The 288,358-nt window shown below is 38.6% G+C and overlaps 1 protein-coding gene across 5 annotated transcripts; it reads right to left on the bottom strand.

Moving 5' to 3' along the window:
- Nucleotides 1–73,999: 73,999 nt before the first annotated feature.
- On the bottom strand, nt 74,000–256,007 carry plx (PTB_TBC1D1_like and TBC domain-containing protein plx). 5 transcript variants are annotated; one of them, XM_083120929.1, is made up of 22 exons: nt 255,915–256,007; nt 251,777–252,042; nt 234,224–234,421; nt 149,508–149,642; nt 134,860–135,087; nt 129,052–129,302; nt 128,353–128,458; nt 122,876–123,001; nt 121,415–121,529; nt 119,725–119,841; nt 107,980–108,181; nt 103,155–103,326; nt 98,928–99,169; nt 96,366–96,490; nt 90,123–90,269; nt 87,625–87,786; nt 86,202–86,366; nt 82,556–82,707; nt 80,001–80,253; nt 79,175–79,344; nt 78,750–78,917; nt 74,000–75,370 (listed from the first exon to the last, which is right to left on the bottom strand). In XM_083120929.1, the coding sequence occupies exons 2-22, from the start codon at nt 251,888–251,890 to the stop codon at nt 74,732–74,734; spliced, it is 3,987 nt and encodes a 1,328-aa protein (XP_082977055.1). In that variant the 5' UTR covers nt 251,891–252,042; nt 255,915–256,007; the 3' UTR covers nt 74,000–74,731. The 5 variants fall into 5 exon arrangements, with proteins under 5 accessions (XP_082977055.1, XP_082977056.1, XP_082977058.1 ...); XM_083120930.1 differs by lacking the exon at nt 255,915–256,007 and adding an exon at nt 255,696–255,887; XM_083120932.1 differs by lacking the exons at nt 234,224–234,421; nt 251,777–252,042; nt 255,915–256,007 and adding an exon at nt 212,653–212,802.
- Between the last annotated feature and the right edge of the window lie 32,351 nt (nt 256,008–288,358).

Genomic DNA, 288,358 nt, shown 5'->3' with positions numbered 1-288,358 from the left:
AGTCGGATGTTGTGGGTGTGCTTGCTATTTCGCAAATAAAATGCTTGCGAAGAATTGAGTTTACGCCTATGTTCACAAGCGAACAATCTTATCTTGGTATGTGATTGCATTTTTACAAGCAGTGTGTTGTTGGGAACATTACGAAGGCTACGCAAGTCATAAAGACTGTTGGGATAATGCTTAACATGTCATAAATGCGAGGTGTGCATACGCAGACTGTTCTGAAGTACATGGTCTGGCGCCGAGTGTCCTGTTTGAAACACTATATGCCTGGTGGTCGGGAAACAGAAAGCAATTGGGTTAAAAAACGGCTACTCGATCATACCATTACCGAAATCAAACACTATATAATATACGAGGGTCATGGCAACTCAGTAATAATTCGACAATCGAAGGATGAATTAAAAATTTGTTATAAACAACTGAAAGAGTATCCATGGATATTTTGTTTGTAGGAATCATGAACCATGTCGCCGGTTGATTGGCGTCCTCTCTGAAACGCTGCTACCCATCTTGCGACAGTTCGATATGGCAGAACGTTATTCCCTAACGCTTCTACCAATTCTTGATGACAATCACTCGCATTTCTCCCCCGGAGAACGGCCACGTTGATGTACGATCGCTGTTCCAGTCTGGTCACTGACTCACAACTGTTTTCCCAGCACCCCGTGCTCACACACACAGAGCCATCTATTGACCAGCGGGTAAAGTACTCGTGTCAGGCTTCCTCCCGCAGTCTCCATTTTCCGTCCACCTTTGCATATAATTAAAATATTACTGAGTTGCCATGACTTACTCCCCAACCCTCGTAAATAATAAATCTTGGTGTAATCGACAAAATTTCAGTTCCCCTAGAGCAGTAATAAAAATCAAGAAATGTTATAAATAATGGAATCGAATTTGAAATAAAACTTAGAACCAAAAGAGTATAAATTCCACGTACAGGGGTTGGCATTACTATACTTCCATTATAGTATTATTTAAGTGCTTAGTACAGCGTGCTACGACGCCAGAAGTACCGGGTTCGAATCCCGGCCTGGGTATGGGTGCTCTTTGTGGGTGTAATTTCATCATATCATCACTCATCGTCATCTTCGTGATTAGTCAAAAGTGGGAGAAAAGCGAAATCAAATCAAGTTAATCCATATTCTTTGATTTAGTTATCATCACGATGTATCGCGATGTACTGACTTAATCACGATTTAAATATAATTTATTCTTTGATTTAGCCATTATCATGATATAATGAATAAATGGGGCATTCCCGGTGGCTGAGTGGTAACGCCGTCGCATTGTAATCAAGAGGCCCCGTGTTCGATACCCGGTGGAGGCCCGTAGTGGTTCGGATCCCACTTTAAACTGTAGGTCCAATCCCGAGTAACCTTTCTGTTCATAAAGTGGATTTAAAACAACAATTCAGCAAATAGGGTCTATCACTGGCGGCGATTGGTGGGGGGAGGGAGGTTGGCTCCCACTTGTGCACCCGCACTATGCTAAACCTTATGTACGAAGGAAAAGCAAACTGTCGTCGTTTTCACGTTCAGAAGACACAACGGCGCTTATGGAGAAACCGCACAGTGTTGCCAATACAGCGCTAGCTCATGTCGCCGGGAAATGATGACCTTCCTTCACAACGAAGGTGTTACATATTTTGTGTATATAATGATAATTATATGTAATTATTAATATTAATATTATACTGTGAACGTTACAGTTACCCTTTTTACTATGATCCATTGCGATCACTACACACGCGAGTGTAATGCACGAATATGACACTTCAGAAATCACTTAAAAAAGTAAAAATCACTGAGCGCTCACACAACTGAAAACACTTTTTCGGGAGAGGGAAAAAGTCTAAACAGACCAAAGCAGATCTCTCACTCAAGTAAGGGGAACCTGGCACATGGGTTAGATTCAAGGTGCAACCCAAACAAACAAATGAGTTATGGCCCACGTGAACTGATAAGACGTGAATGACTCAAGCAAGGCATGTCATATTTCTATCTTGAAGCCCCATATTTTGTCACGTGTTGGAAAGCCTTTCAAAGGTTAATATGGTGTCTATGAATTTATGTGTACGTTGGAAACTGAAAGGTGATCTTCATTTCAGCATTAATGTCGACAGTAATGTAAACGAAAACAACGTGTATTTGCGACAGCACTAATTGCTCACAACAACAGCATTGGAAATAATTGTCAATTATTAAATTTAAGTAATTTCAATTCTATTATAACAAACTGCATGAAGTTCATATTTTTACTGAATGGAAATAAAATAACAACTGGAAAACTTGGTGGTGATAGCCGGAATGCTGCGGTGAGTCGGCTCAAGATGGCCAGACAACGCCTCCTTACTTCGCGCGCGGTTCGGGTTAAAAAGAAACTCCAAATGCATGGAAGTAATATTTCTGGGAACCTTTGAGTGGTTATAAAAAATAATTTCATTATTTTCTCCACAACTTTGTCGCTGGAAGTTTTTACTTGGAATTACAGAACAAAAATGGCCAGCGACGACATTTTCTACTGCACGAATATAAAAAATCTCCACATACTTTATTTGAATATTTTTTAATGCAAATATGCTTTAAAGTATTGATAAATTCTGAGTACCACCGTCACCTATGACAAATAAAAAACAGTGTCAATTTTTTTCATAATGAAAGCTTCAATTTTACGGCATGTTTCAACGTTAGGAATGAAAACAATGGAAAAATTGTGTTTTCACAGAAAATTTGCGTTTTTAATTTATCTAAAATTATGTAAGCAAGTTACTAGTTTTTTGTGTTCACCATCGTATTCTCTACAAAATTTCCTGCAAAACTGCAGGTACCGATTTTACTTAAGCAAAATTTGTAAATCCAGAAATTTGACAACAGCGCGCACGTATTTCCCATAAGAAAAGCATTGCCCATAAGAGCCCATTTTGTCTTCTGAACGTGAAAAAGACTCTAGTTTTGGCACCTTGCTCCCCAGTTTTGGATTCAATCGCCGCCACTGACGCCTATGTTTTCTGATGATAATAGTGCGATAATATCGTCGAAAGTATTGAAACTTATAACTGAAAGTCTTGAGAAAGTATCCATTACAAATATTAGTCCTCATTTAGGAGTTAGTCCAAATCTATGCACGATAACTGCCCAAAATTCCTGAATATGCGTAGCTGTTAATTGTGTATATGTTACACACTTTATTTTAATAATCTTTAGTCGCTCTAAAGCTAAGGTTATCAAAAGTTTAAAGTATATTGCATTGATTAATTTAGAAACATATGCCTCATCGTCATGGGTTCCAAAGCAACACTGTAACAATAATGAGAGTAATAAACAATCAACAAAAACCTGAGACGCACTTTCGATTAAATCAGCACCAACAATGCGAAGGAAAAAAAACTAGCTTGTTAAAAGACACTTAATTAAACCAAGTTCAATTAATAGTATATTCAAAGATAACCAGACGATAAGATCTTGGCAAGAAGTATAATGTGCAAGGCTCATAAAATGAGAACGTCAGCCACTCCCCTTGTACATTAATATGCACTGAAGAAAAGTTGATTCAGCTTGTATCACTCTTGCTGAAATAAGCTACTGGCTCTACCACTAGGTACGCATCAGTTGTGATGTGAATGTATGATAGGATGTGATACTCATGAGCAAAAAAACTTCATTTAATCTACCATCTACTACACGAGAGTACATAGTTACTGTTTCGCACCTGCGATAATGTTTTGATGCACTGCAATCGTAATTCACCATTCAGGTCTACATTTTTGTCCCTATTCACGTGTCTCTAAATCATAAGAACAGGAAGGAAATGTGTACTTCTTCCATTCGATCCTTGCACTTGTTCTGAGGTAATAAGAAAAAAAAGGTAAGGCAAGGCTGTAAATCATCCTTATCTGGTCGGAGTTCCATACTTAAAGTCAATACTAAATGGTTTACAGGCACTTTGAGATTACAACCTTTGCAGCCTCGCCCACCGTTTGCTCAAGCCTTTCTTCTGTGCACCATTTCGCTTTAAAGAGTGTTCACAAACAGCATCCCTGAATAAGGAAAGTGGTAGGGAGGGGGGGGGTCTTGAATGGTGGAAGTTGCAAGACATGAAGGTGAAGACCGTGTAAAACAATGTGATGACAAGCCAGCTTACATATATCGCTCAATAAAATAGCTTCCAGAACGATTATATCAACTTCCAATCCTTGTGCTGTAGTGAAGGTGACTTGCGAATTTGAACTAAATCAGATCCACATGGAAGACATAAATAACAACTTCATTTTAGAATTTCAACTTCCACAAGATGTCGCTTTTTGAAAGAATATTTTAATTTTCGATTTTCATAATTGCTTCCCCTATCCATTTACATTATTTTAGTATCTTCTCACACGAAAAAACATTAGTTTAATGTTGATGTTCGAAAATGCCTGATAATGAAATAATGAATTGTGATCATGTACAAATTGTAGGACTTCCATGGTAAAAAGGAATTTTATCTTACTCTTCATGTAATGGAACTAAATTCCGAGTATCTATATTTTTTTATCTCCGCAACTTCTGCTTTGAGCCAGTGCGAACCCACTATAATCACCACATTCCTTTCGAGAAATAGGTACAGTGGAATGCATAAATATTACCAAACAAATTGCCCATCACCATGTTTCTTCTCCTTATTTCACCCAGCGTGAGCTTCAATGAATTGAAAGAAAAGACCAAACAAGCTGCTGACACACTTTGCACAGTATAAACATTTATTCCTTAAAAACACATTGGGTGCAAGTGAAAAATTAATGAAATTAGTCACGTACAATTTGCCGAGCAATTCTTGTGCATCCCACTGCATTGAATATATGACTTACATTGGGTTATACTACTAAGTTCATTTCTGTGTGTTTGTTTTAATCTCCCTATCGTTTTGTTCGTGGCGTGTAATCTTTTCCTTTCGTAAGAACGCCAAACATAAAAACACGTATTAAAAACTCATCAAAACTTCATTTCAAATCGGAATCAGCGTGTAATTAAATGAAAAAGTATTTCCCTTTTAGACATCTGACACTGTTAAAAGCAAACGCAAGTGGTGGCTTAGAGGTAAATCAGTATTCTCGGAATGAAAGTAATTCTGAAATACTGACTTCCCGCCAGGCACCATTTGAATGCCAATATAGGTTTCAGGAGATTGGTAATATGGCGAGCATGCACATGTAACTTCAGCTCCTCTCCCACTTGTCTAGAATTCCACACTAGAAAGTATTTTTGGCAGCTGAACCAAGTGACAAATTGTTACTCTGCTGCTAGCTGTTTTGGCCAAATGACGCTTGTCACAGCACTGGTTTGGGGGCATGTATTTAGATTCTGTATAAAGAGTATTTGCAAATAAATTAATTCGCCTGATTGATATTTGTAATTACGATTGCGAAATACAAGCATGTCTCGTTAAGAAAATCATAGTGCCAGGTGTTTCATAAATAAGTGAGGGGTTACAAAAATGTATTGCAAGCAATCTATTGAACTTTCGTTAATGAAACAAGTCCAGAACAATCGAGGAACGCAAACAGTCTGTGAGTGCATGTTTCGTTAAGCTAATAGTTCATATCCCTGCCGCTAGGTAACAGTCACATCACCCACATCGTTCTGTGCAATGTTTTGATCCTCAAGATCGCAGTAGCTTACACCGTGTGGCTTCTTTTTGTGGGGTTTCATCAAAGACAGGGTATTCGTCTCACAGATACCAAGCACTGGTGCAACCACGGGGGGGGGGGGGGGGCAGGGGGGCCATTTCCCCCAATCTTGGTCGGGAATGAGTTCTAGGGGGGGGGGCAAACATTGACGGCAAAGTGTAATTGCAGGGCGCAATTACCGCCCAGAGCTTCAAATTTTATGCAAATAAAAACACTTTTCGTAAAATTTTCTTCCTCGCTTCGCTCGCATTTCCTGTTTTCTTATTCTTATCAAGTTCAGAACCATAGCTAGGGGACGACGGCCCTCGGCGCCGAACGATCTAAATGAAAAAAAGTTGTAAAATTGATTGACAGATTCGTGTTTTTTGTCTACTTTATGCACAGAAAGGCTAATTGAGACTGGACCTATAGCATAAAGTGGGTTCCGAACCACTATGTGCCTCCACCGGGTATCGAACCCGAGACCCCTTGATCAAAATGCGACGATGTTACCACTACACCATCGGGGAGGCACAAAAGTTGTAAATGGTTTGATACCCTGGCGTTCCGTGAAATGATTTGCGCCCTATTAAATTCATATTGATTTCAGCGTGCAAAAAAATTGGATCCAAAAACTTTCCTGCTCGCTTCGCTCGCAATTTGTGTTTCTTCGCTGTAATGCATTGTAAATCACCAGACAGAGAAATAAAAGATTTGCCTTCATTGATTTTGTTTTAAATGCACGAACAATTGTTTTGAGAAAAGGGAGCGTGCACATTTGAGATAGAATTTATGTCATTTTTGCTTGTTGATTTATTGTGAGATGGATGAATTGGTTGTGTAATGTATTTAAATAATATATGCTGTATATAATATTTATTAAAGGAACTTTGAAAACGTACACAATAGTGTCCACGTCACTCCACGTTGCATATATGTCAAACATATATCGTGCATGAAAGTTACGTTAATGTAAAAAAGAATTATATTTTAAATGCATTTATCAAACATTACTAATAGTAATAATAATGTTGGTCCTGGGTTCGAATCTCAGCTTGTTTGCTAGTATCCATTCATTATTTTCATCATGCCGTCACTTATCCCCATATTCGTAAATTAGGCAAAAGTGGTACAAGAAGCTACGTAAAATAAAGCAAATCGATAATAATAATAATAATAATAATAATGTTATAATAACATTATTAGTAACATTATTATTATTATTATTGGTACGTTTATCCTGGTACTTGGTACTTGCCCCCCGCAGACAAAAATTCGTGGTTGCGCCTCTGATGCCGAGTGATATCGCAGCATACACTATCGACAGGCCTATGTTAATTCCAATGTGGCAAGAACCAGACAGACTATCGTGTCGATGTGTGCCGTGTCACCCGTGCTGCACACATTGAACATTTGTGGGTATTTAAATATACTTCGTTCGTTCTTGACTTGTTTCATTAACGTAAGTTCAATACTTAACTTGCAATAAATATTTGTAACTTCTCAAGTATTTATGAAACACCCGGTACGATAAGCATATTATGATTCAGAGAGAGGTCAATATGAATGTGACTGCCAGGAAGACATTTAATGTTTTCGTGTTCTGATTCTACCAAATTTGCTCAACCAGTACACATCAGAATATTTTTGTTTAAAGTTTGAATTTGTTTCTAAGTCCACTTTATGTAGAGAGAGGCTAATAGGGACTGGACCTAAAGTTCAAAGTGGGATCTGAACCACTGAATATTTTTGTATTTATTTACTTACTTAAAGTTTCAGATACAGTGCTAAAAGACCAGTTTATACTGAAACTGTGCAACAAGAAAACAAAAACAACAAAACAAGACAATACAATACGTTGCAAAAAACTGCATATATTTATCTCATATAGTTTAGGAGTTAAGTTTCATCGTAACGGTAGCAGGACTTTGTGGACACCCTGTAGTTCCAGCCAGGAAAACAAAGAGGAAACTTCAATTTTAAGACAATTGGAATATTGTTGGCATTGAAATGTGAAATAAATTCTACCCAACAATGTCATAGATTCATACATAGTAATAGTAGAGAAAGTTGTTGCAATAATTCAATGATGTTTCACGAGAAGGAACATATCAAGGATTACAAGTATTTATATTTGGGGGCGGTAATTGCCCCCTGCAGGTACCCTTGGCCGCCAATGTTTGCCCCCGCTTGTCCCCTCTAGAACTCATGCCCGCCCTGTGGTTGCGCCACTGATTGCACCTATAGTAGCAAAATACATTTCAGTCACCAAATATCAAAAAAGTTACCAAAAGTGAAGACCATATTTTCTTCAATTCTTAGGATGAAGGCAATAAGGATGAGTTGCAATTACATCAGAATCACCAGCATTCCCGATGGCGCAGTGGTAGCGTCGTCGCCTTGTAGTCGAGTGGCCCCGGGTTCGATACCTGGTGGACGCACATAGTGGTTCGGATCCCAATTTAAACTGTAGGTCCAGTCCCAATTAGCCTTACTGTGCATAAAGTGGTCTTAAAACCCCAACTCAACATTAGAATCACCGGTAATGAAGCAGCCATTATCTTTTCGATTTAAGCTTGCGAGACAGGCGGGGTCAAAGCATAAAGGAAACACCCACAGCGCATTCCGATTTATGGAAACACGATTGGCTGAACATCGTGAAATGTTTTCAGGCGATGAAGGATTTCTAAGCGGCGTGGAAACGCAAGAATTATGATAGGAGGAGGAGGGAGAGAGAGGTTCACATGGAATTTTATATCGTGCGGGTTCTCGTCTGTGGACAGTCGCGAGGCGCTTACTTCCGCCCCGGGCCCGACACGACGGGGGCGCACAAAAGGATCTCGATAAAAAGACAAAAAGGCTTCCGGCAAGGAGAATCGCAGGAACTCCACCCGAAGAAGCCACCAGTCATTGTGTCACCTCCCCAAAAACAGACTGCGAGTGGAAGAAGATATCGCTCCAAGGGACAACCGAAAAATGGACGACCTTCTCGCCACCACGCAAATGTTATCTCTTGGGGACATCAGTATGGAATTAGCAGGTATTTTCTTTGTACTTTTTTGATACCCATCTTTACATTTATGGTAGGGAACGCATATTCCATTATACACACACACATATGGCAGACTGTGGACATGTGAAATCGCGTGACACCGTATTGCGGAAAGACAAGCGCTTTGTCGGCCATTTTGAGATATCAAATGCACTTGCTTGTCGCTATTGCAGCACATTTGAAAGGATAAAGAAGCCATGCAGGAAATCTGCAATTTAAAACTGTAAACTTGGCAATACCTTGACATTTGGTATATTGCAGTCTGCTGGGTTTTCACAACGCTTGTAAATGTTATGAACTTTGTCACTGTCTTTGAGAATGAACAATAACACAAAGTTGTACTCTACATGCGAGTCCATTTGTTCTTGTGTTGATTTTCTACACTCAGTGGCGGCGATTAGGGGGCAGTTGCCCCCCACTTCTCGCCACTTTTGCCCCCTTATCTACAAAGGGAAATATACTGTCTTTGCCTCCCAGATTGGCACCTTCCCCCCCCCAGTTTTGGAACCCAATCGGTACACCTAATGTACCCTTCAATTGTTTTCCAATTGTTACATAATTGTTATTATCTAAAAATATTGATTTTGAATTGTTTTCTTTCGTTATTTAAATTATATAAATATCGTCATAATAGTGTTAACGAATACTCAGAGATTTAATGTTAAAATTTAATCATCATATACCTAATAGTTTCTTTGTGAAAAAGGAGCATGAAGTTAAGACAATGAGGCTAACATTGTCCAGATAGGCAATTGAAACTTTCCCTACAAGGCACCCCCCAAAATAAATTAGTCCCCGCACGCCTATGTTTAGTGTTATTATTTCGCTTTGGTGTATGTCATTTTGCGATATTGCACAAGTTGATCACATTTCGGCTGTAATATAATAAATAAGTAAGCACATGTGTTGGTTTTTCAAACGGATCAAACTTCATATGAATTCTCTGCTGTTCTCAATCCTAGGAACCTATATATTTTCCATTTAAGAATCGAATACAAGACAGGAAGATACGTATGTGTAAAAACTGAAAGGTAGTTTGTTTTAGGTCCACTTTATGCACAAATAGGCTAATCGGCACTGGACTTGCAGTTTCAAATGTGATCCGAACCAACTGTGTGTCGGGTATCGAACCTGGGACTCTCTGATTACAAGGTGGCGAAGCGACCAATACGCTCTCTGAGAGACCCTGCAACTGAAAAGAAAAGTGAATTCGACTTTAGATCTCACCACCGCAGATTAGTCTTGGACTGGGTATGGAGGTTTCTCTGATCATGATTCATCCTCATCGCCACTATTAGCCCAAAGAGGTAAAATACGACGTTAAATAACAATACACTTATTATTGTACGTTTTCATGTTCCAATTACTAGGATTATAAAAGTTGGTAATAAGTGCCGACAGATGGCAATAAATAGTTGAAAATCTAAGACGTTATTTTTTTGAATGGCATTATCGCTATATTTCATATAGATGGCTATTAGAGGGTAGTTTATTTTGCAGAAGCGTACGGGAAAGGGGATTGATATTCTCTATAAAACCAGAAGGGAAAACGTTTGTTTGGAATGAGCTTTCAGATGTAGAATCTAAATATTTATCACTATCCTGTTTGATTACGTATCATCGGTAATGAGCAATTCGATGTTCCATGATTGGTTACTTTCTGCATTCACCATTTTAAAAATATTAATAATTTAATCACTCCTTTCTGTATGAACTTTCAAAATCGATATCGAAAATTTCTTTCAGGCTTTCGTTTAGATCTGGCGGCCATTTTTAATTAGGCGAGTGTGGTGATTTTAACGTTTTCAGACGTTTACGAAAATCGCTATGACTTCTGTCGTGTAATTCCAAATGTAATGATCCAAAAACCATTTTCTTCATAAATAAATGCTCTATCATTTTGCTTGTTACCATCTTTGCTTCCGGATTATTAATTGCTATGCTATATTCGATAGATTAGCATGGCATAATTGTTTTATATTTGAGGCACAAAATAACCAAGAAATGGACAAAACACCTTAACCGTATTTTACGTTTACTGTGTGGTGCCAGATAAGTCCGCAAACTGTTAAACACATGATGTGCCTGGGCCCCCATTTTCTTCTATAAACTTGCCCAAAACTTGAAAATTTTGAAAAAAGTGAAAAGTTCGACATTCTGTAACTCCAAATAGGGTAAAGGTAAGTTCCTCGTGCATAAAGCACAGTGCCATGAAGACACATTTATTGGATGCAGGGGTAGGGCCACCAACATTCTCGATCTGGGCAATTTGGAGGTGATGTGATCAGCACCACGCTTCGGAGGAAAAAAAACCTGAAATTTGCACCACAGTGAGACCACGTACTAAAATTTTGCGAAGGTGTTTTTCCGAATAAGAAAAAAGATTAAATAATTAAAAAAAAAACTTAGTACCATTACAATACTAAACAAAACACATGTGGAATTTTATACCTCATGTGTTTAACAATTTTTGAACTTAACTGGCACCGCATGGTAAACGTAAGGAATATGGATGAAGTATATTTTATCCTTCATGGTTATTTTGTGCCCCAAAGATGAGAAATTATTTAAACAAAATCTATCGGATTTATTGTAGTGGAAAACTACTAATCTGGAAGCAAAGAAAGTAATAAACAAACTAAGAGTGCATTTATTTATGAAGATAATGTTTTTTGAATCATTACATTTGGAATGACACGAAAGAAATTATAGCGATTTTCATAAACGTTTGAAAACGCTAAAATCACCACACGCGACTAATTAAAAATGGCCGCCATATTTGATGCGACAAAGGTTTGTCGAAATGGCATGGAATGACCTGATATGAAAAGATGAAATGTATCTTTGAACCCTTTGCATAAAAATAGTGAAAGATAAATTACTTATTAACGGGAGTTTGTACTAAACAGGCTACTTGCTCAACAACCTTCGTTTGCTACATGGTGGAATCTGAATCGGAGAACGTTTTTACGGTGACCCCTCGTATATCGTTACTGAGAACGAACTCTAATATTCATTCATACATTTGTCTTTGCGTGACGTAATTTTATCAAGTATAAGGGTTGACTTTGAATTTACTGATGTCCATGTATATTTTCATACTTGCGCAGGGCGGCAATCCCTCATTCGGTACGTTCCGTCCCCTCTTTGCCTCGGCACTTGGGGAGACAGCCCCTCTGGCCCCCACACAGTTACGTGTTACAACGACGTGATACCAATTTCAATACGCGCTCCAACACACTATCACAAGATACAGTTTGAAACAACGACGTGATCCCCACTTAGGAATTTCTTGGGTACGGTACTGTACTAGAATGTTGGTGTATTTGGAAACCAAGAGAAATGTCCAAACCTTTGTAGGTATACTTCTGTTCAGATAAAGTGGTACATTTTTCAACTTCAAGTGCGCCACTTTATGTGAACAGGGGTGTACCACTGAAGAACGCTCGTGGATCACATCACAGCAACTGGTGACGAAAAAGCAGTTGTCACTTGATTTTGTTGCAGACAGATACAATGCGATTCACAAATTTCGAAACCTCATTGTCCAGTAACAAGGTACACTAACAAATTAATATGTAGGGTAAACACATGCTCCTTGTTTCACACATATAATTCGATTTTGCTAGACGAGACAATCACAAGTATCACAGTATAACTGTCACTAACTGATGACACAGAAAAGAAACACCATTGCCACAGGACCACTATAGTTTTAAACCACAAACACTTGAAACAGCCACGTGATATCGACGACTGCTCCAATACACTACCACAAAATACAGTTTGATACAAGGGTGCGATACCACTTTCAATGCGCGCCCCAACACACCCTATCACAAGATACAGTTTGAAACAATGCCGTGATACCAATTTCAACGCGCGCTCCAGCACACTATCAGATACAGTTTGAAACAACGACGCGATACCTATTTCAACGTGCGCTCCAACACATTACCACAAGATACAGTTTAAAACAACGACGTGATACCAATTTCAACGAGTGCTCCAACACACTACCACAAGATACAGTTTGAAACAACGACCTGATGCCAATTTCAACGCGCGCTCCAGCACACTATCAGATACAGTTTGAAACAACGACGCGATACCTATTTCAACGTGCGCTCCAACACATTACCACAAGATACAGTTTAAAACAACGACGTGATACCAATTTCAACGAGTGCTCCAACACACTACCACAAGATACAGTTTGAAACAACGACCTGATGCCAATTTCAACGCGCGCTCCAGCACACTATCACAAGAAACAGTTTGAAACAACGACGTGATGCCAATTTCAACGAGTGCTCCAACACACTATCACAAGATACAGTTTGAAACAACGACGTGATATCAATTTCAATACGCGCTCCAACACACTATCACAAGATACAGTTTGAAACAACGACGCGATACCTATTTCAACGTGCGCTCCAACACATTACCACAAGATACAGTTTGAAACAACGACGCGATACCTATTTCAACGTGCGCTCCAACACATTACCACAAGATACAGTTTGAAACAACGGCGTGATACCAATTTCAACGCGCGCTCCAACACACTACCACAAGATACAGTTTTAATCAACGAATTCTTGAAACAACAACATGAATGCGTGCTCCAATCACAAGATACAGTTAAAGAAAAAAGAAAAGGAAACACCATTCAGTCGTGAAACAACCACGCGATACCAAATAAACGCCGCGGTTCAATACAGAAAAGACTGCATTATCAAGAACAAAGCTAAGACATTTGAAACAAAATTCCAAGTAAGAACGCCGTCAGTAGAAAACTGCATATTTCCAACGTATTTCAGTGCAAACGGTTCTTGATGCACTATAAAGAGCAAGATGGTTATTTTTCCCTTCACAAAGGTAGACGGCGCTTTAATTTAGGTATAAAAAACAAGACTTCGAAATGTTTTTGCACGCTTCATTGGTCTCGCCTGTGCCAGAAGCAACATTCACAAATAAAATCAGTCTCAGAAATAGCCCGCGAGAAGAGACGGAAGCAAAAAAGTAATACCAGAAGCCGGACCATGCATGAATTCTCATCATGCATGCGACGAAAGTGCCCATAAAAAACAACCCTCTGCTGTTTTTCGTGATAACAGTTTCAAATTCAAAACGAACGAATAAAAAAACTAGAAACCGGGAGGGTAAGAACGAACCTCCTGATGCTACCTAAGTGCTTTTTATGAAATCGTAACGTAATATTCTTGTTACATAAAACATGTAGTTGTTGTGTTAAAAGAGTGGCCCTTTTTAATTGACGACACACTGAATCGAACGCCCGCCATTTTAGGATACAATTATTTGGACTTTGCATTGCATCATCATCATCATCATCATCAAGGGCGGCGAAACGGGCGGACAAAGGGACATGAAAGTGACCAGACTTTTAAAACAACAAATCTGGACGGCAAAATGTATAAATTTTAATATAAAGAAGACTGCTTCAAAATAAAATTAAAAGTTTCTGAGTAGAATAAATGAAATGTATAACTAGTTTCTAAATTTTCGCGACACAGAAGTTGAGAATCGCTGGATTACGGATCCTCTGTCTGAGCCGACCTAGTGTTAACCTCTCGCTGCCTCCATTTGAGTTTTGGTTATGTCCACATTATGCACAGGAAGGCTAATGGGGACTGGGCCTACAGTTTAAAGTGGGATTCGAACCACTTGTGCCTACAACGGGTATCGAACCCGGGATTCCTTGATTACAAGGCGATGCTACATCCTTTTATTTAATCCTCTATCCATTACTCGAAGTGTGTGTGTGCGGGGGGGAGGGGGAAATTGATTATTTTTTACTAATCCATGATTTACTAATTAAAGGAAGCTCCTGTCGAAAAACCTAAGATAACAGACCACATTTTAAAAATGAACACTAAAATCGGACCATTGGTCTCAGAGATGCAGTCGTATGTTTCAAAAGTCAACACCCGCCATTTTGGATTGGATACCATTTTGGATTAGCCACCATTTCTATTAGCTACATCTTTAAAATGGCAATCATGCTTTTTTGCCCTCCTTATACACCATATAACTGTGGCATAATATAATGATTTTTTTATCAGTGCAGTGCATAAAATGTCATAACACGTACCTACAAACAAAAACTCATAGGAAATGAAAAGTCTTGTACAAATGAGAAGTTGTAAATTCTAAGAACTTCGAGACAAAATGGAAAAGACCGCAAAATATTGTTGGCAAATTTCAAATACCTGAAATTGATCGAAGAAACAATTGCGAAAAGAAAAAAATAGAGGAGTACATTTCAAACTGGAGAGGCGTCTGTCCTCAAAATCTATATGCGAGTCATCTATTGGGACAGTATGAAACTAACGCGTCTTGTTGCAATATAGAGGAAATCTTGACAGTAAAATGTACACCCATGTACTCCTCTTCCATAAGCCACTGGCAAACACGTGGACCTCACTCGAATTTTGGGGGAAGGGGGGTGCATGGGAACGGAATCCCGCCAGCTAGCAAACTTTATGCAAGGCATCTCCCTTGCTGTCTCATTGTTAGCATATTAAACATAGGAGCATCGCCTCCAGCTAAAAATGACCACAGTCAGCGCTGGCCTATCGAATTAGATCTACTAAGGTAATTTAGAATAGAAATACTGAAGTCGCCATTTTGATTTAAGGTGGACGAAAAGTGAACTTAAGCTTCAAATATAAGGATATCTTCTCTTAAAAAGGGCAACATGAAATTAACTTGGATTCTATTACTACGAGTACTAATAGAACAAATAATATTTTTTTCAAGATCACCATCGTTCGTGACCGTCATTGCCTAATTCTTGACAGTAAGCAGAGCTGCAACTTGTTAAATAATAAACTTAACTGTTTATATAAGTAGGGATGGAGAAATAAAATGCACAGAAGTACCACATCACATTATTCCCTGCCATCACAAATACAAGGTCGATGAGTAGAAAAAAAAATAGTTGATTTTGAAGCTGAAATTTTAGGATCACATCAGACAACTCGTCACAAAATAGCCGAATGAAAGATAAGAATAAAAATAAAAAAGAATAAATTGAAATTGACTGGTGATTACAATATGGCAACACTGTTGACGAGTCGTCCGCCAGCTGCTCGACATCAACTGCCCCACCCGACCCCACCCTTAGACTAATTTCGCTTTTCTTTTATCCCTAGATGATTCTCCTTCTACTTAATTGTTTTCTGATTTCAATCGCGAAACGACTTCAGTTGATGGTGAATGCGATATCTCGAGAAAGAAACTTGAAGAACAAAAGATGTGGAAAGAAAGAGAGGAAAAAGCGAGATAATAAAGAAACATAAAATAACCAGCGAGAGAGAGAGAGGCAGCAAAATGGATGAGAGAAAGAGAGCCACAATGTAGAAATTGGGGAAAAGAGAAAATGAGGGAAATAGAGAGAGAGAGAGAGATAAAGAGAATGCAATAAAAGGACGGGAACAAAGAGACAAGGAAAGAGAGTGAGGATTAAAAAGAAGCAATGTAAGAGGGAAATGGACACAAAGGTGGGAGAAAGAAAAAGGGAATGGAACAATGGAAAAGAGATAGAAACCCGGGAGAGTCAGAAAGTGAAGAAAACGAGATGAAAAGTAAAAAGGAGAGGAAAGAAAAACTGAAAGGAAGGAATAGAAAAGAAGAGAAGTGCAATTATATCGTTCCTGTTAAATTTCTTGAAGGTTCAGTCCTCTTTCACACTTAATTTCCTAGTTGCTGAACAAAGTGCCATAAATCATAATTGATTCGAGTGAGATTACTTTCGTAACATCTCTGGGTGTTCTGCATTTGCAGCTTGGGAGCGAATCAAAAGGTCCGAAGCCTCCAATCAAGAAGCGAGCCGCTGACGTCATCTCAACCCAGCACCTATCGTTAACTCTCCCGCTCACGCTCTACACTGTTGGTAGGCTCGCTTGGTGGACTCGCACAGGAAGCTGGAGATGTTTTGAAAGTAATAGGACTATACCTAAGCTATTTAACGCTAGTGAGTATATCGGTCTGTTTCGATATCGAACATCACGTAATCGGGTTCGTGACTGACTTTCGATCACGCCCCCGAAATTCTCGGGTTCGAGTCCCGGTCGTTGATGCTCTGTGTATGTTCCCTTTCAAAAATTTAATTCTGATCATAACCATTAGCCATAATTAACCATCAAGACATTGTAAAATAACAATAATTTGGACCATAAATGGGTTACACCTAATCTTCCATTTGGGGGGGGGGGGTAACTTTTATATTACAATTTTTTCTTTTCGACTGTGTCTCCACAATGAAGATTAATAATAATTAGACGAAACTGACAACGAGACAAACAAAATTAGATATGTATTTATTAGTAAATTGTGCTGCTTATCTTGGGCTGATTACATGACAGTTATTAAAGTACACTCCTCGTCCGAACAATACCTCTGTGTGCCAGATTATGTCGCCATCTAGTGTAGAGCGGGATATTTTTTAACAAAAAAATTGAAACGAAGGAAAAAGTTGGTGTGCAGAGCACTCAAATGAGTACATAAATGGCACACTATTAGGGCACATAATCTGATATAGTGAATAATAATTCTGCCGCTGAAATAAAGTTATCTGATTTACACGCCAAATTGGAAACAGAAATTCTGTGGCGCTAATTATATACTATTTCGGGGCCATATTGATGCAATGGTTGATAGCATTATTGCAGTGGTTCTTTTAATTTATTTATTTACTTTGTCCCATTTTTCATGGCGAAGTTAAGGCTGTGGGAACCTTCTCTACCAATTAACCATAGGTACATCTATAGATTTTTAATTGAGATAACTATGTACACAGAATAAAAACATACCGACGAGGAAATTCTACATAAGATAATGCAAAGTAATTTCATAAATCGGAAAATAGAAAAAAGCACAAAACATAAACCTATACAAATACATTATCACATTCTCACAGTCTTTGAGAAATATTGGTGGAAATATTGCAGTTTAAAGTGTTATGACAATTGATGTTTTATTTCCACTTTATGCACAGATAGGCTAATCGGGACTGGACCTACAGTTTAAAGTGGGATCCGAGCCACTGTACACTCACCTCACTTAGTACTCTGGCAGTTTGTTTCTTTATACAGCATATTTGCAGTAAGATAGAATTCAAGATACAAATTGCTTTAATATACGCGGTATGAAACACAACTTATTACTAACTTCGTTCAATCCACAATGTGCCTCCACCAGATATCGATATCGGGGAGGCCCTCAGTTACGACAAATGTTAGACGGATTTCAGTGTCCTCTAAACTGATGGGTTATTGCTTGATAGAAAATATCTCACTTGGCTGTTAAAAACAGATATTGATGACGCATTCCGGATTTCGAGGGGGCCAAACACAGGCGGGCAGAGGACACCGTGAAGGATTTTGTGTAGAAGTTTCGAACACATATATTATCTCGAAAATGTGTATTTATGTATGTGGGCTTATTATGGAGAGAAAACTCAGTAAGGAAGAAGACAAATTTCGAGGTAAGAACCAATAGATTATTTGTTGACACCAGCTGCTCCCGCCTAGAGGCGTCCAGGCTTCCTCTCTTTTGCAAAACAACCATTTGGATTTGCAAAGTTATTTTAAATCCAATTTACACATAAAGCAGAATCGTGACTGGGCCTACAGTTTAATGTAGGATCCGAACCACTGTGCCATGTGCCTCCTTCGGGTATCCAACCCGGGACTCCTTGATTACAAGGCGACACCTCTACGCCACTGGAATCGATCTTTCCCTCTAATAGTCAGACAGAACATTAATGCATATATCCACATAGAAATTCCGAATTCTACACTTTTTTTTTTTATCTCCCTGAAGTGATTGCATTTGCACTTCTGGAATAACAGATTAGCATTTAGCTACAGTTTTTGACCCTTAAGCAGCTGTAATACAGAACCATTCGAAATTTCCACACGAAAATTCTCGAAATCATGAGCAAGCAAATTTCTTTCCGGTTGTAAAAATTCATATTCCCGCATGTCTATACTGATTTGCAAAAAAAAACATGAAACGTGTGATGACTTTTTCTCCCTCAGTTGCAGTGCCAAATTGAATTAGTTTTCACTTTCTTTGCATGATATAGTTTGCGAGATTCATGCTAATTATTAAAGTGGGTTTAAACTTTAGGAATGTGTTTCATTACAGCGTAGTGCAGGATATTATTAACGTAAGAATTTCACACCATCTGTGGGCAACAAAATTAAGAGATTCGTGTTTTATATTGAGAACCTATCAGAAATGAACACGAAACAACACTTTTACATATTTTGTTTTTAGTACTACGCTCTTAAAAATATGGAATTGAACTGCCATTAAAAATAGTAGTATTGTAGTTGTTTTGCCGTTGCCTTCTTAGAATATTTGCTGTCAAACCACACTAAGTGTGGAGGCCCTTAACACTCAATTAAGTGTTGTATTGAACTTTTTACGGCGTTACGTCGCTTTTAGTGGCAACTCAGTTCAGTGGCGGATCCATAAGTCACAGTTGGGAGGTGCGAATTTAAGTCGGGCACCTCACCTCAACGAGAATCGATTCTAAGATACACTTGCACTGTTTTGCATAAACAATATGTAGTACTGTAGCTGAACCAAGCTCACTTCCATGCTTTAGAAATTAAGGTATAATTTTGCCAAAATAGCATGCAGGGTGGTTATTTTTGTATGTCGTTATCATAATTACTCCCCACGGCAAACTGAACGATGAGATATGAGGAGAAAAGTAAATAAACAGAGAAAATAAAAACGTATTATCTCAAAGGGTCTCGAGTTCGATCCCCCTTTGAGGCATAGTGGTTCGGATCCAAATTTAAACTGTAGGTCCAGCTTCGTTTTGCCTATGATAAGCAGAAAGTGGTCTCGAGTCTTACTCTTGTAACGTTAGAACTGAAATTACGGTCACGCCCAAATAAATCTGCAATGCAATTATTTTTTATTAAACTTATTCACTGAACAGTATATCCTTCAAAACATCAAACGTTCCAAATCCTAATCGCCCCATCGGGTTCGCAATATCAGTGCCTGCCGCTGAGATACGTTCGCTCGGAACACAAGTCGCCTGGTGCTCGTTGGCCGCTGTTTGCAGCACGCAAGAAAAGAGAAGGTATTTGCTCTTCTACGTAGATCGCGGTATTATGGGCTAAACTCGCACTGCTAGTGCTGTGTTCACGATACAGCAGTGTTGCAATCCCATTCCATTCGAGATCGTGTGGCGGAGTAGAGGCAGCACACACATCACCGTAAATGGAGGGATTTTTTTTTTTTTTTTGGAAAAGGGACATTTCTATGGTATCTTCGCCCACACTGTTGTTCCGAGCATGCCAGGTGCAAGAGAGAAGGGGAGGAAGAAGGGGGGCAACTCAGAGCGAAACGCGTGCTTTAAACAATGTCTTGTATTGCCTTTGCTTGGCTAAAATAAACTGTCCTTTTGGCGCTGTAGTAGAATTATCCACCCGCTCAGTCAGGGGGGGTGGGGGAGACATGGATCAGTCAGCTCTTTCCATTGTGTTACGCTATCAAAAGCTCGTTCCTCTTTCATTGCAAAGTGAGCATGGTGAAAGGGGAAACCATACATAGCGAAAGCAGATACGTAATATTTAACGTTGTTAAATATTTGGAGGGAAGTTAGCTACTAGTGCATATCGCACCAGCGACTACAGTAATATAAGACAGATAAGGTGGAAGGGAAAGACAAATTATGAAGTACGAAGAAGGGTAGTGTGGACTGAGTGAGTACTGTCATTATCTCTAATTTTTTTTTTATTTATTCTCTTGATTTCGCTTGAGTTTGTTGGTTTGATCAGTCGGTCGTTAGAAATAAACAACTGCTAGATATATTACAACTGATTTTCTGCATGTGATCGTTAGATCGGCTACCTTGTTTGCAGGAGTGACCCAAGATAAAATTTTCACCTGGGAGAGATGGAATTTTGGCTCCTCCTACTTTCCACATTCCTCCAGTATAAATCATAACCATGTTATATATTTACGGTTTTAATGACGAAGAATAATAGCCTTATTTTAAAAATACTATAATGCTGTAAAAGAACACGTGTATTGTAGGTATGTGTTTATTTTATACGTACATAATGATACAACAATAATCTCCTAGCTTAGATGATTTTGCAATATATTTATTAAGTTATTTAGCAGTAGCTTCAATTAATTCTTGTCAACAATGAATTCAACTCTTTTTAAAACAAATAGCCACGCAGCCGATGGAGACACATAGTGGTTCGGACCCCTCTTTAAATTGTAGATCGTCTGTCTCTGCTTGCATTCTGTGCATAAAGTGCACTAAAGAAAAAACTCACGCTTAGGATTTGGCTCCAATCAAGGAGGTTTGGCGCCCTGGGGTAGTTGCCCGATCCTGCCTGTTTCATGTATGCAAATGTAATTATTCTTGCTCACATTTATCAGTGGAGCGAAGGGGAAAGTTTCTACTAAATAATTTGCAAATCCACAATAATATTGAATATTGTAGATCGGCATTTCTATGTTTATAGTGATTTTGTCAGGTTATCGAATGTTGAATTAATTATCTATATATCCAATAGCATCGTTCCTTTCGTGATCGACGAAAAATTCGCCGCGGTATTTCAAATTTGTAAAAATTAATATTTTTTTATGAAATAAAACTCTCCTATAGCCTTATTTTTCAGTAAAACTTGGGTTACCAATACATTTACCATCATTATGGCCGGAAGAAAAAAGAACGAGTATTTGAGAGGGTTATAAAACACTTCTTCTGGACGCGATGCTGAAGTGTGCACACCCATAAAGTCAGACCACGAGCCGCCACTGGGTCTCGAATCTTACTTTTGTAACGTTAGAACTGAAATTACAAGGTGTATGAATTTTAGGTATAAAAATTGTAAAAGTGTTACTTTATTCAGAATTATTGCTGCATGCTGCTTTGTTCCTACAATTACGTGGAGGAGGAATTATTTTTTCATTGTTACCGACATCAAGGCGATATTTGCAGTTCCTGCCTAAAATAAGCGAGTGAAACGTAATGCAATTACGTTGTCTTCTTGCAATCGCGCAAAAAAAGATCAGAAAAAGACGTAAAACGCGAAAAATGACCAAAAATTTTAAAAATATGACGAAAAATGCACAATAAAATTCACAGTTTTATAATCAGAGGTTCGAATGCATGATTTTAATACTTTAGAGCAATGCATAAGGAAAAAAAGGTAACATGTCATCAAAATCTTGACCCTGGTGATCAGAAAAATGCATTTAAGTCTTCAAAAATATAATGCATAATAATCCTGGCAGTCGTAGCGTGGATCCGTGCCTGACTCCGTTGCATACTTTATAGAGTGTACTACTACAGTTCAACCCTCTCTCGACACTCCATTTGCGGCAAAACCTTGGTTCCAAACAGGTACAAAGAAAAGCATTACTGCAACATAATCAATCAAGAAGCTAATAGATGTGAAAAGCCGACAGAGCGTCGTTGAAAACTCACTCAATCGATTATCAAGACAAAAGAAAAACGCTTTCTCCTTTTACAGTGTTCACGTGGCTCAGGTGAAAAACATCAATCGGAACGTATCCATTTGTACCAACGAATTATTGACCAATAGAAAATGATGTTACTGCATCATGAAGCTGAAAGAAATGTAAGGTATGCACGGTACCCAAGGTGCAGCGTTTGTCGTAAGGGAATTAAAAAAAAGGGGGCCTCATTCAATGGACAATGACCGAAACTGCAGCTGTAAACATCTGCTAAATTGCCCACACCATTCCGCTTCAATATGGGCGCGGCGAACCACAAACGCGCTGCTTTTTCGCTGTGAAAAACAAGCAGAAGAATGAGAGCTAATTATTTGAAAATGACACCAGGCTCTTTTAGGACGATAATAAAATGTGCCACGCGAAGGTTAACAACAATCATCAAGCAAGTGACGATCGTACTGCAATGAAGAATTCTAGTTGAAACGGAGGACGTTACATCTCTCCCCCTCCTCCTTTTTTTATTACTTTACAAAAAAAAAAATGGAAGCATTTGCTTCAAGACCTTTCCTTCTATTGTCCTGGCACTTTGTCGATAGTGTGTTTTTTATTCAAGGTAAATGCATGTGTTACAGTCGACAAGTGAAACTTGGATTGTGTATTACCCTGTTTTAAATTCATGGTACGCATTGATGTTATGAATGAAAATTGGTCGGGAAAAACCCGCCATGCAAACACGATCTCTTTACCACCGACATTTTGCTTTTCATGCTAAATTAGGGGGTAGGAAAAGTGTTTCGAAAGTCACATCTCAAATATCACAAAGAAGACAATGCGTTTTCTAGGCCTACCGTACAGAATAAAAAAAATCAATAAATAATCCAACAGCCATGAAACGTGACTGCCCATTCTCATACCTCCAAAAGCGACAGTGTTCTCAGCTTCTTCCTCATCTTCGTTCGATATAAGCCCAGTGACGGCGATTAGGGGGGCGAGGGGGGCAGTTGCCCCCCACTTTTGCCCCCGCACTAGGCTAAACCTTATCTACAAATGGAAATATACTGTCTTTTCCCCCCCGGTTTTGGAACACAATCACAGCCACTGTATAAGCCCTTAGACACAAACTAAAGAGAGATGTCTTTGACAACTTACGGATCAACGCCCCAGAATTTCGTAGATGTATTGAAAACATAAAATAAGATCGTCAATGTTAGCATCCCACTTCAAGAACTTTCCCTGAGAGTGCCTGGGCATAAATCACGGAGCAAAGAAACTTTCCACACTACAACACCCAGACTCTCACTCATACAACATTCCTTTTTCCTACCGAATCAATTCGACATCTCAAAACAAAGTGATTATTCGGTTCTTATCCGTATTTTATCACCAACCTACAAACAATTATGCATAAGTAATGCTATTGTGAACCAATCTATGTTTTAATCTCGATGCTACTTTGTTTTGTTTTGTTTAACACGAATTAGTCTTCCGTTTTAGTATTGTTTGTTTCCGGTTTAAAATGGCTTCTACTGTTTTGGAAATTTCATTAAAAAAGTAAAATTTTACAAAACGTGTAAACATTGCGTTAAATAGTGTAACCAGCGAGGTATAAGCTAAAAGATTTAATTTCGGATAGAGGGAGATGTGCTGCAAACGTAACGATTCCATTGGAGGAGTTGTACCTTAAGAGGACATTCATGATATCAGAGCAGTACTTTACAAAATCAGAATTTTTATGGTAACGTGTGACGAAAACGAGATTGTTCTTGGTTCGAGGACATTTCGTGTGGGCTTAAGCTCGATATCTCATCTTACATACGCCACTGCCTCCACATGTTTAGCAAAAATTTTCAGAAAATGACAATTACTTAATAAAACCGTTTCAGTCTCTAAAGCGCGTGTTTATATGTGCCTCCCGTGCTACATTATCATTATCTAATAAACACACATCAAAAACACACTTTTGGTGATAATTTTCTTCAAAATCAAGGGCGAATTAGAAGGGCAGGGGATCGCCCCTCGACCCCTCTTTAACGTCTAAAACTGCTGTTAAATTGATGAAGGCTGCTGAAAATTCCATCACTCCAAACAGGGAGTTAATCTGCCTCTAACGACAAGAATGGTAGCCATTAACAGGAGAGGCGCCAGGAGTTGATTGGTCAGTCCAAAACCAGAGAGGGGCCAAATCCGAAAACTTGAAACAAAGAGAACTAAGATACGAAATGCTGTTCGATTGATTGAATTAGGTTACTTTTTGCCGCTTTTCTCCCACTTTCGCTAACCGCAACGATGAGAATGAGTGATAATATGATGTAACAGATGAAGGAACACTCATAACGAACATGCATGCCAATGCCTGAATTCGAACCCGCAACCCTGGTGTCATAGCGTGCCGTCACTAATCACTCCCCGGTCAGCAAAATGCTGTTGGATTATTAGATGTGACCAAAAAGGCTTTGTCAGTATTGCAACTAGAGCTAAATGTACATTTTTTAGAGTTGCAATATTATGGTCCAAAGTAACGGCAAACAATCAATTCACGCGGCATGCATCTTGGTGCTTATTTCTTACATTCAATCCACAGAAATATTCGAATAATACTGTGTTCTGCAAATTAACAATGCTTTCAGATTCCGTTTAATTTTCTTATACCAGCACCAAATAACAGCCATGAAAATTCCATGTTTAGAAAATAATATAACTATTTATAAATTAAATTATATCTATTAGCAATGATTTTAATGATGAAAACGTGTTTAAATGTTAGTTAATTTTAAAAACTGGGACATTTTCGCATCGCAACTGCAGTTCTAGAAAAGTGGGGACAGGGATTAATGAGAAGAGACTGCTCCGACGAAATCGGGACGTTTGGTAGCCTTGCATCAATAGTTATGTTACTAAAATTACCAAATATTGCAGACTTCTGGAGCCTGCCTTTCTCCACAAACTCATTTATTTATGCAAGGAAAAATTAGATATTCTTGCAAAATCTGAAAAACTGTTTTCTTCGTAAGTTTTTATAGGTTCACATTAAAATATTTCATACCTTGAGGGGGTGTGGGCATAGCCCCTATGGCCCCTCCCCTGGGTACGGGCCTGTGTTCTATCCTATCAATGGACAAAATGTACAGATAATGGCCCCACCTAAATCTTTGACAGCCATCCACAAAAACTGGCTTACAACAGTGGCGTATTCTCCTATGTCATCTGGTTTTGTAAACCAACTTTTTTCACATGAAAATTGCCGGAAAATTTGAAGTTGTCGGACTTTACAGTTTGTATTTTACTTGCATGCCTGCATTGGTGTTTTATTTCTATTATGTCTAATTAACATGTAATAAATATATACACTAAATAAGAATTGATGCCATAAACCAGGTCAAATTTTCTGATCAGTGTCAAAAAGGGCATGACGTAGAAAGCAAACATCTACAAACAAAAAGAACATTAGTGTACAAATTATATATGAAATAAAAAGTTCTATGCTAATGAGAAGTTGTAAATTCTAAGACTTCTGAGGCAAATTAGAAAGAACACAAAAGATTGTTGGGAAATTTCGTATACTGTACTTAAAATTGATCACAAAAATGTTTGCTGAAAAAGAAAATAGTGAGTACATTTCAAACTTGAGAAACGTTTGTCTCTAACATCTATATGCGAGTCATCTATTGGGATGATGTGAAACTAACAACGTGTTCTGTTGCAATAAATATAACTCTTAACAGTAAGACTTACACGTAACGCGTAATTCCCTTCCATAAGCCATAGGCAAATATGTGGACCAAACTCTGTGCAGACGAAAATTGTGAACACGTCCCTGAAAACACTCGCAGGTTATTCCTTGTTTTAAAAAAAGAACTTTACCACAAACAGCCGCATAACAATTATGCACTGCATTAGTTTCCTTTCGGCCCGGCTTGAGTTAACCCGACAAACACGCACACACATCCATTGTTGGACAACGCACTATCATATCCCTTATTGCCACATTAACTGAATCGATCTTCAACTGCGACTCTACAGAGCATTACACGCGTGTACCCGATTGTATGCAAGAAAACAGTAGCACAGCATTTGCTTGAAAAGGGGGGAGGTTGATGTAAAGGAACCTGCTGGTCGCTCCTACCACGCCCATTCTAGCTGCCTGTTTTTAGCCAATACCTTCCCCGGAGGCTATGAAGAGCCTATTATAATCGACGAACCGAATTCAGTTCGTAACCTAATCATCAAGCAAGGCGCGGTGGTGACAACGGGGAAGGGTCAGTGACACATTGTGGATGTTTAAAAAGCAGTTTCGAGAGTGTTTTGTTCATCGGGTGTGATTATTGCGCTTTTGCCGCGGGGACTGTTCCTCCCAACAACTTCTGGGAATACCTGTTGAAGGTCTGCCTACGGAGTAATCCGTTGTGGTCTTACCACTTGGAGTCCGGTGGGGAAACGTACCCAATTTGGTTGCGTTTTGGCGCGGGTTTAATTGTTCCAAACACCTAGATCTGACAAAGTTTGGCATCGCGGAAAGGTGCTGAATTACGCAACGCCATCTAGGGTGTGTCCAACGTATCAACCGATTGCTAATTAGGTATGCAAAAGATTTCTACGCGAGGGCCAATGAACCTGTTTTTATCTCTGTCTATGTGTCTTCATCTCTTGGAAGTAAAATGTTCGCAACGATCCCTCTGACATATCGGACGAAATCGCGCGACAAGCATCGTGTCACAAGGCTGCGAAAACAAACAAAAAAGCATGTTCTCACTGGACGTCTTCATTTATGGCCCCACAAACGACCTGCCTTGTTATGTTAATGGCATTTTAATAGTCTACAGTTGATCAAATTGATATGCGTTTTGCAGGTGGAGTCTGCCATGCATGCATGATAAGCCGTTGTTTTCTTAGCATTGCAGCTTCATGGTAGTTCCAGCAGCCCACAACATACATTCAGGCAGGTGTGAATTACAGAGAATGTCCGGTACACCTGCCCCTACTCTCTGGCAACGCAGGGGCAGTGGCGGCGATTAGGGGGCAGTTGTCCCCCCACTTTTCGCCACTTTTGTCCCCGCACTATGCTAAATCTTACATACAAATGGAAATATACTGTCTCTGCCCCCAGTTTTGGAACCCAATCGCCGCCACTGCACAGGGGCCATTTTATCCCCGTCAGTTACCCCATTTGTAATAAATATCAGTGTTTGGAAGTAATGGTTACTTTTTTTAGGCATTCTAACTGTAACTAGAAGTGAGTAGCTACAACTATGAGGCCAGCCGCACACCAGATCCGACACGGGACGACGCGACGAGTCATTCTTGTAGCAAACCGTTTCAGGGTTAGTCTCTTATGGGCGGTCGCACACCAGACGAAACATTTTGTTTCGGTTTACCTTGCCACGATTTGGGACAAGATAACGAAGGTCCGTGGAATTTGGTCTTGCGTGGAGCAGCTTGCGACAAAACAATCTGCGCATGCGCCAATCCATTGACTTCAGGAACAGACATGTCACAGACCGGAAACGGGGGTAACATGAAGCAAGCAATTAAATGTAGTCATTAAATTGTTAATATCTTATTTGCTAGAAATATATTCAATTCACAACATATAAACTGATACATCAATTCTACATATCGTACACATTGAAGCATTGATTTTGCTGTAAACTGTTATGCTTAAATGTATCATTACCCGCTTCCAAAATATAAAAGACAGGCTTAGACCTACTGCGTACATGGTCGAAATCTACTATCAGATTTTAGCCAAACAATTGACTCGTCTTGCCGCGTCGTGTCGTGTCGGGTCGCAATATGCCTTTACGGTGCTGGATCAATGCCGAAAATTTGGGGGCTCCCACCACTGTGATTCGAACCCGGAACCGTTCGCACCAAAGCGGTGAGCGCTAACGATTTGACGACGCAGGAGCCCCATCTAAGTATAAAATGGACTTAAAATAAAGTTTCTCTTCGATATATACTTACCGTATTGAACTGGACATTAATTTACATGCATAATCGTTTATTCTCACGTCAGCTACTGTCGTTTCTCAAAAATACGATGTTACTCTGCACTATTAAAATTTCCATTAAAATTACGAAGGTTCATGATGAGTGCATGTATTTTATTTACATATTCCTACAGCCTGATAGTCGTGAATGAACAGAAAAACTTAAAACTGGACCATTAAGGAATAAATTACGACCAGTATGACAAATTGGTCTCAAGGCTACTATACAGGATGCATACTGCATTTTTAAAAAATGCGCCTGACACGTGATCCGAAAGGAGACGGTCATCATTTATCTAAGATGTATGAGGGCAACAAATCGTTCAACGTTTACCTCTAGGTTTCCCAGTGACATCGAAATTACAGTCGTCGGGAAACGTTTCCGAGTCCAGCCGTTCCAAAGTTTAATATAGACGTTCCTTGTAATTAGGACTTGTCATCATATTTCTTGAGGAGGCTAGATGCGGTACTTATCGTGAGTTATTAACAAGGGGACGACATATATACGCCGGTGCCATCTTGAACACGTGGTATTGCTTCCCCGAACTCCAAATAAGATGTAAATGTCTCCACCACCCTCCCTCTTAGTTTGTTCGTATTAATGAGAGAAGAAATGGGGAAGATATATCGGAGGGGTGTTTACATTTAAAACCAAGTTCTGGTTCCGAACCTCGTTTACTAAGTAATGAAGTTGTCTGTGACATCTGCAGGCGAGAAATAGAAAGAGGCGTGTTGGGGCAACATGTGGAATATTAACAATATCTTGTGCATTTTTTGGTGTTTTCTCTTGGTACAGATAGTATAAGAATCCTATTTGGTATATAAATGAGAAAGATGAGTGGACAAAGCTTTTATGCTTTGTACGAGGGGAGAGTGAAAAGTTTTGAGCCTCCCAGCGGTGTTTGAGCTACAGTTTCTCATTATGATTTCTCTACATAATCACATAATCTCTATAATCACCCCAAAATCAATGTAGGGGAACCCGGGGCAGAACGGAACACTTAATATTCAAACGACAGTAAAATAGTATATATGAGACAAAAAAGGCTACAAATTTAGGTACATATCCTTTGAACATTGACAGACATTAAAATAGAAATTACACAGAAAGAAACATTACGCACATAAAGAAAAACTGGAAAATATGTTAACATTTAGTGGTCCATTCTGCCCCGGCACTGGGGCACAATGGATCCCCTGGTCTCAGAATGTGAAATGTATTATAATTGGTTAACATTCGTCTACAAATGATATTATGTGGTGATTATATAACTTGTTGGTGTGGAAGGACCTACAATTTGTGTTCTTTATTCTGGTGTACCAGGCCTAACCGGGATGTCAGTGGGGCTTGAAGGCAAGAAATCAACATCTCAGAAAATATCCATGCTAACAGGCCAAATTCCAGTTGCTTCGAAACCTTTGAGTATTATTTACACAAACATCCTATTACACATGCACACAAAAGACAACAGTAGCTATAAACGGAATAATGCAATAACATACCAACATGGGGTAGAATGGAACCCTACTCCGTTCTGCCCCCGTCCTAATTGTTAAGCTACATGAGGTTCTGGCGGAAAATGCCGGTGAAATATGCAACCGTTAATATACAACACTGTAGTACCCACCACGTCTTTAACATGCAAACCAGGGAAACCATGTGTTACCTGTGGAAATGTATCTTACCTTCAGAGTCGAGATGTCTAAAAGTTACAAGACAACCTCAAAAATCCACCAAAACATCGTCAACATGACATTGATCATTCAACATGACGTGAACTACCTACCAACACCTCGCTATGGATAGTTGATTCGTTCCATAGACTTCCGTTAGCTTTCGCCACCTTACGGAGAAATTAAGGGGGGATTCCGTTCTGCCCCGTGGTTGCATTCTGCCCCGGGTTCCCCTACTTATGCATTCTGTGCTGCAATTTGTTTACAGTCATCTGGTAGAATGATTTGTCCTGAGTCTCACACCACTGAATGACCGCCTTCGTCCGTGTGGAAGTGACGTCCTCGAAGTGAATTCTTCATAGCAGGGAAAAGATGAAAATCTGACGGGGGCAGGTCGGGAGTATAAGGTGGATGGCGAAGTGCGGTGAAGCCACACTCGACCAAAGCAGCCTGTGCAGTGAGACCTTTCCGACAGAGGTACCGAATCACGCCCTGTCGGCTACTCTCTTCTCTGACACTTCATTCAATTTCAACCTGACAAAAAATAGAAGAAAACATGTGAATTTCATAAAAGTTCGCACAGAGTGTCCTAAAACTCAAACCTTACATCCTCCGAAATTTTAACTACCTAGCATCACTCCTTCTATGTGAGGCTCAAAACTTTTCACTCTCCCCTCGTACATACAGAACTTTAAGTGTAGCAAATGAAAGTTGATGTACTTTTTTGCATCAGTTTTGGTTTCTTTGAAATGATCGTACCTAATCTGTTCAATTGATGCATTTTTAGTGCATCACATGGAACATTAACTGACAAAAGTACCTCAATGATGCATTTCTCTACATAATTCTGATGCACCAAACTAAAATCATTAACACTTTCTGCGCTTATAATGTGTGTTGCTGGAGTCAAAACAATTACCGTACGTTGCGTCAATTGACACAGGAGTTTAGCCAGAATTTTTAACCTGAGAGTGAGTTCGTATTTAGGGGGTGTTTGTGTAACTATAAATTGGGCATTTTTGAATAATTTTAGGAGAGTGCTAAGGAAATTGAGGAATTATATGGGGGAATGTGTCGACAAATCACTGAATTAACACATTTTGGGTTCCGTGTATACTTTATCCAGGGCGGGCGATTTCAAAAAGTAAAGAAATAAATATTTGACAATAATAATTAAATCTACTTGGCTTTAGTATTTTTAATACTTCAAACCTTTATACGAGAATAGGCATTTCTTATGTATTGTTCTGTGAAAGCTATTTTCTGGAGGATTCGATCTGTTTGGAGGGTTCTTGGTCAACAAAGTTTGGGAGAGTGAACTTATAGCAAACTTCATCATTTGGCCTGCCAAATATTTTGTTTTGTACACACACATTGAATGATAAATGCAACGTGTCGAAACTTGTCTATGATTTTTTCTCTGGTCATGGCACAGACTATAATGTCTCTTTATTTTTCTCCTTTTCATATTTCCTTCGTGAAAGTATCGAAATCTTTGATTGGATTTGGTTTTTGTTGTTTAGCGTCGCTTTTCTTCCACTCTTGGCTAATCGCGACGATGAGGATGGCTGGTTATATGTTGAAATTGATGAATCGACACTCACAAAGGCCAAAGCGGGAATCAATCCCTAGAACTCTGGCATCGTAGCGCTGAAAGTATCAAAACCAAGTAATAAGAAATAGCATCGTAGGAATTGTTTTTTAACATCATGTCTGTGATCAAAACTGCTGCAAAATTGATCTTCTGATTTCTGACAATAAAAAGATTCACGTGGCTCCATCTTATCTCCCCCCCCTCTCTCTCAGCTCCCCTCTCCCCCTCCTCCTCCGTTGCTTCTTTCTCTCGAGAGAAAGAAGGAACGAAAGAAGAAAGAATAACGTGGTCGGGTGTGTGTGTTTAGAGAGAGAGAGAGAGAGAGAGAGAGAGAGAGAGAGAGATAGTTCAAGTTGTCCACGCTTGAAACGCAGGTCCTCGGGGGATACTAGTTGTGCATTCAACATAACGTCCACAACCACGCAAGACATTGAAATTTAAGACAGGAGCCGCTCAGCAACGCTGATTGCATTCATACTTTTGCGTATCCGAGGGCAACCGGTAGTCAACAAATCACATTAGCAAGCGATATTTTATCATTTAGCACCAGGATAAGTATGTGTTGCAGCTACATTTAAATCTGATTGTGCACACCAAAAATGATATCAAGGTTGTCTGCTTTTGGCTAAGTTCTGAGGTGGCGTCGTGGTGACTTTACGAAAAGGAGTTGCTGCAATAGAACGTGTGCATCGATGATGATGGTGAAGATAATCAGACTGCCACAGCCTCTACTACCTCGCTACGCATCTTATGACTGTAATTTCAGACTCCGCGCAGAGGTATTTGTTTGTGGGAAGAATTCCATCCGCCCCTGGCATGGGGCAAGGAGGTGGCTTTGGCCGTACGTGTAAGAAGGGCCACACCCTTCACACAAAATTAGAGTGCCACGCCTAGTCTTGGGCTTCATCTGCCCCCCCCCCTTTCTTTCTGGTGGATCTATCATAAGGCCAACACACACGCGCACATTAAAAAAAAAAGGCTGACGTACCCTTAACGAGTTTTGTGGTCTTGAATATCGACACCAAAAACTTTTTTGGGTGGTGGGAGAGGGGGTGTTCCGATGCGTCTCGGATTGCAAACTAATGACTTGCTTCTGGGGAACAGGGATCCCCAATTCTTATGGATGCTGGAGTGCAAACACTCCCCACCCCACCCCTTACTGCCGCTATTGTTAGACTTGCTTCAATAGCTTCAGCCGGGCAACTTTGAAGGTTGAAGATAGAGTTACCCCCTGGACATTGCCGTGAAGATAGGGCTCCACACATTCGCAATCTCGGTCGTTTGTGGATGTTGTGTGGTCTGCACCACACTCCTAATTATCACAGGCTGGATGAAACAGAGCGGCTAGGGACATTGCTGGAAAAATTCCCACTTAATTTTCCACCCTCGGGAATCGAACGCTAGTCTCCCACGTGGCAGCCAGGTGCCCTACCTACTGTCCTACCAAGGCGCTCAATGTAGAAGGTCTAGTCGTATAAGGTAGTGGCGCCGAAATCAAATAAATTTGTGGGGAAGGTGGTTTTGATACAAACTATCAAAGGCTAAATGCAATAATAAATAAAATATGAAGTGATATAATGATATTTTATTAATAAATAAAATAAAGACGAAAAGGGGGTTGTGACCCTCATACTTCCGCTTTTGGTGCTCCTATGTACAACCTTGGTGACAATGAAGTTCGACCAGAAAGGAATACGTAATTAAATGCACAGAGTCATAGGCGGTGGAATGGGTGACCCGCAGAACTGACGCATGTGTGTAAGAGGAGGCGTGTGAGCAGGCAAGAATCGTGATCCCAGCATGTTACACCCAAGGTCACGCAAAGAACGAAAACGGGGAACTATACGCATGACATTGAACTTCGACCAGGCACCAGACCCATGCGGAAATTCCAGATAGTGGCGCATTCGACGGAAGAATGACGTCACGGACACGATAAGGGAGTCCGCCGTATATAAGCGCGTGCTGTGCACCGAGGAACCGCAGTGCATCATCACCATGGCAGGGGCAAACCTATTGACAACACCGTGAGAAGAAGAGTGGTGGAGTTGCAACGGGATGGACTTAGTGAACGGGAAATAGGGCGCCAACTGAACTTACCCAAGTCAACCGTCCACTGCATCATCAAACACCACCAAAATTCGGGTACTACAGAGCCAGGTAAGGCCCCCGGTCGAAAACGCCTGCTGAGCGTGCGTGATCTACGGATATTTAGGCGCTATATCCAGACCAACAATCATGTTTCTGTGGCCGAATTATGACTGTGGACTCGAGAACGCTTTCACGTTGAACTGTCAACCAGAACCATTCGCCGTTACCTACAGCGATGCGGTTACCGAGTGTACAAGGCGAAACGTAAACCCTTCCTTTCCATGTTGTACAAAGGCAATCGACTACGGTGGACACGAATGTACCGGGGATGGACATTTCGGCAGTGGAACAGGGTTTTGTGGACGGACGAATCCATTTTCAATGTTGTGTACGGGAAAATATGGAAAACAGTCATTTGTCGGAAGGAGGAACAGAATGAAGCAAAATGTTATGCACGTCTGGTACAGAAACCTGCGTCAGTGATGGTATGGGGATGCATGACGGCATCTGGGGTTGGCCCACTACACGTCTGTGAGGGCATTGTGAATGCACACGCATATACACGCATACTGGAGCGGCATCTTCCCACAGTGCGAAGGCACCTGTTCCACAGGCGGCGTCTCATCTTTCAACACGACAATGCCAGGCCTCATACAGCGAGGCTGACGAGAGAATGGTTGACTCGCCATCACGTGCGAACTCTGCCATGGCCACCATCGAGTCCCGACCTCTCGCCCATTGTGAATGTGTGGCGTGTTCTTAAGCGACGTGTGCAACAGAGGGGACCCACGACAGTGGCTGCTCTTATCGCCTGCCTGCAGGAGGAATGGCACCGCATCGATGTGGAATACCTTGAACGACTCGTCCGCAGCATGCCCCGACGCATTGCCACAGTTATTCGCCGACGGGGCGGCGTCACACCATGGTAAACAAGATCCCCTCTAACAGTGGTCGAACTTCAATGTCACGTGTAGATGGACGAAAATGTTTTATTTTGTGTGGACACCATACATTGCTGCGTTGCAGCGGAAATTTATGTTTTCCTTTGTTCCATGTAGCCTGCTGAATAAAATATGTTCAGCATATGCATGTGTTCTTATTCTTTCACAACGCACTCCTATATTTGTAACTGGTCGAACTTCATTGTCACTAAGGTTGTATATACAGAGCTGTTCATAAGCGTGGAAATTTGATTCGAACATCCAAATACAAGACATAAGAAATTAGGAAAATTTTCTATGCTACAAACATCTTACAGTCAACTCCACTTACTTTAGATGGAGAAAGGACTTATCAAAATGGCTTCAGAATTCACGAGAAATAATTTGTGTATTCTGAATTTCAACGATTCGTATATCGGATTCAGGATTCTACGTTCTGATTTCAATACCATTCCATTGATGCTCAGAATTACCGAAGGCGAGATCAAATCCCAAGCCGAGATTTTTAAAGCTCGTCTTATAGTTCAACAATCGGTTCCAAATTAGATTCAAAACTGACAACCCACGAAACACCGTTCATACAGTCACACCAAAATTAGAAAGACCAGGGGCAACTAAAGTGAACAGTCATCTCTAAATTGTAACTTTCTAATGCACATAACAATCCACCTATAAAAATGGCCTCGTGGAGCTGCAAGCGTATTTCCGGGGACTTTTTGATCACACCTCGTATATTAGTTTCACAGCTCATGCGAGTCAAAACCTTCAATCATTAAAAAAAAAAAAAACAGGTTTTGTTCCGAATTCCTTTACGCAAGAGAGCACACGTTCAAATAGGGCGCGATAATGATCAATCATCGGGAAAAATTCCTTAGCCACAGGGGATTCCTACGAAACCGCATTAAATTGGTCGAAATTATCAGGTGAGCAGAAGGAATCATTGATGAACCTGCTCCATTTAGTAATCAATTTAGGAAGTTGACCAGTTTTCGTGTTCTGTGCCTGCTCTTGCACGTGTTATAATCATCTAATTATTACAGTAGCTCTACTCTTCATTACATTGTTGTATGCTCTCTAATGAGTCAGAAATCCAATTGTTCTACGTTTACTTTGCCCAGGTTTACACTTTATTTCTCGTGGAGTTGCCATATTTTGCACTTAGTGGTTGTTAAATAACTAGTCCAACACTGATGAAACTGATTGAAAACACACACTTGCGATATGAAATCAAGTGTCTCAAATTTATACAGTTTCTTTGTAAACCAAATCAAATTATCTTACAAAAACAAACACTGGTTCAAGGGTTCAATATGGTGTAAGTATATGGACGTCCGAGAGGGGGGGGGGGGGCAAGGGATGGCCTCGGCCTCATCCTGCAAAATGAATGTCCACCTGAAACGTATATATTTCACACATAATTTCATTTTTGTCATAGTAATTTATGTTAATTATTCTAAGGGTGTTGAAGGAACATAATAATTTCAGACTAAAGCATTTTTTTAAGGAAAATATGCCTCCTTTACCCCCTGGAAAAAAATATCTGCAGACGTCCATGTGTAAGTACACATTCAATCAGCACACTTTGTACACTTCTTAATAAGAACTGGGACATCTTTCAAGGGGCGCCAACTTTTCAAAACGCTTGGGCTCAAACACTTGAATTATACGTTCACAAAAAATCTCACGAATCCTCTCTTCCATGTATTATGATATTAATGCCCACCAACAATGCATCCTTATTTTTAAAAATATATTTACTTATTTCAATAAGCACTCCACGACGAATCACGATAACAAATATAATAATAATAATAATAATAATAATAATAATTCGATACATTATTGGACTCATAAGTTGAAACCACTGCATCTTTCTCTTTCAGAAACAGGGCCTCCCCGATGGCGCAGTGGTAGCTTCGTCGCCTTGTATTCAAGGGGTCCCGGGTTCGATACCCGATGGAGGCACATAGTGGTTCGGATCCCAGTTTAAACTGTAGGTCCAGTCCTGATTAGCCTTACTGTGCATAAAGTGGACTTAAAACACCGAATCAATCAATCTTTCAGAAATGTTTTTCCCCCACTGGACACTTATTGTTCCTTAACCCATAAATAACACCGTCTTATTCAAATCTGCAAAATTCAATGCGTATTCACAAACACATTGCCACTCCAATTGATGAACATTAAACGATAAAGAAACTCCTAACACCGCAGTGTTGCCATACCAATCACAAATGCTACGAACTTATGCATCAACCCAATAATTATTTCAGGTTTCAAATCTTGCGACTATTGAGACCAATGGCCTACTCTGAAGAAATTATGTTTCTTTTAATGAGTGCTGGTCTGATCTTAGCGACAATGTTCAATATTTTCTTACAACTTTCACAAAAAGTGACAACTGTTACGCGATTAACATTTTCTATAGATCCCTTTCTTCTATACCATCCTCCTTAATGGACCACATCTTTAGGTTCAATAAAACTTCATGTATTAAAAGTAAAAGCGTTACAGAACTTGATTTCTACTGAAACACCACTGTAAACTTCAGGAGCTTTATCACACAACATAACGGAATTGAACTGTGCGCTGCTGTCAGAACTGTGGCAGTTTATTATACATAAGAACTTCCTGCACAGAAAATCAGAAATTCAATATGGAGGCAAGAAATGAACGAAAATGTAATTCTACTGTTGGAGATTATTCATCGTCTTCATCGATGAGTCAGCAATTGACTTAATCCTGTCGATACTGATGACAAATCGACGTTCTTATTGTATTACTGTCAACCTACAAGAAAGGCATTTTCCGCTCAGACGAATTAATCTTTAACATGAAGTAGCTGTAACTTCAATTAGCAGACGTTGAATTCTTCCAAGGTACATACAATATTCTTCTTCATTCTACGAGCGAGACATTTCATTCACCTGTGGCTTCTACAGTGAGATGCATAAGTATTGCCAAGCAAATTGTCCACCACCATGTTCATCCTCTTTCTTTTATGCAATGAGAGCTTCAAGAATTGAAGCAAAGCGCCAAACAGGCTGCTGATGGCCTCTGCACTAGTATACTTTAAAATCAATTCCTTAAAAACAAGTACGATACAAGAAAGGAAGAAATGTAATTGTCGTGGACAATTTACCACATCCCACTGTACGCTTGAGCACTGACAGTCTAGTTTCTAGCCATCAATAGCAATGATTGATAACTTGTTCGGTGTACAGTGGGATCCATGAGTATTACCGTGCAAATTGTCCATGACTATTTTCATCAATTTTTCTCTTACATCCAATGTGTTTTAAAGCGAGGGATTTTTATGTATGCTGGTGAAATAGTTGTCAACAGTTTGTTTTGAGTTTTCCCTTAATTCTTGAAGCTCTTATTGGGTCAAACAAAGTGCACGAACATGGTGATGGACAATTTGCAAGGTAATATTCATGGATCCCACTGTACATGACTATTTCTCTTTCACAATTTACCATTCTTGTATATCAGAAATGTTGACTAATACTTAATTATTTTGTTATTGGTTAGTCAATTACACACAACTACAAACTTCTCTGTACGTACGTATACTGCATTCAACACAGAATCAATAATTATATGACAGTGCACACAAACATTCGAACGTAAAAGATAGACCATTGTGCCGAAAATTTGGGGAAATTCGCCCCATGTCATTTAAGTTATGAAATTATCAAAAGAAAATTAATTTGGAACAAGGTCAAACGGTGAATTTTCAGTCTGTAGGCATCAGAATCTTAGTGGCGTGGGTTTGTGTTAGAAAACAGCTTTTGAACTAAAGCTGTCTTCAACATAACCTTACAACATTTTTACATCAGGCTGCAACAGATTAGAACGTAACAGTGGCAAGTTTATACAGTAACAACGGTCAGGTCAGGTCAGGCACCATTGACAATCAAGAATTAAATTAAAATGTTTGGAGTAAGGGTGTCAATTCTTGGCAACTTTGTCAATTCCGTGTCCTAAAGTTCCAAATAAGATGTTTACGTCAAGCATGGCTTTTAAAAAAAATAGTGGCCAGCTTATTTAAATACGTGTGTCACGCCTGCTAAAGGCCTAATTTTAAACATAATTTCCCTAGGATCCAATTAAAATTCTGTCTGACAGCAATATGTACATGTTTGTAGGGTGCAATGCGCTTTTAACAATGTAAAATATGGCATGTTTCTTTATGGAACGGTCAAATCAACTTCAAATTAAGACCATGCATGCGTATGAATACACTGGCGCAATAAATGAATAAATCTTACCCATCATGCTCCTGTTTGTGCTTGTGCCGAAAGGAAGTTACATATTCAACGAGCTGTGATTTATAAACGGCCTTTTAATTCCCTTTACTCTCTTCCTTACAACGTCATTAAGAACAAAACATGATGAAAGAGCGTCGTATCTGTGGTGCATAAATCAAGCTGGTGGGAGAGGTTTTTTTGGTCCCTGTGCAGTGCTCGAATATTTTTCTTTTCAGAAAAATAATCTTCCAGAAACCGAATTACACTTGTTCGAAACTTGTGATTTACAGTCGATATCCTGGAGTGGATACTTGTCCTCAGTTTTGAACTGATCGTGTGATAGGCCGTGGTACACAGTACGCAGCATCAGGGTGCGAGTGCGAGGGAGGTCAGAGGCGGAACCACGAATTTTTGTTTGGGGGGGGGGGGTCAAGTACCAGGAAGGTAAACATGTCAATAATAATAACAATAATATCAATAGAAATAATAATAATTGTATCATTACTATTATTATTATTATTGTTGGCATTTTTTCCTGGTATTTTCTCAGCACGTTCAATTTCACATTAACTATTAATGGAAAACAAGCACACACACTGCATTTTTTAAAGACAAGGACATGTGTAACTTTCATGGAGAACATATTTTACACATTATGCAACATGCAGCGACGTAAAATAAGAAAATATATATGCATCATGTTAACACTAAATTGTACACGTATTCAATGTTTATGTAACACACACACACACACACACACACTTACTTCTCTCTCTAGTAATTTACAATACATTACAGACAAGAAGCAAAATCCGAGAGAAGCGAACAGGAAAATTTTTAGATCCAATTTTTGCAAACTGAAAACAATATTTATTTAATAGTGCGCAAATAATTAGATCGTTTCATGCCCCTGTCCGACTCCTGCCGCCACGCAGCTACGGCTCTGAACTTGACAAGACTGTAAGAGAAGCAGGTATTGCGAGCGAATCGATAAGAAAATTTTACGAAACTTATTCTTATTTGCATAAAATTTGAAATCAAAGGGGGCCAATTGACCCTCTGTGCCCTCCCTGCAGATGCTCATGGCCGTCTGGAAGAAAATGCAAGAAATATATGAAAACTAATTTCATTTTGAGTATCATTTTGTCCTGCTACTCTTAGATTCAGCTAGCCTTGCTTTTCTTTCCTTCAATGTTTTCCCCCCATTGCCTCCCTCGAATTTGTCTCCGTCCAAAGTTAAGGGGGGGAAATGCGTCCCCCTGTGGTTGCGCCACTGGGGGAGGTATTTGTACACCCCTTTGAACCAGCAATTTTACTCCGACTGGCACTAATAATAATAATAAACTCATGAAAGGAAGTTGTCCGTCCACAGTAAGTACACTGAAAAAAACACTTCTGTTTAAGCGACACAGTCAGTAGTTCTAGGAAATGACGTACGCAGAGGAGGGGCTGATGGGGCCACAGCCCCCTCATAAAGTTTGAGAAAATTAACAATTTCAAATAAAACCAATAAAGAAAGCAGAGTGGTAAATGCACCCCCCCCCATAAAATGACTTCCAATTGCCATTTTTGAGAGTAGAAAGCTCTAAATATACAAAATGTCTTATTGTGTATGCCGGCCCCTAGGAAGTGGTTATGCACTATCCACCTTTACAACTTCAGCCCCTCCAGAAAAAAATCATGCGTGCACCAGTATTTCCAGGAGGTGGTATTTCAACACCAATGAAGTTACCCCTCTCCAACGCTCTAATGCAGGGGTGAGACCGAAGTCTAGTTGCTCATAAACGTTCACTAAGTGATCTTTAAATATTGTATAATCAAAGAAATTTAACAGATAGTGTCGATAATATGAAGAAAAAAATCTGTTAAGAAACATGCATGTATATTGCGTGTTTGTGTGATTGTGGGTGCACCAGGGGTAGTTGTGGCGTTCTTAAAGAGGATAACCTCCCCTTTTCTCCATATTTCCTAATAAAAAGGGGGTAGAGGACAAAAGCTACCCTTGCGCATTGGAGTTGAAGTCCACTTCATGCATAGCTAGGCTAATCTAGACTGCTGCAGAGAGAAGATTTCGCTCGAGCGCCAAATAGTTCGCTCGGACGACGCTAGATAGCGTACGGAATTGAGAGCTTCTTCGCTCGAGCGAAATAACGCTCGAACAAACAAAATGAGCAGTATATGCTCGAAGCTCAGTAGTACACGTATAACCGTAATTTGTCTGTGGTGGTAGGTCCTCAAATATGGACCGTGAGGTAAAAGATGCAACGCAATTGTAACTTAAGTGAACATAGTCATCATCTCCATGTTAAAATGTAGTTTAGTCTATCTTACCAATACAGTGATATATGGAAATGAAATAGATGATTGTGGGCTGAAACTGCCAGGATAGATATGTTACATATATGTGTCTACGATTATTGTCATATTATAATGATATTCCATTGGAAATGTTCGAGCGTGGGAGATTCGAACGAGTGCAAGCGAGCGAAAGTGGTTCAATGCAGTACTCTAGTACCCATAGTTTAAAGTGGGAGTCCACTTTATGCACACTAAGGTCAATTAGGACTGGATCTACAGTTTAAAGCGGGATCCGAATAAGTATGTACCTCCACCTGGTATCGAACCAGAGACTCCTTGCTTGTACAATGGAACAAGCCATAAAGGTTTGTAGAGTGGCATGCTGGTAGGAGACTCAACACATCTCCAATATAGGCCCTTTATGATCAGCACCACACTCCGGCCATCTTTACCCCACAGGTAGGGGAGGTAGAGGGAAATCGGATCACTTTTTTAAAAAACTTCTATTTATTGAATATCAGTGCGTTTATTACAATGGGAATTATATGCATAAAAACAAGCAAACATTCAGCTACTAGACAAATATATAAATTACTTTCATTTCTTATTATTTGCTGAGCTATTGTAACTTTAATGCACGTGGTGCACTGATCCGATTTACCTCACCTCTGCGAGGTAAATCGGATCGGCGGTGGGGTAAATCGAATCACACAGATTTTGATAAACAAATACCACAAATAAACTGCTCTTTACCAAAGGCGTTTACACAGCGTTCATGGAACCACCCTTTGCAAGCGTGGCACTGTATCCAATCATCAGCTTGGTGACTTTTTTTGTCGTAGTATGAAAGACTGCAGAATCCACACCTCCACGCTTCGTTCTTCTTACTTCTCGATGCGAGTTTTCCAGCTTGCTTAACCTGTCCCTTATCCTACTCATTCTTCCTCTTATCCCCAGGGTTGACGTAAGGATAATTTTCACCTGATGTCAGACGAAGTGAAGGAATAGATTTTCGTGCACTTTTCTTCTGACAGTTCGAAACATTTTCTCGTGTCATGCCATTCATTTTTACACGAGAAAGACCTTCGGCTTTCCGAATAGAAAGTTCCGGGTATCTTTTCATAAATCCCTGAAACCAATCAATGCCGGCCATTTCGGATTCCTCGTTGAAATTGTTTGGAATCCCTCGCTTATAGGCATACTCACGTACGCTCCTCGGTGTCAAACCAAATCTCCTTTTGGACAGGTAGAATAGCTGCACAACTAGAGCTGCTTCAATGTCTGGAGGTATCACTGGTTGACGTCCAACATTATGCACTGGAACATTTTCAGGCGCTGAAGTTCTTCTTTGTAGGGTTGTAAATGGGACATCAAACACGTTTGAGGATTTCCGTATTGAATATTGCCCTTCTCTAACAGCAGTGACAGCTTCTTCCATAGCTACAATCGACCAGGAACTATAAAGACCATGAGCAGTTTTTCGAATGTAGTTACGAGGCATCTGAAACAAAACGAAACGTTGCTATAGCCTACATTAAAGCATACGTACACATGTGTTGTGCTCCAAATTAGGCTGCTGATGATCATAGATAGACAGACTGATTTGTTTAAATATAAATATAGCCTACTGGATCCCTCCAGTTATTTCAAAACAATCAAACAGAAAGGAGAATTCGAATGATCCGATTTACCCTGAAATACACCTTATTAAAAATATATTTTTTGTTGGCACTGATTTCTGTGTTTTGTTTAAAATTATCACAAGATCTGGTGAGGCATGCTTAATTCAATGAAATAACTGAAGATAAAATTTACTTAACAAGCAATGAATATAAGCTTATTCCACGACAATGAAAACTTACTTCGGCTGCTCTTTTGTCCGCACAAAAATGCACAACTTGAAACAATGTAGTCTGGAACTCTTCTGGCGCCAAACAAACAATGGGTTCTGGCAGTTCTCGTTTCTTCTGAGATGTGGCAGCACAATGCACAGCACAATGCACACCGCAATGACGCAAAAACTACATTTCTTGTGTCTGCAAAACTGAGTTATTTTCAGCCGAACCGATTTCCCCCATGATTAGATTTCCCCCTACCTACCCTACCCATTTGTTAGAGGCTGGCTGAACGCCAGAGCCACTTCATGCAGAGACAATGCCTGAAAATTTCCCATCTGAGATCACTCACCACGGCAATCGAACTCTAGTCTCCACGTGGCAGACGCACTATCGACTGAACTACTGCGTCTCCATAGCAGGAACCCCTGCTGAAGGCCATGTAACTTCCAAAGACATTCCTACACTCAGAGAACTAAATGCACCATATCGATTGATGCACCAGAATGCATCGATTGATGTACTAAAGTGTGTTTTATGGCTTCTTTAAAGAATCAGATTCACATTTGATGCATTTGGGTGCATTTTTGTATGTCGTGAAAGAAACACCAAAGTGCATCATTTGATTGAAGTAAGGATTAGTCCGTAAAAGATCGTAAACTATATATATCCTCGTGAAAGGTCGTAAAAAAAGCGAATAGGTTAAGTTATATCACGTAAGATCGTGGCATACCTACAAAGGATGAGGTAGGAAAACTGAGTTGCAGTGAAAATTGTATAGGAACGTCGTCGAACGCCATAAAATCCATAAAAAATCGTCATAATATGATACAACTGAGGCTAAATCCATAGAAAATAGGGGATACCTACTTGGGATGGCGTAGAACCGGCCAAATTACACTACTGATTCACTTCAATGCATCAGTCGATGTGTTTTGATGCACCTTGATGCGTTTTGATGCACCAGAATGCATCTTTTTTGATGATACACATGAACTCTGTAGCTCAGACCAAACGTTTAAGTGCATCATCCAAAAATATGCATGAAGGTGCATCAAGGAACATCAACTGATGCATTGAAGTGCATCTCGACTGAAATAAATTCTCACTTGAATCAAATGATGCATTTGGTGTTTCTTTCACGACATACAAAAATGCATCCAAATGCATCCAAATGCATCAAATGTGAATCTGATTCTTTAAAGAAGCCATAAAACACACTTTAGTACATCAATCGATGCATTCTGGTGCATCAATCGATATGATGCATTTAGTTTTCGCACGCCACTGCTTGGAATGGAATGTTTTTATTACATTGAGGAAACCGCTGAAACTTTGAAAAAGAGGGGGATTACTGCAATTTGAAACTAATACTTGCTTCTTACGCAGCACATTTCATACCCTAACAAACCAAACCAGAGTCTCAAATCTTGTGGTTTTCAATCTGAGATCCGCTCACAACCACAGAAAAAAAGGGACGAGTGATGTAAAGGATCCTGGAGACCGCCGACTTCTCGGTACTCAACCAAAGCCGTCCGAGGCGCGAACGAAAGCGCAGGTAATTAAAACGCTGCGTTAATTACTCAATTGTGTTGATTAATTGGAGCCGGCGAGTTACTAATCTGTTTCAGGCACTTCATCTTCCACGGGCTTAATTACAAGTGCCACAATTCCTCATTTATAACACCGTCACCCCACCAAACGAACTTTGTTGCGCCTTGATATTTGCACCCGGTGGAACCTAATGCGCGCGTGTGCGCATGCTCAGTCTTGGATATTGTGTAAATCGCTCACAGTCAACTGAGATAGAAGTAAAAGTTAATGATAAATATTCTTTTTTTCTCTTTCTGGTAGATGGCTCTAACAGTGTCCGGGCGAGCATTCAAAAAACAGTGGAACATTCCACCTTTATCAGCAGCAAGCAGACTTTCAACCGGCACTTATTTTATTGTTGTTTTATTTAATGTTGTTTGCTGGAAAGATTAATGTCGGTTTACTTACTGCAATCTTTCTTTTCTACCAGTCTTTTGTCTTCTTCACGATATAACATTTTATTTCTCGAGCGCATTCCCTTATCTTGCCAGACTGCAGAACGTCATTTCTTACTTCTTTTTCTATGTACAATCATTACAAATCAAGAAGCGCCATCTTAATAGTTAATTTTCGCAAGATCCGTGATCATATCATATGCATACGTTCTAAGCTCTGACGTAGCAGAGGAAGTCTCTGCGCAGGCGCAGAAAACCCATTGCGCATTTCTCTACACACACGTCATTGACGTTGCAGAATGTGCGCATGCGCAGGAGGCAGAAAGCAAACACCCCGTGACGCGTTGCTTCTTTTCGAAACGTACACAAATGCTGTGACTATTCTCTCATTACAGTACAAATCACCGTTTTATATGTTTTTATTGTAAATTTTAAATATCTTATTCATATCATGTATGTTTAATTAATGTACAATGCGAAATAACTCTTCTTATTTGTAATAAGTAGGAAATGGATTTTAAGGTGCAGTACCTTTCCAAAAATATAGCTATTTCCATACCGATTACACAGGGCCGCATGGGTTCTGTTGATTTTATAATTTTTGGTGTTTTACATGTATTTGAACTTGCTGATGCTGAAACTGGCATTAGTTTTCTCACATCACGCAAGAATCTTTTACAATTCACGATTTATATATGTGTGTTGTGGAATGCACGTTTAAGTGCAATTGAAGTGATTGTCGCTAGATGTCACTGGTACATTTCAAAATTTTTCAACAAGTAATAAAGACGAATAAGCTTTAAATACAGAGAAGTTTTGTTTTATTTAAATTCATTAATATGTTTCTTGCTTAAATGCTGAAAATAATACTATGTAAAACATTGATATATAATTTGAAATTAATTTTATATGTAATTGTCAAATGTCCTAATTTTCCATGGTATGTAAGATACGTTGATCTCCTACATTAACATTTGGTTGTTCAGTGTGGTACATTACTCATCACTGTGGTGTGACCATAGCATCTCGTGGTTGTCTGAATAGCCCAGATGTGTCTTGCTACATCTGCGGTGAATTTGTTCCCCGGGTACAGAGACGGGAAATTACAGATTTTGTAAGAAGAGCATATTACGCATACTTTAAAATGAAACTAGGAGATCAAGATAAATCGTGGGCCCCACACAAGGTATGTAGATCATGTGTGAAATCTTTACGAAACTGGAGCACGGGAAAACGGCCATCTATGCCATTTGCAATACCTATGGAGGGAGCCTCAGGATCACAGCAATGATTGTTACTTCTGTTCCTGTGAAATTATAGGTCGAAATATAAGAAACAAGAAGAGGATAATGTATACCAATATTCCCTCTGCAATGAGACCTGTGTTGCATGGTCCAGACTTGCCTATACCGACACCTCCATCAAGTCTTGAGTGTGTAAGTGATCCTGGTTCACTAAGTGATTCAGTGGAAGGAAGTGAAATGGAATATGACATTTATGACCCCCCTCACGGATTTCGTGACCCTATACCGTTCACTCAAAGCGAACTCAATGATTTAGTTAGAGACCTAAATTTGTCTAAAGAATCAGCTGAGCTTCTTGGTTCCAGACTTAACGAAAAGAACTTGCTGGCTGTGGAACAACATTTTCCTGGTGCAGACACCAAGAAAAAGAGTTTGTGCCTTATTTCTCGAAACAAGATTCTCTCGTGTTTTGTTGTGATGTGTCCGGTTTGCTGACTAAGTTAAATTTTCCTTGTCTTTCAACTGATTGGAGGCTATTCATTGACTCGAATAAAACAAGTTTAAAATTTGTTCTGTTACATAATGGAAAGAAGTTCCCCTCAGTTCATATTGCTCATTCTGTGTCACTAAAAGAAACCTACGGCAATATGCAACTTGTTCTTAATAAATTTAAATATGAGGACCATGGTTGGTTGGTGTGTGGTGATCTTAAAGTTTTGAGCATTTTACTTGGACTACAATGTGGATATACAAAAATGCCATGTTACATATGTGAGTGGGATAGTAGTGCACGAAATTACCACTGGGAAAGAAAAGAATGGCCAATACGGAAAACGTTGTACCCGGGTTCAAAGAACATCGTACAACAACATTTAGTCAGCCCTGAGAAAGTTGTACTTCCCTCTCTTCATATCAAATTAGGGCTGATTAAACAATTTGTGAAGGCACTTAACAAGGAAGGACAATGTTTCCAGTTCATATGCAACAAATTTCCATCCCTGTCGTACGGCAAAGTGAAAGAAGGTGTTTTTGTTGGACCAGACATTAGGAAATTAATGAATGATAAAGACTTCGAGGAAACAATGACTGTAGCTGAAAGAGATGCATGGATAGCATTTAAAACTGTAGTGTTGAACTTCTTAGGGAACCACAAAAGTTCTGATTACAGAGAAGTTGTTGAGAATACGTTACTTAAATTTCAAGAGGTGGGTTGTAACATCATTCTCAAATTACAATTTTTGCATTCACACCTTGATAATTTCCACAAAATCTCGGTGAATTAAGTGAGGAACAAGGCGAAAGGTTCCATCAGGACATGAGAGATGTGGAGAAAAGGTATCAAGGACATTGGAGTGTTAGCATGATGGCTGACTACTGTTGGGCATGGTACAGAGAAACGCCAGAAGAAAATCACAAGAAAGTTAGGAAAGCTTACAGAAGAAAGCGTGCTAAACAGATCTGAAAAATATATATTGTGTAATGATTTTCTTGTGTGTATATTGTATACTGCTACATGTCGTTTTCTACATTATATGGGTCCTTTGTGTCTGTCTATATTCATTGTAAAATAAACATGTTGATGCGTTTAGTGTGATAAGCTACTTATTCTGATTGCAGAAAAGAAACATTATAATAAGACAGTATGCAATATTGGACAAAGCCCAAATTTTGAAATTTCATTTGTAAGAAAACCTTGCGTGATAGAGAAAAACGAATTTCATATTCGTGATCAGCATGGCACAAATAATAAAGTTCACCTATTAAACAAAAAACACCATTAAATTGAATTTAATTTGCGGCCCTGTGTTATTTGAGATATCTATTTTAGGACATGAACTCAAGTAAAATGAACACACGTTGTTGCACCTTTTCGTGAGATTAGCACATTTATCCGTTTTGTACCCCCTCTTTGATTCTTCAGCACCTTTTCCCCTCCTTTTCTTTCATGTTTCGTTAAAAAATTGGACAGAAAAATAAATGATTTTCACTCTTCTTGAGCAGCTGCATACAATCCTATAGTCTCATTTTGTAGAGCAGAACGAGAGCTATAAAATGGTATAATATAATAATTGTATCCTCAATAATTCCAAAGATAACGTAGCAAAACCCGCGAGAGAAAACACAAACTTGAACGAACCCTATTCTTCAGAACCACAGTTCTCTATGCGGTCCGCGCGAATTATATAACCTACAGAAGGCGCACATTGAATAAATGCATTTTATCAGGACTTTTTTGTGCACCTTTTTGAAAACATTTTAAGAACCTTTTTTTTCTCTTTCCCGACCATAATTTTGCACTAACAAGAGCGTTGAAAGTGTTAGATAAGCCTACATGCTGAAGTTGTATAACGTTTATTGTTTGGCAGCATCGACGTTGCCATGGTAACAAAAAAAACAGTTGGGATGTAATAAAATTTATTTATCATAATGTTCTTGGCTGCATTTTCGTTCTTAATATATCCAGGTAATTTTAGCAATATTTCCAACCCATAGAAGTTAGTTTTACATTCGCTAATTCCTGGAATATTCGACTTTTCAAAAACTAAATTATTAAGTAATGACGACCTGGCACAAAGCCAACCTTAGCTATAAGTGGCAGAAAATCTATGTTAAATAAACAAAATACAATGAAGAAAAGCTATGTAAATGATATGTACAGTCAGCGGCAATAATAATGGGACACCTACATCCTGAAATACTCGTTTCCCTGCAACGTGTGTTGCCTAACTGTACGGCGATGAGTGGATTTTAATAGCAAATTTTCAATGGTAAGTTCCACCTCCGCCGTAGAGTTAGGCAACCCACATAACTAATTGCAGGGAAGCAGATATTTCAGGATCTAGGTGTACCATTTTATTGCCGCTGACTGTACATTTCGAACCCATTTCCAGTATGACAGAAATTATAATATTTGCAATTGCGGTTCTATTGGAACCGGGCCGAAATATTCCCATGATCCATGTCACTCACATAGTACTGAATACCACATCTAATGATACAGGTTGCGTTTAGAACGTATGATTTCAGTCTCTTGATGCTTCCTTGAAAGGGTATGTATTCTGATTATTACGGTGTTGACAACCGAAAAAGACAGTTCAGTAAGTGAATATTTACGATGAAGTTTGTAGGAAGTTCGACCTCTCGGTAACACAAAGCCGGGAGCATTTTTATTCAATCCACAACCTGGCAACTCTGAAGTGCGTTTATACAATGATAAATTGATCAGGTTTTCAGTGTTCCAGAGTCACTTGCAACCGATTGCTTCCTCTTGGGAATAATGTATGGAAAAAAGCAACTTAACTGCTTTTCTTACACCATAGTTTCCTTCATGCATGATAAACAGACAAGCGATTAATTGCGAGGTCGTGAGTTCATTTCGGCGTTGGTTCACAGTTGACACGATGTCCAATTGCAGGACAAAAATCCATAACTCTATGTTATCTGTATGTATTGAAGATAAATTACTGCACTTGTGGCATATGTTACCATACATACCTCGCTGCCATCTTTAAAGCTCACATTTTGATTTTGGCTTTAGAAATTTGAATAGAAAGGCGGTCGATAGTATTACCACTCAAATTCATTGTAAACTCTAACGTTGAAACCTCATTTTCATTGTAGGTTACTCAGCAACATATTAAAAATATACACAAAGCATTGCGAGAGATACTTAACACGTCAAAAGACTACGCTCCACATCAATAATAGGTGTTGAATCGGCAATAGTAGAAGACTGGTAAATAGCAAGATTTGAATGTGAATTTAGCATTTAGTGGAGTATATTGTCCGTTAAGCCTATAGCCTATTTGTCAAAGTGTAAGACATTTTACGTGCATGTTGTTTTGAGTATATTTTGACATCTTTGAAATCGTGTTTCTCGAGTCTGCTCGGGAATTGCTTGAATAGCACTTTCTACAACAAGTGATCCACGTATCAGAATCCTGTGCATAGTGGTAAGCATATATAACCATCGAACTTCGGCAAGTAAGAATTCACATGTTTATCGAGTTGCCTAATTTCCAGAAATCGTATCGAAGCCAGCAGATATTGAATTCAATAATGTTTCTGTTCATTAACTCCCGATGACCTGACAGAATTAGATGAATTGGCAAAGCATCCTCTTGCTGTATTATCATTGTTTGGGCTACTTCCTGGTCTCGAAACTTCTACCAATCGCTCTGAAACTGTAGAGATTTCTTTTTAGTTTTCATGGCGATCTGATGTTGCCGCTCCGGAAGTGCAGGTGGAAGACAGAGTGAACTATTTTATGGGGACGCAACAGTGATTAGATTTATAGCACAAAAAGGGAAAACTACGAACTTGAAAGCAGTCAGTGTGCAAAAAACATCAGTCGTGATATATGTAATGCCATTGGTCTGTTCAGTGTCTGAACCAGAATGACCATCAGTTAGACATCAACTTTAAAAATCTGCATTTGTTATATTTAATATAATATTATACAATTTAGATTTACCTTAATAGTCCTTTAACCTCTTTCGTGCAGAAGAGTATTTGTATGTAAGTGTTAAAATTTAACTTTTAGTGTCTGTGAAATCATATTATGCAAAGCATTACTTACACATTGCAAAGAGTTTTTTTTGTATAATTTATGGATAACAAATCAAAGTTGTTTCGTTTCCGCTTTACATATATTACAAACAACATAGTTGCTTGATTGATTCACCAAGAAATTACTGTAATTCATGGTTTCTTTCAGCAGTGTTACATTCATTTTAACATTTTGTAATTGATACCTTAGTATTCTGCATTCAAAACGGACGTTGACCTACCAGATACAAAACGATACGTATCGTGCATCATATATCGTACATATTCATACTGATAAAATTTTAATATTCGAGTATGTGGCAAATACAGCATTTATGTGCCCAGTTATGAATTTTACGAGCACGCCAGCGAACCTCTTCCTTTCGCTACCCTCAAAATGAAAACGTTTATACATTATTAACCTCAAAACTACCAGGAAAACGTTTACGCAGAAAGGAAAAAAAACACGTTTCACTGCTTCCATCTTTTGTGTATTCACAAACTTTACGTCCAAACGTAAAAACAGAAGAGAAACAAATAGTGCAAAAACGCTATTAAGTAAACTTTGCGCCACTTGGCACGTAGTCAAGTTTCACAACAATACGAACCCGAAAGAACATAAAACTTCTCTCCCGGTTACAGAAACTTTTAGACAAGACCTTGCCAATGCTAACAGCGAGCATGTGTGTGTGTGGAACTTGGGTGGTCTCGACTTAAAAATGTTTTCTCTCGTGTTCGCCTCATTTTTTACGAATCAAGACAGTTGCCCGCGTAACTACTCTTTGTTCATTTGATATCCTGCAAAACTCTTTGTAATTGTAGCACGACTTACAAGTTGCATTGTCCGACATCGACATCAAACTCAAGACGACGTCGTAGCGCTTCAGTGACAAATGGATGAACTGCTTTAGAGACAAATCAGGGCGAATTGCAACGGCAGATGGCGTCACTAGGAAATTTCTCCCGCGTATCCCTAGAGCAAGCGAACGAAAACAAGTAAGTCTCTGCGCAAGTAGTGACGCGAGACGGCTCTACCAATGAACACGTGAGAGCAGAGGCGCAACCATGAGTTTTTGTCTGGGAGGAGCAAGTACCAGGATAAACGTACCAATAATAATAATAATAATAATAATAATAGTAATAATAATAATAATAATAATAATAATAATAATAATAATAATAGGGGTGTAAGGGGTACCTTCCACGTAGGCGCCCAAAAGTCAACCTCACTTCCACGTAGTGCACCCTGGATAAAGACTAACGAGGCTCTGGCGACTGGCACTATGGCCAGTATAATTTTGTGTGTGTTGTCCTGTTTTTTGTCCTTGTGTGTGCTGAGTGCCTGTTTACAGCCTCAGCTTTTAACATAAGTCAGAACATTTTAAGCTCTTTAGTTATGCAACGCTAGAGTTGTTATTTGTAATGATAAGGGGCTGGCCCCCGTATAATGTGACGGGAGCAAAATAGCCTAAGTGCTGACGCTCCAAAAATTTTAAATTCAAATTCAAAATTCAAAATAATAATAACTTTATTAATAATAATGTTAATAATAAGGTTACTAATAATGTTATTATAACATTATTATTATTATTATTATTATTATTATTATTATTGATTTGCTTTATTTTACTTCGCTTCTTGTGGCACTTTTGGCTACTTTTCGAAGATGGGAATGAGTGATGGATAGTCGCAAACATCCACGTCCAAGCCGTGGACACTAAATTGTGTACTCATTCAAAGCTTCTTTAATGAATATATTATACAGCATATATTATTTAAATACACTACACAAACAATTCACTCATCTCACAAGAAACCAACAGCAAAAATGACATAATTTGTCTCTCAAATGTGCACGCTCCCTTTCCTCCAAACAATTGTTCATGCACTTAAATCAAAATCAATGAAAACAAGTGTTATTTCTTTAGCTGGTCATTTACAATGCATTACAGAGAACAAACATAAATTGCGAGCGAAGCGAGCAAGAAATTTTTTGGATCCAATTATTTTGCAGGCTGAAATCAATACTAATTTAATAAGGTGCAAATAATTTCATGGAACTCCATGGAATTACATCATTTACTGTCACGGTATCCAGTGACATGTGAAACGCAGTTTGATATAAATTATTTTTTGTTTATCGATTCATTTTATGTTCAAATATAAAAGTGTGAGGTTTGATTTATTTTGTGGATAAATTTGTATCCGAGCCAGACGTCGGGAGTTGGGAGACGGGTTTTTCTTGAGTGACAGCCGCGACTTAGGACATGACATATTTGCACCAACACGGAGAAAAGGAAGGATTATTGTCGTCGGGACCGGGCTAGAAGTCACAGCGGGTGGGCGAACCCATTTTTCACGGATGACCAGGAAAATCAGCTGGAGCCCAAGCCTGCAAGGATCGAGGACGCGCGGATGACCGCGTTTCAAGACAATGGACAGAGGTCATTTCCATCTCCTCGGAAACCGAAGCCAAGCAACTTTAGCGTGCTTTTCAAAGGACGAATTTGAATCTCTTATAAATATGCAGTACTACGATTCCAGACACAGTTTTTACCCGGATTCCATAGAGAGAGCATCTCCGCGCTACACTCTCGCGTGATTATTGTTTTGTGTCCGTGGACTTCGTTTTCTTACGTACCATGAGCGAATTGCAGATAGAGAGTTACCTGTGTGCGCCTTATTTTGGTGAAGTATTACGCGGTGGTTTATTTTTTGCCGAGCGTGGACTACATAATCATGGGCGGCTAAAGGAGGTAGAGAAGGGAGTCCGTCGCCTTCCCTGACCCCGCAACGATGCATCGCCATCTTCCGATGAAGCCAGCCAGCCAACGCCAAACACTGCCCAATGCCCAAAGGACGTTTCCAGATCGACGTTCCAACCGAAGCCCGTCACAAGAGAGAGAGAAGGACGACTCCAGAACGACGTCCAATCGAAGCCCGTTACCAGAGAGAGATGATTCCAGATCGACGTCCAATTGATGCCCGACACTAGAGATATTCCGGACCGGCGCGTGACCACGTACATCCGACGCTAGTGACAAGAGGAACGCCCGAAGTACTGAGGAGGTGCAAGTACACCATATCGTCGCAATCATTCTTAGTCGCGATCGACCTCGGAGAACAATTTCGCCACAAAGGAGCCGTGTGCAAGTCCGGCGTCCAGGAGAGATGAATGACCACGCAATGTAGCAGAGTCCGGTAGAGTATTCTTCAGAGGGTCTATGTCCATGTAAACGTGTATTGTTAGTATCGACAAGTACTGTTAACGCCGAAGTCTCACTTATTTGCAAAGTGACTCAGGAACCCCGAACCTAACTTTCGTGTCTGTTAATTTTTTGGTATTGTTATAAAAAAGGGTCATTGCAGGTTCAGATGTTCTAATTAAATTGTCTGCATTCAGGGTTAGAAGCTCCATTTCATTACTTTATTATTTAGTATAAATTGTCAAAGTGTGCTCCATTTTTTGTGTAACCGACCGCCCCGTCGCGTCATTTAACTTGTCAATACTTGACTGATGAGTCCTTCTTAATTGTGGGAAGCGTAATTTTTTATTGCAAGGTCGTGCGCGTGAAGTAGTATTATTTGTTGCATAGTGGTTATTAATGTAATTTTTTGCTCGCGCCGACGATTGATTTGTGTATTCCGGCAGCTGGAGCCGATTAAGTTTTGCATCACTATGTAATGGTGTAGTTGTTCTCATTGGACGAGAGAGGCTTATGTGTATTACCCCCGTCCGAGAAACTTGTTAAATGTCGTGCTTACGACTGGATGCATACGTTCATTTGAACGAAAGATTTAACCACGCCGACCCAATTGCCTTAGATACCCGCTTTCCAAGAGCTGGCACATAAATTAATTTCAAAGAGCACAGGAGCTGGCAGACAAATACCCTAAATTCACATAAAGGTTTAAAACTAAAAAGGAATGATATGTTAATGAGATCCATGATTTGTATCTATACTTCACATGTAAAAATATCTCAGATGTGTGAAAGAGAGATAGAGTGAATGAGTGAGAGTTTGAGGAGGCTTTGTAAACAGTTGTTGATTGCATTATTTTTTTTGTTGTTACAATATATATTCACTTCTTACCGTTCGTCAGTGTTGTTATTTGATGTTTTTCAGGTATCGGATATTATGCTATTAGTGTGTTATGATTGTTCGAATCTACATATCAAAGGTAAACAAAACAGTGTAATATTTCAAGGTATTTATCTCCGCCTCGCAATAGTACGACAATAAACGACCGTCTCAGTACCGAACTTGAAAACCTGGACCGTAAGAGTCACGACCGGTTTCCCGTACACATAATGACGTTTGGCCCCGTGCCGGGGTATGAATGACACGTCATTACGGGGACCGTGAGTGCACTCGTTACATTACAACTTTTGTGCCTCCGCGATGGTGTAGACGGAAACATCGTCGCCTTGTGATCAAGGGGTCTCAGGTTCAATACCCGGTGGAGGCATATAGTGGTTCGGAAATCACTTTAAGCTATAGGTCCAGTCTCAATTAGCCTTTCTGTGCATAAAGTAGAATTTTTTTTTAAAAAAACAAATCAACCATTCAATTGTACAACTTTTTTTTTTTTCATTTAGATCGTTCAGTGCTCAGGGCCGCCTCCCGCCGTTCTCTAGCTACGGTTCTGAACTTCATGAAACTAAGAAAAGAAGGTATTGCGAGCGAAGCGAGCAAGAAAATTTTACGAAAAGTATTTTTATTTGCATAAAATTTGAAGTTGTGAGCGGTAATTGCCCCCTGCAGGTACACTTGGCCGTCAATGTTTGACCCCCTTTGCCCCCCTAGAATTTCCGACCAAGGTTTGGGGGGCAATGCCCCCTGCCCCACTGTGGTTGCGCCACTGCGTGAGAGGGAACGGGATTGCATGGATTGGGCAAAAGCGACTGCAGTCGCAGCAGCGTGTCCTGCTTCGCTCTGTCCACTCGATTCCATTCTCCCCTTCTCCGCCACAATGCACAGCTTTGCTCCACAGTTTCTGGGAATAGATTACATGTTCACTCGGTTCTCAAGGCTACAAGACTCACTACTTCCTATTTTCTATTTATTTCTTCTTCTTCTCTTCTCTCTCTCTCTCCCTTTTCTTCCTGCTTTTCTCTCTTCCTCTGTTTCTTTACCTTCTTTTTTTCTTCTGTTTGCATTTCACTCTTTTTCCATCTTTGAGTTTCCGTCTCCTCTTCTTTGGCTCTTCTTTTATCCTTTTTCTTCCTGATCTTCTCTCTTCCTTTCTATCTTTACCTCTTTTCATTCTTCCTTCTCTCTCTTTCTGACTCCGTTTCTTATATCTTCCTTTTTCTCCTCTGTTTCTATCATGTTATTACAATTTCCTCTCACCTTTATTCATATTTTTCCAGTTTCTTTGTTAAATTATTTGACATTTAGTATCAATCTGCGCCCTTTACGATAACAATAAGTGTTTTAAAACCCTTCTACAGGGTGGTCCGAATGTTTTGTCACCCCCAGGTGATTTTATCACAGTCCAACTAATTAAAATCTCTTCTCTTCTTTCAAACGGCTGACACAAGCAACTAAAATGTCGTAGAGCGTTTAGTAGCATTAGTAGGGATACACGAAACGACGATTAGGGAGAGGGAGTGGGGGGGGGGGGGCAGTTGGTGGGTGGAAGTCATTCTAACCTTCTGGATAGGTTAGTTCGTAAGTTGTCCTGTACGGGATAATACCGTAATATATTCGCACCACCTTGTACAATACATCTTAAATTATTATTATTATTGTTATTACAGATTTTGTAATTTAGAAGTTGGATTCAATGTTTTCAAGTTTATCTTATTTACTGTGCAAATTCTATTAAATCAACTTACGGTGAACCTTCAGTACGGTGTTATCGGAGAAAAGTTACGGAATTTTTTATTGTAGCCAAAAGTTATGTAAATACATGTAAAATAACAAAAATATACTATTCCCCATCCACTGCACGAACAAAGTTAATGCAAACAAAACCAGGTGTCCTGAAACAGTAGTTCCTTTTCTATACGGTAGTTCTGGTGTAAGTTTGCTCATGAATATGTTGATTTTATCTGTAGAGCTCATAATCAATGTTGTTAAAGGACCGCTAACACTTAAATTCTAATGGGTTCTGTAACAGGATCGGAATCTTTTTTGTAGCAAAATATACGGAATATTTTTTTTTCTAGCAAAATATAAATTCTGTCCAAGTTGCATATTGTTTCATTTCAATACGGAACTTGAACCCTATTTAAATTGATCCGGAAAAGAGGTTTCTGGACCGCGTTTAAATTGATCCAGGTAAAAGGTTCCTGGACCGAATTGAAATATTTTAAAGATAAAAATGTGTTTTACGGTCCAGAACCCATTTTCGCTTGCTGACTTTCTCTCCTGGACCGGAATTGAATTTATTTAAAATTCCTGAAACTTTAACAACCCTCCTCATAATATAAGGTACAGAACGTTGCATGGTATGGCTTTATCACTATATTCTTACGCGTAAGATTCCAGCACAGCCGCCATTCGAACAACCAATAGGATTTCTTTGATGCTACGTGCATTTGTTTACATTGATTTAGTTCATAGGGCGGACAGAGAACAATAACTATTTCTGACAAGAAGCTGAAATTAATTATTCTAGTGCCAGGTAACCCTTGGGAAACAGCAATTTCCGACGTGCATAAGTGTGTTTGACCAGCGTTAATGTAAAGTAATGTGTTGATTGTGAGGACGCTGTTTCCTAAATAGCTCAGCGCGCATTTGCATTTGAAATTTCAAGACATCGCCCATTAAGACAATAGCAACGTGACCCCACCCATGTTTGCATTCATGCCGGCTCAGGGATTCTCCTGCGCTTCAAGTGTGCTCGCACGATTTTGAAAAAAGAAAAAAAGAAGAAAACGTCCTCTCGCTCGCGCTGTAAGACATACGCAAGCAGTGTGGCATTTTGAAAATTTATAAGATGTTATCCTCTTAGGGATGATATCGAGAGCAGACTTGGCAGTCTCATCTCGCTTTGCGTGTGTGATTATTTGTCTTACCTACGATTTTCGTCGCGAGACTGTCACGTTGTGGTTTCGAACTTCGAAATATAGAGGATAAGAGTCAAACCTGACTATCTCCGATTTTCATGAAATTTGGGGAGTTGAAACTATGCATGGAACTTAGTAACTATGAACATTTTGAGTCCCGTGCGTCATGTAATTGTTAAATTATTCAAGGTCAAAGTTAGCAGAAATTTCCCGTTTTGAACCCGCTTAGCTATACTAAATGTGCTGTAACTCCGCCATTATTTCGCCTAGGAAGGTCAAATAAAGCTTATTGTACAGGGAATTGAACAAGCTTTCCAGTGATATATCACAAGTTTACCACTGGATAAAAATATAATTTTGTCACTTGACCTTGACCTTTGACCTTGAATATCTCAAAACATGTCATCACCAAAAATCGTGAGAAAAATATATTTGGTCCCTCATGCCATACTCTAAAACATATCAAAAAATCATACTGGGAGTGCAATGGGATCAGAAGATACAAAATTATAGGTGTAACTATGTGACTGATCAAAGCCTCATTACATGAACGATGACGAGTCAATAGTCCCTTAACACCCCCTACAAAATGTAAAGGAGTTGTTCTGGTCATGAAAGAAATAGGATAGGCACAGGGAGATCCCTAGCTGTGTGTGTGTGTCAAGCGCAGGTCCGGTGTATTGTTGACCGCCATATTGAATTCAACGCAAAAATTTCAAAGGAAAGGGGGTGATGTGATATATCAAATCAGGCTAGAATTTCACGAGAAATGAAACGTCGAAGGTTTTTCCAATGTATCTTTAACCAGCAAACTGTTATTACTGCATGCTCGTAACCATTTTCTCCTTTTTGAGGTGTTAAAAACAAACCATTAGAATGCTCCTAACGTGTTAGGAACTCATCGAGATCACGATGACATCTCGGGAGAGAAAGAAGTATGCGCACCATTGCAAATGATTTTAATCAGCGACATTCACCAAATAGCTGAATAGTGAAGAATATTGGGAAAAGTATCTCAAACAATTACGTGACACTTCCTTTGGAATGAAAAATTCTTCAGTGACGAGGCTAATTTTTATGTTCATGGTGAAGTTAATAAAAAATATATGCAATTCCTGTGATTTGATAATCTACAGTAGACAGATCCCAGCCGAATGGTTGTTGCTGGTAAGCTAGTGATGTGGTATAGTGTATGGAGAACGGGAATGGTTGGGCTTCTTGGATTTGTTAAATGAACAGGTTTTTCATCCTTGCTTACGGGATATGGCACTTTTCCACAGTCCACTTTATGCACAGTAAGGCAGAATTAAACCTGGGCCTAATTTTAAGGGGGGCAGAATTAAACTGGGCCTAATTTTGAGGGGGCACAATCAAACTGGGACTAATTTTGAGGGGACAGAATTAAACTGGGCCTAGTTTTAAGGGGGCAGAATCAAACTGGGCCTAATTTTAAGGGGGCAGAATTAAACTGGGCCTAATTTTGAGGGGACAGAATTAAACTGGGCCTAATTTTGAGGGGGCAGAATTAAACTGGGCCTAATTTTAAGGGGGCAGAATTAAACTGGGCCTAATTTTGAGGGGACAGAATTAAACTGGGTCTAATTTTGAGGGGGCAGAATTAAACTGGACCTAATTTTGAGGGGCCAAAATAAAACTGGGCCTAATTTTGAGGGGGTAGAATTAAACTGGGCCTAATTTTAAGGGGGCAAAATTAAACTGGGCCTAATTTTGAGGGGGCACAATCAAACTGGGCCTAATTTTAAGGGGGCAAAATTAAACTGGGCCTAATTTTGAGGGGACAGAATTAAACTGGGTCTAATTTTGAGGGGCCAAAATTAAACTGGGCCTAATTTTGAGGGGGTAGAATTAAACTGGGCCTAATTTTGAGGGGGCAAAATTAAACTGGGTCTAATTTTGAGGGGGCACAATCAAACTGGGCCTAATTTAAAGGGGGCAAAATTAAACTGGGCCTAATTTTGAGGGGTAGAATTAAACTGGGCCTAATTTTGAGGGGACAGAATCAGACTTGGGGCCTAATTTTGAGGCGGTAACCTGGAGCTCAACGTTGGGGGAAGCGACTCGAAAAAGTTGTCCATCAAATAAAAACAGCATTCAGGAATATTTACTAAATAACTGTGACGTTTGCGAAATTACAAATATTACACTTTATTACTTTCTTCCTTAGGTCCCCTAACTTGTACATTTTAATAAACCCGCAAGCGCCCCTCCCTTGCCCCCACCAAGTTAAGCCTATGAGACAAACCACATTAAAAAATAGGAATTCATAAACATACACAAAACATACATGTACGTCTATATACATAGCAGGTCATAACAAATTTTACTTTTTGTTGAGCATATATTAATTATTTCGACATTAAACCGAAACCAAGAATAATAGTATGTAGCATCATTCCATAAAACTTCTTCTTAATCTACTCTTTCTTAAAGATCCCTATTGAATTTTATTTTCTTACTTAATGTCAGTGTATTCCAGTCAAAGTGGATTTATTCAAATCAATTTAAATAAATATTTTATAAAATAATGTACATAATGATTTTGTACATATCAGAATCGCTTTTGGTAAATGTGCATTAATCTCGTAATCATTAGTGTTTATCAGGCTCTAAGAAAATAAAAGAAAGGAAACAAAATATATGTAGTGATGGGGTGAAGTTCATATGAAAGGAAGTGTAATATGTAATCTATAAACACACTTAAATTTCTTTTGATTTAAAATTCAATATTTTTTAAAGGCAAAAATAGCAAACATTTTGTGTAGAAAAATATGCAAAATACTAATCATGTTAAACCGTTAATAGTGTCATTATCATTACACTGTAAATAAACATAGCAGCTGATATGTTGCCAACTATCATTTAAAAAAATTGCCTAATTTCAGCTACAAAAAGTATTACATCCAGAATGTTTTATTTTCACTGGAAGAAAACTTACTGAGAGTATATTATAGTTTCATTAACAAACATTTCCATAGCAGGTTGATATGTACAGGATTAGACACAGAAAAATGTATATTTACAATTTTTTTTTATTTGCTTTAATAGAACTGTTCAAATAATTTACAGGGCCGCTTTCCAGAAAAAGGCGTTTTATAAAAAAACTATATCTATATGTATGGTGCCAAAAACCATAAGCCGGACCCTGTGGCCAAGTAATTAGCACACCGCGCTGCGACGCCAAGGATCCAGGGTTCGAATCCCGCTCGGGCTTGGTTGTTTGTGAATGTCCATTCATCAATTTCATCATTTCATCACTCATCCCCATCTTCGCAAATTAGCCAAGAGGCACAAAACGCGAAGTAAAATAAACTAAATCAATCAATCAATCAAACCAAAAACCATAAAAGCAATTTAAAGCGTGTTTTTTCTAAAAAAAATTAAAAATCGATTTAAATTTTAAAAAATCATCAGAATGATTTTTAATTAAAAATTATGATTTTTTTATCCACCCTGATTCCAGTTTCTAATCACTTACACAATAAAAGAGTTACTAAAAATTTCAGTTTTATGAGTTTTAATTGTTAAAAGATTAGAATTTTGGTTGATTGATTGGGTTGGAGTTTTAAGTCCACTTTATACACAGTAAGGCTAATCGGGACTGGACCTACAGTTTAAAGTGGGATCCGAACAACTATGTGCCTCCACCGGGTATCGAACATTAGAATTTTGGGATCTTGTGTGTGATAACTCTGTGTTTCTTAAAATAGAAGCAATCTGTCAGTGAGTTACAAAGGATAGTAACACTAGTTTCCTGTTCTTGCGTCTTTCTTTCATTTTAATCCAGCCTAATAAATGCCTGTGTCATTCCCAATCTCGCGTCGATTTTACAAGAGTCTGTCTCAATTAATTTCGAGCTGGTTTTGTTTTAGTGGTTTCGATATTGTATTGAATTTCTCGTTACGAGCAACCTGGCGAAAAATTGAACACATAGTTGCAACGTGCATATTAATGCATCGTCACCGCTTATTAAATTCTCCTTCATGTTTAATCTGTATCACACGAAACACCCCCTGAGGCTCAGGGAACAAATTAAGGCATCAAAAGAGGCGATATGTGGGCGAGCATAGATTGCTAATTGTTTTATGAGGTTTCCTGCAGCGATTATCTAAAGTGACTTTGCAAATTTCCCATGCAAAGTTTTGATTGAATGAAAATCTGATCAGTGTGACAAGACAGTTCCCTACCCATTTTTCTTTGGTCTTCTCTGCCGTGCATCCATGAGCGTCGTGAACGTTCGTTTCAAGTTACAAAAATACCAGAAACCTCTTTATCTATTTATTGTTAATAACGGAAATAAAGTTAAGTTAGTTACATTCGAACAGAACAACCAGTGTAAAAACTGCATTAGATCGAAAAGAATTGAGTGAAAAATATTGGAACGAAGTTAAATTTTCATATTCTACCATTTAATTCAAAGAATTATGTGTTATTGATTTCATCGATTTGCTTTATTTTACTTCGCTTCTTGTGCCACTTTTGGCTAATTTGAGAAGATGGCGATGAGTGATGATATGATGAAATTGATGAATGGACACTCACAGACATCCCATGCCCAGGCCAGGATTCGAACCCTGGACCCCTGACATCGTAGCGCGATGCGCTAACCACCCCACCACGGGGGACCGGCGTGTCTACATTTATATAATAATAATGATAATAATAATAAATTTGAAATAAAATTGGTTTATTTTTATTAGTTTACGTATAGTACTTACTATTGTATAATAACAATTATAACTTTGGTAATAATTATTATTCTTTTTACTAATTAAGTTTTATCAATGGCCTGACACCACCTATAAATATTTCTGTCGACGCCCATTCAGCCAATGAGGTGCCAACGAATTCTGTAAGGAGGCTATGACCGAAAAAAGATGGGGGAATGTTCTTTGTTTAGTGACAATAAATCAGACACTCCCCCCTCCTCTCATATATGCAGATATGCTGGTGTTTGTGTTTCCAGAGTAACCGAATGGCTAGCGCTCTTGCCTTTGATGCGAGCGGTAGAAGTTAGTAAGAAGCTCCAAAAATTCTGTGTTGTCCAGCATCGTGAGGACAACTGGGTAGCAGCCTCTTCAAAAAACTAAGTAGCGGACTCCGGTATAGAAGAGCTGTTTTCTTTGGTACCCTAAATTTCGTCTCCAAAATCGACAACGCGTTCGTCGGACGTAGGATAAAAACCACTGTATTCGAAACACTGGAAGTCTATTTTTAATATAACTAGCTGATTAGCCGGCGTTGCCCGGGTATTTATTTATTCCAATCTTCTATTAGTTAGGAAAATAATGAATTTAATAATTTAACTCAAAACTTGATTATAAACAACATTTTTAGTTTCACCTCCAGCAGCAAGAATAAATAGGGTAAAAGAAGGGATGTTCGCCATGCTAAGAATTTCGCCGTACTTGTGGTTTTTGTAATCGTAGATAAAAACTATAGGTTGGAAACACTTACTGATGCCTGTAAAAAATCAATTGACATGTGCCTTGTTTCCACTGAAAACTGCAGCGTGGTGAGCGAACTAGCAAGCAAGCAGTACAGTTTGGAATGCGCAGTTGCGTCTACACAGAAGACAAAGAAAGGTGCCGAATTTCAATACTACGTTGGAAATTGTCATTTCGTGGCAGATAAGAATTATTTTTCTTCCATTTAATTATTGATATCGTAACCTCAAACCTTAAGAATGTCGTGAAAAGATTTGCTTTGGAAAGCGTGCATGTACAAGTAAACGTAAGTTGTTTTCTTTCGACCACGCATTTGCTGGTAAATTCGCCAGAGTAACAGAAAATGTGTCGAATTTCCCTTCTTACAGGCGATCTTTCACACACAACTTGTTCACAATGCATATGAACATTTAGGCCTATGTTTCTTAAACATGTTTGTATTGTATCTTTTTAAGCAGTTTTGTATTGTCATTTGTCATTTGTAGGTCTTTTACACTTTGTTGTCTGACTTATTGGCAACAACCTGGTATTCCATACACTTAAACTGACGATAAAATAATAAATAAGTTATATGCTGAATTTCCCAGCATGTGGCGGGAATTTCGCCACTTTTTCTCATTTTAGTATTTTTAACATTTCGTGATAAGTATAAGTAACACAGTATTTATGTTATATTCCTCATAATCCACAATGACTACTTTTTGTATTGTATAAATTTTGTCCTTCTCCCCCAAATTCGTTTAGGAGGAAAAAAATGAAGAGCATTTTGGTGGCAAACTTCCCCTCCTTTACCCTAAATTGAACGGCATTGGGAGTGTCAGTATTCACTATTAGCGACCCCGAAAGCTATGGATTCCACACTAATATCGGTCGTTTTCGATTATTTTTACGTCACCCCTTCCCACCCCCACCCCTAGGGGTGCCAGGGGAGTCTTACCCAAACAGTATTTCTTTCCAGATTGTAAGTGATATGTGTACTAAGTTTGGTTGAAATTGCTCCAGGTGTTCGAGAGTTATGCCGGAACAAACATACACACATACAAACACCCATTTTTATATATATCGTATCATTCTAATGAATGATGGGATCGAACCTGTCATTCCCAATGGGTTATGTAGCTAATCATCATTCATCCTCATTAATGATGAGAGCACATGTCATAACGACAAGTTAAATGCTTGGCAGCAAAAGGTACAACTGAAATAAAATACCTTAAACAACTAGAAAAGGCAAATAGTCACTCGTTGGATTTTAGAACCTTGAACCAGAATCATACATTGTAAGGATTAGTATAAATACCTGTCTAGACTTAGAAGAATGATGATGAAGTTAATTTCGAAGAGTAAAATGAAACTATCCTTTCTCTAGGCTTGGTAGGTAGTTCACCTAAGTCAGGCAGACTGCTGTCCTTATCTACTCCCCAAAGTGCTCTTGCCTGTCTCTAATCAAATCGAAAAGTGGGTCCTCTGCCAGTCTGTCCGCTCCTCTAAACCCCAGTCAGAGGAAACTTCCTAGACGCTGATACCTGAGTTTTTACCTTCCTATTATTGTAAACAGCTTACTACTATTGTTTACCTGTTGTAAACCTTGTAGCCTCAATATATCAGGAAGTGGAAGTCCGCTTAACACTCGACTGTGCATTATTCAAATACCTGAGAGGAATGGACAGTTGGTGTAAACAAGTGAACGAACCTTGGTGAATTGAAGCTTCTAGAGAAAGTTAAAATAAAATAAAGAATAATCCTATGGATTGATACGATATAGAAGATAGACAGATAAATTTTCTTAAGAAAGGCCACTGGTATATTGGAATAAAATTAAAGATTCGTAACATAAATCTGTTGTTGCATAAAATGAACTTTGTCGAGGTGTGTGTGTGTGTGTGCGAAATGTATGATACTAGATTTGAAAATTACTAACAACGTGAACAAATGTATTACACATCATTCGAGTGATGCAAAAATTAAACAGTAAATAAGAAAGTATTGAAATGAACATCTTTTGGAACTAGTCACACGCCGCCCTTGATAACAACACAAAAAGTTCTTGAAGAAGTTTTGGTTAAGTTCCTGCAGCATTTGCTAATGTACACAGCCAATGGTGCCAACTTATGTGGGCCTGTGGAGTTCGAGCCCACCCAATAATTTGCCTGTTGTTATATTTTATTTTAAGAATAAAATCCCCTCATTTCATCATTATACATTTAAAAAATTCTCACGACTTAATTACTAACTAAGTGTTATCAAAATATTTCATAATAATTTATTCCAATATGATACTTGTCAGCATAGGCGCCGACTCCATGGGGCTTGGGGGCCTCGAGCCCCCCCCCCAATGTTAACGATGGGGGCAGAGCCCCCCAAATAATTTTGCTTAAGAAAATCTAATGTATTATTTTGCTTCTCTTGTAAAGTTTACTCTGAATTGTGCCACATGGACTTAACTTTAAATACACATTTGAAATGTTCTAGACCATCAATTTTGGGGGCTGAGACCGCTAAACCATCAACTTGGGGGGGGGATGTGACCAGTGTTAACATTTTGACTAAAAAGAGTTTCAAAAGAAGATGTGCATGAACTAGAAGAGTGGATGGGACGTTCGGGCTACAAATGGCTCTCACATGACATTCAGAACGAGATAATTGATATATTAGGGAGATCTGTTTTGCGCTCCGTGGTAGCAGATATTAAAAGTCGGGAATATTTTGCTATTATGGTTGACGAAACTTGTGACATATCCATCCGTGGACAATTAATATTCTGCATTCGAACTGTAAATAAAAATTTTGATATTTTTGAGGAATTCATGGGCTTTTATGAGATTCCGAACACTGAGGCCAAAACTTAAAAAAGGGAGGGAGCGAGTCATTCATTAATTTATTTCAGTGATCAGAGCCCCCCCCCCCCAATAATTTTGACAAGTCGGTGCCCCTGCTTGTCAGTGTCCTATATAATTTAACTATCCGTGGTCATATCATTATTATGAAAGATAGGATAAGGATCGATAGGTATTCAAAACTCAAAATAGGCTGGCAAAAAGGGCCGAAAAATGCAAAATAGGCACTAAAAGTGATGAACATAGACAGATTTTTAATTATTATTTTCCCGGATTAAGCACTCAAAAAACAGTTATCTTGGAAAAAGCCAATTATGACTAAAGTAGGCAAAAGAAAATGTAAAATTCATGTATTCCTCTCAGAAATGGCATGAAAGAGTTTTTAAATGTAAAAGCCTATATTTTGTGGCCAAAAAATTCATTAGAAAAGCAAATTCTCGGTAAAATTATGAAACTAATCTCATAGTTCAGCCCTACCCAATATTTCTCAATAGTTGGCACTACTGTACAGATCCATTCAAGACATCTTGCTTCGATTCAAATCTGAACGTCGGATCGTTGTTTTTCCAACGCCGCTTTTGCGTAATGAAAAATTACTCGTCAACATCTGGCTCGGTTAATCAACAGCGCGCTGTGACTTTGAGTAACGTGGGAATTAGGCGTAACCAGCAGCAGAGCAAATTGAATCCGGACGTAATGAAGCAAAAATTTCTCTTGGGGTAGCTGAGAGCTGGGTTAACAGCAACAGCACGCATTCAGATGATACAATCTGCCCTTTTGGGGTCGTTCCACAGTGAAGAGTTTATTAAAGCATGTAGATACGGGCAGCAGATAGTGGTAATTGTTTTGAGCTACTTGACCATAAAATATATATCGCATGGACGGTTAACGTCCCGCTTGCAAGCGGTGGGGGGATACTGTAACGTTAAAAAAAATAAAGGGGGGAAGCAATGTCACGTCTTTCACTAGAGCAAAACTTAAGTGTTTCGTGTCACTTGGCGATAGGGGTCGCTATTAGGACGCCGACCACGTCTTGAGGTGTTGGTCACGAATGCAACCCTTCATCGGTTGCCGCCCGCTGATGCCCTAAAGCGGGTGATTAGTTCTCAGTTTTGGTCACGAGCATGCTCGCAGGGTGCTCGCACCGGATTGATAAGTGACGGTGTCGAAACCCCGGAGTTGTATCGTCCGCTGCAGTTCTTATTGTTAGAGGGAAGTGGCATATAGATCATGCAGACACGCACACTGAATACTGTTTCATTATCATCTTGAACACTCTAATATACAAGGTACTTTATTACTCGTGTGTAATCAGGAAGAGTACAGAATTTTTATTTACACTACACACGCAACTCGTAGCATTCGTTGAATATGTATTCCACGAAAAATGGTCCTCCTCCATGTTAATAACAAACTGAATTAAAATGGAAATTAATATTGGTTTTAATTGCATTAAGGTTTAGATGCTTGTGAATGCATGTAATTTACACATTTCACCAATAAAAGTTACTAGCATCTGCAACCAATATGCTTGACAAATTAAATCAAAATTTGCTACATTTTTAAAGCGTCACACGCGTTTCATGCATTCAACCTATGCTATCATACTCAAGTCTTTTTTCATTTGTTAGCAATCGCCACAAAGTACTTCATTATTCTATGAAATCAGTTCATTATGAATATTTCAATCCAATCTCATGTCTAGAACCTTAAATTTTGCATGTAAAATGGAACGTAACGCTGGAATGTCCCAGTACCCTATGAAGAGGGAGAGGGTTTGATGAGAATTACATTGTATTACTCTCTGACTTTTCTTTAATATAATAGAAAGTCTAATTCCCTTCTGTATATGCAATTTAAGACGGATTTTCGGTATCACTATAAATTGTCTGACTAGTGCAAAACAAAAAAAAAACAAGTTGGAAGCATTTACTAGGCTATAAGGAAAAACTTTTTTCTTCAATATTGTCTCCTAAAAGCTTCATATTTATAGATCTACCTTGTTTTTTTTTAATTGTGTGGTGTATTTTGAATGTAGTGCTTCTTGTAAAAAGTTTTTAAGAATCAATAAAATTCGAAACATGGGAAGCAATACATACAAGGTAAAGAAATGGAAAATAAATTGAACCTAGTCTTACTGTTTATACAGAGTATTCCCTTGTATTCACCACATTTCATTTTCTGATCTTCCTTACAACTTCAATATTCACACATCATTCGAAGGATAATAAAACACATTTTTTCACTAATTACAATCGATGTTATCCTTATTTGTATTACTAAAACTTATGTTTGTTTTGCATTTGAGTCGCACTGCCATCTAGTATACCCCGTAGGAAATATAAGCATTGGTGGACAGTGAACACACAAATTCAGATTAAACAAAACACTCCGATCTGACGCTTGTGGCGCTCATGGTGGTGATCATCCAAAGTAAAGCGCATTCAGTGGAATGTTTTTTTTGTAATGTTGATGCAATGTTATCACAACGTTGTTCCCCTACATACAACATTCATAATAAATACAACATGCATACAACGTTGTGGCAACATTAGTGTGTTGACTGGATAGTGTGCAGTGTTGGCAGGTCAACTTGTATTTTTACAACATTTGCACTGGTGAAAATGTTGAGTGTTCAATGTCAGCGGCGTAAACAGAGGGAGAGGGTTAGAAGGGGCAATATCCTCACATTGAAAAGCTTTTCTACATTAAAGAGACTGACATATATGAAAAGGTGGGGATATAAAGCACTAACATAAAAGCAGCCATTACCATATTCTTCTGTGTATAATTCCTTGACATGAAACTGTGAAATTTGCCTGCAATATTACTATGAGAAAGGGGAGGAAGCGTTCATGGGGTTTTCTTAAGGATGGTTGAGCGATACATGAAAATGTAGTAAATTAAGCAATGACTGCTAAAAATAAAATAAAACAAGCTAATGTAGTTCACTGTCGAGGGCATTGCATTGGAGTTCTTTTACATCCCCTTTCCTACCACTCTGTTAAGTGGAACCATGTTGCATATTAAATGTCTAAACTTCTAATATTGTATAGCTCAAGTTGACTCAGTCAGGATAATAAAAAAGCATGTTCTTAACATTTCCAATTAAAAGAATTCATGGTATCAAAGTGGGAACGCCTTCACATGGCAAAATAGAAAAACTAAATAAATGCTCTATTAGTCCAATATGGTATTTTTGTATATAGCTGTTCTCCCAGATAATATTATCACATGCAAACTTGAACTGAAAATTATTGAAGAATACATAACTATAATAATGCAGGTGAGAACGTTTTCTTTCTGTGATTGGAAACAAAATTAGAAATAGAGCCTGAGAAAAAAAAACATGGAGGAAATTCCTTGTCTATCCCTCTTAATTTGAACATTACCTGTTTTTTGTTCATGATGCTCTGGGCGCCCTTATAACTATAAATGAAAATATGAAATTGATATAAATAATAGACAAATATGAAAAAGATGTTATTGAAAAATCAAGTTCAGTGAATTGGCCACCACCCTCATGACAGGGTCAGTGACCTCTGCCTGTTGTGCTATGAACATCACTGATTAATAAATGTGTGTACTGTTATTAAACTGGCAAATATTTCAGGAATTGGCAAATGTGAAGTTAACTTCCATGCAGTAGTGCCCTTTTGGTGCCAAAACTGGGAAGGGGACAAGGACAGTTTACGTTTTCTTAATAGACACGGCTTAGAATTGAGATATTATAGAGCAAGGGCAAAAAGTAGGGGGAGCAATTGTCCCCATGCCCCCTCATTGCTGCCACTGCTTTCATGGATTCATTATATTAGAATGACCTGGCAAATATAAGAAAAAAAAGGCCTCCATTTTTTATCACTTCTACCATTATTATTATTTTCTTATATAACTTTAATGTAACATACATGTTTTAAAGATTAAAACAGATATAAATGCAATATTTGAAATTTACAATGAAAACAGAGAACAATCACAATGTTAAATCTTCCTTTCCTTAAAAATGAATACCTGTGTAACATGAAAGGGTTATTTCTAGTTGCAAGTCTTGGTGTGTGTATATCTTACTTTACTTCATTCCTTAAACATGATATTCAGGGGTCAAAATTGACTGGAACGACATTCCGGTTCGTGCATATCAGGAACCTTCCTGTTCTCTCTCGTCACTGTCATAATCGAAGACAAAAGAAACAGACAAAAGCAAGTTAATGGAAAGTGTTCCGTTCCTTGAAAATTCACATTTCGAGCCCTGATGATATTTCTGAACTATTTTCGATGCTTTCCTCAACCCAGTCATAGACGTTGCCAGAACATTTTGCAGGGGGTTCGGGCAAATGATAAAAGTTGAATAGTAGAAAATTAATAAGTTTTATTACCAAGGTTATAAATGTTATTATACAATAATAAATATTATAAACTAACAAAAATAAATGTTGTTTGGAATAATAATAATAATCCAGCAAACAAGTGAATACCAGCACAACTATCTTCTATTATTTCTTTTGCATTTTATGCAGTTAGTATCTGAAATGCATTTTCATATTAACTTTTGCACGTCTTGTTCAAGAGAAGGCTTTAATTATTAGGGGGATTTTTTGTTCATAAAGTTTGTTGTGTGACCTCTCACCTACAACTGTAATTATTAGAATTTTAAAAACTGTGGAACCATTTGTTCTTTGAGTGAAATTGTAAAATATAACTTCGTTCCTGTAATTTTCACTCAATGTTTTTGATCTAAAGGATTTTTACTTTGATTTTTCTGTTCGAATACTAAATAAATGGACTTTATTTTTCTGTTCGTAACATCAAGAGTAAGAAACGTTCGGCTTTCTTGTATCTTTAAATGAACGATGTCAATTTCCAGGGAGATCCACTGACCCATTCGACCCCCCCCCCCAGATGCCCATGAACCCACTGGCACGTTATTAAAGACTTTTGTCTGTTCTTTTGATATTGAAGTGAACATAAGTGTGCAAAAAAACGTGTTTTGTGGCTACTGCACCAGAGCTTTCTTCCGTGAAGGAGCAGATGATGCAAGTGCTTTGGTTTGATTTGATTTGTTATTTAGCATCGTTTATCTGCCCACTTTTGGTTAATCACTATGATGGTTACGATTAATATATGATATGATCACTGCAAACTCACAGGCTGGGATTCGAACCAAAGACTTCTGGCATTGTAGAACACTGGGCTAATCACTCTATTACTGAAGTTGGCGGGAGTGCATTGAAAAAAGTGTTAGACATACCACTCAGTGACAATATGAGCAGAGTAATGTCTAAAACCATATAATAGATTCAAGGTAAAAGAATATCCATTATTTGAAATATTACATTACTGCTGTAAACGATTTAATTTTTTTCGTCACCATGTCATACCTGAAGAATTCTCTCTCACCAAAAGATAAACTCACATCTATTGTTTACAATATTTTCGATGCATAGAAGCATTACTGTTAAATTTTAAGGTATTATTTAAACCTGAGTACTTTGTGGAGAAAAGAATACCCCGAACTGAACAGGAAACTACATGTTTTATTTATGAAGGCAGAGAAACAAAAAACAAAAAAAGGCAATCCACAGACTATAATATGATGAGAAATTTCCCTGTACATATTTGAGTATGAGAATTTTTGGAACCAAATATTTTAACAATTACTTATACTAAATGGTCCTGGGAAGACAATTATGAAGAAAAAGCATTCATGTCACCATGCGGGTGATGTTTTCTCTTTCCAGTGTCTCTGTCACTTAGACAGTTCTGTGTGGACGAGCATTATCATCTGTGTAAAGAAAGTACGGGCCAACTACACCCCGAAAGAAACAAACAAACTTCCAGGATCTCGGTAGAATACTGTGCTCCAGTAACGGATCCTGCGGCGAAGATGTGCAGTGGTGTTTTCCCATTTTTCATTATGCCCCCCCATATCACGACTCTGGGTCCCCCATACCTGTCACGTTCACAGATGTGCTGTGCATGATATTGTGTTCTAAGTTCTCTCCACACCATTTGATGTCCAGAATCACTTGTCACACAGTACCGCGATTCATCGGAGAACATCACATTTGCCCATCTGTCTACGTCCCAGTTACGATGCTGCACACACCAGTGTAATCTGACACAGCGGTGAGCTGGTTTTAATGGCACACACTTCACTGGCTTCCGGGTATACAACCCACCACTATTCGAGTCGTCATGTAATGGTTTTTGGGGACACACGGACACCTGAAGCACCGACAAGGTCTTGAGCAATTTGGGCTGGAGTGGCAGATCGATTCCTTTTCGCCACCTGGATGATTACCGATCCTGGCGAGCAGTTGTACACCTTCCACAACCTCCACCATGCATACGCAAAGCTGTTCCTCTGGTACGAGTAGCTTTCTGAAGTTGGGAAATGACACTTTTCGATATCCCCATAACACGTGCCACTTCAGTGATACTTCGCCCTGACTCCAGCTGACCAACCACTCTGCCCCATTCGTAATCACTTAAATGTACTCTTCTCGCCATCTTCCTACACGCTTCTTCTGTTGCATACCAGTATTGCACTGCCAACGGCCTCTACCGTGTGTTTGACTGTCTCCCGTGGGCACCACCTCCTGCCACAGCACTGCAGTCTTTTCCTGATAACGATGCTCCAAGCGCACACATTCCTTTCTGAATGGGCGCAACGATTCCTTGCTGTCCTCCACTGGTCTCTTTCTGGCAACAAACTGACACGGAGTTGTGTATGAAAAATATATGGGTCAATATGTGTTTGTTCCTTAGCAATTGTCGACCAGTGTACACTGCTACAGTATATGAAAAGTATGTTTTATGTTATGCACAAATAAATGAATTCTTCTACAGTAGGTTCCGAACAACTGAAATCTAGTCCAGGCACCCTTTATTAACCCTGTGCTGTTGCACTTCTAAGCCACATAATTTTATAAAGTTAACGTCAGTCGCATGCGGGGGGGACAGCTGTCACCCACGTGACTAAATACATAAGAAAAATATCAAAGTGTCGACAGAGCACACAGTAGATTCACATAATGTCTTAAAGGTTCACATAACCACAGATCAGTGATGCAGGTGGTGAGCAGTGATGTGCGTTGCTAATGGAAGACAGCTGATGACCATGAGGCAGTCTTCAATGATTTAACTTAACCATTTTTATGATTGTTTTTACCTTTTTAACGTGATCATATTGGATAACCTTGAAGAATCTGGCACAAAACTTGGTTTTATAAAGCAACCTTTTAAACCACATGCCGATTCAGATACGGAAGTGTATTACTGAGGAAGGGGAGGCTACGTAGGTATGTGTTAGTGACAAAAGTGAACATGACACTGCTTCATTTGTTATGTATACAGGTGCATGGGGGACAACTGTTCCCCAAGCATGTGACTGATGTTAAACTTATAATAGGGATGGACCAATATGAAATTTTGCCCGATACCAATAAAGTACCGATATACAATTTACCGATAACAGATATTCTACTGATCAGATATAAAATTCAAAACGGCCCTTGGAGAACCTGAATGGTTCATTGACCTCCTTAATAAATGTATGTTTCAAGGTGATTGCAGTGCAAAAGAAGCTGCATATTTAGACATTTACTTTTTAAAAATTGGGGTATGGAGAATATCCATAAAAATTATAATGAAATGACACAATATTGCACTAAATTATAAGATATTTATAGACATATTACATCGGTAAAATTATTGGCAATTTTACCGATAAGCCAATGTGGCTAATATCAGCCGATACTGATCGAGTACCGATTAATCTGTCCCATCCCTGGTTTATAATATTACGTCACTTAGAAAGTGCAGTAGAAAATTTCTGATCTTAGAAGAAAGACACAGAAAGAACGTTTAGCACACATGCCCAGTATAATTCACGGTGCATTTCATACCTTAAAGATAGTTAAAGGGTTGGGTGACAGGTGCCCATGTGGATGCAACCAACACAAGGTTAAAAGGCAACAATGTTAACTAATGATTATCAGGTAAACAATCCACAGAAAATAAATTCAGCATTACATCTCATAAGGCTTTATTTATGGAACTGAAGTCAACTAAAAAGCATCCTGGCTTCTTCAAATACTGAAGTTAAGTACTGACATGTTACACAAGCTCAGTTCATCTGCACTTATACTTAACACACTGTCTTTACAACACAATAGTTAATCACAAAATTAATCACAGTTCTCATGTAAAACTTACAGGTACAATATATATATATATATATATACACACACACACACTCAACTCTTCTACATACACATCTCTTCCATAAAAACAGAATTAAATTCATCGAACATGGCATATGGAAGGAGCATTCTTACAGATCACGATATACTGCTACAGTTTTCACAATACTCACAAAATATGTTCTACACATCGCAAAGCAACAAACTCATCTATGAGCTAGTATCACTCATATAATCTTTTTACATCTATACAAATATATTTTATATCAAAACTATATTTTTCCCACATGCATCTATTATGTCTTTCTCGTTGGATAATCTTCAAATCTCTAATTATAGTGATGATTGACAAAAAAAAGTTATTACAGAGTACATACTGATATATTTTCCACGCACTGTGAAAATGTCTTTAAGTATCGATACTGGATTCTAAATATTACTGTGAAATTCATTTCTCATTTAGTTTTAGAAAACTTTTTACACTTAGAAGAATCAGAATCTGTACTGGTGTCTCCGAAACGACTATGTGTTATTTACTTTATGCAATTACGCTAACGGCTATATAGCAGCAAGTAGCTCCTTTTTCTCGAAGGCTGTACTCACTCTCCTAGTCCCAGGTCTTGGTTGCGAGTCGCTTGCATCGCTCGTATCACTGTCACCGTCAACACTGACACTATGGCTCCTCTGTAGAAGTATACTGTCGACGCTTGCATTCCGGGACAAGCTACGAGGACGTATCGTCTTGAGTTTCGTGGTTTCAAAGGTAAAATTAACATCGCCTATAGAGTCCAACGGATGCATCTGATGAGCGGTTGTGGGTGAGGTGAGTGACTCGGATATTGCTGGAATTATGTTCCCAGTGCTGTGGGACTTTGAAATATCGACAAACTGGCCGTTGCTGGAAGTGCTGGTTTGGTCCTTTTTATTGCTCTCCGTGGAAGCCAGAGAAGACAGGCTGTTGCACGAGTTGCTTATCGAGCTACGGCGGTGCGAGTTGCTGAAAAGTGAGAGGTACTTTCTGATATTGTATGGCACTTGCACTTCTTCGCTGCCAAACTTTTCCTGTAGTTCCAGAATGAAGCGAGCCATTGCTCCCACACTTTCTTCCAGACTCTGAACTTGATTCTCCAGCCTGCTTGTATTTGCTTGCTGAATGGTACGGTGAGTGTCCAGTCGACGATTCTTTGACTGCAGGACCTATAATAAAAATTTTCAGATTAATTCAAGCAGTACGTAAGAATTGGACATATTTTATTTACTCAGTCTGAAGACGTGGCTTCCACAAACACAAGAGTTGCTTCCCCAGTGTGGTGAACAACAAGCAATTCATTAAAATTTTAGCATGCAATGTTAATTTGACATTATCCAGTGTCTAGTGCTCTTAAACTATACTTATTCTAACACTAACACTTGTTTCTAGAGAGCACCTCTTCTCTCATCTTCAGGTGAAATTTCTTTTGCCAACCAGCCACTCCACGGTGGCCCCTTGAGCAACAGATGTGTAGTAAAAATCTCAGGTCTGTCGAAGGCTCGATTCCAACCACTGGAAAAATAAATATCACCTGAAGACGAGAGAAGAGGTGCTCTCTCAAAACGTAGTATTAGAATAAGTATAGTTTAAAGCACTAGACAATGTGTAATGTTCAATTAACATTGAATGCTAATGTAGAACCATTGTCACTAACACTCAGAGATTTATTAATTTAAATTTCGTTACTGTGCCAACAACATGTAAGTATTAAAAAGCAAACTGATAAGCAGAAACACAAAATTATTAAACTGCAAACTATTCATAATTGGGAAAAGAGAGACGCGGTAGTATATAAATACGGAGAAACTACTACTCACTTTTATCCGCGAAGCTGTTTCTCTTTGCTTTTGTTTATTTTCGATTAATTTCAGTGGCCACTGCCACCATCCTCATTGGAACTTGCTGTACTGTTGCTTGGCACGCATCCTTTGTTTGTAGTTCTCTGGCTGCCGCTAGGTGCACTGTTGTTAACTGTGCATCTGGGTCTGTGTCGTCTGCTATTTCCGGGCGATAACTGTTGTAGTAGAGGAATCCAAGTGTGGTGCGCTTGCCTGCTATCGATGTTTAGCTCATGCGGGAAGTGCATTATGGCATGCGTTTCCTTGATTTTGGTGTCTACGAGCGTGTGGGCAGTGTGTTTGACTTGAACAAACCCACCCACTACTGGTCTTGCTAAACATATCAAATACAATAGCCATAAAATTCAAAAGGTTAAAGTCAAACACACTGCCCACACGCTCGTAGACACCTAAATCAAGGAAACGCACGCCATAATGCACTTCCTGCACGAGCTAAACAACGATAGCGAGCAAGCGCACCACACTTGGATTCCCCTACTACAACAGTTATCGCCCGGAAATAGCAGACGACACAGACCCAGATGCACAGTTAACAACAGCGCACCTAGTGGCAGCCAGAGAACTACAAACAAAAGATGTGCGCCAAGCAACAGTACAGCAAGTTCCAAAGAGGATGGTGGCAGTGGCCACTGAAATTAATCGAAAAAGAAAAACCAGCTTCGCGGATAAAAGTGAGTACTAGTTTCTCTGTATTTATGTAAAACTATAATAAGACCTATGATAACATAGAGAGGAGAAGTATGGACAATGGACCTAAAGGATGAACAACAAGTAAGAAAAACTGAAAGAAAAATAATTAGAAAAATGTACAGACCAACCAAGAAAGGTGGTAATTGGAGACCCAGAAAAATATAGTAAAATTTATAAAAGCAAGAAGGATTGGTCACATACTGCATGAACCGAGATAGAAAGTTTCAAAAGATCATGCATTAGAGGATGTATTCTACACGAAGAAGAGACAGACCCAAATTAGGGTGGCATGAGCATGTAACACAAGATTTGTAAAGATTGGAAGTCCATGGAAGCAGGGAGAAGCATTGAAAGAATGTACACGAGGCCAAAGCTCGCCCAGAGCTGTAGAGCCAGATGGTAAGGATAAGCAAGAAGTACGTGAAAATACTCCAGCATACGGTATTGATATTTCAAATACAATAAACAAACCTTTCAAATTCTATAATTTTACTTGTGACAATTTTGTTTTTACATAACTCCATGAAGAAATCGCAATTTAAAATTAGAAATGACTACTTTGTGCAAATTTTTAAATGCAAATGACATTATTTTAAGCCAACACAGCCTTGTAGCTGGAAAAGATCCATTTCACTTCACTGACATGAGAGGAACAAATGAAACCAACCAACTTTGGAAATAGTTAAATGCAAAAGGAAGTTTTTTATACTTTGAAAAAGCAAAAATATGCTGTGTATGACCAAAAAATGCTTAAACTATTGACATGTCCTTCCTAGGACACCCTTGTGGTTACACCTGGAATTATACGCTCTTGCAGAATTGTTTTAAAAGTGAAAGAAATTTGCCCTTGCATGTTGTGATTGTGCCAAATTGCTGTGTTGGTGCCGTATTTGGGTGTGATTAAATACAGACACACAACTTAATATACGAGTTTGACATCAGAAGTTTTTGTGATATGTTTGGTGTTTCACCATGGAATCATGTGCATGTTTTTGTGTAATTTATGTTCTATTTATGCTATATATATATATTTCAATTTATTTCTAGGCTTTCTTTATTTTGAAATGTTTGAGTGATGTAAGCATGTTAAAGTATAAAATCCTTTCTTGTATATATTAATCTTGTTGCTGACAATAATTTTCTGGTAAAATAGTGCATTACTTAAAGAATGTTTTAATAGCAAAATTCATTAGTTAATTTCCAACTGTTATTGTGACTTTTGTGTAATTTATTGTCTGGTTATATTATAAATATGGGCCGGACTGCCAAAATATGGAACAATTTTCCAGTTGATATTTGAAGTGAAATGTGTCTCATACACTTTGTTTTGGTTCTCCTTGGTGTTCGTTGGGATGTGGTTCGTGTGACTCTCTTGTTCTATACACAACTCATTTTCACCATGGCACTTGTTGAAGGTCTCTGTGTGGACAATTTATTTGATTTCTTGTTTTTGGGTCTCGAATCCTCAACCCTTGTTGAGACCGCTGTCTCGAGGCGAGATATTTTTACTTGTCTGTGTCATTGTATGCTTATTTTGACTGATGGCGATTTATTGTCTTATGTAGTTTTGCCCTTGTACACATATGTACATTTTGATTTTTTTAAAATGTTAATTTCATAATCGAAATAAAGATATAGACTTCTGAATCTATATTTTAAGAGGTAACTTATGAGTTTTGCTTTGACTTCAAATCTTAACAGATTTCCCACGCTCTGAGAGGTGTCCTTTGTATACCATTATAGTCTCTCTTGCTATTCATGATGTAGTATTAATGTAATTGCACCTCCTAATATATTTTGTCGTTGCATGACCATTTCACTATGCTCCATATGTAGAAAATAGTAAAATATGAATAATTTATTTAGTTATTCTAACATAAATTTCTGTATATTTCAGGAACATAATCACCCTTGCAGAAAATAAAAAGAGGAAAGCTATGAAAAACTTAGACCTTAGCCATTACAGTACAATTTGACGGATAAATAAATTTCTTACCTGTAACTGCTGCAGAATATCATGATTTTGATTCCTGAGGTTGGTATTTTCAAGCTCCACCTTCCTCAGGATCTCAACCTCAACCTTGGGAGATGTCATTTCCTCTTGAAGCACATGGTATTCAACCTCGTAAGCATGGAGCTGCTTTGATATGTCCATTACAAATACCTGTGAAAATGCAAGTCCTTTAGTTGGCTGCTTTCAAACATATACGTGGTAAAATCGGGTATTGCATGCACCCACGAAAGCACAAGAATGCAGGGGGAAAGTAACATGACTGCATTTTAGCCTCCCTCTGTAATTATAACAGGTTCTCCCAAACAGAGGTAGTGGTGATTGCACACACATTCTTATATTGTTAGATGTGGTGTGCTGTGAAGTAAGAAACATGGATTTTCAAGACCAGCGTACAAACATAAACATACCTGCTTCATTATCCTTTCCAACTGATTTTTCGATATACATGGAACTCTGGTTTTGAGGTAATCCATCGTCTCTTCAAAGCTACCGCAAGCGAGAAGACTCTCTTTATGTTCTTCCAAAAGTGCAAGGGCGAACTTAAACATCACCTCAGGACCTTCTAGGAAGAGCAAATCTGGAAAATACATGTTAATCAATTAGCACTCGAAAGAGATTCTTGAATTCACGTTTGAAGGTGTCATATTTGGTTGTCTCAAAGACACAAATGAGTTCTGTATGAAATCCTTTATTTCTGTGGAAACAGGAATTGCATATCAATAAAATTTTAGAGAGTATTAGGTTACAAACGCTAAGAATCTAAAAAAATTTTTAACATCAAAGAAATGAATATTTATGCATTGGATCACATCACTGCATAAAAAATCATAATCATACTAAAAATGTTCAATTACCATCCACAATACTAACAAGCAAGTGTTGCTATGTAACAACAACATTGACATTTAAAACTAAAATTTACGTGATAATGCACTTCTGTCAATGAACAGATTCTCCCTGGATATTGACTAGGTGAATTCTCGAAAGGTTTCCAAGTGAATAAGTGCACTTCTAATCTGTAGAAGAGTGTGACATTAGCTCTTGAATGCTTGGAAACCTTTAGAGAACTCACACGGTTGATATCCTGAGAAAACCTGTTCATAATTTGTTGCCAAGAAAGCTTTAAGACTTACTTCCATCAATGTTTCAAATTATTCAAGCAACGTGGATTACAGTCCTCCTTTTCTGTACAAATTTAAAATAAATAACAATAATAATTGTTAACATGATTACCTAAGACACGTGTGACAAACCCAAGTGGAAACTGAGAAGCAAAAACAGTCAGAATCCACGGTGCAGCGTACAGAGTAGGGGCAACCTCGTGCTCATCAAAATGGTCATATAAATCTGGATGCAAGTCGTGCAGGAGGCGAGACAGCTGGTACAACTGCACCTGAAGAGCCACCATGTCTGGTAAGTACTGACGCCTCAAACCCCTCCTGAACATCAAGTGCTTCAGCAGTGAAAATGCATTCTCCTCGCACATCTGAAAAGAACACGACAAAATTGGCCTTAATAAAAATGATTAGTAAATCTAAACTTACAAATTCTTAGAATTACTGTTGTTCACAGTTACGAAAACTAATATTATGGAAAAACCATTCCTTTGCACGAGTTTAATTTGATTTTACAGTTTAGCTGAGAGATTGATATCAATGATTCAGTGTCTTCAATCATGAATATCAGTTTATGCTTTTCTGGAACACTGGCATTACATTTTTGATGATTTGTTTTATTTAAATCAATTTTCTTAATTCTTTTAAAAATCACACTTAAAATTGCTTGTATGGTTTTTTACACTGTACATATAGATATATGCTTTTTTTTATAGAAACACTTTTTTCTAGTAAACGACCCTGTAAAATATTTGAACAGTTTGATTGAAGGAAATTTAAAGTACATGTAAATATACATTTTTTAGTTTCTGATACTGTATAATACATGAACCTACAATGGCAATGTATGTTAGGTATATTAATGAAACTAATAATTTCAGTAACTTTTCTTCCAATGAAAATAAAACATTCTATAATTGTAACTTAAAATATTTTTTAGTCTTTGGAGCTGAATTTTGACATTTTTTTTAAACGACAGTTTGCAAAATAGCTGCTATGTTTATTTACAGTTTAATGATAATGACATTCCTTTAATTTTTACAATTTGCCTTTGTTAGATTTTCAAAATATTTTAAGTCCCCAAATACATATTAGACAAGATGGAATAAAAACTATTATTATTTACCGTTTAACATGATTAGTATTTTGTATATTTTTCTACACAAAATTTTTAAGTCCCCAAATACATATTAGACAAGATGGAATAAAAACTATTATTATTTACCGTTTAACATGATTAGTATTTTGTATATTTTTCTACACAAAATTTTTAAGTCCCCAAATACATATTAGACAAGATGGAATAAAAACTATTATTATTTACCGTTTAACATGATTAGTATTTTGTATATTTTTCTACACAAAATTTTTGTTATAATAATTAGTGAATTTTAAATCAAGAGAAAGTTAAGTGAGTTTACAGTTTAAATTTCTTTTCTATGAGCTTCACCCCATCAGTACATATATTATTTTTTTACTTTCTTAGAACTTAATAAACATCATTAAATTATTAAGAGATAAATGTACTTTGACCAAAAGTGATTCTGATATCTGCAAAATTCTTAAGTAGATTATTCTATATTATTTATTTAAAGTGATGTAAATCACCTGATTTAAATCTTGATTAAAATCAACCTGATTTAAATAATCCGTCTTGGTTGAAATTCATTTATTGTTACCAGTTGATACTTTTCCAAAATTTTGGTCTCTGACTTTTCCATAAAAAATAAAATTCCTGGCATTTCCATCTGTCAATATCTGTTGTGTTTGAAATAGTAATTTTGCATGATGTTGAGAAGATCTTGAAAGATGGGCTTGTACATCCACAGTAATAATATTTATATTTCCACTGACATATTGCGGAAATAATTTCTCCCCTAGTACAGCATGTATACAAACACGTGAATATACCATGTGCATATCATAACAATTAGTAACCATGCAATTACTCACTTGATTAACTATGAAATAAAAATAAAAAAAGTTATAATATTACTAATGTAAAACATTTTGGTGTAAACTTAATCTGTGTACAGCTATAAGATATGCTTCTTTGTAGCTAATCAGTGGTGATATATTCATTCTAGTTTTTGGACTTTTAACCGCTGTTATTTTTTAAAGAGATTTACCTACGTTTCGGAGGCTCAATCTGCCTCCGTCTTCTTTCGTATATAGAGGTCCTTGTGACCGACAGATGCGGTGGAGCCTAGGTCACCAAGAATAATCCTCCAAGGCAACCATTTATATGATCTAACAGATTACACGCTACCCTGAAGACGGAGGCAGATTCAGCCTCCAAAACGTAGGTAAATCTCTTTAAAAAATAACAGTGGTTAAAAGTCCAAAAACTAGAATATAAGATATGGTATGGACATACTTGAAATTAGGATGTATCTGTTACTTTTTCACATGCTTCTAACATTACAGATTTACATTTTATGCTAAATGTATCTTTGTATTCTCTTCTAAAACCATTCTTATCTTCAAAACCACAAGTTACATTACAAGGGAATGCAACACTCATTTTTGGAGAATGATACATTCATATCTCCAGTTATGGGAATAGTTGATATCAAATGCTTACAGTGTCACCCAATCCAGATGTAAGCTTTCAGCTTCGTGGCAATAGAAAAAATTCTACAAACGAAAATAAATAAAAATGATACTACTTACATGTAGCAGAAGAACCCCTGCTACGAAACTCAGACCCTGGCAATAGCCCACATCTGGATCTAGAAGGGAGTATGCTTTCAGAAGATTAAATAATGCCAACTGGCCTGGACCCAATGGTGAGGAGAAGTATGTATGACTTGGGAAAGTGCGACCTGAAAAGCAAGATATATTGAACTTAAAAATATCGTAATTTTCTCATTTGGAGTAAACAATATAATAATTTCATGCATTCAAAGATTGGTTACAATTTCATAAGGGATTGCTATACAACAATGTAGAAGAAATTTAAGTTAAAAAAATGTATGCTTCGCAAGGATTTGAACCCATGTCTGTGGCATGCTATGGCCATTGCACTTCAAGCCTCTCCTGTTTTACCTCGTTCGCTTCCGCTGTACATTCCATTCATATTGCTATTTACTTTTTTCAAGTTCAGTACGGTATTCTAGTAAGAATGGTGTCTGAAATTAAGGAAATATCGTATTTGCAGGCGTATAACACACAATTTTTTCCTTAAAAATATGTCTGAAAAACAAGTTGTGTCTTATATGCAGATACTCTGTTTTTGGAAATTTTCTCTGTTCTGATTTAGACAATTTCCTTGCCACATGTGACGAAGAAGATTAAAATGTATTCTTTCCTAGTTAGATTAGGTACATTATTTGTTGAAAGTAGACCAATATATTACACCTGCTGCAAAATGACTTCGGACCTCATAACAAAAGCACAAAAAATTACATTTCTATCACAGGCCGAAAGTTTTTCAGAAAGTTTTAACTAATAATTCTCGAACCAAACAATGGCATTTTCTATTTTGTAAGATTACTTAGTGTTTGTAAGATGTCTTTAGACGAACTGAACCCCTATTTTTTTTTAGATTCATAAATTTACCTACAATAACATTTTAAGAGAAATACAATTTACAAACAAGTAGACATAATTTATGAAAAAAGAATCATTGTTAAGACAATCAAAACTTGCAGTTATTTTCATAAAATGTTTTGTAGTTTTTCTGAAACACTTCTATTTCTTATTTTTCAAAAATAGATTTATTGATTTATTATGAAAGTTTACTTATTTGGAACATTTCTGAGAAAACTGGACGTTGATAGGAGACACCGTTCCCGAGATATATCAAATATGGTGGATTATTTTCAAGATGGCGGCTGTCTGAGCGCAGATATCGATTGGCTACTCGACTGAAAATTGAACAATTAATCCTACTAAGTCTCTTGCTTTTATCAACAAGTCAGTAATTTGGGACTTAAACTCCAGTCTGTGATAAAGATGTAATTTTTTGTGCTTTTGTTATGAGGTCCGAAGTCATTTTACGGCAGGTGTACTTGAAATACTGTAAATTAATTATAAATTCAGTGATAAAGATCTTTCCTCAAAAATGTGCATGAAAAATGGGGTGCGGGTGCATCTTATACGCCGGCAAATACGGTAATTACCAAATAAAGGACAGGGACACCAAACTGAGAATGTTATATCCTGAACTGTATCCATTTTACGTTTTTTTTTGTTATGGTGGAAAACTTTATGCATTTATACTGAACCTAGTAATGTAGAGATTTATGTTAGGGAAAAAAGTTAAAAACCTTTAAAAATATGCTGAGAATCCATGGAATGGAAAAAAAAGGCAGATTGGATGAAGAATTTGTAGAGAATCCATGCAGTAGAAATACGAACATGTCTAATAAAAAATACGCAGCGAGTCAGTAACACGGATAATGCACACATTCGGCTATTTCAGATATCCGGATATTTTGGATAATACGGATATCCAGACATTTTGGATAATCTGAATATCTTAATAATCCAAATATTCAAATAATTCGGACATACGTATATTTGTTCATCCCTAATTAATATTATAGTAACTTAGTGAAAAATTGTGCCATTTTTCTTAGTATTTTTGTGAATTTAAAGGCATAAGTCTAATATCCTGGTTTCATAAAATAAATATCAAAATACTCCACCTGGTTACACACATCATGTTCTTTAGGGGACATTTGTAACTTAATATTGGCTTGGTACAATATCAGTTATCGACGTTGACAAATTTTATACTGGTAATTCATCAGTATTGGTAAAAATGTTGTATTTGTTCATTCCTATAGTCTTTGCCACGTTTAATTTTGAAGCCTGACTACCTACTAATATCCAACTACAGGTATCTCACACCTACACAGTTCGATATTGAGTTTCACAAAAAAGTGACAATCACTGTATTTAAATCATATCTGAAAATTATATCTCTTCCCACATCACAGTACACACAATTTGCAAAGGCTTCAGATTGAGTGTTTGTGCAAAGACTTGTGAAAGAGTGCAAAATAGGCAGTTATTTGAAAGTAAAAGCAACTGTACCAATATTATTATTATTTTTTTTTTGTCTCCCAATAAATTGCCTGCATAAAGTGATAAAAAGACATCACCAATGTTTCATAAACAAATGTTCGGAAACTGCATTATTTTCGTAAATATGCACCAGTCATTGGGAGTTGAAATAAAGCTGAACTGTGATTTGCTTTGGAGAATTAATTATTTCTGTACAGTTCTGAAATATGAAAGTTATAAAATTTTTCTCCATTTGTTTTATCATATTGTGGAATGAAAAAATGTATATTATTTGTAGTTGTACAAGATAATTTCAAACATATATAATATTGTTGTTCATATTTCCCAAAAGATGTGATAGCAAATGAATGTACACTGGAATCAAGTACTTACTTTACCTGCAAGATTATTTATTGTGATAAAGCAACAAATTCCAAGTGGATGGTGGTGTCGTCCACAAAAATTAACAAGCAGAAAAAGTAAGTACATTATCAATTCCAGTATATTATTATATTAGGTGTGTTTATTATTACAGCTTAAAGTCTTTTGATTGTAGTTGTTGTAGTTGATTTGGTGTTTTAAGTCCACTTTATGCACAGTAAGGCTAATCGGGACTGGACCTACAGTTTAAAGTGGGATCCGAACCACTATGTACCTCCACCGGGTATCGAACCCGGGACCCCTTGGTTACAAGGCGACGACGTTACCACTGCGCCATCGGGGAGGACACAGTCTTTTGAAGATGGACTAATATATAAAGTAGGAACAAGAAGATAAAGTAAAAATACATTTCAAATAGTTTCAATTAATATAGATAAGTCCAGAAATAAATGTCAATTTCATTGAAACACATAACTTATTCATTTTTTTTTATTTATTGTGTGTTCACTATTAAAACACAATTGGTGTATGAACTTTAAAAAATGTCACACCACATGTTGTCAACATGATTAAACACTGAACATTCTAAACACACACATTACTTCATTTCCATGAGCATTTTTAGAAGGTGAAAGAAAATATTAAAGAACTGAATGTTCCTTTATTAACAATTATTACTATTATAGCAATATAAATGCTAACTATGTATGTATGTAATCCAATTGTGAAAACATAAACCTTATGGTACTAGGAGACAGAAGAAAATAAAATAAAGAAGATTTTTTTTTAATTTTAATAACCAACTTGTTTTTAATTTGATCGCACTTCCCAATAATGCCACTAGGTGGCATTATAAAATAAAATACACATTGTATTGTCAAATTTCAGTGTCTAGTTAACCACATTTCAGCATATTTGTACCTACCAAGATCAATGAGTATTCCATGTTGATGTGATGTGAGCTGCCTGAGGAGGTCACCATAATTAGCACTGTAGTTCGGAAAGCTGCTAGTATCTAACGGGGGAATCTTGAGGCAGTGTTGCTCAGCAAGGAACTGCCACACTTCTCCTCGCTTGCTTCTAGGCACTCCTAAGTGGAACATAAAAAATACAAGCTTCAAAGCACTTTTATGATTAGATTTCCACATTTGGATTTGCAGTTTAAATTAATTATAAGTTGTACATGTAATGCAGAATGATGTGAAAAATAATCAAGAGACTACAACAGGGGACAATTTTACGAAAAGTGATTAAAGAGCTGATAAACATGGATGTATTATCAAGAGTGAAGATTATAAGTATTCTATGGCCAAAAAATAATAAACTATTTGTGAATTGTGGCAAGTTTCCAAACCAGATAGGCCATAAAATATATAATTTTGCAAGTATTTTGAACAGTTACTGTTTTCTATAAAGAATTAAACAGTAGCTATATTTCTCTCCTTCTTCTCTATTCAAGCATGTGTGTGTGAACTAAGGACGAGTGTTCAAATATGAATCCAGCAGGATTTGAATATTGGATCCAACATCCAAACCTCAGTTCCTGGATCCAAATGCAAAACTGAAATCCTGGATCCAAGATACAAAGCTCAGATCCTTGATCTGACATAATAATAATAATCCGCAGCTTGACAGTCCTTGAAGGGCCTTGACCTATCTCCTGAATGCCAGTCTCTCTCCCACAATCCTACCTAGAGGTCGGGAGATCTTCAACCAGTAATGGGGTGATGTGGGGTCAGCACATTGAACCCTCAGCGATCATAGGAGATTTCCCAGATGGGGTTACGCTACTCACTCGTAGCGCCCCAATTTTCTCACGATGGTGGGTTGCCATCGGTCCTATGCACAGGCTGAGAACCCAGAGACTGAACCCAGGTGGACTCGAACACAGTTCACAGTCGGAACCCAAAGCACAGCAGCTTAGACCGCATGGCCATGGAGGAGGACCTTGATCTGACATGCAAACTGAAATCCTACATCCCACACCCAAACCTCAGATCCTCGATCTCACATGCAAAGTTCAGATCCTCTATTCAACTTACAAACCTCAGATCCTGAATCTGGCATGCAAAACTGAAATCCTGGATCTGGCATGCAAAACTGAAATCCTGGATCTGACATCCAAACCTCAGATCTAGGATTTAACATGCCAGTATGAAATCCTGGATCCGACATACAAATATCAGATCCTGGATCCAACAACCAAACATCACATCCTGGATTCAATATCTGAAGCTTCAAAGACTGGGTTCCACCAACTTGTGGTGTGAACATAGGCATACACAATATGACCACTTTATTGCATCTCCACAAGTGAATACTCTTACCCAAAGTATTACATTACATACCTTGCCTGATTGCTTGGAGCAACAAGTGAGAATCGCATTTGGATGAGATTCTACTTTCCTTGCTGACAAGAAGGTCCCATACTTCAACTACTTCCTTTGAACATGAGCTGATTTCATCATACTCGAGTTTAATTCGCTTCACTGTCGCTTCTTCTTGATGGGCTGCAAATATGCAAGAAACATGCATTGTGAAAAAAATGTTCTCCTATCATTCTGTATGCAGATATTTTGATTACATCCATCTTTACTTTAGGCACACCTCATATTAATATGGTGGCTTAAATTCTAACTACCAATGTAAAATGAATCATATATTTATTTCACTTATATGTGGATTAAAAATAAATTAAATAGCTTGTGGAATGTTACCATTATTATATAGATGGACTTATCTTTGATTTAGAACACAGGGACTTGAACCTATTCTACAGAAGTTGTATAATAATGTATAATTTTAAATGTATGGTTGAGTGGAAGAAAAGGCTTTGTACGGCCTTAACTCTGCCATTTAAAACAAGGCATTAATAAATAAATAAATAAATCAATAGGTTGTGTTAAGGATAGAATTCTTTATTAATAATAATAATAAAAAATCATGGTGTCAATAACTTTTCTGATATGAAATAACATACATTTCATGAAGAAAGATTGAAGAAATTAAACAACTCTACACAAAACAGATATGGTGACTGATTAGAAAAGCAGAGACTGAGATGGACGTCATATTTAGAAAAAGTGGCTAAAGGTAGAAGGGGAGGCCAGGAGAGAGAATATTACGAGGAAGAGATGGCTGGAGGATACTGGAAATCTTACAAGGCTGAAGGTATGATAAATAAGCAGAACAGTTAACAGAAGAGAATAAGCTAGCATGCCTAGAAGTAAGTAAACTGTTTCTGTACCAACAGAAAACAAGAAAATGTCATCTGCTAACCAATGAGGGACAAATGGAAACCAGAAAAGCAGTGCTTACATGGTGTTGCCACTTCGTAGTGGCAGAGATTTAGTGTGTTGCATTCCCATGCAGCTTATTCGTAGCATGGATTTCACCTGGGATGGAGTTACATGTGTAGTTACATAATGACAATGCCATTTGATTTGCTAGAAAAGTCAACACTTGGCAAGCATGTGCAAAGAGTACGAGCTTAAGACAAACGTGTTTTACGTTTCAAGATCCTTAATAAATGCACGTAACCTTGACTTTCGTAGGTGTTGCTTTACAAAGGAACCTGCATGTTTAGACATGTATTTCACACAAACAACGTACATAAATTACATTTTCATTTAAAGCTTCATTCAAGCCATGTGAAATCACTCCAATCTCTAACATGTAAGTACTCCTCTTATAAAACCTATCCCTGAAGAAATCAAGCGAGTTTGGCAAAATATAGGATGACAACAGTATAGTATGCCAAGGTGAGTACATTTGTACATTTTATTTATCATTTATATTTGTAAAACAATAATGAAATGACAGACTTGCCCACTCAGTTATATTTATAGAAATATCAGATGTTCAAAATAATCTGAGATAGAAAATCAAGATACAACAATAATTTATAGTAAGACTTGAAGCTTTCCTGGCGACGAATGATGAATAGATCATTCACGCCATGATCCGCATCATGAAGGAAGCAATAGCCATTCATGAAGAAAAAGATAATCTTAATCGCGACATGGGGCTTGAACTAGACCCAGCTTGGTTTTCATTAGTTAACCAGAAGCGCGCACGCAGCAGACACGCCATCTCACTGGGATCCCCCCCCCCCCCCCCCCACGAACATATATACACCGGGTTGATGCTCAGAACTGCACTTCAACCCTGAAGATGAGAGTGACGTTAGCTCGAAAGCTTGGTATATTTTCCACAACTCACCAGGTCGATAGCTCGAGAGAATCTATTCAACAATAATTGATATTTTAAAGATTTCCATTAAACTTACAAGAGCCGCGGTAGCTCAGTTGTTAGGGTGTCTGACTACCATGCGAGACACCTGGGTTCGATCCCCGGCAGGGGAGAACAGGAATTTTTTCCACCTGTTTAAGCAGAGCTGGCACCCACCCAGCATCGTATAAAGTGGGTACCTGGAGGAAACTCGGGGGGGGGGGGGGGGTAAAGACAGCCAGGGGGAATGGTGTTGATCACATCACCCCCACCTTCAGCCGTGATCAACGAAGTGTGGGGCACCAACTCCACACCTCCTATACGCATTCATGTCATGGCGTAAAGCACAGGGGAGCACTTTACTTTACTTTTGCATTAACCTTAAACAGGTCTGAGAATAAACAGAGGAGGCATTTATAAACTAAAGAAATAACAAGATAAACAAGCAGCATATGGCATGCTGAACACTGTTTTTTTCACAGTTAATGCCAAGCTTGCAGATGACACGTGTGCACAAATATCCTATCAAATGTTAATGTATTAGAATGGAATTATATTAACCATGATTACCGCTTCAGTAAGTACAAGAAAAACATGGAAATTAAACAAAAACTACCTTTGATCTTTGCATTTTCCTTTTCCATACGTATAAGTAGAATCTGCTGCATGATGGCCTTCTTCCATAGAGCTCTATATTCCTTGCCATTTCTCTTAATTGTTCTGTCTCGTGCTGGCGTACTTAGCAACTGAGAAGTTGTGTTATCTGCAAGATCATTGAGAATAATGTTAACTAACACATAATGGCAATTCTTGCAAATGTTACAGATAAAATAATACACAATATTTAAAAGGAAAAGAAATAGAATTTAGAGATACATAGGAATGTATATTAAAAGCAGGTAAAGAAGTTTTCTTGGTCTGAGTTGTCACTTTTGACTGATCAAGGTGAGAAATATGAAATTATTGAAAGGACACCCATGGACAGGCCTGGACTCCAACCGCGAACCATTGGTAGCAAGCTTGGGCACAAATATGACAAAGAATCGACACAGATGTTGAGTCAAACACAATGACACACATCCATGCCTTATGTTGGATTGAACCTAGAAGTAATAGCCCCTCTGCCACAAAGACTGAGAGAAAATGGAACTCAGTTTCATTTTAAAAAAAAACAATCAATCTGTAATCAAACTAAAAATGTAGAGCACATTGTAAATATGAGAATTTTCTTTTATACAGGGTTTTCGTAAATGATTGTCGGGGTTAAAAACAATCACTGTATTTTACGTAATAAAGGTAGATACATGCAATTTTTTGCAAAATGTTAGAAAACTCACCAAGTTTTTATGACAAAGTCACAAATGTTCCATGTTCTCGCCTCGCGATATCCTGCAGATATCTAAGCGATAGTCCATTTCCTGCCACACTCGGGATAGAATATCACGTGTAACACTGTTGATGGAATTAGTTATGCGTGCTTTCAGTTCCTCAATGGTAGTGGATAATGGGAAACGGTATCTTTTATGTATCCCCAGAGAAAGAAAAATGGCAAGGAGAAAGGTCAGGGGAACGAGGTGGCCATGATGAAAGGTTTTCATCCTCATCACTCCCGTGCCCAATCCAACGTTGCTCAATTTTCTGTTGAGCAATGATCGCACTTCACAGTGGAAGTGAGGTGAGGCTCCATCCAATTGCATGATGAAGGTGTTAGAATCTTATTCCACTTGAGGATAGCCACTCATTCCACATATCCAGGAATGTCAATCCTGTAATCGTTTTCTCCATGAAGAAGAAGAATGGGCCGTGCACCTTTTCTCGTGACACAGCACAAAAAAAATTCACTTTAGGCGAGTCCTGAACCAACTCAACAAACTGATGATGATTTCCCGTTCCCCATATGCGCACATTGTGTGTGTTTACTTTTCCACTTAGGTGGAATGTCGCCTCGTCAGTGGAAACGAAATTCTCGATGAAATTGTCATCGTCAGCCATGAGATTTTGCATATCGCTGACGAAAGTTCCCGTACACGACTGTCGTTACGTGTTGGCTTTTGATGCAGACTTAGGCGGTATGGTTTCATGTTTAGCTGTTTTCGTAGAACACTCCATAATGTTGTCTTCGGAATGTTGAGTTACTTGGATCCAGCAGGAATCGATTTCTACGGGTGCGTAGATAGGTTTCACGAACTCGCTCCACATCATGTTCCGACAATGATGGTCGACCACTGATTTTGCCTTTGCAAATGCAACCTTTTTCTTTGAACTGTGCATGCCACCTTCTAACCGAATTTTCCGACGGTGCATCTTTCCGACATCGAGCACGAAAATGTCGTTGCACAACTGTAACGGACCTCGTTGCATGATATTCAAGGACACAGAATGCCTTCTCACTAGTAATATCCGCCATTTTAGAAAACTGCCGCCTGGCGGCAGAATCGGGAAACAGAGGTCTATGAAACAAATAAGGAACAAAACTTGTTGAGTTTCTTAACAATATCGTGCATTTGTGTTCACCGTGTCACTCACCCAGATCGATTACAACAATGAGGAAACCCCGACAATCATTTACGAAAACCTGGTATATGATATATGTAGTTACTGTTATAATTGCACCTTGGACATGCTTGCCCTTTAAGGGCTTGGGGGTGCAAATTTGTTTTAATTATTTTGAAATGCACTAGAATATCTAAAGAATTCCCCATTGGATTCCTATGTATGCATGGTTCCACATGTGGCAGTTGCAAGCAGCTCTCTAAGCTAGATAAATGCTGTTAAAAATAAAATCAAAAAAATTATGCAGAATGTAACTCACATCACATATCAACATTTTTACTAGAATCAACAAGTTTTAAAATCGCAACACATACCTTGTTTATGTCTTCCGCATTTTCAGACTGACAGATCCTTCTTCAGGGATGGGAGAAAGGTGACGAAAGGGTTAAAACATGGTTAAAATTATTTAAATGGATTAAAAAGTATAAAAAAACGTGTTGTTATGCAGCTGAAGCATAAATCTGAAAATTTGGATGACAAAACAAGGATGTATTGGGATTTTATCTCGTTTTCAATATGCTGACATGTGGCAAGAAATACCACCTTTACCAACACATCTCCTTTAGACTCCCATGTGGTTCTAACAACAATGAAAACATCCCTCCCTTTTATTTCTAACCAGGACATTGTTTTTGGAGGTTATTTTCTGGTCTGCCATATTGTTCTTCAACTTTTCATCTTTCCGTTCATGTGCTTCATACAGTTATATTAAGTAACATGTTACAAGTTTACTTTAAAAAAGTACTGTTACAATTTCTTGAGTTTGTTTGTAAGTCCACTTTATGCACAGAAAGGCTTATCGAGACTGCACCTACAGTTAAAGTGGGATCTGATCAACTATGTGCCTCCACCAGGTATTGAACGTGGGAAACCTTTACTTTAAGGCAATGCTATTACCACTATGCCATCTGGGAGACCCTCATGTTACAATTCCCTCTTGCTGGCTCCTCATGCTCCGTGAAGCAACCTTACTCCTTTAACCTTAATAACAACAAAATATGTTTCTAGAACAAGCTAGATAAATACTATAAAACAATGGCTTGTGAATTATATAACATTTAAATTTCCTCTTATGTGACTGCTAAAGTGAGCTTGGTAGCCGAGTGGTCAACTTTCGATCTTGCCACCGAAGTTCCTACTATCCATGACAAAAATATTGAGCCCTCTGTTTACGTGCTTGTAAAATTGTACTCTGTGAGAGGAAAGAAGTCAAATATTCTCATTGGAAAGCCAGATGTGTCTGCTTTTAGACAAAAGCAAGACAAATTGATTTTAGCTCTGTCTGTTCTCTATTCAAACAAAAATGTTCATAAAAGTGTAGTTTTTCGTGAGTTTTTTATGTAAGTCGAATTCAATTGTGTGTAGCTTCTTGTAAACCAGTCGTAAAAATATGACATTTCTTGTGAATGAAGCTTGTTTATGTGGAAATATCTCAGCCATATATAATGTTGCTATCATTTGTGGAACAGCCACAATTAATGTTTAATAACAGTGTTGCAATCTCGGTAACGGTCAACCCAATGGCGATGCAAAGCATATCCAAATGATGAGCATGGAATAAAAATTAAATTTCCATGCCTTATCTTTTCATATTCTGCAAATTGAAAACGAAAGACAGAATTGCTTTTCTTGGCAACCGGCTTGCGTGTTTTCCTTCTCGTTGCTACGACGAAGCACGCTTTGTTGCCACACGCTGCCGGCAGCCCTTTAAACTCTGTGTTCAGCCAGCATCTTTGACAAGGAAAGTAAGCCAAAAGTTTTGGTTACAAAGCAAATTGTTGTGCACATGGAAGCATTGTTCAGATACTGTAATTGACAAATGCAAATTTTCTTTTATCACTCTTGTGTTCCTACCATGAATTATTGCCTGAACTCGCACACAAACATAAGACCCCTTACATGCACTTTTTCTTTCCTGTTATCCTTTGTTCTGAAGTTGCTATACATCACAGGCACGTTATTTTTTTTATACAGAGGAGACTGCGAAGCCAGAAATCAGGGGTTCGAATATTTGTTAAGATCTTTTATTGCCTTCATTAAATAGTGCTCTTCGTTGCACTTTGTTGAAATGATACAGATACGGAGAAAATGACATTTGTATAAAGTTTGGAAAAAAACTAGAAAATGTAACAAAAACTAAAGTATACAAAGAAAATGTCTTTCATTCATAATCTGACAAATTGTTTATTCATTACTTAACACTGCTACAATGCTTTGGATCGGACCAACGAAACTCACTTCCAATATTTCCACAGGCAGTGTAGCAAGGTGGCAACGATGTGCAAGTCACCTGCAGCCCATGGAGTCTGAGATTGGCCGCATCTCGCCATACGTCATCCGCACGTTTTCCATATTAGGAGTAGTCAATAATAATTTATATCTGTGGTCACACTTGAGATACACACATGAAACTTCTGGATTTGGATCAAATGTATTATATGAACGTTCTTTTTTACAATTTCATTGAATTTGCAATTATGCATTTCAAGGTTGCACGTTTGTCTAAAATTTCGATTTTTGAAGAATCTAGTGAAGATCTTCATTTGACTTTTTCCACAGAGGTGCCAAAATAATCAATCTTTAAGTACAAAAAATCTCAATTTCATATCAATAGTTTATTATGAACTGTATGATGTTAAGTTCCCCGTTCTTGCAAAATGGAAGAAAAAACTACACTTTTTAGTAAATTTTTCATTATAATAAGAATTAGCAATGAAGAATAATTTTCAGATGACGCTTATTAAAAAATAGACATTTGAAGCTTTCCAATGAGGTATATTTGACTATTTTCCACCCACGTAATACAATTTTACAATCACGTAAACAGAGGGCTCAATATTTTTGTCCCGGATAGTAGGTTTGAGTTGTTCTTTGCAAGTGCCCTTTCATCAATTTCATCTAAATCACCACTCATCTTCATTGCAACTAGCCAAAAGTGGCAGAAAACCTCTGTGAAATAACCACCAAATACAAACATGTGACTGCTAAAAAAATATTACTTTACCCAAGCAAGTGGGGTCATCATCAGAACTAACGAATGGGAAGAACAGCCGAAAATTCTGCTCCCCATTAAATTGGTACAGGCATATATAGTGACTGAATGCCATGGGCACTGAACTCCTGCCCCAACGTTTCACAACAAGTACTCAAAGCTACCTGGTAGAAAGTGAGCACAGTTAACCTAGATAATGAATGCCACACATAAACTGTGATAAAGCAACCTGAAACAGCAGGATAATTACAGTATGGATAAGCTACTGATAGTTTGGAGTCAATGACCTGGATGTAGGTTAACCATCAATTGTTTATGTGTAGCTTTCCTCATTTGCACACAAAAGAGGGCAAGAGTTTTCAGACTGGACTCCCAATAATAACAATAATATTAATACAGAGTGGCCACTCTAGGTCCATGATAAAATTCAAGTATAATTCCTGTTTTTCAAGGTGAACTTGCCAAAAATTTAAGAGTACGAGGAGATGATTTCTCCACTTCAATCTTACATATTACCGCCTCTCACCTCCCACACAGATACACACATGTATATTAACAATATAAAGGGACTGTGCAATTCCAATGTATCAAAAAATTCCAACTAAATTCAATTAAACGGTATATATATATTTAAAATATTTAATTTAAGGTGCAGAGTTTGCATTTGCCATTTTATATACACAGACTTGAAATACATCTACAAACACAAGTCGCAAATGTTACGGGATATGATAATCTATTAAAATTGTTAATTGTATAAGAATTTCAAACTGAAATTTAACTAATCAACTTCACAATATCTTATCTTGCAATAATTTTCAGTCTCTCAGATAGATTGTTCTGCAAAGGACACCAACAAAGTAAACAGATTGAGAGAATTCAGTTTTATTTTCCATGCAGCTTTCTTTTTCTTCCTCGATAAAAATAAAATGGGATTTTGATTAATAAGAGTTGCAATTTTTCACATTTACGGAGAAAAATCATGCAGAATTCCCCGAGCCAATAATTCACACATAATTCTCGGAATTCCTGGTGAGGAGGAACCCTGTAATACCACATTTCCATGGCCTTTTCACTCTTGATTTCTCAGACTTTTTTTCAGTCACAGGAACACTGCATCAGTGATATGCTTGGGATTTCATAATGGAGGTAAATGACAGCTTTTCATTTCTTTCTTTAACATGGTCACGTTATTCTTCCTCCACTTTTTCATGTATTCAATGTTCCTCCTATTTAGACATCCATGAAAATAACACCTATTCAGGATATCTCCTGGACATAACGTAGTATGCTAGTGTGTATATATTGCTTTACCTGATGATTTGGCTGGAGTTACAACCCGGTTGAAAATCGCTTGCCTCCATGATCCTGATTTCTTGGCACTCGTTGGTGTTTGCTCATGATCTGGTGACTTTGGCTGATTGCCGACTTTCAAAAATCTGTAATTGCATTATAAAGGAACGTATAGTATCTCATATTGATACAATTAGCGGAAATTTTATTCAATAATAAATTTACATCCAATTAGTCAAAAGCAGGAATATTTTTGCATTTTGGAGTAATGAAAAACAAGTCTTTGGGAATGGGCTTCATACACTGGCCATGCATCATCATCCACTGAAAAGATACTTGACAAGCCCTTGGCTCCAAATGGCTGGCACCATGAATTTTAGTTTAGTTTAGTTTAGATTCAATAAATGAAAAAGACACCCAGTTTCCAACATATGAAATAAAACATGTTATTACAACAGGAATATATTTGGGTCAAGAACAGATGTAGATGACTATAAACTAGTGGCTACAACAATCATAACTAACAATGCAGTAAATTAGAGTCCTTGCAATATTTTATTCAACAAGTACAATTCATTATTTGGCCAGCCTACTGTTAAACACTGTTTTATATTTTGATATAGTTTAGATGAACATATTGTAGTGAGCTAGTCAGGATTTTCCATTGTTTGACCAAAGGGTTCCACTAAACAAAAATGTTTGGGGGCCACTACCTTAAAATACATTTGTCTGCAATCATCTTGTCCTCCAAGAAAAATGAAACAACTTTTTCACAAGAGAGAACAGATGTGATATTGAGAGGATAATAATACAATATTGTTAGTTTACAATAAGGGTAAACAAGCATCAACAAATATTTCTGGTGGATTTTGAAGAATAATTAAAAAATATTAACTTACAGGTGAATTTTATCAGTAAACTGGAATCAGTAAATACCAAAGAATGTTAACAATATGATACTACAATTTAATTCAAAATAATACAGGATTACCCATTTGGGTATGGATAAAATAAAACATTAATAGAAACGTAAATGTGAAAGTAAGAAAATTGGTTGTTGGTGTTTTCGTGCGTGAAACATAAGGAGTTTTGCTGTAGTGTGTTGGCAACAATGAAGTTGACCTGATTTGTTATTGTTAAAATGGCGTTTACGAACCAGTAATGGGCGAAATGTGTCCTTTGGTATGCTAAGTGTGAGTGTTAAACAAGTCCAAAGGGAATTTCGTCGTCAGTATGGTATGGTGCGCGTAAAGTACCAATATACTATTCCATATTGTTGTGGTATCGAACATTTGAAGAAACCGGTTCAGTGCTTAAAAATCATGCAGGTGGTCACAGTCGTAATCTCGATAGAGAAAGAGCTGTTAGTGAAGCCATGACAAGGAGTCCGAGGAAAAGCTTAAGACGACTGTCTGCAGAGATGAATGTACCGTATACATCTTGCCACCGTATTGTTCGTAAGTACCTACATCTTTATCCATATCGCATCCAACGCCTACATGCCTTACGCAATAGGGATCATGATGCCCGCTTCAATTTTGCAACCTTTATCGGCCAAAAGATGGCTACTTGAACGACTGGCTCTTCACAGATGAAGCAACTTTTCACGTCAGCGGCAGAGTAAATAAACACAACTGCATTATTTGGGCCAAGGAAAATCCCCATGTCTCCTACAAGCTGGAAAGGGCAAGTCCAAAAGTTAACGTGTGGTGAGCAGTGAGTCGCAATGAAGTGTATGGACCATTTTACTTTTCTGAGAACACAATACGTCATATTACTTACTTAGACATGTTGCAGTTGTTTCTACTGCCCGAACTCCAACAAGACAACAATTTGAACATTGTGTTTCAATTAAATGGTGCACTCCTCACTGGGCACAAGTGATTCACGATTTTCTTGACCAACATTTCAATCGTCGTTGGTGTGGCCATGGGGGACCACTTGCTTGGCCTCCCAACTCCCCAGATTTAACCCCTCCAGACTTCTTCGTCTGGGGTTTCGTTAAAGACACTGTCTATTTACAGAAACCCAAAGATATTGATGATTTGAAACTCAAAATTACACAGGCTTTCGACAGAATCACCCCAGAGATGTTACACCAGACGTGGAATGAATTGAATCAACATTATGAGTTGTGCAGAGTTTGCAATGGAGGCCATGTAGAAAACTGAAAACTGTACCAAACTCCCACCTTTCAGTCATTTGTATACAATATTTCAGGCAATTACATTTGACCAAAAAAATTTCACATCCATTTTATTTTATCCATACCCAAACGGATCACCCAGTACATACATTTAAATTACACATGCAAACCCTGTATATTTATTCATTACATCAAAAATTTTCTTTCCTAGAAACTAAATATTGTCTGCACACAATTTACTTATTTAAGCGCAAATTTGATAACTAATGTGCTGAGTTAAGAAGAAATAGAATAAAATACGATACAATAACACTGTAATAATGGGACAGTGGTTATGACGATTATTTCATATTCAAAAATGATTACTCAACAGAAATTATAACATACAAATTCAAGGTTAATATCTTAAAATGCTGAATTTCACAATCCTTACGTACATGTTCATCATGGGACTGGTTTTCTGCTGCTGAAGTTTCATGGAATTCTGTCTGGCCAGAAACTCTTTCTTCATAGTTTCACCACCTGAAGTCCCCACTGTGGAAGATCTTGGTCTGGGGCTCGATGGTGGATGTTCGGAAGAACTAGGGTTGATCGAAGAATCTGGGCATACTTCTCTAGTTGGGGTTATTGATGGGGAGACTTTGCAGTTTGTGTTCCCTACTGACAAGCTGTCCCTGTCCTGTGGAAATCAAATTACAACTGATTATTAACAGTGATTTAGAACAAAGTACAATTGGAAGCAATATCATGGAAACAATTAAATCACAACTAAAATATTATCACTACATTGTATCTAAAGATATCCATTTAGCGGATCTGGGGACAGAGGTAATTCACTCTAATAAGTTTAAGATTCATTTTTCCGCGCAGTTATTGTTCGCGTGTTCGCCATCGATTTCACCATCTGTCTGTCAGTACATGCCTGATGAAGCTACCCGACAGGTGATGAAATCGATTTCATACAATAACTGCATGGAAAAATGCACCATAAACTTATTACAGTGAATTATCACTACATTATACAGGGTGACTGGTAATTAGATGTATTCCCTGAAAGGGGTTAAAGTAGAGACAATTTGCAATAAATTTGACCATATGCTACCCCGTCCGAAAATTAGTAGTTTTCGAGATAATCGAATTTCTATTGTTTTTTTTAAAAAATGACAATTTTTCACATAAAAAAAGATGAATTGAGAAAAAACTACTCATTGTATGGAACTTATTTCAGCATTTTCTGATAGCTAACAAATAAGTGGTTCATTGAAAAAAAGTTTTCCCCAAATAACAATCACATGTAAGTAACGGTTGGGTCTAAACGTACAAGTGATGACAAAAAAAAATGCACTCTTAGTTTACTTGGCAACATATTAATAACAAAAATGGTATGACACGAAGCGTACAAATTACTTAAATTACTTCTCTCTCCCTGAGCTCTTCTTGCGAGTTTACCGGTGTCTTGTCATGTGGCTCCAAATGTAGAAGTCACAAAGCGTCAAATCGGAGGATCAAGCCGGCCAGGGAATCGGGCAGCCTCAGTCAATCCATTTCTTTGGGTAATTTTCATCCAGCCAGTGTCACACTCCCAGGCAGAAGTATGGATGGGCGTCATCAACAATCATTTGATCGAGCTATTTTTCCTGTCCCAAATCTAAAATGGCATCATTTATGAACATTTTTTGAGGAACAGGATGGCAATGTTGTTGGAGGATGTGTCTCTAGCTACAAGACGTGACATGATTTATCAGCATGATGACTGCCCAGCTCGATCCCCTGATCGATTTGACGCTTTACGACTTCTACATTTGGAGCCACATGACAAGACACTGGTAAACTCGCAAGAAGAGCTCAGGGAGAGGATCTTAACAGCTGGTCAGCACATCAAGGTCACCATCACATCACGAGTTAAGAGAACAAATGTCCGTAAAAACCTGTGTGCCTGCATTCGAATGGAGGTGTCCACTTTGAGCAAGACGTGTAATATTCTTTAATTGTATTGTTCATTGATTCCATTCACATGAAGATGAATGAAGTATTATTTCTTGTACACAAATGTGAATGTTAGAAACATTTGTACCTTGTTGGATAGCACATGACACAAGGAAGTAATTTAAGTAATTTGTACGCTTCGTGTCATACCATTTTTGTTATTAATACGTTGCCAAGTAAACTAAGAGTGCATTTTTTTATCACCACTTGTACGTTTAGACCCACCCGTTACATGTGATTCTTATTTGGGAAAAACTTTTTTTTTTCAACGAACCACTTATTTGTTAGCTATCAGAAAATGCTGAAATAAGTTCCATACAATGAGCAGTTTTTTCTCAATTCATCTTTTTTTATGTGGAAAATTGTCATTTTTTAAAAAACAATAGAAATTCGATTATCTCGAAAACTACTAATTTTCGGACGGGGTATCATATGGTCAAATTTATTGCAAATTGTCTCTACTTTAACCCCTTTCAGGGAATACATCTAATTACCAGTCACCCTGTATACACAGCAAAGTTTTTTATATTTATAGCCTAAGCATGATTAAAATTCACCTTTTTATATAAATAATACATGTTATTTTTTTTTAAAAAAAAAGGTTTTTACTTGTTATTGGTTTCAGCAAATCACTGCCATAATTCACAAAAGGCTATTCATTTTGGACCCAATCAATTGATCCTGGAACTTTTCTAACGGTGGAAGCGGCCCCGGCGCCTACCCAGCGTCAAATAACATGGGTACCTGGGGGAAACCCTGGGGGGTAAAGGTGGTCAGGGGCGTGATGCTGATCACATCACCCCCACTCACGACCGGATCAAGAAAGTGTGGGGTGTTACCCCCACACCCCCTATACGCCTTCATGGCGTGGTGCTAAGCACAGGGGAACACTTTACCTTTTTTACCTTTACCTTTTTATCAATTGATTACAAACTGTAGAATACACAATATATAGATTGTAATCAAGAGATTAGTGAGAAAAAAAATCTGGCAATTGTGTCAGCAAGTTACTGAAATCAATAGGCGATATATTTTTTTCACAAGTATTGCAGAATTATTATTTAGGTTAAAAACAAAATTGTATATGACCTATAATAATATAATAATTTTGGAGTTTACACTAACAACTACCTGATCCTTAGTGTTCCATAGACTTACTGATGTAAATTTTGTTCTTTAATTGTTTAACAATATCTGGATGGGTCTATGTATCAAATAAATAAGTGATATATAAGTTACTAGATAAGATAATCTTATGTGTGGTCTACTAAACACTACTGTCTTCATTCCTATATCTGTAAAACAATTAGTGTTTCTCTTATTATTGTTATTATTATTACACTCGTAACCATTCAATCACTGATGTAAAATATTTGTTTTGTTGAGGTGAGGGTGCTTATAAAATAAATTCAGCAACAGTGAGAGATGTTACTAGTGACGTCACTGTAGGGTGCCGATCGGTGGATGAGTTGAGGTACATGTGCAGGAAAAATACGGCCCTTGTCTACCGCCTTGACTTCAATCCTCAGTTTTCAGTTAAGTATTTAAAATATTGGTTTGATCTTTATTTTGTGAGCATAACGTTTGATAGGTTGTGAATTGATTGGTTGATCATTCCAAAGAAAGTTAATTTAGTTGAATTTTCATATTGCCACTTTCATCAAGAAAGGAACTTCTCTCTCTCGTGTGCGCTCTCCCACTGAATGTATATTCATGTAAACTAGGATCTTAAGTAAATATTGAACCCAAACCATGTAATTAAGCAACTTATCTGACTGAATAAATGTACTTTTGAGTGAATTATGTTGTCCTATTTTGAATACTGAAAATTAGGTTACTGTTCGACAGAGCTTTAAGGACCTCTTATGGGCCCAGATTCTGGTAGGAGTTCAGCCCTGAAAGGCGGTTGCACACTTTAATTTCTTTGGGGATGGTATTGATAATCTCAGGTTCAAACTTGCTGTGCAAATACATGCAGATTTCTGAATCAAAAACTTGCAGTGATCAAGAGAGATATCTATTAGATGATGAAATTTGTTTTGATTTCCTGCAATTGGTTAGTGTCGAGTGAATACAGGGGGTGTTGGTAATATGCCCGTAATATAGCAGAACAGGTTTTCTCCTCTTTTCATATATGCTTTCATTTATTTATTTATTCTTTTCTTACTTTGCTCCTCTGTCACTTTTGCCTAATCATGAAGATGAGAATGAACTGTAGTATGATGTAATTGGTGAAAGGACAATCACAAACACACATGAACAGGTCACAATATGAGCCCCACAGAGAAATATACTGACTGTGTCCGGACACCAGAGCCTCGTTAGTCTACAAAATGTAGTCCAGGGTGTACTACATGGAATAGATGTTGATATTTCGATGTCTTCTGAAAGGGTCATCCCTTTATGCCCCTTTTCTAGTTTACATCAAAACTGAAATCTACATTGCTTTATACAAGATCAGTAGATAACAATTGCACATCTATTTTGACTACACTTTATGTAACTTTGATCTAGGCTTATTATGACCATGAAGATGTAGGATTATCAGACAGGGCAAACAATACATATCCAAGATTTTACCCAGGATTCAAACCTACGACCCCTTGTTTCACAGTGCATTAAAGTAACACTAAACAACCACAGAGGCTGGATATAGATAACTACTGCAATGATCTTACCTTACAAAGACCAGCATTAATTGGTAAACTCAGTTCTTTGGTCATTGTTGGAGAAAAGAGATCTTCTCGCGTTGGTCTCCTCTTCAGTAGAGTATCAAATGAGCTTGTTAAAGAACGCTTCGCCTTCATGAAAATCGTACTGCCACCCAGATACTGGTTGAGAAATTCTGACCTGTGAGTGAAAGTAATATATTATATCCTGAACGTACCTTCAGTGGTATCAGATATATATTTCAGAATGCAATTAACTCCAACTACAAGATGTAATTGAGATGTGGGAAGATTAGGTGGGAGGAAAACCCATTCATTTTGTAAAACAAAATTCCCAGGTTTTTCAGATACTCTTAAATAACTTTCGAGGCCATATTATAATGATTTAATCAGTGCTCAAAGTGAGGGGGGGGGGGAAATGCAGAGTGATGGTATCCCCCCCCCAACTAGCAAACTTTTCGCAAAACATCCCCACAGCTAGCTGCAAGGCTCGACCAAACATTGTCCGCAGCTAGCAATTTCCACTTCAAGCACTTGTGTCACCCCAGTCGACTGCAACTTTTTCAAGCGCTAACCATTGCATCTGTGTAAGATTAAGCTGTGTTCAACTCAGTTTTCTTTAAAAGATGTTATATTTCTTTCTTTAAAAATACGTTACTGTTAATATCTCATATGTAAATGGTTTCTAAACTGAATTCTTACTGAAAAATAATTTAAAAGATTTAGGTATTTTGTTAAAATACAAGAAAATTGTAAAACACTGAAAAAGTTCTGTAACTATGAATGTATAAATAACTATAGGGTTGCCTAAGAGAAATGTAAACAAATTTTCTGTATAAAAGGGCAATAGCTTTGAAAGCCTGTGGGACACTCTCCTGGTTGCTGAAAGGCTGGTGATTCAGGGGATCGTTGGGGAAATATCTTGCCGTGCTCTTCGGGTCAGCTTTGTGGTACTTGTATTCCAAGGTGGATATTTCTAAACCCAACTCTGAAAAGGTGTTCTTCTGCATCACCAAAAGACCAGGGTTTTAACTTACTTACTCGGATCCTCTTCTACCCAAAGGTGTCGAGGTTTTGCAGAGAGCTCTCCATTGGTTACGATCCTCTGCTATCTTCCTTGCTTCATCCCATTTAATGCCTATTCTGTTCAGGGTCTGCTGAATGTCCTTGTTCCATGTTTGACGTGGTCTTCCTTGGGGCCTCTTTCTTCCTATTCCTCTTGATCTTGCCTCCCATATTTCCTTTGGTATTCTTCCATCCTTTATTCTATTAACATGGCCAAACCATCACAAATGTGCCTCGATGACATTTTGTTCCACTGGTTTTGAATTTAGCGTTATCTGATAGTTTTCATTCCTAATTCTATCTCTTCTTGTTTTTCCAACCACTCTGCGGTATAACTAATAGGTTTCGGCCTACAAGTTATATCGGGCGAATTGTCTGTTTAAAAAAGTTCATGTATATCTTCGGAAGCTTCAGATACTAATACTCTTTTATTCCAAATCAATAAAGGTATAAACTAAGCAAATCCTACACCACAGACCAGGCAGGGGCTTCGTCCTACTAACCCTCTGATGCCCTTGAGAAGACCAACAAAGGGTTGTATGTGGACTAATCTAAAGCCCTAAAGGCAGAAGGTGCGTGTCACACTGGATTTACTACACTAATTAATAAGTGTTACCATTTCAGCTATGAATATAATCAAATAAAAAAAGATTATTCAACTTTGATGAAAATAAATAATAAAATAAATTTTTTGTACGATGGGAAGTAAAGGTGAAATGTGTTTCCAGTTTGCAATCCTGGCAAGAAGAAAAATCATTTACTTCCCGGATTTTAGCAGTTTTTACACAATTCCCTGACATCTCCGACCTTTTCACACCTAAGCCAGTGACTTTTGAATTTTCCAGAATTTCTATGTCAGTTGGAACACTGTAAGAGTAAATAATGATCAGCTCCTTCCAACACCTCAAAAGGCGATTCACCCTTGAGCTCTAAAATTAAGCAATCATCCCTCTGGGATGTCTAAACTGTCAAATAAGGTCTCTGCCTCAAGCCATCAGTGCCATAAGAATAAGTGACAATTGCACCCCACTGAGATTTACACCTAATATCTGTCGACTACAAGAATGACATCAATATAAACAAATACATGTGGCTTGTGAGAAATCCTATTGGCTGTTCCAATGGCAGTTGCACAGAAAGCTTGCAGGTAGAAATACAGTGAGTGATAAAGCCATACCACTCAACACAGCTGATATATTTAAGTTGTGGGATCTTATATTATGATCTGTACAGCTATGACCAATACATTATTCATGTGCAAAATAATATCAGAACTAACACATAGGAGTCAGTGTTGCCAACTTAGCTCTCTTAGAGCCAGATCTGGCTCTTTCGTGCACTCGTTTGGCTGTGAATTGGGGCACCTGCACCCGTGCCTCACTATGATACCATCACTGGTTCCGCTCCACATAGACCAACTTTTGCCATGATTATACATTTTGCACTTGACGTGATATTGTTATATTGGCTGGGTCACCCCACCCCCTCTTATATCCCCAGCTACTTTTTTTATAGTGCCGTATTGACGCGAAATTGGCATAATATTGTTATCAGGGAATCCTTTATTTTCGATTTCATACGAGTACGAGATGGGTATCTTTTCATTGCAAGATAAAATATTTAAAATTCTACCCCTTGGTGCAAGATAATGGTAACCCAAAGTTTGACCAAAATTGAGTTACGGTTGTTTCACGAGTCTACATAAGCTCATCTTCCCTCCTATTTTGTCAGAGTTCGCATGTGATACTTCCATGTATGTTTTCTTGTGTGAGCAAAATTATACCATCAACACACATTCGTAGCAATATAATGGTAACCCACAAGGCAAGATGGCTGCCATGCTGGGGAAGTGTGCACGTCCATCGGAGCAATTGGAAAGTGAACTTGTCGGAGATATAAGTGATTTTGAAGTAGTGATTCATCGTACAAGTCATCAAGCAGTGGAAGTTCCTCAGATAGTTATGAAAGCATAAGTATTTGTTTCTTTCATTTTCATTCATTGTGTTGCCTAAAATTATGTTTCACCGGGAAAAAAAAGCGTTGTGTTGAATACCATTATCTTGCTCCTAAATTCTCTGAAAAATGTTTTGGTGTTGCCATTAGAGACTGTTCCCATGAGTTCAGATGTTAAAGTTACTGCTAGATCAGATCTCAAGTTTACTTTTCAAGTGAAATCACCTAGAAGAAGGAAATGGAAATGGGCGTGGTACCAACAGAAGAACTTGCAAAAGAGTGGGCATGAATACATATCAACTGCAAAGAAAAAGTTGAAAGCAGCTGCTTCTGGTAAAGATTGTATGTGCCCTAAGCATTGTTTCAAAGAACTGCCTGCTAATCAAAGAGAAAAGCTGTTTATGGAGGTCTGGAAACTTGGTAATTGTGACCTCCAAAATTCATATCTTTGCTCCTGCGTGAGACTGATTTACACTAATTCCTTAAATTGTAACATAAAGCATTTGTGTTATATTCAGCACTTTTTGAAAAGAAAACTACATCTTTAATTTGTGTGTACTAAATTTCACCTTATAATGCATAATTATTCTATTAATATTTGCAAGAAACAATGGTAAACAACAGTTGGGTGCAATACAATGGTAAGACACATCAATTTTTTCCCACAACTTGCCTCCAAAATTATTTTATTGTGGAAATATTTTGTTGCCGCAATACACAGATTATGTGTTATGTGATCATTGAAAGTCTCGTTTATATCCAAATAGTAGTTTCAAGACATTGAAAACATATCTGTGAAATTAATAAATTTCCAAAATATTCAATTGCCTTTTTCTCAAAAGTACCTTCCTGTGGATTGCCATTTTCTTGCCCCAAGGGTCAGAATTATCTCCTCACAATTAACTCAAGCAAATTATATATAAGTTTAAAGGTAAGGAAAAGCAAAATAGGTTTCATAATTTGGATATTGTTCATGTATTCAAGAAACATGTTTTTTCTTATTTCTTGTAGTTTCTGAAATATTGATATTGTACTAAATATTGAAGTGTGGCCACGGTGGCTCAGTTGGTATCGCATCTGACTACCATGCTAAAGGTCCCAGGTTTGATCCCTGGCTGGTTTAAGTCTGGGAACTTATCTAATGTTGGAAGCAGCCCCGGTGCCCACCCAGCATCGAATGACATGGGTACATTGGGATCCACTAGTATTGCTCGGCAAATTGTCCATGATTACTTTCATTAATTTTTCTCTTACATTCTATGTGTTTTTAAGGGATTTATTTTTATGTATGCTGGTGCAGAAGTTGTCAACAGCTTGTTTTGAGTTTTCTTTTAATTCTTGAAGCTCTCATTAGGTCAAATAAAGTGCACGAACATGGTGATGGACAATTTGCATGGTAATACTCATGGATCCCACTGTACCTGGGGGAAACTCTGGGGGGTAAAGGCAGTCAGGGGCATGATGCTGATCACATCACCCCCACTCACGACTGGATCAAGAAAGTGTGGGGCATTACCCCCACACCCCCTATACGCCTTCATGGCGTGGTGCTAAGCACAGGGGAGTACTTTATCTTTACCTTTTACTAAATATTGAAAGACACATAATAATTATTGTAGATGTAACAATATCTTAACTTTAGGCACACACACAGGAGATGCATTACGTAGAAAAAAATTTAGCAAAAAGAAAAATGCAGGCTTGACCAGGACTCAAGCTTATAGAGAAATGACACAGTATAACAGAGACCAAGGTTAGACATAACACTCACAATTCAGGAATCACCCTAATCTTTCAGCAAAGCTATTTAAATCACCTGTTTTCCGCAGTGTCATGGACATGTCTTGCTTGCTTGCTTTCACAATGTGCCCGAAGTAGCATCATGAGGAACTCATTCTGTTCTCGCACATTATTGGTTTCTGCACCTCGGAATTTGGTCATTATTACAGTCTGTTCTTCCTCGGGTAGCAGTTCCACTCTGCGAATTATTGCTGCCTGTGTTTTGTTGTCTGTTAAGCCTGTCGAAGAATATCAAGAGTGAAAATTAATTTATAAGTCACTGAAAAGAACGTGAGAAACAAACTGCTCACATCTTTCCCTGATCACCAATAAATCTTTCATGCATAAAAGAATGATGAAATGCCAACCATGTTTGTCTTTTTGGTTTCTATACAGGAGATTTTGGGGGAAAGTTACCATGCTTAATGGTTACCACACTCAATTAAAAAGAAATAGATATACGAGACGTCATAAAGTTTAGCATAGTATCATATAGAAATCACCAAATGTTGTTTCAAAGTGTACAGGCATGGGCATCCTATGTCTGTAATAAATATCATTTTTGTATTTGTCTCAGTTTAGGTCACTTTTCTGCTACGTTTGGCTAATTGCAATGAAGAAGATGAATGATGATTAGATCAAAATAATGAAGCGACACTCACAATGACTAGGACCCAGGACCTTTGCTGGCGAGATGATGAATTGATAACACAATGTGTTCAGTCATCATGGTAGGACCTAATGAATATCTTTCAAAACAAATTTCATTATCAGTAATTTAAGTTTTGTTTCATATCACCCTGCTCCATGCACATATTAACACTGCCACTATTTTCATAAATTATATTTGAAAACATCAAATGAAATTGTTCAAGAGTGACTGCCCTGAACACTTTGAATATTGTAAAAATGAATACAAGTATTGACAAAAGAAATCTACGGTGGCACTGCCAAGTGATAGAAATTGCAAGCTTCCAAACAGTGATAACTGTTTCTAAACATGCATGGAAGTTTACGGACAAACAGTGACCATGTCGTAAAGAAAACCAGTTTCACGAGACGTTGCTCTATTTTATAGTCTGGGAGTTAATTAGATCTGAAGATCTTATCAATGCTAAAGAGTGGAAATTATGACGAAATGGATGGGTTTCTGAGTTGTCATCTTCATAGAATGGGCCGATCTATCTGCTTATCAATTTTGATGTACACAAACATGAAGAAACAAGGACTTTAAGTTGAACAAAACCAAATTCAAGGAAATACTGTTTGGTTTATGGGTGTATTTCATATAAAACTGCAAACATATATTGCAAAATTCCCCAGCAGACAAGAAGTTAATATATCGGCAGCAGAACTGTCAATTGACAAGGAAGTAACAAAGCATATGCTGGTGTGTAGTTTACATTTTTATGAAAAGTTTTTTTCCCACAACGTCAGTACTTGTTTATTTGTATGTCGTAGATGTAATATTTATAAACAATACTTTTTTATTATGTTAGTGTATTCTTTATTACTTAGATACTGGATCGAAATTCGCCGGAATTTAATCAAGGTGGTACGATAATGACATAAATGCATACATTACTATCGAAGGAAGGAAGGAAGAAAGTTAGATCCCCTATCAAGGACTAAATACCAGGAAGTTCACTCTTCAATGTGTAGTTTTTCTTTCTGGTTCATTGTCAATTTGTGCGTGATTCAACTTAGAAGCACAACGTAAATGGTAGCATTTAAAACATATGTTCTGACTTCAGTGCCGGTTTTCATTAATTCCTTGCTCCTATCTATTTTTTTTATGCAATTGTTCACCAAAATATTACAGCAGCTATATTACAATAATAGCGGAAGCCAGGTATTTATGAATAACTTTTCCATAAGCCTTGGACTGATAACATAAAGGAATGCATTATTGTGAGGAGGTCGTTTCCCGTACATGACAAAATCTCTCCATTGCCTGTGGTTAATATTCAGTTTATACCTCTTGTGCTTTGCACGAAACCCTCCCTGTTGAGCCTCGCATCTTGAATAGGCCGCTGTTCGCCAGGAAACGCCAGCGTTAGCAAAGAACACTTATTACCTTTTGGACGCCATATTGGAAACAAATGAACAATGACCACGTAGTTTCCCTCGTCCATAGTTTGGCTTAATAATTGGCATGATGAAGTTAACTAAGAAGTATATAAACACTTTCATAATAGTTTCAAATCCATTACACATTGAAAGGAAAAAAAGAAAAACAACATATCACACCAATTCTAAATGGAATTGTACACAGCTTTTCTACCCCCTAGGTCAATTATGATGATCATGATTGATTATGAATAGCTGAAGGAACAATAAAAATGGGAGCACAATGCCCAATGAGACAAAGTCAGGACATACAGAGTGAAATCATTACCAGTTCACAGCATACTCAACATTTTTTCTAACTTGGAATAAAATTTTATAATCAACCGTGTTACCGAAAGTACAGTAGATGAATTATGTATGAATATATGATCATAAATTAATGTACCACAGAATTTTAGTAGCTCTAAAGATTAACTTTGCATGAGAAAGTTCCTATATTATTCAAATCAAAATATTATTACATATTGGCATTTTATCTGAAGTATGATGATGATTTTGAATTGCCTGATGATATTTGGGATTCATAATTTTTTTTAATAAAAATAATGTGATCAAAATTTTTATCTGAAATAAAAATAAAACAGACTTCTTGTTTTTTCACAGTTATGTTGCTATATTACAACAATGTAACATTGACAACGTCCATTGTATAATGAATTCTCTTTTTATTTAAAAAAAATCTTAATCATTGTTATAACTGTGTCTTTAGTCAAACTAAAAATAAATGTCTGATGAAGGGAGCGTGTGTTCTCCTGAAACATCACAACGAAAAACTGTTTGTATGCTTGTAATAACCGTAGACTACAAGATAAATAACTCTAGAATGCAAGCAATACGTACATTCAAGAAAACCCATGAAGGAATATTTAAAGGATATTTTAATATGTCATTTTTACTTGAAATGTGGGTGAAATTGGCATCTAAGGTAACGGTATGCAAATTGTCCATTGTCTTTCATTTTATTTTGCATCTTATGTTGTTTTAAGGAATGGAATTATGGTGATGTTGAAGCAGATATTGGCACCTGCTTATTGAGGTCTTTATTTCAATTCATGATTCTCACATTGTGGAATCCAGAGAAGGAATATGGTGATGAACAATTCACCCACCATTACTTTTGCCGTTGGCTGTACAGGGTCAACGAATTTAGTAATATGGTGTGTTTTATACAGTGAACATTCATACAATTATTTTTCATTCAATGTACACAGAGTTAGGAGCTTTTTCATCTTCATTAATAAGAATGAAAATTTCGTAGAAAGGTACATTAATTATGTAATTATTTCTTTGTAGTTTATGGTTGCTACATGCATATAAACACAATATTTCATGCAATGTTTCGGGAGAACACACACACCTTCATCAGACATTTACATAACTAACATTAATCAAACTAAGAATAAATGTTTCATGAAGGCAGCATGTGTTCTCCCAAAACGTAGTTTACGGTTCCTACTTTGTAACAAGATAAATAATTCTACAGGTGTCTCATAAGTAATAGCGCAAACTCACAAAGGTGAAAGTACACGATAATAGAAGCAAAAAAGTCTCAGTAAACATGGGTCTGCAAACGAGCAGTTTTCGAGATAATCACGAATGTGTGATTACAAGCTGCCACTGACTTCATTGTTTGTAAATGTCATCCTAGTTGGTATAATGCTAATAATCTGTCTGAATGTGTGGTTACAAGCCGTCATTGATTGCATTTTGTAAACACCGAGTGCTTTACTCCTTGCGCGGTCCGAGGTTTGATCTTTGTTTACAAAACAGAACATTCCTGAGAGGTAGCGTTGCAATCAAATGGAACATTTTCGAGAGGTGGTACGGCTTGTACCCACACATTCGCACACATTATTAACATTTTACCAACTAGGACGACGCTTACAAACAATGAAGTCAGTGGCAGCTTGCAATCACACATTCGCGATTATCTCGAAAACGGCTCGTTTGCAGACCCATGTTTAATGAGACTTTATGCTTCTATTATCGTATACTTTCACCTGTGTCAGTTTGCGCTATTACTTTTGAGACACCGTTTATAATGCAAGCAATACATGCATACAAGGTAAAGAAAAAAATCTCTTTATTGCAACATAAATAAATGGAAGAAGGTGTTAGAAAGAGTGGAAAGGGCAAGAGAGAAAGAGGAGAGAAGCATGAAGGAAAAAGAGCGTGAGATAAAGAGTCCAACCACATTCTAGATGAAAGTAAATATGTTTAGCCTTTTACGTGAAAGTACAGTTGACAAGGGAAAGCCACCTGCTAGAATGTTCCAGAACAACTTTCTAATAGTCTGGAGGGGAGTAATGTTTGTGTATATATATATCGTCCTGTTTTTGTATCTTGTTACTTTTGTACTTGGTGCAGAGTCTGAAGAAGACATTGCTAAAAGGTTGAAACGTTACGTTTAGTTTATGTTTTATAATAAAATAAATTACTGCCTTGGTCAACATATTGAGATTTTCTTTATTGCAATGTAAGTTGAATTGTATCTTTTGCAAATCTGGTGTATAAAGAACCTACTGGAATACTATGCGAGGCGAGAGTACAATAACTTAAAAGAACAAACCTAACACTTTATTGCACAGATAAAAAGGAAAAGTACTCAGAATTATACCATGTTAAAGAATGTTACACTTCACCCCTTCCCCTTTTCCCACTGCTAAACCAAAGCCCTGATGCAAACAAAAAAAAAAGTAATAACAAATATTACCATTCATTTTAATGCTATCACAGTACAAGATCCTCCTCTTCCAAACTTTTTCAGGTAAAACCTGCAACACTTGTGCAACAACAACACACGAGAATAAATGTCATATACCTTCAGCAGGTGGTTCCAGTGGCTTAAAACACAGCCAACTTTTAAAATAACTCATAATATTTACTTAATACAACCACTCGCACCATCGCACAACATTTGTAAAGAAATTCTTCTCCTGGTTCACTGGAGAAAATTTTGATATGTACTACTGATAAGATAAAGAAGTTACACCAGAACGAAGGAACATTCTGAAATGTGCCTTGCTTAGATAAGATTAGGATATTTATTGCTTTTATTAACAGAGTTTGATGTATTAGGAACTGTCAAATATCTTCTTTTACACAATAGCATAATGAAAATGGGGTTGTCTTGATAAAATAACCAGTCTACATCATAAATGAAAAATTAAGATTGATGTAAATGATGATAAAAAATACTTGGTACTGTGGAAGGGGGGTGGAGAACTTATTCACTTTATTTATTCATTAGGTAATAAATTCAATGATAACACCATTAAGCCTTGTTTCCATGATAACCGAAAACTCAATATGCTGACCAAGGCAGAATTTATTTTATTTTAAAACATTGCTACAAGGTTGAAACGTAACGTTTAGTTTATGTTTTAAAATAAAATAAATTCTGTCTTGGTCAACATATTGAGTTCTTAATAAAATTCAAGTACTTTACTATCGTCTACATTAACACTAGACTCTATTAGTAAAGCATAATTTGGTTCTATGTACAGCATATTTGCAAAAGATAATTCAACCAATATTATTAGATTGCACATAAGTAGTATTATATATTCTTAAATGTAATCAGTCTTCAATTTTATTAGTATTGTTATTATTATCATATAATGGTATTACAGTTAAGCCACACAATATTTCTTTTTTTAACAATATGAATGCAAAGATTGACTTAATGCCCCATATTGTGCAATAAAACCTTACAAAAAGAAAATACAATATGATAAAGAAACTTACACAGCAGGAAACCGATAACTGCCAGCTCATTGGTCAACTATTGACCTTGCCACAAAGTTTCTGGGTTCAAATCCCAACCTGAGCACGAGTGTTCTTTGTGAGTGCCCCTTCATGAACTTAATCTAATCATTACTCATCCTAGTGATTGCCTATTATTTTTTTTTTTTTTGAAAAAAAAAAAAAAGCTCTTGTAGTCTATGGTTATTATGATTGGGATTCATAATTTTTAAATAAAAACATTTTGATCACATTATTATGATTGGGATTCATAATTTTTACATAAAAAATAATGTGATCAAAATTTTTATCTGAAATAAAAATTAGAATTAGAATTAGAATTTCTTTATTCATGGGCGAAGTTCAGCCTGTGGCTGCTCTACCACTTAACCCGCAAAATCTACTACAATAAAACAGACAAAATACAATTACTACTATAACATACGAATTCCATTACATTTTCACTTCTAAATATTTCAGTAATTAACACACTAAAAAGATAAAAAAAAAAAAAAAAACAATTTCTCTCATTCATACACATCAAAATGTTCATCTTGGGTTCGAATCTGCTCATTTTTGTTTTGATTTGATTTCAACGTAAGCATGCTGAATCTAGTCATGAGTACTGATGATTTGTCCTTGCTCATGTAGAAGTACTTTTGTTACTGCCCTTTTAAAGCTGTTATATGTCGCACACGAGGTAACATCTGGTGGCAGCGCATTCCAACAATATGCAGAAGCAGCTTTGAAGGATGACAGGAATATGGATTTTGAGAATCTGTCCAGATTAAGTTTCTTAGAGTGTCGAGTCGTGTAGTTGTGTATGTCGTGTCTAAATTGGAGTCTGTCGTGTAAGTATGTGGGTGTTTTTGTTTGCAGAATTTTGAATATTGTGCAGGCCAGATGAAGTTTTCTGCGTCGTGTCATATTCAGCCAATTAACGTCATTTAAGTAAGGCAGTATGTGATCCCTTCGTTTCAAGCTAAATGCAAAACGTATACAAGAATTCTGTACTTTTTGTGCAATTTTAGCATTCTTTTTTGTTAAATTAACACCGTAAACGTCACAGTAATCGAAAATTGGAAGAACTAGAGCTTGCATAAGGCGCAATTTAACATCAGTCGAAAGTAAGTGCGATGATTTATAGAGTGATCTAAGTATACCATAAGCTTTTGAACTCTGAGACGTTACGTGGTTTTGCCAGTCAAGTTTCTCATTAAATATCACACCTAAGTTCTTAACAGTTGTGCAGTGTGGGACCCTCTCATCATTAATATTAATTGATAACCCATTTATTTGAATTTTATTTAAGGCAGCGCTAGAACCAATTAATGTAAAGCAGCATTTAGAGGGGTTGATTACAAGACCATTACGTTTACACCATTTATAAATAGCATGAAGGTCACGGTTAAGGAGACCAATTGCTGGTTTTGCATTTTTGGGGTCTACTGGCATCATCAGCTGCGTGTCATCTGCATAACAATGAGGTACACTGTGTCGTACATTTAGGGGTAGGTCGGCGGTGAAGAGGGAATATAGAAAAGGGCCTAGAATACTTCCTTGCGCAACCCCTGAGGGTATCGTAAGGGGAGTCGATGTAGCTCCTGAGGGAAGTGTCACCGATTGCACTCGCCCAGTAAGGTAAGACTGGAACCATTTTATTGCTCCCGGCGAAAAACCGTAGTAACTCATTTTCGAAAGGAGTAGCTGATGAGATACAAGATTAAACGCCTTGGACAAGTCAAGCAACACCAAGACTGCAGCCTTACTTTCGTTTAGTGTTTGTAAAATGTCGTCTGTTACTTTCATGAGCGCCGTTGCGGTGCTGTGGGAAGGTCGGAAACCAGACTGTACTGCAGGCAATATTTGATTTTTGGTAACAAAACTTTCTATCTGCTTGTACACTGCTTTCTCGATAACTTTTGATAAGACAGGTAATATACTAATTGGTCGTAAGTCGTTCATGTCGGTCACGTGTCGTTTCTTCGGCAAGGGCAGGATTCTAGCCTCCTTCCATGCAAGGGGAAAGGTGTTCTCATGTAACGAGAAATTTATCAAGTGAGTAAGAGGTGAAAGAATGTGTGGAAGAATTAGCTTTATCATTTTTAGGTTTATGCCATCTGTGCCACAGGAATTGGAACGGATTTTGGACACGAGTTGTGCAATTTCTACTTCTTTGACGGGTCGAAAGAAGAAGGTGTCGCCGTTTTCAGTAAATGCAGTTGTAAGGAAGCGTTCGCACTCTTCGAGGATGAGATCGGTTTCTTGGTTAGAGGGACTGGCGCTGTCAATAAAGTGAGTGTTTAACAGATGCGGATCATTTAAAAAGTGTGGGACACTCGGCTCCACCTTTCCGTAAATACCACATTTCTTTATCTCTTTCCACATTAATTTCGAATCATGGACGTTTCTATTGATGTGGAACGAGAGGTAGGCTTTCTTCTCCTGTCTTATAACCGACGTGGTGAAATTCCGCAGTTCTTTATAATAATCCCAATGTGACGGATTGTTCGTCAGTTTATATTTTCTGAGAGCATTATCTCTAAGTTTCATTAATAGTTTGGTATTGTCGTTTACCCACGGTACTTTTTTCTTGGCTATTCGTGCAGTACGTATAGGGGCATGCTTATCAAAAATAGTCTTAATACCATTATTAAGAAAGTTTACTTTTTTGTCAATACTCTCTAAGTGCTTAATATTGTCCCAGTGAAAATGTTTAGCGTCCGTTTCAAAACTCTCCATATCGAACGATGAGTAGTTTCTGTACGAAATTATTTTGAAACGTTTGTCGGGTTTCTCAAGAAGGACCGTGATGTAAGTCAAACAATGGTCTGAATTGCTGATCGGCACCGTTACGTCAGTGGAGTGTACAATGAATGGATCATCTACAATGATGACGTCCACTAATGTTTTAGAGGTTCTTGTGATTCTAGTGGGTTTACGGATGACTTGCGTCATGCCGAAAGTATCTACTATTGATTTGAGGAAAACTGTTTCTGGTTTATTAGGTGATAAATAATCGCTATTCATGTCACCGGATACAATTAAATTATCCACAGCAGGAAACACGTGCGCAATGTAATCTTCAAGAACTGACAACCTAGTATAGGGGATATTTGGTGGTCTATATGCGGCAATTATGCCAAGTGATTTGTTATTTACTTTCAATGACGCACATAGTATTTCTATGTCCTCGCCGGGAGCAACATTTTCGCAGTCAAGCATCTGGGCAGGAATATCAGCACGACAGTAAACAACAATGCCACCGGCGCGTTTGTGGACTCGATCCTTTCGAAGTACCGTGTAGCCTTCGACGTGGAAACTGGAAGCGTCATCTTTGTCCTTCAGCCAACTTTCTGTGACGATTACTACATCATATTCGCTTTCGAGAACAATGTGTCTGAACTCGTCTATTTTCCCCGAGATGGACCTCATGTTTACTGACGCGATTGTGAGGCACTGGAGGGGAGGGGTCCGGTTGGGAAGTGTCGGGGGCGACGGGCAGCCTGTGAAACCGTTACCTCTTTTCCTAGGGGTCCGAGGGAAGGGGCGAGTTCCAGATGCGCCGTGCGCGGGCAGGTTTACCAACTGCTTAGTTTGAGACATTGTTTACTAGTGAGTGAAGGAACAGAGCAGATACGTATATTAATGATAAGAAACAGCGTACTTACGTTGAGAGAAATCCTTGTGGGTGTCCAACTGAGCAGCTCGAGCATAATTACATGTAATGAAAGATGAACACTACACACAACACACACACACACGCACATACACGAATACAAAAGGTTAATTTTCAATGGCTGTTTCTTTAACATGGTTAAAAAGATATGAAAAAGTTTCACATAGAACACTAAAAACACACTCATAGTTTCGTCTTCGGCGACGCTCACATTACGAACGCTTGCACGTGAGGGATTTCAATTCACGCTCAGTTTCTATAAAATGTTTCCCTTCCGGCGTAACTACCACAATCTTTCCATCGATCGTGTAGCACTTGTTGTTGCCGAACGTTGCCTTGGCGTCTTGGAGAAGCCTTTGCCTCTTTGGAGTCAGCGACTCCGTTAGTAGGTATTGGCTCCCCTTGAAGTTCTTCTTCGCTCGCCACAAAGCATCGCGATGTTTATACGAGATGAATTTTATAATCAAAGGTCGATGACCTTGTCTGACGACGTTGGCCGCCGACCTTCTCTTCCTCGGTGCTCCCAGGCGATGGCATCTGCTCACGAAGTCAGAAGAAACTTCAACGCCAAGTTTTGTGGAGAATATCTGTAGAGCAACTTCCGTGGGGACCTCCTCCGGCGTTTCCGGTACTCCATGCAGCAGCAAGCACTCCCTCCGGCTGTATTGTTGCAGCTTATCTAATTCCTCTTCCTGGTGAGTCAATTGGGATTGAATAGTTTCCATGTCTTCCCGGAAGACGACCAGCTCGCCTCTGATGTCCTGCAATTCCCTCCGTAACTCCTCAAGTCCAGAAGGGGTATCAGCCACCCTTGCCCCGGGATCTAACTGCGCCTCGCTGCAAAGAGCCGCTTCCACCTTGTCCTCCACGGTCTTGAGTTTCGCCTCCAGCGCGCTGAATCGTTGGCCGAGGTTCTTGTTCGCCATGGCTCTTGTGGTAGCACTGTCTCCGCGTCGCTATTCACTCACAAGCACGAGAATTGAGAACTGAGAACTTTTCTGTAAAAAGTGGAATTTTAGTACGTTGTGTGATATGGAGCGAAATCTATAGTACTACAAGCCACGGGTTGACTACTTATACGTGCCGTAAGAACATTTGGTGGCGTGATAATGCTCTATGTTAATAAAAAGCGAACGTTATTTTCGGAGCCGACTTTACACGCGTCTAGTACTATCCGCCATTCTGTGTGTATGAAACAGACTGCTTGTTTTCACAGTTAAGTTGCTATATTACAACAATGTAACATTGACAATATCCATTTATAACAGATTCTCTTTTGTTTAAAATTTTTTAACCATTGTTATAACTGTATCTTTAATCAAACTAAAAATAAATGTCTGTCTGTGTGTGTTCTGAAAGGTGACAATGAAAAACTGTGTTTATATGCTTGTAATAACCATAGACTACAAGAGAAATAATTCTACAATGCAAGCAATGCGTACATACAAGAAAAATTATGATTGATTGATTGATTTGTTTTATTTTACTTTGCTTTTTGTGCCACTTTTGGCAAATTTAAGAAGATGGGGATGAGTGATGACATGATGAAACTGATGAATGAACACTCACAAACATCCATGCCCAGGCTGGGATTCGAACCTGGGACCCCTGGCGTTATAGTGCGATGTGCTAACCTCTCCGCTACGAGAGCCGACGATATGTGAATTGAATGAAAATTTCTCTCTTTCTAGTTTGATTGTGTCATGTTGCTTTTCTACCTTCTGTGCTAATTGCAACACTGAGAATGAAAACATGAACTAGTAAAATTGATGATGGGATCAGATAGGTTAAAAATAAACTGTTTTAAAAGATTATTTAAATAAATAGGTGCTGTAATGGGGATTAGCATCACACTGAAGAATTTACAACTGGACTCTACAGTGTTTTGTCAATGACCTTTCTTTCTGCCCTGACACTTTCCTATTTTAACCCTTCTTAAATGTTTGGGCCATCTGTTCTGATGTTCTGTAACTGTGGTTACACAAGAAAGTGGGAAATAACTTTGTTTTTAATTTTCTTTAATGGACAGACAGTACTCTATGTCTTAACACACCTTTAATTAACGTGGGCAATATTTAAGTTCCTTCTCAAGTACTTTTCATCAGGCAAAAATATTTTACTGGTATTAATATTGTTATACAGTTAAGAACACTGACACCAAAAGGATATAAGTGATAGCACCATGTTGGGTGCACATTTCCCACAGAATTAGAATGAATGTGTACATACTTTCAATCTCTGCGCACAGCTTGTGGTACCACACCATGGGACAATGCTCACATGACATCACTTGTTGCTTTTCCCTCCTCTGTGTCTCAGATGTTGCAACAAAGGCTTGAGTTATTGCTGAAAGAAGAAAGAATGTGTCATTTCAAACTTTCTTAATTTCTTCATATGATTATTCAATCCTGACCAGTACAAATGTAATCACAAAGAAAGCAACATTTCTACAATGACAGATGACACTGAAAATTAATATGATGGAAAACTGGACAGGTAGCATTTAGTCATTGGTTTTTGTAATATGGACATGCATTTTGACTGCATACATTATGCGAGCTTTGAGATGCTCCAACACAGGTTATAAAATAAAATGGATTTTCATTCACGTGCAGAAATACAACATAAAAAAAAAAATATCCCACTCATTTTGCAAAATTAAATTCCTTAAGTTTTCAGTTTTCCACATACTTTTAGACAAACTCATGCAACCTTTCGTACCAAAGTCACATGACAAACTGAACACATTCCAAGTAACCACAACAGTTGGGCCAACTACAGTTTTTACATGGGAAAGGTTGGGTTTATGTCGGTTGGCAAATTGAAGTTCGTCTTACGTTTGCCCAACAATGGAAAAATGAGTCAAAATCAGATTTAAAAACTACTTTCTCGTGTTAAATACAACTTTCAAGAGTATGCTGTAAATTCTAGAGTGTAAAATAAGTGACACACAACAGTGTTTCGCCAGTCCTTTGTCAGTGCCATGGATGAAAGATGTCTTGGGAATTGCTTATTGGTTGTCTGTTTAGCTGTAGCAGAACAACAACATTCTTACAGGTGTTCTTGTGAATGTTATGTGCAGACTAAATTCCATGAAAGGTGGAAAACTACGTAAAGTCTAGAAAGTTTTTTGTGCTACCACTTGAAAGTACCTTGAAAACAATGATACCATATGAATGAGAAAGTGCTGTGTAATTTTTTGTTACACAAATAATTTGTACTATAGTTTATATTTTGCCTCATAATAAATTAAATACAGTATAAATATATGTATATGTATTAGAGTGCTGCATCGAGGTTTTTTTGCTCGATCGTCTAATAGTTCACAAGGATGATGCTAGATGGTTTACAGAATTAACTATTTCTTCGCTAAAGCGAATAACGCTCGAACATTCAAACAATCTGTATACGCTCGAAGCCCAGAAGTTCACATATAAACGTATTTTTTTTCCTTTGGCAAAATAGTTTAAGAAATGAGCGAGCACATGTAAATTTCTTATCTCATATTTTAAATAACAACAACAACAAAATGGAAGAAGTATGAAAGTTGGAGACTATATAGAAATACTGGACCATTAAAAATTATCAGGAAAATTTAACAATTAACCATTTGTTGTGCTACTAATTGACTGATACTGTTTAATCAGTCTTGTACATATGTACCTCCTTGCGAAATTCTAAACAAAAATATATGCAAGCTGATTACAGAATAAAAAATAACACCAAGATTTTTTTAAAAAAATCATCAATTACAATATTCAATGTTAAGTATGTTTGTTTATAAGGGAGAAACCTAATTCTCACTAACCTATTTTTAATAATTATAAACCAGTGAGATTTGTACAATTTGTACAATAATAATAGAACATAAAATAGGCAATGCAAGTTTATATTTAAGAGAAATAACGTAAAACTATACCTGCTACAACATCATCTGCAAATGATTCTGACTGGCACTTGAAAACATATCCAATGTAGCATTCAACATTGGATTCTCTGCAGATAAAGCCAAAATGTTCTGAGTTTTTTAATCCCTGAAAATAAATGCATATCTCATTAAAAAAAAAAATACTGAAACTTACTAGCAAATGTCAGATTTATTCCAGTATTTTATAATTTAACTGAGCACTGCATTTAATGTTGCACTATTAAACTTTAGTGTATTAATTGCTTTTTATTATCAAATCCTATTTCCATCTTGTTAATGGAGTATACTAGGATGCAATATGCACCTTAAATTGTGAGTTATATTTTACAAGAAAATAGTAAAAAAGAAACAAAAAAAAACATCGTTAATGTAAAGAGAAGGTAGAAAGAAAAAAGGTTCAAATGATCATTAGTGTCTGAAAGACAGGGGTGTGGAGCTCCTCCCCCAAAAGTGAATGTAAGATAAAAATTACGTATTTCATGTATGTAAATTCAATTCAATTCCAATAGTAATACAATGAATTAAAAAGAACTGACAATTACAAGTTAGACTAGTATACATTCCTATGAAAGCTGTTTGTGATTTTCTTGTCATGAAGAAAATATGCATAAAATAAGAGGGGAAAGAAAATTCAGACTTCCTCACTCTTTTGAATCACCTCTGTTCCACCGCTCAGAACACTATGGGTCATTTTTCTGTCTTGACACAACCAGAAAGATAAGATAAGATAGTATTTATCTTTTGCTGTTAATAGAAAAATGTATTTTACTTTTAACATCACATTGTCTTGACAGCATTCTTGTTGATGTGTTGATGAGATGAACACAATGACTATGACATTGACAAACACACTGGTACGCACATGACTTAGCCACGATTCAAATCTGGAACCCTTGGAAATTTCTTTCTTTCTCCCTATTTCAGTTATTTTACATCACTTTTCTAGCGCTTGGGTTAATCAGGATGATGAATATGATGAATGAACTTGTGAAGTGGGTAATGGGATAAATACAATGATAGTATATTCATCGCTCACTTTGGATCGAACCTGGGACCACTCCGCCAGATACAGGGATTGACTGTGGATTAATAACATTACACCGATTACTCCATTTTCATAATATAATACAAATTTGAAGAATAACTTCAATCTTTTTTCTCTATCTCTAAAAAGCAACAGAATACATATGAAAATCACAACATACCATAATCAGCTCTTGTCTCTGGATCAAACGGGAGGGAAAAAAGTCCTCTGTGCAAGTAGGACTGACCTAATGAATGCATGAGAGGGGAAGTGGAGTGTATGGAAGCGAAAACGTGGCTGCAGCTACCAGCAGTTTGCACTACTTTGCTCCATCCACTCGTTTTCTCCCCTTTTCTACCATTATGCAGTCTTGCTCCACATATTCAAAAGATAGTGTGTAGAGGAAGAGGAAAAGTGCACAAACAAACCTGTATGCAGTTGGCCACATCTTTCAGTTGTTTATGCAGCAGAATCTGCTTCCTGTCAGGGCTGATTAGCCGTAAATCATTGCGACCAACCTGGAAAAGCATCGTTCTGTTGTGCTCTGTGTGGGTCTGGAAAAGAAGATATTAGGTCACTATTTTGTTCATGAAAAACCACATAATTAATTGCTTCACTTTTTGGAAGTCACTTTGGCATTCAAATTAAATAATTGTTACAATAACGTGACCAATCCGATTTCTATAAATAAAAAGAATAATTTGTAACACAATTGTTAAAAATTAAGGTTTAGGTGATACCAGTGGCACCGACTGGTATTGGGAAGTATTAGTTGAAATTTAAACTAACTTAAAACAAATAAATTTCAACAACTTAAACAAATGAAATATATATTAAAGACCTAACTATAAGTAAATTGAAGATAAATCACTACCAGGCCATGCAGGCCGAAAAAGAAGTACACGGAGTTACAATATACTCAGCCTGTGTAGGGGGTATTCATCCAGTCCAAGTTGGCAAGAACCTTGCCACACCAAACTCTTTGCTAATACAGTCCGAAGTCTAGCCAATGACAGGGCTTGGTTTAGTCACATGATAATACAAGTCTACTTGATGTCATGACATGATCCATACTACACTACATGCTTATACGCTGTTGAACTGTTCAGGGACTAAAGCGATGCGGCATCATCTCCAATTACCAGGAACCCTCTGGCTAACATCAGCCCATTCAGCTCCAGAGAAGCCTGAGCTTGTTAGGCATTAAGCGAGTGAATAAGTCACCCTGAGCCACGAAGAGATGTGTGCGAGACAGAAACCAAAAGCATATCTTTCATTTGAGCTTCCTTCTTGTTGAAACACCTCAATCCCAGAACCTTAAGCTGTGTCACAGAACAATTGCTTCTGTACCACTGTACCAAACTATAATATTAAATTCTAACAAACGGGGGGAGAACCAAAAAAAACAACAACAGAAGTTTGTAATAAAAAAATTGTGTATTTATTTTTAGGTGTTAATATTTAATCCATTTGATGCAATGTACTCGTATAAATGTGTTTTCCACTTTCTGAAGCAGTCCTGAAACTCTTGCAAAGTGATGCCTTTTAATGCCTCCATAATTTTGTTGTTCACCTCTTCCACATCTGCAAAACATTTTCCTTTGAGGACTTTTTTCATTCGGGGAATAAAAAGAAATTGCACGGAGCAAGATCAAGAGATTAGTGGGTGGATAAACTGAGTCATGTTGTTTTTGGTTAAAAAACATTCACACTCAAGGCTTTGTGCACTGGCACATTGTCGTGGTGAAGCCACCACTCCCCACTTTGCCAGAACTCAAGGCGTTTTCGTCTCACCACGTCATGCAAAGTTTCAGAACACATCAGACAGATCAGCAAGTTAGTCAATTGTTCTGTGATGGTCTTTCGAGATCAGTTCACAAAATCACGAGGTGTTTTCACCCCTTTGGGAGATCGAGGGTCACCCTGAGTGAGGTTGGTCTGCAAGTGGCATAAACTTGTGTTTTCCATAGAGCCGCTTCCTTGTAAGCTGTTTCAAGCATTACAACGGTTTCACCTAACAGAAAACAGTATTTCGCAGCTGCACATTCCTGAGATTTCGGCTTGTGTATGGGACCGATGGCCACTATTTTTTTTCACAGTTTGGTCATATTCTCGCAAAAATTACTATGCTTTAACTTACCAACAGGAGGTAAGGTGTTTGTAATTGAACTTTTTACCTTGAGTTCAAATATGCAGTCAGAATTTTCTATGATTCGCATTTTTCCTGTGATGATACTTTTTGAATGTTTGTGCCGGAACACGATGTACTATAAGAATTCATCTTCCGACAATTTTCAATTGTGTTTGTGTGTGTCTTGTGTAGTAGTTATGCTGTCTGATGTGTTTGTGTTCGTCTTGTGTAGTAATTGTGCTGTCTAATATGTTTGTGTTTGTCTTGTGTAGTAGTTCCTCCATTCATATTGGGGGTTAGGCGTAGAGCTGACAACTCTGCACTGTAAAAATACATGTCAAGAAACAGAAATATAAGGCCATGGATGTTCCCAAGGTAAAATATTCCGGAGGTAAAATAGTCCCCCGTTCGGATCTCCGGATGGGGACTACTTTGGGAGGTCCCTGGACTAAGGATAAGATCTTCATTAGGAATAAGGATATTAAATTAGGCACCTGGAATGTTCTGAGCCTTTACCGGCCTGGGGCATTTCAGTGTACAGTTAATGAGATAGTGAAGTATAAATTAGATGTAGTAGCTGTCCAGGAAGTTAGGTGGCCAGGAGAAGGGAATTGTAAAACTAAAAATTATACTTTTTTCTATGGTGGTACTGAAAATCATAATTTTGGAACAGGCTTTTTCATAAATAATAGAATTATCTCGGCTCTTAAAACAGTAGAATTTATTAATGATAGGATATCATATGCAGTTTTACAGGGTAGGTGGTGTAAAATTATTTTAATAAACATACATGCACCAATGGAAGATAAAGATGATAATAATAAAGATGATTTTTATACAGAGTTAGAACAGGTCTTTGATAAATTTTCTCAGTATGATATGAAAATTCTGTTAGGTGACTGTAATGCACAGATTGGCAAAGAAGAGACATTTAAACCCACGATTGGTAAAGAAAGTCTTCATGAATTAAGTAATGATAATGGTATAAGATTGATTACTTTTGCAACCTCAAAGAATTTAATTGTGAAAAGTACCACTTTTAAACATAAAGATATCCATAAATATACCTGGTCTTCTCCAGATGGTAAAACTCATAATCAGATAGATCATATTCTCATTGATAATAGAAGGCATACTAGTATAATTGACGTTCGTACACATAGAGGTGCTGACTGTGCCAGTGACCATTATTTAGTAATTGCTAAATTAAGAGAAAGACTCTCAGTGATAAATCATAAGCAACAAAATCTAAAAGTTATAAAATTTGATACAGGAAAGTTTGTTGATGAAAGAATTAAGAAAGATTACCAAATTAAACTGTCAAATAGATTTGATGTTTTGCAGGATTTAAATGATGATGAAAATATAAATGAAACAGACGTAAATAAGAATTGGGAGCACGTACGTAATGCAATAGAATCAGCAGCTAAAGAAAGTATAGGATACCATAAACCAAGAAAAAGTAAGCTGTGGTTTGATAATGAATGTCATAATCTAATAGAAATAAGAAATCAGGCTAGACTTAGATGGTTAAATAACTCGGATGATACAAATCTAAACAATTATAATAGAATAAAGCGAGAAGTTAACCGCACGTTTAGAAGTAAAAAAAGAGATTACTTGAAAAGCAAAATTGACGAAATTGAAACAAACAGCAAAAATAAAAATATCAGAGATTTATATAAAGGTGTAAATGAATTTAGAAAGGGGTGGCAACCTAAAGTAAACTTGATAAAAGATAAAGACGGTGATTTTCTAGCTGACCCATGCGATATTCTAAATAGATGGAAGAACTACTTTAATGACCTTTTAAATGTCCATGTAGGAGATAAATCAGAAGTAAATGAAGTCCACACAGCAGAACCTTTAGTTCCAGAACCTAACTTGACGGAAGTTAAAGATGCTATTAAAAGGCTAAAGAATAACAAAGCACCTGGCATTGATTTAATACCAGCTGAGTTAATTAAATATGGTGGAAATTCATTAATATGTCAAATTCATAAATTAATTTGTTTAATATGGAATAAAGAAGAAATCCCTCAACAGTGGAAAGAATCCATAATTGTTCCTGTGTTTAAAAAAGGTGATAAAATGAACTGCAATAATTACCGTGGAATTTCTCTACTCTCAACAACATACAAAATATTGTCTAACATTATTTTAACAAGACTAACCCCATATGCTAATGAAATTATAGGTGATTATCAATGTGGATTTAAACGTAACAGATCAACTACAGATCAAATTTTTCACATCAGACAGACACTTGAAAAAAAGTGGGAATATAATCAAAATGTCCATCAGCTATTCATTGATTTCAAAAAAGCATATGATTCGGTCAAAAGAGATAAATTATATAATATATTAGTAGAGTTTGGAATACCTAAGAAGCTTGTTAGTATGATAAAAATATGCACCAGTGAAACAGAAAGTAAAATTCGTGTGGGTAATAATATGTCTGACAAATTTACAATTCATGATGGGTTAAAACAAGGAGATGTATTATCTCCATTGCTCTTTAATTTTGCCTTAGAATATGCTGTTAGGAAGGTAAAAGAAACTAAAGAAGGACTAAAATTAAATGGTGTGACTCAGTTGTTAGCATATGCAGATGATGTAGACTTACTGGGGGATGATGTGAATACAATTAAGAATAATGCTAAAATATTTTTCAAAACTGCTAAAGAGATAGGTTTGGAAGTTAACAAAGAGAAAACTAAATATATGATTACAGGCCGAAACCAAGTGTTAGGTAATAATCAAAATCTAATTATTGATAACAACTCGTTTGAACCAGTTTCCAAATTCAAATACTTAGGAGTAATATTAACAAATGAAAATTATATTAAAGAGGAAATAAAAAGTAGGCTTAATTCAGGAAATGCATGTTACTTCTCTCTTCATAAACTTTTGTCTTCTCGTTTAATATCTAAGAAACTAAAAGTTAAAATATACAAAACAGTAATTTTGCCTGTAGTATTATATGGGTGTGAAACTTGGTCCCTTACATTGAAAGAGGAACATAAATTGAGAGTATTTGAAAATAAAATCCTTAGGAAAATCTTTGGACCTAAAAGGGATGAGGAGACAGGTGAGTGGAGAAGGTTACATAATTTAGAACTACATAATTTGTACTCATGTCCAGATATTATTAGAATAATTAAATCAAGAAGACTTAGGTGGGCAGGACATGTGGCACGAATGGGAGAGGAAAGAGGAGTTTACAGGATTCTTGTTGGGAAACCAGATGGTAAGAGACCTGTAGGAAGGCCAAGACGAAGATGGAGGGACAACGTTGAGATGGACCTAAAGGAAATCCGTAGGGATGGAAAAGAGTATATAGAACTTGCTCAAGATAGGAACAGATGGAAGGCCTGTGTTGCTGCAGCCATGAACCTTCGGGTTTAAGAAGGCTAGAGAGTTAGTTAGTTAGTTAGCACATTGTTCAAACTTTTCAGCCATGTACTAGAACAGGCCTGCACACCAGAGAACAATTCTGGTTTCTTTTGGGTCCCTCCTCGTACACTTTTTTAAAATTCTGAAAACAGATTTGTGAATCTAGTAGATATTAATACAGCACAGAATAGTTAAATATCAACAGGCTTCTGTGAAAGTACCAATGTGTCACCGAAAACAACAGGTGAATATATTTTTTTAACAAGTTCAATGGAATTATTTTACATTTGAATAAGAAGAGAGTAGCCTACATTACTTCCCCATATCACTTAAAAATTATGTGACATATCACAATTTAAAACTAATATGTGTACTTACTGAAGCTTCTGATTTTTTAAATTCTGCTGAATGTATATCCATTCTTTGCTGAGCACTGCCTACAGAACTCGTACGCAATCTCATAGGCTCCAGTGATGAATTATTTCTGCAAAAAAAAAGTGAGAAACCATCACTGAGAAAGTCTTGTTAGGTCACTGCTACAAATTAAAAATTAAAAAATTTAGTAGTTAACTCAGGTGAGTTATGATTTTCAACCAGCTTTTGTATTCATAATTCTTAGTTTCAATATCTGATTTCTATTTGTTTAATTAACTTGAAGTAGTACGTAATATTTATTACCACCACCATCTGTTCTCTCTTTTTTGTTAAACTAATATTTGGAAACCATCAATTTATACTCTGTTGTCAATTTTGAAAATATTGCTTCAATAAATACTTTAATGGAACAAAATCCATATATGTTCATAAAATACATGATATTTCTTTTCTGCTATTTTTCTCATATAATCTAATTAGGCAAATTCTTTAAACGATGCCCAGACCTGTCCAGGCCAGTGAGAACTTTAATAAAATTTACAGAAAATGTTATTAATACAGTAATGGTAATAATATTGAAATACTTGGTATCTCAATATAAGATTGAGTGAAATTGACAGAATACTCATTAATGAATCTTATTCCTACTGCTAGTGAAAAAAGCCACAATATAAATTTAAAATGGAAAGCTTGTTTACTTACTCTTGCTTTGACAGATATGTATCACCGCTTATTGTTCGTGATCGGATTGGAATGTCGTTAATGTGTAAATGAGATTCATCTGCACTCTGGGGGTTAGACACCTGGACATCAGGGGAGGCACTGCGGCTGGCACCTTCCACCACACCGCTTCCTGAAGACAGAGTTTCCACCGAGCCGATAAGGGAGGGTTTTCCTTCTGGACATTTGGTAAGGTTCTCACTAGATCCGAGATCATTAGTTCCAGTAGAATCCTACAATGCAAGGGGAGGGAAGTTAATTCTGCAACAGATTTAAACTAAATACAATATTACTACACAAGAATAACAATTTCATGGTGGAACAGCTCTCTCAGGGTCAAGGTCTGCAAGCTGTAATCATTGAGTGACACGTAGTTAGTGCATTGAGTACAATCACTAATATTTTTGGTTGTCGAGACCAGAGCCCACTACTACTGCTTTCAAGTAGCTCTCCATCATGGCGCTGATTTAATTACTGCTTATTTCACGCCAAAATCAAATAACTACCTTATGAGTAGAGGCTGGATGTTAGGCAAAATACCTATTCTTTATTGTTACAGATGTCATAAAAATGACTTAATATAAGTTCATGTCAGGGTATTAGGGTTTCATACAAAAATGTTTATTTTGCTTATGTTCTTGTACACTATCTACCAAAAAGTAATTGGGCACCTATGATGGTGGTTAATTTAGTATCTAATTTGAATCATTTAGTATCATTTAGTGGGACCACTGGTGGTTGTTCGTGGTACAATGAACTCACAGGCATACTGTACAATACTAGACAATGAAATGCTCCCAACCTTGTGGTGTTTTTACGGAATGGACCCTTGTTACTTCCAGGATGACAATGTCAGGTGGCATGTTTCGGAGGCTACTATGCAGTGGTATGCCTACAACAATGTTCACCGATTGGTCTGGCTTGCACAGAGTCCTCATCTCAATCCCATAGAACACCTTTGGGAGGCATTGGACTGGAGGGTGAGGTCTCGGGAGATGCAGCCAAATTCCATTGTCCAACTGAGTGAGATCTTGCAAGAGGAATGGCGAGACATTCCAATGGACGTCCTCCACAAACTAGTTGAGAGCATGCCTGACAGAGTGGCTGCTGTTATAGCAGCAAGAGGTGTCTCCACGAGGTTCTAACAGGATTCGCACCACCAGACAACCATTTTGTACACGTGCACAATTACTTTTTGGTAGATAGTGTATAATGTCTATAAATGCCTATTTACCTGATTTTCGAAATTAACTTGGTATTGCATTAAAACAATTCAAATGTACTAACTCGCTCACTTCTAGCCTTCTTAAACCTGAAGATTTATGGCTGCAGCACCACAGGCCTTCCATCTGTCCCTATCATGAGCAAGATCTATCCACTCTTCTCCATCTCTACAGATTTCCATTACGTCCATCTCAACATTCTCTTCATTTTCGTCTTGGTCGTCCTACAGGTCTATTTGCAACAGGTTTTGCCAACAAGAATCCCGTAAACTCTTCTTTCCTCTCCCATTCATGCCACATAGCCTGCCCACCTAAGTCTTCTTGATTTAATCATTCTAATAATATCTGGACATGAATACGAATTATGTAGTTCTAAATTACGTAACCTTCTCCACTCACCTGTCTCCTCACCCCATTCATTTTCAAATATTCTTAATTTATGTTCCTCTTTCAATGTAAGAGACCAAGTTTGGCATCCATATAATACTACAGGCAAAATAACTGTTTTGTATATTTCAACTTTAAGTTTTTTTAGATATTATACGAGAAGATAAAAGTATATAAAGAGAAAGTAACATGCATTTCCTGAATTAAGCCTGCTTTTTATTTCCTATTTAATATAATTTTTTTTGTTAGTATTACTCCTAAGCACTTGAATTTGGAAACTGGTTCAAACGTGTTGTTTTCAATAATTAGATTTTGATTACCCCTTGATTACAAGGTAACGGCATTATTGCTATGCCACTACTGTATTTAGAAAGACGTTTGGTCAAGCTTTTAGAAACAAACCACATCTACTTGTCATAAGTTTATTGTGGTCAGTATATTCAACACTAAGTTGCTTCATTATAGACTTCCAACCATTGTCACACCAGGAAACAGCTTTGGTAGATATTCAAAGAAATCTGCTGCCTGTTTATGCCCAATGAAACAACGGTGATATGCATGGCACAAATGGAAATTCATACTCGTGACAAAGAATCGGGTGGCAGATTTCCTTGACGAGGATCTACAAAACCTTGTTTGCCACTGTGACAATAGAGAAGTAGCTTACAGTGTAAGGATACTGACTATGGATGCGTCCTTTTAAGAGAAAATGTAGCAGAATATATTTTCTGCACAGCTTAATAATGTATGTTTATTTTAATTTCTTTTCTAAATCAGTTTGTTACCTCTTGGGTTAAGGCTCAGCTGGAACTTTAGCCAACACCAGGGCTTTCTCTCCTTTGGAAAAACTGCTACTATATTCGAAAATCCGAAAAATTGCATATGCTTATAATTCCTTCATGCGCATTGACGTGCATCTTGATATGGTTTGCTTTCAGTGGCGAAGTGTGACATTTTCATGTAGTTATCGCAAGATTTGCCAAACGTTAGGGTCAATCTTTCAACCGTGGAGAGGTGGGGGGGGGGGGGGATTCCTACATTGATAATGATGATAACAGTGTTTGTACAGACGTGTGAAGTAGAGATGGCCAAATTAATATTTTCCTCAGAGTATATGATCGTAAATTAAGGGAAGACTAAACTTTCTTAAATTCCACCCGAGAAATGGAAAAATTGTTAAACCTCTCTCTCCGAAATTCGGATTGCCTTCGAAATCTGGGTAGTAAAATTCCCGAATCAAGATATTAAATTTTCTGTAATCCTGATGTTTTTGACCATCCCTGGTGTGAAAGTAATATATGTTAGGGAAAAGGTTCTGTCTAAGTAAGTATGTCTGTCACCTCGAGAACAAAGATCTTGATCAGTCTTGTCATTCGTAAGCATACAAGAGTGTACCCCCCCCAAAATCTTTTTTAAAAAGCCATATATATTTCCAAAACAACCTTCTCACCTTCAAAGTACTCTCCATGACACTTCGTACATTTGTCCAAATCTGTGATTCCACTCTTGGAAAAATTTTTTAAACTCATCTGTTCTTCACCTCTTCTACGTTGTCAAATTGCTGTCCCTTCATGTCCCTCTTCATTCGGGGAAACAAAAAAAAAAGTCGCACGGAGCGATGTAAGGTGAGTAAGGGCTCGTGGGGCAAGAGAGCCATGCTGTTTCTTGCCAAAAACTTGCGCACTGAGATGGCTGTGTGCGCAGGTGCATTGTCGTGGTCGAAACACCAGTCCCCTGTCTGCCACAAATCAGGTCTTTTTTGTTGCACACTGTTACGCAATCTTTTCAGAACCTCTAAATAGAAAGCTTGATGAACAGTATGATGTGGTGGAATGAACTCTGAATGCACTATCCCCCTCAAATCAAAAAAGCAAATGAGCCTCTCTTGATGTTTGATTTCACTTGACGAGCTTTTTTGGGGCGAGGTGATGATGGCATCTTCCACTGGCTTGATTGATGTTTGGTTTCGGGGTCGTAACAATAGCACCATGTCTCGTCTCCAGTAATGACCTTGGAAAAAGTCTGGGTCGCTTCAGAGTTCTTCTTTCAAAGCACGGCATGTTTCCACTCGACACTCTTTTTGCTGGTCACTCAGATTCAGAGGCAAAAATTTCGCAGTGACCCTTCTCATTCCCAAATCTTCCGTTAAAATTCGCTGAACCGAGCTCCAAGATAGTCCAGATAAAGTCCCCAGCTCTTCAATGGTCCGTCGTCGGTCTTCAAGCACAAGTTCACGAATTTTGTCGACATTTTCGTCCGTTCTGGAAGTTGACGGACGTCCAGAACGAGGTTTGTCATCAATCGACATGTTACCTTTTTTGAAGTGAGAAAACCACTCGTACACTTGAGTTTCCCCCATAGTGCTGTCCTTGTAAGCTGTGTTCAACATCACAACAGTTTCTGCGGCATTTTCCCAAGCGGGAAACAACATTTCACAACCGCATGCTGTTCTCTTACATCGGCCATCACAAAAAACGAGGTGCGAGCGGAACTGCTTTTACGGAAAAAAATCACCGTGACCAGAGACAACCTTTTCCGGCGAAGCCACTGGATGCACTGAACTCACAACGAGTTGCTTGACGCTTGCCTAGCTGGAAAAATTCGTACTACGGAAGCTCCCCCCAGCACAGCGCTATTCCGGTTTTTTTGGGGTACCCCCTTGTAGTAAACACAAAACAACATGAAATACTTCGTATTTTGTAAAGCAAGAACATTATTTTCTGAAATCGATATTTGAACAGCAGCATCAAAAATATATATATATATATATATATATATTGAAAAGGAGAAATATTGTGAAAGAAAAACAATGGATCCAGTCCAGAACTCCTTTCTTCCCCCCCCCCCCCCAGTTCCTTGTAGCACTAACCGTGGGGAAATTTATGCTTCTGCGTACTTATATTTTTTTTCTATGTACCATTACTTTCATGTATTCTGTGTAAGTTGCGTTGCGATGCTCTTCAATGTGTTTTTTCTCTTAAAAACAAGAGCGTTGCATGCTTTAGGCCTACAGTGCTGGACATTTTGATAAATTTCATCTTGATGACGTCACAGAAATTATGCCCTGTTTGTAAACAAGGGGGCTGAAAGACCAGACCTTCAAGAGCGGGGGAAAAGCAGTCGAAGGACCTTGGATTCGCAGATCTGCTGCGATGACTTGGCCCACCTGACACCATTGCACTCAACAGGAAACATAGCGGGACATTTGGGCATGGGGGGTAGAATTGGGCTCTCCTTTCGATACACTAAACTTAGCAAATCTCTTGCATATTTCTAGCTGTTTCATGGTGTCGCTTGACTAATTTTGCTCAAATATGAGAGTATTCTGACTTATTTTTTTATTTCTGACTTATTTTTAATTTCTTCTCTAAAACATTTAAAAAGCATTTTTTTTATTTTGCTTTGTCATCGCCGCATCTCTGTTTGCTTTCACTGCTGCACAGATATTGTCAATAGTTATGTGGCTACGTAAGTCTATTAAACTATTGATATCTAGAGAACAGCAAAAGCAAATCACATGAAGATTCACATGAATGTTCTAGAAGGAATTGTAAGGATACGTAAAGTTTCATATTTTGGAATATAGTAGCAATTTTTTCAAAGGAGAGGAAAGTTCGAAAACAGCTGTTCTAGTGTAGGCCAAAGGCGAGCCTTAATCACGAGAACCTAATAATACAATGATAAAAACACTTTCTACAATCATTGTTGTGATATTACATATGCCATGGAGTTAATGAATTTCATATAAAACAAGAATTCGGCACATGAAACAAAGTTCAAATTAAAGTCACTTGTGCATAACAAATAGAATGAATGAAGAATGAATTAGTCTCTACTTGGCGATTCAGTGATACACGTACTTTCTAATGGTGTGTATTTACAAGAAACAACTAAAGGTTTTTGCTGGTTTGATATGAAAATTTGTTTCTTAATCTTGAACCATACATGTTAATACACAATGAAACTTAATGATGTGAAATTAATATTTCAATAGTATATCAGGGCATTTAAAAGTAACCGTATTTTCTCAACTATCTTGAGATGAATACGGTATCTAGCAATATCACTTATCCTGACAGTATACAGCTGGTTATGTCCAACTGACAGACACACAACTTCCACAATTATATGCAAGAGTAAAAGTAGTGAAGGTTAATAGAGTTTTACCCAGCCAACTCACCTGAGAATTTCTTCGACCATTCTTTTCATTTTCACCTTTCAGCTTCCCTTCAGGAGCAATAGGGCTTACAGGCGTCGAAACTCCTGGATGTGCAGGGCTGAGTGCCAATCCATTCGAAACCTTTCTACTCTTCTCCTGCTCGTGCACACGGAACTTTTCAATTGCATCGTCAATGAATGTTTCCGGTACCTTTCTGTGGGACACCTTGATTTTTCCTATATACAAAACCTGGAATAGAAATGTGAAAAATAAGCTGTAAAAAATGTAATCACAATACTTTCACTGTAAAAACTAAAACCCTATCACATAAAATATTAATGAAAGAGACTTGAGTAAGCTCTTGATAGTACACACTGCTTGTCAACTTTATTAGGATTCAAGGAAATTACAAGTAAAAGGAGCCTTACAGCTTTTCATGGTACAATTATTGAATTTTATATTCAAATAAAAAAAAAACTGCTATTGCATTATGTACATACCACATAGTTGTACTACAAGTTTCTTGACAATTACTATATTAGCATAACCGAAATACTTGCTAAAATTTCTAGCAAAACTAGTGCAATATCAACAGCACAACAAACAAAAAACACAAGGAAACAAATCATGTTAGAATTGAAGGGCTTGGGGCAAAACAGGGTAAGTGACATTTTGGTCATTATTGACTTTATTAAGCAGAATGGTTATTAGAAGCTATACTGTAGATAAATTGTTTTTGTGTTTGGCAATTTCAGATGCATTCAACGAGTCAATGGAAATTACATGTGAAAATTGAAGGATGGTTTTTTTTTTTTTTTTTTTTTTTTTTTTTTTTTTTTTTTTGTAACTCAACAATGACCAAAATGTCGCCATGTTCTACCGCCAAGCCCTTCAATTATATTTTAAGGGCTGAACACAGAATAAAATCCAAATACAGCACTAACACAAATATATGGATATCCCCAGTATATTACAAATGGAATAATAATAATAATAAACAAATAACTTCGACTTCCAGTGAAATGTAAGTTCACAATACTGAGTTTTGGATGGCTAGGCTCAAGCACCTAAACTTATTGGATGAAAGTGTGCAAGTTGCAGATCAGAAAAAAATGGGGACAAGTCAGAATCTGCCCCTGGTTAACTTGGTTGTCTCAGTGGATTTGTAGCATTCCAGATGAGTTACCAAGTTTCCCTGCCATTTTTGTCTTTGAAACAGCAGAGACACCAATATGCATTACACCATTGCGGGATAGGCCACAACAGGAGAGGGAGAAAAATCAGTGAGAGTCCATGATGAATCCCCAGAAGGTGGGAACATTAAGAAAGGTTATAATTAGGAACTGGTTCTTGAATTTCTTTTCTTGTATTTTGCATATACAGGGTAATTCAAAATTAATGGTGCAACTTTACAGTTATGACGTTACTATTTATGATAGAAAATCAGACAAGGCATCAATATATACTCTGGAAGTTTTATTTGCACTTAGCAGGCTTATTCTGCTTAGCCGATACTCCACCAGCATCGCCAGTGTCGCAAAATGGCTAATGACCAGTAGCAGGCGAAGTGTGTGTTGGAGTTATCGAGAACCGATCCAATCACAATTGTGCAAAGACGTTTCCGCATGCTTTTCGGTAGTAATGCATATGTTTCACCCTTTCGAAAGATTTGCCAAAGTAACAACTGCAAATTATTAGTGGCTTCGAAACCGTTGACAACGACTTGCTGTCTTGTGCATAGCAAGTACATGTTATCGTTTGGACCTTTTCCACGTTACACATGGTTCCCATGTTGAATCTTTATAATGTGAGTCATGTGAGTAAAATTTACAGAGTTGTTCTTATTATTGATGCCTTGTCTGATTTTCTATCATAAATAGTAATGTCATAATAACCGTGTGAAGTTGCACCATTCATTTTGAATTACCCTGTATATTTATTATTTTATGTAGCTTTCCTGCCTCTTTAGGCAAATCATGGTGATGATGACGACTCATAATTATGGCTGATCCGATACCACTTTGAACCAATACCTGAGCATTGTAATAATTAAAAGTTGTTCAAAATATTGATTAATAATTAGTGTGTTAGCATTCAACTCTAATTATATGCTAACAGCATAACACCAAGATTTTTGCTTTAGAATCATAATTACATCAGAATATTAAACTACATGTTATCACAAATTTCAATTTTACCACACAAAACTGGTGCAAAATAAAATGAAATTTTGAATTTTTCATAATTTCCAGGACAATTAGACTTCATGAAAGTGTCGTTAGGCGTTTTTGTGGAGCCGATGAAAGACCAAAATGCCGGAAATGTATCGGATAGTATTAGAAAATAAATTCCAAACGATACTTTTCCGAAACAATACCACTGGTATCTGTCGATACTGATACATCGTTATTGGTATCAGTTCACTCCTACTAATAATTACATGAAATTGATGAAGAGACTCCTCACAAAGGAAGACTAATTCCCAAGCCAGTACTACAGGTGGCAAGATAAAAAGTTAAATTGAGAACTCCAATGTGCTTAGCCAACAATGAGATTTGGTTTACAGTATCATCAAAATTTTGCAAACCTTCTAAATTATAAACCTTCGGTAATAATTTGTGTATTCCTGGAGTGTAATTTGGGTTATGCGAAGAGAAAGATGCGAATTTGTCTTTAATAATTGAAAACAGGTAAATTTCAAAATATCAAGGTCTTAATCGCAAACTAAAATTTGAATCATGTTACACAGTGAAGATGGTTGACCTTCATGGTGGAGTAGTTAGAACAGTATGCCGAGATGCTAGAGGACCCAGGTTCGAATCCTGGCCTGAGCATAGGTGTTGTTTGTGACTGTTCCTTCATCAATTTCATCATATCATCACTCATCCTCATCTTCGTGATTAGCCAAAAAGTGGCAGAAAAGCAAAGTAAAACAAAGCCAATAAATCAAGCAACAAAGAAGTAAGACTCAAAAACATTCCATCATTGTGGTTTAAATTCAATCTTAAATGTTGTTCTTAAGAGCAATGAAAGCTCCAGTCTTCTGAGCTGAATTGCAAGTGTACTTACACTCTTCTGTAAGTAGTATCTTGTTTCTTTGTTGATTACAACAATCAAATACATTTAATGCGAAATCGCAGCAGTTTGTAGCAATGTGTCTATCATACTTGCATCACATGACATTCTAATAACGACAATAATCAGGGGTACACACACTGAGTCCTTAGCACTGATATAAGTATGTGAAATATGTTGCACATTTTCTTAATGAAGTTTGAGTTAGAACACTTTACAGCCAACTCGAAAAACAACAAACAAGCCAGTCTTGTTATGTAACAAGTACACTGAAAGGTCACTGGCAAAATGCCCATGCAGAATCTGCACAGCTGATAATGGTGCAATTAGGAAACTGTACTTTTGTAAACATGTGATTATCTCTGTTATATTCTAAGAATAACTGTGTCACGTTTGTGGGTTTTTTGCTTATTACAATTGCCATGTGAAATTAGCCACTTCCTGTTTTTTTTTTTAATTTCATAAATCAGGGATCCCATTTTGTCAACACCGGCGATGTGAATCAAAGTGTAAGCAACAGCTGACTATATTCCACATGTAGACAATACAGACTATATAATGTGTGTAGACATTGTATATTATGTATACAAAAAAGTCTACTAAGTGTCACACAGAATGTATGAATTCTCATGATTAATTGAAGACTGTGGCAGAGTGATTAGCACAGCATGCTACAATGCCAGGGGCTCTGGGATCAAATCTCAGCCTGGGCATGGATGTTCTTTGTGAATGTCGCTTCATTAATTTCATCATATCATCCCTCATTCATCATTGCGATTAGCCAAAAGTGGCAGAAATACAAAAATCAAATGACAAATATCCTGCTTTTTGTCTATTTATTGTCCACAATTTACTTTCTCCAACAGCAGAAGCTTGGAAGGGAATGCTCAAAGTTTATGATGTATTGCTCAGCAAAGATGAGAAAGTCTCTCTGGCGCTGCTGTCCTGTGGGCAACAGGTTTGTTGGAGGGTGGGGTCGGTTGGAAGTGAGGGGTAGCAAGGACTGCTCGACTTCTGACACCCTTTCAATGTTGCCAAACTTACATGGACGAAAGATCATTGAGTTCAAGTGCATCTGTTGTGTATGTTGTTGATTTTTTAAAATTTTTATTTTATTTTACCTAAAGTTTCAGATACAGTACTGAATGACCATTTTACACTAAAACAGTAACAGCAGGAAAATAACAATAACAACAACAACAAAATAGAGTACAAGATGGCACTGAAAACAAATCAAAATTATACATATATCGTTAACAATTTTCTAAAACTTTGTTCTGGCAAGAATATGTCCACATTTGGAGGCAGGTTATTATATGAGTGAGGAAGCCTGTAGAAAAGAGACCGCTGTAGAAGGGAGAGCCTTGTGGTGGGATTGTGGAAGAGCTTAACGTTGCGGGTTGGCCGTGTGGGAATACGTAGATGAAATTTGTTGAGCAAAAATTCTGATTTAATTTTACCATTCATGACTTTGTGCAAGAATTTCATGTCTGCTAATTCGCGACGAGTGTGTGGTGGTTGGATATTGAAGGCAGACATAATATCTGTTTTGTGAAGGTGTTTCAGAGAAGGTATTCTGTGGCGAGCAATGGCGAGGAAAAAGTTGAGAACAGAATCAATCAGAGAAAGATTTGTTTTTGAAGCCCTGGTCCAGATAGGAGAGCAGTATTCAAGAATGGGGGAGATAAGGGATTTGTAAAATATGCTGATTGATGATTGGTTTTGGATTTCAGTGAACCTGTACAGAAGACCGAGAAGATGTACTGCTCTTTTAGTAGTGTTCGTAATGTGCTCATTAAAGTTTAGTTTTTCGTCGAAGATAACTCCGAGATCTTTTTGAGAGGTAATTTTTTTGATGGGATTGTTTTCAAGATAGTAAGCAGAATCGAGTTTGTTTCTTCTTGGGGAAATGGTGAGGCAGGAGCATTTCCTAGGATTCAGTTGAAGTTTCCACTGGCGACACCACACAAGTAGTTCTGTAAGAGCTTGCTGTAAGATTAAAGCATCGTGTTCTGATGAGATTTCTGTGAAGAGTTTACAGTCATCGGCAAACAGAAGTATATTTATAGGGAGAGAGGACAGTCTGTCAGAGAGATCATCCATGTAAAGAAGAAACAGAAGTGGGCCTAAGATGCTCCCTTGGGGAACTCCAGATAAAACCGGAAGAAAGCTGGAAGAGGTGCCAGGAAGGATGACACGCTGCTCTCGTGCACTCAGATAGTCTTGTAGTAAGGATAGAAATTTCCCATGGATGTTAAATCTGGATTGTAATTTATGAAGAAGGAGATTATGATTTATTTTATCGAAGGCTTTTGAAATGTCCAAATATATAACGTCAAGCTGGGAATTATTTGAGATAGACCGAGTAGCATGTGAAAGTAATACCGATAGATTGGTCAAGCAAGAGCTGCCTGGAAGGAAACCATGCTGAGCAGTATTTATAAGGGGAGATGTAAACTTTAGCAACCTGTCTTTAATTATTTTCTCACAGACAATGGAGAGAGGTGACAAAAGAGAGATCGGTCTGTACGAATTAGTGGAATTTTTGTCTCCAGATTTGTAGATAGGTACAATATTGGCACGTTTGAACAAGCCGGGAAACACACATGTAGAAAAACAGTTATTAAGTAAGAGGCACAGAGGGTGAGCCAAGGAGTCAGCAGTTTTACGAAGAAAAATTGTCGGAATTCCATCTGGGGCTAAGGACCGGCGCAACGGCAAAGAGGAGAGGAGAGATTTTACTTCTTCAGGGGAGGTTTTAATCGAATGGAGAGTGTGAACAGACAGACTTGACTGTAGGAAGAGGTTCAGAAATTGTCTCAGAGGACAAATTTTCATGAAAAAACACATTAAAAAGTTGCGCTCTCTCATCTCCTACAGCGGTGGTAGAATTATGCACAATTTCCATCGGCATGCGCGGGTTCTGCTTTCTTGAATTAACTAACGAAAAGAACTTCTTTGGATCAGTCATACACTCTGATGTCAAGTTATTTACATAATCAATATACTTATGTTTGAATAGGTTTCTTGAGTACCTCTGAATATCACAGAATGTTTTATAAGTGTGTTCATTGGGGCACTGTTTCCACAAGCTCCAAGCCTGTTTCTTGTTTTTCAAAATATGAATTAGTTCACTATCAAACCAAACCAGGTATTTTGCAGAGCGCGCTTTCTTGGTGGGAACAAAGTCATTTATTGCAGCATGCAGAACTTCCACAAACATCTCCACGGCATCGTTGATCTCTTCCTGTTCCAGCAGAAACCAGGGGTAGGCATCTAGTGCTCTGCGAATTTCATTCCAGGGGGGCTTTTCGCCACAGGCGGCACGGTCCATTCTGGGGTTGGAGGTTCTTGACCTTCTCAGCATGCGGGAGGTGCACAGCGACATCGAGAGAGGCATGGTCTGAGGGTAGCAAGTTCCTTTGTGGAGTTATCTCCATTTCGCACAGTGTTGCCAGCACATAGTCCAAATTACTTTCACCTCGCGTTTTGTGCATATTATGTTGCTTCAAACCAATGCCGTGTATGAAAGTGTCGATAAACCATTTGTCATTTGAGCAACTTGCATTTCCGGTGGTTGGAGTTTCCCAGTCAATTGAAAGATTGAAGTCGCCACACAATAGGACATTTCCACACTTCATGGCTGCCAACACCGAGTCCCTGCAAGCTTCAAGAATATGCAGGGGAGAGTTTTTGTGCGGGCGGTAGTAGGCACCGAGAAGAAGTTTTTTACCTTTCAGAATATTAACTTCCACCCAAATTATTTCACAGGCCCGACTCAGATCAACACGTAGTTTACAGTTCCATTTCGTGTTTAAACAAATCATGACACCACCGCCACATTGATTTAGGCGGTCCTTTCTAAAAATATTAAAGTGCTTGGCGAACGGAAGTTCAGCGTCACTCACAGTATCATTCAGCCAGGTCTCGGTAAAAACTAAACAGTCATATTGTATTAATTCACTGAGGTTTATAGTACAATCAGAGAGCTTGTTTTTTATGCTTTGTATATTCTGATAATATACAGAAAAAGTGGTTTCATTTTGATTTGAGGGACCGGGGTTCAGGTGGATGTCACCACACATGAGCACGAGGCACAACAGGTGAAAGTGCAGGGCGATAGTTTGCTTACCTTGTGGTTGCTCCCCTTGGGTCGGTGACCGCGACATGGCTGCAGAGTCCAGGTACACATCCAGCTGCAGGAAATAAAAAGCTCCTATTTCCGAAATGAAGGGCAAAACCGTACATAGTGAGAGCCGAGAGAAAGATTTCAAATGTTGTTAAATTTTTGACAACGAAGCGAGAAAAGGATGTTACATGTTTCCGGTCAATCAAGCTACAAAGCGAGCTTTCGAGAGCTAACGTCACTCTCATCTTCAGGGATTCCCTTCAATCTCTGAAGATGAGAGTGACGTTAGCTCTCGAAAGCCTATCCGGAAATCACCTGGCTGATTGCCCGAGAAAACATCTTCAAATCATTCTTTCTTTTTAAAATGTAAGCTGTGTGTATATTTGACAGGTTATTTATTTACATAAATATTGTTTATGTGAACCCTTGCCCCCCCCCCCCCAAATTTATCTTAAGTTAGCGCCTCTGACCTGGTCCCCCCAATCGCTGCCACTGTCTCTAAGGATATAATGTAATTAATAATTAAATTAAAGATAAAATCTGTTTCTTAGATGGTAATATTTACTATCGCATAGTAAGAATCACAACCATGACAATAGACTTTATTGTTATTAATTATTTAAATTGTGAATCGTCACGAACACTATCCATACTTCTTCAACCACTGATCGCGCCACCCTGAACGTCGCATTTCGCGGCAGATCTACCAGAATTCCATCTGTCAGAGAACATCTGTGAGGCAACGTGGCAACAGCGTGCTATTTGAGAGCAGAGGAAAAGAAGGATTTCCCCCAGATTCTCGTCTGCTGCCGTTCACCAGGTGAGAAACGAGTGGGGGTGGATTTTAGTTCGCATATTTTCCAGGGGTTTTCTCTTCTTTGCTGAGCAGTAAATAGGATTGTTTTCATTTAGATATGAACCAATGAAAAATAGTACCTTCTTTCAGAATGGTCATAGACTAAATTTTAGAATAATTTACATTGTCTATTGTCTCTACAAGACAATGTCAACGATAAGCCAACGTAGACAATGCATGTAGGCATAGACTTGGTACATCACTGGTCAACACAAATTCCCAGACTTATCCATGGATTTTAATACAAATTTACAAAAGTTATGGCCTATTATATTCCACTATTTACAATGAAAATTCAAAACAGCTGGCTCTTGTACCAGTAGGCAAGCAAAGAATCATTTTACCCAAGAAACATTTGCTGTAGCTGTTTAAATGTATGTATGAATGTTCGTGTACGTGTCTTCTATACATATAAAAGAACCAAACTTAATATTTCTGACTTCATTCTTTTACAGTGTTTCCAAGCCAGTGGCAATCATGCAAATGACATCATTATCAATCTACCAGTTTCATAGTTAGATTTACCAAGTTTACCATATTATGATATTAAAATATACCTGTCACTTAATCACAAAACCCACTTTTGGCACATAATATCAGCCCAGAATTCAGTAAAATCGCTCATTTTGCACAATTTGTAGATATTGAGACTGCAAAATTATCAGGGCAATACTTTGTGTATTTCATGGAATACCAGTATCCTAAATAGTATTGGCTGGTATAGTGACTAAATTTGTATATATCTATTTTGATAATTTGATGTTAGTTTTCTGCCACTTTTGGTTAATTGCAACTAGTGATAAATTCAGATACTGCTTATGTCGATACACTGATGTTCATATCACCTCAGTTCGATTGTACAGGTGAACATACATTTATGAGCATATGAATGAACTGAATGAGACAGTGTAAATTGTCAATGAATTATGCGACGTTAAGAAAATTCAAAATTTAGAAAATTATAACACATCTTACATTTTATGGATTAGTGAATATGAAGGTCTTGTTTCTTCATTTGTTTACTGTGCCACTTAGCTTCAAAGGGAAATATGACAGGAACATTATCACTGAAACTAGTTACGTTTTGTTCCATACCTTATCAACACTGTCCATAATGATATACGGTTTTCAGTTTTCTTGTGTGAGGAAAGTGCAACTAGTTTTAGCAAGTAAAATCAATTCTCTCTATCACATCATGCAAGTTAAGGCATTCATAATTTAGGAATTGACCAATGTGAAAATTTTTCTGATACCCAATATAAAACTACCAACTACCAATACCAATATCCTACCATCCAATATAAAATTGCTAATCTTCCATGAAAAACATAAATGGTTCATTCACCTCCTCAGGCAATTAATATATGTTCCTATCGCTATCATCAACTATTTACAGATATTACTGGTATGGTGCAATCAAACAAGAAATCTTGTTTGTAAATTAATGAGCTGACGTTTAATTTGTAATGGTGTCAGAAGTTTTGGTAAAACAGACTGCATAAAGCATGATTTTGCCTATATGTGCATGTACAGGGTGGGCCAAAAGTCTCCATATTTAGGAAATTTTACCTTTTCTTATCTTTTAGATTCCATTGAAGAATGGCATGGAGTGTGGAGGAAGGTATTGAGGTGATCCTGCTAGTGGGTACCCAAAGCTACAGAGTAAGGTAGTGGATGAATTCAACAGGCATCATCATCAACATCCAATGATCACACATGATACAGTGGTCAAGCTGTTTAAGTCATCCACCAGGGTTGCAGTTCTACCTAGAAACGGATCCCCCAACACAGCCACAAATGAAGTCACATTGACATTTATTCTGGGATCATTAAGCAAGAGCCCTTAGACGAGTATGAGAAGACAGTCGTCAGAGACAGGCATCAGTCGCACAGCAAAACAAATGGCAACCATATGCATCATATGAGCAATTTGCAACAGAACAACAGACTGGGTCTGGTGGTGTGACACCACAATTCCCTAAGCTGCCGCCACTTAGACTTCTGCATGAGGAGCCATGTGAAGGCACAAGTGTACAAGATGAAGATTGTCAGCACGGTACCTTCTACATCCATAATGCAGAAGACTCTGATGTTCAACATGATTGGTTTCAGATGTCTGCATTTCTGAATATGGAATAATAATGGTAGTTATATTGAGCATACATTGTGATTCTTGTGAACTGCCTATGAATGGAGACATTTGGGCCACCTTGTGGACCACCAAACATTAATAAATAGTGGTTCAAATGGCACTTTAAACTGTAGGTCCATTCCAGATTCCCCCTACATGTGCCAAAAATTATTAATTTCAAAGTACTATTTAAATTTGTTTGCAAAAAATGTAAAAATAAAACAATTCACTATCTTAACCGATAAAAATTGACCGAAAATGTTTTAATATATTTTTGATATTATGTGTAATGGAAATACAAATCCATATAAATATTAAGCTGGAGGGAAGTTGAAGCACACTTGGCAACTCAAACATTTATGCGTTAACTGAGAACAACTATAAAAAAAATGGCCACAAGATGATGATGTGTGTTAAATAAATGACAAATTTTTCATGGAGAACTGCAGAAAAATTTACTGAAATCATCCAAAACTTTATTGAATTGAAAGTAATCTAATTACTTTGCTGGATCGAGAAAATGTGTGGCCTTTTCAGCAACATTTTCTTGTATTACAAATAGAAACAGCAATTCTTATATTAAGACAGCATCAACATCTGCAATTTAAAAAGGCTTTTTATAAACAACTAAGATTTTCTCCTCCTGTAGTGTACTCCGTTAGATCACTGACAGAAGTGAGAATATTTCATTACCACACACCATACCAAGTAGTTCCTACCATGCACAAGTATGCATGCTCTGATGTCAAAGAGAAAAAGTTCCATACTTGTACCCACCTTCCTGTCTGCAAAAAAACTGGATATTATCATTCTACGCCCAGTATATATTTTCTAGTTTCTTTTTTGTTTTATTACAGTCTTACGTAATGTTTCCATTCTATCTTAACCTTGAACTTTGCACTTCATAATAACAAAACTTAGAAGCAGGGCAACGTGGAGAAGTGTGAAGGTTGTCACAAGTGAATCAAAATGGTGAACACATGTTTCCACACTAATTAAGAAGTATTCTAATGCAAGAATGGCAGGTAGGGAGATCATGTTCAGCAAACTTTTAATTTGTTAGATTTTTTTAAAAAAAAACAACTAAAATAATGCATGGGAAAATGTTGCAAAGACATGCTTGCGATTACCACACACAATCTTTGTCCATGCAGAGGGCCCACTCATTTGGGCAAAACAAATTTCCTGGCTTTTCCCAGGTCCTCTCCTGTACTCCAGACAGTTTTGTAATGTTTTCATAATAGGCTATTGCAGAAAAGTTTCTGAGCATGGAGGGGGACGGGGGTCGGGTTAAAAGCAAACAGACTGTCCTTAGTTGGATGTGGTGATCCTGTCTAAGTGTTACCACAAGAAACGTTTTACCGGAGAGAGTAAAGGACAAAGGAAGAGAAGGGGGGGGGGGAGGGAAAGGGTGATAGCTAAGTGAAATAATAGAAGCAAGAAATAAAAACCTGGAGAGATCAAGAGAAATATACAAGCGAGAGAGAAAGAAAAAGGGCATTCCGTGAGGGGAAGAGAGAGAAGAGGGAGGTATAGATAAAGAAAGAAGAGCATATGATTTGCTTTATTTTACTTCGCCTTTTGTGCCACTTCCGGCTAATTTGCGAAGATGGGGATGAGTGATGACTAGAACTCCGATTTTAGGTTTTAAACCTATTTTTTCCTTTACAAGCATGTAAGAAATAATATATAATGTCAGTGTCTCGTTAAAAAATGCAACAACTGATGAAGTATTATAGTGCCTAAAACATATTTTGCTTGTTAGAACCTATTTTAGGTTTATGCGCCTAAATCAAGCCTTTTTTTTTTTTAGGTTTTTGTATATTTTTAAAGGTTTTACAGGATTCTTGTGTCACACAGAGGCATTTGCTTTGTTTGGTCACGAAAAAATTGAATGACGAACATGTTTGAAATGTAATCTATATCGATTTCCCTTCTTCCAAGTCCATGGTGATTTCTCAAAGCTCTGAACAAAGCAAAATGTCTGGTGCCACTGTTACCCGTAAAATCCAAAGTGGTCAGATCTGTGTGGTCTTGCTCACTTTCGCTTCACTTCGGTGCTTTGTGACATTCACGCCTTGCAAACGAACATTTCAGTATTGAAGTTTGTACCACTGACTGTGTTTTTGTTGAAATTATTTCCAGCATATAAGATTATTCTCAGACAAAATTGCGGAGTTTCACTGTGGATAAAATGAAAAGATATTTTTGCCTAACTATAAGGCGAAGAATGGATTTTAATATAAAATTTCCAATAGTAGTTCTGCCATCGCTGTAGGATTAGGCAACACACAAGGTTATGCAAGATAGTGCGTATTTCAGGATATAGGTGTTCCATTTTCATTGCCGGCGACTATATCTAATCAGCATTTTTCAGGAATTTTAAACTATTTAAATTTTTTTAACCTACTTCAGGATTTTTTGAGCCTAACTCAGATTTTTAGGACCTATTATAGGACTTTTAGTACCTATTTTAGGATTTTTAGAGCCTATTTTAGGAGCCTAAAAACACACTTTTTAGAACCTAAAAATCCGACGTCTAGTGATGACATGATGAAATTGATGAATGGACACTCATAAACATCCATGCCCAGGCCGGGGAATCGAACCCGGGACCCCTGGGTTCATAGCGCGATGTGCTAACTACTATGCTACGTGGGCTGGCTCGCGAGCGAGCGAGCGAGCGAGCGAGCGAGAGCGAGAGAGAGAGAGAGATAGTGAGTGAGTGAGAGAGAGAGAGAAATGGAAAGAAGGAAAATATAAGAAGATCGATAGGTAGAGACAGAAAAGGTGTGAGAAAACATAGAAAAGGAAATGATCCAGACGGGAGTGAGTAATCACAAAGAAGGAAGGTAAGAAGATATCAACGAATTAGAGGAAAAGTCATGAACAAGAAGGGAAAAAGGAAGAAAGGGCGGGAGCAGTGACCCACCTTGACCCTTCCTGTGGGTGGCCATGGCTTTGAGGCACTCTATTCCTCCTTGCTGAATGTTTTTTTTTTTGCTGGAAACACGACAGCATTTGGATTCAGTGGCAACAAGGACTGTATTTTTGGGTATTCCATTTAACTTACGAATATTTGTTTCTATACGTACTTCTACATCTTGATTGATTGATTTGCTTTATATTACTTCGCTTTTTTGTGCCACTTTTGGCTAATTTACGAAGATGGGGATGAGTGATAATATGATGAAATTGATGAATGGACACTCACAAACATCCATGCACAATTCGTGATTCGAACCCGGGACCACTGGCGTCGTAGACTTCTACATCTCTGGGATTAATGGTGATAAGTAGGGCTAGGATTTTGATGCAAATTAATCTTTTTTTTTGTAAGGCAGAAACATTGCATAAGTAGATAGGAACGAGTTTTCATGAAAGTGAATAAATTGGGATGCCCTTGTTAGGCATTTTAAACCGTTTGTCATTTTTCGGTCTTTTAAAAGTCATATTATGCATTTTTCTAAATTTTGGTGAAAGAAGGGGCATTTTACATGCAAATGTAACCCTTTGAAGGAGAGAGGTTTCCGACTCACGTCTCATTGCCTTCAGCGCAGTTCTGAACGACTGTGTTTGAAGAAACAAAGAAATTCTATGCAGTATTGTTGATACAAACTGTTATGTAACAATTCAGCTCAAACAGTGTGATTTCCCCCCTCTATCAATAAATATATCGTCGCCAGACGGATTATTGTTAAAAAACAAGGGGTGCAAAGTTTTGTGCTCTGTATCGGACATTTTGTCAGGGAAATAATTTGCACTCCATGGAATTGAAAGTGACTTAACAGCAAGTGATATTGTTCATTTCAAGTACGTACGCTCCTCTTGTGTCGGTGGAAGCCCGAGAGAAATTTTTCCATGTACAAGGATCTCTTGTCGGACAACCGACAATCATTCACTTTTGAAAATTTCCATATGATTTTCTTTGTGTACTGCAACTCAGTACTTAAAGCGTGAAAGATGACAAAAAGTGAACGTTCTTACTTGTACTACCATACGGAATGAACATGTGATAGATACTGTAACGTTAATTTGAATTTATCTTGGTAGCTTATAAATTTGTTTTACAAATCTTTCAAAATTTTTAGGTCATTTTTCTAACTTTAGGGCATTTTCTTGCATGTATTAGGTCATAAATACATTTTTTAAAAGTAATTTTTTGGCAATTTTAAGGTCATCAAAATCCTAGCTCGACACACGGTTCGAACCTAGGACCTCTAGCTTCAAAGTACTGACCACTCTGTCACAGAGGTCTGTGAACTTGTATCAATTTGGAGCTTACAAATACAAAGAACAGTATTTAATATTCCATGACTCTTCTGGGATTTTGTACATTTATCTTTTTATGAAATTCCCGGTCTTTTCAGATTATTCAGGTCAGTGGGAACCCCGAGTTTTTTTTTTATTTCTCAACCATGACCCAAACTTTGCTATTTTATACTTTCACACATTCTGCAAATAGTATAGTGACTTACCTCAAAAAAGTGAGATGAGCTAGGTGATATGTCAGCGCACAGGGATGTGAGGGTGGCGGCACTACTTAACGATCGAGGCTGCGCCACGGTGCTTTCCTTCGATTGTTCTCTCATGGCAGTGAACAGCTCTACAACCTGGGGAAAAAGGAGAAAGCACATTAATTGACCATCACACTTGGGACTACAAAATAGCTGAGGTATAATCCAAGTAAAGACTAGTACAGTGGCAGGCATACGCAGGCGGAGCTGAAGACCCTCTCGAAATTTAGAGAAAATAAAAAAGTCAACTGAACTCGGTGAAAAAACCAAAGTGGTAACTGAAAAACCCCTAAAATCAACGTCCAATTATCATGTTTGTCTCTAAACAACTATTAACCGGCGGTATCGGTAGGATTTTATTTACCGTTACCGGCCGATACTTTTCCGACATCTTAGTACTACAAAAAGATTCTCTCGGGCTGTCGACCAGGTGAGTTGTGGAAATGATTCCAAGCTTTCCCTTCTACTCTGAAGATGAGAGTGGCGTTAGCTCTCGAAAGCTTGGAATCATTTCCGAAACTCACCTGGCCGACAGCCCCGAGATAATTTTTTCGTCATTCGTCGCCAGGAAAGCTTCAAGTCTTACATCTTAGTATTAGTCTAATAATCCTGGAAATTATGCAAAATTCGAAGTTTGTGGAAAACTGTATTTTGTGATTACGTAAGAGGTATTTTAATATTCTGATGTAATTCTTGAATGTTTTAAAAGCAAAACTATAATAAATTGATGTGCATAATTGAAAGTAGATACTTACGCATTAATATTAGTCAATATTTTGAACAACTTTTAATTATTACAATTTTCAAACATCGGTATCGGTGAGAATCAGTAACATTATAGACATCAGCGTGGATATTGGATCAAAGTGGTAGAGACTCAGCCCTAATAATTATGAAATATTTTATTGTGTATTCCGCCCCTTCCCAAGAATGCAAGCAGCTATGTATCATCCACCTTTACAACTCCACCTCCCTCCGAAATAACCTGGGTACGCCAGTGGGTAATGACAATGCTTTTTCTAGTGTCACGGACACTTCTGGATTGTAACAATTCCACTGAGCAGAAATGGCTATGACTGTACATTAACCACACCCCTCAAAGATGGATGTGGTATCAACGAGGCTTATTCCGACAAGCAGGTTCCCTTCCTTCAATCTAATTGATTGATTGATTTATTTGCTTAGTTTTACTTCGCTTTTTGCGCCACTTTTGGCTAATTTGCGAAGATGAGGATGAGTGATGATATGATAAATTCACAAACATCAATGCCCAGGCCGGGATTCGAACCCAGGACCCCTGGCGTCGTAGCGCGATGTGCTAACCACTCCGCCACGGGACCGGCTCAATTTAATTGAACTTGCATTGTCTAATTCTTATTAATGTTATAATCCACTGTTCCAGTATCTATGTATTCTAACCGCCGATTCCTTTTAGCCTTGCTTGTAGTTCTTTACTTTCAAGAACGTTCGTTCCTTTTCATTAAGTCACGTGAACTCAAAAAAATTAGCAGAAAATGTAGAACACTGTACTCGAGCATTTGCCTGTTGTGTTCGAAATAAATAAATAAAAGTACATGTTTTTTTCAACAGCACAAAGAAAATTCCACCACCAAGACAAGCTATTCTGTAAACCTATTGTCTAAAAATACAGCATCGTTACTGCTGTTGACTAAGCCTAAGTAGTGTTGTTATTCTAAATTTGATGCCAAGGTGTTTGTTTTGAAGTCCACAGCCAACTATAAAAGGTGACACACAATCTGGCAAGTGGCCTCATTGACAAGGGGAATGCCACTGGCTGCAAGAAGCGAGAGAAACTGCGCCATTTACAATCGCCCAAGGAAACTACAAGTTTTACTTTCTGTCGAGAGATAATCGTGTATTCACCAACCATGGTGGGAAAGAATTATATTTGGTTTATTTTACTTCGCTTATCTACTACTTTTCGCTAATCGAATAGATGAGGAGGATAAGTGACGCTGTGAAACTGATGAAGGGACACTCACAAAGAACACCCATGCCCAGGCTGGGATTCGAACCCTGAACCCCCTGGCGTCGTAGCGCACTGTGGTAAATCACTCAGCCACGGAAGTCGGCGAGGAACATGCAGACGGAAACAGAATGAAGTTGATTATAAGCAATGAAATAGTATTTGAAAATAAAATCCTTAGGAAAACATTTGGACCTAAAAGCGTTGAGGAGACAGGTGAGTGGGGAAGGTTACATAATTTAGAACTACACAATTTGTATTCCTGTCCAGATATTATTAGAATGATTAAATCAAGAAGACTTAGGTGGGCAGGCCATGTAGCACGAATGGGAGAGGAAAGGATTCCTGATGGCAAACCTGATGGTAAGAGACCTGTAGGAAGGCCAAGTCGAAGATGGAGGGATAAATTAAGATGGACCTGAATGAGATTGGTAAGGATGGAGAAGATTTGATTGTTATTGCCCAGTATAGGGACAGATGGAGGCTTGTGTTGCTGCAGTCATAAACCTTCGGGTTTTAGACGGCTAGAGAGTTTATAAGTTAGACTAACACTCCATGTATAAACATTGTACATTTTGGTCAAAACTGTAACATGAAAAGAAAGAAGTCTCATACCGTACATAAGGTAGGGGGCCCAAACTTTGTCCTCTTCAATTTCACGGTCCTGTCGTTAGAAACGTTATTGGCGCCAGCACGTGTGGAGTGTGGCTATTCAAACTTAAATTAAAAGGTTTTACAAATTTTATCTGGCTAATAATATTCGTCCAGCGAAGAACGTATGTACATTAATTTCCGATGTTGGTGGTAAAAAGTATGTAGTTACAAAAAAAAAATGTGGTGACGTTCTCCAGTGAGAAATACGCACACCGTAGCTTCTGCTTTACTAACAGGAAGAAAAAGAACTATAGCACAAAATAGTTATGGAGTCATTTCCCTTTATGGAGTTTATGAGCAAGCAACTGCTTACGCTATAATGTCTAGGAGGTCTGAGCTTGTTGCAAAGGTCCCGGGTTTCCACGAATTGCCCTCACGATGCAGCCATATCAGGAATCGTTCCCAGGACCACGTGCACCAAAGGCGAAAGCGATAACCACGAACCTACCTTGTTGCATGTTCGCTTTTACTTAACATCCACATACTTAATGCACAAAACACTTTCGTGGTTTGTACTAGGCGAACAGGAAGGGGGGGAAAGCATTCTCATAAAGGTCTATTCAGCAATATGTTACGCATGATGTACTCTATCGCAACTTGTGAGCTCGCCAGGAAAAAAAAAGCCATGAGGGAACCTTGAAGATGAAAAAACATCTTCCCATGCCAACCGCTGATTCCCTGCTTGCTTACGACTCTGAACCAAGGTGACACTAACTTCAACAAGCCTTGACTTTGAAATATTATCCATCGGCAGCGAAGGTCGGGCAAGATGGCGCAAAAATGAACAAGGCCGACAAATTATTTTTAAACAGAAGCTAGTTTTTGTCTTTATATGTGTGAAAAGGTTTAGGGCGTTTTGCCTATTAGTGTTATAATCACTGGCGAGTGCGGCATTGTTGCAAGAGGTATGCAAATTGTGGGCACACAACTATGCAAGTATTGTTAACAAGCCTCGAGTTTAACGGTGGAATACAGAACTTTTGAGACAATAGTCAATTAAGCATTGTATATATGAATATATGTAGTGATTATTACTAAATTACTCTCGCCATCGAAGTTTCCCGGGTTCGAGTCCCGGCTAAGGTAGGGTGTATTTTTGTGAATGTTACTTCTTCATCAAATTAGTCTAATTGCCTTAATCTTCATCGTCTCCATTAGCCAAAAGGGGAAGAAAAGCGACGTAAAATAAGCAAATCAACGAAATAATGAATTATTACTAAATTACGATCTTCAAATTAATATTTTTTATTCTTTTCTTTAAACCACAAGAACACCGTGGGAAGTTTGTTACGTTCCGAAACAGTGGCGGCGATTTGGGGAGGGGGCACTTTTTGCCCCCGCTAAACCTTATCTACCAAGGGAAAAGTAAACTGTCCTTGCCCTCCAGTTTTTTGGAACCAAATCGCCGTCATTGTTCCGGAATGATTTTCCTTAAATTTTAAGATAACTAAGACTTTCAAAAATAGAAAATGGATCAAACTCAGAAGGAGTTTGTATTAAAGTCCACTTTATGCACAGACTAATCGGTACTGGATATACAGTTTAAAGTGCGATACGAACCGCTACGTGCCTCCACCGGGTATCGAACCCGGGATCCCTTGATTACAAGGCGACGATACTACCACAACGCCATCGGGGAGGCCCCTTGCCATAATGACTTTTATGCACTATGAACGTTTCTACGATTACACGCCGTATATATTGTTTAAACACAATATATGACATGTTCAGAGCACAAGTGGCGTAACTCCACTTTTCGTGGAAATGAAGTTACGCTTATAACTTAGAACTGTGAAGTGTCAACATTTCAGTACTAGAAGTATCTCCTAAGCAGTAGCGCAACCACAGGGGGACATTGCCCCCCCCCCAACCTTGGACTGAAATGAGTTCTAGGGGGGCAAACATTGACGGCCAAGTGTACCTCCAGAAGGGCATTTATCGCCTACAACTTCAAATTTTATGCAAATATAAATACTTTTCGTAAAATTTTCTTGCTCGCAATACCTGCTTATATTAGTCTTATCAAGTTCAGAACCGTAGTTAGGGTGCGGCGAGAGTCGGCCCTGGGCGCCGAACGATCTATATGAAAATAAGTTGTAAGATTAATTGATTGATTTTTGTTTTTAAGTCCACTTACGCACAGAAAGGCTAATCGGGACTGGTCCTACAGTTTGAAGTGGGATCCGAACCACTGTGCCTCAACCGGGTATCGAACCCGCGACCCCTTGATCACAAGGCGCCGATGTTACTATTACGCCATCGGGGAGGCACAAAAGTTGTAAAAGAGAGAATGCATTGGCGTCCCGGGAAATTATTTGCGCCCTATTAAATTAATATTGATTACAGCTTGCAAAAAAAATTGGATCCAAAAATTTTCTTGGTCGCTTCGCTCGCACTTTGTCATTATCCTCTGTAATGCATTCTGAATTTCCAGACAGAGAAATAAGACTTGTCTTCATTGATTTTGTTTTAAATGCATAAACAATTCTTTTGAGGAAAGGGAGAGTGCACATTTTGAGAGACAATTTATGTAATTTTTGCTGTTGGTTTATTGTGAGATGGACAAATTGGATGTGTAATGTATTTAAATAATATATGTTGCATATAATATGTATTAAAGAAACTTTGAATACGTACACAATTTAGTGTCCGCGTCGCTCCGTGTTGCATATATGTGAAACATATATCGTGCATGAAAGTTATACATGTTAATGTAAAAAATAATTATATTTGGAATGCATTTATCAAGCATTTTCTGGCTTTCAAAAATAGTTCGTGTGCCTGTTTTCCATTATTAATGTGAAATTGAACGTGTTGAAAATATAATTCAAATCGTTTGTTGGAACACAAATGCTTTCGCACCAGTTTCTACCCTCTTCTTGCATAATTTACGAGGATAATAATGTTTTTGATACTAGTACTACTACCGCTACTACTACTACTACTAATAATAATAATGATGTTGGTCACGGGTTCGAATCCCGGCTTGGGCATGGATATTTGAGTGTCCATTCATCAATTTCATCACTTATCCGCACCTCTCAAATTAGCCAAAAGTAGCACAAGAAGCGAAAATAAAGCAAATCAATAATAACAATAATAATGTTATAATAATAACATTATTATTATTATTATTATTGGTACGTTTATCCTGGTACTTGCCCCTCCCCCCCGGACAAAATTCATGGTTGCGCCTCTGATCCTAATTTTCGAATTCTTGCTCATAGAGGCACCACTATGTTTGTGCTCCAACAACTAAACATGGTACGTGCTTTTTTTTTCTGAAAATTATCTTGAATGGAGTTACGCCATATGTAGAGGAAGATTATTTCTGCAACATCTTTGGCTATTATGCACTTGAAACTTCGGAACGAGTCACGACTCTCGTATCAGCCAATCAACTAAGCGAGTCGCTGACGTCATCTCAACCCAGAACCTATCGCTAAACCACTTGCTCAAGCTCTACGCAACCACTAGGCTCGCTAGACAGACTCGATCAGTCTGCTGGAGATATTCCGAAAGTAAATGGACTCTACTCTGAACCCCTCATTCTGGGACTCATGGAGGAGACTGCTGTTTGCAATTCGAGATGAAACCGAGGTCTGGTGATTTCAAGCCATGTTAATGTTCAGAGCTAAATGGAAAGTGAAGCTACTCATGGTCTACATTAGGTTTCGAAAACAAGAAAGAAAATTATCCCGGACACCCTCCTTCATAAAGGCTTTCAATATTAAAGCTCAATGCAGAGTGAAACGTGCTTATCAAGGTCATTCCCAAGTACACGAGGGGGGGAAAAGAAGAAAGTTAAACGTTAACTGCAATTGAGCATGAGAAAGATGCCACAATTCTTTATTGTTTCGCGTGTAAACATGAGTGGGTAACAATGCTAAAGGTTCCATGATAAAACTGCTTAGTAAAAACATTTTGTTCAAGCTACGATGGAGCAAACGCAACAAACGGTTTAGCATATTGGTTTTAAGTGCACAAAAAAGATCACCACGTATTTTTAAACTTATTTTTGAATTGGCTTTCTTTCTCTTTGAGTTAATCGTAGTGTTGAGGATGAATGAGGAGACAGACGAGGCGGAATAAGCAAGGGAAAGTCTATGCCTTGGATTCAAACAAGGGAACCCTTGTTTCTTCACGCTAGCTAACCACACCGCCATGGAGGCCGACCGGGTCGACAGTTTACACTAAGGGTGTCGTGGCATCCATGATTTGATTCATTCAAATACGAGGTGCATTCAAGTTGTAAGGTCTCCTAATTTATTTTGAAAAATATACTCACCTCAGAAAGCTGAAACTGTCGTCATTTCTAAACATAATCACCGTCTAGACGTGAACATTTTCCACAACGCTGACGTCACAATAGCGTGGCCTCTGCAAACGCTTTTTTTAAAAGTCTGTTTTGCATACTAAATAAGCGATGATGTTGAGCGTTGAAAAGAGCCAAAAATTGCTAGGTGCGAGGTCAGGCGGGTATGGACGGAGCATGTGATTCACTTCAAATTTGTTTTCCATCAAGAGCGTCTGTACAATGGCTGCCCGATGAAGAGGTGCGTTGTCCTGATGAAAGAACACAGCTGCATCCATTTCCGCAGTTTCTTTCGCAATGCTGGAAGCAACTTGGTCCTCAAATCATAGCTTGTACCCATCATTGTGGCACCCTTAGGATAGCAATGCGTGAGTATACCATCTTCGCTGTCCCCAAACATCCCTTTTCTCAGCAACGGAGGAACTGGCGGTTGGTTCGTGGGCGAGGCTCCTTTGGTTTAATTTCATACGACGTTCGACATTCCTTGAACTATCAGACCCACGAACGCACAGCACGTCTCAGTCAATTTAAGATGATTATCGATGGGTGTTACTCCACGCAGGTGAAGAAAATGGATAATAACACGCTGTTCTTTAGATGCAAGTGATGTCATTCCCAGTATCAAGAACATGTCCGTCATTAGATAGCGCCACTAGCGTCCTATGGGCCGTATCGTGCTGTCATCTGGCTTCATCAACCTTCAAGAATGGTTGCTTCTTCTCAAACAACTCTCACGTATATAACTGCCTCTATTAATGGAGGAGGATTGTAGAGGGGAATAATTGTTTTCTACCGAAAGGGCCATTTTGGAGAATACAACATAGCGTACACCTCAACAGAAGCAGAAAACTGAATACAGTAAAATTCCTACGGGTTAATGCGGCATGAGCGTAAAGGGAAGGAGCATGCTTTCTCACAGTAAAAGTCACGCTTAGCTGCACTTACGTCTATGGCCAGACTTATTTTTTTTATACTGCTACTAATCTACATACCCACATCATATCGTAGCCTTGGTGGACATGGGTATTGTAAAATTGCGTCCGTCTCCGTGGAATTTGGTGTTGCAGAAAAACTGCAACTTCAGTCCCTTTCAGGTATTCGAAATTTTCCTTCTGATACCACGAGGAAGTAATTGGTAGTTTACACTACAGGGTGTCTACCAAAATAACAAATACAAAATTCTCGACCTTTCCTAGTTTTTCTTTACCTTATTATTATTTAGGTAAAGTTGGGAATTAGCAAATTAGAAACTAAATCATTATTTAAAGAAAAAAACCTTACCAAAAAACCAGTTAAGATGAAAACTGAAGCTATATTATCTATTAATGCATCCTGGACTGCATTTGGCAGACCAGCGAGACTCTGGCGTCTAGACTCACAGCCTGTATAATCTTACGTGGGGCTCGTGCTGTCGTCACCCTTCATCCATCTTATCTTACCGCCATTCATCTTCGTGATTATCCAAAGGGGCAGCAAAGTGAAGTAGAAGAAACTAAAAATCAATCAGTCATTGTGATAGCAAAAATTCTTGACCACTGTGAACCAAAAAAGATCACGTGGAGGACAAAAATACCGAAGTGTAGCTGACACTTTTGCAGCTCTACGCCAATGGTGCATTTTTGGGATACAAGTCTTGTCACAATTTGTCTTCCTCATTTTTCCTTGGTATATTACTGTAGGTTAAGACATTAAGGCACGGAGAAAAGTTATTACTTAAACAGAACGCTTAAGATTTCTATTAAATATTAAATTAAGTTGTGTTAAGTAGTGGGGAATCTTGGATTTAGATCTTTTATTCAGATTTCTTTCAAACATTCTTACATTGCTTTCTGAAGGAATTTTGAAAATTCAGGAGACTATTAAGTGGATTTAGCGGTAGAATATGAAAACATGAAATTCCGACATGACTAACTTTTTCGATGTTTTGGTTATTCTATTGGAATATTAATTAACTTACCTTCATTTCTGTTATCGACTAGAAAAGTACGCTTTATTATTATTATTATTTTTTTTTTTTGCTCTCTTATCTAATTTCAAAAGAACGAAGCCAATTTCCAAGTGGGGGATCAACTGACTGTCTTCGAGTCCCCCCTTCCCCTCTCCCTCTGACAAGAACACCTTGATTACTATGCCCCAATAATTAGAGCATACGCTACGATTTGCATCTTTCATTGGGTGTCCCGACAAAACGTACCACTCAGATAAACAACTACCTTCAAAATATTTACTCCGCGACAAAACGTACCACTTCAAGGAAAACGTTTGAACATGTCAAGTCATTCCAATACGGTGCGCTATCTGCCACCTGTTTGAGGAGTCCCGAATGATGCTCAGTTAGATGTGAAGAAGCGTATGCAAGAGGCGAAGAAAAGGGTTCGAGAGGAAGACACGCCAATTACCAAGATTTACAACGATACTCTAGGCAACCTACACGACAAAGGTGAGGTTAGGCTAGGCTAGGTTAGAACTGACATAACTAAAATAAAGATCGAAAAAAAGACGAAAAGATAAAAGAAAAGAAAAAAAAATGTGGACGACAGCTTAACCACAGCTGATTTTAAACACGCCAAAATAGCAATATATAAATTATATAGTAATTTTGCCAGTCCAAAGCCTGGATAAAGTGTGATAGAAATCAGCAAAACTAGAGAAAATCGTAATTTGGGTAAATGATTTTTGATGCCGTCCCATCAAGTGGTACGTTTTGTCGCATCGCAAATATTTTAAGACTGATTAGAAGACCCTTCGCAGGTGGCCGCCCAGGTGGTAGGTACGTTTTGTCGGTGGTACGTTCGGTCGCGTATTCCTTCATTGGTAAACAAACGCCACAACGGCACAGATCAAGGGTTAATATACCATTCAAGGTTGTCTTTAGGTAGGAACTGAGGAGTTTCAATAATTCCCTTAAAACAACACCGTTTTCTCTGCGCAAGGAAGCAAAATCATGTGATATCATTAGTGAAGCTATTGGTTGAATATTAGCTATATAATTCTGCAGTGGAATATGTTGTGCTTCCAACAGGAAATAGGGAATGAAGAAGAAAGTCCCGTGACAAGCATGGGAATTTCATTATATTAACAAGCACCATGCAAAAAAATGTAATTTGAATTAGTAACAAACAACGCAGTGCAGCGTTTTTTTTTTTTTTTTTTTTATAAATAAAGTACATTCTTTAATTGATCCTTGACCCTCTTCACACGCTCTTGACGTAAATCGTGAATACGTCATTTTGCTCTTTTCCCCGCTTTAAATTCTGAGCACATAGTAACTGAGTCGTGTGGAAAGTAATGGGTTTTACTTTGAAGCATGCAAACCCTTGCTGCTTTCGCTCATACTACCTAAACAAATTCCCTGGCCTTCACAGGTATATTTAAAGAGCTGCGCCGATAGCTTAGGGATTCATTTTCTTTGTAATCTGAGAGTTCGTTGTTGGATTCCCAGTGGGGGTTATATTTCAGTGATTCAGGCCATCCTTTAATCGGTACATCCCATATCAGCAAAAAATGCATATTTGACCTTCGCGGTAAGGTTAAATTTATTTTCATTTAGTCATGGTATTAAAAGTAGAAATGGCCAACATGTAGGTCCGTATCTGTTTTGAAATTAATTCGATGCCCAGAAATCAGACTAAAAAAAACAACTTGAAAAACGGATAAAATTTCATCATCAAGTATATACACACCGTTGAAACAAGTAAACATATCTTTCTGCGAGACGTTTCCTAAAAAGCTATATTCTCTGTTACGGGCAACTTACATTATGAGTGAGTACAATTTCCTCTCCACTGTATTGCCTTGCATACACACACCAATCTGTTCGAGGTGCTGCTCAATAGTGCAATAAGATCATGGACGAAGGCCGCAGGAACCCAGCTTTGGTGGAAACAACACCACTGGCTCAAGTCAGAAAAATATCTGCTGTAGCAAATGGTGTTTTCAAATGTATGAGAAGTCCACATACCCACGCTCTATTTGCTCGCTTAGGGATTTCTCTTCTTGGTAAAGCAGTAATTCCAGATCGCCATTGACTTTAATGTTAATAAACGATTTATTACTCTTTGTGGCATATTGGAGGGAGGACAATGTCAAACCCGATGTGTGGATGGAGAAAGAGAAATGTCGGTATATTTGTCTTACGTTCACTGCGTACAGATGGGCTAATCGGGACTGGACCTAAAGTTTAAAGTGGGATCGGAACTAGCGATGGCCAGATCCGGATCCTAAAATTTTTCGGATCCGGATCCGTTTGGCTATCCAACATGAGCGCTTCTTTGGAAAGTAAGAATGTGTTTATAACATATTGTTAACTGCTAATATATATATATATATATATATAGTGTGTACAAGGGAGGTTATCTAAGTGTCCCACTTCGATTTCCATGAAACTTGGCAGGTGTATAGAGGGGACCAAAGGAAGATTGATTTGATTGATTGATTTAGTTTATTTTACTTCGCGTTTTGTGCCTCTTGGCTAATTTGCAAAGATGGGGATGAGTGATGAAATGATGAAATTGATGAATGGACATTCACAAACAACCAAGCCCGACCGGGATTTGAACCCGGGACCCTTGGCGTCGCAGCGCGATGTGCTAACCACTCGGCCACAGGGTCGGGCCCCAAAGGAAGAAATACGTGTTTTTTTTTGTTTCGGCTAAAAAACTGTTTTAGGGGGCAACCCACCTTCCTCAAATTGAAATTGAAATGTCAAAATGAGGACAAATTGAAGTGGGATCTGACCCGTGTGTCCCCCTCCGATTTCCATGAAACTTGGCAGGTGTATAGAGGGGCCCAAAGGAAGAAATACGTGTTTTTGTGTTTCAGCTAAAAAACTGTTTTAGGGGGCACCCCCCCCTCCTCAAATGTCAAGATGATGAGAAATTGAAGTGGGGATCTTTGGAGGGAAGCGGTACCGATAGACGGTTGCTGATCTTATACGACTAAAATTCCCTAAGATTTGCAGATATCACAGCACGAAATCCTTAAATTCTTCCATACCAACAATTGAGAATCTAAGAAGGAATTCTCTACACACCCTATGATCTTAGGAACGGCACCGACCCGTCTGGTCGAACATCTCATTCCCACTCCCCTAAATGACCTTGGCAAAGGATCCGCCGTCAGCTTGAAATAGCCCTTCACCCGGTCGTTCCCTCAATGCATGCATGTCAACTAGGAACGAATGATGTAAGGCCCCCGGTTTGCGTATGATTCACAGCTGCTATTTTCGATTCGTTTCCAATTGAAAAGCAAGGGAGAGCAGCACTCGCCAGAGCACGTGCAGCTGAGGGCCTGCAAAATGTCGCTGTCAGGCGTTGTAAAGAGATCCTGCATTTACCATTTGCTTCTTCCGACTCTGCAACGTGCCATATTTCGTTTGAGAACTAGTGAACGTCTATTTTCCGAGACAAAAATAGCGTTGAATCTCCAGGAAATGGGGTATAGAGCACAGAACGACAGTTACGAGTTTTGTCACAGTCTTAGAAAAGTCACCTTGTTCTCCTGATTATCTTCTATAGGTGCAACTACCTATGTTTCTCTGCCGCTGTCAGCCGCTCTCCCCACCACACACACAAGTTTCCCCACTTTTTTGCTACACAAATTCCTCGACTTTCCGTACGATTCTGTAAGATTCAACTTATCAAAACTCTGTTTGCAGTGCATTTAAAAAGGAATTACGAAAACACTTAATTCATTGCAACACTGGCTTACGATTGTAAGAACATGCAATTATGTGAAAAAATCCATATACATAGCAGAAGCAATAATAATACTTAATATACATATATCCCCAAATTACACGTTCAGGAACTTTTTTTTAACAAAAAGCCTGATCTTTTGTCTTTGTTGCACATGAATTAAGTGCCACATTTTCAAGGATTTCCAAGAAAATGGGACACCTAACTCTGATCCGGGCCTCCATTCGCTGGAACACGCGGCCTACTCTCTTGATATGGTTATCTTCAGACAACTACTCTGACATGCTCAGAAGATACGGGATGCACGATAAAAAGTGGGGAATTAATTCGGCACTTGAAGACAGCGGGAAAACTATGAGTGGAAATGAAATTAATGAAGTTACAACCATTGGTATCTACTGTCGATTTGGTTATTTTACGTCGATTTTCTGCCATTTTTAGCTAATCGCGACGATCAGGATGAATGTTACTATGATGAAATTGATGAAAGGAAACTCACAGAAATACACACGGCCAGGCCGGTTTCGAACCTGGGACCCTGGAGTCGTAGCGATCACGTCAAATATGTAGGGTATTTACCTCTTTCCGTGTGGCATTGTAATTTTATGTACTTGCCTTATCTTACATCGCCTATTCTGTCACTTTTGGTTAATCGTGACAATAAGGATCAACCACGATTAGAGGAACTGAGCACTGGGACCGAAGCGATCCTACATCGCTGAAAGCAATTCTTCATCGTTTTTGACATCACTCCTTCACGCCCGCACCTCTTTATCTACGAGTTTCCGGCCCAGAAAGTATCCAGGACATTTTATTCATACCTCGCATATATTTAACAGGCGACGAAGCAAGCCTGGGTTTCCATTTTTACCACCTCCGTGCGGGAATTTTCCGTCCTCGGAAGCAAGCAGAGGCGTAAACAGCAGCTGCCTCTTGATGGAATAGGGTTTAAGCAACAAACAGCAGTTGTTCACGTGTTCCGGCATGGCATTGATCCCAAAAGCAGGCTTCTTTTTCAAAAGGGCACTTGTGACGTCAGCAACAGCCCTGCTTCAACCTATATGCTAAACGGGAGTTATAATAAGCATCTGGACAATGTACCGAAGCGTAGCCTGAAGGTGAAATCTGTGGATAAGCATCTGTGCATATTGTACAGATGAAAAGCGAGAAATACATTTGTACTCAAGACGGCGATACGAGAACTACAGTCTTTTAAAAATATTTAAAAAGCGAGACAGGCTATAAAATGGAGACGAGACAGGGTGTATAGAAATTAGTAAGAACAAAATTCCCTGACTTTTTCAGAGCAAGTGTGTAAGAAGGTTACTACATTTTAGCTAAACATCAGACTTAGAATCACACCTAAAACCAAGAACCTGATTCACCAAGCAGTATAATAGCTACAGTAAACCTGAGCCGCGTGGCTTCATATATTCAGGATAAAAAGTACGTTTTCGAGGGTTTGGACGAGCCGTCTAGCAAATAAGCGTAATTAAGAAAAGGTTTTCGTAACGTTATCTTCTAGGCGAGAACGAGGCGGGTGTTTATAAATCGAGACGAGCCAAGACAACCTCATGCGAGAGAAGACGAGACGAGATACAGCCCAACCATACCTTAGGGAGCTTTCAGATCGAAAGAACCAATCAGCAGATGAGAAACAAGCCGTGAGAGCCCGAGTTTGATTGGTAAAATCCTCAAGCGACACCTTTCGCGTTTGAAATCTCCCAACATCTGTCTCGGCAATGGCCTTTTCAGTGAAGAGACGATGTTGTTTCATATCATGGAAACGGTAGATATGTTTGGAATATCTCCAAGGACTTCCGGGAGAATATTGGTGATCACCGCATTCGCTGTTGCATAGATATTTTCAATAAGATTACTCGATGATAAAATTTGCTATGATGAAACAGCTATCAATTACTAGTTTATTATTTGACACTTCAACGCCAGCCTTCCCGAGTTCGAATGCCGGCCTGGGCAACGAGTGTTCCTTCATCAATTTCATCATTCATCCTCATCTTCGCGATTAGCCAAAAGTGGCAGAAAAACGTTATCAAATAGACCAAATCAATCAATCAACTTGTTTCTTCTCTATCTTCCTCATTCTGCTTGGAGTGCCTAGGAACAGTATGCGCTATGCAACCCGCCATACCCGGATGAACGTTCATGTGGACTACCTCATAGGATACTTTCAACCCCTTTCATCGTGGCCAGATAGTCGATAATAAAGTCAATGCGAACAAGGAGGATGAATCTGGAAACTGCGTCCGTAAGAATTGCAAGTGCTCGGATGTGCTCTAACTTGGGAATTCATTCACAAAGCGATGGCGTTAAGCAAAAACGTGCAGACGACGCTTAAGTTGAAGAATGTGACCTTCGCAATGAGTGAGTCATTATTAAGTCTCTTGACCTTCCCACAACGGCCCTCCCCTCCCAAGAGCTCTTGATATTTTGTAAAACATCAGTGACCCACTTCAGTAAATATTGTGAAACCCGCCTTATTTTACTTCGAAAAAAAAAGAAAGGTAAAAAATAAACTTCTGCAGATAACCCGGTGTCTTGACCTCACCACAAAGCCGAGAAGGGAAAACAAAACTTGTGCTATTTCCAATTGCACAATGACGTCACCATCCTTGGTTTAATTTCAAACATTGTTTGTTTACTCCCATTGACCAACAACTACAGTTTAAATCAAAGCGGCAATTTTATACATTTTTGAACCGGAAAGGGAAGTGGTTGTAAGCCAATTCCCAGAACGAGAAAAGGTAAATTTGCAATTATTGTTTTTCTTGCTGTTCTTTACTGAAATTTGTGTACTACAGCATACATGTCTAGTTCTATAAAAAGGATTGCATAAAGGCCCTGTAAAAATAAAAGTGGAAGGTTGTCAAAAGTAGGCTGATCAGATTACCCACAAGAAAAAAAAAACGCATGAACACTTCAGTGTATACCATTCAATGCAAAGCCACGAAGAGCTAGACGTACAATATTAAATGTTCAAATGAAAAAAGGTTAAATTTGCATCACGTAATTTATATCCTGAGAGTAAAATATAATAGCCTACATATATATTTATTGCATTTACTGCATTCTTGCATAATGTCGAATAAAACGGAAGTTTGCTTCGGTTCATGCCCTAATCGTACACGAAAAAGCATTCTGACCCACTGATTTGTTATATAGATCAGACGCATGAATTAATTCCAATAGTTCTTCGTTTCATATTACATAATGAACAAAAAATACCTTGCACTATGGACTGTAGCGAGTTTTGCAACAATAATAGCCTATGTTGTATCAGCAAGTTTCATATTATAAGTGTATTTCAGTCCATCATCTTGTAAAAGAAACATTTCTTACGCTCTTAATTTTTGCACTACTCAAAATGATAAAATCATATTACTCAGAAAATATTACGAATTTCGTTTGCGTAAAGAACCGGGACATATCTCTCGGGACACGGGGACGTCTGGGAACCTTACTTAAACGTCTTTGCAAACATATGAAAATGATATAGCAGTGTTTCAACTCTTGACTCGAATATTATTGCAAAGATGAGATGGTAAAAGAAATTCATTGCTGAATTAACTTTAAACTAATCACAAACTACGCAGTTTTATCGGTGTTAACAGAAATTCAGGGAGAGACAGAGAGAGATAAATCACACACACTTTAAAAGTCGGGAACTGCACTAACTACGAACTAAATATAAACTTTACAGAGGTCCGACTGGTATGACTTCTGACTGCCGTCCGGGGGTCGCGGGTTCGAATTTCTTCCACGTAAATAGAACGGGGCTCACGCAAGATCTACTTAATGAGAAGGGGTTGTAAAGGCGGCCGGAGCGTGGTGCATAACACATTACCTTCATTACGGCCGAGATCGAGAATGAAGACCAAAAAAACTTACTCGCACTTCCGGTCCTGTAACCGGCAATTTTAAATCCTGAATATATTAGAAAACTTGCAGGGTGTCTAGGTTGAGGAGAAACAATTACATTTTGCAAGTTGTAGAGCGATGCGAATGTCAATGTCAATGTCAATTCAATTACTTCCGACTGATTGCTTCATTACGAATTTCATTCATTATATATTTTGGTCACTGACTCCTCTTCTTCAATGGTATGAAATGACGTAATCCCCTTCCCCCCAACTCAGTTTTCAAAGGCAAGGATTAACAAGGCTCTGGGCGATTACATGACAAGGTTTTGACCTACGAATGACGTATTCTACGTCAGACATCCTCACGACACCCAACACGGCAAGGTCGGCTCAAATAGCATGTATTCTTGGAAATCCAGCTTTCGATCTCTACATGAAATCGAACTGCCCAAGACCCTTCACTATCTTCTCTCGGTCTCTAACTCGTTCGAGTTCAGCGCTGGGTGAAATTTCATGCAGACATTAAAATTCCTGGAAGGTTCCGATATCATGGAAGGTTTATTTTTAAAGTTTCCTTTATATACAGAGACTGGTTGAGTCTAGACCTACAATAAGTTCAGATGTGTGTATAAATTTGTTACCACACTGGAAATCGAACGCAAGACCTTATGATTACAATTTACTTGTACCAATCTCAACTCTGTGAAGAACTTGTATTTGTATTCTTGTTACTTGAAGTCATTTCTGTGCCACTATGGCTAATCGCCTTGATGAGATTGAGTAATGATTATATGAAATTGATGAAGGCATGCTAACAAATAATACTGTGCCAATTGGCACGAATAGGTATATATATATTTTTAAAATTCTAGTAACACATTAAAGTACATTATCTGCTAATGATGCACTTTTGGTGCATCAAAAACAGAGAAAAACCGGTCTTTTATCAGCTTCAGTTTCCTGTTATGCACTAACAATCAATCAATTGCACAGATCAGACACAATCGTTTAAAATAAACCAAAATTGCATGCTGTGTCAATTAATGCACAAAATATAGATCAACCCTGATTTAGTGCATTTCTCGAATGTATCAAACCGGGAAACTTAGGTGGTGAATCTGAAAGTCAACTACATGACACACTGGGCCACCGAGTTGGCTCTGTGAAGAGCAACGGAATTCTCAAAATTGCTCTTCACATCAAGAAATTATATTCTGGATCCTCAATGACGATAAAATTAATTTTATTTAGTTTCCCCCACAGATTCGAGCACTGAATTCAGTTCGCAACATGCTTCCTCACAGATTCGAGCATTGAATTCAGTTCGCAACATGCTTTCCCACAGATTCGAGCACTGAATTCAGTTCGCAACATGCTTCCTCACAGATTCGAGCACTGAATTTAGTTCGCGACATGCTTCCCCACACATTCGAGCACTGAATTCAGTTCGCAACATGCTTCCCCACGGATTCGAGCATTGAATTCAGTTGGCAACATGCTTCCCCACAGATTCGAGCATTGAATTCAGTTTCCATCACGCCATCGTCGCTAGCATCACTGAACCTCGAACCACGTTGACGTGGGTATCAAGGCCTCTCCGTAAAGTGGCTTGTTTTCCTCAGACTGAACGCGGAGCAAATACAAATTAGCTTCTAAAAAGACGAAAGGGGGAAAAGAGAGGAAGGCGGGCTGAAGGGCTTCCACTTTCATTTGCGTCAAGTGATCAGCCTCGGCGACCTTGAACACGAAATGCTCCATGCGGAGAAAGTCTCGTTATTTCATCCCCAGACAATGGAAATGTCTGCTGGGACAAGTCTCTCCAAAGTAAGCGCAATTGTTCGAACTTGCTGTGCAAATACACCCAGGCACCCAGGTTTCCGAATCGAATAACTTGCTGTGGTAAAGGAAGTGATCCAATAGGTGATGCAATTAGTTTCCGTTGCCTGCTGTTGGTTAGGATGTTGGGTGGTGTTTTTTTTAGTGAAGTTCATAGATAGGCTAATCGGGACTGGGCCTACAGTTTATAGTGGGATCTGGATTGGATTGAATTTTTGTAATTTAGCATCGCTTTTCTGCCACTTTTGGCTAATCGTGACGATGAGTGAAGGTATGATGAAATTGATTAAGGGACACTCACAAATAACACCCATGCCCGGGCCGGGATTCGAAACTGGGACCGCAGGCGTTTTCTAGCGCGCTGTGCTAACCACTCCGCCACGGAGGTTGGCTATACTGGCTATTGGTCCAGACACCACAGGCTCGTTAGTCTGCAAAATACTGTCTACGGTATACTACGTGGAAGAAAGGTTGATATATTGGGTGTCTTCAGAAAGGTCCATCCCTTACATGCCATTGTGTGTGTGCAAATCATCAACATCATAATAATAATAGAAAATGTCAATGACACCTGAACTAGTAGATCGACCTCGCAATATCGGTACTGTCGTTATCGACAATAATGGTGTTGTCGATATAGATACACAGGTGACCCTTCCTGAAGTCACCAAAATGCCAACCTCACTTCCACGTAGTACACCCTGGACTGCATTTTGCAGACTAACGAGGCTATGGCGTCTGGACTCACGGCCAGTATAATCCTATGTGGAGCTCTTGTTGTGTGGTGTTCTTGTGTGTTTGTGATTGTCCTTTCATACATCTTATCTTATCGCCGTTCATAAATATCTTCGCGATTAGCCAAAGTAGCATAAAAGCGAAGTAAAATAAAGTCAATCAATCGATATAGACATATGGAAATATCGCACAGCCTTAGATTAAGGTCCATTGATGCGCAGCGAGGCCTTCGAATCGGGGGAAAACCGCGGCTTCTTTCACTCTATTCCCGGAGGGAAGAATCCGCCATTGATGTCACCGTAACCTTCCGTGGAAAATTACGGTTTCCTAACCCTGACCCAATTTGCCCGAAACAAAGGGGAGCGGACAATAGTTTACTGCGCATTTCGGATGAGGAATATGCCTGGCAGATCGCACCCTGCGGTAAATCTCACATCTTGGCACAATTCTTGCAAAACATGTCAGTGCGTTTGCGTCAATAGCTTTTTTTTTTTTTTTTTTTTTTTTTTTTTTTACAAGTTCATCGTTAAGTTCGTGGCAACCTTCGGCACCCAGGTTCAGAAGCGCAATGCCTGGCCTCGCGATAAACACCAAGTGGGCATCCATTGTCAGAAGTATCCCACAAGGACGGAAGTCTATTTTAGAGGAGTGCGGAAATGTTTAGTTCGAAGGCGTGCGTAGAATCACGCTTTGATCTGCCAAAAATTTGTACTTTTGCAGGAACCTCGGGTACAATAACTAATTTCGAAACTCTGGTCGTGACCCTGAATTTGTAGTCACGGGCACTTCTGGGTTGTAACTACTCCATTTACTTCAAATAGAATCGTTACAACCCAGAAGTGTCCATGACTGTACATAAAGCTAGATTCCGAACGCTATACTATTCTTCGACCTATCCTGGCAGTGACGTAGGTATTGACCGATTCGCTGCCGTGTGAAAATGGAAGTACCATAGCAATCCACGAGCGGGGGAATCCAGATTGAAAGCTGAAGTATAGTAGAAAAAGACTTAACTTAGTTTTCAGTCTACGTATGCTCCAATAAGCCAGTCTGGACTGGACAATGCGCCTCCCCCGGGAATCGATGCCTGGACTCTCTCATTACACGGTGCCAGCGGTAGTAATTACTCCAGTAAAGTTTGTTTTCATTCCACTTTATGTGGAGGTAAGCTAGTTGGGACTGGACCTACAGGTTAAAGTGGGATCGGAACCACTATGTACCTCCACCGGAGACTGAACGAGTCACCCTTTGATTACAAAGTGATAGAATACACAACGTCTTCAGGGAGGTCCTACCATTACTCTATCGGGGACGCCTCAGAAATCTTGTAGACAAACCTAGATTCTACTAGTGGAACTTCATGGTCTTCAGACATAATTAAACTCTAGATAGTATTAAACTCTAGATAGTATATAGTTGTAGAAATCCCTGTGCACCGCATTCTACACACTCGTAGCATGTGACTATGAATTCCACCCCGCCCTCACACACATAGGATTATATTGGTTATCTACGTTCTCAACGCGATGCAATTTGAATATATCTTATAGTTAAATATTATATATAATCTGGAAGATGCTGTGAAAAGTACGCAAATTGAGCGTAAATTGTCTTACATATGCAGATGTGTGTGTGTGTGATATCTTTCACGTAGCATATCGCGGAATAATACGAATAATTTGATTTGATTGATTTAGTTTATTTTACTCCGCGTTTTGTGCCTCTTGGCTAATTTGCGAAGATGGGGATGAGTGATGAAATTGATGAATGGACATGCACAAACAACCAAGCCCGAGCGGCATTCGAACTCGGGACCCTTGGCGTCGCAGCGCGATGTGCTAACCACTCGGCCACAAGGTCCGGCTGATACGGATAAGTACACTGTCAGTGACATTACATGCAAGTTACGAAATCACCAAATATAACTATTATTATTTTGCGATTCCAGCACAACAGTTCTGTATTTCTAGGATGCGAACTATTAAGGCGCACGAGGTGCAATATTGAGGCTTTCTCCTCGCCGTTCAAAATCTACGTGAAAATCTGCAAGCCTATTTTCTGATGGACGCGCCAAAACATCACATTGTGAAAATATAGGTATATTGATAACCACGGTTACTTACTGTCTTGTGGCTTAGTTTCGCTTCACTGTTAAGTCCCTAGAGTGGTCGATCACATCACAACTTAGGATGTTACCGACAGTGGTTTATCGAAATTTTCCACTGAAGGGGAGGGAGAGGGTAAGTATACATTTAGAGCCTAAATGTCCATATATTGGGCCCTTGTGAAATATTTTAGGGAGGTATTGAGGAAATCCGGGGGATGTTAGATTTTTTTTGGGGGGGGGGGGTGGATAAATAATTGGTTACGGACATCAGAAAACCACGCCATCTCATCACTGACTGTTCGAGTACCAGCGTGCTCGTCGTGTTCCTTTGCGAGTGAACCTTCAGCAATGTAATCTAATCATAATTAATGCTCATTGTTGCGATTAGTCTAAGGATGCGTAAAAGTGACATAAAATAAGGAAAACATACTTTCTAATTCAATGTGCCGAGTTTTGATAGACGAACTGATGATACAGCCTAGCTGGTGGAACAGGCACAATGACAAACTGTACGTTAAACCGGGCTCGAATCGGCGATCTCTGGCTTCGCATCGCGTTATACTGAACAGTCCGCCACGAAGAATAGCATTTTAATCAAGGACGTATTTAGGGGAGAGGGTCCGGACACCCCTCCCGAAAGATTTATCAAGTACTAAAATTAAATAATGAAAAATTTATTCGTTTAGCAGTTGTTATATAATTTCCTCTGAACTTATTGTAAGACAAGGATTTATATTGGGATCATACGGCTTTGAAGGACACAAAGGACGTATTTTGGGGGTCAAGACCCCCCCCCCCACCCACCCACCCGAAAGACTTATTACGTACGAAAATTAAATAATGAAAATATACTCGTTTAGCATTTGTTGTATAATTTCCTCTGAACTTATTAGAAGACAAGAATTATATTGGGATCATACGGCTTTGAAGGACACAAAGGACGTATTTTGGGGGTCAAGACCCCCCCCCCACCCGAAAGACTTATTACGTACGAAAATTAAATAATGAAAATATACTCGTTTAGCATTTGTTGTATAATTTCCTCTGAACTTATTGGCAATCAAGGATTATATTGGGATCATACGACTTTGAATGACATTACAAAGAAGATTCATGTACACTACTACTCAAAACAATATGCATAAAATATTAATCAGAAACTTACTTTTCTCCAACTACATGTGACATAATTTTTGTTTTTCGATAAATATTCAATTATTTATCTATTTAGCATTTCATTGCCAGGGCACTTGTTTTTATGTAAGTTATTCCGATCTTAGCTACAGGTAAGCTACGTGATGAATATGCATTGTTATATCTATTCTTATAATGTATTTTACCTATTCATGTAATAATAATATAACATTAATTTATGTATTGTAATTAGTATTAATTTGATTTAATATAATTATTTTAATTTAAACATTATTATTATTATTATTCACGTGCCTGATTTTAATATGCTCGAAAACAATTTAGGAATAGTTAAGTATTGGTGCAACTTGGCTCAGACTCCGAAAGGCAATGAGGTGTTACTTTGCTTCCACCCTGCCATGTGCGAACGCAAAGTGGGAGCAAGTCGATATGTGGCCTTGCTGAACGGTTTCGTGGTTCTCTGCCATCTCGTCCCTGGCGGATTTAATTACACTGGTTGGTCCGCTCCAAGGCTACCCACCTCTTGCGAAATACGAAAGATGGGCACGGATGGAAGGACTGATCTCAGAAATATCCACTTGTTGATTAAAGCTAAATTGCGATAATTACAGCAGTGACTGAAGGCTGCCTTATATCGTTAATGTTTTATTTCATACGTACATTAGAAGTTCTCAGGGTATAACTTATCTTTGTGGACATATGGTAGAAACGTATAAATACCATTGGAGTCGTATATCTGAGAGCAGTGACCCCTACGGAGAGGAGTCTCGAGGCATTCGATTGAAATGCAGTGGTTATTCATGAAAGCTGTGGCGGGTTAACCCGTACGGATGGTATTAAGACAGACGAAACTTAGCTGTCTCGAATTGTGTAGTTTAAACAGCGTGTCATCAACTTCCACCAACGCAATAGAAAACTAATGTCCAGTTCCCAAGGTGATTTGAAAGTTATTTTTATCTAAGAGGGTGTGTTAAGATTTCTGCGCAGAAATCAGCAAGAGACCTTGGCACGAGACATAGTATGTTAGTATGTTCAGTAGAGTTTTGATGCACGTGTTAAGGTGTTTTATAATTATGAGAAAATCCCATTTAAAATTAATTGATCTTTAGAGGCTTCGAGGCTGAACCCCAAACTTGGAAAGATAAACATCACATCAGCTACGTAACTCGTTACTGCAGCAATGGGCGCGGGGGGGGGGGGTAAGCACTCAAACCCTGAGCGTTTACGAGGTAAGATCTTAGGCAGAACCCTCGACACATGCGTTCTAAGCATGACCTGGACAAAACAATGGAAATGCAAAACAAGCATGGGAAAGAAAGCGGACGAATTCCCGGAAAACTAACATTTAGAGATTATTGTTTTTTTTTATCCAGCTGCTGCCTCGGTGGTGAGATCTCCAGCCGTTACGATATTACCATACCTATATACATATTGGTTTCAGTTCACAGTTGGAAATACTGTTGAGAAGAAAAACGTTTTATTATTCTTGAAAGAGGTTTATTACGTAAAGGATGCAGTGCTTGTTTTTCTCGGAAGGATCAGTTACAGCATCCAGGAAAAAATCAACCCTAAGAACGAAAAACAAGATCGGAGAAGACCAATCATCCTGGGTGATGTGGTTATGTAACGTTCCTTTCACAACACGGTTTCTATAGAAAATAAAGCAAGCAGGCTGTTGTGGCGGCTGGTCGACTTTCAAGTAGATAATTGTTGCTTCAATGTTGTTATACACAAGCTTTAGCATTATTTTAATTATTACTAGGGTTGAGCCGATAGCACATTGCACCGATACGGACACCGATGCTTCAAAACTGTTCAAAATATATTTTAATGTTAGTGTGTAGGTAGGTACTTCACTGTAATAATAATAATAACGTATAATATGTTTGTATCTGAAAGCATTTAGCGATACTCTCTTGCGATTGTACTATATTGTGTTTGTATTTTGTTTTGTTACTTTGTATAACATACCTACTGCCATTTCTATCTTTTTCTTTGTATTTTGTAATTTTTGTAATTCTGTAATTTTTAAAATGTACATTTATTCTTTATTATAAATGTTTTTAATATGATCCTTTATAATTGGAACAATATGTTCTGTTAAGGATCTTTGCAAAATAAATAAATAAATGCACATCAATTTACAAGATTTTTGCTTTTAAATATTCGAGAATTACAACATAATATTAAATTGCACGTTATCACAAAATTCAGTTTCTGACACAAAACTGGTGCAAAGTTAAAAAAGAAACTCGAATTTGCATAATTTTCAGGATAATTTCACCCCTCGAAGTGCCACTCCGTGAAAGAGCAAAATACCGGAAAAGTATCGGCAGATATTGGGCAAATAAACTCCAACCAATACTTTCAGATACCGATACTACTGGTATCGGCTCAGCATTAATTATTACAGTTAGAGCGTATACGTTCACACAAGCAGGGTAATATGCACTACACTTGGTTTGAAGATACCCAGCATATCAAAATAAACAAAATATAATTTAAAAAAAAACTGCCTTGAAGTTCGTTTCATACACGCTTTAAAGTGGGACACAATACACGATATAGTGTCCTCACTGGGGATCAAACCTGGGACGTCTTGATTAGTTCTCACCATTATCAGAAAGAGCAAGGGAAATATTTACAATTTCAACTTACGAACGGGTACACTGTTTCAAGGATATTTCGAAGTCCATTTTGTGCCCAGATAAACTAACCGGGACTGGATCTACAGTTTAAAGTGGGATACAAGCTAATGTGTGATTGTGGCTCCACCGGGTCTTTTAATTGGCCAGAATTAGGTGGTAGAGCAGCCCAAGGCTGAACCTCGCTCTGTGGTAAATAAAATACTTTTCTATTCTTTTGGTTAGAACGCGACGTCCCCATTACGCCATTGGGAAAGCCCAAAAATGTTTCTGTACGAAAAACTCAATGCAAGTAAATGATTGAAGAAATAACAATAGACTCTTTGACCCCTACGGAAACGGCTAATCTTGGCACGGATATTAATGGCTGCTTCGGAAAACCTTGGAAGTCGAGTGAAAACACGTCCTTCATTTATCAGTGACGAAATACCTCGAAACTGCCAGCGCCACCTACCGGAGAAAAAAAGGAATAGTTACGCACTTTATTGCACATGCCCGAACGTGCTTGGATGTTCGCAAACATAACGAAAAAATGTCCTTGTACGGTCCTCGTCAAAAGTACGTGTACTGCAATAGAAAACAAGGAAAATGACAGTGTTCACGGTTTGCTTCGTCAATCTGAAGTATACGAAAGCACACAGGATTGTATAACATTTAAGGGTATTGATTTAGTTAGTTGTCACCTACAGCCCACTTTCCCAATGCAATACACAGTGAAGGAAACTGAAAGTTCCACGGAACGGTATATTTGGTTGCACATAACTGCTTCTGGTGCCGACTGCACAATATTCAATCAGTGTTTAATTAAGAAATATAGTTAACGCGTGTGCATTTATTTAAAATTACGAATCATGATAAATCTTTATATTAAAAACGTCCACGAGTTTAGAGTTTTTGCTTTGAGTCCACTTTACGCACACGGAAGCTAATGGGCGCTGGACCTACAGTTTAAAGTGGGATACGACACACAATGTGCCTCCACCGGTTATCGAATGCGGGAATTACTTGATTACAAGGAGCCGACGTTGCCACTACGCCATCGGGGAGGCCTTTAACAAGAACATTAGTTACGATTGAAGGGTTCGGGTGTAAAACATGGTGACATTTTGGTCATTTTTACGTTACAAAGTAAAATGTGCCGTCCTTCAGTTTTCGAGTGAAATTCCTGTCATACAATTTGCATTGGGCTCAGTGAAGCCTTCTGAAATTGGTAAACACAACACAAAAACAATTTATCTACAGTATAGCTTCTAATAGCCTTTTTTTCCTAATGAACTCACGAAAAGACCAAAATGTGACTTAGCATGTTTTACACCAGAGTTCTTCAATTAGTCTCTACTTAAAAGTTCACCCATCACAACCACCTTGTCTCGACGATTTCCCATAGAAAGCATGTTGTGAAGGGAATATTACATAACATCATCTTCGATCTTGATTTGGAGTTTAAGCCCACGTCATGTACTGAAAGACTATCTGGACTGGACCGAACCACAATGCAATGTTCATCCACCGAAGAACAAACCCGGCATCCTATAAAATTACAAAGCGCGCGCAGTACGATTTTACATGTAATTTTGTAATGTAGTGACAAAGTAATCGAGAAGATAGACATAATTGGGAAGAGATAAAGCCTGTGTTAAAAAGAAGGGTGGCTAGAGTCGAATTACTTTCGGAACATCTCCAGCGGACTGAGCGAGTCTGTCCAGCGATCCTAGTGGGCGTGTAGAACCTGATCAAGGGGCTCAGCAATAGGTTCTGGGTTGAGATGACGTCAGCGGCTCGCTTGGTTAATTGGCTGCTTTGAGAGTTGTGACTCGATCCGATGCTTCAAATGCATAACAGCCAAAGGTGTTACGGAAATAATCTCCCTCTACTAATCGATTGTTATTAACTATACAACTTAACAACACTATTATTAGTCAATTTTGGACGCTCACAATATAAGCTTAATTGAATTTACACTGTATAATTCTATCAACAGATTCAATAATAATAATATCAACATGTGATGTGAAATAACTAAATGAATTTCGCAAAAATTACTACTCGGAAACTATATATTTTATACCTAGCTGTCGTCTGGATAAATGTCGACTCACGGCTCTCAAAATTTCTGGATTGGAGTCCCGGCCCGAGCATGAATTTTTATGTGTGTGCCTTATCCATTTCTTTAACCATTCATCTTATCGTCGCAAACAACTGACAGAAAAGCTATGTAAAGTGACGAAAATGTTAGGTTTTTACAAATTATACCGAGGTCATTTAACCCTTCCCTTAATACAGGGACACAAGCCCTTTAGCAAAGCACAATTAACCTAAGTCAGGGGGTTAAAGAACATGTAGTTTGGAGATGAAATCCTTACAATAACAAATTAAAAAATGCCAAAGAATTAAAATCGCCATATCATTTAGAAAATCTCACCTTATTAAAAACAAAGTAATCTATGCACACACACACACACACATATATATAAGTGGAATCATTACACGGGGTGTAATGGATTACCCTATCTGAAGACACCCAAATGTCAACATCTCTTCCACGTAGAACTGCATGTTGCAGACTAGCCAGGCTCTGGCGTCTCGACTTTCAGCCAGTATACTACTCCGTGACGCTCGTGTTGTGTCGTTCTTATATGTTTGTGATTGTCCCCCTCATCCATCTCATATTCTCACCATTCATCCCCATCGTCGCGATTAGCCAAAAGTACCAGAAAAGCGACGTAAAATAAAACTACAAAATCAATCAATCAATGGAATAATTACGTCATCAATGAATGACAAGACTGCAAAGTGACATTCAGCACAGACAAAAAGTGTAGGACAACACACAACCTCGCAAATGATTAACTATACTGGCTGCGGGTTCAGGCGCCAGAGCCTAATCGGCTTACAACCATGCAGTTTCCGGTCAGTGGAATAGAGATTGACTTTGGGTGCCTTCCTAGTCACTCCTTACACCCCAATAACGAAATAGAACAACCCCACCACGGGAAGAGAAAAACAAGGGCTGAAAGATTGGAACAAAGCATTATTATTCCCTTCTTTGAGTTATAGCAAGTCTTTACGTCCAGTGCTTGACATGTTATAATCCTAATTTTATACATAGACTCAATCGAACTGTAACTCTGTCATTATGCCATAATTTATTTATTAACATTTAATTACAAGGGTACATATTCAGTAGTATATAAAGTTTAAAAACATTTAGGAGTAAAATTGTTAGGACCAGGGAAGCAACTTTGAAAAATAACTAACAGCGAAGATAGGGAAGAATGGTGATTACATGAAACTGATGAAAGGACAACCACAAACACACATAGAAACTCCACAACACACGCCCCACAGAGAAACTGTCTGCGAGTCCAGACGCCAGAGCCTCGCTAGTCTCCAAGACGTTTGGGTGCTTCGTCGAATTTACAGCAGGGGCGCGGTCTCACGAGGGTTGAGAACCAGTGCCTTAGAAAACCACGATGGTCCAGCGTACATTAGGGTATATTGCATGGAATGAACAATAATATTAATTTTATCCAAAATCACAGGTAACGAGGGATAGAGAGAAATAAATGAACAGAAAACAAAAGAACGAGAGAGAGAGAGAGAGAGAGAGAGAGAGAGAGAGAGAGAGAGAGAGAGAGAGAGAGAGAGAGAGAGAGAGAGAGAGAGAGAGAGAGAGAGAGACCGACCTCTGCATCATAAATGGTGTATACCCTGCTAATTTTACGACACGCATAGAGAATTATATTCCATTTAAGGACAATTATTTAGTTACTTTATCACCTATAACCAAGACTCCCAATGCAGTACACCATGAAACTGTTTTAGTTCAAAGCAACTACTTCCGACGCTGACCGTACAGTATGTTTAGATTTTTTTTTGCTTGTTTTAAGTTCACTTTACGTATAAATAAGATTTATCGCGGACCGGATCTTCAGTATAAAGTAAGATACGAAGCACCATGTGCCTCAACCGAGCATCGAACCCGGGATTCCTTGATTACAATGAGATGACGTTATCACTACGCCATCGGGGAGGCCTTTAACAACATTAAAGTAAGGCAACACCACAAAAGTTAAAAATAAACAGGTTCATCAAAACAAACAAAAAAATGGTACCAACAAAATTACGTATTTAAAGGCAGCGTAATATACTTACGGAAGGAGATTTCTTGAGGGGCCTCTCTGCCCCTTGATAAGGGCTCATGGACGTTATCGGAACCGTAATCATTGTACAAACGCGTAAACAACAAACACACGAACACCAACCACGCACTCACACTAGCAACACCACCAATCAGAGTTCACTGTAGGCACGGTCCCGATTTCTGAAACTCGCGAACACAGCAACGCGTGCAGCACCAACGGGCATTTCTTGCGGATTGAACCTCTTGGGCATCCAAAACTGCGATGTGGCTGCAAAACAAAAAAAAAAAAAAACCTCACCGCTTGCTGAAGGACGATTAGATGTCCTCTTTGCGAGCGAAACGCTTGATAAAAAACAAACTGGACGCGAACACGAGCGCACCAATCACAGATGAGGAATCCGGGAGGGGATGAAGTAAACAAAAGCTAATGTTTACAGCGGAATCAAAGTTGAATGAGGTTAACTAAGTAATCCGTCTCTTGGAAGTCGACGTGTGTATATAAATAGGTGCTAACACCGGGTGCCACTTTTTCTATTACAGCTGTTCTTATTGGCAGCTAGGTTGTAGAAGAGCAAGCACACGGTATTCACATGGTAAACGTCTCAAAAATAACCTGGGTTCCTGCACCGCGCTCGCTGCACCGTGCAATCGCTGGCCGAGCCTGCGTGTGTGTGTGTGTGTGTGTGTGTGTGTTCTGGTATCTCGTGTGATAGTCACGTGACAATTTCACAAGCCCCCTTTTCTTCTCCAAGGCCTCCGAAGCACTCGTAAAACACCTACAGCTAACAAATTCTAACGACACGGGCGAAAAGCTCAACATGTCTGAGGTTCCTGTAATTTAATATCCCGGAGAGTATCCTGTTACGGGAAACGAGAAGTGTGATGTACATGACGATCTTTGAAAAAGTGCATGGTGCAAGTTGGTGCAGCCGACAGCCGCCTCTCACTCCACGCCATAAAACTCTCCACATAGCCCGAAGGATGGGAGAAACTGGGTTAGGGTCAAGTCAGGGAAATCAGTCATGCTTCAACAAATCAGCCGTGTAATTTTCGTCTCCTTTTGCTTCCAAGAAACGGACCGCCACGGAACATCTGAATCGTTATCCGTAATCACCCTACGGGAGATTTCACACCGAAGCGACACGCGACACATGTCGGTTGGGAACGGACCAATCAACAGCAACGTTTCACACAGTTCGCGTCATGACAAGCCTGCGTCTATGCTTGGGAAATATGTGTGCGTTTGAGGAAATGAATGTGTAACTTTTGTAACATTTGAACATACTCTTATAGTCATTAATAACGATGTATACCGAGAACGAGATAGGCATTAGTAAGTCACACGAGACAGAGACACTGCCGAAGTCTAATCCATCCCTACACTATCCCTGTGGGCACACTAACGTTAACAAGAAAGAATGCACACCTACTTTCTCCTTTTTTACCTGGACTCTAACCCAGAACCTTTGGAAGCGAGATCGTGGGTTGTAGATTAATTTACTCGGCTACTGGGGCGCGTCGAGTTCTGGACTAACGACCGCTCCACAGAATATTCTGACCTGGCCATGAGCGCTTCCTTTGCGAGAGTCCCTTCATCAACTACACATATTCATCCTTATCGTCGCGATTACACAAAGAGTGACAGAAAATCGGCAAATAATAGACAGGCAAATTTGTAGAAAGTCGGAATTGTAGTAGCTTTCATGGCGGCGTGGTTCAAGCAAGAGTCCTCTCGTTACCAGCCAGGTCAAGTCTGTTAGAAAGGTCTTTATTGTTTCACGTCCACTTTATACTCAGCTTTAGAGTGGAATCCACATCGCTGTGCAAAGTACAGTCCCCGGCAATAAAAATGGGACACGTAGATCCTGAAAAACTCCCTTCCTTGAAAGGCGATATATATATATATATACATACATACATACATACATACATACATATATAAAGCGTTGGTAGAAGTTGCCATTCAAAATTTGCTATTATTATCCACTGATCGCCGTAGAGCTAGGCAAGACACACAATGCCTTGCAGGGAAATGAGTATTTCAGGATCTAGGTGTGCCATTTTTTTTGCCGCTGACTGTACGTCCACCGGGTATCGAACAACTTACTGACCTCTTGATTACAACGTTCCCACTCGGGTAGAACACCAAGCAAGCCTTTATGGTTGTGGCCGGCGGGGGGAGGGGGGGTAATAATACCAAACGTGAAATTGAACTTCAAGACGGTGGTTAAAATACTGTATTTTACAACTTTGAGGAACCTGACGTTTGCATAAACGTTTACCCGAGTACTTGTAACGAAAAAGTCCAGTTTATTTCTGTCCAACACTTAAATTCTCTTCCTCTCCTTAGTGTTGCCGGAGGCTACTGTAGACCCTGAAGTTCGTGAGAGGGTGGGTCTCTTGTTACGCAATGAACAATTACAGAGCTTCTTACTCTGCGGAAAATAACGATCCCAGCACCATCTTCCGTGCAACGCCGGAACTACGTTCTCGACAAAGCAAGGGAAAAAAGTTGCAGGTAGAAATGCGATTTTTTTCCGTATCATTCGGATAATCGGCGCTGATGTAGGTTAATATTTTACCTCGTTCACGCGAACGCGGTCAGTCACTCCGGTAATCATAAATAAGAGGGAAAAAGTAGGTTTGAAGGCGGTATTGAATCGATTCTGCAGGCGACGCCACAACGAATGAGATATTCTGTTCTCCCTTTGCTGCAAAAATGGAAATTTGTACAGTAAAACCTCATTAATCCGGACTAATGGAGGGATAAGTTGACGGGTTTGACGAAAGTTCGGATTAACTGAAATAACCTAAAAGAACAGTAGAAAGTGCATTAAAACTCCGTTTATAGCAACAAAACACGTTTATTATGGTGTATTTAAAGGGCATAGGCCTAAATACACTATACAGTACAGTACAAAGTCTGCCGGAAACAGAATTTCATCAGTGGTTGACTGCCTTTTCTTTGGGAAGTTCTCTTGTTGACTTCTAGCCACATTTATAACCTTGCATTCTGCTTTATTTTTATTTTCTTTGGCCTGTCCGGATTAAGTGAAGTCCGGCTTATCGGGCTCCGGATTAACGAGGTTTTACTGTATTTACAATTATATGAGAACAAGAAAAAAGCGTAGGTTTGGCAAGTTTAAGACCACTAACGCTCAGGGGCCAACCTAGATTATAGCTAGAGTTTAAAAAATTAGGTTCCGGAATTTTCCAAAGTGGCCTTTCCACGAATCGAACTTGAGACTTCATCATTACAAGATCATAGCGTTAACTGTGCTGCTACCGGAAGCTCGTATATGTAAGTAATTATGAAGGTCGGATACGTAAACTCTTGTCTTTGGCGCGAGCAATTCCAGGTTCGATTCACTGTCGGGGCTCCAACTGCGCTCTTTTCTCCCACTTCTGGGAGATCGTGATGATGGAAGACTTCTGGGAAATCGTGATGATGAATGATGTATGATGAAATTGAAGGGACACTTGCCAAGAACACACATGCGCAGACTTGGATTCGAACCTTGGACCTCTGGAGCCGTAGCGCGTTGTGATATTCACTCCGCTAAAATGGAATCCGAACCACTATGTGCCTCCACCAGGTAGTGTACCCGGAACCCCTTGATCACAAGGCGACGACGTTATCACTGTGTCCTCTAGGAGGCGGTGAATTCAGACATTAAAAATGTTCATTGTTCATATTTGGTGGTGCTGACACTTTTGTAAAATATATTTCGTTTTCTTTTCGCGTATGTTTTTATTTGCTTTTCTTCTGGCCAATCAAGAAAACGGTTATGAAAGGCGATTATTTAATGAAATTAGTGAAAGGAAAATCACCAACACACATGCGCAGGACACAACACGAGCCTCACAGAGAATTGTACTGGCTTTGGGTTCCTATACATATTTGTTTTACAGGTATTATTTCTACTCTTACGACCCACTAGAAATATTAGGGTTTCAGCAGCATAAGAGTGTCGCATGGACACATTTCTACTGTAAAAAAATGAAAGAGGCGGGATTCGAGATGGTCGCCATGTTGGTAACAAAATCCTGGCAAGGACACCCCCCTCCTTCCTAAATCGCGTTATTAAAAAGTAAGGCTTAACACACACACACTCGCACAAAATGAGGATCATTATAGACAATTTCTATTCACTGTGACGATTCTCTATTTCTAACCCCCCTTATGCGACTTCTGAACGATTTGTTTCTGCCAATACTTTCGTGACCGGTCAGAGTTTGTTTCCTTCAGCCCTATTTCTTCAAGTCTTTCGAAAACGATGCCAGGATGAACATCACGAAAGCTATCCAACGCAGTTCTTTGTTGCAACTTGCTTGCAAGTTTCAGCTAGCAGATCGCACAGGGGATTGACGTTGGCTGACATAATTTACACCTAAGCTCACAGTCGCGCCAGTTAAACAACCTGCGTCACATCTTTTACGTAACGCGATAAGAGAATCTCAATTGGCAGAATCTTGCGAGAGAACACAAGGGACTTTCTATGATAAGTTTCTAGTACACGCTCAATACCGGGTAACGTATGTTTTCCGTTTTACTGAGCAGGGGGACACAAACCAAGGCAAGGAAGAAGCCTCGGAACACTTTTCCGAAAGGGGTCAATTTCGAAAAGTTGTGTCCTTCAGTGCTATTGACGTCATTTGAGTAATCAGGAGAAAGAAATTCTTTAAGGAAGAAAGAACGGAAGAGAGATGAAAGAAGCAATAGAGACCGAGGGACATTTTATCAGGGTTGTTAAAGGGTCCAGCAATGCATAAATCCTAATGGAATCTATTGGGTACCGAAACAGGACCGGAATCTTTTCTTCTCACACAATTTAAATTCGGTCCAAGTTGGGTATTGTTTCATTAAAAAAATGTTCCTGGACCGTAATTAAATTGATCCGGAAAAAAGGTTCCTGGACCGAATTGAAATACTTTACAGATAAAAAGGTTCCTTACGGTCCACAACGCATATTACGCTTGCTGATTTTCTCTCCTGGACCGGAATTGAATTTATTTAAAATTCCTGGACCTTTAACAACCCTGTATTTTATACACAGATAGGATAATCGGGACTGAACCTACAGTTTAAAATGAGATTCGAATCACCATGTGCCTCCACCTGAGGGGCGCAACTCTTCCCAGTGCAGACAGATTGTTAGCTAATGATTACTCTCATATTAAATAAATGTAAATTAACGTATTCGATAACAGTTCCATATGGACACAAGAAGAAACTACTTACGGAAATGAGTTTCTGTGGCATTTTCAAAGTTCGTGAAGGTATTTTCTTTCATCGTTGAATGTATTCGACCGGGAATTCATGTATTTCTGAAGATAAATATATCTCCGACGCACAATTGCCGTTGCTTATATATGTATCCTCTACGTGAACCGGATGTTGCACACGTTTGATGACGTAACCCTCTTTCAGTGTTTCCAGCCACGCCGTGATTTTCTGATGTTGAATTCCACTACTAACACTTTTTATAACTATGTTTACCTAACCTTACCGTGAATGGTTTTTGGGGCTATGTGTGAATGGTTTTTGGGGCTATGCGTGAATGGTTTGTGGGGCATTTTTAGGTTTCGAAGGTTGGAAACACTGAATTCCACAACGCTACTCAAGCTGTGCCTGCCACATTGCGTGTTACGGAAGGGGAAAAAGGAAGAACAATGATTACTCTTAATGTGAAAAATTGAAATTATTTTCGTGAAAAAAGCAACATACCACCTTGAAGAATGTTTCGGAAAGCAGACTAGGTAAGTACGAATGTTAAAAATGACGAGATAAACGAGTAACAGGTGTTGTGCCCATATGGAACTGTTACCACGTATTCACCATTTAACTACAATCACCAAAGTAACCAGTAAAAATACAAAATTATATCAATATTCAATAAACTTTGTACAACAGAATTTTCTTTGTCCTTTACGGATTATGCAAAGATAAAATAATAATATATAATTACAAAATGTCTGATTTAAAGGGCTGTTGCAGGGGTCTAGTTCGATGCACATCCAACTGCTAACATTCACTAAAACTAAACACTAAGAGCTCTAAAACTTGCCCTCTTAACCTAACCACATATGAATTATTACAGAGTAGCTACTGTAGGACCATGATAAAATTCAAGTACAATTCCCGGTTTTCAAGGCTAACTTTCCAAAAATTCAAGCAGATGTAATCTCTATTTCAACCTGACGTATTACCGCCTCTCAACATCCACACACAAATATCTTCATAATATAAAGGGTCCAGTGGCGTACGCAAGGGGGGTGTTACGGGGTTTAACCCACCCCCCCCCTTGAGCTTGTGAAATATGAAAAATGCTGTGGAAAAAATGAAATGGCCAATTTTTCACAGTCAAGGATCTGGGACAATAATATTACTATTACTACTTCTACTACTACTAAAAATAATAATAATAATAATAATTTGAATTATTATTTCCATGCAGCATGGAGAAAAGCACAGCATTCCAAACACACGCGTCTTTGAAAGTGATGCCTTGAAAATAAACACGAGTTTATGAGGTTAGGTTAGGGTAACTATGATTTAAAAGAGAATAAAAGTTGTTTTGTATCTCAGTCGCAACAATGTTCAACACACTGCCGTACGCAGGATTTTTTTTTCTGGGAGGGGCTGGAATAGTAAATGTGGATAGCACATGGCTTCGTTTTGGAGGGCAGGATGCAGAATAAAATATTTCGTATTTTTGGAGCTTTTCAGTCTATTAAAATTGTATTCAAACACAAAAATGGTCATCGGGATTCACTTTAAAAGCGGTTTCGCATTTACACATTTTGATTTTTTAAAGTTCTTAACGGATTTTTATTTGAAAATTCTGATTTTCTCAAAATTTCGGTAGGAGCTGGAACACTATCGGCCACCCCTCTACGTACGCCAGTGTTCAACGAACATGTATTTATTTTTGTGTGTGAACAATGAGAATTAACTAAATAAAGTTGTTGGTACGTTAAAAGAGGCTAATGTATAGACAAAGGCTAGGCGGACAAGAATACAGTCACCAATTTGCCTTCCCATTGTATTGTTTACCGCAGCACATTTGAATGTCTCTCTTTAAAATGTGTCACCTTGTTGACTAGACAATCATTCAAACGACAATAAGCTTAACTATTGTAAAATGTTTTATTGGTAAGAACAGGGAGACAATCCAGATGTGAATTATTGGGGAAGAAGCCGGAAAAATTCCAACCAATTTCGGGAATCGAATACGGATCTCCCGCGTGATTGTCACTTGTCAGACGCTCTACCGACCAGATCACCGCCACTCCTTGGATGAGTTCCATACTTTGATTATTTCAATTTATTTTAATATATTTTCTTGTATTTATGGATCTTCACCCTTGAAATGTCTCACCTGGTTGATCAGACAATTATTTCGTAACAAAGAAACAAAAAAATGCTCCCAGGATTTGATAAAAATCGAATGACTAGAAAGTAATTTCGTTTTAATGTTTTCATAAATACTATATTTATGTAGAACTCTACTACTTAAAAGTAGTAGTAGTGGTATTAATTTAGCTAATTAATTAATTATAAGTATTATTAACTAATTGTGATTATTATTATTTAATTAAAGTATAATAAAACAATGGTAATATGAATTTGGAAAAAAGTTTTAGAAATAACACCCCCCTTGATGAAATCCTGCGTACGCTACTGAAAGGGTCTGTGTGATTCCAACATCCAAAAATTATAATTCAATTAAACGGTATACGTAATATAATTAAAATATTGAATTTAAGGTGCGGAGTTTCTATTTACAATCAGAGGCGCAACCACGAATTTTTGTCTGAGCGGGCGGGGAGAAAGTGCCAGGATAAACGTACTAATAATAATAATGTTAATAATAATATTATAACATTATTGTTGTTATTATTATTATTGATTTGTTTTATTTTACTTCGCTTCTTGTGCCACGTTTGGCTAATTTGTGAAGATGGGGATGAGTGATATGATGAAATTGATGAATGGACAGTCAAAAACATCCAGCCCAAGCCAGGATTCGAACCCGCCGGGACCAACATTGTTGTTATTATTATTAGTAGTAGTAGTAGAAGTAGTATTAGTATCAAAGACGTTATTACCCTCGTAAATTATGCAAAAAGGGGGTAGAAGTTGGTGCTAAAGCATTTGTGTTCGAACAAACGATTTCAATTATTCTTTCCCCATACGGCACAGTAGTTCGGATCCCACTTCAAACTGTAGGTCCAGTCCCGATTAGCCTTTCTGTGCATAAAGTGGACTTAAAACCACAAATCAATCAATTAATTTTACAACATTTTTCATTTAGATAGTTCGGCGCACAGGGCCGACTCCCACCGCCCCCTAACTATGGTTATAAACTTGATAACACTAAGGAAAGCAGTAATTGCGAGCAAAGCGAGCAAGAAAATTTTACGAAAATAATTTTTATTTGCATAAAATGTGAATAGGATTTGGATTAGAAAAAGTTGTAATTTTTCACGTCTACGGAGAAAAATTCAAGTAGAATTCACGCATAATTCCCGGAATTCAAGGAATTCCCGGTGAGTAGCCACCCTGTATTAGAACTAAGCGGAATTGTAGGTTAAGAACGCCAGGTTAAGAGTTCTTAGCACTTAGTTTCAGTGACAGCATCTGGATGTGCCCCGCACTAGACCCGATGTTGGAGAGGTAGAGAGAGGGAGGGGGAGACATAAAGAAGCGAATGAAAGGACGAAAGAGAATGAGATAAAGGCCTAGGAGAAAAGAAATAAGAAGAAAAAGGTGTGAAATAAAGAAACAAGAGAGGATAAAGAAGTAATTCAGATAGAAAAGGGGAAGCGAAAAGTAGAAAGAATAAATGATCAAGTCGAGAGAAAGTAGGCACGAATAAAGAGTAAAGTAAGGAAAAGATCAGAAAGCAGAGAAAGCTACAAAAAATGCATAAGTAGGTAAATATTCCGGATGCAAGTGAACAAGTGAGACCCTTTAATCTTCCCTATGACCGTCCAATCCCTATGCAAACATATGCGATTACGATGCAAAATGTAGATCACGACATGGAAATGAAAAGTCAAAAGTCTTATGAAATGAATATGAAAAACTGATATTTCCGATGTTTCCAAGAGGCAGAACACGAGGAGTAGTTCAAAGTTATCGAACAAGGAAGTTTTAGCAACCGACCGCACGGTCGGACGTGAAAGAACTCTCAACGCTTCCGTTGATTTGTGCGTTTCCGTGTTTATGATACGCAAATTCCCAGCTGGATGACAGTTCTCGGTGGAAATCTTATGAAAAATCGCCATGCCAAGATGGCTGAATTGTTCTAAAAGCACAGTCAATACGCAATATCTGTATGCTTGTTGATTGATATGCTTTATTTTACTTCCCCTTTTGTGCCACTTTTTGACTAATTTGCGAAGATGGGGATGAGTGATGATATGATGAATGGACACTCACAAACATCCATGCCCAAGGCAGGATTCGAACCCGGGACCCCTGTCGTCGTAGCGAGAGCAACATCCGTATGTCGACGTTGTTAAAGGCATGATCTCAATCCATTTGGAATTTATGTTGAAAAGTTCAACATAAATCACAAATACGATTGAGTGAGTGACCGATTTGGTTTTACCTAAATTTCCTGCCACTTTTGGCTACTCACAAGCATGAGGATGAGCGGTGATAAGATGAAATTAATGAATAAGGACAGCACAAACACAAGTACCCATAGGGCCTAGTGGTAACGTCGTCGCCTTGTAACCGGGTTCGATACCTGGTGGAGACACATGGCATAGTGCTTCGGATTCCACTTTAAACTGTAGGTCCAGTCCCGATTAGCCTTTCCGTGCATAAACCGGACTAAAAGAACAATTCAACAATAAGTACCCATAGAACAATGCTGGCTGTGGGTGTAAACGTCCGAGCCTTGTTGGTCAGCAAAATGCAGCTCAGGGTGTATTACGTGGAAGAGAGGTTGACATTTGGGTGCATTCAGAAAATATCGCCCTTTACACCACTACACAATAAGTGACGAACCATCGATACTTATACTCTATCTTGGGAATCTCTGGAGCAAGGCGGCGCATAAAGGGGAGAAACCGAGTGGGCGGAACGAATCAGTACATGCTGCTACAAAGGCTGGGAACTGCAGTTCCTATTTCCCCCTCCACGAAATCCCGTTCCCTCGCATTTGTTTGTTGATCGCGCCCTCTGGGGTCGCTACTTGCGCAGAAATAATGTCGTCGCCTTGTAATGACGGGATTCCGAGTTCGATACCCGCTGCAGACACATGTGGTTCGAATTCCACCTTAAAATATAGGCCCAGTCCCGATCCGATCCGGAAATTTGATATTGCGATATATCGTATAGAAAATATCGTCACAGACGATATATATCGCCAAATATCGTGACGATATATCGCCTTCACGATATATATCGCCAAATATCGTGACGATATATCGCCGACACTATACATATCGCCAAATATCGTGACGACATATCGCCTACACGATACATATCGCCAAATATCGTGACGATATATCGCCGACACGATATATATCGTCAAATATTGTGACGAAATATCGCCATATATAGTGACGATATATCGCCTACACGATATATATCGCCAAATATCGTGACGATATATCGCCGACACGATATACCTATATTGCCAAATATCGTGACGATATATCGCCGACACGATATACCTATATCGCCAAATATCTCCACGATATATTGCCGATACGATATATATCGCCAAATATCTCCACGATATATTGCCGATACGATATATATCGCCAAATATCGTGACGATATATCGCCGACACGATATACCTATATCGCCAAATATCGTGACGATATATCGCCGACACGATATATATATCGCCAAAAATCGTGACGATATATCGCCGACACGATATACCTATATCGCCAAATATCGTGACGATATATCGCCTACACGATATATAATAACGCCAAAATATCGTAATGATATATCGTCTAGACGATATATCGCCCAACACTAGAATAAAGTGGACTAGAAAGAAAAAAATATTAAACTAGGTGCGTATTGTAATGGTGGCTATGATTATAGCCCTCAGTAGTGCCCTGAATTTTTTTTTTTTAATGAATATCATATATTGGTTGTAAATATTATTTGCTTGTATTTCCCCTAGGCAAAATAGTGATGGGGTGGACTGTGTACAGTCAGAAGAAAAACAATGCAATCATGAGAACACACCCTAAAGCTCCTATAATGTATATTTCTTTTTGGCAGACAAGCCCGGTAATGGTAGAAATCAACAGGAGATACGCGATGCAATGTTATTTTTCAGACGGTGCCAATTGCTACATCAGCGTGTTTCCAGTCTTCTTACTTTTTCAGTGAAATGTATTCTCGTCCGCGATAATTATTTTCTTTCGAGTATATCGTGATGACCCTTTTTTTGGGCCCGCCACTGGAGCGCTCAGAAATTGCTCGCACTTTGCCTTGTGTTTAGGGTTAACGTTGCGCATAAATCTCTGTACGTGACTTAATGGAATAGGCATGTCCTCAAGTGGAAATTGTGCTTTGTTCCCTGAAATAAAGAACGAAAAAAACCAAGCAAGCACCGCATAGCGACAATGAAGCGAGATGCTGGCTCGTAGAGCTGTTCCAGACGCCCAAACCGCAGAGCAATGGTGCAAAACCGTGGCGGAAATCAGGATTCTAGTTAAATAAACAACCTTGACTTCCTGTGTCAACTGGCACGCTGCACTTTCTTCCATTTCTGAGGAGAATAGCAGAATAGCGTCGGAATGCATACGAATCAACTGTTACAATATTCACGTCATTCGATTTCACTTTATTCTTCTTTAACAGGGATGGCACCGAGATATACACCAACTTTCAAAAATTGAGACGAGAACGAGACGGACAAATCGAGACACAAGTAGTCTCGTCCCGTTCCGAGAGTTTACACGTAAATACCAATAAACCAAATTAGCTTTACTATGCGTCTTTTTCAGATATTCCAAACTGAATTATTTATAGATAAGTTGTAAGCAGACCTCCGTGGCGGAGTGGTTACCACAGCGCGCTACGATAACAGGGGTCTCGGGTTCGAATCTCAGCATAGGCGTGGGTGTTTCATCATATCGTCATTGATCTTCATCGTCGCGATTCGCCAGAAGTGTCAGAAAAGCTACGCTAAATAAGAAAAATTAAATCGTATAATTTTTGTTCATAGTAATTGAAAAATCAATCCGTTGTGAGCCACTGCTGTGTTCGTAGTTATACATATTTCGAATGAAATTACTCACAGGGGCTCGTAGCGTCGAAGAGAAAAACGTTAAGTTGTTTGTCTTAATGATCTCTATGCGAAAGCCTCGTTTCGTTTTAGTATCTTCGATTGCTTGATTTTTACTACTTTTTTTTGCCACTTTTGACTAATCGCGATGATCAGAATGAGTTAAAATATGATGAAATTGCTGAAAGGATACTCACAAAGGACACCAATGCCTAGACCTGAATTCGAACCCGGAATTCCTGGCGTTGTAGCGCGCTGTGCTAACCACTCTGCCACAGAGATCGGCGGTTTTGTAGCATTCCTATTCTTCAAAGCCAGAGATGCCTACTTGGAGTGATCAAACAAGAGCAGAAAGCCAAATAAACTCGTGTACCTCCATTCAAAGCTGCTCAAACAAGAGCTCTTGTCTCCTCCTTCCCAAAAAGAGGGAAGTACGGAATCTGCGTGAAACACAAGATGAGACGATGTTTGTGTGACGACTTGGCAGAGGTCCACACGCTCAGAATTCGAGACTTTCAACATCTATTGGTGATAGCTGATACAAGTCCTTTTAGATTTCAACAACGGGACACTCTAACCAGTCCCACCTTAGAGCGACAGTGCATCGCGTTTATTTTCAGACTGCGCGCATCAAGTTTCAAAACTGACTCCTCCCCTAACTTTATACTCCTGTGATGAAATCTGTTGCCAGTTTAATGCTTATTGCAAAACTAAGCCTCTTATCGGTACGAAATTGTCACTACCCATTTCCTACGTCCATATCTAAACGTAAATATAGTTTTGCCTGCTTTCAAAGGGTTATTGCTGGACAGTTCCTTTTTAACTGTCCTGTCCGCTTGCCCTACGTTGAAGTGATCACCTCACTGAACCATATGACCCGTCAGGGATAGCACCAAGGACCCAGTTTAAAAATAAAATAGGGACGGTAACGAGGCATTCCTATCAAACCCGAGACGAGACCGAGACTCGCTGTTAAGGAGTGAAGAATACAAAGTATGTGAACAATTCATCTTAACCGAAATTGCTTCACTATATCCAGACATACTGGTACCAAATTAGTTGCTGTCAGTTTATCCAAAAACAGATTACATGCAGGGTTGAGTATGTCTTATAGGGCTCTTTTTAAATTTTTGTATTCATTTCGAGACTTGTGCCGAAAACGAGACGATATCGAGGCACCCATTTGCAAACCGAGACGAGACAGAGAACACGTAAATTTTTATACTGGAAAAAAAAAAAAAGCAACCTCACGGCTGAGGAGATGAAAGCCTGATACTTACCCAACTGTTTGGCTCAAACAGATGTGCCGCTTACAGTTTCAGCGAAAAATGCAGGCTCTACCAGGACTCAAACCCGGGTCTCTGGCATACCGTGTCATTTCTTTACCAACTGAGCTACCGAGCGAGGCGTGGTTTCGCTTGATTTTTAGCTCATGCTGTTTTAACAGTTCAGTATTGACTGTCAGCGCTACAGCAACGGGATCTGCTAAAGTCGACGGTGCCTAGAGATGGAAATTACCTTAATGTTTGGCACACAGAGAGAGAATTCCATGCATTTAAAACAGGAAGAGCTCAAAATCAGGGCCCGCTCGGTAGCTCAGTCGGTACAGCAATGGCGCGGTATTCCAGAGACTCTGGTTCGAGTCCTGGTGGAGCCTCCTGTTTTTTTCGCTGAAATTAAGATGTAGCCTGATACTTGATCTGCAATAGTAACGCTGCATTTATATACAACGTGGGAGACAGCGACGCTCGATACCAGCTCTTTGCGGGGCCAGAGTCTCTATATCTTTCTGTTTTGGGATGATGTTTTCCAGACGAGATTCAAAGAAAGAACCGTTGTGAACCCAACCAGCCTGTGTGTTCATTAGAGTCAGGATTAGATGAATTGAATTGAATTGTTGTTTTAAGTCCACTTTATGCACGGATGGACAAATTGGGACTGGGCTTACAGTTTAAAGTGGGATCCGAACCTCTGTGCCTCCTCCGGGTATCGAACCCAGGGTTCCTTGATTACAAGGCGATAACGTTACCACTACCCAATCGAGGAGGCCGAAGTCATCCCGATGACATAGTGGTAACGTCATCGCCTTGTAATCAAGGGATTCCGGTGCGATACCCGGTGGAATCACATTGCACAGTAGTGCTGAAATTAATCGACACTTTTGGTTTTAAAACAGCTATATGCCTAGCTATAGATCCACCAAGACATTTGACAGAAACTCTGGCGTGGGAGCAGTGGCGCTAGTGTCGCTAGGCTAAGTTACGGGGAAGCCTGTAGTTCGCATATTTTCCGAGGTTTCAGAAAGGTTGGTGGATCTATAGTTTGATTCAGTGCCTTAGGTATCCCCCTGTTCCTGGGAGAGAAACTGCCACTTCATCTCGATGGTACCCGGTATGCAAAAAAATAAGTCCTCCGACCTTGTTACGGACGCCAAACGAATCCAGGAAGTCCCCACAGCTGCTTCGAATCAGTTTCTGCTTCCACTTTCATCTCTCTGGAACCGACAGCGGTCGGTCATTGGTCCTCGTCTGGGAGCGGCGACCTCTAGGAGTTGCCACACACACATCTCGCCCCCCACAAATGCGGCTCCGCACCATTTCGCTTCCAAAAGGAAGGCACCGAGGAGTCAACGGACCGACACACCTAATAATAACGAAGGAGTGGGTCGTGGAGGGAAGGGGGTAAAAATGATCCAGGATGAGTTCTGCCTTCACGACTGAAACAATCATGTCGGTCTTAACGACAGGACACATGTTTCAAATTCAATTTTGGCACGAATAGGCCAACAGGGACTGAATCTGCATTTTTAAGTGATTTCGCAAACATTGATATGTTGTCCACCGGTGATCAAACCTGGGAAACCTTGACTACAAAGCGAAAACGTTACTTACATGGGCCTAACTTTGGGGGGATTCAACCTGAGATTTAGCGTTTGGGGTGAGGGCAGAATCGAACTTAAGGCTTACCTTTGGGGGGCAAAATCGAAAGTTTTCAACCCCATAAAAATATTTAATTGTTACATTTGCAAAATCATAAAATTTAAAATATTCTTTATTAGTTCGTTTTTCATATCGCTGGAGATTAACAAAAGTACCTTTAACTTGTAAATTTTAATAAACCTGAAAAGCTTGGGATGGGCAAGTGACCCGCTTGTCCCAGTCAGGTCACGCGTATGGTTAACCACACTGCAAACGCATGTCTGTGGTCAAGATCGTGAGCACACCGAAGGACTGGATTATGAAAGAAACTCTCCTTACTGATTTTCCTGAAGGTATTGTTGGGCCCAATTTCTCATTTCAAAATTGTACTCAAAATGTTCATTATAGCTGTAGAATCTCCTCTAGTTCCCTCTCCCGCCACTTTCAGCTAATTTGCAAAGATGAGAATGAGTGATGATTTGACACTCATTAAGAGCACTCATGCCCAGGCCGGGATTCGAACTCCTTGCGTCGTAGCCCGCTGTGCTAACTACGGAGGTTGGCAGGTATGCCTGTGATATTGACTAAAGCATAGCATGTTTTTTATGCTTTTCAGTATCACTATGCCCGTATTTGGATTTGCAATTTGGTTATTTAACGTCGCTTTTCTGCCTCCTTTAGGTTACTCGCGATGATGTAAATGGAAAGAACAAACGTCGGTTTTCGAGCCCGGAACCTTCGAAGCCGCACCGAGCCGGCTATACTACCCCTGGCACCAGTATTGCGGTTCGGAGGCCGGAAAAATGAAGTTGCGTGCTTTCAAGTTACAAAAGTATGTATTGTTTCTCACGGCCCTTACCATAGTTGCTCAAGTCATGACAATGGAAACGTACACATTATAGTAATTCCGTGCGACCGCGTGGCACCTACCTTCAGAAAAACTTATCCTTAAGTACACACAACACCAACATCCACAGAATTATAATCACACGCCATACACAAGCAAGCGGAGAAGCACTTCTGTACACTACAAACAAGACGGCTGATCCAGTGTTGGAAAGTTTTTATTTTGCTGCTGTTTCCAAGGTTGAGGTTATCTTTCGACTGACCCTCGCGCTTATGATAGAAAGCATTTAGCATCGAGGAGTGGCCCCTGTTGATTCTTGGCCTGTCCTTCCAGCAGAAGGCAGGAACTCATTAGATGCTATCAGAGGAGGCAATATTCATTGTGCCTCTTCGAAAGATATCTTACGTCATTCGTAAGCGACCCACAATTTGCAATCACGTGATCTTATCTCCAAGAGATGTGTCCCAAAGGACGGTCCCTCAAGTTCAGATGTTATCATTTTACTGGTCTGCTGCACCGCACAGCTTTGCAGGCTATCGTCCTAATGTCTTCGTAACGCTGCGACCACACTAAACGCACGGCCATGAAATTATACTGAAAGCCACTCCAACTGGTGGATGGGGAAACAGCGAATCAACGATCAGATGAATTTTCTTCGACCAAGATCGGGCATTTTCGAGTCACAAGGTACCGAACGTTGTTCGCGGGACGAAACAAATGAGTGTTGGGTCCACCACATGTTGCCAAACGTGTTGTAAAGCGAGAAAGAGTTTCTCTCGATCAGCACCTGAAATCAGCGAGTTCAACTGCACACGTGGTTCTGCACGATGACGTTTCCGGAAGGGCCACAGGTCGGAATGCAGGCGGACACACAGTCATATAAAGACAACTGGCAAGAACAGAAGTACGCTTGGCAACGTTGCTTCGGGAGTGCGATGTGTGATCATAGATGGTGTGATCCCTTCAGTTTTTACTTCGCAACTGAGTTTGTTGACACACATCGGGCCACACGCCCCAGAAATGATTTGGGGACAGAAACGGCCAGAATTATCCTTCAAGGCCAGCCGCCAGTTGGAGTTGCATTCAGTATAGTCGGGTGGAAGAAGTTCGCGCGGTTGCCACGTCGGAGTACAGCTCCGTGTTGGAGGTTTAAGAAAACTGTTGTAGATATGGGACTCCATGCCTGCAACGAACTTTCAATTCACACGATCACCAGCTCTGTATCGGACTCGAAAGTGTCCCGGAGATAGGTCGGTCTGACGCTCGAACCAGGCAACGCAGCCAGTTTAACGTTGCCACACAGCGTGCGGGAACCAGCGACTCTTGTCCCCCTCTCGCTTTGCTTTTCCTATATGTGGCACCAGCGCAATTCTGTCCAGCTTGCACAAGAACTCCTGTTTTCGCCTCTTCTTATTTTGTATTTGAGTGTATTTTTGTTATTTAGCGTTGCTTTTTCTGCTAACAACATCCATGCCCAGGCCGGGACTCGAATACAGGAATTTCGGTAGCGAGATCGAGAGTGCACTAAGCCACCGAGCTGCTACGGGGGTGGATTGGTGGAGAGTCAGACACAACCCATTCTTCTTTATGCTCAACAGCCTACATAAACCAGCAATTAGCATCCAGCGAATGTTTGACGACAATGCGCTTGTTGAACGCTCAACAGCCATCTTAGTTAACGACGGTTCTAGAATCTGCACTCACTGCAAAGAACATGATTCTGTGAGCGTACAGTGACAGAACTAAAGGGGAAGGGAGATATCCAATCGTAAGTTTCATGGGATCACATTTTATTTGCAATAATTAAATATGTTTTATGCCAATTTAAGGTGTCGCTAATTGCAATTGTTAGACCAGATGGTTATTTGATGCTCAATTTGACCTTTTTTTAAAACTTTTTGTGGACTTCTTCCGAGAAATGTCTCCTTTCCAGTGGAGGTCCCATTTGTATCTTAGGACCTCAGCTAAATCCAGGCCTGAGAATGATCATAATCACGATGTAGCTTAAACTTCCCCTCCTTTCCCAGTTTTCAGGTTTGTTCGATAGTTATGGATTCTAATAATTACACTAAAGTATACAGGGTGTTCTACTAAAAATAATCCCCAATTTCAATTTATTTCTTGGGGAAAATATTGCATTTGGAGTTATAAAAATTCGTATCAGCACAGGAAAATAGCTCATCATATTTATTGAAAGAATTCAGTATATACTTGTTGGGTTTTCCATGATGACATGGGCCATTTTTACCAAAATAGGGTTTATCTTGTTTTAATTGGGACACCTTGTACATTGTTGGACGACAAGCATCGATACAGAAATGGCCAATTAGGAATCCATCTTCAAGCATCATTAAATACCACTCCTCCTCCGGAGTGCATCCTGATCGTACGTGACTGGCAGCCAGGGAACGAAGAACTGTGACGTCACAGGAAGCCGACGGGAAAACAGCTCCCTTGATCCATCGAGCTAATCTTACTCTTTCGCACTTTCCGCTTCGATGGCTCCGAACAAGCTCTTCCGACCAGCATCTGCTTCCACTCGGCGCTGGCATTTTGAGAGAAGAAAAGAGCCTTGATAGGTTCTGGAAGGGTGAAAACATGGAATTTGCCGCGCCATTTTTTTTCCCCCTGCGATGAAGAGAACTGCCCGTGACTAAAGGGCACACTGAACGCCCGATTCAGGAGCTGTAACGCTTGTGATTTTGCACATCCATCAAATGGTATTAGGAGGGATTTCTATCTAGGTTTCGTCTTTTTTAACAGCGCTGTTGAGGCTGTATTTGATTCAACTCGAAACGACATATGCTCTGATTGGTTGACGGATTTTGTTATTTTACTTGGCTTTTCTGCCACTTTCGGCTAATCGCGAAGATGAGGATGAGTGATGATATGAAATTGGTGAAGGGACACTAAAAAAGAACACCCATGCTCTGCTGGGATTCGAACCTCTGACTGTGCTAACCACTCCGCTAAAAGGCATGTACTGTACAGCTAACAGTAGACAAATTGTCCATCACTAATTGCATTATTTTCTATTCTACATCCTGTGTTGTTTTAAAAAAATGAATTCTGTTCGTGCAAAGCAGATGTTTTCCTCTGCTTATTGACGATTCTATATCAATTCACGATCATCATATTGTGGAAAACAGAATGGAGGAAAATGGTGATGGACAATTCGCATACCTACCATTTATTTTGCCGTTGGGTGTACAAGGAAATTTCAAAAACTAAAAATCAAAATACGTGACAAAACCAACCATTATGTAGAAAATTTGGTTACAGAGATAATTTCCCGTAGTATGCAACGATTCACAATATAAATAAATGTATAACTAAGTTTGCTGGGTACTGTGTATAATTCTGAACTATCACACACACATATAGTAAACAATTTCATAAGGTAAACATTTTAAGTTAACTCAAATGGTTGTTCAGTGACAACACTGCATTTCTTCTTACCATTGTCCAGTTTTACGTCGAATAGTTACATTGTTCAGTTAGAAGCCTCACGAAAATAATGCTTTGTATCCAATTTATGGGAATCGGTTTTGGGCGTAAGTTTTAAAGTAGTCTGCAATGTTCAAGCAATGGGACGCGAATAATGGCACACTTTGATTACACGTTCTATATTAATAAAGTTGACTGTGGTGACGCTGATGAATGAATGTAGAAATAAAATGGGTTTATGGTCCCGGGTTACGGTGAAAGCATCGTAACTCACTTTCAATTGTAGGCCCAGTCCCGATTAGACATCTGAGCATTAGGTGAACTTACAAAAAAAAAAAAAAAAAAAAAAAAAAAAAAAAAAAAAAAAAAAAAAAATAGACTTTGAAATAGGGCCAAGTTCGTGCTATTACGAAAGCGTTCAAGTGCGGCGGTATTTCGTAAGAAACAATCAACTTCAATTACAATGCATACGGGAAGAGGAATGGAACGTAACATCAGATCGTAATCCTTTGTTTAATTCCGATTTTCCCTTTGCCATGTGTACACAAGGACGTTGCAGTCTGTAAACCAATTCAAGCAAGTCTGTACAGACACCGACACCAGCAAAAATGGGCGGGCCTGTATAACGTTCACGATAAGCACATGTAAGCCATCTGTTACAGCAACAGCTCCAACGTAGATTCAAGGTATTTCTGACATTTAGCGGCGATTTTCTGACACATTTGGCTAATTGCAATGACGAGAGTGATGATTAGATGCAACTGATGAAGATTTATTGAATTGACTTTTCTGCACGTTTGGGTGATCGCGAAGATGAGGATGAAAGATTATAAGATTAAAATGAAACGACAAACACAAGCTTGCCGGACAGAAGACAACACGAACTTCACAGAGGATATTAGAGTGAGATTACTTTCGTAACATCTCTGGGTGTTCTGCATTTGTAGCTTCGGTGCGAGTCAAAAGGTTCGAAGCCTCCAATCAAGAAGCGAGCCGCTGACGTCATCTCAACCCAGCACCTATCGCTAACTCTCCCGCTCTACACTGTTGGTAGGGTCGCTTGCTGGACTCACACAGGAAGCTGGAGATGTTTTGATCGTAATCTGACTATACTAGCTGTGGGTTCAGATGCTAGCAGCTCGTTACCGTTAACCTGGAGCCTATAATTCATGGTGTACTATCTGGAAGAGAGGTTGACAGTTGGTTGTCTTTCACCACAAATTGATGAAGGGTTCTTCAAAAATAACACCCAGCTTATAAAGGGTTTTCCAATAAGAATGATATGATTTTAAAATGAACTGGCAACTATGCTTCAAACGTTATAACTGTCACTAGTTGTCATTTGTGCTTAGCATACTGTGACAATTCATCATGGCTAAATACACACTTCAAGAACGTTTGGTTATTATTATTAAAAAAAAAAAAAAAAAAAAATAGACGTTCTATTGAACTTGAAACGGATCATAATTTTGGGCAAAATATTATCTTCTCAGATGAAGCTCATTTCTGGTTAAATGGATATGTTAACAAACAAAATTGTCGTTTTTGGTGTGAAAACAATCCACAAGAGATTCTCGAGAAGCTCTTACATCCACAAAAGGTCACTGTATTGTATGGTTTATGGCATGGTGGCATCATCGGACCTTTTTTTTTTTTTTTTTTTTTAGAAAACGAGGTAGGGGATGCAGTTACAGTGACTGGTGAGCGGTACCGATTGATGTTAACAGATTTTTGTGTCCCAAATTTACATGAAATTGATCTCGAGGACACGTGGTTCGAACAATCACTACCGACGTATTGCAAGCACAGCTTGGTGAAAGGATAATTTCAAGAAATGCAACTGTTAGTTGGCCTCCAAGAAGTTGTGGTTTAACTCCTTTAGATTGCTTTTTGTGGGATTATTTGAAATATCTAGTCTCTTCTATGCAAACAGATCACGAACCCTTGATGCATTAAGACTGAACATCGTGACATTAGGCTCGAGTTTTTGCACAAAGTCATCGAAAATTGGATTCATCGAATTCACTCGTGTTATTCAAAACACAATGTAATAAACTAAGATTCAAGATAATATAAAAAGTTTGGTTGTATCTCAAATAGATTTTTATTTTATTTCATTGTAAAATCATATCGTTCTTATTGGAAAACCCTATACAATCTAATCAGAGTTCATCATCATCGCCGCAAATAGATAAAATAGGAAGAAGAGCGACGTAAAACATCCAAATAAAAAGAAAACTAAAGAAACTAGAGGAGATAATAAAAGACATGGATCCAAAAATTGAGGAAAGAAGAATAATGTCTAAAAAGAATATGTAAAGATACAATAAAAGTACTTTTCGTACTTCGGGGGCTAGGTAGGTAGCCATGTAAAGAACAACACAAAGTAACATCTGTGGTAACATGAAGGGCCCGATTCGAACCCAAACGCAATCTATTTGCTTGACTTTGATTTAATTAATACGACTTAGCAATCTCTTTTCGAAACCGACAACTGAATTACGGGATGGTTTATTTCCAGACGCAGAAATTCTAGGGATTTATAACGAAGATTGGCTTGATTCTGTGAAGACTAATTTAGGACTATAAACACATGAAAAAAAGTTCCTGCAATCTTGGAAAAGGTTGCTAGCCAGGAAAGAAAGCTCTCCCATTGGGTGATTCAGCAATGCCAAGAGACTCGACGAGATTTCGTGAGCGGAGAAGTTGGCAGCTCTTTTCAAACATAAAGGTAAACAGCGTCCGTGTCTGACGGTTGTCATGAGGCAGATTTTTCTGGTGTTAAGCGGCATTATCAAGATGGCACGGGAAACAACCATATGGGTAAATGAGTGTCGCGGACTACATCGAATTGTATTCTCTCTTCGGTTTGACGCCATGTCCAATGACGAAATGGATATCATCTTAAGGTTCGTGCACTGCTAAATGTACCGAAATTGCCTACTGCTGTATTTCAGCTCTGAACCTTGATACAATGAATAATTATAATTGAATTTGTATTTTCCTCAAATTGCAACGACGAGGATGAACGATCAAATGATGGACTGACTGATTTGGTTTATTTCACTTAGTTTTTCTGCAACTTTTGGCTAGTCGCAAACAGTAGGATGAGTGATGATGTGATGAAGGGACACTCACAAAGAAAGCCCATCCCCAGGTCGGGAGTCTAACCCGAAACGTCTGGCGTCGGGTTCGTCAATTCGTTAATTTAATTTTGTGTCGCTTTTGACTAATCATGAAGATGAGGATGGGTGATGATATGATGAAATTGATAAAGGGACAGCCACAAAGAAAAAAACACGCAAGCCCAGTCCAGGATCCGAACCCGGACTCCTGACGCCCTAGGGCGCTGTGTCAACCATTCCACCATGGAGGCCGGCGTATGCATGTAGGTATTCCAGCATCTACACATATAAGCATTTCTAAAAGAACAACTGCATAATCGGTCTTCTTTAGGAGCGTACGAATAATCTTCTTTTCTCCATCTACTTGGCACAGAAGTAAACCTTTATTCAGAAGTTTCCAAAACCGTCTGTCATCAACTCCCGTCTCGGCACATCGTCATGCCGAAAGGGCATGCGGTAAGTCATCCTCCTTCAAAAAAATATTCCCGAGGCAGGTTCTGGAACGGTTTGCTCCCTATCCAAAGTCATTCTCTCCTAAAATAGATCCTCATAAGCTGCCCAGTTTGCGCACCTGTTTTCGAGAAACAAACAAGCGCCTTGCCTCTGCAGCCTCTCCGAATAGAGGACGCGTTTGGGCATTTTTAGTATCCTGACGTTACCCTTCGAAGCTTTAAATAAATGTGCTCTGTATGTACTCATGCCATGGTTGCATAATACGGTTGAGTCTGTCTGGAAGATTGGGACGATCATGGTAAACGAAAAAAATAAATAAAAAGGGATAATGATGTTTCACACAAACAATTTCGAATGCGCCTCTCTAAGGGAAACTTAATCAATCTTAAACAAAGCAGTAGTAAAATTTTTAGGGCGAAGTTGTAATGAGTGCCTCAGCACAATGGATATTTGCGCCAGTCATACTATACAGGTTATAAAGTCTGAAGAGTTCTTTGCATCACTACGCAAGTCTCACATATAATAATTATTATTACAAATGTATTATTCAGGATAAGGGTGGATAAAAACCATGATTTTTAAAATTAAATCGATTTTTTTTTCGCTTAAAATTGCTTGCATATTTTTGGCACCATAAATGAATGATAGATGTATGTTTTTTTATAGAATGACTTTTTCTAGTAAACAGACGTGTAAAATATTTGAACAGTTTGATTCAAGCAAATAAAAATTATGTGTAAATATACATTTTTCTGTTTCTGATACTGTATATATAAAAAAACCTACTATGGAAATGTAGGCGTGTTAATGAAACTATGATAATTTCAGTTACTTCTCTTCCAGTGAAAATAAAACATTCTTGATGTACTATATAATTGTAACTAATAATATTTTTTATAGTCTGTGTTGCTGCATTTTGTTAATGATGTTGACACTACTTATGGTTTAACATGATTAGTATTTTGTATATTTTTCCAACCAAACTGTTCGCTATTTTTGCCTATAAAAATTATTGAATTTTAAATCAAGATAAATTTAAGTGTGTTTACAGTTTACATATTACACTTCCTTTCATATGAACTTCACCCCATCAGTACATATTTTTTTCCTTTCTTAGATCCTATAAACATCATTAAATTATTATAAGATTAATGTACTTTCACTAAAGGTGATTCTGATATCTAGAAAATCCTTTTGTACAAAGTCATTTAAAGCAGGTGATTTAAAAAAAATACCTGTTGAATTCTTGATTTAAATCAACCTGAGTTAAATCAATCCACCTTGTTCAGGATATTGGGCTGAGCCGATACCGATATTCTCACCTATACCGATTCTTGAAAATTGTTATGATTACAAGTTGTTCAAAATATGAATTAATATTAGTACGCAAGTATCCCACTCTAATTATATGCATCAATTTACCAAACATTATCTTTAAAATAATTGAGTTACGCTCAGATGTAACTGATGTCATCACTAGACCTTGGATTTTTAGGTTCTAAAAAGTGTGCTTTTAGGTTCCTAAAATAGGCTCTAAAAATCCCAAAATAGGTTCGAAAAACCCTAAAATAGGTTCTAAAAATCCTAAAATAGGTCCTAAAAATCTTCTTGAAGTAGGTTCAAAAAAACTATTTTTAGTTGAAAATTCCTGAAAAATGCTGATTAGGTATAGTCACCGGCAATGAAATTGGGACACCTATATCCTGAAATACGCACTATCATGCATAACGTTATGTGTGTTGCCTAACCCTACGGCGATGGCAGAACTTACCATTGGAAATTTGCTATCAAAATCCACTCTTCGCTGTATACTTAAGCAAAAATCTTTTTTCATGTTATCCACAGTCAATCTCCTCACAGACAAAAAATAATAATAAAAATAATCTTTGAACGAAAACATAGTCAGTGGTACAAACTTCAATGCTGAAATGTTAGTTTGCAAGGCGTGAATGCCATAAAGCACGGTGACGCGAAAGTGAGCAAGACCACACAGATCAGACCACTTTGGATAGTACAGCCACAGATATAAAGATATATCTCTATCTGTGGTACATGTAATAGTGGCACGAGACATTTTGCTTTGTTTAGAGCTTTGAATAATCAGCATTGGCTTTGAGGAAGGGAATTCTACACAGAATACGTTTCAAACACGTTCGTCATTGAATTTTTTCGTGACTAAACAAAGCAAATGCCTCTGTGTGACATAAAAATCCAGTAAAACCTTTAAAAATATATAAAAACCTTTAAAAAATGCTTGATTTACGCGCGTAAACCCAAAAAAGGTTCTAAAAAGGAAAATAGGTTATTTTAGGTCCTATAAAACTTCATCAGTTGTTGAATTTTTAACGAAACGCTGACGTAACTTATTATTTATTACATACCTGTAAAGGAAAGAAATAGGTTAAAAACCTAAAATCCGAAGGTCTAGTAAACACACAAATCAGTTTTTTTTCACACACATCTGGTTCAAAAAGAAAATAAACGCTTAATTTTGCATAATATTTCAGGATAATTAGACTCCATGAAGTGTTGCACGGCTTTTTGCGGAGTCCTTGAAAGACCAAAAGGCCTTTTGCTTGTCCGGCTTATCGGTGTCCGTATTATGAGGTTTTACTGTATTAATATTTTATTATCAATATTTATAGCTGCACGTTGCAACACGCCTTGAAGGCGTGTGAGGATTTAGCGCCAATTATATTATTCTCGAAATTCACTGTGTACGTTTTCCCACCACCTTTTCTCCTCCAGGGAATTATTACCGTGATAATCACTCTGTTAAACTGAAGGTGGCTTGGATAGCGATATGGGAGCAGCTTGAATTACATATTAACGAGCCATGTAATGATCACCGGACATCATTGTTTACCGTTATCTTAAACGCTGAATATCGATAACAGCTTCGTAACTTTGTCCGCGTTGAAGACTCAAAAGCTCACTTTCCCTTAAAGGAGAGACCAACCGACTGATTAATATTCTTGGGTGCGGTAGTTCTTTTAGCAATTTGCATGTCACATTTTAAGTCCACTTTATGCACAGTAAGGTTAATCGAGACTAGACCTACAGTTTAAAGTGGGATCCGAACCACTATGTGCCTCCACCGGGTATCGAACCCGGGACCCATTGATTACAAGGGAGGCTCCTCGATGGAAAGGAATTACGCAAAGATAATGTATGTTGGATATTCTTGTTACATTGCGTTGTTTTTCTACTACTTCTGGCTAATCACACGATGAGGATGGATGAAAATTAGAATAAATTGACTGATACTTACAAGGGGACGCCCAGCTCTGGACTCGAACCTTCGATAGTGAGATTACGAGTCGGCCGAAAAATAATAAGCTATCTTTATGAGAATTGTACAGCGTGTTTCAAAATAATTAATCGTATTTCAAATGGTTGTGTATATGTGGAGTTTACAACGTCAGAGTTTCAGTTCATACAGAGTTGACCCTCTGCAGCCACCTAAGTCACCGGATCGTCTTCTGTGGACACATTAAGGATGTGACGTACTTGCTGCAGTTGATCACAACTCTCTATGAGATGAAAAATCACTGTGGAATCAGTGACAACGGACATGCTGCTGCGAGTATTACACCAATTTCTCTATCAACTCGATAACTTGCAACTTAAGGAAGTCACATAGAACACGTAAGGTATGGTACAAACTGTGATGGAAATTTTCTTCAGATTGACGTATCAACACTCGGGCGTTGTAAACTCCGAACAAAATATCTCTTAAAACCAGATTAATCGATTTGGAACACCCTGTATATCTATATGGGGTATCAATGGAGTTATGTCCAGAATTAACTCACTACATACTCCCCATTGGTCTATAACAGGCATGTCCAACTTCAATCAAGTAGTGATCTAATTACTTTTTATTGTCACAACAGGCAGTGAGCTAGTATTAATCAGTTATGTTTTGACTCATTTTCTCGATTCGCCGCACGATAGTGTTTCTTGATAATTGAACATCTTTAACAGCAGCTGAGATCTCTTTCTGGTTCTTATTTCCATCAAAAAGATTATCGGCTATTTCCAGAAAACACTCTTTTACGAATTCCCCTTTGGTAAACGATCTGCAAGTGGCTAACTTTGAAGGAACACAGGGTAGCTTTGCTAGATTGTGAGGTTGATTTCATCATAAATTGTTGTTGAGCAACTACTATATTTGATTTAAGTTATTTTCTGTTTAGCTTTACGAATGTCATTTTTGGGCGGAAAATCGGCATCGTATTTATTGCTATGCGGTGCTTTATAATGACGTTCTAAATTGCCCTTTTCTGGCAATGATATTGAGGCGTTACAAATTAAATAACTATTTGTCTTTTACCATTACAAAAAGTACTCGCAGCAAGGCGACTGGCAGTCAGCGCGAATCTTCGCCTGCACGGCTGAGTTGCTGAGTCACACCCGCTGGCGCCGGTAAGGAAACAAAAGACGATAGGGTTCAAAACTGCGCCACTTAAAAAAAGGGAAAGAATAGCAGTGATAAATATTCAGAATCTGACATTAGCATATATTCGTATAATTACAATAGATAACTGCGACGCATTGGACATACCTGGTCTATAAGAATCCATTTACAGGTTCTTCAGTGAATTAAGGATTTCTTTTTAAAAAGGGCGATACGCTTTTGCGGGTATTGGCTTGCTCAGCAGTCCGATTTTGAACCTTCAAAACTCATGTATTGTTTGTTTCTAATGTTCTCTATTCATCTGGTGTCAGGTACTTGTAATGCTTTTAAAGGGTGAAAATAAACAATATAAGGCAAAAAAATGTCCCATTACTCTTATTACGAACAACAACGTACTGGAATTAGAATTCTTCAAAGTGTCCGAAAATTTCTCCGTGAGTTTCCCACACGTCAACAGGTTGTTGAGCACACGGACAACGTAGTTCGAAGCTACAACGTGAACATGTGATTCGAATCTTCACGCTGCACAATCCAGGATGGTCCAACGGATTCAAATCCGGCGAGCGTGGGGCCCACTCAACCAATCCAGTGGTCCGGAAACGTGGTATCTAGCCAGTCTCGCACAGTCACGACGAAGTGCGAGTCAATGTTACCATTTTGCCAATCGACAGTTTCAAAAAGGTTTTTAATGTACCTTATTCTCACTTATGCAGACAAGGGAAGGAACGTTGATTACAATGCGACAGCTGTAACCACTACGCTATCTAGAAAACTGCAATTAAAAAATGGAACAAGGACTGGCCCAATTCAACAGAAGGCAATACTGCTGGCAAGTGGCAATTTTAGAATTCTTATGGTTTTCAGAAATACCAAATGTTAACAAGACGTAATTCCGTTACGAGTGTGTGTAAACTGACGAGAATAGTATACGCGTGCTCCAGATTCAATTGTTGACCTGATAAGACACATGTGCGCAAGTCAAGCGCTTCACTCTCCGGGAAAGAGTTAATTAAAAGTTAACGGTCAGTTTACTTTAGAAATCCGCCAGACGGTGTGTTCCTGCCGAGCACATGTCCTTGGATCCTGGCTGATTATCAGTTCAACGTCCGGAAATTGCAGGGAATTCTAAATTTTGATCAAGAGAGAGTTGAGGAGAAATAGAAAAGGCTGAGGAAACCAGCGGATCCTCTTCCTCCCCGACACTCACGTAAACTACGTTGATCATTTAACGATCCATACTAGGCGGTGGCGAATACAGGATTTAATATATATATATTTTAATTAACATTATTGTTTCTACAGTGTATGAATGCCGAGATGGAAAGAGAAGTACAGTTCTTAACAATACATCAAACTTTTTTTTAAAAATGCAACAAAGCACACCTAAGGTAAAGGCGGTCGAAGCGTGATGCTGACCACAGTGTGGCTGTCGCTTTGTAATCAAAGGGTCCCGCGCGTTCACTGGAAAAGTAAGCAATGAGCGTACCTTATCAAGTTGTACTTAATGACAACCCTGAAAAGGAGAGTGGTAAAGGTGATGCGTCGGGCTGACCACTTAATATGTATGTAAATTGAATCATTAAAATTAATAACACTCTCGCGACCTACTTAACCAAATGAGTTAAGTTACTTCTAGTTAAACGTAGTTACCACCATCGATTATTAAATGATACAAACATAGTTTGTTTACACACACGCGCGCTTATAGTTCTATGCTGCAGAAAGGCAGATATTGATACTCTGTACGTTGATTTGCAAAATAAATATAAAATGTTAATAATTAGACATTAATATTGACTTTTAAATTTTCAGTTCACGCTACGAACTCTCGAAAAAACTAAACTTATCCTGACTGTATGCAACTAGGCTTGGTTCACAGTTGCCACTAATAGATAAATATAACTAACCTATTTATTTGGTATGTCTGAATAAGTCGCATGAAAAGGAATTTTGGTTTGCACTAGAGTTTTCTCGAAGAAATAGAGCCTAGGACATATGTCTCGTTCTTTCTCTTTTGCTACCGTACTTATACACCAGTACATCTTCTAATAATTCTAACCAAGAGAGCACATTTGTTTAGAATTGTCACGCAATTTAATCCAAATTACCAAATTTAGTTTTTTCGAAGTAATTATATTTTTCTGTGTACGGCAGCTTTGATGTCCAAGGAAGCAAAAAAAAATATATAAGCAAATGCCACAGTCACTTTCGAAAGGGGTCCGAAAAAAACAAACGAAGACAGATTTCTGAGAAGAGCCGAGAGCTAGAAAACGCGGAAGTGAACTACCCACGTCGGCATGCCTTCACAGAAGTCACCAAGCAGTCTTTGCCAACCCTCACGTACGGAAACGTCCCCGCAATTAACGGCAAAGTCAACATGCGTTATTCACCGCCGACAGGAACCAGAGCGACGCTGTCCTCTCCGTGATCACGTGATGGATCCTTATTTTCGCCACCTTGGCACCACGCCGCGCCATTCTCACCTGCGATGACCGCAATACACGGCAAGAAGCAATTTGGCACAACGCGGCTCCAAGTAACCCCCTGCCTAATTTCAACATGAATTCTCCTAGAGTTTGTCTGCGAGCTGTTTTTAACGTATCGCCGACGTTAGCAATTTTTATGGCTGCATATACGCTTCAAGGTGATCTCCTACCTTGGCGAAAATTGAGGATTCTCATCGTCAGGCCTGTGTAAGCTTTGGTCACGATTATCTGGAGAAACAGTCGACAGAAAATTTTGAAATTTTTACCTGAGCACTGAGAAAGCAAGGTTCTAGAGAACCACTTTTTGATATTTTTATTTACTGCATCAACGTCCCGAAATTAATTCATTAATTTTATTCTTGAAATATCGTATTTTTTCGTTTTCGACAAGGCAACTCTGCTGCCATTCTTTTGTCTTTGCACGAACTTCGTTACACTCTCAAAACAGTGTTTGTTGTTTCATAAGTGCAAAATACTCAAAATTTTGGTTCAACGTAAATATTTTTTAGATTTTGAGCCAGCGAGCAGCTCACTTGTAACAAATCGTAATTAATTTTCCACCACAATTATTCTGAGGTCTTTGGCACAATAATAAAACTAAAACCAAAGTTATTAGTTATTTCACGGATTCTGTCTTTTGTCATGAAATGAAGCGGAACCCAATCTGGTGGGTGCATGAAAATCATTCACTCTTCGAGTTCGAAGATTAGTAAGTTGAACACTCAAAATATTTGTAACAGTTGATAGAAGAATTTGTGAATTTATATTTCAAGATGCTATTTATATGATATTTAAAGTGATACGCAGAAGAACTTAGCCGTTTAGCAGATAAGAACCTGTGCCTTGGGAAATATCCGACATTAGATACAAGAGCTGAAAAAATCAGTAAGGTGTGCGCACGATGCTTGGTTTCGAGATCAAATCGGATAATTTGAGTATGGGTTTTCGTTGTAAGTCCACTTCAGGCTAAGCGTGATTGGACCTACAGTTTTAACTGAGATCCAAACCGTTATGTGTCTCCACCGTGTATCGAACCGATAAGTTTATTTCATTGGAGAAAACATTATTATCATATGAACTGCAATCAATACAAAATTTATATGAACAGAAAGTTATCCACAGAAACGAGTATCCGTGGTTGCAAATCTCAATCGATCAACTAAACATGTCTTAAATGGTGTACCTAGGTTCATTGCAAGCACGTGACATAAACGCCTCTGTTGTCAGAATGCACCAATACTTTCCGAGATCAAAGTGCATTCTATTGGGAAGGTGTTACGGATCGTTCAACAAGCCTGTGATCAATAGTGAGAGACGTCCCTACCTCGTGCAAGGCTAAATTTATCCAAACTTGGCCAGATGTTCCATTCTACATTTCTTCTCTTCTGCAGCAAGATCTAATGGTGTGGATCCAAATAGGTGGTGAGAATAGTGTACCAGTTGACGCATAGAATTATGGGAGAATAGGACGGTACAATAAAAACAAACGACTTACACAACGGTATAAGCTAGAGTGGCCGGACATCCCGGTTTTAACCTGTCCTGGTGTTAGTTTACAACCTTTTACAACCTGTCCTGGAGAGATATGTTTGGAACGCTTAATTGTCCCGTTTTTAAACTAGAAGCGAAATTTGATTGATTTGAGTTTGAGGTTTTTGTCCACTTTATGGGAAAAGGGGAAGAAGTTGGACTCCATAATGTTCAACGCATTTCACACAGTGCTTGTGAATCAGTAAAACACTTCTTCAGTTTCAAATTAGCATCTAATAATAAAGAATGTACCTTGCTATATAGCTGAATGGAACAGGTTAACTTCCGGCGTGAATGAAGATTTTTTTTTCCCCATTATACTCTGAGAAAATTATCCATTCTGTAGCGAACTCCTATCAATTAACCAAGGGTTGCAAATACCTGTACTTTAACCCTAAACAAAACCATATCAATTCTTAACAAAAAATCAGGTTAATAACAGACTTGGATACATAATAAAACTTTCTGTGTATTTACGTCGCTTTTCAACCAGGGTTGGTAAAGATCCAGGAACCCCATCAACTCTAATGGGTTCCGTAACACGACCGGAACATTTTTTCTCTCTCGCACAATTTAAATTCGGTACAAGTTGCGTATTGTTTCATTGGAAAAAGTTTCCTGGACCGTATTTAAATTGATCAAGAAAAAAGGTTCCTGGTCCGTATTTAAACTGATCCGGAAAAAAGGTTCCTGGACCGAATTTAAAATCATCCGGAAAAAAGGTTCGTGGATAGTATTTAAATTGATCTGGGAAACGGTACCTGGGCCGAATTGAAATACTTTACAGATAAAAAAGGTTCTATACGGTCCAGAACCCATTTACGCTTGCTGATTCTCTCCTCGACCGGAATTGAATTTATTTAAAATTCCTCGACCTTTAACAACCCTGTTATCTACCCCTTGGGTTGGTCTCGACGATGGCGATAAATGATGGAATGGATGACAGGAAAAATACAATGCCTTAATCAGGGGTCGAATCTGGGACCTCTGGCTTCGTATCCCGTTACCCAGACCACTCCACCACGGAGTAACAAGAAAAACGGCCTCTGCTACCGTACTCTTACGACGTAATAGGCTTAATAATTTCCCCGTGCCTAAACCCAACAAGATAAGATAATCTCTACATTTTTTTGCCAATAAAGCGTGGGATCCACTCCAAACAAGCCTAGCAAAATGGAGCTTTCTGGCTACATCAACTCCAAACGTAAACTTTCCAATATAAACAAAAACACAGTGCTTCTTTTCTCTTCCTTGTAAAATTGTGCAATGCTCTTATTGCGTTACTGTCTTACTATTGAAAAGCATATTATGGTTACGTGTGGACAGAAAACGAATGTGATAAAAGTTATCATGGGAGCTATTTTTGTAGGGTTGCTGTGCTTCTGAGATCACGAGTTGCAAACATTGCCTTTAAACGATTCTCGTGATAATAATATTTAATACACTTCTCTGAATATCAGTGACAATGTTTCTTTATTAGCACGCAACGTTAATTGGTACAAGTAGAAGCACTTACAATGTATAATTAACAGTGCACGCCAATAATAATATCTGCCTGACTCGTATTGATAATGGTTCATTAACACGTAATGTTAAGTGGACGTTATCACTGTTTGTATGCTTTCTCTAGTCTTCTGAGATTAACTTTTTTTCCTATTCTTATAGTCACGTGAGAACGAGAAGATATGTTCTTTGAAACACGGTGTTCGAATCAGAAAAAAAAATAATAAACAATAGATAATATCCAAATACTTTCCTGGACAATATCCCGACGTGGAAGATTTTTGGCCCGGTACAGACAGAACATGATATATGGAGAATAAGAAATAATGTGGTACTAGAAAAATTAATTAACGGTGCAGACATTATAAGATATATTAAAAGTCAAGAATTAAATGGTTGGGCCACATACAAAGAATGGACAACACGAGAACTATAAAACACATATTAGAATGGAAACCTATGGGGAGACGACCAGTTGGAAGATAATAGGATGAGATGGTTTGAAGATGTATGTGAATATCTAAAGATTCTCAAAGTTAGAAATTGGAAAGAAATGGCAAAGAGGAAAGATTGGAATGATTTTTCTGAGAAAGCTAAAACCCACAAAGGGTTGTGATGCTAATGGAAGAAGGATTCTACTTAAGGGTCTGGACCAGCAATGAGGCAACGCCACACGCAAAGGTTATATCCTTAATAGCTGAAGCCCTAGCTTTCCATGCGAAAAAACTGAACTGTAAACACAGAAAAGTAAATGCATCATCTGGGAAAGAGAAAAAAAGCATGTTTAATCGAGAAAAATGCATAAGTGCATCAAATTCTTCATCCCAGAGGCCATAAAACACACTTTAGTGCATCAGTCGATGTAATGCATTTAGTTTCCTGTGGGCAGGGCTCGACAAAGGATGAGTTATTAAAGACACTCCACACACAATCAAAACGAACATACCTCTCTCAATAGCAGCAATTCCTGCATCCCATCCTTGGACGAGAAGGAGCTGAACCGACGCTTATCCATCGCACTAAGTAAAAGTTTTCTTAAGGGGACAAAAGCACCGCCGAATCGAGACGTTCGTGGAGACAATATAAAACGGACCTGGCAAAGGCCGCTGTTCGCCTCCGTTTGATGACACCACACGACAGAGGGGACAGAGACACTCAACAACAACGCACTTGTACGAATTTACCCATGCAATTAACATCTGACTTCACTTATACACAAAAATAACATCCGTGACCCTTGAGAAGGGATCAGCGAACACTTAATGATCCATTTAACGCCGGCACGTGATCGTTTTCCAACTGCACGTGCTAGCAGGACTTTTAATCAAGAGATCGTTGCATCGATTCCCCTCTAGAACTTCTATCTAAAACGGTAGGCACAGTTCCAATCGTAACATTCAAAGGACTCAAAAGCAGGGTTGGGTTGTTAAAGGTCCAGGTATTTTAATTAAATTCAATTCCGGTCCAGGAGAGAAAATCACCAAGCGTAAATGGGTTCTGGACCGTAAAAAACCTTTCTATCTATAAAGTATTTCAATTCAGTCTAAGAACCTCTTTTCCGGCTGAATTTAAATACGGTCTACGAGCCTTTTTTCCGGATCCAGTAACATTTTTTCAACGAAACAATGCGCAACTTGGACCGAATTTAAATTGTGCGAGAAAAAATGTTCCGGACCTGCAGCGAAACCCAATAGAATTTACGGGTTCATGGCCCTATAAAAACCCTGGTCAAAAGTTTAGTCGACTATTTTGAGGAAGATTAGTCCAACAGTCACTATCATATTTTGTACGTCGAGATGAGAACGCGGTTTCACAAGGCAGTTCAAAATGTCCTCAGCAATTTTTTCTCCAGACTTTGATCACTCTAAACATTTTCAAAGCCTGTATGCACAATATTTTCAGAGCGTATGGAACAAAAGTAACAGGAGTGTTCGAACATCTTTGCCCTACAATTAGTCAATACCCCCACCCCGACCATACTATCCCTGAAATATAGTGCGAACACTGTTAGAAGATACCGTAAGATTTACAATATCCTACCGTTAAAATGATCACTAATTACACATGCATCATAAACATATTTTTTAATGAATTTTTCAAATTTACATGAATTAGAGTAAGTAAACTGGCCGTTCATACTTTCAGGTAGATTGATTGATTGATATCAAAATTGTAGGTGCATCAACACTTGGACTATTTGCACCAGTCACTTTACATGGAGCCAGGCCCCTTGCCGTAGATTTTAGGTAAGTAGTTGGAAATTGACGGTCCTAGACGGTCATTTCACCAGTGTAGTCGAGGAAGAGGAGGGGGGGGGGGCACGTCGCAAAGCCTTCGCACTGTTAGAATTCAAACATAGCCTTTCAATGTTATAGTTCTCAGAAACTTGGCAACTTGGAGCAGGGTCTACAAAAGGGCTTCTGATACCTATCGAGAACTGCCATCTTCAAGCGACCTATATAAACGCAGACAGGAGGTTTCTTGTCCTCGAACAGTCCACCTTGTCTTAGCTCGCAGAAGACTTGGCTCAGATTCGCAACAAGTTGAAACCATTGCGACCATTCCTGGAAAATATACCGTGTAAGATAGCATTTGTTCCACTGCCTTCCCAGTTCCAAATTCTTGCTTTGTGCAATATCTCTTGAGCAACATGGAAATAAAGGTCATAAACCTAAAAGAGAACGTGGAGGCAACAGGAGAGAGGAAATAATGACTAATTTAAGTGTTTTTAGAGATACCAAAGATGCCGTATGCAGATATATCGGGGTGCGACAATCTGATGTCTCATTCTTTTTTACCCCTTTTGCCGATTCTCTGATTTGGAAGTGGTCAAAAATCGGGGCTCTTACTATATGCAATCTTGTGTATACGTTGTTCAACTGATGATCCCTAGGTTTTCACTGGCAGGCAATTGTTTAAAATGTCACACAATCTTAATGGGACATTATCTATTGTCTGTATCTTCTTATTTTAACAGTTTCGAGTGAGCGCCTCTTCTATCATCTTAAAACTAGAAAAATAAATGATAAATTAATTCAATTGATGAGAGAGGGTGTGATCTCTTGAAATACAGAGTTAGAATCAGGACAAACACGCACTATATAGGTATACAATGTCCAATTAAGGCGCACAGTTATAAAGAACCATTTAACACTGACACAACCTATTATATACTATTACACCCATCGGGACAGTCCGAGCTATTTTCTAAAATCAGATGGTAGCATGGATGAAGAAGTGCTTGTCTTTGGTTGAGGTCCAATTAAGGCTGCACAGTTATAAAGAACCATTTAACATTGACACAACCTATCATACACTATTACACCCATCAGGATAGTCCAAGCTATTTTCTAAAATCAGAGGGTAGCATGGATGAAGAAGTGCTTATCTTTGGTTGAGATCCAATTAAGGCTGCACAGTTATAAATAACCATTTAACATTGACACAACCTATTATACAACTCCGTGGTGCAACAGCCCTTTGGGGTCAAAGAATTGCCAAGCAGCTTTTTCACTGAGAGACGCCTGGTCATCACGTTGAGTCCCATCGCCGATGTATTCTGTCTTTCGAGACCAGAATCCGTTACCACTTCTTCTCAAGTACCTTCTCCAATTTCCCTTACGATGCTGGTTCAATGCCGAAATTTTATCGAACCTGGGACCGCTCGAACCGAAGGCTAGAGACCTAACCATTGGGCTATGCAGGAGCTCTGGGAGATCAGTTAATATACAACGATATCCGCCTAGTTAGCAGATCAATTCTCTGGTTTAAAAGACGGTGCTGTATTTTTCTCTTATGTTTCTTTCGATTTGTTTTTTTTCTATCACGGTTTTATTTTATTTTTCCTCTGGTGCGGCCCGTTCCGAAGCAGAGGTTCGGATCTCAGGTAAGATCAATGTCAACTCTTGAATCCAACTGGTCGCGATTACGCTTATAGCGTGAACGAACGAGCGACGCGAAACAGCGAAGGGTGCAAAGATCTCCTCCAGCTTCGCATTTTACGGCACGGGAGGTGGAATTTGCTTCTGGTACGTTGCCAGGGAAACGGTCATTAGGGTAAGCCAACAACAGCAAACAACTCTCCTCGACTTGACCGGACCCATTGAAAGTTCCTCAAAACTGTTACGCAAGCGGAGAACAACGGAATCCGCAGAAACACACGCAGCTGCGAATGTGTGCGGACGCGGGCATGCAATTTAGGGTCAACAGCACTGCAATTGCAACAGGTGCCTCGCGTACTCTACATGGACGACGTTCCAGCATCCAAACTATATATTGGCGACTTCACACAATTTTCGTTCATAGGTAGTCGATCCCCTGTCGGCAAAAATCAGAAAAGAATGCAACAAGAAGTATAGTAGGCGCCAAGAAAAACACGAATGGACAGTGGTGGCCGATGAAGGGGGGCTGCAGTCCAAACAAATTATATTTTGTTGCCATTAGTGCAAAAATTAAATATTTATACTTCCGCTATCTTACTGCGTCCCGTTGCGCTGTGTGGAGCTTTCAAATTCACTTGGCGCGCGACGAGAGGCAAACTGGTATATGAAGTCGCTTCCCCCTCGGGGACTGCAAGTACATTTCCATGTTAACTCTAACGTAAGCACTGCTTCCATTTCCCTCCCTGCTAGGCCCTTGTCATGCTAAAAAGCAGACTGCATTCAACGCAGCCTATGTACGGTGGCGCTGCCAAGTGGTAGAAATCGAAAGCTCTCACACTATGACCAGACGGTGGACACCGCGCATAAACATATGATTACCCTATATTTCTTGGTGATTAGATTACCGAGAGAAACATTGGTCGGCCATTATAACGTGTCCGTTTCGATTGTCAGTAAGTGCGCGATAGTTTAAGTTTTCGAATAGATTCAAAAAGTTATTTGTTTTCTGGCCGTAAGTTATATAATCTGGTGTTCTGAATGGTAAATCGTACAAGTAAAAATGAATAATGAAAGACCGCCGCATGGAGTTCATCTTCAAATAGTTATTTTTTTTTAATATTATTTTAGGAATGCCGTCTTCCTAACAATAAGTAGCATGAGCCGCCACTGCAAATGAACGCAAAGACCATTAATCACATGAATGGGATAGGTAGGGTAAAGAACGAAACATTTATATTGAACAGAATGTGAAAAATAATATTCTTAACAAAGCTCTAATGATTGAGTAGGGGAGAGTTTGGAAATAGGATCCATATGAGTAAAAATCATGCGATTATGTGCTACAAGATAGCACATCGAGAACAGATGTTCATCGAGAACAGATGAGACGAGGCTTGGCAGTCTCTCGTCTCGTCTCGTGCGTGAAGTCAGTCTCGAGTATAATATATACACAGTGTCTCGATCTCGTCTACATTTTTACAAGACCTTCTCAATACTATATCTGCAATGAGTTTATTCTAATATTTTAAAGAAAGCTCTCTGAAAGGGAGAAGACACCAAAAATGGTATATTCATTTTATGCTTGTGCGGCAGCAATTATCACCCAATGCAATGATACACTAATAAGAAGATTCGCCCAAAGCGGTCCAAATGAAATTTCATAGGAGAACAATATGCATTTATAGAGTGACACGTGTGTCTTGAGAAGTACACAGGAAATTGAGAAGGGGGCAAATCAATGTGGAATTTTTGTGCGCGATGCAAACAATCCAACAAAGTAGTTTCCAAAAATCTGGGCAAATAAAATGTGGAACTCTCAGACCACGACAGGTACACATAATCTTTGCGTGTTGCGCTTGAGATTTGCATATTCTCGATCGCAAGCAGACTCGAGTTCGGGTAGTGCCAACATGAGGACGTCATTCAAATCGATTTTGTTTTACATTGTTATTTCATGTTGCTTTTCTGCCTACGTAAATTAACAATGAGGATGAGTGTGAATCGTCAGCTCTATCGTGGATGGATCAGCAGACCCTACAAGTATTAAGCACTCAGCCCATAAAGGGTTAACAGTCGAGATTTGACCGAGTAAAACCAAGCGCCGTATGTTTGTTCATTTTTCGCCTTTTTATGCCTATTTACGCTAATCGCGGCGATGATTGTGCGAAAATGAGAAAGAGTCGCACACACAATGAAGGCCCATGCCCACAGAGACCGACCTTTAAATGCATCAAACCAAGATTGATGCAGTTTTAGTGGATCAACTGGCACACTTAAACTGACAAGGAATTGACAAAAGTACCCATTGGTGCATTTCTCTGTATATTTTGATGCACAATCAGTGCATCATTTAACAGTTTAAAGTATCACTAGTAAAAAAAAGTATACATTTATGTCAACTGAAACACGATGGGTTGAGTGTGCAGGCCGGGACTCAACAAGAGGCACGGTAAAGGAAAGGGGGGGGGGTGTCACTTTCCAGTGACCACCCAAATGTCAACCTCACTTCCACGCAGTATACCCTGCTAAAAAGCATATCTGCAGGCCAACGAGGCTCCGGTGTCTGGACTTACAGCCAGTATAATCCTCTGTATGGTTGTGGGTTGTCCCTATATGTGCTGAGCGCTCCATTACAGCTTCAGCTTTTAACTTGGGTAAGGAGATTTAAATCCTCAGACACACGTATATTCATTTTTGCTATGGTAAGAGGCTTGGCCCCGTATAATGTGAAGGATGCAAATAGCCTAAGAACTAACGCATCCAAAATTTTCACTTCAATCAATCAACCAGAGATAGCGAGTGGTAATAATTAATTTCCGTGAAGTATATACGTTAACTGCTGATCCTCAGTGTGCAGTAGGGTGCTGCAGGGAAAGTATTTCGCTCTAGCGCCAATAGTTCTCAGGGATGCCGCTAGATAGCGTACGGAATTGTGATCATCTTTGCTGGAATAATGTGGTGGGCGCTCGTGTATGAATCGTGAAGTGAAAGAGACAGTGAAATTGAAACTTCGTTAAAATATAGTTTAGTCTATCTTACCAATACACAGTGAAATATGAAAATGAAATAGATGATTGTGGGCTGAAACTACCAAGGCTAATATTGTGCATATACGTATGTGTCTGCTATTATTGTCACATTAAAATGATAATCCCTTGTGTACGCTTGATCGTAGCACGTTCGAGGGTGGGAGACTCGAAAGAGTAAGAACGAGCAAAAGTGGTTCCATGGAGATCTCTAGTGTGCAACTTACTGTACAGGACAACCACCCGAGGTTTGCATTTGAATGACCCCTCCCCTCACTCAAAAGTGAACACCTCACATGCAGTATTACCAGACGCTCAACCTATGGTTCCTTACAAGGGAACCCAGGTCAGAATTGCTCCCAGTTCTTTTAAGCCTCGTTTTGCTTGGACGGCCTAATCGGGTCTGGACCTACAGTCTAAAGCGGGATCCGAATCACTGTGCATTGTGCCTCCACCGAGAACCCGTTGATTACAAGGCGACAGCCGCATCAAGAAAGGCGGCATTACTCCTTGTAAACAATTGCAAATACCGAATTTCACGTGTTGTTGACCTTACATTGACTTTTGTTTATCTTGAGAGACCAAGCTCTTACGATTGTACGCTACGTATAGACTACGTGCCGCCAGTGCCAAGACCACATCCTTCACCAATATACTTTAAATTCCATGCAATCAACCAAAATACCCTTCACGACCTCGATGCCAAAGACCTTGCGGTTATTCTGACTGTGGAAACACGTAGCGAAAGCATCTATTCAAATGCTGGATGAGTGTTTGAGGATTGGCCTCACCTAAGGTCAGTCTTCCAATGTTTATATTCTAAGGATTAATACAGATGTGCAAGGAAAATATTCCCACTGTACGCTTGTGTAATAAGACGAGCTGGCCTGTTTTAAAGATTATACACTTACATTCGAAAAGTCACTGTACGGAGGAGACCAAGACATCGGATGAAACAGATCTCTTGTTAAGTTTGCTCTTCTACGTCCAAAATTTGAAAAGCTGGTAAATATTCGAGCTATTAGTCGCAGTCCATATTACAATAAATTTGCCCTAAAGGCAATGTCTCAAAATAAATTTAGATTATATCGTTTTAGTAAATATTATGCAACTTTCTGCATTCATTATCAACTTCGTGCAATTTTGAAAACATTTTGCATTTCGCGCGGCAGAATCCACAATTTGACTAATTTGAAAATACGAGCTATTTCTCTAGTTTTCGAGTCAGGTACACCAGTATTAGGAAACTCTAAAATGACTACTAATTTGACATACTAATTTCAGTTTTTGTAAGTACCAAGGCGGGCCACATCAAGCACTATGATGGGTAGGACGTGGCCCTCGAGCCGTAGTTTGGGTGGCAATGCTCTAATGTTTTCCACATCACATTGAACTGAATACTGCTAGCTGATTTCATCATTAGTACTAAAAGTTAGACTATCATGTACAAGGCTATTGACAAAAGTGAAGCCCAAGATTGTTTCAGTTTTTTAAAGTCCACTTTATGCACAGAGAGGTTAATCGGGACTGGGACAACATATTAAAGTGGGATCCGAACCACTACGTGCTGTCACCGGGTCTCGAACACGAGACTCCTCGATTTCAAGGCTAATATTTATTTGTATAATCTGCTTATGTTATTTTTTGTTTGTCCGTGGATTTGGTTTAAGTACTTCTGTGCATGTAAACAGTTTCTACTTTCGGATGTATACTATCATTCTCATTAGTCCGTCGCATGTGTGTGTGTCTTAAGCATCTATGTAAATTTGTAGTATTCTACGAGGAAATTATTAGTCAATTCACCTCGTTACTGATCGCGTGGAGTGTTCGACCCTAGAGGTGAATCATCCAAAACACAAATATGATAAATCTATATGTAATTTGCCTCCAGTGAAATTTTATGAGAAATATTTTTTATATATCCGATTCATTTATGGAATGCTGTACAAAAGGTTTGTAAGCTCAAAATTAAGTACAAAAAAATCAAAAACATAACCTTATTCTTTTGATCATATTAGAGATAATGAATCCATCATCGTTGCTAATTTTTAGGGACATTGAACATATTCTTCCTTTCTTTATAGCCCCACGCAATGACAAATATTTGTCCCCTCCAAATTTCAACGACGTGATTACTTCACGCATGAGTACAGCAATTAAAATAACCTTTGTTGTCCTTGCATTTATCCTTGATTCAACCCCAGGCTGGAAAAATGCAAACTTTGCTTCAAGGCTCGGTGGGATGCAAGATCACCAGATACGTTCTTGGCCTTGGTTGGCTCCTTCGGTTGACGTATGAAAACAAATCGTGCTGATAAGGGGGGTTACATTCTCTCCCCGCTGTTAGGCGCGCATACCATTAAAGATTCTAATTTTCCTTGAAATTGGTGCTTTGTAACACTGGGGAAAGTGCTCCTGTGCAGAGAGTCCGGGGGCAGCTTAGTTATTAGTTACGTCACAGCGCTTATCTTTCAATTTTAATGGTTCTTTCTAAGGTTCAAGGTATTTTCTATTTTAAGGGAGCTCTAAAACGGGCTCTTCGCAGCGTTGCCAAGAGTACCGTTAATTTCATGTCCCACATAGGCTTCGGACTATGCACTAAATGTAAAGTCTTAGAGAGAATTCTGAGTAGTTATATCAAAGTGAACAAACAATGTTCTGACTCCTCTACTGTATCGGTATCGGAAAGTATCGGCTGGATTTGATTTACCGATACCGGCCATTACTTTTCCAGAGTTTAATTATCCTGGAAATTATTCAAATTTTGAAGTTTAGAATGATTTTGTACCAATATTATGTGAAAAACTGTATTTTGTAATCACGCAACAGGTATTTCAATATTCTGGTGTAATTTTTGAAGCAAATCTCTGGTAAATTTATGCTTAGCACTGGAGTAGAATACTCATTCTCTAATATTAATCAATATTGGTATCGGCTCAGCCGTAATTATATATACGAGGGAATGCTGAAAAGTTCGTAACCCGACCAAGTTCGCAAACTGTTTACAGGAAGCTCACATTATGTCTTGAAAGTACATATCCTTGTATACCAAAAGGCATTGCATAATTGACAGGCTTTCTTGTTGTTTCAGGTTTATTAAGTAACCATGTCTGTTTCTCCATGATAATGCTCCTGGCCATCGAGCAGCAGCAACGCAGCAGAAATTGCGAGACCTGGGCTTTCAGTGTCTTGATCATCCCCCCTATTCCCCGATCCGGCTCCATCGGACTACTTTCTGTTTCCTCAGCTCACAAAACACCTGAAGGGACGCCATTTTGCCTCGGATCAGAAGGTGATTACTGCCACAGAGCATTGGTGCGAGGAGCAAACTTCAGAATTTATTTTAAGTGGTTTGCGAAAGTTGGAGCACCGGGCCAGAAAGTGCATTGAGCTTCGCGGGAAGTATGTTGAGTAACTATAATATGAAGTTTCATCATTCCTTCTACGTCGGGCTACGAACTTTTCAGCATCCCCTCGTAGCTACACACCGTGTCCCAAAATGATTATCTGGGTTTCAAGTATTTATATCGTACATGTACGATAAGAACGGTTGTGGAAGTTTGCTACCCTATCATTTGTTTCACATCAGTCACAGCGGCGTAGGTGTATTACAAGATAGCGACTTCCGTCCTTTTGTGTCACTGAATTTGCAAAGTGTGTTTCTGCTGTTTCAGTTCAGCGAGCTCTTCGACGGAGATTTGGAAGTGATCTTCCGTCCGATAACGACATTCGTCTATGGTTTAATAAGTTTCAAACTGGATGTGTCTGCAAAGGGAAGAGTTTTTGGACGTCCAAGTGTGTCGAACGAAAGCGTCCAGAAGGATTGGACTACCGGATGTCAAGAAAGGTGCTCAGATTAAACACTTATAAGGTACATTATGTAAACTTGCTGAGTTGTTGTTTACTCCCGGGTCAATCCATATGAAATCATACCAGCTGGTTGCTTGACCATTTTTAAAAAGGTTATTTTTTGAGTGGTGTGAGCCTCATATATTGACAGTTCAGAACCACTCTTATTTTATTTTTACTATCACCGATTTGAAGATGGCGGGCATTTTTTTTATCATGGCGCGCGTCATTTTCTCTATTCGTAAGCATCAGCGGCAACTTTTTTTTCTCAGCTCTGGTAAGTCCTACGACAATGAGACAAAATCTGTGATGTTAAGCACATTATAGGCTAGAATTATATTTCTGTGTAATTTTCTAAATATTATTCCTTCATAATAAATTTTAAGGTTAAAATTGTGTATTTTAATCGCTCAAAATGACATTTTCGGACATTTTTTTGGGGGGGAAGGCAGTTTGTTTGATATTTGGATTTTTTTGTGCAAGTACCTGTGTACCAAAAGAGTACGTCAAAATTATTTGAAGCTTGAGACATTAATATCTTTTTTTCTACAGGGTCATAAACATGTACTTTTTGTTAAAAAAATCCAAGTTCAGGGTTAAATATCTATGGTGAGCAGTTGTTTAAAAATCTGAAATTTGTACACAATACAGTACTTCAGGATAAGTAACTTCAGTAAAAATTTTGAGTTTGAGATTTAATTGGTTTAGGAGATACAAAACTCGTGAAAAATTCAACATTTTGCATTAAATATGGCATGCCTAATTTCATTTCTTATTAACATTGTGTGTTGAAATTCTGCAAACTGTAATTTGGAATGTCAATGAACAACATTACAATCCTGAAATGGCTCTGCAATAAAGTATATATACGAGGGCGTGCTGAAAAGTAACGCTTCCTATGTTTTTATTTTCTTTGTTACCTTGTAAACGCATTTTGGATTTTGAGCAACCATACATTGCACTTATAAGACTTCCCAGCTTCTCCATTGCAGGTTTCAAACTTCTATCGCCAGGGGGTGCTGAACTATTGCGAGGAAAATGGCAGCATGTAACCATGCAATGTTGGTGAAGCGCCTGAAGTAGCGTGCGGTGATCGAGTTTCTAAACGCAGAAAATGTGCTACAAATTGACATTCATCTGAGACTGAGGGAATATTATGGGGATGAATGTATTAGACATCAGTACTGCGCGATCTTGAGTTTATCTTGAGTTTATCATGCTCTTAAAGAAAACCTCAGCTGAACACGAATCCGATGACCTCCATCAGTTCTAGTTCCTGGCCTTTCACTCCATTCTCTCACATAGCCGAGATTTTTTCAGCTGTGGGTTTTCTTTAAGAGCATGATAAACTCAAGATCGCGCAGTACTGATGTCTAACACATTCATCCCCATAATATTCCCTCAGTCTCAGATGAATGTCAATTTGTAGCACATTTTCTGCGTTTAGAAACTCGATCACCGCACGCTACTTCAGGCGCTTCACCAACATTGCATGGTTACATGCTGCCATTTTCCTCGCAATAGTTCAGCACCCCCTGGCGATAGAAGTTTGAAACCTGCAATGGAGAAGCTGGGAAGTCTTATAAGTGCAATGTATGGTTGCTCAAAATCCAAAATGCGTTTACAAGGTAACAAAGAAAATAAAAACATAGGAAGCGTTACTTTTCAGCACGCCCTCGTATATATACTTTATTGCAGAGCCATTTCAGGATTGTAATGTTGTTCATTGACATTCCAAATTACAGTTTGCAGAATTTCAACACACAATGTTAATAAGAAATGAAATTAGGCATGCCATATTTAATGCAAAATGTTGAATTTTTCACGAGTTTTGTATCTCCTAAACCAATTAAATCTCAAACTCAAAATTTTTACTGAAGTTACTTATCCTGAAGTACTGTATTGTGTACAAATTTCAGATTTTTAAACAACTGCCCACCAGAGATATTTAACCCTGAACTTGGATTTTTTAACAAAAAGTACATGTTTATGACCCTGTAGAAAAAAAAAATATTAAAGTTTCAAGCTTCAAATAATTTTGACACAGGTACTTGCACAAAAAAATCCAAGTATCAAACAAACTGCCTTCCCCCCAAAAAAAATGTCCGAAAATGTCATTTTGAGCGATTAAAATACACAATTTTAACCTTAAAATTTATTATGAAGGAATAATATTTAGAAAATTACACAGAAATATAATTCTAGCCTATAATGTGCTTAACATCACAGATTTTGTCTCATTGTCGTAGGACTTACCAGAGCTGAGAAAAAAAGTTTCCGCAGATGCTTACGAATGGAGAAAATGACGCGCGCCATGATAAAAAAAATGCCCGCTATCTTCAAATCGGTGATAGTAAAAATAAAATAAGAGTGGTTCTGAACTGTCAATATATGAGGCTCACACCACTCAAAAAATAAACTTTTTTAAAAATGGTCAAGCAACCAGCTGGTATGATTTCATATGGATTGACCCTCCCACATAAGCTTTGTCCTAGTACCCCAAATATAAGGGAAATTAAACGACTATGAAACCCCGATAATCATTTTGGGACACGCTGTATATATATATATATATATATATATATATATATATATATATATATATATATATATATATCAGAGTTCAAAACCTGGGCTATCTCACAATACTCATTGCACAATAAATACGAGTCCACATAGCACAAACACAGCGTGCAAGGATCAGGAACTTATTCTTTCTGCTCCCAAAGAAGTGCGAACGTTCTTGTACTTGTGTAAAGTGCGTATACGCTGTCACCAACCATTCACCAATGTCATATCTACACCAGCGCAGAAACAGGAGGTTGCAAAAAGACATGGGTTGTCCTAGATGAGTTCCTGAAACACGATCTTCTTGTCGAAATTAACAATTTTAAGCACATTTGTAAGAATGGTCAAAATTAGATTGATCTCGCTTACGACCGGGACAAACTGAAGACGGTGGCAACAGACCGTCTTTAGGAATGAGTGAGCTTTCCTATGAGAGTGCACGGTATCTATGCATATCAGCATGGCTATAGAAATAGCAGGCAGAAAAGAAAAATCAGATTATTCACTTTTCTGACTCGTACTTGGTGTAACTTTGAAACAGCCTGCACTTGGCTAATCTAAAGAACAGGAAACTATACATGAAACACGATCTTGACTTGGGGTAGACGGAGATCTGAGTGTTTCGTGTATTCCGAGGAAGCACTCGAAACTAAAGCTCCGAAAGTGAGCATACTCTCATGTGGCCACTGGCTACTTTAAATAGGAATTTGATATCTGCAAGTATCACTTCTGTGCTTATCTCGTGACTTGCTTGGGTAAGCAACATTTCCATTAAGATGTTTTTTTGCAGATGGAATTCGCTGGCCAGCAGAGGGTATATACAAGAGGAGATCTCCGGAAAATATTCTTCCACCTAAGATGCCATAAAAGCTTGCTGGCACTCGGGCCTACAGCCAGAATAATCCTCTCTAGAATTGCATAATTCAATGCACATTGCAGTTTCTTGACTTCTCTTGTCCATTCCGGCTTTAGTTTTTATCAAAGAACTGATAATGTTACGTGCTTTATATTGTTCTTAGTGAGAAGCTCATCTACATAACGTCATTATAATCAATACATTTGTTCTTTTGATTTGGTGACTGAAATTAGACCCGTGTCTACATATTGCATGAAGGGTAACAATATCATCTCTGCTTAAAAAAGGTAAAGTGCTCCCCTGTGATTAGCACCACGCCATGAAGGCGTATAGGGGGTGTGGGGGTAACGCCCCACACTTTCTTGATCTTGAGTGCGGGTGATGTGATCAGCATCACGACCCTGACCGCCTTTACCACCCAGGATATCCCCCAGGTACCCATGTTATTCGACGCTGGGTGGGCGCCGGGGCCGCTTCCAACGTTAGAAACGTTCCCGGATTTGAACCGGCCGGGGATCGAACCCGGGACCTGTAGCATGGTAGTCAGACGCGTTACCGACTGAGCCACCGCGGCGCATGCATAATTATTTTAACATTACATTTTTTAAATAATTCAATCACTTACTAGCAGTCTAGATACAGATCCTTCCAGGCAATTTAGAGTGGCTACACTGACCATACCCTTACATGATAGACGAAAACTAGATCAAGATTACAAGATGATCATTATTTTTGACATGAAACTGCGCTTAGTGATGAACGTGTTCGCTGACGGGAGCGGAAAAATTTCGTTTGCTGAAGAGAAAATCCGGTTTTTTCTGCGTTCGTCCTTTCATGCATATTTTAAGCAAGAGTGATTCGCTTGGAGTTCAAGGAGTTTCGGGTTGTTCCGCCTACGCTGAAGAGTGGACAGTGGAGCAATCGAGACTTCTTTACAGACATAAGAAGGCTGGTACACACACACACACGGCTGTTCTTTAGTATAAGGATGGTATCATGAAAAGACGGGATTTAGTACATGAGAAAGTGCCTTGTTCTAGTCTCGTGTCACCAATTTGTCTTGTTCTCGGCCCGTATTACAAATGCATGTCTCGTTCTCGTCTCGTGTTACAAATTTGTGACCTTCTCGGTATCGATTCATGTTAGGAAAGGTCTGTCTCGTTCTCCGCTTAGTCTCGTTTTACAAGTTCATTTTCGGTCTCGTCCAGTGTGTCGAACTCACGTCTCGTGTGAAATGCACGTCTCATTCCCAGACTCGTCTTATGTTACTTATGCAGGTCTCGTCTTGTGTTGTAAAGGCCTGTCTCGTTCGACTTTCGAGTGACATTCAACTGTCTCTCGTCTCCTCTGTTAAATGTGGGATGGCGTTACGACCACCCATGGACATCGACAATTTTTTTTATGGGGGTGGCAGGCTACTGATAAAACTTGGCAAGTAGAAATAACAATAATAATAATTCGCATGGCCAGTGCTTCTTTTCTGGAAAGAAAGGATCCAGTACTCTTCAAGGTGGTTTGTTATTGTGTTCATCATAAAAGTACTCAAAATATTGTGGTATGTTGACTGAGTAATTCATATTATTTTACTTAGCTTTTCTGCCACTCTTGGCTAATCGCGAAGACGAAGATGAATGATGGTGAGATGAAGAGACAATCACAAACTGTATATGGACGCCAGAGCCCCGTTAGCCTGCAAAATGCAGTCCAGGGTGTACTGCTTGGAAGGGAGGTTGACGGTTGGATCTCTTCCAAAAAGATCACTTCTGGCACCCCTGTGATATGTTCATAAATGATTGTGCTTCCATGTAGTTGCACACACACACACACACACGTCTTTCCTTAAAATAAATGTTACTATAAGATTCTCACCCATAAAAAGGTGCCGGTACGGCGTACCGTTGAGTACCGTCAGAAAAAAAAAGCACTGAGCATGGTTATGAACTCATAGAAATGAACCAATTTTATTCCAAATTATATCGTTATCATCATCATTATCTCCTCGGATTAGCTTTTCTACTGGATACAACAGATGAATCCAGCACAACCGTTTTTCATTTTTTTTATATTCCATACAGTTAGTGTAATGAAATTGAATAGCTATTCTATTTTGTTACTAAATTTTTATTCCAAGTTTGTTTGACCTTACACAGAAAACTATTTTTTGGAATTTTGAACACTGAATTAAACAGTAGAATATGAAAAATAACCTCGTTCCTGTATCTTGTACCAAACTTTTTCGATCAGTGCAGTTTTTACTTTGGTTATTGTGTTCAAATACTAACTAACCAATCTTAATTTCTGCTATTACTACCAAAACAATAAATCTAAAATTCTTGACTTTCTCATAACATTTTCTTGACCTTTTCCCCTTTTTCTTAACATTTATTTAATCACGCCCTACGTAGGTATAGTTGGAAATTACGAAAATAGATATTTTTATTCAATGAAAAACTCTTACTACAAGGCCGGTTAAGATGAGAACTTACGCTGTACTTTAACAAGAGATTTAGACTTGCTTTAATTATTAATGCATGTAAAAATTAATGCTTCAGACTTCATCCTCAAAGGTAAAAGACCACATTACTTTATTTAATAATTTTACACAACCTCAAGCATACAAGAAGGTAATTGTTAAGAAACAAATTGAACAAATCTTAACCAAAACTCAATACAATTTTAGATTTCCAAACATTCAATTTTATCAAATCCCAGAACAGGTATATAACAATGTAAATGTTATATACTGTAAAAAAAAATAGTAAAAATTCTTGATTCCAAGCTTAATTTCTTGACATTCTTGACTGATAGACAGCCTGTATTACAATAAAAATAACAAGGTTTGCTATTTCTATTGCTATGCTGGTTTGAAATGAACGCTACCAATGCCCATGCGACCACTGGGGAGTAGAGATGTCCAGCCTCCGGAGGCCGGGCATCGCCTCCAAGACCATTGAGAGGCTGAGGTCGAGTTGGAGTTCGGAGGCTGAGGCCATGTGTGGCTGGAGGCCGAGATGAAGTTCGGAGGCTGAGACCGTGTGAGGCCGACCTTGAGCTTGGAGGCTGAGGCCCTGTGAGGCCGGAGGCAGAGTTGGAGGTCGAAGGCTGAGACCGTGTGAGGCCGAAGGCCGAGATGGAGTTCGGAGGCTGAGGCCGTGTGTGGCTGGAGGCCGAGATGGGAGTTCGGAGGCTGAGGCCGTGTGAGGGCGAGATGGAGTTCGGAGGCTGAGGCCGTGTGTGGCTGGAGGCCGAGATGGAGTTCGGAGGCTGAAGCTGTGTGTGGCTGGGGGCAGAGATTGGAGTTCGGAGGCTGAGGCCGTGTGTGGCTGGAGGTCGAGATGGAGTTCGGAGGCTGAGGGCCTGTGAGGCCGGAGGCCAAGATGCGGTTCGGAGGCTGAGGCCCTGTGAGGCCGGAGGCCAAGATGGGGTTCGGAGGCTGAGGCCGACCTCGAGCTTGGAGGTTGAGGCCGTGTGTGGCCGACCTTCAACTCTTGAGACTGAAGTCAACGGGGAGTAAAGTCCACACATGAAGGATTAAAGCTTTACCCACAGACTTTTACATATTACAACTGGCAATCGCCACAAGATGAGTGTAAATATGAAAGGCTAAGAGTGAAGATAGCAGGCGTGGCAGACGCCTTTGACGCAAAGGAAACGAGAAAAAGGTCAACGAACTCGCACGCGAACCAGCAAAGAAGGGGGAGGGGGGGTTAAGGAATGCAAATCTCCGGTTTCAAAACCGGGTGCTCCGTTCGACAGCAAGAACAACAATTATCAAACGCAAATTGCTTGTCCCGGCTCGAAAAAGAAGAAAACAACAGTGTCGTCGTCCTATTACAGATAATGGAGCAATTGAGGACACACCGTCTAACGTGGTCAGACATGCTGGAAAATTAGATAAGCTGTTGCCGATTTAGCCGTTCGGGAACTTCCTATTACGCAAGCCTCCCTCCCCGGGAGGAAAAACCAACTGGAGTCTCTGCTTCTTGAGCAACGGAGAAGACGGGGAGACGTGATCCTGGCGTTGGAACGGGAAAACACTAACATAGGACACGTCACAGACGCCGAAATAGCCTATGAGCATTTTTGTGCAAAAAGTATTAGCGTTATCTTCCCGTCTCTATTTTCTCTCTTTCTTGTTCAATATTTCCATTTTTCTCAGTTTCTGTTTCTATTCTCCTATCTCACTCTTTCTGCTTCTACATTCCCATCCCTACTTTTCTCTCCCTTCCTATTTCTCTTATCCTCTATCCGTTTCTACATTCCCATCTCTATATATTTGTTTTCCCCCTCTTTCTCTCATCATCTCTCTTTCTATCTTAATGTTCCTCTCTTCTCGTTCTGTTTCTATCTTCCAAACTCTCTCAATCTGTTTCCATATTCTCATCTCATTTTTTCTTCCTCTTTCATCTACCATCCTATTTCTCTCATCTTCTCTCTTTCTGTTTTATCTTACCATCTATGTTTCTCTCTTGCAACCTCTTTCATTTTGTCTCTATTTTCTTTCTTCCTGTTTCTGCAATATATCTCATTCTTTCTCTTTTTCTATCTTCTCACCTCTTTCTATCTCCTTCGAAATCTCTCTCTTCATCACTTTCCTTCTCTAGTCTCACCTCTATCTTCATCTCTCTCTCTCTCTCTTCTCGCACTTCTCTCTGTTTCTATATTCGCATATCTATTTTCTTTCCGTTTCTATATCCCGTTTTGTCTAATGTTTTCTCTATCTTCCCACTTCCATTTTCTCTCTTTCCATTTCCAACTTCAAATCTCCATTTTCCCTCTTTCTATTTCTATCTCATGAAATATGCACAGAACACGAAAGTAACTCTCTGCCATTTATAATGCTAATCACCACATCCATGTCTAGATCGTCCTCGCGACTGACCAATGTCAACACAATACACACCTTTCCAACGGAAGAAGGAACAAATTTTCCCTATATCCTACCCAAGATTAAACCCCCTCTGTGCACACCAGAAAGAGCATAAACCTTTCCAACGAAGCCTTGACCCTCTCACGCTCTGATGTAGTGCTATTGCTGCAGACCTTACATAAGACTCGGGAGATAATTGCGTTTTTATGTCCGTCGGCCACCTCGGTTGTACACAACTCCTTTGTCTCTTTGCCTAGGTCAAACAGACTTGTGACGCAAAACGTCCTCCCACAAATGTAGCCATTAGTCATGGCTTATGGAAATACAAGAAGTATGAAGGGATTGTTTTTTTTTAGCAAAAGACTTCGTGTTGGAATCACTGCAACATAGTTCCGGGAGAACATGGATTAAGTTAGATCTTCCGGTTATAAATCGACGCCCCATGGCTGTTTCTTGTGGTACACGTCGGAAACTTCCTTTCCCACTAAGAAAGGACTCGTGGGCTTGCTCAAACAGCACAATGCGGAACTGGGGATCCTGAGTGCACATTATTTAATCTACTACATTATTAGCGAACGGAAGTAGGAAACTGGAAAAGAAAAAAACACACACACACACACACACACACATACATACATACATACATACATATATATTGAAAGTACAGATGATCAATTCCGCAACGAACTGTGACACGCTGTCGTATTCTTCCGCATGACCATGTCCGTCCCCGTGAGGCAAACGTTTGCAAAAGTTTCACCGGAAAATGGCTTGACACCCACCTTACATCCCAGACTTCAGTCCATGCGACTTTCGGATCTTGCTTCCCTGAAAAATAGCCTGAAGGGTCACCGCTTCGCACCCGAAGAGCTGCGAGCAGCTGTTACAGACAGTTTCCATTCCCAGAGTAAGGACTTCTTGCATCGAGTCAGGCATTTCCTTTCCTCGTGGGACAGACCGAGATTCAAACCATCCTTGCCGTCGAAGCGCGCTGTGCTAAGCACTCCGCCACAGAGATAGTGTCACACGTGATCATGTGTCAGACGAAACCTACTTGTAATAATAAAACATGAATGGGGAAGGGCAATATCTTATTTTGCAGCACATATCGAAAACTTACGCACACGCAGGATTGGCGGTTTCCCCTCCTCTCTCTTGACTGTCATTCATCTTATTGTACCTAAATCGTATACACTATCCGAACAAAAGTATCCTCTCACTTGATAATCCTATCTCGCTCTGACAGGTCATTATTATGGAGTCGGTCCATTGTTTACCCCAACCTCTACTATGCGGAAAATACTTCTACTATACTTTGGATCGATATGGAGGCTGTCCATTCAAGAGCGTTATTCAACGAACAATCATTATATTGTTGCACTTTTATGCGAAAGCTAAGAAAGTGCAATACACAAAACATTGTCCTGCACAACCTGTGTACACCAAGATTTCGTTACGGGGCTTGACGGGCTCCAGCACCAGACCTCGATCTGCAATGAGGCACCCATTGAGGAAAATCTGCTTGAAAAGGGGGCAACAAAATTAACAAAAAGAGATGTAGAGAGATGTGAAATGTAGTCAAAATCATGGAGAACCGGATTCGATTCCCGAGGTGGGGATTTTCCGACCTTGTTTCTACATAAAGCGGTTCTGTGGTTCAACCAGCCTCTAAGAAATGGGTACCTGGGGGGGGGGGGGGGGTAAAGGCAGCCGTAGGATGGCGCTGATCACATCACTACGAGCAAGATCGAGACTGTGTGGAGCCCTACCTCTACACCCCTCATGTGCCTTCATTGGAAACTTCTATATTAAAATATAACTAACACTCTGGAATAACTTGGACTAAAAAGTACGCACTGAAATTGTAAACAAGGGAGCCGGATGAAGCTGTCAGTCTCTGGCATCCACATACATAAGGCTAGGCTTGGCCCTGTGGTATATAAGAATGTTTGTTGCCACATATGAATTATGTATAAGGAAAATAAATTCCCTATTAAGACTACTAATGTAATGTTCTAAATACTCAAGCCCGATTTATAATACACACACTCTTGATAAATAAAATTAAAGTTACCGCGGAGGTAAAGATCTTTGGTGCATTTCAAGGGAGATCTCTGTAACCTTGGAGATTGTCTTGGAAGTCAGCCAGGTGACGCATTTGACAGCAGCCAGCCACCCTTTGAAAGTCAATTAATTCCGAGGGGAAAACCCACAAGCATGGATCCAGCAGCTGATCAGCGCAGTAAAAGCACCTCCACTTCTCGACAATAAGCATAAGGATTGTGTGACTAAAATCGGCGATCTTTGTTTGGTTATCGAACCTCATATCATCGATATTTTATACACTCCTTATGCTTTATTAATACGAGATGCAATGAATTATATGAAGAATAAAGATTACAGATCAGATTACATTCAATCGGTGGTAATCATCTTGTTGATAGGAAATATTGATAATTATAACATAATCTAATCTGCATTGTATATAAAATTCGTGCTGTGGTAACATGTTATATTTGAATAGAAAAATGTGGTGGCGTTTTCGTCGGATCATTTCGCTTCACTGGTAATATAGCCACAGTCCTTTTTCTGAAAAAATCCACCGAACTTATAAATATAACATCTTACAGGAGTATACCCAGAAATAACACATTAAAAATTAGTACTTGTGCATGCTGTACTGTGGCCGCTATTATTCAAATAAAATACATATGAACAGCACTAAAAAAAATACATGTTTGGTCGTTGCTCTTTATATCCCTAAAGGATAGAAACTCCTGTGAGGTTCAGACTTCGAATGGTGTATTGGAGAATTATTATGAGTAAAATTGTACTGAAATAGATACTTGCTTGTATGTTTATTATTTAGCGCCGCTTTTCTTCGACTTTTGGTTAATCGCGGCGATGAGGATGCGTGATGATACGACGGCACTGAAGAACATTCAATGTCCTCGACGGGATTTGAACCCTGGAACATTGGTGGCTAGATTGATAGGTGCTAAATTACAACTATTTTTGTTATTTAGCGTCGCTTTTCTGTTACTTCTGGCTAATCGTGACGATGAGCATGAGTGCTGATGTGTTAAAATTGATGAAGGGAGAGTCACAAAGAACACCCGTGGCGGGATTCGAACCTGGGACGCATGGCGTCGTAGCGCGCTGTGCTAAGTACTCCGCCACGGGAGCCGGTTGCATGGATACGACAATGACGCAATGCGCACACAGGCAGACAACGCGGGTACTCAACTTGCAGGCAACTCTCTTATCAATCCCATCCAAAACAAATTCCAACAGCTAACCAAAAAAAATAATCGAAATTCTCTTTCAAGGCATTCAAGGCCAGTAAAAAATGCAGGTCACGGTCAAGCATGCTCAATAATTGCAAATTCATTTTCATCTGTTACACCAGGTCAAGACAGACAAGAGGGTGAAGGGAGAAGATAAACAAACACTTTGTGATTACTTACAACATTTTGATCGGGGGCCTGGTACAGATAGCAGCCTATTAAAGGCTCTGTCGGGTCCTTCAATAGATACATGAAACACGCATGGTTCGTGTTTGACTGAGAGAAGCGGGCAATGTTGCACACAGGATGCTGGAAGAGTCTTTTCTTAGTCTCTGCGCACGTGGCCCGCACATACCCATCTTGCACGCCAAGATGCACCTGCAATAAACAAAGGAAGAGAGTATATTATTATTATTTCAATTTCTACTAATTCGTGAATTTTTTGTACCTATTTTCCCTATTTTTCATCGCATTTCTACTATAGCTTTGTATTAATCGTAATTAAAGATATGGTGTTTAAGGTATTTAATGAAATCTAAAGGCTGCTAACAATGCATTTCTGGCCTAAAAATAGTAAAAAAAAACCCAAATATTAAAAAATGACCTGTCAAATTTTAAAAGCATTTTTCACCAAATGTTTTCAAAGCAAATGCTACAGTTATTTAGCGATGGAATGGAAAACTTTTCAATTTTGCGCCCCCCCCCCTTCCCAAAGCTAAGCTCCCAGTTACGCCCATGTTCGGATCCTTGGCTTCCCAGAAAATCACGCTAACCACTACGCCACGGGATGTGGTTAAGGAGTAGAGGGGAAATATCGAAAACTACAAAGTCAAAAAAAAAAAAAAAAATGTAAACGATTTGCTCAACGATTGTATAAGACCATTACAATTTCATATATTGCACCGCCTAGGACGAAGCGTATTCTTAGAAAGCGAATATTCAACTCAAGATCACAGGTCATAAGACGCACGTCAATAAAGACATAGACACATCCCAGTCACCTTCGCAACACATACAACTCCAAGGCCGCACTATTGCAACATACTTCACGTTGCATCAATGTTCGAGCTGTTACTTAACAACAAAGAAGGCAATTTCTCCATCATGAAACCTTTCTTAGCGTATGTTACTGGTTCCAATCCGCAACAAGACACACAAGACTGAGCGTTTCATAGTAGTATAGCATCGGATGGTTGGAGTTTATTCAGTTTCTTTCATCTGGAAGTGTGGATGAATCACTGCCAGACAATAAGCAAGTCAACGAATTCTCACTGCCGTTGTTTCCTCCATTGAAGGCACTCATTACTAGTCTGAGGATTGACAAACACTAAAAATTCTCAAAATGGACAGGCAAAAGGTACCAACAATTACAAAATATGTGCCAAAAGTTCATAATTAACAGATTTTCCCAGTTTCTCCGTTTTAAACACACAAAAAGGCAATTATATTCGAAATAGGCATTTATGACTGATATAGACAACAACATGCACACTGAAACCAATATACTCCTTTTCAGAAACGATCTGGAAATGATTATAAACTTCATAGACAACATCTTGTGGCCAGGGTACAAAAATGGCATTACAGATTGCACAGTTCGATTTATTTCCTACCATTCATCCCCTCTAAGGTGTGAGGTGTTAGATCACTGCTCTTTCATTCAGTGGATATATAGATCGATGCCATGCCTTCTAATTTGAAGTGGTCGGGGTGAGATACTGCTATGCCACATTTCGTACTTGAAACAAACAGAGAATTAAAGGTTCAAACAAATCCACAATTCCTTCACCCTGAAGGAAAACCACCTCCTTCGACAACAAACCACATGGTTCGTTGCGGACTGTTGGAAGAACAGAATCCAAAACAAAGTGTAGGCGATAGAAGATATATTATCAACACTTCGAACACTCGTGAATGTTTCATCACAACTGTCACAAACAGTTCCTCGCCTGTACCAGTTACTGGAATTTCCCTCCCACTGAACATCGAAGGCCAGGCCTGGATTCGAACCCGGGACTTCTGGGGTGGTAGCGGCTGTGCTAACCACTCCGCCACAAAATACCACTTTAAATGGCAGGTCCAATCCTGACTAGTCTATCAGCAGATAAAGTGAGCATAAAAAAAATCAAACATAACTAAGTAATAATACAAGTTTGCTTAACATGATTCGCAACTGACATTTTATTTAGAGAAATAACAATGGTGCCATAACGGTTCACTACATGGAAAAATAAGTCAAGTCAATTCTGGCTTCCGAACAAGTTATCGGCCTCAATGTGATAGCTTCGTCACAACACAAAGTTTATCACACTGCATTTCCTTCTCAATTCGATGGAATACGCTTGTTTCATGTGGCTGCATGATACACCAGTACTTCCTGGAACAAACATAATGCAAATGCCCTGCAGAAAAAATGACGTGGAGTGTACACACAATTGAACTCGCAAAATGATCATCAATCTTTCTGAAAAAAAATTATGTGGATTTCACAAAAAATGGACAACTAATACTAGACATTTATTTTTGGTCGTATATCGTCGTGTGAGAGCCAGAGTGACGTAACTCAATTTATCAAATGTAGAGGAGAGAGGAAATAATGTACTCTCAGGAATATGTCTGACTGACTCCAAACAGTGCTCTTCAGAGATGTTTATTTAAATAAACAAAACTGAAAACGGCATTTTGGAGTTATGTTCCTCTGGATCTCGTACGACGGTATCCTATACACACAGCAGCCTTAGTAGCGATACAATTATATAATTGATTATATACCCTCCCCCCAAGAGGCAAAATATCTTGGCAACTAAACACATTTTACCTCGCGTTCGATAAGTTCGGCATGTGAGTGTGAATATTCTTGGGAGTAAATGGTATTTCCAAAAAGGCTGACTACCCTTAACCACACTTCCCCAATACACGGAAAATTATATTCTTCGAAAACGATTAAGCACTTTCTCCTAGTACGATTCAAGACACACTCAAATATTTCAAACATCCGAGGAAGGAGCGGTATTCCACAACTTAGAGAACAAGCGTGCTTACAAGATAGGTTCCATACAAGGATTGCAACTCAAGAAAACCTCTCGAGTGCAAGGCACGTGGGTCGTTATGCATGTAACATGTTGCGCCGAGAGTGTGAATCCTTTCACACTTCTAAGCATGAAGGTGCAAGGTAACACAACGAAACCTGCAAAATACCAGGATAACCCAGTGCTCGAAGTGGAAATTCCTAGCTGGGGGGTGCTTGGTCGGGTTTCGGGATATGTGTGTGTGTGTGTGGGGGGGTGTTTGTAGCTCTGTGGGTTGACACGGAGACAATGCACTAGTGGGAGGGATGCTTATGCAACTTATCCTAACTGGGAGGGATGCTTATGCAACTTATCCTAACTGGGAGGCATGCTTTATGAAAATTATCTGAACCGGGGAGATAGCATCCTCCCGCGTCCCCCCCTCCCTGCTGAGAAAACCATGATTGAAACTAGTTTATAAACTACAATTACTAACTCCCTATCTAAAATCTGAGCAAATTATTCAGCTTTCCGGGCAAGAATCATTGATATGTATCCCCCCAAGTTTTAATGTCCCTTTCCATTTCCAATGACAACAACCTTACCACCACCCCTACCCTCCTCGGGCTGAATATTCTGAATAACCCCTAACTAGAAAAATTAACCTAGCGTTTCCAAAAATAATTTTCGAAATCTCACACCTTATAAACGATTTTGAAAATAGACCGAGTTTAAGCTAATTTTGTAAAGAGGAAAATAATATTAACTAGAGGGTTATATTTTTTACGTAGCAATAGTCATCATTGTCTGTAGCCTCTTCAATAAAACTCTCTTTGAAGTAAGAAAAACGATTCTCGTGCACTTTTGATACCTTCAATCCCACTAGATTTTTTTAAAATATTTCATTAAAGGAGTTTTGCAGAAATCGGAAAAGGTGGCAGTTCACACGTGATGGTTATAGGGGTCAGTAACACTCTCATAACTAGGACCCAGTAATATTCACTGGGTGCACAAACTCTGCAGGACTTTGCATTGTCGTGATGAAAGATCTTGCCTATAACAAGTGCAGCTTGCTTGTTTTCAATTTCTCTTTTACTTTTATTGCAAGCAGTTTCCAGTGGATTACTCCCTTTGCACCCCACTTAACAAGATCTTTCTCGGACGTTGCCCTCTTCCTGAAATTCATGGAACAGTCGTTTGATGGTTTAGTTTATTTTGCTTTTTGTACTGCTATGTTCAGCAATTGTTACTACATTTCAATTTCGAAATAGCCAACTAACAATTTGTAATATTGTTAAATAAATGCATTAATCATTTTGTTAAGATGTAAATGATGGAATGCAACTGATTTCTTTGGAGTTGTGATCAATACATCTCAAGCAATTATGTCAGAATATACTTCCCTTGCTTCTAAAAAGATTTTAAAAAATTAAAATCAACAGAAGCACTGAGATATATGTTCCATTGGGAACACTGAACGTGAGTTCGCCCAGGCCATCCACCCACCAACTCAAATTTTCATGAAACTTCACATACTTGATGCTACAACGAAAGGGTCAGCACAGATGTAAAATTTCTCTCCTACACTTCATAGTCCATGAAATACAGGGAACAAAGATTTTGAAAACGGCTAGGGACAGGCATTCCCAACGACCACTTTCTTGCAGTAGAAAAAAAAGTAGATTTCCGGAAAAAAAAATATTGAGCTTGAATAACTAGAAAACAAAAGAAAAACAACATTTACTTTAAAGTTGTTGTTTTTTTCGACAAAAATATTACTGTTTAAAATAAGGATTACCATCATACGGAAAAGGAATTACTGCACTTCCTTGTTAAAACTGAACCGCAGAGCAGATTGCAAAGAAAAATATTGGGATTTTGATTACTTATGCTGCCATTAAAAATTTTAATATTACTGAATTATAAGAACTTACTACTGTTGAGATGAACTTCATTTTAAATGTTTCTCTGCTTTCACTCAATATGTATCGCATATTTTCTGCTTAGGGAATGATTTAACAACTCTGGGGAAACTGGGAGAATATTGATAACCACAGTGCAGACTCGGCAAGAATGAAACCTGCACAATGAATAATGCACTGGCTTACATGTGTGGCATCACCTTTTGAAGTTGCAAACATCTGAATCTCCCCCTTTGCTGAATCTGAGAGTACAATAAGCTAATGAATGAATGAAAAACAAGTACCATTACATTTATGATATTATTATTATTATTCTAATATATTTTTTGAGTTAGTATAAAAGTATATTTAAACATAAGTCAACCTATTGTTTTGAGGGATCTTAGCTACAATATTGGATCTTCATTGGAAATAAACATGAGCCTTCTAGCTTCCAGTGTAGCAGTCCTGACCACTGAGCTATCAGGAGTTTGTGAGTATATTATTATTACAACTATTACTCAATATTGCTAATAATTATAAATTATATGGTTAAATATATTTCTAATAAAATTTCAGTTATGTATTTACATGTATAAAAAATACATTCAAACAACCAAGATCCAATAATTTTCTCTTTACAGTCCTTTCTGATACACTGTGAGGTTTATATGGAAGCAAGCCACTTGGTAACTCTTCTGCCTGAGGATGACAGAGCTCACATAATATAACTGTCAATTTTGTGTAAAAATGTTAGTTATTTTTAAGGTTAACTAATTTTTAAACCTTCTCATCCTTACAGTATTAATTAAATATTTTTTTAATAATCTACATACTTTTATTGACAAATGTTGAAATTTTCAAAGGTGTATGTGAACTGGAGACGAAGATAGAATGCACCCCAAAAACAGCATAGGTGATATGACATTTCCAAGGTATTCTCTACAACTTTGACCCCCCTATCTCTCAGAAACATTGAGGACTACAAAGTAAAAATTACATGGGTTTGTCGCTACTTAGCAAGTGTAAAAGTTTTATGGAAATTTGAACTAGTTGGTGTCACAATTAAAATTTTCTGGGTGATATGACATGATTGGGTGTCATAATGCCCCACTGACCAATAAGATTAGTGATACCCTCTCATGGAAATCCTTTCATGTGACCTCCTCACACATATCAGTGCATGACACAAAGGTTAGATCCTTCAGCTGGTTTTTAAGACTCATCAAAAATGTGAAAATCACACTGTGGAAAGTCTGGCCAATAGGCACTGTGTGCAAGACTGCCGCAAACGAATTTTCACAGTGTTTTCACGCTGGGGTTGTGCAAGAAGCTAATACTCTCCAAGAAGAATTTTTGTTCTTCATTGCACCACGCAGACTAGTGTGTTGCAGGGAGAGGATTTAACTTGAACGTCAAATAGTTCGCATCGGTGATGCTTCGCTCGAACAGGCAAAATGAAAGGTATACACTCGAAGCCCAGTAGTACACGTATAACCATAATTTGTGTGTGATAATGGATTCTTAAATATGAACTGTGAAGTGAAAGATACAACTGAAAATGAAACTTACATGAACATAGTCATCATCTCCATGTTAAAATGTAGTTTAGCCTATCTTGCCAATACAGTGATATATGAAAATAAAATAGATGATTATGGACTGAAACTACCAAGGCGGATGGATATTTTACACATATGTGTGACTACAATTATTGTCAAATTAAAATGATATTTCGTAATAAACATTCGAGGGTGAGAGACTTGAATAAGTACGAGTGGGCAAAAATGGTCCCATGCAGTACAATCATGAATTGTCCTGGTGATAACATGTGTGTGTAACTGGAGTTGGGATACTTACACACCAATCTTGATTGTTATAACTTTTTCGAGCATCACTATTGGTTCAAAGTGGTATCGGCTCAGTCCTAGAATTTTTGGGGACAGTTGACTCACTGTACCCTCGCGGGATTTATGTTTTTTTTCTTCTCAAATCTATGTTTTACGTAATACAAAATTGGTTCCAGCATGCAGAAAACACAAATAACGAAGATATTTGATCCCACAGTATGGCCTGCGTTAAATAAAAACTGCCATTTTGAAGTACTTTGCACCTATTTATTGATGAAAACCATTTGGATGCACACTCAAATAGTGAAAGCATGCATATGTTGAATATAACTATTAGCCATAAACCTAATAACATAAAACTATAGCTGCAGTTGTGGAATGTCGTGTTGGGTGATATATTCACTTGCTTGAAGCTTTCAGGGTGTTCTGATTTACAGTAAGGTAACAGACATACTGTACTTCACAATAACACATTACTGTGAGCTAAAGACAAATGAAATCGTTCATAAACAAAAATCTTCATAAACCATGCAAAATATACAACTTTCTCGAGTGGTTACAGTGTGTCAAGGGTGCAGTGTTTTTGCTTTTAAGCGTCGCTTTTCTGCCACCTTTTGGCTAATAGCAACAATGAGGAAGAAATTGATGAACAACTCACGAACAACACCCATGATCAGCTTGTGACTCGAACCAGGGGACTTTGGTGGCTAGAGTGAAAGTCAACCAATTACGGTGCTCGACCATTGAGCTGGCTTTAAAATCTCTGCAGAATATAATATGATATTTCAGTCATCAAAACTTGTACATTTCATCAACAAACACCCTCAAATTTCCCTCCAAGGGAGGAGTTGATTAGGAATTAACTGCTGGAGGAAAGAAATGCCAGTTTTTACTTTAGCTTTTCATTTAGTAAGCACCCTTAATAAATCATTCACTGACATTTGCAATTTACATGATAAGTAATCATAAATAATTTACCACAAGTTATATTGGTCTCATGGATATTAAATAGCAGTCTTAGAAAACTGTCCAAAGCTCAAGTTAAATGACAAGGGAAAAAAAAGGCGTACACTTAAATGTACAATCAATTACATGACTGATAAATGCTTAATCTAATCTACTACTCTCACAGTCTTGGGATAATCTATAATGGTAACCAATTTACTACTGATTAAAAAAATCATTTGCAAATACAATTTAAACAATGTCTGAAGATTAGTTTTCACCCAAAGAAACTAAAAATAGAAGGGATAGCATGTCGTTATATCATGTCATCTACTCAAGATAGAAAAATGCTGTAGATTATACAACTGTAACTTTGAAATTTAACCTTTCCATCTTAATTCCTGACAGTCTTACATAAGGCAAAGCTAAAATGTATTACACAACATCTGAAACACATCACAAAATTATTAATTCTTCTAAGTATGTTAACTGATCTGGGTTCCCACATGAACTCTAAATGTATTTTCTCAGATATTTCCCTTAGTTTTCTAAACCAAATTTGCTTGTCCACAGGTAAGGATCCACGTGGAGGGTGATCGCCCCTCTCAAGTGCCACGCTTTTGGATATATTATTTTCCCAATACTTCTGAAGATTCAAATATTTTGTCTTTCATCACCAAGTTTAACAGGCTCAAGAACATTTTTTATTAAGTTTAATGTAGTCTCCACGAGATAGGTTGATTGGAATTGACCTGACAGTTAAAATTTGGAACTGAACCACTATGCAATATGCCTCGAAAAGGAATCAAACCCAAAACCCCTACAGGTTTTTGTCTTTGTTTAATTACTTCACTCCTAATCTTATCTTTCAGTTTACCATGGTAGTGGGAGGACTTAATTAAATTATACAGCTATAGTGTTAGCACAAAACACTTTCTTTCAAAATTACTCAGAAACAAGGCTACACTTTCACATAAAATAAAGACTTTGAACAATTTTCCAGGTAAAAGTTCATCACTGATGATGGTACACAACCATTCAATTAAATTGGTTATCACAGGATTTCGAAATCTGTGATATGTTAATAATACAGAGAAGTCTGCAATTTGTAATTATGTATTTGATAAGTTCTTTTAATTTATTTCTTTGTAAAGCATTCTGAATTAAATTGCACTGTAGGCAAGTTATTTCCATTTATCAAGAACCTTTTTTAAGTTTGCAGTGTCATTTCTTGTTGGTATGGAACCAATATCACACAGTCTTGAATGTTTAGGAGTAAACAATTGTATTGTTAACAATGGGAACCTTGTGCTCAAAGAGAGAGTTGCTTGTCTATTCTTATAGCCTGACAAGTTAAGTCCCGATATGCGCAGATCGCTGCGGAGCACTTCCTACTACGTCATCATCTCCACCACTCTTCTAGGTACTGGTCTGGCCTTGAGACTACGAGTGGTGCCAACTCAGCAAAATTAAGCTAAAACAAATATGACAAACTATTTTTACTGTGTAGATTGTCGGTGCCGGCTCATATCAGTTTATCAGTGGTTCATTTGATTTAATCCGTCTTTGAAAATGCGTGTGGTGCGCAGATCGTAAACTGTAGTATTACGAATGCACGTTAACGTATATAACGAAGAGGAACTACTGGGCAAATGACTTCATTTTCTGAATGCGACATCGAACAGTGGCCTGTTTTTTTTAAAGCCGAGTGGGGTGGGGGTTCTTTTGTTTATCGAACAACAATCACTACGAGAAGCCAATCTGATAACATGCTTGCCTGTGTTCTTTTTTAAAGCACTGAAATGTTCTTGCTCTTTACTCTTGTCTGCATATTTTTGAAATGCAAAAATCAAATCATGCCGGGTCCAACGAAATCCACAATCTGATCTGGAAAGCCCCTTAGAGGACAGGCCAGAGAAATAGTTTATAATGTTGCAACATTTTTGCGAAATCTGAAGGAGTATCTACATGGGTGGTTTCTCAAGTTTTAAAAGAATCGGATTGGATTGATTTATTGATTTAAGTCCACTTTATGCACAGCAAGGCTAATCGGGACTGGACGTACAGTTTAAAGTGGGATCCGAACCACTATGTAGTGCCTCCACCGGGAATCGAATCCGGGATCCCTTGATTACAAGGCGACGACGCTACCACTGCGCCATTGGGGAGGTCTAATTTTAAAAGAAGGAAAAGGGTATTTGGCAAAAGGTAAGCTGAAGTTCTGTACATCGATAGGTAGAAAACAGCCCAGGGAAAAGCAAATACAAATTTCGTTGAAAATCCTCAGACCATTCCGATCCCTCCAGGTTGCAACACTGCGAACCAACGTCGCTGCGAAGAATGGAGTTGGGAAATGTGGTGTGAGCTGCGCAACAGTTATTTGCAGCATCTTGTTTTTAAACTTGTCAAGTTATAGAAGTAGCAACTATTTGTTCTGGAATAGGAGTTTGATACGAGAAGTGCAGTTCACATGATGCAAAAGTTTCTCGTGGAGTAAAGAAAGATTAATTTCCCAAGAAATTCACGTTCACATAGAGGAAGTGAACAGTGAGTGACGCGGAATGAAACGTGGGGTCGAGGAAGGTTATTTTCCTGTGATTCATGTGTGTACGGTGGTCAAAAGGCAACAAGTTTCAAGTTATCTCGCACGATGGCAGTTGAAGAATGTGGCTGTGCCATCAGTGTCTGAATCGCATTCGCGTTGTGATTTCCTCTCCTTTTTGTGTCTGAACAAAGGACGTTGCAATTGAACTTCAAGTGATGAAGCTAACTTTGACGTGACATTTTACAAGCAACTGAGGTTTTCTCCTGGGAAGTATCGAGACCTCTTGGCCTGTTCAGAGAAGTGGATACGATAGTAAATACAAAGTACTACACATCTTTGAGCCTGATTGGGGACTTGACTTCATCTACAGCGCAGAAGGAATAACTTGGCAGTGATTTCATCTTCCATCTTTACCTCTCCTCCCAGAAGTGAAGGCTCATTTGCCAGAGCGGACGAAAAAGTGACGTGCAAACCAATCAAAATCATTCCGAGAGGGGTGATGCAGGCATGCAAACCCTCACACTGCTAAATTAGTCTTTCAAAACAAACCACAGCTATGAGCGAGTGATTGTAGGCTATTTTGTTTCTTTGTTAGTGAGCTTTTTTTGCTGGTTTTGTCATTATGGTACAAAGAGCAGTAGCGTAAAAAAAGGCAAGCCCTTGCACAGCGATGCAAGATATGTCAGTGAAAGATCTGTGTGGAGAATTTTGAAGGAGAAAGACAAAAGTATTGCGAGTGCGAGCGGGAAATCTTTTTCAACGCCAGGTAAAAAATGAACGAATGCCCAGCAACGTGCCACAAATCTGGATTCTTTTGATGAAGCAGTCGTGGCCGAACAATCCATGACACCGTAGATAAACTGATGAAGGAACTGCAAGAAAATATTAATTTTAAGGGTTCGGAGTTGTCGTTGTGTATGATCATAAGAAAATTAGGGTTGATTTAAAAAGCACAGCGTAGGCAGCAGGAAGCTACTCCTTGAACGAAACAGCATTGTTGCTTTGCGGCGATCATTTTTGCATGAAGTTAAAGAACTGCACAGAGAGCAACCCCCCTGGTCTTTCATTTACATGGATGAAAGTTTCATGAACACACACCACACTGTCCCCAAAGTTTGCCTGGATTCTAAAGATTTGGGGGGGGGGGGTTAAAAGTGCCAACAGAAAAGGTCCCAGGTTTATTATTGTGCATGCCCGTGGTGAAAGTGGATTTGTGGAGGGGGCGAAGTTAGTGTTCCTTTCAAAAACAACTTCTGGGGACTATCATGGGGAGATGAACACTGACAATTTTATGTTGTGGTTCGAAGAACAGCTTCTTCCCAATCTGCCCCCAAAACTCTGTTATTGTGTGTGACAATGCTCTGTACCACAAGAAGTTAGCGGAAAAAATTCCAACATCAAACAGCAGGAAGGATGAAATGAAGTCGTGGCCGTCATCTCACAATATACCGCATGCAGAAGGTTTGCTGAAAGCCGAATTATGTGAAATAATTAAAATAAACAAGGTCGTTTATAAGAGGTACGCCATGGACGAAATTGCAGCAAGCAAAGGACACAAAGTGTTGAGCTCAATCCCATTGAACTCATTTGGGCTAACGTGAAAAATTATGTCACCAGGAATACCTTCACAAAAAATAGCGTGAGGTGACAGGTGACAAGTGAGGACTGGAAGAAAGCAGTACAACATGCACAGGAATGGGAGGAATTTTACTGGGAGAAGGATGGACTTTAGGAAGAAAGAATTGAAAACTTAACTGTGTATGTCGGCGACAATTCAGACAGTGATGACAGTCTATCTTGCACAAGTGAAGAAGATGATGATGATGTGCTTCCCATTGCTGATTAAATGTACGGCATTTTTGCACTTTCCTGTTTTGACTTGCCTTACACAATAATATATAACATGTTCTTTCAGCAATTGTTCAATTAATTAATGTCAATGTTACTATTATTATTATTTATCATTTTATTATTATTATGACTATTTTATCTAGCAGTGCTAACGTTAAATTGAAGATTGGTAGTTTGCACCGCGATCCTTACTGCTCATACTCTTACTCGTGCCATAATTCCTTTCATAGCAGTTGGCAACGCTGACTTAGCAGGGATTGACATCACTGCCAGGTTATTCCTTCCAGGCTGTAGTTCCTTCGAGCTGCTACATTTAAAAGAACCTTAATCTTGTTTAGGGATAAATCCTAACCAGAAAGTTTATGATAAAATCTAAGAAGTAACAATTGCTGAATTACAAATACTTTATGTAAATTTATAATAATAAGCAATTGTTAACTCCTCATGGAAGTCACATTATACTTCACTGTTCTTTTGTTTTAAACAGTGAATATTCAAATTTGTTATGTATTCTTTAAAGAATAATAGGTAAAGTTGGGGCCAAGACTTATTTCTATTGTAAGGCTCCTTGAGTATTTTGTATCCCAGGATATAAAATAGACCGTTGATATTAGCAGACAAAGAATAATTTTCTGAGATCTTCTTCAATTTTGATTTCAGTTAATATAATTGTTCTAAAACTATATTTATGTCTTGGTAGTTCTGTTAAAGTTTACTTCATGATTGCTTAAGTGCTGCTTAAATCTTTACTAGAGTTTATGTATCTCCTGCGTACAACTACTAACTAAATGCATGCCAATGAAAATAGGCAACTGGGCAGAATTGTGCTGATGCCATATATGGGAAAAGCAAAGCAAGAGCAAAACAAAAGTTGCTGGTTGACACTGTGCAGCAAAGTCAACCTGGCTCCGTTACCCAGTTTGAGCATCAGACCCACCTCTCTCCAGGGAATAGTTGTCATTCCCTGACCTTTTGAGCAAATACTGTCAGTTTCTATCACATGGATTACAAAGACCGAATCTACAATGAGATATTTTATTCTCTTAAACCTCCGAACACACAGGACTGTGCTCCGAGGTGGCAACAGTGCAAACTTCTGCCACCTGCCTAATTTCATGGCCGTGCGGTTAGTGCTTTAAGGTGCAGAAAATCACCCATCTTGCGCTAAACATCAAATACTTCAACACAGGACAATAGTGTGGACTTCTCATTCTTAAAGAACAGTTGCTCCTCGCTCCTGACCTTCTGGAGGAAGCAGACGTTTTTAGCAAGTGTGAATAGTCTACATGATTACATCCGTGTTCAAATTACATGAAAAAGTGAATTTTTGTGAAGCATCGCAGTCTTGCATTTCCACATTCTGATTATTTCTTATGTAAATCTACAAGCACTTTTAAACAGAACTTGGGTAAATCATGGCATAGATGTGGTAAAATATTTATACCTTAACATCAGTATTGGCATGGATAACAGTTCAAACGATTGATATTTAAGTTATAGCTGTCAGTCATAAAGTACAGATAGGATTCTACTGTACAAATTTAAGGTCTCAACCAGGACTCAAACCCAGTTTGCTGGCATACTGTTCTACCAAATTGGTTCAAGATGTGATTGAGCCTGCATATTTCACCGAGTTCCTGACTGCTACATCTCCTGTACATAATAATAAATTTCTTTAACCAGAACATAATGTAATATTCAGTTCTGAGCTGAGAGATAGTTGTTACTGTCGACATGATTAGTATTACAAAGGAAACTGATCGTGTCTGTGTTATCAGTTGGGCCAATTTCCACACACGTTACACAATATAAGTGAAAAATCATGTAAAACCAGGTTTGGCACAGTAGCTCAAATGGTAGGAAAACTGCACAGCATGTTAAAGTTCCAGGTTCGAGTCTTGGTCATCTGCACCTCTAGCCAATAAGAAAAATATGAGAATGGCATTCTTCTCCTCCCCCTTAAAATACCCTTTGACTAATGTTGTGAGTTTTTAAATATTTTAAACTTCTTGGAAAGAAAACCTATGAAAATTGTAATGGAAACAGAACCACTAATAAGTACTTTTCTTATTGTGAAACAATGTTCATGCAAACATTCAAAAAATATATATATATATTTTTTTGCCAAGACTCTTCAATGCAGTACATCTTGTGTGTAAGCATCAAAATACCTGTATAATGTAACAGAAGACAATTGAGAGTAACATTCTCCTTCAGACAAGAATATATCATCTCTGTACAAGTACTGACAACTCCAAATGCTACAAGATTTATTTTCTTTTTACCAGAGCAATGTCAAGATGATGTTCAGGACCGTGAAGTATGCTCAGTATTATCAGCACAGCAATTAGATAATATCAAAGACACTTGTGATGGCCGTTTGAGAAATATGTGCAATGCATTGAGGGAATATAGAAATAAAACGAGATTAATGAGTCTCCCAGATTACATAGTGGTACTGCTTGCACTCAGGTGGAGTTTGGATCTTGGTGGAGGCACGCTGCACAGTGGATTCTAACCAACTTTAACCAGTCGTAATTAGTCTATGTAAACATAAGGTTAACTTAAATAAACCTTGACAAAAACAAACAACATTATCAAAGAATTATACACACATTATTAAGTATGTAAAACAAATTCTCAAACTTTTGACATTCAAAAGTTGAAAGTAGAAGAAAACATGAAAGGAATGAATTGTTGTTTTAAGTCCATTTTATGCACAGATAAGCTAATCGGGACGAGTGTTTAAAGCAGGTTCTGAAGCACTGTGCAATGTACCTCCACCGGGACCCCTTAATTACAAGGCGGCAACGATATAAGGAATGAATCCCAGAAAATATACTGTATAGTACAACAGTAACCTACATCAAGAATGAAACAGAAAACAAAGAAAAATCAAGGAATAAAGCTTATTACAAGGAATCAACTTTAGATAAACTCAAAGCTTTTAATAAAGTCTATAGCATTCAATTCAGTATTGTAAACTAAAAATGAAAAGCAGTATTTCTTCATTTGTGGATTTATTTCAACAATGTAATATTTACAACAGTTAATGTGTGATATTTTAAAGTACATACTATGTAGATGAAGAAGGGAGCTCTTACATTTTCCTACATTTTTGCACAATTATTATTGTCACCCAAATTATGTTAAATCTTTGTTGTTATATTTTTTAATGCAAATGTAGAGTAGCCTATATTAAATTTTTCAAGAAATAACTAAACAATAACGTAAGGCCATAAAGCTTAACAATTTAATCAACTAACTGCTTTCTTCATTATTACCTTCATTGTTAGAGTAAGTAAAATATCAGAAAATGTTAAAATTATGTGCAGTATGTACAATTGTCAAAATAATTACAAAAAAAGTAAAACATACAGCTTGAAAAAAATATTAGATTTTATCACAAGGGGGCGATTCCTTTTTTGCCACGGAGTGTATTTTGAAAACTCTTCCAGTATAAAACAGTAATATAGCTAAATGTTAAGTGGGAAAAAATTCGATCCTAGTGGTTTTGTAGACAGCAGCCGTTCTGAAAGCAAATATACTTCTGGCATGAAGATCCAAATACAAGGTTCTTCAGGCATGGGGAAGAGATTGATTACTGTTTGAATTTAACCCACATGACCAAAAGTACACTGAAGGACTGTGATTAATGCATTGCAGACTTGGATAACTGATCCTCCAAAGTTAGCTACACCCAAGCAAGATAGGAAACAGCTAATTTATTTACTTACGAAACCCCACCAATCTTCTATGAATACCTTGTGCTCGTATTTATACATATTTTCCCCAACATTCAGAACTCAGGACAGGATTGATTGATGTAATGTTTTGAGTTCACTTTATGTTTTTTTTTATTTGAGTTGGTGTTTTAAGTCCACTTTATGTACAGTAAGGCTAATCGGGACTGGAACTACAGTTTGAAGTGGAATCCAAACCACTATGTGCCTTCGCAGGGTATTGAACCCGGGACCCCTTGATTACAAGGCAAAAATGCTATCACTGTGCCATGGGGAGGCTGAACTGAGAAGACGATTTTGTCAGCAAAGTGACCAGCAAAAACTGAGTAAGGAAATGTCAGAAAGGGAGAGAATGTTATTATTGATGAGGGGGGAGAGGGGTCCTTCTTCATTTCTACATTTGGTGTTCATACATTATTATTTACACACTTGGATAAATATGATTGAATATTCACCTTTTAAAAAATATAGATATTTTAATCATATCATAGGAATTTAATGCATGCCATTTTTAATTGTGGTTTTCATGGTTCAATAAGCAAATCTGTCAGTTTCCTACCCATAGATAATATATGGGACTGTACAAAAAACCATCATGAAAGGTGTTATATATAATGAATTGGTTTTACCATTTAAACCAGAGATCACCTAATTCTTTGAGCTATAAAGCTTTTGTGAACATTGGAAAATACATAATGAACTATGAAAGTGAATTGGAATTTCTAAAATAATTTCTTGGTTCATAAAAATGTTAAATATTCATTTTATAGACAGGCGTCTATGATGCGTCAAACTTCTATTAACCTTAGAACACTTTTCCAGATATCGACAAATCATTTTAGTTAATTTATGATGTCTGGAGCTATCATCTGATAGTTACTACATCAAAGTTGACATGGATGAATGTACATGACCATTGCAAGATTGCAGAACTTTCTCTCAAGATTGTTGCCAGCATACGCAGTGAGTACTAAACCATTCATGAGCCACCAAAAATATCTGTGGTTGCTTTCCTCCCATGTTTGACTAATTGTGAAAATGAGGATGAGTGATGATATGATGAAAATCATGAAGGGACAGTCATAAGCAACACACATGCCCAGACTGGGATTCGACTGGGGGGGAGGGGCAAAGACAGTATATTTCCCTTTGTAGATAAGGATTAGCAAGCATAGTAAGGGGGCAAAAGTGGCGAGAAGTTGGGGGGGGGGGGCAATCACACACACCTAATAGCCGCCACTACCTGGTGTTTTAGCAAATACTGCTTCTGGAAGCTTCTGATTGATGGTTTCTGGATCACAGGTTTAAACCATGTCCATCTATTTCTGAATATAATATAATACATAGGGGTAGACAAAATTCAATGTAATTCAGCTACCAGCCCATTTTCCTCAAAGCCAGTTTCTTTATATGGTCAAGTATGGGCTAAAAAAAGCCACAAATCCAACTTAGATAAAGCTATACATTTTGCATCTAATTTATTAATTAATACAAGACTGGATTAAATGCATTTCATTCTTGCACCAGAGTGGCCTTCCTAAAGAACTACTGGCCTACTGGTAACAGCATGAATAACTATGCAATACATTGCGACTCTACCTTATCATTGCAAATTTAAAAATTTGGCTAATGACAGTGTAGAAATTTATAATGGTATGTTTATTAGTCTGATTTAATAGTACACATAACACAGAAACACACAAACATATGTGGTACTAGTTATTTAAAAACAAACTTCTTTAAAATTGGATTTGAAAATTCAGGTGCCAGGTGAAAATTTTCAGGCACCCTGTATTTGTACACCCTTTACAAATAAAATAAGTGCCAAGCAAGTCAAAAAATTTCAAGCAAGGAAGATTCTCCAGTCGTGACACAGTATTATCAACTTACCTTTTGCTTCGTACCCCTTCTCTTTATTTCTGCTATTATCCAAGGTAGCATGGGGCCTGAAAATCTCTTGTCCATGATGGTAAATCCCAAATAATCCACTTTCATGGTCCTCATCTTGATACACTACTCAACACTTTTGCTGCTACGAGACTGAATATCTAAAGGCACTGCAAAGGCACACTGGTGTTTCCTTGCCTAAGTTCACGTAACTTATCATCACACACTACGACACATTGCAACACATTCAGTATGTGTTAAGACAGCATCTGCGAAAAAAGATAGAATATACTTAGATCAGCTATTCATCATGATAATCTCATAATCTGTTTCGAGTGAAGATTAGTTATTTCCTGAAATGAGATAAGAATTAATATGCCAGCAACACTGATAGGAAATTGGTCTGAAGTCCAGATGCGAAACCAATGGGTCGGGTGAAGGTGGTTGGGGTGTCAGAAACTATCTATTATCAGGAAAAGAGGTCCTAATGTAACTGATTAGGGTAACATATTTTGTAATAAACATGCCATTTTTCATTTATCAGAAAAAGTACTGCAGGTCTGTGTGGGGTAATGGATACCAACACATCGAGCAGATGTTAAAGGTTATTAGAATATGGCTCAACGTAGCCAGCGACAGATAATTTGGAGAGGGGGTAAGATCCTACCTCCAAATACCTAATTCATTTTTCCACTTTTCTGACAATTTAATGTGGTCATAACCAGGTTTTAAGTGCTAAATAGCACTTTCTATTCAAGACAATAAGTTTATATAGTGCTCCAAGTGGAGAGGAACACGGGGGACATGTCACACTCCCACTTAAGAAAATTTTCATCAAGCTACCCTGCCAACTGGGATAATTTCGATTGGTATCCCCCTTGCCAACTGCATTGTCTCCATATTGTTCCATACAAGCATCCCCCACCTATCCCCAAACTTGACAAAGCATCTCTCCAGCTAGCAATTTCCTCTTCGAGCACTGGGTTTATTCAACATTGTTTGAAATACAAAAAATGCATTTTATGTAGAATAACTGCTGGCTCAAGAAAAAAGTGGAATTATTTTCATGCACAAATCCAGGAAAGTACAACACACATTCAATTTACAAACATTTCCAGGTAAATGAGAGTGACAGGCATTGTGGTTAAAATTTGACCTATTGTGTGGTATATTTCCCCCACCCCCTCCTTCCGAATTAAATCAGGTAATGACGAGATGGTGGGAATCCTGTAACTATAGATGAACAATCAATATGAGCAAATTGGGGTTCATGTTCCACGTGCAACAAATGTTAAATTAGGAAATAATAAATGGAAATTGACCTTTCCGATGTGAAAAATTAATGAATCCTCTTCCCTTCTCCCCAACCACCTCACCCCTGAAATAGGTATCTAAAGTAAAAAAAAAACACATGGAGGTTTGACTGATTCATATTATTTCACTTTTGACTGATCACAAAGACATGAGGGGACACAACACAAAAGATATAGTGAGCAACAGGGTTGCATCCTGGTAACAAATCTGTATTTTTTCAATGCATATGTAATTCCAAACAAATTCACACCAGAAACTTGAAGTAGTGTTACATACATTAGAAATGATAGAGGTCTAAATGTTACCCCAGACATATCAAATATCAACCTAAAGAGCACATTGGAGATTCAGTGCTAGTGCAGAGGCACATTTTAATGTATCGAATATTGTAGTACTTACTATAATGCAAAGGTGATACAGGAGTGATACAAATGAACATGGACGTCCGGAAGGGTGGGGGCACATCCCCCCTGGAAAATGAATGTCCACCTGAACATTATATATTTCACACATCATTTCATTTCAGCGACAGTAACTTATGTTAATTATTATAAATACATTGAAGGAACATGATAATTTCAGACTGAAATACAGTTATTTGAGGGGGCATCACTATTATGGGGAAAAATATGCCTGCTTGGAAAATATCCTGCGGACGTCCATGGAAATGAAGTTTTCTCATGAATACAATCTTCACATTAATTCTCCTGTTTTTATACTTTTAGTAGTCAGCATGACTATTTGATGCATTACAGTATGTCTCTCCACAAACGTGCAATTCTTACTTTCTATTGTCAGGTGATATTTGAATACCTCTGTAGCTTATGCATATTTCTGAATATAAAGTTGCTGTGTGTAAAAAATGTAAACGCCATAGTCCATACCAAAAAATATAGTTTTCTTTCAAGGTGGTAATATTGGTGGTCACGTGAAAACACTGTGCACCACCTGTATCATTCATTTGAAAATAACACTACAATAACTTGTTTAGTTAGTATGACTGAAGATGACCGGACCCCTCTCCAATTTTCTTCATATTTGGCATACTTACTAATTTAGGAATGCTAATGACGAATCTGAAGTTAACATTTGTCAGAAACGTCTAGAAATTGCAAAATAATTGTGAACCATTGACGCTAGCCCCACAAACCATTGACGTGTGGTTAGGTTAGGCAAACATAGTTAAAATTTCGTGTCGTGGTAGTATCAGGATCTAGAAATTGCAAAATAATTGCGAACCATTGATGCTAGCCCCACGAACCATATACGAGTGGTTAGGTTAGTTTCGGTTAGGCAAGCATAGTTAAAATTTGGTGTCGTGGTAGCATCAGAATATATATATTTGTTGTGAAACAAAAAAATTTGCAAAAATAGACAGTTTCCATCGCCTTATTTTAGCTTATTTTGCAATTTCTAGACGTTTCCGACAACTTTTAACTTCAGATTCATGGTTAGGAGGCCTCAATTAGTGAGTATGCCAAATATGAAGAAAATCGGAAAGGGGGGGGGGGTCCGGTCATCTTCAGTCGTTCAGTTTAGTTTTCAAAATATTTCATTGGTGGATTTAACATTAATCACCCGGTGTGTGTGTGTGTGAAATATATATTTCCCTGAAAGGGGGCACTCCCTCCGTGAAAGTGAGCTTCATATCTTTCCTTCTGTGAATGTTTCAGACTATTTTCTAGCAGTGCAATCTACTTTTTAATACAGAATGAAGCTAGTAACAAATCCATAAGGTTGAAAAACACATTAAATCCTCACTGTTGTAATTTACTGATAATTTCGCAAAAATCGTTGTTCTCCATTCCGAAAACTAACGCCTTATTTTCGCTTATTTTGCAATTTCTAGACGTTTCCGACAACTTTTAACTTCAGATTCGTGATTAGGAAATATGAAGAAAATCGGAGGGGGGGGGGGTCCGGTCATCTTCAGTCGTTGTTTAGTTTTCAAAATATTTCATTGGCGGATTTAACATTAATCAGCCGGTGTGTGTGTGTGAAATATATATTTCCCTGAAAGGGGGGACAAACTGAGCAGTCCCTCCGTGAAAGTGAGCCTCACATCTTTCCTTCTGTGAATGTTTCAGACTATTTTCTAGCAGTGCAATCTACTTTTTAATACAGAATGAAGCGAGTTACAAATCTACAAGGTTGAAAAACACATTAAATCCTCACTGTTGTAATATACTGATAAAGTAATGCTTAAACTTCCTTGGAATGCACTCAACCTACTACAGGATACAATAAAATTGCAGACAGATTGATATAACAATTCGCACTTTCCAAAGGTTGAAACGTGTACACACAAAAAAGGTGTATCACACATAGAAACTTCCGTATGTGAAATACTTGCATATAAATATATATTTTTTTACACCGGCAGAAGCTATAGCAATTGTTTATTCTAGAGCATACGGAAGAAAATTCTTTGGAACAGAACGAACCGGAAGGTGATTCTATCTTACATTTCGTACAACAAATGCAGAACTCCTCTCTATCACGGAAGAATACGTCCATCCTATCAAGAAATCAACATCATAAAACAAAAATTTGCAAAAGTCCATATAATTCCTAAAATTCTTTCTGGGTACTAATCATTCAAACTTACTTATTTTCCCCTGCAAATCTTCGATAGTAAACAAACATTACACTGTAAATTTACGTCAGACAATTTATGGCCATTTTTCTTTTAATTTCACAAGTGACAACACAGATAACTTCAGCTACTGTGCATGTGTCAAAACCTCTCACACAATACAACATTTTGAACTTCTTTTCCACACACAAAACAAAGAATAACTATGCACCGACATTTCGAATATCGTACCTCTTTACGGAACAAGCTTAACAACGACGGTTTGAATGTTTTGCCTTACATCACGGCCAGCTGACAACTCTTCACGACCACCTTGAATTTACACCTGTTTCTGTATTTCACCGCTAGGTGTCAGGTAAGCGTACTGGCAGGACTATCATAAACACCGGGTCTCACTTATCGCACACTTAGCAAGCACTGCCCCGCCCTTCGACTTATGACGTTTCAAAAATTGCAATGTGTTGCCTAACATAACAATGAATTCATTATCCCCTTACGTCCGAAGACGAAGGGCGGGACTTGACCAAGAAAGGTGTTGAGGTAACTAATCTAATGCCTCTTCTCGGGCCTCACTTTCTGACGTCATACTAAATGCTAAAAAAAATTCATCGGTGTAATAGGCTGTCTCGTCCTTCCCAATCAACGAATATAGAAGACATAGAGTGTAAATTGTTTGTCTTTTGTTGTACCAAATTGTGTTATTTTTTCTATTCTTGAAGGATACATCCAGAGGTCTCACTTATCGCACAACACTACGGCACTACACCTTTCTTACCTCCATGTTTATTTATTTATTTATTTATAGAACTTCACACTACAGGCAAATGCCCATTTATAGTGTTTTGCATACCATAATATGAGTAATTGACACAAACATATAATTCATACATTACTCTCTCATGACATGCATATATTTAAAATTGTATATAAGATGGCTACATAACTCTGTGATTACATAATTCTATGTTATACGAGGGTCACTATTTATATTTTGAGCCTTGGCAACACTGATTGAAGTTAGGCGCGATTTGACGTTTGCACGGAATCGTCTGGCATTGTTGACCATAACGTACTTCAAATGTTTTGTCAATAGCTTCATTTGTGTTGTTTATGTTGCCTTGGAGATTGAGCGACAACAATAAAATGGAATTAACTCGTGAACATTTTCGTGCGATGATGTTTAACGATTTTCGACGTGGATTATCAAGACAAGAGTGCATCGATCAACTTACTTCCACATTTGGCGATGAAGCCCCATCCTTTGCCACTGTGAAACGCTGGTATAACGAATTTAATCGTGGCCGCCATTCGCTCACCGACGAGATTCGCGAAGGTCGTACAAAATCAGTTGTTGTTCAAGAAAACATTGATGCTGTGCAAAACCTAATGCTGCAAGATCGTCATGTGACACTGTGAGATTGAGGTAACCATAGGCATTAGTTCCACCAGCATATATAAAATATTACATGATCATTTAGCTGTGAGAAAGGTTGGATCCCACACAATTTGACAAAAACTCAAAAAGACGCTCGCGTCAATTGGTGCAAACAAATGCTCAATAAATACAATCGTGGTGCTTCAAAAGACGTATATAAGATTGTAACAGGTGACGAATCATGGATATATGCATATGAGCCGGAACGTAAACAGCAGTCGACTGGATGGGTGTTTCAAGATGAACCCAATCCAACAAAAGTTGTTCGCGTTCGAAGCACATCGAAACAAATGGTTGCCTGTTTTTTCGGGAAAACTGGTAATGTGGCAACTGTGCCTTTAGAGGAACGTAGAACGGTCAACTCTGAATGGTACACAACAGTTTGTTTGCCAGAGGTCTTCCGTCAAATACGGAAAACAAACAAACGCCGTCGGATCATTCTTCATCAAGACAATGCCAGCTGTCACACATCTCGTCTAACAACCGACTTTATGAACAGTCAAAAAATCGAATTGTTGGGTCATCCGCCGTACAGTCCTGATTTGGCACCCAATGACTTCTTCTTGTTCCCGAATGTCAAGAATAAATTGCGTGGACAACGATTTTCGCCGGCGGAAGACGCCGTTGATGCGTTCAAAAACCATATTATGGAGGTGTCTCAAGAAGATTGGAAAAACTGCTTTGACAAATGGTTCGAACGAATGCAAAAGTGTATTGACCATAAAGGAGAATACTTCGAAAAACAATAAAGCAGTTTTCAATGCCAAATTTTCATTGTTAGGCTCAAAATATAAATAGTGACCCTCGTATATATACACACACACAAACATACGTATATACATGTACCATTCTTATTAAGGTATGCAAGTATATAATGTTGTCTAAACAACAAGATGATTACACAGATGTACATTGTTCGAGATTTAAAATATTTAGGAGAAGATACAGACTTTCAACGAAGTTAAGGCATGGTGATAAAAATGAGAGTAATCAAGTGGTTAGCGTATTTGCTCGTCACCTTTCATATTACATTAAGAGAAGATGAATATAGCCTAGTAGCAAATACATTGAAAAAATATAAAAATACAAAAGGTTGACTTAAAAATATATAATGTTATTTACTTAATAATGTTTGTGGTATTATGCATATTGTATGGGTATCCTGTTTGTTTTAGTCGTGATTACGGAACTATTACGTGCGCTGTTCCATCATAGTTTTTGCGCTTTTCTGAAGTAGGTCTGGAGTTCGGATTTAAATTTTAGGGTGCTTAGAAAGATGTCCACTGGGTACCTTGATTTTGTAAGTTCTAATGTTGCCCACGAGACGAGACGAGACTTTGGTCTGTCTCGTCTCGTCTCGTGAAAATGCTGTCTCGTCTCGAAAATATTCGTTTGTCCCGTCTCGTCTCGAGTGTTCTATCTCGTCTCGTCTCGTCTCGTACCGTCTAGTTTTGTCTCGTCTCGTCTCGTGAAAGTAATGCAGGATATTATGCCAACAAAAGTTATAACTGGGAGACATCACAAATATTATTCTCGAAAATTGGTTAAACCTGTAATCACTTTGCTCACTGTAGCTATAGTGAGAATAAATATGATTCCTTAATCATAAGAACATGAGTATATGAAATAAAGTTTGTTGATTATCAATAGCTAGATAATGTATAGAATCTGCCTTGCTTTTCTAGCTCCCATCCACTCTTTATCCATCGTACACGCAGGGAGCTTTCAGACTAAAGGAACACGCGACAGGCGACAAGCCACACGGGATTTTACACAGAAGTGACAAGCGACAGGATCCCCTTCCGACCCGTCTATGATAAAAGTATTCACCGCACGGGCAGTACCAACAGATCGAGGCGATTCTACGCTCGATATTAAGAAAACGACCCAATTTGAGCGACACGCAAGCGACAAGAGACACGTGGTGCTTCGGTTCGGAAGGTTACGTTTACTGAGGGTTCGTATCCAAGCGAAACATGTTGCTTGTCGCTTCACTCCTGTGACTTGTTCAATGTGACAAGCGACACGGAAGTATCACACTGAAGCAACGAACGACAGGGACACTTCAGTTTATAAGCAAGCATTCATCGCGCATGCGCGGATAACAACCCTCGCGACTATACTGTCTATACGGTATCCAGAAAACGGCCTAAGCAGAACAACAAGCAAGCGACAAGCGAGACGTGCAGCGTCGGTTCGAAGAGTTTACTGTGAGGAAGATTTCTTCATACCAAAGTTTATTTATTTATTTATTCCAAGTTTCAGATACAGAACTTGCAAGGCCATTTTACACTGAAAACTCTACTAAAACAACAAGAACAAGTCAAGACGGTTTTAGGTAAAAACAAAAAAGGATACATATAAACATGATAAGACATAAACAAGAAAACAAAAAAAATATTTACATATTCGTTCTTAGAGAAGATCGGAAAATATTTTCAGGAGCAAAAATGTCGATGTTTGTGGGTAGTTTATTATAGAACTGGGGCAGCCTGTGGATCAGAGAGCGCTGTATAAGCGAAAGCCTAGCGGCAGAGTTGTGGAACAATTCAGTGTTTCGGGTCGATCGAGAGAGAACTCTGAAGTTGAATTCTGTAAGTAGAAATTCTGATCTTAATTTTCCATTGATGATTTTATAGAAAAATTTCATATCGCGTCGGGTCTGCAGTAACTGAATGCTCAAAGTAGTCATGATGTCAGGTTTGTGAAGATGCCGCAGAGAAGGAATTATATGACGAAGAATGGCGGTAAAGAAGCTGAGGACAGAATCCATGCTAGAGAGATTTGTATTGGATGCCATGGCCCAGACTGGAGAGCAATATTCAAGAATTGGAGAAATGCATGACTTGAAAAAGAGGCTAAGAGAAGTTGGAGTATCAATTTCAGTGAATCTGTAGAGGAGGCCTAAGAGGCGCATTGCACTTTTAGTTGTAGCTGCGATGTGTTCCTTAAAGTTCAGTTTTTCATCTATGATAACACCTAGATCTTTTTGGGTCGCAACTATGGTAATATAATTGTTTTCAAAAACATAGTGAGAATGTATTTTGTTCTTTTTTAAAGACACTGTGATGGAGGAACTTTTCTGCGGGTTAAGTTGTAGATTCCACTGCTTACACCATGTGACTAGTTCGGAAAGAGCATTCTGCAGAATCACAGCATCTTGTGGGGTTGAGATTTCTTTGAAAAGTTTGCAGTCGTTAGCAAACATGAGTATATTGCCAGGAAGTGATGAAAGTCTTTGAGGGAGATCGTCCATGTATAGGATGAACAAGAGAAGGCCCAAGACGATCCCTTGTGGCACCCCAGACAAGGCAGGAAGAAAATCAGAAGAGGCGCCTGGTAGGGTGACACGCTGTGTTCGTGAGTGTAGATAATCCTGGATTAAGGAGAGAAATTTGCCATGTATGTTAAATCTAGTTCGTAATTTGTGAATAAGAAGAGCATGGTTTATTTTGTCAAAGGCTTTTGAAATATCCAAATATATCACATCTAGCTGGGAATTTTTGGAAATAGCCCTGGTGGCATGTGAAAGGAGAACTGAAAGATTAGTCAAGCAAGAGCTACCTGGAAGAAAACTGTGTTGGGCAGAACTGATATGTGGAGATGTAAATCTGAATGATCTGTCCTTAATGATTTTTTCACAGATTATAGACAGAGGTGAAAGGAGTGATATTGGTTTGTATGATGTAGCACTATTCTTATCTCCATATTTGTGAATGGGTACAACGTTGGCTTTCTTGAACATCTGAGGAAACATGCCTTCAGAGAAGCACCTATTTAGCAAGAGAGAGAGAGGATGAGCCAAGAAGTCAGCAGTATAACGGAGGATAATCGTGGGAATTTCATCTGGTCCTAAAGAGCGGTGTATGGGTAACGAGGCAAGGAGAGATTTAACTTCTTAAGAAGAGGTTTTGATATTGGAGAGAGAGTGTGAAAATACCAACTGCACGTCGGGGAGTGGGTTGGTTAAAGCATGCGAGGTGAAGTTTTCGAGAAAGAAACTGTTGAATAAGTGTACTCTTTTATCTCCACAGGCTGTTTCCGATTTGTACTTGATTTCCATGGGGACGCGTGATTTTTGTTTTCTTGTATTTAACAACCTTACAGGCTACAAGCGCCACGAGTCGCTTGGAAGCGAACTTTCAGTAGTCAATGCAACCTTTCGAACAGAAGACACACGAAAAGCTGCACGTGTCTCTTGTAGCCTCGGTCCGTTGTTCACGGATGCGGGGTGAATGTTTTCCTTCAGACTGAAGAGGATTGTGTCGCTTGTCGCTTGGGTGTGAATTGTACGTGTCGCTTGTCGCTTCGGTGTGAAATTTCAACAAGATAGCTTTCAGGTTGAAGCGACAAGCGACACAGGGTTTTCACACCAAAGCAACAAGCGACCCGCTCCTTTAGGGAGATTTCAGACCGGAGCGACAAGCGACACGCGACACATGTTGCTTTGGAACGAGCCAATCAACAGCAACGTTTCACAGCGTAGGAGCATGGCAGGCCGCACAAACCTGCGTTCGGTTGGTGAAATCGTGAAGCGACTCGTGTTACGGGTCGCGTGTCGCTTCGATGTGAAATCTCCCTTAGTCTATAAGCAAGCTTTCACTGTGAATTCACTACCAACAGACAGAGGCGACACAATGCAAGCTATTAAAATACGGCCCAATCCGAACCACACGCAAGCGACAAAGCAACACGTGCTGCTTGCCGGTCTAATCGCTTCCGTTCGGAAGGTTGCATTTATTACTGTGGGTTCATTTCCAAGCGACATTTGTTGCTGTCACATGTCGCTTATTACTCTTATGACTTCAGGCAATTTTATGTTCGTTACGTCAAAGCAGAGTATCTAATTGCACAAGCTCTTTAGAGCCGAGGTGGTTAAGTTGTTAGGGCGTCTGACTGACAGACGGGAGACCCGGGTTCGAATCTCGGAGTGGGTGAATAAAGGTCGGAATTATTCCTCATTGTGCCCGCATAAAGCAGCTCCGGGGCTCAACAGCCTCATATTAATGGGTGCATGGGGGCAATCCTGGAGGGCAAAAGCGGCCGGAGTGTGATGATGATCACTTCGCCTCCAAAATGACCTTTCCCCCACATCCCGTAAATGTGCCTTCATGGAACTGTTATATGCACTTGGAACTTTACCTTTACCTAGGTTTTTAGAGCGAAATCTTTGGAGTTTGCAACCAGCACTCGAGGCTGCTGTGTATTTTGAGAAGAGGGTCGCAAATGAAAGAAGGGTCTGTTTAGGCGAGAAATTTTATGACGATTGTCGTCAGTATGGCTGGAACAGCACCGTAGTAAACAATGGCAGTGACTACCTCCGGATCGTTTTGCACAAGGATGAATGAAAGAGAGCTCTTGGGGTAGCAGATAGTTGCCAGATTTAAGGTATTCTGAGGAAATTTCAGTAGGAATATACAGGGGCAGGAGGCTAAAGTCTGAGCAAATTCGTTACGGACAACGTGTGACGAATTAGGATTTTTCGAGGGGGAATCTTGCAGATCTCTATTCCTGTAATAGAAGCTGTTTTGAGTTTCCAAAGAAAATGCTTTATTCCGAATAAATAAATATTTGCAATTGATTAGTTATTTTGTTTATATTTTTTCGAGACGAGACGAGACTTTTCAGGAGCCGTCTCGAAAACGAGACGAGACAGGTGGTCAGTAGTGTAATTGGTGCTACTACCATTTCGAGAAAGTATGACCCCCCTCAGATTGATTTGCCTACACTTAAAACAAGCTCAACATGCCCATATGAGCTTTTTTGCTCAAGTGTAGGCACCCTGTCTAATCCAAGATTTTTGTAAAAATGCCCCCGGGATGTTCCTGAGAAAGTATGACCCCCCTCAGATTGATTTGTCTACACTTACAAAAGGCACTTCTGTGAGATTGTTGTCCATAAACCTGTCAAAAATATGCCCCTCTTGATATTTTTTTTGCCCACACCTAAAACTAAGCCCCCCACCCACACCCACCCACATACACACCCACACACACACACACACACACACACACACACACACACACACACACACACACACACACACACACATATTTACTTCTGGTTTAAGTTCAATTGGGCACCAGGCTCAACTTGTTTATCTAATATTAAAACAATGTAATTCTTCTAGAATTGCTCTGTGACTCTCTCATTTCTTACATCATAAACATATGATTTTTCACCTATGAGAATAACACTACATATGGTGTCATCAGGGTGTGTATCGTGGAATTCACAGATAATTTTAATGTTTGTCCTGTCATTAACCACAACTTGTTTCCTTTTTGAAGTGTTGATGACAAACATGGGTCTCTGTGTTTTGAATTCATCTGGTGTGTAATACATGTCAGTATTGCCAGTAGTGACCCTCTTGTATGCTGTAAATGCTTCATATAATTTAAGGAAATCATCCTTGGACATGTCTAAATTATAATTTTCTCTAGGAAAGACCTCATTTCTGCCATTTTTAAGATATATGTTCTTGATGTTGCAGCTATCAAATTTACTTGAATTTTTTTCCTGATTATTGTGTCTTCCAGTCTGAAACAATACCACCACAAAATCCGGCATGTCATATTGTATACTGGAGAATGAATTTGTAGCATCAAACTCATAATAAGTACCAGCGGCAGGCTTCTGTACACATTGATATGTATAAAATTGTAAAGGTACTTGTGGATTTTTTAGGATATCAGCTTTGTATTTAAGAGCATAACTGGCTTCATATTCAACAACTGGCATTCTTAGCTCCATAGTCTGAATAATGCATTTGCCTTCATCAGGTAGGGTATTAGGCAGAGCTTCCCCTGTGGAGTTTATTGCACTGTACCTCATCAAAGCATTATTATCATTGGCAGCTCTTCTAAATGTGATTCTTAAACCACCCTTCCACATAATATCTTTGTAATCTGAGAAGAATCCTGGCAACAGGCGCATAGGGAACAGCACTGTGTGGTTCTTAGATATAATTTTATCACCAGCCTCAAGTCCACCTATTTTGTAGTAAGAAGCCTCGGTTTTGGATAATTTTAGTGTGGCCAAAGCTGTGGAGGTAATGCCGGGATAATCTATTCTGTTTATAACAACACCATGCTTTCTGATCTCAATTTCAGAGAACAGATGCGGCACAAAATTGTCTACCAATCTTATATTTGAATTTGCCGGATAATCTGTTCCATCGAGCTTTACAACATCAAATTTGATGTCTAGATCTACTCTGTGGGGGTGTATAAAGCCATCCCCTACATCAAGATCAACCTCAATCTCTGTGTTGGGTTGATTTAAATTTGCAAATGTCCTCCTGTTTGGGGGGAATGATTGTAGCTCATAACTCTCAATATTTTCCATTTTTTTTGTATGTATTTTTATTTAAATATTAATCTCTATGATTGCAGTTGTTGTGGCTCCAGCAAAATCAACTAATTCTTCTTTTTCATTAGTGACCATCAATTTAATATAATCTATTCTATTATGGCACACAGGAAAATATAATGTTGGGGATGGAGTGTAGATGATTGGCTCCATAAATTCAGAATTAGGTTTAAATGTTGCAATGATGCCAGTTTGTTTGTGAGTGCCTATGCCATTTGATTTGGTGATCATACCCTCAGCCACATTACAGTGAATATTCAGAGTCTCTATGGCTAAGAATTTAGGTATATTAATAGCAGTGTGTTTGATGGCCGCTTCAAGTTTTGTGTTTTTCTCAAAGCCTAACAGCTCTCCTATAGTACCCAGATCCACTGTTTCTGTAGCAGATACAATCTCTACTCTGTGAGTGACAGAATTTTGAGTTAATACTATACCTCTGGGTAATTGAGCATTTAGAGTGGACAGATTATACTGCCCTGGAGTGATGACAATTTTTTGATCCCCTACTGCAATTGTGTTGTTGTGGTGTGTAATATTAGGGATCAAGTACATGCCATAAAATGCTCTGAGAGCTATTGTTTTGGGATACACTATATCATCATGTAATTTGAGTTTCAATATTGAATTTTGGCTGGTGAGATGGAATACCCCCATGATGTTTCAGATACCACAGGGCCTTTGAAAATTTTCAATTGATGGTTTATTTATTTGAGACATATATCTAAGAACAGATAAACACAAATGTCCACAATTAACATCTTTGAAGTTTTGAACACGGGCATTATTGTAATAAAGATTAGCGGATTTTAGATATTTTATTAAATTTTCAGGTGGAACACCTCCAAATGAATCAAACACAAATGCCTCATTGTTTAAATATTTAAGATAACAGATCCAGTGAGTGCCCTGATTTTTGTACTTATCCAAATTAACAATGCCACACTCTTTGTTGAGTGGTTGTTCTGGTAAAGAATCAGACATGTACACACCTCTAAAATGTTTGATGCCCAGTGGCTTGATTAAAGCTTCAATATCTTGGTTTGTAAGCGGCTCTTGTTTTTTTTAAACTTATTCATGGCTCTCTTAACACCTTTGCCTTGTTTCTCCATGGCCAGGTTGTGGCGCTTCAATTCGTCTAATTCTGCCCTATTTTTCTCGGCATCTATTACTGTTTTTGCTATGGCAGCTGATCCCCCAGCCAAGCTCCCAACAGCCCCAAGTGCTGCTAAGATGGCCGGGATAGTAAATATAAATCCCCTCACATGTGATTTTTTTCTAGATTGTTGTAATTTTTTTAATTGGGGGGGTACTAAGCAACAATTTCATACCATGGCCCTTTGCAAGACAAGAATTTTTTTCTTGCGCTGCTTTTTGGTTAAAAGACTATCAATAGTTTTAAGAGATTTAAGACCTGCATAAGGTATTTGATACATAACACCCTTGGCCTTCATTCTAGGTTTATTATATATATATATATATTCACAGCCCCCACCCCAGTTTTTGTTTGGTGTTCATAGCTATGGTGGTCCCCAATGCTGCTATTCTCTCACTTAAAGAAGCATCTTTGCTTACAAATCTACCAAATGCAGCCTCTTCTAATTTCTTGTCTGCAACATGTCTCTTGTCAAGATCAGAATGTGTGTTGTATGCTATGTCATGGTCTCTACAAGCAGCATCTAGGGGATTGACACCAGGATCACCTCTGTTTAATCTATGGTCCAATTTTGTACCGGGACCACAATACTGATAGCCTGGAATATGTAGTTCAAATGGCAGCTTGTTTATAATGTCATTAACAAGCCCCCGGCCCTCAGAAATATTCCAAAATTTAGGTGGTAGAGTATTAATAATTTTTATAAGATATCCAATCCCCTTAGTGTCATTCACTATAAAATTAGACAATTTGGTGCTTATCATGTCCATAATTCCAACCTTTTCATTGTAAAAATTGTGGTTGCCAGCATTTTCCTCCCCAGCTATCACCAATAACCTATCTACAAGTTTCCTGACATCATCAACCCACACAAATTCTTTAGGCAGGGTGTTGTATTGTTTGATTCCACTCCCTGTCTTAATTTGTGACCATATGGGCTTGATTAAATTGTTGTATTTTGCTCCACTGCTAGACTTGACTCTTTTTTGTGTGGGATCATTGTTCTGGTATAGAGCATCTGATTTTATTAATATTTCTTTGTAATGTTCATAATCTTGATCTGTATAGCTGCCAGGCCTTTTCCTAGTCATCAGTTCCCACAATCCAGGTGTGCCAAGATACTTAACAAAAGCACCTCTTTCTCCAAGATAAGATTCTGAATATACAATTATATCATCTCCCATAAATGTTACTCTGAAATTGCCAATTCTATGTATGATGCTACCATCACGCTCTGTGTCAGCATATAAGCCAAAGACCTCATCTTTGTTGTCTTTAGGTGTGCTTAAATATTTTTGAGCAAGAAGACCCAATTCAATAGGATCCAGAGTAGCTTCAATTCTTCGAGGAGCAACAGGACTAGGTGTATTAATACTGGAAAGTGGGCTGATTGGATAATCTAATATGTTCCTTGCAGCTACAGGTACAAGCTCTGTGATCAAATTTTGATTTTGCTCTGTAACAGTTTTGATATTTTTACCTAATTCACTAATAGCATCAATAATAGGCTGTTCTGTTTGTTTGTGTTTTTCATAAATTCCTCGGTTCTGTGATTTCCATCCCTTAAATCTTTTTACAAGATAATCTCTTAATTTAAGATCATCAATGATTGGCCTTTTCATGGTTATTTATATATGTTTCAATGTCTAGAAAATTGTTGATTTTATTTCTGTATTTGCCACTATTGGGTTTTCTTGTCATATCAATTGTGACAAACCCATAACTGTCCTGGTTCCAGCACCTACTGCAAAACTTGGAAAAATCATTGTAGCTCAAGTCCCCACCTACATATTCATCATGTATGTTTTTGAGGTTGGTATGATCTTGATGAAACACACATATAAAATTGCTATTGTCTCGGATCAGCTGCTTGGGTATTTTTGAAAAAGTCTGTGCCAGGTAGAAGCAATCAATGTTTTTGTGTCGGCCCTGTGTAAAGAAATTTCTAACCTTGTTTTGATTATCCAGTATAATGTCATCAAACACAACAACAGAATTATCGAGACATTCATGAAGTGGCTTAACATCTGGTTCAAAAGTGGCAATATCCAATCCATCATATAGCTTCATCAGCTGCTGATATTTTAATTGTTCCAAGCTCTTAGAGAAGATATACAAGTGCCTGTTTTTCCAGTCTAACCAGTTGGGTACCAATAAAAAATTATCAACCATTAGTGTAGTTTTACCACAAGCCGATGGCCCAACAATAAGACATCTAATATTTTCAGGCAGCAACTTGCCATTTCTCTTAATCTGCTGTTCAGGTTCTGGCAGCCTTTTTATAACATCCCAGGTTCTCATATTATCACTTTGTCTGCATCGATCCAGCTGTGTTCTGGAAGTCCTAGCCATTTGACAAATAACTTGTTGCCTTTTCTGCGGATGATTTTTTCTATGAGTTTTGTTTAGTTTTGCTGAGTTCTTCTTCATAGAATCTGCCTTTGAGAATTTCTCCTCGGTGGTCTTTTATTATATATGTGTTAAGGGTCCCAGGTTTAACTTGAACCACTGTAAATAATTCAGTGCTCCAGTTTCTTGTAAAGCCTCTTTTGAATAAGTGCTTATATTTGCTGATTCTTACTTGATCACCCACCTTGTATTTGGCCTTTCTTGTTGTTGGCTGGTATCTAGGATAATAAACAGTCCTGATCAATTTTTGCTCATCAGATGAAGTTACTTCAGAGGGTTTCATGTTGATTGTGGAATGGACCGAGTTGTTATATTTATGTAGAAGTTCTGGAAGAATATTAAGCCATTTATAATTACCTTGAAGTGTAAATTGTTTATACATAAGATTTTTTAGGGTTTTGTTGAATCTCTCTACAATTGAGGCCTTGAGATCACTGTAACTCGAATAATGTTTTATTGACTGGCTTTTAATAAATTGTTGGAACACAGAATTATAAAATTCTTTGCCATTATCTGTTTGCAAATAGCGCGGTGATCTTCCACTCTGATTGATGATTGTCCTGATGGCTTCTGTAACACATTTTCCAGTCTTGGATTTGAGTGGCACAGCCCAGGCAAATTTTGAAAATGTGTCTATTACAGTGAGTAGATACTTGTAGCCCTTGTTGATTTTGTCTAAGTTTTTCAGCTGTCCACTTGCCATCTCAATCAAGTCGCTCTGCCATAAATCATCTATGCCTTTTGTGACTACTGGCAGTCTCTCATAATTATGTCTGGCTTGTCTGTGTAATTCATCAACAATAATTTGTCTAGACATAATATGTAAACAAGAATATTGCAACTATGGGGTGTTCAGCAGCTGATACTACAGGATTTTCTAAATATAATTTGTCCCTATTTGTATATTAAATTCCAGAGAGCCATCATCTTCAGCATAGGCTGTTTCTATTGTATTGGGGTCTGTAAAATCATCTAACTCTACACTGGTGATTTTTGCTTTGTTATCAGCATTTGTTATTGATAAGGTAGGGTAGTGGTGTGCCTGTGGTTGAAGCCAATATTTGATCTTGATTGGTCTCAGTGTGCCCCCAACAAAAAACTGGTAATAAAATTGTGCAGGGGACAGCATATATATTTTGCCACCTGGTGTAAATGGTGAATCATATTCTTTGTTGGGGATGCTGTACAATTCAAGAATTACTGTATGTTTTGGATTCTCAATTATGCCTGTTATTTCTTTTTCTGCTGTAAGCAATCTGCTTGTTACAGATTCAAGGTGCTCATTGATGGTCCTAACAACATCATCATGGCCTGGCTTGATTTTTATGTCCACAACAAGTTTCTTGTATTATTGCACAATCTCTTGTAGCTGGGTTGCAAAAACAGACAGGGCATTTGCTTGATTGGATTCCATGGTCCCTAGCTGTTGCTTGATATTAGCTACAATTTGTTGCAAATTTTCAATAACTGCCAATTTTGAATTTTGAGCAGTAAGATCATGGACCTGTCTTCTGATATCCTCAAACAGGGCATGCAGTTCATTAATATGTTGATTAGTTGGTAGAGTGGACACTGTCTGAGTGAGTTGTTTGATCTCTGTCTGGATATTCTTGATATCTTCTGATTTCAATATGCGATTCACAGCTCTCTTAATATTTTTAAGTTCCTGTGATGTAGGCAGATTTGATACAGTATTTTGCAAAGATTCAAGTGCCAATTTCACATTATTTAATTCAGATGCATCAGCCACATTTTGCATAGCATTTTGGAGCAGGGCTATATCTGCCTGAGTGGGTGTTGATTGTTGTAAAATTTCAAGTTTTGTTTGGATATCATCGATCAAGTGATGAAAATGAGATAGCTCAGATTCAGTGTTGAGGTTTTCAAGCTTTGTGATCTGTTGCTGGACACTGACAAGTGTGTCTACAATACCAGGCAGGCGGGATTCTAGAGATTCTTGTACATTTGTCAAATCACTTTGCACTGCTGCTATTGTACCCTCAAGATGGGTTATGGTACTTTGAATTTTTCCAAAATCTTCATATGTTTCAAGTTGCAGCTTGATGTTGGCAACACTCCGAGTTATTGCACTCAAAGCATCAGAAGATGGCAAGTTGTTCATAAAATTTTCAAGTGTCTCAATTTTTTCTTTAACTTCGGCTATGGCATTGTTCAGAGGGTCCAGATTAGGTATTTGGAGTGATTGAATCTGTTCTTTTAGAGTGGAAATCACTAGATCAAAATCTTCTTGTGATTTTATGCTTTTGACAATTGTTTGGAGCTGTGTCTTGACATTATTTATCTGCTCTTCCAATTGTTGTTTCAATTGCTCAGAGTTGGTGGCCTGGGTCTTAACTTTGGCTTGAAGAGCTGCTACAGCTTCTTCTAAACTTTGAAAATTATCCAATGTGGCCAAGTCAGTATATTTTTGAAGCAATAATTTAAGTTCTGAGTCAATTTTAAGAAGAGGGTCCATGCATTGTGATTGTAAATTTGTAATTTCTAATTGAAGACTGGCATTGAGTGTGGTTTGTAAAGCTTGTAAATCACTTCTTAATTTCTTGACTCTGACATCAAGCATCAGAATCTCATCACTGTGATCTTCATGTCTTGTATGGCCAAATATATCATTAGGCATTTTTGTTTTAGTGGTTATTTATTATTGAATATCTAATTCTTAATTCTATAAAAAAGGGTATAAGCTTGTCATAGGATCCAGGGACCTCAAAATATAAGCAGTCACCAGCAGAAACAGTATAAACGGTGCCAGAAATGATGTTTGAGTGCTTAATTCTATAAATATTTCTCCCTACTGAAATCTTGACATTACCCTCAGGGGATGTAATAAATTGCAATTGACCACCTACAGGTAATTGGTAATGATTTAAATTATTGTTAAATATGTACAATGTTTTACCTGTTTTATCATCAACATCTGTAAGTATGCTGTTCAGATGAATAATTAACAAAGCACTCAGTTTAGATATTATATCAGAAGAGGGTTGTGGTGTTGGCAGGTCCATAATAGCCTGTTTTTTGAAGCCAAATAAGTTCATAGGCATGTTTATTTATTTCAAATCATGCTCTGTAATTGGGCATTGATTGCCATTTTTCAAATCACAATGACCCCATGGTAAAGTATGTATGCCACATGACAAAATGCATCTCTTATCATCATGTGGGTCCAGAGCCACTTTCCTTACAATATTGCTAGTCAACAAGTGATCCACACTCTGAATTCTATTTTCTGATGTTCTGATTGTGCTACATGAGACAATTTTTGTAATCCTCAAATTCAAGCTCTTTGTCCACAGTCACTCTGCCAATGCCCTTGGCTTTTTTGGCAACAGCGCCACTACATGTTTCAAAACTGTACATCTTGGCTCTTAACCCAGCAAATGCCACAATAACATCACCAAGTGTCTCATCTTTTAACTTGCCAGGCACCTTTTTGTTGTGGGGTTGAATCTCTGTATGTTCACTGGTATCAAAATATTTAAACAATTCAGGCTGTGCAATATCTTGATAAACATCTTCTGTTTGAATATCAAGAACAAAACTATCTGTGTCCATGTACATCAATTTTACACAATCACCATAAAAAGGTTTCAACACATTATAATACAATTTTAACATGTGTAATTTGGCCAATTCCAATATCACAGCCCCTACATAAATAGGCTTATCAAATTTGATCTTTGTTTTTTTCATGTTGAAAAGTGCCATATTTTCATCATAAATTCTTCTGTAATTGAAGTTGGGCTTTGCAATCAATTTTTTTCTCCGGTTGGGGTCAGTAATTATTTTAACATCAATATGTTTTCTGACATTTTCAATTGTTTTGCCATTCACTGAATTGACCATCAATTTAAACAAAGTTTTATCAAATTGGCTCAATGCAGATGTTCGAAGCTCTGTGTTTGTATCAATATATGGTTTCAACCATCTTGAGTGCCTGAACCTCAAAACTTTTCCAACTTTGGTCACTTGGACACCATGTTTCATTAGGAACTGGAGGTTTTTGTAATATATGACATAATCCTGTTTCGGCTCTAGAGTCATCATCAATTTCTTGTGTTTAGAGCCAGGTGAGCACTCAACCTCGGGAATTGGGGGCAGATCAGAAAATGTGTTGTGTAAATCATCAGGAATTGTCAGATCAACCTCTAAGAACAGGCCATAGTTAAGTTGAAGTAGTGTTACATACATTAGAAATGATAGAGGTCTAAATGTTACCCCAGACATATCAAATATCAACCTAAAGAGCACATTGGAGATTCAGTGCTAGTGCAGAGGCACATTTTAATGTATCGAATATTGTAGTACTTACTATAATGCAAAGGTGATACAGGAGTGATACAAATGAACATGGACGTCCGGAAGGGTGGGGGCACATCCCCCCTGGAAAATGAATGTCCACCTGAACATTATATATTTCACACATCATTTCATTTCAGCGACAGTAACTTATGTTAATTATTATAAATACATTGAAGGAACATGATAATTTCAGACTGAAATACAGTTATTTGAGGGGGCATCACTATTATGGGGAAAAATATGCCTGCTTGGAAAATATCCTGCGGACGTCCATGGAAATGAAGTTTTCTCATGAATACAATCTTCACATTAATTCTCCTGTTTTTATACTTTTAGTAGTCAGCATGACTATTTGATGCATTACAGTATGTCTCTCCACAAACGTGCAATTCTTACTTTCTATTGTCAGGTGATATTTGAATACCTCTGTAGCTTATGCATATTTCTGAATATAAAGTTGCTGTGTGTAAAAAATGTAAACGCCATAGTCCATACCAAAAAATATAGTTTTCTTTCAAGGTGGTAATATTGGTGGTCACGTGAAAACACTGTGCACCACCTGTATCATTCATTTGAAAATAACACTACAATAACTTGTTTAGTTAGTATGACTGAAGATGACCGGACCCCTCTCCAATTTTCTTCATATTTGGCATACTTACTAATTTAGGAATGCTAATGACGAATCTGAAGTTAACATTTGTCAGAAACGTCTAGAAATTGCAAAATAATTGTGAACCATTGACGCTAGCCCCACAAACCATTGACGTGTGGTTAGGTTAGGCAAACATAGTTAAAATTTCGTGTCGTGGTAGTATCAGGATCTAGAAATTGCAAAATAATTGCGAACCATTGATGCTAGCCCCACGAACCATATACGAGTGGTTAGGTTAGTTTCGGTTAGGCAAGCATAGTTAAAATTTGGTGTCGTGGTAGCATCAGAATATATATATTTGTTGTGAAACAAAAAAATTTGCAAAAATAGACAGTTTCCATCGCCTTATTTTAGCTTATTTTGCAATTTCTAGACGTTTCCGACAACTTTTAACTTCAGATTCATGGTTAGGAGGCCTCAATTAGTGAGTATGCCAAATATGAAGAAAATCGGAAGGGGGGGGGGGTCCGGTCATCTTCAGTCGTTCAGTTTAGTTTTCAAAATATTTCATTGGTGGATTTAACATTAATCACCCGGTGTGTGTGTGTGTGAAATATATATTTCCCTGAAAGGGGGCACTCCCTCCGTGAAAGTGAGCTTCATATCTTTCCTTCTGTGAATGTTTCAGACTATTTTCTAGCAGTGCAATCTACTTTTTAATACAGAATGAAGCTAGTAACAAATCCATAAGGTTGAAAAACACATTAAATCCTCACTGTTGTAATTTACTGATAATTTCGCAAAAATCGTTGTTCTCCATTCCGAAAACTAACGCCTTATTTTCGCTTATTTTGCAATTTCTAGACGTTTCCGACAACTTTTAACTTCAGATTCGTGATTAGGAAATATGAAGAAAATCGGAGGGGGGGGGTCCGGTCATCTTCAGTCGTTGTTTAGTTTTCAAAATATTTCATTGGCGGATTTAACATTAATCAGCCGGTGTGTGTGTGTGAAATATATATTTCCCTGAAAGGGGGGACAAACTGAGCAGTCCCTCCGTGAAAGTGAGCCTCACATCTTTCCTTCTGTGAATGTTTCAGACTATTTTCTAGCAGTGCAATCTACTTTTTAATACAGAATGAAGCGAGTTACAAATCTACAAGGTTGAAAAACACATTAAATCCTCACTGTTGTAATATACTGATAAAGTAATGCTTAAACTTCCTTGGAATGCACTCAACCTACTACAGGATACAATAAAATTGCAGACAGATTGATATAACAATTCGCACTTTCCAAAGGTTGAAACGTGTACACACAAAAAAGGTGTATCACACATAGAAACTTCCGTATGTGAAATACTTGCATATAAATATATATTTTTTTACACCGGCAGAAGCTATAGCAATTGTTTATTCTAGAGCATACGGAAGAAAATTCTTTGGAACAGAACGAACCGGAAGGTGATTCTATCTTACATTTCGTACAACAAATGCAGAACTCCTCTCTATCACGGAAGAATACGTCCATCCTATCAAGAAATCAACATCATAAAACAAAAATTTGCAAAAGTCCATATAATTCCTAAAATTCTTTCTGGGTACTAATCATTCAAACTTACTTATTTTCCCCTGCAAATCTTCGATAGTAAACAAACATTACACTGTAAATTTACGTCAGACAATTTATGGCCATTTTTCTTTTAATTTCACAAGTGACAACACAGATAACTTCAGCTACTGTGCATGTGTCAAAACCTCTCACACAATACAACATTTTGAACTTCTTTTCCACACACAAAACAAAGAATAACTATGCACCGACATTTCGAATATCGTACCTCTTTACGGAACAAGCTTAACAACGACGGTTTGAATGTTTTGCCTTACATCACGGCCAGCTGACAACTCTTCACGACCACCTTGAATTTACACCTGTTTCTGTATTTCACCGCTAGGTGTCAGGTAAGCGTACTGGCAGGACTATCATAAACACCGGGTCTCACTTATCGCACACTTAGCAAGCACTGCCCCGCCCTTCGACTTATGACGTTTCAAAAATTGCAATGTGTTGCCTAACATAACAATGAATTCATTATCCCCTTACGTCCGAAGACGAAGGGCGGGACTTGACCAAGAAAGGTGTTGAGGTAACTAATCTAATGCCTCTTCTCGGGCCTCACTTTCTGACGTCATACTAAATGCTAAAAAAAATTCATCGGTGTAATAGGCTGTCTCGTCCTTCCCAATCAACGAATATAGAAGACATAGAGTGTAAATTGTTTGTCTTTTGTTGTACCAAATTGTGTTATTTTTTCTATTCTTGAAGGATACATCCAGAGGTCTCACTTATCGCACAACACTACGGCACTACACCTTTCTTACCTCCATGTTTATTTATTTATTTATTTATAGAACTTCACACTACAGGCAAATGCCCATTTATAGTGTTTTGCATACCATAATATGAGTAATTGACACAAACATATAATTCATACATTACTCTCTCATGACATGCATATATTTAAAATTGTATATAAGATGGCTACATAACTCTGTGATTACATAATTCTATGTTATACGAGGGTCACTATTTATATTTTGAGCCTTGGCAACACTGATTGAAGTTAGGCGCGATTTGACGTTTGCACGGAATCGTCTGGCATTGTTGACCATAACGTACTTCAAATGTTTTGTCAATAGCTTCATTTGTGTTGTTTATGTTGCCTTGGAGATTGAGCGACAACAATAAAATGGAATTAACTCGTGAACATTTTCGTGCGATGATGTTTAACGATTTTCGACGTGGATTATCAAGACAAGAGTGCATCGATCAACTTACTTCCACATTTGGCGATGAAGCCCCATCCTTTGCCACTGTGAAACGCTGGTATAACGAATTTAATCGTGGCCGCCATTCGCTCACCGACGAGATTCGCGAAGGTCGTACAAAATCAGTTGTTGTTCAAGAAAACATTGATGCTGTGCAAAACCTAATGCTGCAAGATCGTCATGTGACACTGTGAGATTGAGGTAACCATAGGCATTAGTTCCACCAGCATATATAAAATATTACATGATCATTTAGCTGTGAGAAAGGTTGGATCCCACACAATTTGACAAAAACTCAAAAAGACGCTCGCGTCAATTGGTGCAAACAAATGCTCAATAAATACAATCGTGGTGCTTCAAAAGACGTATATAAGATTGTAACAGGTGACGAATCATGGATATATGCATATGAGCCGGAACGTAAACAGCAGTCGACTGGATGGGTGTTTCAAGATGAACCCAATCCAACAAAAGTTGTTCGCGTTCGAAGCACATCGAAACAAATGGTTGCCTGTTTTTTCGGGAAAACTGGTAATGTGGCAACTGTGCCTTTAGAGGAACGTAGAACGGTCAACTCTGAATGGTACACAACAGTTTGTTTGCCAGAGGTCTTCCGTCAAATACGGAAAACAAACAAACGCCGTCGGATCATTCTTCATCAAGACAATGCCAGCTGTCACACATCTCGTCTAACAACCGACTTTATGAACAGTCAAAAAATCGAATTGTTGGGTCATCCGCCGTACAGTCCTGATTTGGCACCCAATGACTTCTTCTTGTTCCCGAATGTCAAGAATAAATTGCGTGGACAACGATTTTCGCCGGCGGAAGACGCCGTTGATGCGTTCAAAAACCATATTATGGAGGTGTCTCAAGAAGATTGGAAAAACTGCTTTGACAAATGGTTCGAACGAATGCAAAAGTGTATTGACCATAAAGGAGAATACTTCGAAAAACAATAAAGCAGTTTTCAATGCCAAATTTTCATTGTTAGGCTCAAAATATAAATAGTGACCCTCGTATATATACACACACACAAACATACGTATATACATGTACCATTCTTATTAAGGTATGCAAGTATATAATGTTGTCTAAACAACAAGATGATTACACAGATGTACATTGTTCGAGATTTAAAATATTTAGGAGAAGATACAGACTTTCAACGAAGTTAAGGCATGGTGATAAAAATGAGAGTAATCAAGTGGTTAGCGTATTTGCTCGTCACCTTTCATATTACATTAAGAGAAGATGAATATAGCCTAGTAGCAAATACATTGAAAAAATATAAAAATACAAAAGGTTGACTTAAAAATATATAATGTTATTTACTTAATAATGTTTGTGGTATTATGCATATTGTATGGGTATCCTGTTTGTTTTAGTCGTGATTACGGAACTATTACGTGCGCTGTTCCATCATAGTTTTTGCGCTTTTCTGAAGTAGGTCTGGAGTTCGGATTTAAATTTTAGGGTGCTTAGAAAGATGTCCACTGGGTACCTTGATTTTGTAAGTTCTAATGTTGCCCACGAGACGAGACGAGACTTTGGTCTGTCTCGTCTCGTCTCGTGAAAATGCTGTCTCGTCTCGAAAATATTCGTTTGTCCCGTCTCGTCTCGAGTGTTCTATCTCGTCTCGTCTCGTCTCGTACCGTCTAGTTTTGTCTCGTCTCGTCTCGTGAAAGTAATGCAGGATATTATGCCAACAAAAGTTATAACTGGGAGACATCACAAATATTATTCTCGAAAATTGGTTAAACCTGTAATCACTTTGCTCACTGTAGCTATAGTGAGAATAAATATGATTCCTTAAACATAAGAACATGAGTATATGAAATAAAGTTTGTTGATTATCAATAGCTAGATAATGTATAGAATCTGCCTTGCTTTTCTAGCTCCCATCCACTCTTTATCCATCGTACACGCAGGGAGCTTTCAGACTAAAGGAACACGCGACAGGCGACAAGCCACACGGGATTTTACACAGAAGTGACAAGCGACAGGATCCCCTTCCGACCCGTCTATGATAAAAGTATTCACCGCACGGGCAGTACCAACAGATCGAGGCGATTCTACGCTCGATATTAAGAAAACGACCCAATTTGAGCGACACGCAAGCGACAAGAGACACGTGGTGCTTCGGTTCGGAAGGTTACGTTTACTGAGGGTTCGTATCCAAGCGAAACATGTTGCTTGTCGCTTCACTCCTGTGACTTGTTCAATGTGACAAGCGACACGGAAGTATCACACTGAAGCAACGAACGACAGGGACACTTCAGTTTATAAGCAAGCATTCATCGCGCATGCGCGGATAACAACCCTCGCGACTATACTGTCTATACGGTATCCAGAAAACGGCCTAAGCAGAACAACAAGCAAGCGACAAGCGAGACGTGCAGCGTCGGTTCGAAGAGTTTACTGTGAGGAAGATTTCTTCATACCAAAGTTTATTTATTTATTTATTCCAAGTTTCAGATACAGAACTTGCAAGGCCATTTTACACTGAAAACTCTACTAAAACAACAAGAACAAGTCAAGACGGTTTTAGGTAAAAACAAAAAAGGATACATATAAACATGATAAGACATAAACAAGAAAACAAAAAAAATATTTACATATTCGTTCTTAGAGAAGATCGGAAAATATTTTCAGGAGCAAAAATGTCGATGTTTGTGGGTAGTTTATTATAGAACTGGGGCAGCCTGTGGATCAGAGAGCGCTGTATAAGCGAAAGCCTAGCGGCAGAGTTGTGGAACAATTCAGTGTTTCGGGTCGATCGAGAGAGAACTCTGAAGTTGAATTCTGTAAGTAGAAATTCTGATCTTAATTTTCCATTGATGATTTTATAGAAAAATTTCATATCGCGTCGGGTCTGCAGTAACTGAATGCTCAAAGTAGTCATGATGTCAGGTTTGTGAAGATGCCGCAGAGAAGGAATTATATGACGAAGAATGGCGGTAAAGAAGCTGAGGACAGAATCCATGCTAGAGAGATTTGTATTGGATGCCATGGCCCAGACTGGAGAGCAATATTCAAGAATTGGAGAAATGCATGACTTGAAAAAGAGGCTAAGAGAAGTTGGAGTATCAATTTCAGTGAATCTGTAGAGGAGGCCTAAGAGGCGCATTGCACTTTTAGTTGTAGCTGCGATGTGTTCCTTAAAGTTCAGTTTTTCATCTATGATAACACCTAGATCTTTTTGGGTCGCAACTATGGTAATATAATTGTTTTCAAAAACATAGTGAGAATGTATTTTGTTCTTTTTTAAAGACACTGTGATGGAGGAACTTTTCTGCGGGTTAAGTTGTAGATTCCACTGCTTACACCATGTGACTAGTTCGGAAAGAGCATTCTGCAGAATCACAGCATCTTGTGGGGTTGAGATTTCTTTGAAAAGTTTGCAGTCGTTAGCAAACATGAGTATATTGCCAGGAAGTGATGAAAGTCTTTGAGGGAGATCGTCCATGTATAGGATGAACAAGAGAAGGCCCAAGACGATCCCTTGTGGCACCCCAGACAAGGCAGGAAGAAAATCAGAAGAGGCGCCTGGTAGGGTGACACGCTGTGTTCGTGAGTGTAGATAATCCTGGATTAAGGAGAGAAATTTGCCATGTATGTTAAATCTAGTTCGTAATTTGTGAATAAGAAGAGCATGGTTTATTTTGTCAAAGGCTTTTGAAATATCCAAATATATCACATCTAGCTGGGAATTTTTGGAAATAGCCCTGGTGGCATGTGAAAGGAGAACTGAAAGATTAGTCAAGCAAGAGCTACCTGGAAGAAAACTGTGTTGGGCAGAACTGATATGTGGAGATGTAAATCTGAATGATCTGTCCTTAATGATTTTTTCACAGATTATAGACAGAGGTGAAAGGAGTGATATTGGTTTGTATGATGTAGCACTATTCTTATCTCCATATTTGTGAATGGGTACAACGTTGGCTTTCTTGAACATCTGAGGAAACATGCCTTCAGAGAAGCACCTATTTAGCAAGAGAGAGAGAGGATGAGCCAAGAAGTCAGCAGTATAACGGAGGATAATCGTGGGAATTTCATCTGGTCCTAAAGAGCGGTGTATGGGTAACGAGGCAAGGAGAGATTTAACTTCTTAAGAAGAGGTTTTGATATTGGAGAGAGAGTGTGAAAATACCAACTGCACGTCGGGGAGTGGGTTGGTTAAAGCATGCGAGGTGAAGTTTTCGAGAAAGAAACTGTTGAATAAGTGTACTCTTTTATCTCCACAGGCTGTTTCCGATTTGTACTTGATTTCCATGGGGACGCGTGATTTTTGTTTTCTTGTATTTAACAACCTTACAGGCTACAAGCGCCACGAGTCGCTTGGAAGCGAACTTTCAGTAGTCAATGCAACCTTTCGAACAGAAGACACACGAAAAGCTGCACGTGTCTCTTGTAGCCTCGGTCCGTTGTTCACGGATGCGGGGTGAATGTTTTCCTTCAGACTGAAGAGGATTGTGTCGCTTGTCGCTTGGGTGTGAATTGTACGTGTCGCTTGTCGCTTCGGTGTGAAATTTCAACAAGATAGCTTTCAGGTTGAAGCGACAAGCGACACAGGGTTTTCACACCAAAGCAACAAGCGACCCGCTCCTTTAGGGAGATTTCAGACCGGAGCGACAAGCGACACGCGACACATGTTGCTTTGGAACGAGCCAATCAACAGCAACGTTTCACAGCGTAGGAGCATGGCAGGCCGCACAAACCTGCGTTCGGTTGGTGAAATCGTGAAGCGACTCGTGTTACGGGTCGCGTGTCGCTTCGATGTGAAATCTCCCTTAGTCTATAAGCAAGCTTTCACTGTGAATTCACTACCAACAGACAGAGGCGACACAATGCAAGCTATTAAAATACGGCCCAATCCGAACCACACGCAAGCGACAAAGCAACACGTGCTGCTTGCCGGTCTAATCGCTTCCGTTCGGAAGGTTGCATTTATTACTGTGGGTTCATTTCCAAGCGACATTTGTTGCTGTCACATGTCGCTTATTACTCTTATGACTTCAGGCAATTTTATGTTCGTTACGTCAAAGCAGAGTATCTAATTGCACAAGCTCTTTAGAGCCGAGGTGGTTAAGTTGTTAGGGCGTCTGACTGACAGACGGGAGACCCGGGTTCGAATCTCGGAGTGGGTGAATAAAGGTCGGAATTATTCCTCATTGTGCCCGCATAAAGCAGCTCCGGGGCTCAACAGCCTCATATTAATGGGTGCATGGGGGCAATCCTGGAGGGCAAAAGCGGCCGGAGTGTGATGATGATCACTTCGCCTCCAAAATGACCTTTCCCCCACATCCCGTAAATGTGCCTTCATGGAACTGTTATATGCACTTGGAACTTTACCTTTACCTAGGTTTTTAGAGCGAAATCTTTGGAGTTTGCAACCAGCACTCGAGGCTGCTGTGTATTTTGAGAAGAGGGTCGCAAATGAAAGAAGGGTCTGTTTAGGCGAGAAATTTTATGACGATTGTCGTCAGTATGGCTGGAACAGCACCGTAGTAAACAATGGCAGTGACTACCTCCGGATCGTTTTGCACAAGGATGAATGAAAGAGAGCTCTTGGGGTAGCAGATAGTTGCCAGATTTAAGGTATTCTGAGGAAATTTCAGTAGGAATATACAGGGGCAGGAGGCTAAAGTCTGAGCAAATTCGTTACGGACAACGTGTGACGAATTAGGATTTTTCGAGGGGGAATCTTGCAGATCTCTATTCCTGTAATAGAAGCTGTTTTGAGTTTCCAAAGAAAATGCTTTATTCCGAATAAATAAATATTTGCAATTGATTAGTTATTTTGTTTATATTTTTTCGAGACGAGACGAGACTTTTCAGGAGCCGTCTCGAAAACGAGACGAGACAGGTGGTCAGTAGTGTAATTGGTGCTACTACCATTTCGAGAAAGTATGACCCCCCTCAGATTGATTTGCCTACACTTAAAACAAGCTCAACATGCCCATATGAGCTTTTTTGCTCAAGTGTAGGCACCCTGTCTAATCCAAGATTTTTGTAAAAATGCCCCCGGGATGTTCCTGAGAAAGTATGACCCCCCTCAGATTGATTTGTCTACACTTACAAAAGGCACTTCTGTGAGATTGTTGTCCATAAACCTGTCAAAAATATGCCCCTCTTGATATTTTTTTTGCCCACACCTAAAACTAAGCCCCCCATCCACACCCACCCACATACACACCCACACACACACACACACACACACACACACACACACACACACACACACACACACACACACACACACACACATATTTACTTCTGGTTTAAGTTCAATTGGGCACCAGGCTCAACTTGTTTATCTCATATTAAAACAATGTAATTCTTCTAGAATTGCTCTGTGACTCTCTCATTTCTTACATCATAAACATATGATTTTTCACCTATGAGAATAACACTACATATGGTGTCATCAGGGTGTGTATCGTGGAATTCACAGATAATTTTAATGTTTGTCCTGTCATTAACCACAACTTGTTTCCTTTTTGAAGTGTTGATGACAAACATGGGTCTCTGTGTTTTGAATTCATCTGGTGTGTAATACATGTCAGTATTGCCAGTAGTGACCCTCTTGTATGCTGTAAATGCTTCATATAATTTAAGGAAATCATCCTTGGACATGTCTAAATTATAATTTTCTCTAGGAAAGACCTCATTTCTGCCATTTTTAAGATATATGTTCTTGATGTTGCAGCTATCAAATTTACTTGAATTTTTTTCCTGATTATTGTGTCTTCCAGTCTGAAACAATACCACCACAAAATCCGGCATGTCATATTGTATACTGGAGAATGAATTTGTAGCATCAAACTCATAATAAGTACCAGCGGCAGGCTTCTGTACACATTGATATGTATAAAATTGTAAAGGTACTTGTGGATTTTTTAGGATATCAGCTTTGTATTTAAGAGCATAACTGGCTTCATATTCAACAACTGGCATTCTTAGCTCCATAGTCTGAATAATGCATTTGCCTTCATCAGGTAGGGTATTAGGCAGAGCTTCCCCTGTGGAGTTTATTGCACTGTACCTCATCAAAGCATTATTATCATTGGCAGCTCTTCTAAATGTGATTCTTAAACCACCCTTCCACATAATATCTTTGTAATCTGAGAAGAATCCTGGCAACAGGCGCATAGGGAACAGCACTGTGTGGTTCTTAGATATAATTTTATCACCAGCCTCAAGTCCACCTATTTTGTAGTAAGAAGCCTCGGTTTTGGATAATTTTAGTGTGGCCAAAGCTGTGGAGGTAATGCCGGGATAATCTATTCTGTTTATAACAACACCATGCTTTCTGATCTCAATTTCAGAGAACAGATGCGGCACAAAATTGTCTACCAATCTTATATTTGAATTTGCCGGATAATCTGTTCCATCGAGCTTTACAACATCAAATTTGATGTCTAGATCTACTCTGTGGGGGTGTATAAAGCCATCCCCTACATCAAGATCAACCTCAATCTCTGTGTTGGGTTGATTTAAATTTGCAAATGTCCTCCTGTTTGGGGGGAATGATTGTAGCTCATAACTCTCAATATTTTCCATTTTTTTTGTATGTATTTTTATTTAAATATTAATCTCTATGATTGCAGTTGTTGTGGCTCCAGCAAAATCAACTAATTCTTCTTTTTCATTAGTGACCATCAATTTAATATAATCTATTCTATTATGGCACACAGGAAAATATAATGTTGGGGATGGAGTGTAGATGATTGGCTCCATAAATTCAGAATTAGGTTTAAATGTTGCAATGATGCCAGTTTGTTTGTGAGTGCCTATGCCATTTGATTTGGTGATCATACCCTCAGCCACATTACAGTGAATATTCAGAGTCTCTATGGCTAAGAATTTAGGTATATTAATAGCAGTGTGTTTGATGGCCGCTTCAAGTTTTGTGTTTTTCTCAAAGCCTAACAGCTCTCCTATAGTACCCAGATCCACTGTTTCTGTAGCAGATACAATCTCTACTCTGTGAGTGACAGAATTTTGAGTTAATACTATACCTCTGGGTAATTGAGCATTTAGAGTGGACAGATTATACTGCCCTGGAGTGATGACAATTTTTTGATCCCCTACTGCAATTGTGTTGTTGTGGTGTGTAATATTAGGGATCAAGTACATGCCATAAAATGCTCTGAGAGCTATTGTTTTGGGATACACTATATCATCATGTAATTTGAGTTTCAATATTGAATTTTGGCTGGTGAGATGGAATACCCCCATGATGTTTCAGATACCACAGGGCCTTTGAAAATTTTCAATTGATGGTTTATTTATTTGAGACATATATCTAAGAACAGATAAACACAAATGTCCACAATTAACATCTTTGAAGTTTTGAACACGGGCATTATTGTAATAAAGATTAGCGGATTTTAGATATTTTATTAAATTTTCAGGTGGAACACCTCCAAATGAATCAAACACAAATGCCTCATTGTTTAAATATTTAAGATAACAGATCCAGTGAGTGCCCTGATTTTTGTACTTATCCAAATTAACAATGCCACACTCTTTGTTGAGTGGTTGTTCTGGTAAAGAATCAGACATGTACACACCTCTAAAATGTTTGATGCCCAGTGGCTTGATTAAAGCTTCAATATCTTGGTTTGTAAGCGGCTCTTGTTTTTTTTAAACTTATTCATGGCTCTCTTAACACCTTTGCCTTGTTTCTCCATGGCCAGGTTGTGGCGCTTCAATTCGTCTAATTCTGCCCTATTTTTCTCGGCATCTATTACTGTTTTTGCTATGGCAGCTGATCCCCCAGCCAAGCTCCCAACAGCCCCAAGTGCTGCTAAGATGGCCGGGATAGTAAATATAAATCCCCTCACATGTGATTTTTTTCTAGATTGTTGTAATTTTTTTAATTGGGGGGGTACTAAGCAACAATTTCATACCATGGCCCTTTGCAAGACAAGAATTTTTTTCTTGCGCTGCTTTTTGGTTAAAAGACTATCAATAGTTTTAAGAGATTTAAGACCTGCATAAGGTATTTGATACATAACACCCTTGGCCTTCATTCTAGGTTTATTATATATATATATATATTCACAGCCCCCACCCCAGTTTTTGTTTGGTGTTCATAGCTATGGTGGTCCCCAATGCTGCTATTCTCTCACTTAAAGAAGCATCTTTGCTTACAAATCTACCAAATGCAGCCTCTTCTAATTTCTTGTCTGCAACATGTCTCTTGTCAAGATCAGAATGTGTGTTGTATGCTATGTCATGGTCTCTACAAGCAGCATCTAGGGGATTGACACCAGGATCACCTCTGTTTAATCTATGGTCCAATTTTGTACCGGGACCACAATACTGATAGCCTGGAATATGTAGTTCAAATGGCAGCTTGTTTATAATGTCATTAACAAGCCCCCGGCCCTCAGAAATATTCCAAAATTTAGGTGGTAGAGTATTAATAATTTTTATAAGATATCCAATCCCCTTAGTGTCATTCACTATAAAATTAGACAATTTGGTGCTTATCATGTCCATAATTCCAACCTTTTCATTGTAAAAATTGTGGTTGCCAGCATTTTCCTCCCCAGCTATCACCAATAACCTATCTACAAGTTTCCTGACATCATCAACCCACACAAATTCTTTAGGCAGGGTGTTGTATTGTTTGATTCCACTCCCTGTCTTAATTTGTGACCATATGGGCTTGATTAAATTGTTGTATTTTGCTCCACTGCTAGACTTGACTCTTTTTTGTGTGGGATCATTGTTCTGGTATAGAGCATCTGATTTTATTAATATTTCTTTGTAATGTTCATAATCTTGATCTGTATAGCTGCCAGGCCTTTTCCTAGTCATCAGTTCCCACAATCCAGGTGTGCCAAGATACTTAACAAAAGCACCTCTTTCTCCAAGATAAGATTCTGAATATACAATTATATCATCTCCCATAAATGTTACTCTGAAATTGCCAATTCTATGTATGATGCTACCATCACGCTCTGTGTCAGCATATAAGCCAAAGACCTCATCTTTGTTGTCTTTAGGTGTGCTTAAATATTTTTGAGCAAGAAGACCCAATTCAATAGGATCCAGAGTAGCTTCAATTCTTCGAGGAGCAACAGGACTAGGTGTATTAATACTGGAAAGTGGGCTGATTGGATAATCTAATATGTTCCTTGCAGCTACAGGTACAAGCTCTGTGATCAAATTTTGATTTTGCTCTGTAACAGTTTTGATATTTTTACCTAATTCACTAATAGCATCAATAATAGGCTGTTCTGTTTGTTTGTGTTTTTCATAAATTCCTCGGTTCTGTGATTTCCATCCCTTAAATCTTTTTACAAGATAATCTCTTAATTTAAGATCATCAATGATTGGCCTTTTCATGGTTATTTATATATGTTTCAATGTCTAGAAAATTGTTGATTTTATTTCTGTATTTGCCACTATTGGGTTTTCTTGTCATATCAATTGTGACAAACCCATAACTGTCCTGGTTCCAGCACCTACTGCAAAACTTGGAAAAATCATTGTAGCTCAAGTCCCCACCTACATATTCATCATGTATGTTTTTGAGGTTGGTATGATCTTGATGAAACACACATATAAAATTGCTATTGTCTCGGATCAGCTGCTTGGGTATTTTTGAAAAAGTCTGTGCCAGGTAGAAGCAATCAATGTTTTTGTGTCGGCCCTGTGTAAAGAAATTTCTAACCTTGTTTTGATTATCCAGTATAATGTCATCAAACACAACAACAGAATTATCGAGACATTCATGAAGTGGCTTAACATCTGGTTCAAAAGTGGCAATATCCAATCCATCATATAGCTTCATCAGCTGCTGATATTTTAATTGTTCCAAGCTCTTAGAGAAGATATACAAGTGCCTGTTTTTCCAGTCTAACCAGTTGGGTACCAATAAAAAATTATCAACCATTAGTGTAGTTTTACCACAAGCCGATGGCCCAACAATAAGACATCTAATATTTTCAGGCAGCAACTTGCCATTTCTCTTAATCTGCTGTTCAGGTTCTGGCAGCCTTTTTATAACATCCCAGGTTCTCATATTATCACTTTGTCTGCATCGATCCAGCTGTGTTCTGGAAGTCCTAGCCATTTGACAAATAACTTGTTGCCTTTTCTGCGGATGATTTTTTCTATGAGTTTTGTTTAGTTTTGCTGAGTTCTTCTTCATAGAATCTGCCTTTGAGAATTTCTCCTCGGTGGTCTTTTATTATATATGTGTTAAGGGTCCCAGGTTTAACTTGAACCACTGTAAATAATTCAGTGCTCCAGTTTCTTGTAAAGCCTCTTTTGAATAAGTGCTTATATTTGCTGATTCTTACTTGATCACCCACCTTGTATTTGGCCTTTCTTGTTGTTGGCTGGTATCTAGGATAATAAACAGTCCTGATCAATTTTTGCTCATCAGATGAAGTTACTTCAGAGGGTTTCATGTTGATTGTGGAATGGACCGAGTTGTTATATTTATGTAGAAGTTCTGGAAGAATATTAAGCCATTTATAATTACCTTGAAGTGTAAATTGTTTATACATAAGATTTTTTAGGGTTTTGTTGAATCTCTCTACAATTGAGGCCTTGAGATCACTGTAACTCGAATAATGTTTTATTGACTGGCTTTTAATAAATTGTTGGAACACAGAATTATAAAATTCTTTGCCATTATCTGTTTGCAAATAGCGCGGTGATCTTCCACTCTGATTGATGATTGTCCTGATGGCTTCTGTAACACATTTTCCAGTCTTGGATTTGAGTGGCACAGCCCAGGCAAATTTTGAAAATGTGTCTATTACAGTGAGTAGATACTTGTAGCCCTTGTTGATTTTGTCTAAGTTTTTCAGCTGTCCACTTGCCATCTCAATCAAGTCGCTCTGCCATAAATCATCTATGCCTTTTGTGACTACTGGCAGTCTCTCATAATTATGTCTGGCTTGTCTGTGTAATTCATCAACAATAATTTGTCTAGACATAATATGTAAACAAGAATATTGCAACTATGGGGTGTTCAGCAGCTGATACTACAGGATTTTCTAAATATAATTTGTCCCTATTTGTATATTAAATTCCAGAGAGCCATCATCTTCAGCATAGGCTGTTTCTATTGTATTGGGGTCTGTAAAATCATCTAACTCTACACTGGTGATTTTTGCTTTGTTATCAGCATTTGTTATTGATAAGGTAGGGTAGTGGTGTGCCTGTGGTTGAAGCCAATATTTGATCTTGATTGGTCTCAGTGTGCCCCCAACAAAAAACTGGTAATAAAATTGTGCAGGGGACAGCATATATATTTTGCCACCTGGTGTAAATGGTGAATCATATTCTTTGTTGGGGATGCTGTACAATTCAAGAATTACTGTATGTTTTGGATTCTCAATTATGCCTGTTATTTCTTTTTCTGCTGTAAGCAATCTGCTTGTTACAGATTCAAGGTGCTCATTGATGGTCCTAACAACATCATCATGGCCTGGCTTGATTTTTATGTCCACAACAAGTTTCTTGTATTATTGCACAATCTCTTGTAGCTGGGTTGCAAAAACAGACAGGGCATTTGCTTGATTGGAT

This window comes from Lepisma saccharinum, chromosome 4, assembly GCF_977018435.1.
Source record: "Lepisma saccharinum chromosome 4, izLepSacc3.1, whole genome shotgun sequence".
Taxonomy (NCBI): Eukaryota; Metazoa; Arthropoda; class Insecta; order Zygentoma; family Lepismatidae; genus Lepisma; species Lepisma saccharinum.
Note: the sequence above shows the minus strand (reverse complement) of the source record. Positions and strands in the feature narration are given on the sequence as shown.

Coding starts and splice junctions, on each gene's coding strand:
- plx (XM_083120929.1), bottom strand. CDS start 251,890: ATGAGGACCATGAAAGTGGATTATTTGGGATTTACCATCATGGACAAG. Junction 103,327..107,979: donor CATGACACTGCGGAAAACAG/GTGATTTAAATA, acceptor TTTCACTCACAG/GTCAGAATTTCTCAACCAGT. Junction 96,491..98,927: donor ACCAGTCCCATGATGAACAT/GTACGTAAGGAT, acceptor ATGCAATTACAG/ATTTTTGAAAGTCGGCAATC.